The 288,358-nt window shown below is 43.4% G+C and overlaps 2 protein-coding genes across 3 annotated transcripts; one reads left to right on the top strand and one right to left on the bottom strand.

Moving 5' to 3' along the window:
- Window positions 1–31,074: 31,074 nt before the first annotated feature.
- SSR3 (signal sequence receptor subunit 3) lies at window positions 31,075–38,667 on the top strand. The gene is made up of 5 exons (XM_033957611.1): window positions 31,075–31,327; window positions 34,248–34,374; window positions 35,973–36,071; window positions 37,241–37,372; window positions 38,412–38,667. The coding sequence occupies exons 1-5, from the start codon at window positions 31,102–31,104 to the stop codon at window positions 38,476–38,478; spliced, it is 651 nt and encodes a 216-aa protein (XP_033813502.1). The 5' UTR covers window positions 31,075–31,101; the 3' UTR covers window positions 38,479–38,667.
- An 8,716-nt stretch (window positions 38,668–47,383) lies between these two features.
- Window positions 47,384–282,286, bottom strand: KCNAB1 (potassium voltage-gated channel subfamily A member regulatory beta subunit 1). 2 transcript variants are annotated; one of them, XM_033959143.1, is made up of 14 exons: window positions 282,027–282,286; window positions 141,584–141,627; window positions 139,854–139,891; window positions 124,201–124,280; window positions 118,258–118,302; window positions 113,910–113,954; window positions 107,943–107,986; window positions 88,569–88,655; window positions 72,291–72,376; window positions 69,064–69,184; window positions 66,222–66,316; window positions 64,856–64,976; window positions 49,402–49,490; window positions 47,384–47,888 (listed from the first exon to the last, which is right to left on the bottom strand). In XM_033959143.1, exons 1-14 carry the CDS (start codon window positions 282,284–282,286, stop codon window positions 47,799–47,801), a joined length of 1,245 nt encoding a protein of 414 aa, XP_033815034.1. In that variant the 3' UTR covers window positions 47,384–47,798. The 2 variants fall into 2 exon arrangements, with proteins under 2 accessions (XP_033815034.1, XP_033815035.1); XM_033959144.1 differs by lacking the exon at window positions 282,027–282,286 and adding an exon at window positions 209,049–210,300.
- Window positions 282,287–288,358: the final 6,072 nt, after the last annotated feature.

The following is a 288,358-nucleotide window of genomic DNA, read 5'->3' as shown; positions in this document are numbered from 1 at the left end:
GAAGAGTCCGGTCTTAATTTAGCTTTCCACATACGGTAAGGAGTCCATAGAGCTTGCCATATAACAAAGTACATAGATTGAGATATTCTTGATGACATTAATGGACGATTAGTTTTAGACCAATAGGTGTTCCAGTTGATGTCGGAGAATGAGGTCGGTAACAGCTTTTGCCAGTGAGACATAACCTGTGGTGAGAAGAGGTATTTGTGGTCTCTCATAATTTTATAAAACAAAGATATCGCTTTGCCCTGGATATGGACTGATTCACTCCAAGAGAGAAAGGAAGCCTTGGAGGAGAAAGATGATAGGGTGGGTAGCACCGCAGATATACTGGTGATCAGTGTCAACCATTGGGAGTGATAATTCTTTAAAGTAGGAAACTGAGCACTGAAAGAAGTAAAAGGAATTACATTATTATCACACAACAGCTGATCTACACACCAAAGACCAGCCTTTTGCCATCTTTTCCAAAAAAACATCTTATTATTGTTTTTCAATTTTGGATTATTCCAAAGAGACATGTTAACAGCATTATAAAGTGATGTTTCAGCCAGGAGATCCAGATGTCGTATGGCATGTTGCGTTGCACTCAGGAGACCAAATTTTTTCAACCGTAAGGGGAGTGTCATAGTACATAAAGCTGAAATGGGGCAAGGGTGACAAATATGTTTTTCCAATTCCAGCCAAGGTGGCATATCTTGAGCTGAGTATAATGGAGGCCAATAAGCACCATATTTAGCCAAAGAGGCCAAATGGTAAAAATAGAAATCTGGGAAATTTAAGCCCCCATTTACCTTAGAGGCACTTAATTTGGCCAAAGCTATACGGGGTTGTTTATTATTCCACAAAAAGGAGGTAAGCTTTTTGTCAATCCAAGAAAAGAACGATCGTTTGCAAAGAAATGGCAGCATAGCTAGAATATATACTATTCGTGGCATTAGATTCATTTTGATGGAGGCTAGGTGTCCCCACCAAGATAGAAATAAAGGGGACCAATTGGATATGGTTTTTTGAATTAGCATTTTGATTTTAGATAGATTTGTTTCTATGACTTGATCAGGGTCTTTATGTATCATTATACCTAAATATTTAACAGGTGCATCCGTCCAGAGAAAAGGTAAGTGGGATATATCTGCTTGGAAAATAAGATCATTCAGCGGAAAAACTACTGACTTCTCCCAATTGACTAAATAGCCAGATAAGTAGGAATAATCCTCAATAAGAGTAATAAGAGTTGGAAGAGAGAGTGTGGGATTTTGAATGAAAAAGAGAATGTCGTCCGCATATGCTGCTAGTTTAATTTGACGTTGATCAGCAGGGATACCCTCAATATCTCCGGTTTGACGTACACCGGTTAGAAGGGGTTCCAAAGCAATATTAAATAATAGTGGAGAGAGGGGACATTCCTGACAAGATCCACGATGTAGGGTGAATCTGTTCGAAAGTGTATTGTTAATCAATATACGTGAAGTGGGTTTCCAATATAGCGTTTTGATCCAATTAATAAAGTAGTCCCCAAAATTGTACCATTTTAGAACCTTCAGCAGGAAGGGCCATTCTACTCGATCAAAAGCTTTCTCAGCGTCAATGGCCAGCCCTACTACCGGCTCCGAAATGGACTTAGTATATGCATTTATGTGATGAAATAGTCTCATATTATCCCCAATGTAGCGTCGTTTAATAAAACCAATCTGGTCAGGGTGAATCAAACTGGCAATGACATTATTCAATCTTGTAGAAAGAATCTTGGCCAAGATTTTATAATCTAAATTTAATAACGATATGGGACGATAATTTTTAATCATAGTGGGATCCCTATCTGGTTTTGGGAAGACTACAATGGTAGCTTCTGCGAAGTTGAATTGTTTGTGAGGCGAGGTATGTATGAAATTATAGTATTGAAGGAGGTGCGGGGCAAGAATGTCATTGAATTTTTTATAGAATTCATTCGTAATTCCATCCGGTCCGGGAGCTTTATTTTTAGCTAAAGACATCATTGCAGACACAATTTCTTTGGTTGTGACAGGAGCTTCCAGTGAGTTCTTAGCAGGAATTGTCAGTTGAGGGTGTTGTAAATCTTTTAAAAAGGAATCATAATTGGGTTCTGACGCATGGAGTTCGGAGGAGTATAATTTGGAATAAAAAAGTTTGAATTGAGATTTAATAGAGTCTGTAGACGAAACAATTTGACCAGAAGGAGTGCAGATGGAAGAAATGAACATTCGTTTAGATTTAGTTTTTAGGTAATTAGCTAATGGTTTGCCTATCGTGTTATCACCTATGTAATGACCGGAGGCAAGAATGAATAGTTCTTGCCTAGCTTTGTAGGAGATCAGGGAATTATATTCATATTTAAGTCGTAGTAATTGATGGTATGTGGACGGATCATGTATGTGGTTGGACATATGTTGGAGTTCTAATTTTTTAATATCAGATTCTAGGTTTTTCTCCTTCTGTAAAGAAAGTAGCTTTATAAGCCTCCCATACGATGGACGGGCATACTTCATGATCTTTCGTGTTAATATCTGATGTGAATATTCTAATTTTTTCTATTATGTCATCATCCAGGAGAAGATGATTATTTAATCTCCACGAGGGGCGAGTTGTTGATGGAGGGGAGACAAGTAGGGACATGGATTTTAGAGCATGGTCAGTAAGGCTAATAGTATGTATTTTGGTGTTAGATAGGAGTTGAGATAGATGTGAGGACATGAGGAAAAAATCAATTCTTGTATAAGTATTATGTGGTGGGGAGAAGTGTGTGAATTCTTTGCCCTTGGGATTAAATAGTCTCCAAGGATCCAGTAGGGAGAAGTTACGAATGAGGTTATGTAATTCTATATAAGTCTTGGATTGAGTAGGCTTGCAAGAAGAGGATCTGTCAAGAATCAGGTCTTGTATTTGGTTGAAATCTCCACCTATGATGAAAGATTTGGTGGAAAATTCAAGGAGTACAGATTGAAGATTTCTGAAAAATTCCGGTTGGTCGGAGACTGGAGCATAAAGATTTAAAAACACATATTCAACTGAGTGCAACGCAACATGAGCCAGGCACCACCTGCCCTCTGTATCCGCTTTCTGTGATAGAATATTAATAGGAATCCCATTTTTAAAGAGGATAGAGACACCATTTTGTTTTTTGTTAGGCGCAGGCGAGAATATATGGGATGAGTATCCCGGAAGAAATAATTTGAGCACGGGACCAGAGGGAAGGTGCGTCTCTTGAAGAAATATGACATCTGGATGCTTAGTGGATATATAATTAGCTATCTTTTTCCTTTTTATAGGGTGATTAAGCCCATTGACATTAAAGGATGCAATATGGAGATCAGCCATAAAAGGAAAAAAAATATCTTGTGGTACTATAAAATCAGCTGCAGATCCATGGGAGAAAAAATAGTTAAATGCATACCATACCACAGCAGAGTAAAAGGACAAAGTAAGCAGGGGAGAAAAAAAGGAGAGAGATAAGATTCAACATGGCACACACAGGGCATTGCTAATTGCAAAAGCATGCACAAGTGAACATTAAAGGCAGCAATACGTGGGAGAAACAGTGTAACAGTGAGTAAACGCAGGGAGTACCAAGCCCCCCCCGGATAACATGGAAAATAAACTATGTCATTCCATTATAACAGTAACATGAAGAGATCAAAAGACATATGTCCTCTGCAAATCTGCTAGTTCAGGTCATGGCATTGTGAATGGAGTCCAGGAAAGATTTTAATTCCGCCGGTTCCAGATAGGAAGTTGTGCGATTATTGTAAGTGATCTTCATTCTGGCCGGATACATGAGGCCGTATTTGGTTCCTAGATCTTTCAATTGTTGGCGGTATGAGAGGAATTCTTTTCTCTTAAGTGCAGTGGTCTTGGCAAGATCAGGCACAATGTAGAATTTCTTTCCCTGATAGAGAAGTTGAGGATGAGATTTCGCCGCATTGATAAGCTGTAAGGCATGTTGAAAGCGCAGAATTTTCGCCACAATAGGCCTGGGTTTAGTAGACATCGTGGAGAGGTGAGAGGGAACACGATGTGCCCGCTCGATTTCCAGCGGGGTGTGTGTGTGTGTGTGTGTGTGTGTGTGTGTGAATGAGAGACCAAGAGTTTTAGGAAGAAAATCAGCGAGGAAGGATATAACATCAGAGCCCTCCGCTGATTCAGAAATGCCAATGATGCGAATATTGCTTCTCCTACCTCGATTGGACAAATCCTCCAGGTCTCGTTGCAGCGCTATGATTTGTTTATCATGTGTCTCGAGCAGGGAACATTTTGCAGTGAGAGTTTGTGTCTTTTCTTCTAAGGCGTCTAAACGATGCCTTGCGTCCACGAATTGGTCATTGAGAGCCTCAATTTCAGCCCTCACCGATTTGGTGGCATCTACTTGTTCTTGCATTATATGCCTGAAAGAACGCATTTCTTTTATAAGAGTGTCGAGTGCTGATTCCTCGTGTTTCGCCGCCATCTTATCTGGGGAGCTGATGTCGGTCTTGGGCCGCTTGCCGCTAGGCTGCGACGCGTCGTCATCGTTTTTGTCAACTTTCGTCGGTGGCATGTGGAAAGGAAAAATGCCAGTAATTCTGATCCGGAACAAGTAGGAATGACACTAGTAATCTTGTTTTAAAGTGTCAGCGTGGAGGAGCTCTCACTCCATGTGTCCTCTCTCCGCTCGAGCAGGCTCCGCCCCCCCCCCCCAGTAACATTTCATCTGATCCAGTGAATAAACAGAGATTATACTGTAGCTGTGGTAAGCGGTGGCAAACGGAAATGCCTGTAAGCTTTGTACAGAAAGATGGGAATGAACTGCCCTGATGGATTCTTAACTGATATCTCATTCTAAACTGGGGTCAAGCAAGTGAGAACACCCTTGAATAAATCTCATATAATTCTGTGTGTGAGTGCGTGCATGCATATGCTCTGCATTTGTGTGTGTGCTTGTGATTGGAAGACCGGAGAACAGGGGAGAAGCAACATGAAAAGAGAAATTTGTTTCACTGAATCAATTTTTTTTTTAACATTAAGCCACTTTTTGGGAGGGGAAAGGCCAACAGATTTCTCTGGAAACTCTCTTTAATCTAGCCCCCTTTTTTTGGACCCTGTTTCCCCCCCCCATGCTCAAATTTCAGAAGTTCCCTCCGCTGACAGCCGCCTCAAGGCCCACCTGCTTGGCATGTGGGGCTCCAACTTCCCCTGCTCTACCCCAGATCCTCTGCTTCCTCAGTCTTCCCCAGATTCTGTGGCTGCTCTGAATGCATCTCCATCTTGCCCTACTCTGCTTTAGTGGGGCTTACCTTGCCCAGGAGCTTCGTGATTTTTGTTTTTTTCTTTAGCATTAGGAGCCTGCATGGACCGAACAGCCCAAGCCCCGACCAGTTTAACTCTCCTGCGGCTCCTCTCACGATCGCGCGCCCGCCCACCTACCAGTCTCGCGCTCCCAGCCGGGGCTTCTGAGCGCCGTCGCCCCAGCCAATCGTCGGCTGCCTTGGTCTGGGCCGCTCCGTGGTGCTAGGCGGGCGCAGCCCATGCCGCTGTCATGCCAACCCGCTGCCGGTGGGGACTGCCGGGGCCTGGGTGTGGCGGGAAGGGGGGGTCTTGCCTGGCCGGGGCCAGCCAAATCCCGGGCCTGCTCTCCTTCCCCTAAGTCCCGGCCCCTCACTCTGCGCCATCTAGCGCATGCGCACTCGTGCCGCCACATCCCGACAGATCAGGGATCAGGGAACATGCGGCGTGAGTGCGCATGCGCGCATAGCGTTTTATTATTATAGATAATGTCCTAATGTCAATATAACAAGTTGTTTCCACCCCCCCCCACCCCCCCCCACACACACACACACAATCAAAGTCAGGAAACACAAACTAACTTTAAGACATAGGCTGCACTTGTGGAAAAATATACTCCTTTAACTTTGCTGGATCATCAAATTGAACTGTATGATTTTCATGAGTAATTCTCATTTATAGAGCTAAAAGTCGAATATCTGCTAAGAATAACAAACTTCTCTTTGTAATGACAGGGGTTGCCATAAAACTTATTTTGAAGAATTGGAAGAACTGGGATAGGTTAAATTACACTTTCTGGTGGGAATCCCTTTGTTCGACTTTTAAAATGGAACGTCTAATGGTTAGACAGCAAAGAAGGTACAGGAAATTTATGGATGTTTGGGAGCCGTTGACTGAGGGCTCCTTTTACAAAGCCACGCTAGCGGTTTTAGCGCACACACCAGATTAGCGCACGCTATAGGGCGTGCTAGCCGAAAATCTACCGCCTGCTCAAAAGGAGGCGGTAGTAGCTGGCGCACGGGGCAATTTAGCGCGCACTATTCCGCGTGTTAAGGCCCTAGCGCGGTTGTGTAAAAGGAGCCCTAAATTTTGTAAGGAATGATAACTGACTTTATTTTACTGACCTTATACATACACATCCAGGGTGGGAGGGAGGGGGGAGGGGTTTGTACTGGAATTGTTTGGGGGAATTTTTTGATAGTTTCTTGTGGGTATTTATTTTCTCGATTAATAGGTGGGAGGGTGGGGGGAAAATAATTGCTTATTACTATATGTAAGTTTATTGTGCTTTTCTTGTAATATTATATGTACATGAATTATTTCTATACATGATTGTAGTTGGAAAATTTAATAAAGATTTAAAAAAAAATAATAGTAATGTCCTAATGTAAGTGCAATTATATGTTATGATATATTTGTTTGTTCTGTAATGTGTTAAAACTTAGAGCTCCTTTTACAAAGGTGTTTTTAGAGCCAAAATCATTAAACATACTTATTCACTCACTCATTATTTCAAAACTCGATTACTGTAATGTTTTACTATTAAATATCTCTCAGAAGGAGAAGAAACGTCTCCAGATAGTCCAAAACACAGCAATCAAATTAATACATAATTGTAAAAAATTTGACCATGTCACACCACTTTTTATTGAATCTCATTGGCTCCCTATCTCTCATCGTATCACCTTTAAAATATTACTTTTAGTTTTTAAAACATTGATCTCAAATGAACCTCAATTCATCAACAGATTACTTATCCCATATTGTACTCCTCGCACTTTAAGATCAACCAACCAAAATCTTCTAACAGTTCCATCACTAAAAATTATTGGAACTCGTCGCACTGACATTTTTTCTGTTATGGCCCCACAATTATGGAATAGCTTGCCCCAGTATCTTAGAGTAGAAAAAGATTTGAAACAGTTCAAAAGTAACTTAAAAAGTTTCCTTTTTAAAGACGCATTTAATGTATGAAACTAATTTTCCTAATTCTTTTTCAACTTATTTTTTTCTCTTCTCATTCCCTTACCTCATGTTTTTGTTACCTTTAATTTTTTTTTTTTTTACAATTGTAGTTTTACCCTTTCTTTCCTTATGTGTCCGTTAGTCTGTATGATTTTATTTTTAACAATGTATTAAATTTTAACTAACCTGTTATTTGCATTATTATTTGTAAATCGCTTAGTAAATTAAATAAGCGATCCAACAAATCAAAAATAAACTTGAAACTTGAAACTTGTGTTAGGGCCTTAATGAGTCAGCTTGACTACTGCAACATCGCCTATCTAGCAATCTCACAAAAGAATATGAGACGTCTCCAAATAATGCAAAATGCTGCGGTCAGACTTATCTTCGGGCTGAAGAACTTCGACCACGTGACACCCTACTATCGGCAGCTGCACTGGCTACCAACGGAAGCCCGAGTAAGGTTTAAATTTGCCTGCCTCTGCTTCAAAGTACTATACGGCCTGACCCCCCAAGTACATAACGGACCTTTTCGCATTTTCTAATAACAGACTCAAGAGAAACACACACCCAAAACTCATTTCCCCTCCAGTTAGAGGCTGCAAAATGAAAAAAACACCATGAATACCTTCTCTCTCACCAAGCAGTCCTATGGGGCAAAGACCTAGACCAACTGCTTTCGCTCACTACATACGGGGAATTCAGGAAACGCCTAAAAACATACCTGTTCCAGAAATACCTAAACAATTGACCTGCGCTCCCTCTCCCTCCCCCCTCCCTATTCCACCTGAACTTACAGCACTGTTATAAATATAATCTGTTATCTTCATCTTATCTTAACTTTACGTTGCTATTTATCCCCAACAGGTCCTGTCGGACGTTACCTACTAAAATGTACATATTACATTTTCGCTCAGCAAATTGTATTTCTATACTATTGCCTCCTGAGGTCTCTGAACTCTGTAATTCCTCTGAATATTTACTTATTGTATTTCGCTGAATGTCCAGCACTCTTGATTGTAAACCGCCTAGAAGTCGCAAGATTGTGGCGGTATAGAAGAATAAAGTTATTATTATTATTATTAATGCGCGGAATAGCACGCACTAAATTGCCCCGCGCGCTAGCCGCTACGCCTCCTTTTAAGCAGGCAGTAATTTTTCGGCTAAATCTTGTGCATGTGCTAAAAATGCTAGCGCACCTTAGTAAAAGGAGCCCTTAATAAAGATTGAACTAAAAAAAACAAACAAACCCCAAAACAACACATACGGCAACCAGAATTGAATGCAAGACTCTAGATGAGGTTGCACCTTGGAGAGATACAATTACGTTATAATATTCTTGGTCTTACGAGCCATCCCGTTCCTAGTAATTCCCAGCATCTTGTTTAGAATAGCCCGAGACCCCCGTGTCGATGGGCGTAAGATAACACGGGGCTGGCAGGCCTGCGTGTTGCCCATCGGCTGGGGCGGTCGGGGGGGCGGCGAGTTTGAGGGGCGGTGTGATTGGCTGGGTAGGCAGGAGAGTTTAAAATGATTGGTGGCAGTAGGAGCGCGCGGCGGGGGGGGGGGGTGAATTGATAAAAGGCGAGACCGTGGAGGACTCAACCGTCGTGGGTCCTCCTGAGTCGGTTTTTTTTTAGTCTCACCTCGTGGCGTTCCGGGTCCTCCTTCCTCGTCGGTTATGGCGGAGAGATTGGCGGCAGTGGTGGAGCAGGAGCGCGACGTGGCCGAGATCTCCTTTCGGGCGGGGGACTCGTTGGTCGAGGACCCGGGAGAGCAGGTGGGTCTGGAAGGCGGGTTTGAACGGGGCAGGCCGGCGCGTCGCTCGAAATGCGATGCGCTTTCGGCGATCGCTCTGGCTGGCTCAGCGGGCCTGGTGAGTGGGCGGGTTCCGAGGGATCGGCCGGACCGCGTGGCTCCGCAGAAGGGGGCGGGGCCCAAAAAGGGGAAAGCAAAGTCGGGCGGGCAGGCGTCTGCCCGGCCTGGGGACCGCAGCTCTGCAGTGCCTAACGTTGTGCAGGACTCGGTGGGGGAGGTGCGAGGTGCGGGGCCAGCCCTCTGTGCCGCGTCGGGGCAGGCTGGGTTTCTGGGTGAGGCTTCAGGGTCTGGACTGGGGGACCTGGCTACAGCACCTGAGTTGGGGGTTGAGGGGTTGTCCCATATGGAAAGGGGCGATTCGCAGCCATCGCCACAGCCTTCTACCAGCTGGGGGTCGGGTGTTTGGGGTGGGAGTCCCATGGGTCCGTGGGGGTCGCCGTTTGGCATGATCCCTTGGTGTTCTGGGCCTCAGGGTTGGGGTTCAGGTTCTTTGCCCCCCTTTTGGGGGGGTAGTGGGACTCCTGGATGGATGGGTGGCTCCTGGCCTTTTGGGGTTGGGGGTTCGGGTTGGGGTATGCAAGGGGGTGGTGTTCCGGGCTCTGTTCCTGGTTGTGGTTTCTTTTCACAGAGTCCAGCAATGGTTCCAGAACACCAGCGGGGTGCTGCAGGAGCGGCTCCAGGTCCCCCTACCGGCAGCATGGATGGAATCTCCGATCTGCAGAGTGGCGGGCGAGTTTCGGTGACGTCGGCGTTGGAGTCAGCGGCTGTTGGCGGAGGCGTCGCTGGTCCATCTTCGGGTGTGGCGGTTGCTGGCCGTGGCGTCGCTGTTGTGGATCGACGATCGGTGGCGTCTGCAGAGGCTGCTGCGAGTGGCCTCTCCTTGGAGGAGGCTGAACCTTCAACGTCGGGTAAGGTTGCGCCTGCTGTGGTTTCTGGGGCGAAAACTGGGGGGAGGAAGAGTAAGGGGAAGCGGCGGCGTAGAAGGGATTCATCCTCATCGAGTCGGTCTTCCTCTTCGTCTTCGTCTTCGTCTTCCTCATCGGCGTCTTCTTCTCCTCGGGCCGGGGCGGTTAAGGAGGGGGGCCCGGGGGGAATGGGGGGCGTGATGCAGCAAGGGGATGGTAGAGGTGTGCCGGCCTTGGTCGCTCTGACCGAACTCTGGGAGCGAGTACCGCGCGACTTACGGCACAAGATTAGGCGACGTGCCTGTATCGACATTTTTCGTCTCCTGGAGGGTAGAGCACACCGGCGTAGCAAGAAAAAATCAAAACGTGCGGGGGGTGCAGTGAAACCGTTGCCAGTCTCACGGTCCATACTTAATTGGATACGGGCATTCATGCGGCTAGCCAGTGTTTGGGGAAGGTACCGTCCGGAGGATTATGGTTTATTGTTAGCGTACGCTGATTCTGTACTAGATGCGTATCAGCGTTTTGGTGGGTGGACCTGGTTAAATTATGACGAGGCTTTTAGGGACAAGATGGAGGAGAACACACATATGTCATGGGGCACGCAGGATGTTAATCTGTGGCTCACCCATATGTCCTCAAAAGCTGGGGCAGCCCCGGTGGGGGTGGGTCGTGCGTCGGCAGTTACTCCGGGCGGGGGGCGGCCCTTTCGGCCCGGGATGGGGGGGGGGGTCTGGCGGAGGTGGGCTCGGTGATGTGTGTTGGAGATTTAACAAGTCCAGCTGTTCCTTCACAGACTGTAGATTTCGACATGCGTGCTCCCAATGCGGGCAGCCGCATTCCCTCCTTAAGTGCCCCAAGAAGCAAGGGGGAGGTCCTTCGGGGGTTGGCAAGTAGTGGTGGGACGCGAGCGGTTCCTACTCCGGTCTTGGTCGGTATGTTGCTCCCGTGGCTGCGTTGTTATAGGCCGGTGCGTGTGGCTCTTCTCTTGGAGAGGGGGTTTTCTGAGGGTTTTGAGATTCCATTTCGGGGGGAGTTGATTGGGGTTCGGGCACGTAATTCGTCCTCTGTTGCGCATTTGGGTGCTGTGGTCCGCCGCAAATTGGAGGAGGAATTGCGGTTGGGCCGGATTGCGGGTCCTTTCCGGGAGCAGCCTTTTCCGGTTATGATGGTGTCTCCTCTAGCGGTGATTCCTAAGAAGGAACCTGGTAAGTTTCGCCTCATTCACAATTTATCTCGGCCCGTTGGGTCTTCCGTGAATGATGGTATTCCGAGGGATCTGTGCACGGTTCGTTACTCATCCGTTGATTGTGCCCTGAGGCTCATTCTTAGGGCGGGCCGCGGTGCTTTGTTAGCTAAAGTGGATATCGAATCTGCCTTCCGACTGTTGCCAGTTCATCCGCAGTCTTATCCGTTGTTAGGTTTCCGTTTTGACGGTGCGTATTTCTACGATCGTTGTTTGCCTATGGGTTGTTCTATCTCGTGTTCCTATTTTGAAATGTTCAGCTCCTTCCTGCACTGGGTGGTGGTTCAGCGGGCTGGGTTGGATGCGGTCGTTCACTATCTTGATGATTTTCTGTTCATAGGACCGGCAGATTCGGATGACTGTTCGCGTTTGAAGGGCGCCTTCGAGTCCATGGCTGCCGAGTTTGGGATACCGTTGGCGAGGGACAAGTCTGAGGGTCCGGTGTCGTCTTTGGTTTTTCTAGGGATTGAGCTGGATTCGGAGAATTTGGTGACTCGGCTTCCGGTGGGTAAGGTTCAACAGCTGCTTGGTTTGATCGAGCGTGTTTTGTCGGCGCGTAAAACTACCTTGCAGGTAGTTCAGTCCTTGATAGGCTCTCTTAATTTTGCCTGTCGAGTTTTGCCCATGGGGCGTGCCTTTTCACGTCGATTGGCGGCGTCCACGGCGGGGGTTAGGGAGAAGCGACATTTTTTGCGGCTGTCTGCGGGAGTTCGAGCTGATCTGTGTATGTGGGCTTGTTTTTTACGCGACTTCAATGGCTATTTACCTATGCAGGCTCCTGAGGTGTCTAATTGCGACTTGGAGCTGTTTTCGGACGCGGCTGGAGGGGTGGGATTCGGTCTGTACTGTCAGGGGGCGTGGTGTGCGGAGCGCTGGCCGCAAGCTTGGGTAGAGAAGGGTATTACGTGGAATATTACACTCCTGGAATTGTTTCCTTTCATTGTGGCCTGCGACTTGTGGGCGGATAAATTACGGGATAGGCGGGTAGTGTTCTGGTGCGATAATCTTGGGGTGGTGGAAGTGGTCAATAGACAGGTGGCGCGTTGCCTAGCGGTGAATGGGTTGGTGCGTGCCTTGGTTTTACGGTGTCTGCGTCTTAATTTGTATCTCAGAGCGCGACATGTCCCTGGTTCGCACAATGGAATTGCTGACGCTCTTTCTCGTTTCCATTTCTCACAGTTTCGTCGGCTGGCGCCGGAGGCGCACGAAGACGGTGCTTCGATGCCGGCGCATTTGTGGAGCCTGGTCGAGAGGGAGTGTGGGACATGCTCCGCCTGTCGGTAGCGCCTGCTACTTGGTCTCATTATTCAGCGGGGTTCCGTTTGGTGGCTACTTTTCTCTGCAGCAGAGGCTGGACACCTGGGGACGTGGCCGAATCCTTGCTGGAGGATTTCGTGTTGGATTCCTACAGGACCCAGCTTTCCCGTCGAGTGGTTCAGGGGCGTTTGGTTGGGTTTGCCTTTTTCTGTCGGGCATTGGGCTGATCATGTCCTGCATCGGGTTTCCTGGTGCGGCGCCTGCTTCGAGCTTTGGGGAGAGCGGTGCCTTGTAGGCCTGATTCTCGTTTACCTATTCAGCATGCCTTGCTGGTGCAGCTGTTGGCAGTCTTGCCAGATTTGGCCTACTCCCCTTATGAAGCTGGTATGTTTCGAGCGGCTTTTTCCCTGGCTTTCTTTGGTGCGTTGAGAGTGGGGGAGTTGCTGGTGAGTGCAGCTGACGGGGCTAGGGGGCGCGGTTTGTGTATTCAACATGTGCGGTTAGGTGATACCGAGGTGGAGATTCATGTGGTTAGCTCCAAGACCGATCAGGCGGGACGCGGGCAGTGGTTAGTGCTCAATAGGATTGCGGGTTGTATTTCGTGTCCGGTGTCCTGTTTGCGGGAGTTTTTATTGTTGCGAGCGGTGGGGTCCCCGATTCTGTTCGTGCATGCTGATGGGGTTCCTCTGTCCCGGTTTCAGTTTCTAGCGGTACTGCGCCTGGCCTTAGCACGTTGCGGAGAGGATCCGAGTTGCTACGGCACGCATTCTTTTCGGATAGGTGCGGCCACTAGCGCTAGTGCCGCTGGGATGCCGGAAGCCGGTATCCGGCGGTTGGGGCGTTGGGCTTCGGGAGCCTTTCGCTCTTACATTAGACCGGCTGAGTCGGGTAGAGGGCAGAGGGGGAGACGGGAGAATCAGTAATTGGGGGAATGTTGTGTAGCACGTGTGTAGAGTCATAGTTCGGGACTGTTGCAATTTGTTGTTTGCTTTTCAGGTGCGGTCCGGAGCAGTGCGGCAGTATGGATCATTGGCCACTCCTTCATTCATTGGGCCGGCGAGAGGGCCTCTTTGCGTCCTGGAGGTCGTCATCTTGGGCTGGGACATCTGGGCATCCGGGTATCCTGGTGGGGGCAACGGGGTATGAGGTGGCATCAACTTTTGCCGTTTCTGTCTCGTTTGCGGTCATGCCCTCGTCGTCCGGACGTGCTTATCCTACATTTGGGGGGTAATGATGTTGATACATTGCCAGCTAGGCAGTTGCTCAACATCATTAAGGATGACTTACGAGTTGTTTTTGACGGGTTCCCGAGTACACGGGTTGTTTGGTCGGATGTCATTCCGCGGCCTCGGTGTTTGGCGTCTCGACGTTGGACTCGGGGACTGGCCAAGTTTAATCGGCAGATTGGAAAGTGGGTAGTGTCTCAAGGTGGTAAGCAGATTTTGCACGGGTGGGTCGAGGTCGGTTGCGCGGGGCTTTTTCATAAAGATAGGGTTCATTTGTCTGAGGTTGGGTGGGACCTGCTTTTAGATGACTTTGCGGTGTGTTGTGAGAGCGTTCTGGGTTTATGTTAGCCGCGGCTTGGTTTCTTGGGGGGGGGGGGCCTGTGGGATCTCAGGCCTGTGGCGGATCTCCCGAGCTACTGGGTCATTGGGGCTCATCCGGTGATGAGCGGTGGGCCGGCGGGGTGCCGTGCCTGGTGGGTCAGGTGACCCGGATAATGGGGCATGAGGGACATGCCACCCCTCTGACCCTTGCTGGGGTGGCAGGGTCGAGGGCAATGAAGTCTATGGGTAGCTCGGGAGGAGCTCTGGGAGTTTATGTTAACTATGTTATAATTGAAATTATGTTATGTTAAGTGTTTTGATTAATAAATTGAGCTGCGGCTAATTACCAACAATTGTAGTCAGAGTGTTTTTGGGGTAATGCTTGGGGAGTATGGGGAAGGAGAGTCATGTTGTTGGGGTTATAGGGCAACAGTGGACGTGTCCAGATCCCGCTGTTAAGAATAGCCCGAGACCCCCGTGTCGATGGGCGTAAGATAACACGGGGCTGGCAGGCCTGCGTGTTGCCCATCGGCTGGGGCGGTCGGGGGGGCGGCGAGTTTGAGGGGCGGTGTGATTGGCTGGGTAGGCAGGAGAGTTTAAAATGATTGGTGGCAGTAGGAGCGCGCGGCGGGGGGGGGGGGTGAATTGATAAAAGGCGAGACCGTGGAGGACTCAACCGTCGTGGGTCCTCCTGAGTCGGTTTTTCCCTCCCTCCCACCCCATGGTTTTTTCCGGTAGTTGGGAGTAGCTCGGGGGCGGATCTCCCGAGCTACTGGGTCATTGGGGCTCATCCGGTGATGAGCGGTGGGCCGGCGGGGTGCCGTGCCTGGTGGGTCAGGTGACCCGGATAATGGGGCATGAGGGACATGCCACCCCTCTGACCCTTGCTGGGGTGGCAGGGTCGAGGGCAATGAAGTCTATGGGTAGCTCGGGAGGAGCTCTGGGAGTTTATGTTAACTATGTTATAGTTGAAATTATGTTATGTTAAGTGTTTTGATTAATAAATTGAGCTGCGGCTAATTACCAACAATTGTAGTCAGAGTGTTTTTGGGGTAATGCTTGGGGAGTATGGGGAAGGAGAGTCATGTTGTTGGGGTTATAGGGCAACAGTGGACGTGTCCAGATCCCGCTGTTAACATTTTTGGTGGCTGCTGCACACTGAGCTGATTTCAGTGTAGTCTGCAATGACACCTAGATCTTTTATTTTGCTGCTGACTTCTAAAGTAGAGAGTTGTGTGGGGACAGAAATCCCACCCATCCCCGCCCGTCCCCGCCAGGATCCTCCATCCCCACCCGTCCCCGCCAGGATCCTCTCCGTTCCCACCCGTCCCCACCAGGATCCTCTCCATCCCCACCCGTCCCTGCCAGGATCCTCTCCATCCCCACCCGTCCCCCACCCATCCCCGCAAGGAATTATCTCCATCCCCACCCATCCCCATAAAAAACAGCAATTACTTCTGACAGGTTCATCAATTCCACAGTTTCTTTTGTGTTTCCGCTGCTGTTTTCCTTGTGGAATCTCTTTGGTGGAACCCTGTTCAGGTAATTAACTTATAAACCCCCTCTTTTACTAAGACTGATGTGTCCATTATATTATATGGACGAACCCTGCTTCCAAAGCCTTCCATCCCCGTGGGAGTCCCGTTGGCTAGAGGGGGGTCTATGTATCATTCCAAATTTCCAATTTCCTTATTTACATTCCATTCACTATTCTCTCCTCTTCTTTTTCCGTTTTCCCATACCCCTCCTTTTCTCTTTTCCCTATGTCTTCTTTCCTATCTTATATTGTATTTCTCACCCACCTTTCCCATTGGCACAGTTAGTCCTGTCCGTCAAGTCTATGTTTTACATATTGTACTCCCTGAATGTTGTACAACTTTTTAGTTATGTTCATCGCTTAGAAATATGATTAAGCGACTAATCAAATTTTAAATAAAAGTTAAAATTTGGAAAAAAAAAAAGGAAATTTAAAACTATCAGTCAAGGCCTAAATAAATTAAAATGTTTCTAGCACCTAAAATTAACTACAGTACAGCTCTTTTGACACTTTTATGCCACAGCTACTCATAATGGGCTGGATTCTACAAATCACACTCAAAAATCAGCAAAGGAAAAAATGAATGCTATGTGCGATTGTATAAAAGCCATGCACCCATTATAGAGCCACTTACGTTCCGAATTCCCCACCCAAACTTTAAGCGCCAGACTTATGCCGGCGGAAACCAAGTGAAAATGCTGGCACCCAAGTTGTGCATGCTGAGCTAGTAACATACTAAATGACGGCAGATAAAGACCCGTGTGGTCCATCCAGTCTGCCCTACAATATATATTTTTTACTTTGATGTTTCTGCCATAGAAATCTGCCTTATGAGATGGCGGGGATGTTACTAGTGAAAACTAGAAGAAGTCAGAAATTGCTTTGATAAATAATATATGAACTGACTTCACATTCAACACAAACCTGTCTATGAAGTGTAATCAATATGTTTTAAGTTGCTCAGAAATGTGAAACTCAACAAGGGGGGAACGCACCCCCCTAGAATGGGAACAGAGTTTACCTCCCAGTCATTGCAACTGTTTCTGTAGAGATCACACTTCAAGCCAGGATGTTGGTTAATAAAGATTGTTACAGTCCTTGAAATGATATAAAGTATAGCATTCTCTCCTTTCTTCTTATACTTGTTTTATACTTGTCAGAACATCACTTATGCATGATTAATAGAATCATAACTTAGCTCAATGAGGGGTTTGCAATGACAGTTGCAATGACTGGGAGGTAAACTCTGTTCCCATTCTAGGGGGGTGCGTTCCCCCCTTGTTGAGTTTCACATTTCTGAGCAACTTAAAACATATTGATTACACTTCATAGACAGGTTTGTGTTGAATGCGAAGTCAGTTCATATATTATTTATAGAAATCTGCCTGGCACTGTCATTAGGTTCCAACTACTGGAGTTTCTGTCCAAGCTCACTCCAGCCTTTCTAAACCATCCCAACATATTGTAGTTCCCATCGAAGCCCTCCCCAGCTATACCAATCATACAGTCATATACGGTGCGTACTCTGATCATGAAAGTCTGCTCAATTTTAGCCCTAGTGCTTCAATTTATACCAGGGGGGGCTTGCGAGCTACTTTTAAAATGACCAAGTCAAAATGATCTACCAACAATAAAATTTTGAAAAAAAACTTACAAAGCACACTGTACACATAGAAAATGTTAATTATCATTCCTATTCTGGGATTTTTTCAAAGAGGTCAAAGCAGATGACTCTATGCACTGTCACCTCAGTAACAACCATACAAAAATAGACAAATACCCCCTCCCTTTTTACTAAACCACGATAGCAGTTTTTAGCGTAGGGAGCTGCGCTGAATGCCCAGCGCTGCTCTCGAAGCTCATAGGCTCCCTGCGCTAAAAACTGCTATTGCGGTTTAGTAAAAGGGGACCATAGTGTAAAATATAGACAGCAGATATAAATTCAGACACATTTTGATCACTAAATTTAAAATAAAATCATTTTTCCTACCTTTGTTGTCTGGTGATTTCATGAGTCTCTAGTTGCACTTTCTTCTTCTGACTGTGCATCCAATCTTTCTTCCCTTCTTTCAGCCTGTATGCTTCCTCTCCTCCAGAACTCATTCCCTCCCCCAACTTTTTCTTCCTCTCTCCCCCCTGCCTCCCTTTCTTTTTCTCTCTTCATGCCCCCTTTCTTATTTCCGTTTCTCTTCTTTCCTTCTGTCTCCCTGCCTGCCCTCTTTCTTTCTTTCTCCCTACCCTCCCCCAAGCCACTGCCACTGCCGCTGCCATCGGGGAACAGGCCACCAAGCCGCCGCCATCCAATAACAGGCCCCAAAGCCGTCGCCACCGCCCCAAGCTCTCCCTGCTTCCCTGCGTCGGGCCGACCAGCATTCCTCTCCCCGACGTCAATTCTGCCGTCAGAGGAAGTTCCGGCCCAGCCAGGCAGTGATTGGCTGGCCAGAACTTCCTCTTCAACTGCAGAATTGACTTCGGGGAGAGGAAGGCTGATCGCGATCAAATCACTTTGCCTTGGCGATCTACCGGTCGATCGTGATTGACCTATTGGGCAACCCTGATTTATACCCTTCACTTTCTGGTTAGAGATCCTCTGTGTTTGTCCCACGCTTTTTTGAATTCTGTCACCGTTCTGCTCTCCACCACCTCCCTTGAGAGGGCATTCCAGGCATCCTCCAGCCTCTCCATGAAAAAGAATCTTCTAACATTACTCTTAAGCCTACTGTCCCTTAACCTCAATCCATGGCCTCTAGTTTTACCTTAATTCGTTTTCTGGAAAAGATTTGGTTATAGAACTACACATACAACTTTTCTTGAAAGCCCTGGCCCACCCTTAGCCAAGCCCTCTTTTGACATAGGTGCTATGGGAGTTAGGCACACCATCTTCTAGAATCATATGCAGCCAGATGTACATATAAATTCAAATGGATGCCAATTAACTTCATTAATTGGTTGATAGCAACCAATTAATGATGGTCAGTAGCTTGTTAGCTAATTTATTTACATGCCAATCTCAGGAGCGAACCAAAATTTAGGTGTGCGAATCTGGGTACCATATATAGAATCCATTGGAATCTATCTATATTCTTATAGGATGCTAAGTCACCTCAGATTGCCCTTCCCAAGTTGAAATCCTTGAAAGATGTTGGTGAAGTTAGGCCTAGTTGGTGAAGTTACACCTCACGCTTTGATCACCATAGTTAGTAGGGCCGCAAAGATTGCACTACACCACAAGCTAGATGGATCATTTCAGTCACCATAAGGAGCATTTTGAAGCCAAAAAGAAGCTGCTCCTTGAAAAAGCACAGGAGGAGGAGTCTACTGTGTAGAAGACAGCTGCTTCTGTGCATAGCAGTCAAGAATCTTCCATGATAAGAGCATCAACTTCCAGGAACAGTGACCTTAAAGAGTTAATTTGCTCTCTGGCTGTAATTAAGTTTCATACCTGATTTGAATTTCTTTCTTTTATTAATGTCATAAAATCAATCAGTGGTATTTTTCTGGGGATGCAAAATGTGCCAGTTAAGAATAGATCTCAACCTTTTAAAGTAAATTTTACAGGGAATATTTTGTTAGGAACACAGTGCCTGGTTTTAAATCACAATGGAAAGGATCAGATGAGCTGTTGAAAGAAATGAATGGAAAATATAAAATTTCACATACTGTTGTCAAGAACGTTCTCACTCATAGAGTCTTTCATAGGTTTAAAATGGAAACATGACCTTTGTGAATAAAGCAGTTTAATGTGTGAAGTCACTCTGAAATTAATTTTTTCATTTCTTTCTGCTCTTGTAATTAAAAAACAAAAGTATATGTCTCAAAGTTTTCATGGGCATTTCAAAGGATAGTATTTATTATTCGTATCTGGGTGCTGTATGACATCTATACCTATGCATTTCATGATTTTATTTTAAGAAGAGCTGTGTGCAGATTCGGGGGCCCTTTTACGAGAGCTTAGTATGCTAAGTCCCACATGGACCTTAGGGATGAAATTATGACACAGCATTTAGCATGTGCTAAGTTTTAGTAAAAGGGTCCCTTGGGCCCAGATTCTGTATAGGAAGCCCAGTCTCAGAAGCTGCCTAAGCGGCTTTTGGGAATCGCACACGGGCGTCCTATAGAGAATCGTGCCTAGGCCCACCTAAGAACCCGATTCTCTAACCGACGTCCATGTCACAGGCATTGATTAGAGAATTGGGTTGGCGCTGACCTTTTCACAGCAAGGGATCTCCCTGCGGCAATAAGTTTAGCGGCAACATGTCCACACCCCCTACAAAGACTATGGGCAGGAGGGATGCCCAATGTCTCCCGACGGAACCCCCCCGAACATCATGTGGCAGGAGGGATGCCAAGTCCTACCTGTCTGGCACCCACAAATCCTCCCCTGAACATCACAAGGCAGAAGGGATGTCCAAACCCTCCTGCCTGGCACTCGTGAATGCTCCTATACATCACCGGCAGAAGGGATGCCCAATTCCTCCTGCCGGAACCACCCCCAACTCTCCAGTACATTGCTGTCAGGAGGGATGCCCCAACCCCCCGTACATCGCTGGCAGGAGGGATGCCCAATCCCTGCTGCCATAAACCCCCCACCCTCCTGTACATTGCCGGCAGGAGGGATGCCCAGTCCCTCCTGCTGGAACCCTCACACCCCTACCGAACAAAGGAGGCATTTCCTCTGCCAGACCTCCCAGCCCACCCTGGACCCCTCCTACCTTAGATCGTTGGCCGGCCGGAGGTACCCTTCCTGCCTCCAGCTGGCTGGCCCGCCTTCTCAAGAATGGTGGGCCTGCGCCTTAGACCCTGATTGGCCCAGACGCTTAAGGTCCCTCCTATAGGAGGAGCCTTAGGCACCTGGGCTAACCAGAAACTTAGGCCCAATGTGCAGTGCATTCTGGGATGCACTGGGAGTGGCCTAAGATTCCGATTGGTCAGATCCCTTAGGCTACTCCAATGGGATGGGCTGGGGGGTCTGGTGGGGGGATGCCCAGTATGATCAGTAGGGGTTGGAGGGTTCCAGCAGGAGGGATTGGGCATCCCTTCTGCTGGCGATATACGGGAGGGTTCGCAGGTGCCAGGCAGGAGGGACTGGGCATTCCTCCTACCAGCAATGTATGAGAGTTACAGGCAGCCGCTAAACTTATTGTGGCACGGAGATCCCTTGCTGCGATAAGCTCAGCAATGGTGTCTGTGTTTACCGCGGGCCTACGGAGACGCATACAGCCACCTAGGTCCACCTTAGGCTACTTCTGGGCCAAGCCACGCCCACACCTAGCTTTAGGCGAGCTTAGGCGGGCTTGCGCACCTCCCTAGGCTCCTGGAGGTGCCTCCAATTTAGGTGGCCTGCTTTGGGAGTTTTTTTTTTTTTTTAAAAAAACGTGCATCCCGATTGGCTGGTTAGGCAGCAGTTGGCCGCCTACAATCGGGATGCCAGCAGTTGGCCACCTACAATCGGGACGCCGTTTATAGAATCCGGGCCTTGGTGTCTAATCAGGTAGTCTACAGATTTTGCTAAAGTAAAAAAGAAGAGTACATTTAGCCCAGTTTGCTGTGATGTTAATACATTATTGACTTGTAATCAGGCAAGCAGGCAAAAAGCAAATATTCCATGATACATATTTTAGATGTGGAACATCAGAGCGTGGTCAGTACTGTCTGTGCATTATAAATATTTGCATGACGAGCCTTATTTCTGGAACATTTAATCCTAGTACATAATCTAATTCTAAACCTAGGCCAAGTTTCTCTTCAGTACACAATACTTGGCCCATTAGTATAAAAACCTAAGGCCTGCTATTAACTACAGTACCAACCCTTAAACTCCAAACCAGTAGCAAGGCAAGACACCCGATTTTGGGTGGATCTCAACCTAAAGAGAGAGAGCGCAAGAACTCCATCCAAATCCCAGCATCTATCCCTCTCTCGCCCCCCCCCCAAAAAAACCCCCCAGTGATCTGGTTTCTGAACTCCTTGGGTATGGATCCGGCACTAAGGCCCAGATTCTATAAATGGTGCCTGAAGTTAGGTACCTGGATTGGCGCACCTAGTCGATTTAGGCGCCTAACTTAATTTTTTTAATCAGCACTGATAATTGAAAGCACCATTAAAAAACATATTAAAAAAATTAGTCGGTAGCTGCCTAACTCAGTAGGTGCCTATCACTTTGAGGTAGGCATCTACACCAAGGTATCTACCAGCAAGTAGATGTGGTCAGGGGTCCCTAGTACCTGGCAAAAACCCAAGGAGTAGCAACATTCCATTATCTCAGAGTAAGCAAGATTCCGGAACCCCAAATAGTAGCAACATTCCGGAACTCCAAATAGTAGCAACATTCCATACAGCATCCTCAAAGAATAGCAAGATTCTAGAATTCCAAAGAGTAGCAACATTCTATGCTACCGATCCAGGGCAAGCAGTGGCTTCCCCCATGTCTTTCTCAATAACAGACTATGGACTTTTCTCCAGGAACTTGTCCAAACCTTTCTTAAAACCAGCTAAGCTATCCGCTCTTACCACATCTTCTGGCAACGCGATCCAGAGCTTAACTAAAAATTTTCCTCCTATTGGTTTTAAAAGTATTTCCCTGTAACTTCATCGACTGTCCCCCTAGTCTTTGCAATTTTTGACGGAGTTAAAAATCGATCCACTTGTACGATATCATAAACACATGACACAGATGACCAGCTTTGCCAACCACCTTGGTTTTCCAAGACAGCCACAACAAATGTTTCCAGTAAATACTTAAATGCAACGGCTGTAAATTAAGGGGTCCTTTTAACTAAGGCGCGCTAGCCATTTTAGTGTGCGCTATTCTAAGGACACGTTAGCGTTTAGCGTGTGCTAAAATGGCTAGCGTGCCTTAGTAAAAGAGGGGTTAAGTAAAGTTTGGTTATTTGAAAAACATACCCTCCCTCCCAACAACTCTCAATAAGAGGAGCTGGCCATCCAAGTTTATTTAAAATTTGATTACACACTTATCCAAATACTAGGCGTTTTACAAAAAAATTAAGAATAAAGGGAAGGACAAATTTAAAAACAAAAATACATTCAAAATACAAAAAACATATTAATAAACACAGAATAACACATACATTAAAGAAAAGGAAAGGGGGTAGAACTACAATAAGTTATAGGGTTAGGGTTAGAGAACGTAGATGATAAAACAATAGGGCTAAAAGGGAAAAATTTCTTAGTCGCTGGAACCTTTGAAAATAGAGAGTGGAATTCAATATTCAAATGCATCTTTGAAGAAAAAACATTATAAGGCTCCTTTAAATTTGTCTAGGTTTTGGCACAACATTCTAAATTGTAGGTGCAGCTATTGAGAATATTGTTGTCTGGTGTTTATAATCTTTAACGAGGGGACCCAGAGCAAATGTTGATCAGAAGAGCGTAAAAGATCTGTTAGACTCGTACAGGATGAGAAATTTATCTGTAAATAATAATAATAATTTTATTTTTGTATACCGCCATACCCAGGGAGTTCTAGGCGGTTCACAACAGTTAGATGAAATACAGACAATGCGGTTGAAATTGAGGAACATAACAAAGCAATCATGAAGCCAAACTAGTTCCTTTGTTTTAAGGGTTGCTTGGGTTTTTTTAATTGATTTATTTGTTACATTTACATAACAAAAACACAAGTATATCCAGTTCAAACATAGCATATAAATGCTCATCAAATAAAGTCAAAGACAATAGTTTATCAATGATCAAGTCCACATCATCAAATGGCCTAGAGAGTGCCAAAGCTTAAAAAAAAGGTAAAGTAACAAAGTTTAACATTTTGGCAGGCAGAGAGATTTGGCACATTCTTTAAATCATCAATTACGCTCTCCAGCAAACACATAATAATTTAGAAACTATCTGCAAAGGTTTATCTCTAAGAAAATCTTCTAACTGGACTGGTTCCTTTGTTTTAAGGGTTTTAAATATTAACATAGCGATCTTGTAGGCTATTCTGTGTTGAACGGATAGCAATGAACCTGGCTCCCAAACCTGCTGTGGAAAGAAACCCCTCCTCCATTAAGCCAGTCAGGTTTACAGAATTCTCTCCCATGGGCTAAATCAGAGGGTAAGCAATTCTGGTCTTCGAGAGCCAGAGCCAGGTCAGGTTTTCAGGATATCCATAATAAATATGCATGAGATAGATTTGCATCTCAAGGAGGCAGTGCATACAAATCCATCTCATACATATTCATGGTGGAGATCCTGAAAACTTGACCTGGCTCCGGTTCTCGAGGACCGGAATTGCCTACCCCTGGGCTAAATGTAGCTGTGAGCTGTTTGCAGGCATTCTCTATAGCCCAGGGGTAGGGAACTCTGGTCCTCGAGAGCCGCATTCCAGTCGGGTTTTCAGGATTTCCCCAATGACTATGCATTGAAAGCAGTGCATGCAAATAGATCTCATGCATAGTCATTGGGGAAATCCTGAAAACCCGACTGGAATATGGCTCTCGAGGACAGGAGTTCTCTACCCCTGCTATAGCCTATTTTAGCCTCAGAACAACCTTTTCTTAGAAGAATTAGACTGTCATTTCATAAGTGCAGCGAAAGATTCTTCTTCTTGATGAGTCCTTTGCATTGGTTATATTTCTTCACATACAAACAGAAATTTTTTAATGTATTTTATCCGCATTATATTGTAAATGCATTCCACTCATTATTGCTAAGTTTCTCTTATTACAATCTGTTGTATTTCCATCTGTATTTTATGTACTTGCCCAGTTTGTTGTGAACCACCTAGAACCTTTTATTGGTATGGCGGTATATAAGAATAAAATTATTATTATTATGCAACTGTACGGCACCACCGTACAGGACCACCAGGACTCTTGGAAATGTGCCTAGTAAATATAAACAATACTATACTCTGCTTGCTCAAACACTTGGATACTGAGCTTTATTACTAGGGCTAGCATATTTAATGATGAACAAACCTCGCCCTATTCCTCCTCAAGACCTGCTCCCCCCCAAAGCCTTGTCTCTTTTCCCCCCGACCTCCAGGCCGCGTCTGGAGGGCCTCCAGCATGCGTGGATGCATGTGACATCATCCGCCAGTGCCGGATTTAGATGAAAAGAGGCCCTAGGCTATTCCACTTATGAGGCCCTTTCATCTCCCATTTTTAAGTTTGTAAATTACATGAGAGATAATAAAATACATCATTACTGTGATATATATCAATATGTTAAATGAAACATGTTGTTATTGGTACTAACCTTTATAAAAAATGTGACATGGATAATAAATAAAAAAAAGTCGAGAACACTTATTTGGACATTTATTCTCAGCACTATATATAGTACTTGTAACAATAACTAATCAAACATAACACACAACATTGTCCCTTCCTATGTCCATAATGCCCCCAGTGCGTCCTTCCTCACCTCACCCCCCCTCCGATGCCCGCCTGCCTCCCATCCCCCTTCTATTGAACCTCCCCATGCCATCCTGCCTGCCTGCCTTCCATTAAACCCCCCCTATCCCCCCTCCGATGCCAGCCTGCCTGCCTCCCATCCCCCTTCCACTGAAACCCCCCCACCCCCGATGCCAGTCTGGGCTGCCCTGTCCTGACGGATCCACGTTTTGCCTCTCTCCCCGTGGGGCTGGGCTTTGCCCAGCTGTTTCCGGACTGACGTTTTTCCCTCCCCGATCCTCCTCCCAGGGCGAGAAAAAGAAAGGGAGAAGCCCAGTCGGCGCCCCATTGCGGCTGGAGCCGATTCCGATCCCGAAGCATAGAATTTCTCCTTATTTTCGGTTCAGTGTTTTAGTGTTCACTGTTTTTAGAATAGTGTAATTTTAATTTTGCTAACAATTTGAATGTAGGCCCCTCTTGATCTTGAGGCCCTAGGCTGAAGCCTAGTTAGCCTATAGGAAAATCCGGCCCTGTTATCCGCGAATGCTTGTTGAAGGCTCTCCAGAGGCAGCCGGAGCTCTGGGCTTTCTAAAACCCAGATGAACTGCCGGGTTCTGGAAAGTCCATCTAAAAAGAGGACATGTCCAGGTTTTCCTGGATGTCTGGTAACCCTATTTATAACAGACTTTTTCTCCCTGTAAGATGTAGAAACACTGACCAGTTAAGGTTTCAAGTTTATTTAGTCTTGATATACCGCTTTTAAATAAGGTCAGTGAAATTACAGGGAAATACTTTTAAAACCACTAGGAAGAACTACTGTATTTTTTTCACTCGGAGAATAGTTAAGCTCTGGAATGTGTTACCAGAGGTTGTGGTAAGAGCGGATAGTGTAGCTGGTTTTAAGAAAGGTTTGGACAAGTTTCTGGAAGAAAAGTCCATAGTCTGTTATTGAGAATGACATGGGGGAAGCCAATGCTTGCCCTGGATCAGTAGCATGGAATGTTGCTACTCTTTGGGTTTTGGCCAGGTGCTAATGACCTGGATTGGCCACCGTGAGGACGGGCTACTGGGCTTGATGGACCATTGGTCTGACCCAGTATGGCTATTTTATGTTCTTACGTAAGCCAAGTATAGGACAATTAAGCCATTGTAACATCACTGATGAGGTTGGCTCTGAGACACTGTGGAATGAGGCATTCCACATGACATCACAATCTCAGCTCTGGAATGTTGCTCTCATTGAGATTCTGGAATGTGGCTACTTGTTGGTTTTTGACCAGGTACTAGGGACCTGGATTGGCCACTGTCAGAACGGGCTACTGGTCTTGATGGAGTATTGTTCTGACCCAATAAGGCTATTCTTATGTTCTTAAGGCTGTGGTACCTGTTCTTGGCTCAGCTTAAGTATTATCTAAGTGTTGGAATATGCTTACTTTGGTGCAACAAAATGTACTACCACCTGCAAAGGATCCAGTTTTTCTCAGGACTGATGCAGTCAACAAAGGGCTGCTTTTATCAACAATACATAGCAAGCACAAATAGGGAAAGAAGATTCAGTCCAGTTCAAAATGAAGTAGTTGGTCTCAGACACAATATATGAAAAGAAATAAAACACTGCTCTAATCCCCCAGTTCTTTGTGTCATACAATAGACCTTTAAAATGGAAATATTTTCAGCCCCACAGTATTCCTACTATAGTTCCCAAATAAATTAAAGGATATTATAAAACTATTAATTTACATTAATGATGCTTACCTTAAAATGATTAGCACTATGAAAACAAAATTTTACCTGTGCAATCTTGTGGCTGTTGGATTGTCTCACACAAGTGCAGAGTACCCTCTTGTGGGCAAATGGGAAAATTACCTGAGATTTCTAGAAATGCTTGCTAGAATGGTACTCCTTCTTGTGTATCCAATTTTATGCTCAGAATGCAAAATCATGTACACGGATTAGAGAACTATAGTTATGCAAAAAACATAATTGACAAATAAGCTGCTAATTGTTCATAATTGGTGTTAATTGACACAAATTTGCAGCTAAACACACACCTGCACTTTTTTTATCACCTTAGCATGCAAATTCTATAGCACATAACTGCTAGAGGGTTGTGGACATGAGAGGACCATGGGTAGTCAGGGACATACCCAGCACTTATGCATTAACCCCCACATTCTATATATGGCGCCAATCAGAACTACAGTGGCTGTACGTGCCATTAAAATTTAGAAGCACCCCTACCTCTTTTTTCTCTCCTGGGGGGCGAGATTCAAGATGGTGTTCTAGACGGGCGCGCCGAAATGGGTTCTGGAGAAAATCAGGACACTTAATCACTCTGAAGATTTGCCTTTTCTGATACCATGAAAAACACTTTTAACGATTTGTCATTTTTTATTAAAACACTGATGATTTGTCATTTTTTGTTACCATAAAAATTCATTTTTCTGTCTATATGAAGACTTTAGACATGTTATTGTGGTTCTAACATGAGCTTTGCCAGCAGAATCAGTACGGTCTCTTCTGGTTAAGGCTAAGGTTCCATTTTTTGATCTTGGACGCCATGTAAGAAAACGATAAAAAGAAACAACGCATCTTCACGCTGATGAGCCTAATGGCCGTCAACGTGAACGCGCACTCTGTGACATCAGATGCTATAAAATCCAGCTGACAAAGACTGACGCCATCTTTGTCGTTTTTTGTGTGTGTGTAACATTACCGCCGAGAGTACGCTCATGAGATGTTGAGGAGTTTTCTTCACCAGCTGCTCTCTTCAGCTTTCCAGGTGCTAAGTCTTTCTGCTTCTTTTCAAGGAGTGAAACGCCAGCTAGCTATCATTGGCAAGAAGGGACCGGGCAGAGACAGCATGGAGTGACAGCATTAATAACATCAGCGTCCTGAGCAAGATAAGTTTTTGCAATTCAGTTGTTATTTTAAACAGAATGTGCACAGCAAATACCAGAATTATTATATACAGTAAAAGGTGACTTTTGTGCACCAATGTTGAAACACATATAAATTGGCTGGGACAGGAGGTTTTTGAGCCAATGAAATAGTTACCTTTTCTAGTACGTTTGCTCAGTCTTGTACTTGCAACATACGGGGATCTGAGCCTCTTTTCCTCCATTAAACAAGATTGAATTAATTTTGAGACAATTAACACTGGAAAGAAGATTTTTCACATTTCAAAGCTGATTTACAGATTTGAATTCACACGAGAGGGGTATTAGTTGTGAAAATTAGGACATACCCTTCTGAGTCCTCTCCCTTCCCCATCTCATCCATCTAGAGATTCGTGGTCCGTTCAGCTATACCCTCCGGAACTGGTGCTGGCAAAGGGGCAGACTTACTGGAGCTAGATGTGACTCTTAGCCTGGAGGAGATACTTCTGCCCTCAGGTTCTGGCATGGTGAAGCAACCAGAGCTATCGATGCAGCCGCAAGAAACAGGAAGCTTAGCGGCTGTTGCTACATCGATTGAAAGGAATGACTGGAGCTTGGAAGAAGCTGTAGGAGAGGCAGAAGCCATCACGGGTGTGGGCCCTGAACTTGTTCTATGACTTGAAGAAGCTGTCAATACATGGATGCAAAATCATAGGTTGCATACGCATGAGTTTCGTTAGCCGTAAGCCCGAAGTCATAATGCCATTATATAGGTCCATGGTGAGACCCCCCATCTGGAATACTTTGTACAATTCTGGAGACCACATTACCGCAAAGATGTGCTGAGACTAGAATCGGTCCAGCGAATGGCCACACGGATGGTCTCAGGGCTCAGAGATCTCCCGTATGAGGAACGGCTGAATAAATTGCAGCTCTTCTCCCTAGAGGAACGCATGGAGAGGGGGGACATGATCGAAACATTCAAATACCTCACGCGCCGTATCGAGGTGGGGGGGATATCTTCTTCTTCAAGGAACCCACGTCAACACGAGGGCATTCATGGAAAATCAGGGGAGGGACATTGCATGGAGACACCAGGAAATACTTCTTCACCGAGAGGGTGGTGGATCGATGGAATGGTCTTCCGATACAGGTGATTGAGGCCAGCAGTGTGCCTGATTTTAAAGCTAAATGGGATCGAATGGTGGGTTCTCTTCGCAAAGGGAGGTAGGGGAGGGTCATTGGTGTGGGCAGACTTGATGGGCCTTGGCCCTTATCTGCCGTCACTTTCTATGTTTCTATGGATGGATCACAAGTTGGCACTCAAACTTACAAAGACTGATGTGACGTTGACTGGGAAGGAAAGAGATTCTAGGTGGCCACAATATATTGAAATCAATAGTATGAGAGTTCCAATAAATAAGCAATTTAAGATACTGGGGGTTTGGTTAGATGCTACCTTGTATATGCAGGCACCGGCAGGCACAGGTGTTGGCTCTCTGCTTTCTTCCAAATGTGAGTGCTTAGTAGATTAAAAGTGATTTTACCACATTATGATTTTAGGATCATTCAACGATTAGATTACTGTAATGCGTTGTATCTGGGGATTACAGCTGCCAGATGTAAAGCTTTGCAAGTTATTCAAAATGCATAGAGCAAATTGGGTCTAATATAGATGTTTCCAAGAGACTTGAAGAATGTATAAAAAGGCCTACCACAGGCTAGCTTAAGTATGTCTATTCAAAATACAATATGTTATTCAAAATGAAGCAGCTCGGTTGATCTGTGAAGGGAGCAGATTCGATCATATTGCACCTTTACTGAAACAACTTCACTGGTTACCAGTGAAATATCGGATTGTTTATAAAGTTCTTTTGTTGATTTTTTTAAAGTGATACACTTTCATATCCCCTGGTATCTGACTCAGGTACTGGAAGTATATTAACCAGGTCGAGCCCTGAGGTCAGACGGGACACTTTGGGTAGTTAGCGAAGGGCTGACAAGCCGTACATTACACAAAAATGATGACTTCAGTAATCTCAGTGGCAAGGGTGCTACTATGGAATAATCTGACAGGGTCACTTAGGATGCTCTCTGACATTCAGAAATTTAAAAAGGTGTTAAAAACGACTTTATTTATAGAGGCTTTTTCTTGAAAGCTGCTCACTAGAGAGTTTTTAAATATTAGCTGTATTGTTTTTAAAAACTGTGTATGTATATTGTGAACCGCTTAGGCAGGGTATAGATTTTTAAATAAAATAAATAAATATCCCCCTCGTTTACAAAGCTGCACTAGCGTTTTTAGTGCCAGCTGTGGCGGTAACAGCTCAGACGCTCATAGGAATTCTTTGAGCGTCGGAGCTTTACTGCGGCGGCCGGCACTACAAACGCTAGCATGGCTTTGTAAAGAAGGGGGTAAATAAATCTAATGTACCTGGGCCTATACTGTCATGTTAAAAATGGGCTTAATATGAAGGAAATCGCACATTAAAACATGCTAAGTCCATATTCTAATGCAGTTTAGTAAAAGGGCCCCTTAATTCTCCACTGCCCTACATACAAGCCCTCTCCACCAGCCAGTTGTTAAAAGGCATTGCTAAATCCTAGCATTACTCTTTAAAATCTTTAACACATAAAATAATAACATACAAGGAAGTGGGATTCTGTGGTTACATTCAAAGCGGTTTTCACATATTATATACAGGTAAATTATTTTATATCTAAGCCAATGGAATAAAATGACTTGCCCAGTCACAAGGAGCTACAATGGGAATAGTTTCCCTGGTTCACAATCCATGCATTATTCTGTCAAATCTTTGGATGTATATAAGCTTTCTGTAACACTTTTATGCTCATGGAGGGATTTAAGAATTCCAGCTCTCACAGCCTAATCTAGCTTTCTCAGCATAAACCTAAGAAAATGCTATCTATAGAATCACCGTCCCTGTAATAACTGGAGAAGATGATTCTGTCAAATCTTTGCAGGTATATAAGCTTTCTGTAACACTTTATGCAAATTATAAACCTTAAAAACTCCACTCTGCGAGGATTTGACGGGATAAAAGACACATAAGTAAAAACTAACTTTAAAAAAAACCCAAACCCACAACCAACGCAGCCTACAAATCAAGCCCAGCAACCACCAGTTGCTTCCACCACCCACCACAATCACAAACCCCAGGAAATGACGTCTTGATTGACAGGCGCGGGCTTGCCCTTTCCGGCGGGAAAGCTGACAGATCTTTAGCCCTGCGCTAGCACAAGTCACTAGCGACGTCTGCAAGGCTGGCAGCGGAGGTAGTAATTCCGGATTGCGCATGCTCAGCTGGCTACGTTGCTTGGACGGGGAACGTACTGCGCAGACTCCGGCGAGCTCCTCCTCTGCCGGCGTGTCAGTCCCGGGTCTGGTCATGGCTCCGAAAGGTGGCAACAAGCAGCAGTCAGAGGAGGACTTGCTGCTTCAGGACTTCAGCCGGAACTTGTCCGCCAAGTCGTCGGCTCTGTTCTTCGGAAACGCCTTTATCGTGTCCGCCATCCCCATCTGTAAGTCAGCTCTTTCCCGCTTGGGGGGGAGCTCGTCCCTGCTGATGTGGCTTTACGGACCGGGGGGAGGAGCCGGTGAACAGGGCACGAGCATTCTGGCATCGAGCTCAGGGTTTGGACCAGGTTCTGGTCTGGAGTAGCGTTTAAATGACGTGGGGGGAAAAGCCTCGCTGAGGGGGACGTGGCAAGCCCTTTGTGTCAATTATTTTATAGTTTAAGACTATTTTAGAAATGGCTTCAGTGCCATCCGTTTCCAACCTCGCCTCTCCTGGCCTTCTAATGCTTTTGCAGCTTTAAGTGGCTCTTTTACTTAATTCACATGGGGACTGGGCACTGGCGTAGCGAGGGTGAGAGGTGCCCGGGGACCCCTTCTCCACACCCCCCACACCTCCACTTGCTCCTTCCCTGCCCATGCCACTGCCCTTCCCCCGTAACGTTCCTGGCAGGAGCAGCAACCCCCAACCTGCTGTCCCGCCAGTGTCGGCTGTTCCTCTTGATTAGGGTTACCAGATGTCCCCAGATTTCCCCGGCACTTTGTCCTGGTTATGAAAAGCTTCCTCGAAATCGGGTCGGGCAGGAGGGCATCTGTGCATGCGCGGATGCCCTCCTGCCTGACCAGAGAAGGCAGTGGGGGCGGAGCTGGATTTTACTAAAGTAAAATCTGGTAACCCTACCTCTGATGTCACTTCCTAGGCGTGGGTCCAGGAAGTGACATCAGAGGAAGAGCTGACTTGTGCGACAGCAGGTTGAGGGGTTGCTGCTCACGCCAGGAATGTTACAGAGGTAAAGGGGAAGGGAAGCGGCAAGGCAGTGGGGGGCGAAGAGGAGGTCAGATGCCTGTGCCCTCACCAAGATGGAGCCCAGGGAAGACCCCCCCCCTCCTTGCTATGCCACTAGGACTGGGTAAAACACGGACTTTGTGGATCTCAACTGCAAGTCCTTAAAAATCTGCTTCCCTCGGTTTTGAAAACTGCGGTTTATGATTTCAGTTTATCTCTAATGGACCTCAGTGTGCTCCCCCTCTGCAGACCCCATGAATCTACTCACTACATGGATGCTCATCTTATCGCCCCTCCTGGGGACACAGCTATTGATCTCAGTCACATGGCCTTAAAAATCTGCTTGCCTCGGTTTTCACCACTGCAGTTGTTGGGGTTTCTGACCCCTTGAATCTATGTTGATAAATCTTAATAAATGTAATGAATTTGAGGAAACACTTCACTCTGTTTGACTGTACATGGATAAGGAGAGCAACATCATCTGTGGATCTCACAGAGGGACAGGGTAAAACGCAGACCTCGCAAGATGAGCATACATGTAGTGAGCGGGATCTGTGGGGTCTGCAGAGGGATGCGCATTGAAGTCTGTTGGAGATAAACTGGAATCACAAACTGCAGCTGTCAAAACTGAGGGATGCAGTTTTATAAGGATGCGCAGTTGAGGTCCGTATGAGTGGTGTAGTAAAGGGGGGAGGTGAACCACCCCAGGTGCTCTCTTGGAGGGGGCGCTCATGCCCTGCCTTTCCCCACCCTCCTTTACCTCTTTAAAATCTTTGCCAGCGTGAGCAACTACTCTAGCCTGCTGTTTGCGTTGGCCTGGCTCCCTCTGAAATCGCTTCCAGGTTGCGGAGCCAGGAAGTGACATCAGAGGGAAATCCAACGTTAGCGCAATTTTCAGCCTGGAGAAGCTGCTTGTGCTGGTGAAGATTTAAAGTGTTGCGGGGGGGGGGGGGTGTGGCAGAAGGGGAGGAGAGGACGGCAAGGGGGTTGACGTGGAAGGAACAGGAGGGTGCAGGGTGGGCACCTCCTACCCTAGCTATGCTACTGGTCACTGTTTTACCCTGTTCTATTCACCTGTTAAAGGTGCACATTTCCCGATATGTCATCTGCGTCTATATTCATTTCTGTATAAGTTTGCAAATAAGATGCTTTTGGAAATGAGTGTTATTTTGTAGTTAATGTATTATGTTTTTCTTGAACACGTTTTCATGACTAGAGTAGAAGCGTAGCCTAATGGATAGAGGAGCACTGTAGCAGGCTGATGGCTATATTAGGGAAACTCCTTGTGATCTTGGGCCTCCCTTCATTGCCCTCAAGGGACAGAAAATACCCACTGTATCTCAATGTAAACTGCTTCCATAGCTTTTGGGCTTGCAGACAGTTATATATGAGATGCCAATGATTGGAGTTAATACTTTTGGTTCCACTGACAGCGGCCAACATTGCGCTTTCTGCTGCATGAGGGCGATACAGACCTATCAGGAGATTTACTGTAGTAGTACATACCAACTTAGTGCTCTGCAAACCTCCTTTACTTCTCTTCTTTTCCTTTGTATGAACATAGAGGACCCCTAATTAGAAAGATTATTGTATACAAACAAAATTTAAATGGCTGCATTCCTGTTGATATGTTGAGTGGTACTTTTAAAAAAAAATTTATTTATTCAGTTTTCTATACCGTTCTCCCAAGAAAGCTCAGAACAGTTTACATGTCCTGGCGGGCTTACAATCTAGCTAATGTACCTGGGGCAAGGGGGGGGGGATTAAGTAACTTATCCAGGGTCACAAGAAGCAGCATGGGCTTTAACCCACAACCCCAGGGTGCTGAGGCTGTAGCTTTAACCACTGCACCACACTCTCCCCTTAGATGACGACTCTGGCTGTGAGGAACTAAGGCTAGTGCCTTGCAGATTTCTATGATCTGTGTCCTGCATATGGCAAGACAGGATGCTCTGGAGAGGGCTTTGACAGCAACTTCAGTAATTGGAATGTGAGGACAATGCCAGGTGGACTACTACGGTCTGTGTTCCGAAAATGGCAGAAAAAGTAAAGATCGGGATCAAGGATACATGAATTGATAATGAGCGTAACTGTTGGGCCATCGTCGACTATGTTAAATAAAAATATTTTGATATTCACAGGGCTGTACTGGAGGATATGGCACATGGATCTTGTCCAGTCTGCAGTTCTTTACAGCGTAATGACTCTTGTCAGTACATATCTTGTAGCCTTTGCTTATAAGAATGTCAAGTTTGTCCTCAAACACAAGTAAGTATTTTTTTTTTCTCTGACATGTTTGAAGCTATTTAAATGTGGATCTGATTATACCAAAAATATAGTAATTAAGCATTAGTAAACACATTTTAAGGTTTGTGCTGATTTACATCCTCTTTTGAAGAATTAAATCTATGTAGAAAGCATTGCTTATAAGGGGTAATCTTCATAATAGAACGTTTATGTAAAAAGTTCAAAAAAGTGCTTACCATATATATTTGAATATAAGTCGATCCAAATATAAGTTGAGACCCCCATTTTTCCCCCTAAAAAGGAGGAAAAACAGTTGACTCAAATATAAGACGGGGGCTAAATATTTAAGCGCCATGCCCTGCCAGGATCTGCACCCAGTGTCCCCTCACTCACACCCTCCCCTGCCAGGTTCTGCACTCAGCCCCCCACCTTGCCAAGTTCTGCACCCAGCCCCCTTCCCTCCCTGCCCTGTAAGGCTCTCTGCACTCAGTGCCATTCCTTACCAGGCTGTGAACCAAGCCCCCTTCCCTGCCAGGTTCTGAACACTGTCCCCCTTTCCTGCCAGGCTCTCTACCCTGTCCCACCTTCCTTCCCTGTACTCTCTTCCCACTAAAAAGAGCCAACCTCATCAGTGATGTCACAATGGCTTGCCCTCCAACCCAGCCAGCAGATTAACCCTTACCCTTAACTGAAACCACCTAGTGGTAGGCCGGAACAGGAGGGAGCCCTCCTGTCTCCTTCCCTGGCCAACACTAATAATTCCCTCCTTCCCTCCCTCGTGTACCTTTTCCCTGGTGGTCCAGCGGTGTATCCCTCCTGCCAATTGCGAAGCTAGTAGCAAGCGGCGTACCCAGGCCGGCACGCAAGAGCGAGCTTTTCGTGCTCCCGGCCGGCCCTACTCCGCTCCTTGATAGGCTGCCGTGAGAGATGGGTAGTGTGATTTGTTCACAGAGAGTGTGGTTTGGTAATATGTTATTTAAATCAGTGTGATATAAATATATTTATTATGTGGTAATAAAAAACAAAACATGATAAGTGCAATAGAAGGCTTCTTAAAGTTAGTAGATACATATTCAATATGGATATCCTGAAAACCTGACCAGCCTGTGGCTCTAGAGGACCGGAATTGCCTACCCGTGCTCTAGTATATATGAGATATTCATCAGTCTGTCTTAAGGCACTTCTTTTCTCGGTGTACATGCCTGAATGCAAGATAATTCTAAAAAAATATATATATACAGGTAGTCGTCGACTTATGGCCGCAATTGGTTCCGACAGCTAGGTCGTAAGTGGATCAGGACGTAAGTCGGCCTATGTTAAATTAAGGCAAGAATATTAGGCTGGGTAATGATATTTTAATCATCTTAAAGCAATCTGTTAACATTTTCTTTCTTCGGAGAGCGGAAGTCGCGTCGTAAGGTCGCACAGTTGTAACTTGGATAGGTCGTAAGTCGACGACTACCTGTATATATAAAAGTGATTGATTATTTCTAAACTAATGTAAAACAAAACTCTGTACTTACAAAGGTAAGTTTGGGGTTTTAAAAAATATTTTTTTATTGTTTTTGCCTTTGACTTACTGAACATTAGAAAATGTTGATCTTTATCTTTAAACACAGGGTTGCCCAGAAGAGGGAAGATGCTGTTTCCAAAGAAGTTACTCGTAAACTTTCTGAAGCAGACAACAGGAAGATGTCTCGAAAGGAGAAAGATGAAAGGTCATTTTTGTCGTGTTTTAATATTATAATGCTAGCTGAGGCCTGTGTAAACTTAGTGAAATATATTTGATGTATATGTTTAGCCTCCTCTAGTTATTGCTCTTCATTTGGAGATAAATCAGACCAGTTTATAATGAAAGAAATAGCATTTATGATAGGAAAGAGGTGGTATAGGGGGAATGGTAAGAAGGAGAAGAAAATCAAGCTCATGTCTGAAGCACCGCATAGTACGTACCATACACTGAATGCAGTATGGAAAATGTGCTCCAGTAGTTTCTTCTTTCCGTTATTCTGCTCTCAGTTTGCAGGTATTCTTTCTTGTGGTCTTCCTGAGTAGAGAGTGACACAGGGACAAATTTTTCCCCCGTCCCTGCGGGAACTCATTTTCTCGTCCTGGCGAGTTCTTTCCCTGTCCCTGCCACATTCCTGCAAGCGCTGTCCTCATCTGCACAAGCCTAAACACTTTAAAATCCTAAGTAGCAACATTCTAGAGCTCAGATTGTGATGTCATAATGCCTCATTCTACCAATGCCTAAGCTCCGTCCTCATCTGCACAAGCCTCAAAAACTTTAAAATTCTAAGTAGCAACATTCTAGAGCTCAGATTGTGATGTCATAATGCCTCATTCTACCAATGCCTAAGCTCTGTCCTCATCTGCACAAGCCTCAAACACTTTAAAATCATAAGTGTTTGAGGCTTGTACAGTTAAGGCAGAGCTTACAGGAATGGGGAAGGGACAGGGAAATTGTGTTCCTGCGGGGACGGGGAAGAATTTGTCCTTGTGCCATTCTAATGTGATGTGGTTTGCCAAGTACATGTGCTGGAAAATACAGTTGTCCTTTTTTTTTGGTTACTGCCAAAGTAGCACTAATTTTATTTTTTTTTCTAGTTCATGTGTGTGCACATCTTAATAAAAGCGCTTTCCTTCCAATAGGTAGCTATTGTCTTGATGCTGTTGAATCTTCTGACTGGGTAGTAGAATCATAAATAGAGCAAGTTTCAAATGCTTTTAAGTAAAAGACTAGCCATTTATTGTCATTTTCTTGCGTTTAGGAGCCTGTGGACTGGGAATATAGTATATTCAGCAAAATTTCAAGGATAGACACGGAGGGTAAGAAATAGGCAAGAGTGACATGTAATAAAAACGAGATTTTAATATTTATGTGCAGAATTCTGTGGAAGAAAAATGAAGTTGCTGACTATGAAGCCACAACATTTTCCATCTTCTACAATAACACACTGTTTCTGGTCTTGGTTATCATCGCTTCATTTTTCCTACTGAAGAACTTCAATCCCACCGTGTATCCTTCAGAGTTTAACTTTGGAATGCCTTATGGTTTTTTAACACTTTTTTTGACATAACGTAGAGGGCAATGGATATAGTTAGGTATACAAAGTTCAAAGTCTTCTCTGGAAAGATGGACAAAAGGTGGGAGAGGAAAGCTATGAAGGGGACATTAAGGGGCAGATTCTGTAAAGGACGTCCAGCAGCAGAATGCTGGGTGCGATTCTATCATGCATGGATGCACTATAGAGAATTGCACTCAGCGGTGTTGAGCGAATCTAAGCACGTCTATATTGTTAAGACGTCCTTTGCAGAATTGCCTTTTAGGTATTACATAGGCCAGGGTAGGGAACTCCGGTCCTCGAGGGCCGTTATCCAGTCGTGTTTTCAGGATTTCCCCAATGAATATGAATGAGATCAATTTGTATGCACTGCTTTCAATGCATATTCATTGTTCAAATCCTGAAAACCCGACTGGATAACGGCCCTCGAGGACCGGAGTTCCCTACCCCTGGTCTATGTAATGCCTAAAAGGCAATTCTGCAAAGAAATGCCTAAGTTTAGCACCTGTTAATGTAACGGGCTAAAAAACTAGTGTTTAATAATGTATTACTTAAGCAAAGCACATGAAAAAAATATAACATACTAAACCTCATTCCCAAAAGGCTAAGAAAATAAGAGAATCCCTACTCACAATGGCTGTGGTTCAGAGCAAGTGGACATGTCTGATGCATAATCTTAACATCACTGTGGCATCATCAGTATGCACCTAGATGGCAGAATGTCACAAAAAAATAATAGGAACCCCTGCTTAAACAAAAGCTCCTTTGAGACAGTCTTGCTTGGTGATCTCAAATCATCTCACCATGTCCATGAATGAACACGGGGTGGGGTTTTGATTATTTTGCTCCAATCTGTTGCACAGGTCCTGATTTGGTGTTCTATAGTAGTTAGCTTGCAGAAAGACACCAGATGTGGAGGGGTCTTGGCCTAGCATGGCACATGTGTGTTTTTTTTTTTCTTTTTAGAGTTTTTTCTTAACATTGTTTCCACAGAAATTACATTCTGTCCATTGGTGCTTCATCTGGCTTGATAGCTTTACTCTCCACAGGTTCTAAATAACCACATGACATCGTGACTAGTCGATTTTTTTTTTAATAAGTAGATTAAACCTGTTTGGAAGTACTTTATGGAATGAAATTTTTGTTTTATTCTTTACAAATAAGCTGTAAAATAAAGTATTTTTGTCCTCTTACTGAGGTTTTGTACTTTATAAGAACAAAAAGAAATAAAAACTTGTGTATTTTAAAAGGACTCTGTATAGTTTTGAGCTGCCTTCTCCAGTTGAATCATTAACGGCTCCTTTTACAAAGCTGCAGTAATTGCTCCAATGCCCATATGGATTTAATGGCTGTTGGAGCGTTTGCTTCGTGGCAGCTGCTACTGCAGCTTTGTAAAAGGAGTGTGTGTAAATGAATTGGAGAAATGTATCTTCTGTCGTCATAAATTTAAAGTTGTATTTGTTTATGTAGTAGCAGATGCAGAATATTGGATTGCTGTTAAAATTGTAAAGAAAATACAGTGTGATATTTTGGTCACTTTGACTGATTTTGCATGAAACCATGTTAGACGCGTCCATAGGATAACATGCATGCGTTAGCGTTTAGCGCTTGCTAATAAGCTTAGCGCACCTTTGTAAAAGAGGGTGTAAATCGTATTAACCGATTTAGCGTGCGCTAAATGCTAACGCACCCATAGAATATAATGGGCGCCTTAGCATTTAGCACGTGCTAAATCAGTTAATGCGCCTTAGTAAAAGGACCCCTCTATTTTTGGGGATATATTAAACTGCCTTTATGAAGAGATTTCACTTAAGGCGATATGCAACTTGATATAAAATGTACAATTTTTATTTATCAGCATAATAGTGAATTGATCAAGCGTAGCACAAATACGTTTGACTTCAGCAGTAACAACGTAACTCTCCAAGAGTCCTTATTTTATTACTTGGGAAAGACCACCACTCCCAAAAAGCTGCTGCATTCCCTATTTAATAAAAATTAGTTTTCAGCAGCTACTGAAGGCCCCTTTTTACAAAGTTGCAGTAGTGAGAACATAAGAATAGCCTTACTGGGTCAGACCAAAGGTCCATCGAGCCCAGTAGCCCGTTCTCACGGTGGCCAATCCAGGTCACTAGTACCTGGCCAAAACCCAAGGAGTAGCAACATTACATGCTACCGATACAGGGCAAGCAGTGGCTTCCCCCTTGTCTTGCTCAATAATGGACTATGGACTTTTCCTCCAGGAACTTGTCCAAACCTTTCTTAAAACCAGTTACGCTATCCGCTCTTACCACATCTAGAGCTTAACTATTCTCTGAGTGAAAAAAATTTCCTCCTATTGGTTTTAAGAGTATTTCCCTGTAACTTCGAGTGTCCTCTAGTCCAGTGTTTTTCAACCGCTGTTCCGCGGCACACTAGTGTGCCGCGAGATGTTGCCTGGTGTGCCGCCATCAGGGCAGTACCACCAGTCTAGGGAGAGGGGCGGTCCGCCCCACGTGGACAGGAGAGAGCTGGACGGGGGACCCGCGGAGTTCAATACATCTCGAGCCGCGAGGCTCGTCTTCTGTTCCTGCCTGCCCTGCAGCTAACATATAGCCGATCGCAAGCGTTCCCCGATGTCAGCGCTGACGTCGGAGAGAGGGCTTAAGCAAAGCCTGCCCTCCGACGTCAGCGCTGACGTCGGAGAATACTTCCGTTCGGCTATTTGTGCGCGGCAGTGCAGGCAGGAAGCAGAAGACAAGCCTCGCGGCTTGAGCTTCGTTTTGCTGAGAAAGTTGCAAAGATGGTCTGGGAGGCAAACACGGAACACAAAAGGGGGAAGGGAGTGCGTTTTGGACACAAGGCATGAACCTGGGAGAGAGGAAGGGAGGGAAAGAGATGCTGAGGTGGGGGAGGGAATGCGTTTTTGGACACAGAAGAAATGGACTTGGGAGAGAGGAAGGGAGGGAAAGAGATGCTGAGGTGGGGGAGGGAATGAGTGTTTGGACACAGAAGGCATGGACTTTGGAGAGAGGAAGGGAGGGAAAGAGATGCTGAGGTGGGGGAGGGAATGAGTGTTTGGACACAGAAGGCATGGACTTTGGAGAGAGGAAGGGAGGGAAAGAGATGGTTGTGTACACGGGGAATAGAAGAAAGGAGAATTTTTGGTCATAGGGAGGGAGTGAGGTACAGATAGTGGCATACCAGGGTGGGGGGGGGGCGGTCTGCCCCACCCCGGGTTTACGTCCCAAGGGGGTGCACAGCTGGCCACCCTCCAGTGTTGTCCCTAGGCTGGCAAACTGCGGCTCTTTAGCCACTTGAGTGCCACCGCCGCCAACGGTGTTGTTGGCGGTGGCAGCATTATAAAATACTTTCTCTGTGTTTATTTGATTCCTATTCAAGAGAATTACTTTATATATAGTCAATATAGGCACAGAGTTAAATTTTTTAACATTTTCTAATGGTGGTGTGCCTCGTGATTTTTTTCATGAAACAAGTGTGCCTTTGCCCAAAAAAGGTTGAAAAACACTGCTCTAGTCTTTGTAATTTTTGATGGAGCGAAAAATCGATCCACTTGTACCCTTTCTACTCAGGATTTTGTACACTTCAATCATATCTCCTGGTGCTTTAACCCCCCCCCACACACACACACGTACACACACTTTTGCAAAACTGTGCAAGAGGTTTTTAGCACCGTCCTGCGCAATGCATGCTCTGTGCTGCTCCAACGGTCATAGAGTTCCTATGAGCGTTGGAGCAGCACAGAGCATTTGACGTGTCGGCTGGCATGAAAAACCTCTTGCGTGGTTTTGTAAAAGGGGAGTAAATGCGTTGCAGCCTGTTTAGTTCCTTATGAGCTGTATCGCATTTGCGCTTCCTCGGCTTTGTAAAAGGGGCCCTCAGTTTGCTATGCTGTGCCGATGAGAGATCTGGTTTAGTGATTTCAACTTTCTTGGGGTTTTTGAAGGGAGCTCTCTTGAGGCAGGAATTGAGCCCTGACCGAGACTGTACCATTCTTAAAAATACAGTGAAACCTTGGTTTACGAGCATAATTCATTCCAGAAGCATGCTCGTAAACCAAATTGCTCGTATATCAAAGCAAGTTTCCCCATAGGAATTAAGGGAAACTGCTTTGATTGGTTCCATCTCTTCCCCCCCCCCCGAGGCTACCGGCGCTGCTCCATTCTCCCCCCCCCTTGAGGAATCCGACGCTGTTTCAAACCCCTCCCCGCGATCTGGCTTCCCCCCCTGCGAACCGGCATCCTCCCCCCCCTCGCGTTTCCCCCTCCTCCACCGCGATCCTACTTCCCCCCCCCCCCCGAGCATGTCATCGATACTTCCTTTACCCAACTTGGCACCAGTGACGGTGCGTTGGAGATCCTCCCTCTTCTGGGCTGGACTGGCTTTGAGCATTTGCGCATGCTCAAAGTCTTCTGGTCTCGCTCTCTCTGAGATTGAGAGCGAGACCAGAAGGCTTTGAGCATGCGCAAATGCTCAAAGCCAGTCCAGCCCAGCACAGACCAGAAGAGGGAGGATCTCCGATGCACTGCCCAGCCCAGGCCGCGCCAGAAGAGGATCTTTGGGCACCGGCGCCAAAACAGGGTAAAGTTAGTGTCATTGACTTGCTCGGGGGGGGGGGGGAAGTAGGATCGCGGTGGAGGGGGGGCAACGCGAGCGGGGGGGGATGCTGGATCGCTGGGGGGGATGCCGGATTGCGGGGGGGGGGGGAAGGGGGGCGCTCGTACAGTGAGGCAAGCTCGGTTTACGAGGCACCAAGTTTGCAAATGTTTTGCTCGTCTTGCAAAACACTCGCAAACCGGTGCATTCGTAATCCGAGGTACCACTGTAATCTTTGTAAGGGTTGTTATAAGCCATATTTAAACATTTTGAGCAACAAAATATTGACTTTTTAGTTCGTGGGACTGTATAGTGTTTGAAATCAAATAAATTTCTGCAAAACACACTATTGACATCATTATCAGAGTAAAGGGCCCTTTTATTAGAATGCATTAAGCCAGTGGTTCCCAACCCTGTCCTGGAGGAACACCAGGCCAATCGGGTTTTCAGGCTAACCCTAATGAATATGCATGAAGCAAATTTGCATGCCTATCACTTCCATCATATGCAAATCTCTCTCATGCATATTCATTAGGGCTAGCCTGAAAACCCGATTGGCCTGGTGTTCCTCCAGGACAGGGTTGGGAATCACTGCATTAAGCAGTCAGCATGCAAATTAGCATGGGCTCTTACCACATAAGCATGGTAAGTAACTGTTATGAAGTGACATGACAGAATGCACTAATTTGCATGCTGACCACTTGCTGTGTTAGGGGTGAGAACAGGACGGGATATAGGCAGAGAGTTGATGTCCTCAAGGAGAAAACTATACGTTAAATAGTCTAAACTTGCATTAAAGAACTTGGTAGTGTGCATCAGTATTGCTGTTAAAGTGCAGAAAGTCAAAAAACTTAACCATGCTTTAACAGAAGGACCCCTATAGCGCTACTTGTACATCTGAAATTTTCAAAGGATATCGGATTGATATAACCAAGAAAGAAAATTGTCAAAATTGTTAAATGTCCCCATACTAGAATAGGAGAAGATTGTCTACATGCCTTTTCCATAACATAAGGGCGTATCCCATAAGAAAACCTCTTCAAAATTATTGACTATAAATTTGCTATATCCAGGGCTATCATGACGCCCATGGCTGTATCCTTGATTGGTTGATGAAAACATTTGTCAAGTTTTAAAATCCCTTGAGAGGGCTAACCTCCTGGGACCATCCCTTTTCAACATATTCATAGGGGACTTGACCCGGGGGCTTCAGGGTAAAGTAGCACTGTTCCCCGACGATGCCAAACTGTGTAACATAGTAAGTGAAAGCAACCTCCAGGATAGTATGACACAAGATCTGATCACGTTGGAAAACTGGTCCTCGACATGGCAGCTAGGCTTCAACGCTAAAAAATGTAAGGTCATGCATCTCGGCAGCGGAAATCCATGCAGAACATATTCCTTGAATGGAGAAACGCTAACTAGGACTTCAGAGGAACGGGACTTGGGGGTAATCATCAGTGCAGACATGAAGGCTGCCAAACAAGTAGAGAAGGCCTCATCAAAGGCAAGGCAAATGATGGGATGTATCAATAGAAGCTTCGTCAGCTGTAAACCTGAAGTCATAATGCCACTCTACAGAACCATGGTGAGACCCCATCTGGAATACTGTGTACAATTCTGGAGGCCACACTACCGGAAAGATGTGCTTCGAGCTGAGTCGGTCCAGCGGATGGCCACTAGGATGATCGCGGGGCTCAAAGGTCTCTCATACGAAGAAAGACTGGGCAAACTGCAGCTCTATACCCTAGAGGAGCGCAGGGAAAGGGGTGACATGATTAAGACATTTAAGTACGTCACGGGTCGTATCGAGGTGGAAAACGATATATTCTTTCCCAGGGGACCCTCGGTCACAAGAGGGCACCCGCTCAAACTCGGAGGAGGGAAATTTAGTGGTGACACCAGGAAGTATTTCTTCACAGAAAGGGTGGTAGATCACTGGAACAGACTTCCGGTGCAGGTGATAAAGGCCACCAGCGTGCTCGACTTTAAGACTAAATGGGACATCCACGTGGGATCCCTACGAGGGTCGAGTTAAGGAACTAGGTCATTAGCATTTAGACTTAATGGGGTGGGTCAATAGAGTGGGCAGACTTGATGGGCTGTAGCCCTTTTCTGCCGTCATCTTTCTATGTTTCTAACCTGCCTAGTTCTGTAATGAAGTCAGTGGGAATCCTGGTGTTGGTTCTTTTGTTCAAAACAGGCCTCAATGGATAATGTTTGGTGTGGGGGGATCTTAGTATAAAGTCTGTGATTAGTTAGGTCTGTTTTAATACCATCCAAAATACTGATGTGCAGAATGAGATGATGACCCTTGCTGAATATTCAAAGATAAAGAAAACACCAAAGTCGTTCATTTTGTTAAATAGTATCCTAGATCTGTATTTTATTTCCTTTAGCAAGGGTTCAGTTCATATATAAAAATACTTGCATGAGTGAACGGCTTTGTTACAGATATATTCCTGCTTCCGTTACACTTTAACAGTCTCATTCAAAAACTGTTTCCATTGGGCATCCTGTTTTTGTTGTTGTTTTTTGTGCTGGTGCAAAGAAATCTAGAACTTCACGAGCTACTTTACATTTTAACAAAACATCCTCATGAATCTTGAAAGACTTTTGTTTATGAAGTTACTGTGAGTGTACACAAAATAGCTGATTTCAAACGGAAGGTGAGTTTACATGCAAGTGTATCAATGAAATCTAAATGAGAACATGCATTTGCATATAAATTCAAATGGGGAAGAATTATATACCTCTTGCGTCAAATACACTGCAGGACCTTTGTATAATAAATTATTTTAACATTTTCATTAGGTCAGAAAGCAGACATTTTCCATCAGTGGTTTTCTTTAGTTTATGTAATCCCACAGGTAGCAAATACTTACTTTCCCCCCACCCACTCACATCCTCTGAATTCGCTTAGGATGACCCCTTCTTTCAACATTTTGCAGACAAGAAGCTCATTGGATTTGAAGCAATATATTTATTAAGAATTAATGTGACCTGCTTTGAACCTGTGTTGTAGAGATATGGCAGGATAAATGCCCTCTGATGCTTTTTTCATAAGAGCCACACTTCATCGGACCAATGGTCCATCATGCCCAGTATCCTGTTTCCATAGTGCCCAATCTAGGTCAAGAAATCCAAACTGTAGCAATATTCTATGCGACCAATCCGAGGGCAAGCAGTGGCTTCCTCCATGTCTGTCTTGTTTAATGTACAGCACTAGGTATGCTAGCAGCACTATAGAAATAAGTAGTAGTAGAGTAGACTTTTCCTCCAGGAACTTGTCTAAATCTTTTTTAAGCCCATCTATGTTAACCACTGTTACCATATTCTCTGGCAATAAGTTCCAGAGCGTAACTATCCTTTGAGTGAAAAAAAAAATAAATTTCCTCCTATTGGATAAATATATAGTTTGTGTTGGAGTCTTCAGTAACTGAAAGCACTGACATGAACTATATATTGCCAAAGTTACTTGCTGTCCCCTGAAGAAGGCAATTCCATTGCTGAAACTCAGATCCAAGTTGGGACTTTTTCTGGTACAAGGAGGGAAGCTCGGCACAAACTCTTGTTTCTTCAGCCTTGACAAAGCTCTCTTCCATTCTTTATGTTGCTAATCCTATAAGTCTAACATGTACTCAAGTGGAGGAATAGTCTGGGGCTTTGAGCAATGAGTTGAGAAACAGGAAAGCACAGTTCAAATCCTATTGAAACGCCTCATAATCGTGGGCAAGTCCCGCCCTTTCTCTGATGTCAGAGAAAGGGCGGGACCACCGGAAGAGGAAGCAGCGCAGACGCAGGGCTCAGAGAAGGGGCGGGACTGCCGGCAGAGGAAGCAGCAGGACAACGGTAGGCAGCTTCTCCATGATGGGGGGTGGGGGTGGGGAGGCTGTGGGGGTTCGAGCGGTTCTTCGGGTTGGGGGTTCGAGCAGTCCTGCGGGGGGGGGTGAATCGTACGTCGGGGGGGGGCATCAGGCTTTCAGGGTGGGGACAGGACTTCAAGGAGTAGAGGAGAATCGGGGCGGGCCAGAGGAGAGTCGGGGTGGGCGAAAGGAGAGTCGGGGTGGCATGCGCGGTATACGGGTGTGCGTGGTATATAAAAATTTCTTTACATAAATTAGTTTCCCGCGCGCTATACCCGTGTGCGCGGTATATGAGTGAAAATACGGTATATAAGAAGGCTTATCTGTTGTATATAACTGTGTCCAGGCCTCTAAATATGTTACTTTCTTTTTTAAAAAAAAAAAAAAAGAATAAAAGTACCTGCTGAAGTCCCAAACATTAATGGTAGATTTTCATATATTCTAAATGAATTGTTTCGATTGTAATGTATCTTACAGCATAGAAGTGCAACAAAACATTTAATATCGAAAAGCTCCTATGTTAAATTTGTTACAGATGTGCAAAAAGTACAGAGCAGAAAACTAGATCGCAATAAGATAAGCAACCTAGCAATCGACTGCTAACCCCTTCTTTCACAGTTTATTTAGACTTTTTTTTTTTTAAATAAAATTCAGATAACAACGTTGCTGGACCCTAATGTTTGCAGTCTGTGTCATAAGGAGTCGGTGCAACATTTGCCATTTCCTGTATACGCCTTCTATAAAACACACAGTTCAGCCCTAAGAGGGCTTTTATCCCTGATTTACATGAATGTGAATTTATGCCCTTTCAATTATCTGAGAATTGTCACTTTCAATAGCCTGCATTCATAATGGTTTCCTAAAATAATTGCTGTGGACTGAGCAGGCAAAATTCTTGGAGAGAACCCAAAAAATGTTTTCGCATTTGACCAAAGTAACTCGGCAACCTACTTCTGCATCAATTGGTGCTGACCCATATGTTTTTAGCCTGGTAACTGCGCATGAATCTTATACATCTGTGGTTTGTTTATTTAGCTGGAGAACTCGGGTTTTTGTTTGCTTGGATTTGCATAACACTATTTTGCCACCAGGTACATAAGAATAGCCTTACTGGGTCAGACCAGTGGTCCATCAAGCCCAGTAGCCCGTTCCCACGGTGCCCAATCCAGGTCACTAGTACCTGGCCAAAACCCAAGGAGTACCAATATTCCAGAATCTCAAAGAATAGCAAGATTCCAGAACCCCAATGAGAGCAACATTCCAGAGCTGAGACTGTGATGTCATAATGCCTTATTCCATAGTGCCTCAAAACCAACCTCATCAGTGATGTTACAATGGCTTAATTGTCCTATACTTAGCTCACGTAAGACCATAAGAATAGCCTTACTGGGTCAGACCAGTGGTCCATCAAGCCCAGTAGCCCGTTCTCATGGTGGCCAATCCAGGTCACTAGTACCTGGCCAAAACCCGAGGAGTAGCAACATTCCATGCTACCAATCCAGAGCAAGCAGTGGCTTCTCCCATGTCTTTCTCAATAACAGACTATGGACTTTTCCTCCTGGAACTTGTCCAAACCTTTCTTAAAACCAGTTACGCTATCCTCTCTTACCACAACTATTAGTATACATATTGCATCTTTTGCTGAACAATCAAGAGGCTTTAGAATAACTGGCTAATCATTAACTTTAGCATCAGAAAATATGCAGGTTGGGACAGGGTAGTCTTTGTTTTAATGGCTCTTGGATGTGCTTTTGAAGTTACGTGCTTGGTGGTGGCAACAGCAGACGAGTTGAAAAATCCAGCAACGATAGGAAGATGCAGCAATTTGCCGAATGATTACAATGACTGGAGCTTGAGCCAGTCTTATGTACAGGCCACTAGTTTAGAACCATGCAGTCTCATATAGTCGTGCAGTGCATTATGAGCGATAGTCTTTTTTGCTGTATGGCTTATTCCCCAATATGTTATCAAGCTCGCTCACAATTTGTGATGTCATCTTTGGAAGCACCTGGAAGAAAACCAGAGACACGCTATTGGTTCCTAGAACAGATATTCGATGCTAACAGGATTGCTTTACTAACTGGCAAATTGCATTGTATTTTGCTGGTTATTGCGGTTGGGCCATTTGGCCTTTTATCTGCCATCATTTTTCTGTGTAACTAGGTTGAGCAGCCTTTTTACAGGGTGGTACCAGGAAGATGTTCAGGATTGTACTGGATTGAGCATACACATCCAAGTTGGGGGTGGGAATACTTTATGTTTCTTATGTTTAAAGATAATTGTTGGATATGTGGGGGGGAGGGGGAGGGTTATTTGATGTGAATTAGACTTTTACTATAGTAAAATCTGGCAAACCTAGAGAGGACTGACTATTGGAAAACGTCTATGTGTGCGATCAGATAATGATGTGGCTTCTGCTGGTCAAACCCTAGTGGTATCCTTGTAAAATTCACATTTAAGAGTGGGGCTTTGTCATTTGAATGTACCTTTAGTTTATAATTATTCTGTTGTCTACTCTAGAGCAGTGTTCTTCAACCACCGGTCCGTGGACCAGTGCCGCTCCACAGAAATTTCCTGCCGGTCCACAGGGCCAGCACGTGCATCAGGCCCAAAAAAGTGTTCTTCAACCGCCGGTCCACGATGCGATCGATGTGGCGTTATCTTCGAGCCAGCTCCCTCTTCCTAACTGATTCGGTGCACAAAGCCACGGGCAGTGGCTCCTACGGGCATCCTGCGCCTGAACCGGAAGCCTTCTCTCTGGCGTTGCAACGTCAGAGTGAAGGCTTTCAGATGAGGCACAGGACGTGCAAGGTGCAATTAGTACTATTGAGGAGGAGGGGTCTGGGGTGGAGATGGGCGGCGTCCGGCCCACGACTTAGCCCAGTGTTCTTCAACCGCCGGTGCACGGTGCGATCAATGCGGCGTTATCTTCGAGCCAGCTCCCTCTTCCTAACTGATTCAGTGCACAAAGCCACGGTCAGTGGCTCCTATGGGCATCCTGCGCCTGAACTGGAAGCCTTCTCTCTGACGTTGCAACTTCAGAGGGAAGGCTTCCAGATGAGGCACGGGACGTGCAAGGTGTAATTAGTACTATTATGGGGGCGGGGTCTAGGGTGGAGATTGGGTAGAGATGGGCGGGGTCTGTCCCACAACTTAGCCCAGTGTTCTTCAACCGCTGGTCCACGGACTGATGCCGGTCCACAGAATAATTCTTATTTCTGCTGGTCCATAGGTGTAAAAAGATTGCAAAACACTGGTCTAGAGCAAAAATTAAGAAAAATTCCTCTTGTGAGCAGAAACTGCTCAAGTATCTCAGACCTTGATCACTGAATAGCAAATGGCCAGTCGCATTTGGGCATCTCGACTCAGAAGAATGCAAAGCAGAACACATCCTCTTGAGCAATGTTCTACTTTTCCTTTCCATTGAAAACCTTGATTAGGTTCATTTCTTTACTGTCTCTATGTGCCAGAGTTTTCTATATGTAATACAGTCAAAACATGAGTAACTTGTGTTTACTTACCTGAATTGCACCCAGGTTTTCTATAAGTTGCTCTGGATTGGATGATCCCAGAAGAACAGAACTCACCCCTTCATTTCTCAGACACCAAGCTAGGGAAGAGACATGCGCGTTCTTAGTAAACAGAGATGTGAATAGACTGTGTTGTATTTAATTGTGCTTCACAGTGAAGACTACAAATTGTTGTACTGCAAAATGTTTTCAAGTCAAAGTTCTGCAACTGAAGATTAATGATATGAAACCTGTTGGGGTTTCATTTACTAGACTCATTAGGCTTTTCCATAGAAGGCATGAAGTGGGTTTTTGAAGGTGTTGAAAAGACCAAACTGAAACCATGACTGGGCTGATGATGGCAGGAGAAGTGAGGAAGGGAGGTCATGTTAGTGAATTTTCCCTTACACCTGTCACCTGGTACATATTTTCAATCCTGGCCGTTTCTTCTGGATACAAATCAGTTTCTGCTCAAGGGTAAGCACTTTGTTTGCTAAATATAAAAAGCAAAGCCAGACACAAATACCAAAGATAATGATTTGGAATTCTGGTAACCATTATTGTATAAGAGAACCTGACCATCCAGTGGTCTCAAACTGAAACCCTTTGCAGGGCCACATTTTGGATTTGTAGGTACTTGGAGGGCCGCAGAAAAAAATAGTTAATGTCTTATTAAAGAAATGACAATTTTGCATGAGGTAAAACTCTTTATAGTTTACAAATCTACCACCCCCCTGAAGGCCTACAAGTTCCCCCCTTCTTTGCAGCATCCTCCAGCTTCCCCCCCCTGGCCTCCCGGTCTTAGTTTCAGCTAATTACCGCAGCCTGCAGAGAGGATTGCTGGTGCTGTAGCATTCCTCGCAGACTGCCAATGGCCACCGCAGCACGTTCCTTCTGCCGCGGTCCCGCCCCCTCCTCTGATGTCAGAGGCAGGATCGCGGCAGAGGGAACGTGATGCTGAGGACAACAGCAGCCTGCAAGGATCGCTACAGCAACAGCAATCCTCTCTGCAGGCTGCGGTAATTACCTGAAGGTAAGAGCAGGAGGTCATGGGGGAAGCCGGATGACGCTGCAACAAGCGGGCACTAGTACAGACAGCAATACTACAGCCCATGGGCCGCAAAATAGTACCTGGCGGGCCGCAAGTTTGAGACCACTGCATTAGAGGGTAAGAGGAAAACAATCAGATGATCAGGCATCTACTCCAACTGCTGAGCAGATTATAAATAGATATGACAAACACTGCTTGAAATGTCTGTATGCAAATGCCAGAAGCCTAAAAAACAAGATGGGAGTATTAGAATATATTTGACTAAATTAAAAGATAGATGTAATAGGGATCTCTGAAACCTGGTGGAGGGAAGATAACCAACAGGACACTTATCATATCAGGGTACAAGTTATATGGTAGTGATAGAGTGGATTGAATGGGTGGAGGCGTAACGTTATATGTTAAGGAGAGCCTTGAATCGAATGGACTCAAAATTCTACAGGAGTAGAAACACACCTTGAAATCCCTATGGGTAGAAATTCCATGTGTAATCGGGAAAAGGTTAGTGATAGGGGTGTACTGCCATCTGTCTGACCAGGATAAATGGATAGATGCTAAAATGTTATCAGAAATTATGAAGAATGTGATGAAATCAGTTAGCTTAGCGGGGTTTAAAAAAGACTTGGATAATTTCACAAAAGAAAAGTCCATAGGCTATTATTAAGATGGCTTGGGGAAAGCCACTGCTTATTCCTAGGATAAGGGACATGGGTTGGCTACTGTTGGAAACAAGATACTGGGCTTATCCAGTATTCCCTAAGGGAGGTGAGGGTAGTTGGCTACTCCTGGTGCTTCAAGGGAGTTTGGGCATTTCCCAAATGATGAGACCAAATCGTTGCTACAGAGCTGGGAAGAAGCTAGCTGTTTTTAAATTGCAGCTGGACCTCTTCTTGGCTGCTTTTCCCTCCCATTCTACTCAGACAATAAGAAAACAGCAATGACCACACAGAGTCAGGAGGAGGGAATATCAGATAGATTTAGTCACAGCATAGAAAAGTGGTTGTGTCTGGGTGCACATCTAGTGCTATTATGAGGTATATCCAACAGGGACTGCAAAAAACAGGTACCGTTCTGTCCCTGTAGTTCAGTGGTTCCCAACGAGAGCGCTACTGCCCGCCGGTGGGTGCTGAGAAGTCTAAGGGGGCATTTTGTGTCCAAGTCATATTGAGGGGGTGTTGAGGACCAACTGCCGCCCCCTTGACCAATTGGCAAATCCTATGGCCACTGATGGCAGCACTGTCATCTTGGTTTTGACTCTTCAACTTTTGACGCTTAAACTTTTTGCCGCCACGGCAACGTTCTCACCCGCGCGACTGTCCCAAAACTTCTCCTCTGATGCAAGCTGCCCAGGCGGAAACAGGAAGTGCGTCAGAGGAGAAGCTTTAGGGCAGTCACGCGGGACTTGGTGAGAACTTTGGTGCATCTGGCCACCTCCGAAAGAGAAAACTATGAAGTGCGCCTGCGAAGGTGAGGGGAAGGGAGGAAGATGGTCCAATGAGGGGGAGAGGTTGAGTGGCGCTGAAGGGAAGTGGAGGAAGAGGGGGGGAAAGGTAACAGACGGTGAAGGAAAGTGAGGAGAGAGGGAAGCAGAAGCCGAAGGGAAGTGGAGAGAGAGGAAGGAGTAGACCCTGGATGGAAGTTTCATCACATCAAGCTCAGCTCTCTCACTAATAATATTATATTCATTTTTTAAATAACATTTTTAAAATCATACTGTGAGCAATATATCAATATTGTTATTATTGTCTAATAAAATAATCTAAAAAATTTGTCTTTGGTTTTCAATATATAGTATGTACAATATGGTTTACCTAAGGGGGGTGGCGCTATCGAATCATTCACTGAAAAAGTGGGCTCTGACTCAAAAAAGGTTGGGAACCTATGCTGTAGTCAAAGAAGATATGTACAGTTGTGTAGTATTGGTTTACTTTTGCCATTTGTGGATGATATGGGCCAACGCACCACAAATTTTATGCATATGAATGTGATAGTTCACACTTGCTTTTTTTCAGACCGGGAGGCAGAACACAGATGAGATGTTTTGAGTGGTATTTGCATATCAGGTTGTGAGATAGTGTCATGGGTGAGGTTTCCACAGGCATTCTGTTAATTTGCCATGGCACAAGGTTGTTGTTTTTTTTTTTTGTTATAGCTAACATCTGACAGTTCAATTTTGCTTAAGTCATCTAGGTTTGTTAAAGGATAGTCATTCCTGAAATTTCATGATTTGTAAGGTTTTCTGTAAATGGAATTTGGAGTCTTTTGTAGTAGAGAAAACACTAGTATTTGGTGAAATGGACAGCAGGAAAGTGTAGTTACTTACCTGTAACGTAGGTTCTCCGTGGACAGCAGGATAGTCAGCCACATATGGGTGTTGTCCCAACACCTCCCAATTTGCGGATAAGCTCTCCAATAGCTCAGAGAGATTTTTTTTTTTTTTTTTCCTCTGAGCATGTGCAGTGCCCGGGCCCCACGGGGCATGCCCGAGCCCTACCCATTTTCCCCTGCTTCCCCCTAATCCCCAGGATGTTCCTAGCTGTGGCCGGGTCGGCCGTATGGGGAGGCGGGTGGGTTGTGTGGCTGACTATCCTGCTGTCCACGGAGAACCTACGTTACAGGTAAGTAACTACACTTTCTCCTAGGACAAGCAGGATGAGTCAGCCACATATGGGTGACTCCCTAGCCGAGGGATGTACCGACTGGACCTGCGCCTTAGCGCTTTGTGCATCCCTCGCCTGGCTGTGGAGGCCGAGCCGGGCAGGGTAATCAGGCAAAGCAGGTAAAGTTGTGGAAACAAGGTTTTAGATAAAGTGCTGTGTTAACTGAGCAATAATACTCACAGAACAGTGAACTGGTCAATGACAATCAATGAACAGTGAGAAACCAACTGGTCCAAAGTGACAATTCGTACTTGCATGTGAGAATTCATACTTGCCTATTCCACATTCAGTCTAGACAGGAGTGCTGGAAGACCTACTTAACTCACAGAACAGCGAAACTGGTCAATGACAATCAATGAACAGTGAGAAAACCAACTGGTCAACGGTGACAATTCTTAACTGGTCAACAGTGACAATTCGTACTTGCATATGAGAATTCATACTTGCCTATTCTACATTCAGACTAGACAGGAGTGCTGGAAGACCTACTTAACTCACAGAACGGCGAAAACTGGTCAATGACAATCAATGAACAGTGAGAAAACCAACTGGTCAACGGTGACAATTCATAACTGGTCAATAGTGACAATTCGTACTTGCATATGAGAATTCATACTTGCCTATTCCACATTCAGACTAGACAGGATTGCTGGAAGACCTACTTAACTCACAGAACAGTGAAATTGGTCAATGACAATCAATGAACAGTGAGAAACCAACTGGTCAACAGTGACAAATCGTACTTGCATGTGAGAATTCATACTTGCCTATTCCACATTCAGTCTAGAAGGAGTGCTGGAAGACCTACTTAATCAATATCTATAACACCCTACTTGAACAGTGTTTGTCAAGGCTGTGCTAGTGGTTGCTGTCCCTCCCGGGAGGGAACCTGTGCTTGGTGAAGGTGTGCATGGAGGACCAAGTGGCTGCATCGCAGATGTCCCCTATTGGTGTGTGGTGCAGATGTGCCGTTGTGTTGGCTATGGTTCTGCGCTGGTGGGCATTGGCTCCCACCTGCGGTTGATGCTGCGCTTTTCTATAGGTGAAGAGGATGCACTCTTATATCCAGCGCGCGCGCCTGCGTTTGGTGGCCGGAAGTCCTGGTCTGTTTTGGTCGTAGGAGACGAACAATTGAGGCTTGTCTAATCTGCTGCATAGTCAGGGCCTGCACACAGTCCAGGAGGTGTTGCTGAGGTGGCAGTGTGACTCCCTGTGGGGAGATGTAGAGTGCCGGGAGGCACGCTGAAGCCACCTTTGGCAAGAATCGGGGGTGGGTTCTGGGTACCACCCTGTTCTCATGAGGGAATGTGTTGGTAGACACGATGGTCAGGGTTTTCCCAGCCAGGAATACGGGATCTGCCTCCCCCAAAAGTTTGAAGGGGTCGAAGTGAGATGATGCGGCACCAAGTTGAGGTCCCATCCGGGCGGTGGTGGTCTGACCGGTGGGTGCAGATTGGACAGTCCCTTCATGAAATTTTGTGATTACTGGATGCCTCGACACTGGTTTGCTGTCTAGGCCAGCGTGGTATGCCGTGATTGCACTTAGGTGGACCTTGATGGAAGTGGGTTTTAGGTCCCCCTGAGATAAGCTCAGTATGTACTGCAGGATATCCGGTATGGGGCAGTTGTAGGGGTCTCGCTGCGTGTCTGTGCACTGGTAGCGGAACCTTCTCCCTTTCAACCCATAGCGTTTTCTGGTTGAAGGTCTTCTGGCTGCCATAAGAGTGTGCTCCACGTCTTGTGGTAGGTTCATCCTCTCATCATTCATGCGGTCAGGGCTAAGGAACGCAGGTCGTGGTGGAGGGGGGTAATGAGAACTGCACTGATCTGGAGCGGGGAGAGGTGGGTGAACCGCTATCCCTTGCCGGAACGGGAACCCTGGTTGCAGGAGCCCGATCAGGGCAATCATGATCACCGTTGCTCTGTCCTGAAGAATCTTCTGCAGGACTTAGGGTGTTCCAACTCACAGACAGACCGTCGGGGCTGAGATGGTGATGGGTTGATCTCTTTGCGCAGAAGGTCGAGTATTTTGAGTTTGGTTCGGTTGCAAACAGGTCGATGCTCGGTGTGCCCCAGGTGCTGAAGATCTTCTTCATCGCCGCTGGGTTGAGACACCACTCATCGGGATCCAGCTGGTGGCTGAGTCTTTCTGCCAGGTCGTTCTGCTCCCATAGGAGGTAAGTTGCCTGGATGGTGCATTGAATGGAGTTGGAGAACTCCCACATGTGGCAAGCTTCCTTGCATAGCGAGGTTGACCCTGTCCCTCCCTGTTTGCTGATATAGTGCGAGGCCACCTGGTTTTCTGTTTGGGTGAGGACTGCCCTGCCTGTTTGAAGGTTTCGAGGGCATTCCCTAAGGCCCTGAGCTCCAGTGGGTGGGTGGTCAGAGGTTGGGTACACTGGTCCCAGTGACGTCTGAGGTGCCCTTTCAGGGATCACATGAGTAGTCTGGTGTGCTGCACAACAAAGACCGGAGCGTGCTGACGATGAGCTGCTGGCAGGGATGCACTGGGCCAGGGATGTCATGGCGTCGATCTGGTAGTCCTGTAGGACGGCCTTGGTCTGCGTGGTGTCAATGACTGCCCAGATGAACGATATCCCCTGGGTGGGTTTCAGGTGGGGTTTCATGTAGTTGATGAGGAACCCCAGTTCTTGGAGGAGGGTTATGGTGGTTGACGGGGCTGCCAGCTGTCGAGATAAGATAGGACGCGCACCCCTTGAAGGCGAGGATGTGCCACTGCCACGCACTTTGTGAACGCTCTTGGAGCCGTTGAGAGTCCAAGGGGCAGGACCTTGTACTGGAGGCGTCTGTCTTGGCTTTAGAAGCGACGATGCCTCCTGTGGGCTGGGTGCATGGGATACTAGCCAATACTCGGGCTGTAACAGGGCCAAGACTGTACCCAAAGAGTGCATCTGGACCTTGTGTATGCATCTGTTGAGCTTACAGAGATCCAGGGACGAGCGTTGTCCTTGTCCATGGTGATGCAGGGGTTCCTGGAGTAGAAACCCCTTGGTGATCTCCTCTGTTCGTCACCGCCTCTATTGATTCTGCCGAAGCAGGTCCTCTCCTTGCTGCAGGAAAGTTGGGTCGTCAGATGGAGGGTGCCCCGCCCACTCGGGGGGGGGGGGGAGTGGAGACGAATTCGGAATCCCTGCTTGATGATGCTGAGGGCCCACTGGTCGATGGTGATCCTGGGCCAAGCCTTCGTAGACAATCTGATCCTGCTGGGCCGGAGGGTGGTCAAGGTTCTGTTTCTGTCTTGGGGAGAGGGCTGCCCTTGGATGCCCCTGCCCCTTGGGCGGTGCTTGTTTGCGTAGCAGTTATGTTACTGTTGCGAGCGCTGGGGCACAGACTGCTGCCAGTGTGGACTGGCTCAGTTGTGAGCTGGAGTCTCTATTTTATTTTATTTATTTATTTCCTCTCACTGGCCTCCTGATAACGCCGCATCTGGAACTGGAGCGCAGCAATTCGTGCGCTCAGCATTGCGCCCTCGAAGGTCTTTTTCCCCGTGGAAACCAGGGTTTTTCAGGTCCTTCCCTGACGGGGGTTGGAGGGGGGGGGTCGTGCTGCCCTGTTTCTCTTAAGCTACCGCAATGTCCATGTATGGCCGCTGTGGGTTGTCGAATCCCTGGGCTGGAAAGATCTGGTACTTCAATCCCAGTCTCCTTGATGTTGGTTGCCCTGAGGAGGGAGTCAGCCAAATCTCGTCTCTGTAGTCCAGGAGGTTCTTGTGGACTGGAATCGCCACTGCCTGCGTGAAGTACTGGTACTGGTAGTTCAGGCCTTGTAGTACTCTGTCTTGGGTACTTGTTGTCCACCCACGTGGATCTTGAGAAAGGCTGTGAGTTTCTGGAGGGACTTGGGATGAGTCCTCGTTTGTGGGTTTTTTTTTTTTTAAGTAAATATTTATTTATTTTTGTGGGTGGTGACTCGGGGTGTGGCTGGAGGCTGGTGTGTAGCTTGTTCCTCCGTTGCTTGGGTGCATGGCATGCCGCTGAACCGCGCCATGTTGTTGTGCGTGGCTCCCTCTAAAGGGGGGCATTGTGGGGAGTGTAGCCCGCTGAGAGAGGAGTGGGTCAGCAGGAGGATTAACTGTGGCTGCTGGTCCCACCCCTGGTGGTTCGCAGGTTCATGTGCTGCTCCATTTGACTTGTTGGGTGGCTCCATGTACCCCACCGCCCTTCTCTGTCCTTCTTGAGAGGGGGGGAGAGCCTGCAGAGAGGGGGCAGGATGCACCCCTTCATCTGTGCCAGTGCTCCTGGCTGCGTTTCCCACTGTGCCTGGAGGCAGAGAAAGAGGAGTGATAATGCCTCTTGAGTGGGCTTCTCCTGCTGTACTGCCTATTGTATGTTAAACTGTACAGCGCTGCATATGCCTTTCAGTGCTATAGAAATCATGAATAGTACAGAGTCCCTCATGCTAGCTGGAAAAGCACTATGCCTAGGTTTAATGAAGAGCAAACAGCTTTTTAGACTGAGGAGTTTCAAACCCCCACCCTTGGAGAGGCATGGTCTGGCATGCCGCATCTCTGAAGATATCAGCACCCTGCTGAGAAAGGCAGACTCCTTGTTCCCAACCTGAGAGGGGGAGGGGGGCGGGGTGGGAAAGGTGTGAATTGTAGACTCTGCAGGACCCCAAGAGGGAAAGAAACATCGAGTTGTTGTTTTTTTTTTCAGCATGTCCTTTATAAGCTGAACTCTGGGGCAGCATGTCTCCTACTGGGGGGAGAGGTCTGCAGGTCCCCTCCAAGGGAAAGAAGCATGGAAGATTCTTTCTCCTTAAATTCAGATTGGGAGGAGGGTGGGGGGAGCCCTCGGGGCTGCAACAGATTATCAGAGGTTTTCCCAAAAATAAGCAGATAGGACTTACCTTTGAACCCCAATCGGCTCCCTTCAGAGGCTGGATGTAAGAGGCAGCATGCCGTCTGGAGGGTGAAAGCCCCGATCTGTTGCTTGCAGAGGCTGTGGATTTACGCAGCAGCATGCAAGACTCCTATCGGCTGCCCTGCAGAGGATGGCTGCGTGGCAACATGCAGGGATTCCTGGAGAGATCTCTCGGTCTGGCGAGACTCCTATCGGCTGCCCTGCAGAGGCTGGTTCTAAGCGGCAACATGCAGGGACTCCGGGAGATATTTCTCTACCGGGCCAAGTGCAGGCGGGGGGATTAGCTGAGCCAGGGCATCCTGGAGGCTCCTTGCCACTGTAGCATGTGGATCCCCCGCTGCTGCATTCTGATGACGATGGCTGCTGGAGGAAGATTCTCGGGCCTCACTTCTCTTCATGCCCTGCGGAGGCTGGCTGTAAGCAGCAACATGCAGGAACTCCTGGAGAGATCTCTTGGTCTGGTGAGACTCCTATCGGCTTCCTGCAGGGGTCGACGGCTAGCGACAGCATGCAGGACCTCCGGGAGAGATTTCTCGACCGGGCAAGTTGCAGTCGGGGGGGGGGGGGGGGTGACTGAGCCAGGACGTCCTGGAGGCTCCTCACCGGATTCGTCTGGATCCCCCGCTGCTACGCTCTGATGAGGATGGCTGCTGGAGGAAGATTCTCGGGCCTCACTTCTCTTCAAGAAGTCTCTCAGTGCCCTCTTCCTTAGCTTGCGTGCCCTTGGAGACAGATGGACGCAGTGCATGCAACACTGTTCCTCGTGTGCTGTGCCCAAGCAGCGAACGCACAGGTCGTGAGGGTCCAGTGTGCTCATCCTTTTCCTGCAGCCCGGACATTTCTTTGATGTTTCTGGCATCTTCAAGATGGTAAGTAGAACAAGTTTTGATTGTAGAAAAATGGAGAGCTGTGGAAAAATCCGACCGATGGGAACGGGCAGAAACTAAAGACTGGGGATTAGGGGGAAGCAGGGGAAAATGGGTAGGGCTCGGGCATGCCCCGTGGGGCCCGGGCACTGCACATGCTCAGAGGGGAAAAAAAAAAAAAAATCTCTCTGAGCTATTGGAGAGCTTATCCGCAAATTGGGAGGTGTTGGGACAACACCCATATGTGGCTGACTCATCCTGCTTGTCCTAGGAGAACAGCTCTAATCCTTTGTTTTAACAGCTTTGGGGTTGACTTTGAATCAGCTGAGCTGTGTGGGACGTCTTATGTCAGATGAGCAATCTGCTTAATTTCAAATGGTTCAGAGCGAAGCACATGAACTGCAGTTCTAAAACATGATTAATGGCTTCTGACTAAATGGTGCGGTTTGGCTGCTCTGTCGGAATGAAAAAGAACGGTGGTATCGTGGCTAATACTGAAAACGCAGGCTGGTGTGTGTTAGAATACCTTTTGGAAAATGATGAAAAGCTTAATTTGGATACTCCTTTTGAAATCTTTCATTATAGACATTCAGTGGTTCAGAGATCAGACCCCCCCCCCCTTAAAAAAGGACAGTTTCAGGGGATGAGAAGGTATTGGTTGGACCCCTTTGTAGACACTGTATGTAAATGGTTCAGACACTTTCAACTAATCCAAAACACTGCCATAAAAGTCATAACTAATTCCAAGAAATACGGCCATGTTACCCCTCTATTAAAAAACAAAAGCCCATTGGCTTCCAGTTCCCCATAGAATAACTTACAAAATAGCTATCCTCACATTCAAAACCCTACAATCCAATGAACCTGCTTTCATTGATAGAATCCTTATCCCCTATGATACTCCCAGAACTCTGAGATCCACCTCTCAACATCTCCATCATGTCCCTTCCTTAAAAATTATTGGCACTTATCGAACCACCACCTTCTCGGTTACAGCCCACAATCTGGAATTCCCTACCAAATACCCTGAGGACTGAAAAATACTTAGATTAATTCAAAGGTAGACTAAAGTGTTTCCTTTTCAAAGACGCTTTTTAAAAAAAATTCTTTATTAAATTTTCAAACTAGCAACAAGTGCAAACAATATACATACATATATAAATAATCACAATAAGCACAAAAAGAATAGAACCCCCACCCTCGTCAAATATTTTCAAACAGGGAATACAATTAAACAAAAGAGATACCCCCTCCCACCCATCCTTCCCTTGAATGTGTGCTAAAACAACATAAAATATAGATAAAATACAACTATAATGAATCCACAAAAGATGTCAATGGACTCCAAACTAATTTGAGTATCTTAGTATGCCCTAGCATGTCAGCATTCATTTTCTCATACTTATAACATAAGCATAAATTCGCCCACCAAAAAGTAAAACTAAGGCGATCCCAATTTTTCCAATTATGAGTAACCATTTGCATGGCTAAGCCGACATTTATTCCCATTTGCATGGAAAAGCCGACATTTATATCTGTCCAATGAGGGTTTAAGATGCAACATCATATGTCAACATCATATGTCAATGGAATCGATGACTCCAGTATGGTATTAATCTGTCCCCATATTGACTTCCAAAAGTTGAGTATCAAAGGACAATAGAACAACAAATGATCCCGTTTTCCTATGTCTAGATGACAGTGCCAGCATCTATTAGATTTTGAACTATCTAACTTTTGTAATCTAACAGACGCTTTTGAGTAACAACCTCTTCCTTGTAACTCTTTCTTTTTCTACACTCTCCATTTCCAGCCTCTTTTTTCAAAGAGGACCTTCTCTTTATCGAAGAGGACCTTCTCCTTCACCCTCCTCCTGTTCATCCCTTTTTTTATGCTTGCTTTTCCTGTAATTATTGTATGTCACCAAAACTTACCTATTGTTTTTGTTTTAAGTCCTTCATTTGTTTTGTCGATATGTCCTTGTAAGTCTCCCCCCCCCCTTGTTTTTAACATTGTAAAACGCTTAGAATTCATGATGGACGTTTCAACAAATTTTAATAAAACTTGAAACTACTTCTTTTAAAAAAAATGGGTTCCAACTTTGTATGAACAGTGTCTTTGCTTCCTAACTTGCCCCTAAAATACTGAAAATATAATACTGATAACTTTACTTAACCTTTCCCTTTCTTCATTTATTAGCAACTTTTGATATACAGTATTTCCCTTCTTGGACTACATCAAAGCAGTTTACAAAGGAGGTTCTGCACAAAAACATCTGTCTTAAAATATCCTCCCACATCCTCCTGTATCCAAACATTATCCTTAAAGCTGTGTTCTAACCCCATCATCCATCTATAAAACATAAAACCTACACATACAATCATTTTCATCTTTAGGTTCCAGTAACAAGGCAGCGGTAACCACATCCTAAATTCACTGAAATACAAAAAAACCACATGACTGGATTGAACACGCCATCTAGAAGGTCGAGCCAGTGATGATCCTGAAAAGGCCAGCATAAAGAAGTAGGTTTTAACCCTTTCAGGACCATAAGGATCGTAGGCCAATTTTTGTGGTTTTGACGACATTTTTATGGTAAAAAGGGCTTGCAGATGCCAAAAAATTGATTTTTTTTGTGAAATATCATTATTTTATTTTTTTTAAAATCACACTTCTGGCTTATGGACAGTGTGGCAAGTGAATCTTCTCGTCAATCTGGCAACGACGCTAATGAATGAATGTCGGAACCAGTTTGTTTACATAAAGGCAGTATCATATGGAATCCGTACATATCAAATTTAGAACTGTAGACTATCCCAATCAAAATTTATAGGATTTTAAAGTTATGGGACAAATATGTCCCTTGGTCCTGAAAGGGCTACGACCCTTCAGAAATTCAGGGTCTGTTTTACAAAGCCGCACTAGCGGCTGCAGCGCGGTAACGGCCCCAAAGCCCATAGAAATTTAAAGGGCTTCAGGGCTGTTGCGTGGCTTTGTAAAACAGGCCCTCAGTGTGCGATTCATGTGGAAAAGAATGCTGTAGAGTAGGGGCCATGTTTGTCGATCTTTTACTTTTATATTTGCAAAAATCTGGAATGAACTTACTTCCAAGGTTAGATTTCTTCCTCAGTTATCAATCTTTCGGAAAGTACCCAAAACCTATTTTTTTTTTCCAGAAATTCCTGACAGGGCTCAACTCGGCTAACAAATGTTTACAGAACAAATAAAGAATAAGACAAAATCTCAACTTAAATCATCGTTAGTTTGAAGCAGACAAATCTGTCAGGAATTTCCAAAAAAAGGCTTTCAGTACTCTCCTCTTCCTTCTCTCCCTCCCTCGCCCATACCCCCACCCCCATGTCCACCACATGCCCTCCCAACCAGCATCTTTCCCTTCATTTAAAAATTGGCTAAATACTAATATGCTATCTCTTAGTATCACAAAATCTAGCAGTGTCCTCTTCCCATGGAAAGATAATCCTCAACTTTCAGCTCAATTATCTATACAAAATATCCCAATCGAAGTAGTTTCATCAATTAAAATTTTAGGTATCATCATCGACAACAAACTAACCTATCGTCCCCAAATTAGTGCTCTCGTTAAAAACTGTTTTTATAAACTGAAATTGATAAGATCTTTAGGCCCTCTCCTAGATACGTCTAGCTTCAATATTCTGATCCACTCCCTTGTTATTTCTAAAATTGATTATTGTAATTCACTATATAAAGGGTTAAGTCAAAAGGATATTAGACGTCTCCAGTTGATCCAGAATACAGCTGCTAAAATTATTACGAATTCAAAAAAATACAATCACGTCTCTCCCTTGCTCAAGAAGGTGCATTAGCTTCCCATCGCTCATCGAATCTCTAAAGTCCAATGAGCCGACATTTATTAATAGACTCGATTTCATATGAGCCTTCTAGAACTCTTAAGATTTGCTTCGCAATATACTCTTCATGTCCCCTCATTAGAAATGATTGGGACACGTCACGCTTTCATTTTTTCTGTCACAGCTCCTACTATTTAGAATTCCCTTCCATTACACATTAGAGCAGAACAAAATTTAGAAAAATTTAAGGGCAACTTAAAATGTTTTCTTTTTTAAGATGCTTATGAGTCAGTCACCATTTGGATATTTTATTATTTTTAACTTACCCCCCTCCCCTCCTTGATGTTATTCCCTTTTTTGATTTCTTTTCTTTAATTAATGGAGTTCTCCCCCCTTCCATCTTGTTTTATATTCCACCCTATATTATGTTTGTAGATCTGTACGAAGTCATGTTTGTTTTAATATTAATTCCCCCATTTATTTTAATGTACAACGCTTTGAATTCTATGTTTAGCGTTTAATCAAAATTTTAATAAACTATGAAACTGAAAAATCATGAGTGTAATTAAGGAGCAAAGGCCATCTGCACCTATCTTTAGGCACAAGATTTTGCACCAAGGGTCTGGATCAACTGGTCGTTACAGAGGTTGATTCGACTAAATTTCTGGAAGATTCGCAAGACCAGATTCAGACCTGTGCCACTCTACTAGTCACTTGTTTAAATTAATCTGATAAGATTCTTATTATGAGACTTTATTTTAGAAATAGAGAAAGTAAATTCTGTGGGGATAAAGTCCTAGTTTTCCCTGATGTTGCCAAATCTACACAGTTTACGAGGAAGGCCTTTTTGGCTCTCCGTCCTAAGGCTTTGCAGACAGGGGCAAATTTTTTCCTGAAATTCCCATGTAAATGTCTTCCGCACGTTCAAGAGAAAGACTATGGGCTCCTTTTACGAAACTGCGTTAGGGCATTAACGCGTGCTACATTGCCACCCACGCTAGATGCTAACGCCAGTATTGAGCTGTGTGCGCTAAAAACGCTAGCGCACCTTAGTAAAAGGAGTCCTATGTTTTTTGGGACTCATGTCAGTTAGAATCATTTCTTAAAGGAAAAAATGTAATTTGGATTTATTTCATTTAGACGTTTTTTGGGGTAAAAATGTAAAACAGTGCCAAGTAAAATTTTGTTTGGGGGGGAGGTTCCTCCCACAGTGATTACTTAATATTTTCCTAAATTGTGTGAAGGTCTTTCTTCCATCATTTTCAGGGCTAGATGGATTTGCCTTAGTTTGTTTTAAACTGCATTTTCTTTTATGTTATGTAACTTTGCCTAATTGTTCCATATCCTTACAGTGTGATGTAACATTGTAAAAAGTATTTCAATAAAAAAAACAACAAAAGTGAGTCTGGGGCAGGTGCCAGTGAGCTTGCAGCTGAGCAAAAGTAGGAAATTGACCCTCCCCCACTGTGAGGAAGTCCTGAAGGGTTCTACCCCCTCTCTGCTCCCACTGCCGAAACCAGGAGTGGCCCACTCCCGGGGGAAAGTCAACATTTCCATACAATTGTAAGAAAAGGGAAGCTGCCGGAGTTTTACCCTGCCGACTCCGCCACCACCGCCACGCACGCCGCAGGGGAAGAAGATACGCAAACGTAGCCCCTCCCCCCGGTATAACAGACATTGTTCTGATTCTGGTTGTATGTTCCCTTTGCAATTGCTAACAAAGACAATATAAAAAAAAAAACCAACAAAAAAAAAAACCTGGCAGTCGGAGCAGTCAGTTATGGATGCTCTACTCCCCCCTCCCCCACCTCCTCCTGGTCGCTGTAATGTTAAATCTTCGGAAAGCTGCCGCACAGCGTCATTAAGTGTCGCTGCACTTCTGGCAGAGGCCTGCTTGTTGACGCTGCACAGCGGCTGCCCGAGGATTTAAAATTACAGCGACTGAGAGGACGTGGGTGGGGGGGGGAGTCCAGAGCTGGAGAGAGAAGTGCTGCAGGATCCTGCCGGGCGGAGCTTTTTGGGCCCCTCCCAACAACAAAAAAAAGCATTCTGCTGCCTATGCGATCGCTACTGAAGCTAGCCTCCTAATAGTTCAGTTCTGGTAAAACAAAGAGCCGTTATCACAAAAAGTATCAACTTGTGTAATTGCAGTTCATCTGCGATGCGTTCTCCTTACCTACTGCTAACTGAGGCAGGGTGCATCCAAGTCGTTCTGCAATTGGTGAAAGGTCTTTCAGTTTTGTTCTTTGTCTTTTTCCTTCGTCGCTTAAAATTTTGTCCTTCAGCCACTGGTAGCACTAGAAGTAAAGGCATTATACCGAGCAATTAGTGTTTCAAGACATAAGCGAGACGTTATTTGGGTAAGCAGAAATAATTTGGAATGCGCATTGTGTTTGAATGAAAATAGGAAATTTTAATAATATTCCTCAATTAATTTCATGAAGCAAATGGATAAAACAAACCCTGGAGCTGTTTTCCTCCACTGAAAAAAAAAAAAAAAATCTAACTTTGTTTTAAACTGCCACTGAGTCTTCACTCCATTTTGCCTAGAGTAGGGGTGTCCAATCTGCGGCCCTGTGAAGTATTTGGTGCGGCCCCGGTCGAGGACGATGCAGTGTTTTCCTCTGCTGCCCCCTGGTGTTTACTGTCTTGTTGACTCCCTCCTCTGTCATGCAGCAGAGTTTGCACGTTTGTGCAGCCCCAGAAACATTTTTTTCGACCAATGCGGCCCAGTGAAGCCAAAAGGTTGGACACCCCTGGCCTAGAGTATAGCTATTATTATTATTAATTAGGTATTTATATACCGCATAGTAAGAGGGTCCTTTTATTAAGGCGTGCTAACCGATGCATATATTACCTTTATAAAATAAAGTGCAATCTATGCACCTATATACCTTCATGGCCTAGGCCAGTGTTCCTCAATGCAAGGCCTTCGAGTCAATATTAGACCCTAGAGACCTTTGGAGTGGCCCCCACTGTCATTCTGATTCCCCCCCTCCCCCTACTACTTTCTGCTTCTCTAGCCAAGCTTTGATTAGAAAGAGGAAGTAGATGGGAGAAAAAGAAGCATGTTCGAAGGACAAGATATTTTTCAACGGATGAAGCGAATGCATTTAGAAACACCCACCTCTTTGATGATTCCGCAAATGAAGAGCTGAAAGGGAGGCTGGAAATGATGGATCTCACTGTGGCCTCACATGGGAAGATACTTGGCAGCTCTCTTTCAGCTCATTTGAATCCCAAGTGGCCCTGACTTAAAAATTAGTGAGGACCACTGGCCTAGGTACTCTTTTCTAAAATTACCCTCATGAAGTTTAAATGCATAAAGCGTCCAGGGATGCTCACGCAGTGAGAGTTTTGTCTAAGCTTAGTTGTGAAATCTGCTCAAGTCTCTGAAAGCGTTGACAAGTTTGATCTGGCCATTGAAGCAAAACTTAAATTATGGACATTTCAGGGAGCCAACAATAATTTCAAAAGTTGTTGTTGGATGGGGTTAATAATATACTCTAGTAATTTTGCAAATGATAACAAACAGTTTGTACCTTCAGTGAAGCTCTTGAACTTTCAGGAACTCCATTTTCATATTTCCCTGAGATAAGGCCACAGGCAAGAGGTGACCAAGTCATAGCTCCAACCCCTGCAAAATGAGTAAGCAGACTGTAACCAGATTGTTGAATTAAATACCAGGTTTTATATTCTTTGGGGATAATGAACTAGTGTGCAAATGGATTTGTACATGGGGGGGAAAAAAGTCCCGTTGGTGCATTTTAGTGTAAACTATTTTGCATTTTTGTACGTGCTACTTTTTCTTTGCAAAACAAAAATAAAATTGCTAATCAGTTGTGAAATCGTGCAAATCTTTAATTCAGCATCAGATACATTTTGTGCAGAATATTTACAAAAATGGGAGATTTCCTGCAAAAATCAGGGTACTCTCTGCTAAAAAGCAGTCGGCTGTCAGTGCCTGCCCAGGTTTTGCAGTTGCTCTGTAAGTAGTGCAAAACTTTTGCACATTTAGGTAAAAAGTGGCCTTAGTGTGCCCTTAGGTGAGTCATCCCTGTGTGCTAAGGCCATTCTTATTGCTGAACTAAAATCAATAATGGCCATATGCTTTCTTGCAATGAGAGATGAGGCAAAGAAATTGGGTGCTACCTTATGTTAACCTACCCCTGCAAGTGTATATTAAATATATGGGTATGAAATATATATTTTATGCGCCCGATCAGCTAAGATCCTTTTTGGATCTCAAAGGGTTTATCAGAGATGGAGTGTCTGGTTCAAATAATTAGTAACTGGGGGGAGGGAGGGGGGGTTTAATGTATTAAGTTTCCTGTAACTTATCTCTCGGTAATTTTGATTCCTCCGTTCCTTCTGTTTGTGGTCTAAGAAAGCTATTTCCATATGATTTGTTATTACTTCTTAATTTGTACTTAGATTTATTTTCATGTTGGATATGGCTCTGTATTTCCTTATTCAAGTTGTTATACTTGTGAAAAAGTTATAATTAATAATAATAATGGCCATATGCTAATGCTCACATGTTTGCCATCAATTTTTATAAATACAGTGGTACCTCGGTTTACGAGTGCACCGGTTTGCGAGTGTTTTGCAAGACGAGCAAAACATTCGCAAAATCGGTGCCTCGGAAACCGAGCGTGCTTCGATTTGCGAGCGCCCCCCCTGCGAACCAGCACCCTCCCCCCCGCGATCCGGCACCCCCCGCCGCCATCGGGCCTCCCCGCTGCCATCGGGCACCCCCCGCCGCGACCTGAGGTCCCCCCAACCCACCCGAACCCTCTTCTTACTTTTCTGTAGCCTCCGCAGCAGCACCGGCACCAGCATGTCCTGTGCGTGGTGCCGATGCCTGAAGATCTGCTTCCTGTGCAAGGCCTGAGAGTTCACGTCGAACGTGAACTCTCACGTCGAACGTGAACTCTCAAGGCCCAGCACAGGAAGCAGATTTTCAGGCACCGGCACCACGCACAGAACATGCTGGTGCCGGTGCTGCTGCGGAGGCTACAGAAAAGTAAGAAGAGGGTTTGGGTGGGTTGGGGGGACCTCAGGTCGCGGCGGAGGGGGGGTACCCGATGGCAGGGGGGGGTGCCGGATCGTGGGGGGGGGAGGGTGCCGGTTCGCGGAGGGGGGGAGCAGCGCTGCTGGCCTCGGGGGGGGTGAAGGTGGGGGGGTGGAAACATATCAAAGCAAGTTTCCTTTACTTCCTATGGGGAAACTTGCTTTGATATACGAGCATTTTGGATTACGGGCATGCTCCTGGAACGGATTATGCTCGTAATCCAAGGTACCACTGTATGCTTTATTATGTTTGTAAACGTGCAACCCGTTCTGAGCGCTTCTGAGAGGACGGGATATAAAAACAAATAAATAAATAAGGCCCTCCTTTACAAAGCTAGCGTTTTTAGTGTCGGCCGCGGTGGTAAGAATTCCGAAGCTCATAGGAATTCTGTGAGTGTCAGAGTTGTTACTGCTGCGGCTGGGGCTAAAAATGCTACCGCGGCTTTATAAAGGAGGGGTTATTAAATAAATAAATAAAATGTCGCATGTTGTTGCATGTCATTACCAAATGACAACGAGATGAATAAACACAAATTGCCCTTATACAAAACCCTAGTGCGGTTTTTAGCATCGGCTGTGGCGGTAACAGCTAAGACGCTCATGAGTGTTGGAGCTGTTACCGTCATGGCCGACACTAAAAACCGTGCTACGGTTTTGTAAAAGTGTGTGTGTGTGTGGGGGGGGGGGAAGATTTCCTGTTATGCATTTGCTGATAATAGAGTGCACTCTTTCCCAGCAGTGGAAACGTCACAGATGCGTGCAGTACTGTACATATGAAAATTTATTTGTGCAATCACAATTTCTAAAGTGAGCTATTGTGGGCAACTAATAGCCTCTTCTACCAAACTGCGGTATCAGTTTTTAGCGCGGAGAGCCGTGCTGAATGGCCCGCGCTGCTCCCTACGCTCATAGGAACTCTATGAGCGTCGGGAGCAGCGCGGGCCATTCAGCGCAGCTCTCTGCGCTAAAGACTGCTAGCGCAGTTTGATAGAAGAGGTCCTAAGAATAACAAAATGGCCAAATGAAAATGAATAATAAAAAAAAAACACGAAATGAATATTTTCTGCCTGCCCATGCCTAATATGTGGCAATAACATGCCTTGAACGAGGGCATGACTTGCACATGCACCCATATGTACAATCAATTTGCATTTGTAAAAAAATTCTCGCATATATGCAATGCACACACTAAAAACATGTAAAACAAACTGAAAAAATAACTCTCCCAAATCACATCCCTCCTGTAAAATAAGTGTGCACCTTCAGGACATTACTTGCATTATTAAACAGGTGCAATAATGTATACATCACCTATTTTATGATATAGTTCCGGCAGCTGAACTTCCACTTTTTCTCTTTGGAATAGATGATATTCAGCCTGTTCACATACTGGAGGAATCATATTGAACTGCCTTGCTACAGAATAGGCCTCCTGTGAAAAATCAATGAAATTCCACAGTGTATTAGTTATGTCTGAATTGCTGGTCACTTATTTAACACCTAAGCATGATAATATACCTTCAATTGGATTTCACCCAATGAATTCAGGGAATTTCATTCATTTTTGATGGGCAGAATTCAACCCAATTTTTTGCTGAGTCACTGTTCAAAAAAATACATTTACGGTATTTGCCGACTAAAAATACTGCAACTACTTATAAAATGAGCTGCACTGTTGCCCTGCAGATAAGAGAGCATGTTATAAATTCCAGGCAATGTGCTGATAGATTACGTGCGCATGGCACTTCAGATACTCCTGAAAATATGGGTTGTTGTCCTTATGCCTCAAAAAAGCCATTAGTCCACCACCTCCATTGTATGCGGAATATCTGAAAATCTGGCCTATTTCTGGCCCTTGAGGACTGAACCTTGTGAACCTGCTTAGCGGCTTATTTACTAAAATGTATTAGGCATTCATTACAATATCTACATATTAACGTTTTCATAAGTCTCAAATTACAGTCTTTGGCAGGGGTGTCAAAGTCCCTCCTCGAGGACCGCAATCCAGTCGGGTTTTCAGGATTTCCCCAATGAGTATGCATGAGATCTATTAGCATACAAAGAAAGCAGTGCATGCAAATAGATCTCATGCATATTCATTGGGGAAATCCTGACAACCCGACTGGATTGCGGCCCTTGAGGAGGGACTTTGATACCCTTGGTCTATGGCATGCCTGACTAATGAGCTTCTTGCTTCCACCCCTAACCTAACCGGTTAGGAGATATTCAGCCAGTGGCATAGTAAGGTGGGGGAGGGGGGCCATCCACCCTGAGCACCATCTTCATAGGGGGATGCCTGTGCTCTCTTCCTCTCTGCTCCCCTGTATACCTATTTAAATGTTCTGCCGGCACAAGCAGTATCTTCCACTTGCTGCTCACTTGGCTCTGACATCATTTCCTAGTCACAGGATCAGGAAGTGACATCAGAAGGGAGCCAAAGCCAGTGCAAGTAGCAAGTGGAAGATGCTCTCGTGCCGGTGAACATTTCAAAAGGTATGCATGGGGGGGGGGGCTCTCAAGTGGTGGGAACGAGTAGGGGGCACTCAGGCTGTGGGGAAGTGTGGTGGGGCACATGGTGCAGCGATGCAGGGTGCCACCCTCCCTCGCTATGCCACTGTATTCAGCGACACTATCCGGTAAAAGTGCCACTGAATATTGTGTGCTGGGTTGCTCGGTGTGGTTTAGCCAGGCAGAAGCCATTCCTGCCTAGTTAAACCCTTTTGAATATTGGATGGAATCTACTCAAAATTCTGCACTATTTAACTGGCCAGGGATGGCTTCTAGCCCTTTAAATAGTGTTTGGCTGGCTAAGCTCATTAACTCCCCCCCCCCTTTACAAACCACAATAGCGGATTTTTAGCGCAGGCCGGCACACTGAATGCTCCGCGCTGCTCCCGACACTCATAGGAACTCTGTGAGTGTCGGAAGCAGTGTGGAGAATTCAACGCACCTACCTGCGCTAAAAACCACTATCGTGGTTTTGTGAAATGGGGGGGGGGGGGGTAATCTATGAAAGATATTAGAATAAATCAAATCGCAGTTCCCAAAAGCTATTGAGCACAAGTATAAACTTTCCAAGGATTGTATTGTTCCTATTATTTTTACATTTTTATATACCAATTTATACAATATACATATAAAAAGCTTTAGGGTTCTTACTTGAACTAAACCGGTGAGCAGTACAGCCCAATACTGGCTTTTCTTAGTTGTGAAAGGTTCTGAGACTTTCGGTGTCAGGTCAAAAGCACGCCGGGACAAAGGCGCACCCAGACAATTGAGCGCAGCGTGGAGGCGTGCGCCGCTCAAAATTACTGTTTTTAGGGCTCTGACGGGGGTGTGTGTGGGGGGGAACCCCCCCACTTTACTTAATAGACATCGCGCCACATTGTGGGGGCGTTGTGGGGGGTGTGGGGGGTTGTAACCCCCCCATTTTACTGAAAACTTCACTTTTTCCCTGTTTTTAGGGAAAAAGTTAAGTTTACAGTAAAATGTGGAGGGTTACAACCCCCCAAACCCCCCCATAACGCCGGCGCAATGTCTATTAAGTAAAGTGGGGGGGTTCCCCAACAAACCCCCCCCGTCGGAGCCCCTAAAAACAGTAATTTTGAGTGGCACGCGCCTCCGCGCTGCGCTCAATTGTCTGGGCGCGCCTTTGTCTTTCACGCCGTTGTCTATGAACCGAGACTCTCTGATCAATAATATACAAGGAAGTGGCTCCCCAGCCAGTCAGGTTTTCAGGATATTCATGAAAGAGATTTGCTTGCACATCTCCACTGAATGCAAATATCTCTCATGAATATTCATTGTGGATATCCTGAAAACCTGACTGGCTGGGAAGCCCCCAGGACAGACTTGAGAACCATTGACATAAGGTATTTTCTTTCTTTCTTTTTTTGATTTGGGAAGGCCATGATTTATTCTAATGCCTTTCCCACAAGTGCAGCGAGGGAGGGAGGTACCCGGGGAGGTGGCGCCTTGCATCACCACACTGTGCACCCCCACACTCTTCCCGCACTTGGCCCTGTGTACGCCTTCAAATCTTTGGTCAGCAGCTAGCAGCGTCTCCTACTTGCTGGCAGCAAAGATTTGAGGAGGTGGGCGGGCAGTGAGGAGGAGAGGTGCCAAGACAGCGCAAACAGCATCTGGGGGCAGTCTTCTCCCCCTCACCCCCCCGGCCATACCTCTGTATCATCATTTTTGTTGTTGTTCTCCGTGTGCTTTCCTATTTTTAACTGGCGTTAATTTTTTATTTTTATACTTAGGCCCTCTTTTACTAAGGTGCACTAACCAATTAGCGTGCGCTAATTGATTTAGCGCACACTAAATGCTAACGCATGCATGGTAGTCTATGGATGCGTTAGCGTTTAGCATGCGCTAATTTTATTAGCACGCGCTAATCGGTTAGCGCACCTTATAAAAGATGGAGGTTAGTGTTTATGTAAACCGCTGAGAACTCAGAGTAAGATTCAGCGGTATAGCAAATCCGAATAAACATAAACATTGTAAAGGGTTTTGGCTATAAATTGAAGTTCTATTACCATTATCTCCATAGCATTCCAGCGTGATGTTCCCCAGTACATGGCCATCCCCTGGTTTATTACATAAGTCATTGCTCGGACAATTTCTGGAAAAGAAAAAGGTTCATCCTGGTGAGAATCAATAACCTGAAATCTCATCTCTGCTTCAATAAGACGTAAACCTTCGGTTATTATCTCATAAGATGCATTTTGCTATAGAACATTCAAGCAGAAAGCCTCATAAGAGCTACTTATTAGAGTTCATTTTGTTAAATGTATTTTCTTGTGCTAATTTATAAATGTTCAAGGTAGCCAGAACGTTTAGCTATCTTATAACCAACCCTTGTAAAGATCCTCAGCAACACCACATAGGACTCGAAAGTCTCTCATTGTCCTAAGCTTTACATGTTCAATCGTCACTGGATCTATTTTTCTAGATTATTTAATTTCTAATCTTCTTATTTCAAGAGCTTAATTTTTATCTGTATTTGATATATCCATTAATTCCATACTTTTATGTTATTTTAAAGCAAATACATAAGAACATAAGAATTGCCATCTCCGGATCAGACCCTAGGTCCATCAAGTCCGGTGATCTGTACACGGGGAGGCCCTGCCAGGTGTACCCTGGCATAGTTTTAGTCCCCATATCACTGTATGCTTTTCAAAGGAGATGTGCATCTAATTTACCCTTACCTGTATCACTCTATGCCACTCTTAAGGAGATGTGCATCTAGTTTACCCTTAAATCCTAGAATGGTGGATTCTGCAATTACTTCCTCTGGGAGAGCATTCCAGGTGTCCACCACTCGCTGCGTGAAACAGAACTTCCTGATATTTGTCCTGGACCTGTCCCCCCTCAGCTTCAGTCTATGTCCTCTTGTACGTGTCACATTGGACATTGTAAATAACTGCTTTCCCTGCTCCATTTTTGTCGAATCCTTTCAGTATTTTGAAAGTCTCGATCAGATCCCCTCGTAGTCTCCTCTTCTCTAGGGAGAACAACCCCAGTCTCCTAAGTCGTTCCTCGTGGTCCAGGTTCTCCATACCTTTCACTAGCTTCGTTGCTCATCTCTGCACCTTCTCTAGCAGTTTTATATCCTTCTTTAGGTATAGAGACCAATGCTGGATGCAGTATTCCAGATGTGGTCTGAACATGGCTCTGTAGAGCGGTGTTATAACTTTCTCTGATCTACTCGTAATTCCTTTCTTTATCATGCCTAGCATTCTATTTGCTTTCTTTGCTGCCGCCGCACATTGGTTTCAGGGTCCTATCTATCAGTACACCCAGGTCCTTTTCCTGTTCGGTCTTTCCCAGAGTTACACCTGACATACTATACTTGTGATCTTTATTTTTTCTGCCTAAATGCATTACTTTGCATTTTTCCACATTAAAATTCATCTGCCATTTATCTGCCCACTTCTCCAATTGATTCAAGTCGTTCTGGAGTTCCTCGCTGTCCTTCTGCGATCTGATTGCCCGGCATAGCTTTGTGTCATCTGCAAACTTGATGATTTCACTGGATGTTCCTTCTTCCAGGTCATTTATGAAAATATTAAATAAGATGGGTCCAAGTACCGAGCTAGTCACTTTTTCCCATTCTGAGAACTTCCCATTAGCTTTAAACTGAGGGCTCCTTTTACTAAGCTACGCTAGCGGTTTTAGCGCACGCTACATTGCCACGTGTGCTACACGCTAACGCCTCCATAGAGCTGGCGTTAGTATTTTCCCCGTAGCGCGGGGGTTAGCACGCGCTAATCTTCAGCGTGTGCTAAAAACGCTAGCGCAGCTTAGTAAAAGGAGCCCTGAGTGGTCTCTGGCTAGGGATTCCGATGCCGACATGTTTCGCATAGACAGCTTTCGCAAGGCTTGACCCCTAACCTATAAACCAACAGTATCTGTGACCACTAAACCATCAGAAACATGTCGGCATCAGAATCCCTAGTCAGATACCAAACGTTTACAGAGCAAATCGTCGATTCCCAGCACTTTCTTCACCGTGTTTTGCCTCTCCTTCAGGAACAGGCCAGGTCTCCCACCATGTTATTCGCGGTTTCACCAAATTCACGATGGTTTTTAATAGAAAACAGCGAATAACATATGAAAAAGTTATTCGCGGGTCTGTTAATCCCCCATCACAGCGAATACAGAGGGAGAAGTGTACTTTGGAGGAAAGGCGGGAGAGGGGGGATATGATAGCGACGTTTAAAGGCAAAGAGTTGGAGCAAGAGCATGAAGTATTGATTTAACAACAGCTCCATATGGCAAAACAAGGACCTTGTTGGAGAGAACGACACTGACCATGAGAATTCTGTGGAGCATGCTAGAACATCAGCACATTGGGAAGGAGAAGGCCAGCGCATCTGAGCTAAGTTGCTACTGGTTTTTCTTTTCCCTGTGCACAGTGGTGGACTTTGTTCTTGTTTAGAAACTTGCATTTTGCTAAGGTGGAGTTTTTTTTTTTTTTTTTGTGCCAGTGATAAGATTAGAAGCAGCTAAAAATCCTTGGTGGATTGCTGTGTTATAATTATATATCTTGAGGCTTTTTTTCTCCACCATTTTGATTAAATGTTGTTTCTTACAAGCGCTTCCACCGCTGGCTAATAACATATATTAATTATTTTTGAAGTTACATCGTTATTCTTCTTTTATTAATTGAGAGATGCTTAAATACCTATGTGGCATATATGTTCATGAGGTGAGTCTCTTTCAACTGAAAAGAATCCCTAGAGCAGGGGTGTCCAACCTGCGGCCCCATGAAGTATTTTGTGCGGCCCCAGTTGAGGGTGATGCAGTGTTTTCCTCTGCTGCCCCCGGGTGTTTACTGTGTTGCTGGCTCCCTCCTCTGTCTTGCTGCAGGGTTTGTGCGGCCCCAGAAACATTTTTTTTCAGCCAATGCGGCCCAGGGAAGCCAAAAGGTTGGACACCCCTACTCTAGAGTGAGAGGGCATGAGATGAAGTTAAGAAATGACAGGCTCAGGAGTAATCTAAGGAAATACTTTCCTACAGAAAGAGTGGTAGATACGTGGAATAGACTTCCCGGTAGAGGTGGTAGAGACAAAGACTGTCTGAATTCAAGAACGCGTGGGACAGGCACATGGGATCTCTTAGGGAGAGGAGGAGATAGTGGATGCTGCGGATGGGCAGACTGATTATCTTTCGTCATTGTCTCTATGTTTCTATGTTAGATTGTAAGCTCTTTCGAGCAGGGACTGTTTCTTCTTCTTTGTGACTCTGTGCAGCGCTGCGTGCGTCTGGAATCGCTATAGAAATAATTCATAGTAGTAGTCAATGATAGCCTGGGTTGATAACTTCTCCCCTTAGCTAGCTAGCATGGTATTCCAAACTAGCCGACTAACTTTAGCTGGGTAAATCTACCCTTCATCTTAGCTGCTCTGAGGGTTTTTGAAATTGGACCTGTGGCTCCTGATCAGTCGTGTCTAAGACCTGCTGATTTTCCAAAGCTTGCGAGAATGCAACTGTGTGTTCCCAACACGATAGTGTTTATTTTCAGAAGCAGTGAACCTGGTCACTGCCGTAGATAATTTTAATATAACAGAAGGTGGCAGTATTCTAAAGTAAGCCATTTGGCACATTCATTCCTTCTGTTTTTCATTGGCATGGAAACATCTGCATTCCCAGAAGGCTATTAGGATTATAATCAGAATGTTTATTTTCTTTTTAAATACTTCATAATATGTTGGACATACAGGAATTCACTGTGATGCATTTTCCCTTATCACCCCTCCTTTTCTCCCCTGATCATTTACAGTAACATTTTGCTAAGAAACCATCATGCAAGTGGAGTTCCCAATAAGTTATTTGCACCTTGCAAACAGTAGGCTACACCTACAATTAGACATCTACAACATGCCAACTTGTAAATTATTCTATAAAGAAATGTACCCACATACTGTACATACATTTCTTTATAGAATATCACGTAACACATCACACACACATGTAAAATAGACGTACAATCACTGTGACCCAGCCACAGAGCTGTGCAAATGCTCAGGCCTAGATTGCTACAGAACGACTGTGGGTAGAAACTTAGAAACATGACAGCAGATAGGTCAATGGCCCATCCAGTCTGCCCATCCGCAGTAACCACTATCTCCTCCTCTCCCTATTGGCTAAGCCTCTTTACACCTGCATTGTGATGTCATAGAACTTTATGGTTATAGAAACATAGTAACATTATGGCAGAAAAGGCCAAATGGCCATCCAGTCTGTCCCTCCGCAGTAACCACTATCTCTTCCTCTCTCTAAGAGATCCCACGTGCCTATCCCACGCCTTCTTGAAGTCAGACACAACTACACTGGTTGCCTTTTGAATAGCGCATTGAGTATAAGATCTTGACAGTTATACATTGTGTACTTTATGGGGAAGCACCACAGTACCTGATTCAGGCCTTGAAAAAATATGTTTCAACCCGTAGTTTACTTCGCAATCTGCAATGAAACTGTCATTTGAATGTGTCTGGGATGTGCACTATAGAAAGACCTGGATATCAGCTATTTCTGTAGCTGGCCCAGAATTGTGGAATGCACTGAACAGACCATGTTCTAATTTTGGGTCATTCAAAAAAACTACTGAAAACTCATTCATTCTGATGTACTTCTTTTCTAGCATCATTCTTCTTGTTGAATTAATTTTTTTACTGAGTTTGTATTTTAGTATGTTTTTATTTGAATTTATATTTTTTGGAATTCCGACATTTTATGCACGTTTATTTTGTAATCCGCCTAGTTGATAGGCGGAATAGAAATGTTTAAAATAAATAAATGTGGCAACAGTGCACACAGAGCACCATGCATAAATGGGGGGGGGGGGGCACTCTGCTTACCAATATTCCCCTTGTGTGCACTGCTTCCCTTTGTGAACTAAATCATCCCGGCTGCTTATCTTATGCGCTCTGAGATGCGCAGCCAGGGAGTGCCAGTTTGCAAGTTTTGGAAAGGCATGTCGGGCCAGCACAGGACAGCTGGCAGAGCAGATTCTGACAATCACTGAAGAAAGATAGCTCATTCTGCCAGCCAAAGAATGGAAGAGAGAGGCCCTGGGACAGCCAAGAAAGCTTTTCAGCAGCTGAAGACAGGAGGAGACCTACGACGTTTTTAGAAAAGCCATAAAAACTGCCTTATTCAACAGATATATCACCTAAACAGTAACTCTTTTAATCCTTTTCTTTTCTATTTCTATCCAATGCCCCACCGAAACTCTTAACAAACTGTATTTTGTAATTTGCTCCTATTTCTAACATGTCCCCTCTGAAAATACTTAACAAACTGTATATTGTATTTCGCTGTATTTCAAGATTTTACATCCTGTAATTTCACAGACTATCTGCATATTGTAACTCGCTGATTGTCCAGCTCTCTTCAAATGTAAACCGCCTAGAAGTCACATGATTATTGGCGGTATAGAAGAATAAAGTTATTATTATTGTTAAATGCCACTCAGTGAGGGAGAGCTGCCTGGAAAGGAAGCTAAGGAAAGTTGGACAGATAAAGGAGAGATGATGGGAGGGAGAGAGTCGAGGAATCTTCTGGGCAGGGGAAGAAGGGGGTGGGGAAAGACAGAAGAGGATGATGCTGGATAGGAGAAGACGGAGATGCTGGGCAGAGAGTGAGGACAGAAATGAAGGGCGTGGCTATGGGTAATGAAAGAGAAGGGGGTGCTGTGTCAGTTGCCCTGCCATAGGAGCTAGAAATGTGCTGGTACCACTGCCGAAAAAGGAAGAGGAATGGCAGCTTAAGCTTTTATACAAGGCACTGGTAAGCCCACAGCCAGCTCTGCTTCGCATCCTGGCTAGATAAACCTGCAGGCACCCCTGTTTAATAACAACCAGGCCCTCCTATCCCCCAGTATCTTACCACCAAGCTTTATAGCTGCCAGAATTAATGAACCCGTTTGTCTTTGTCCCTGTGGCTTTTTTGGGATGCTAGTACAACAGCTATAAAACTGAAAATACCTTGCAACCACTTACATAGTAACATAATAAATGAACGGTCCATCCAGTCTGCCCTTAAGTTACACCCATTAAAAAATACATGATTAGATGATTAAATTAACTTGTCTCTTCTTTGATATCGCCGGGCCGTAGACTATAAAGTCTAGTATTGTCCTAGGTTCCAAATGCAGAAGTTGCCGTCCAAGCTCACTCCAGCCTATCCAACCATCCCGTTGTTTGCGGGAAAAGTGTCAAGAAAAGTGTGGAATAACTTGTCAGTTTCATGGCTCCACATCATTATCGTCTTGGCTGGGCTGAGAACTTTTCAGTGGCCTCTCGTATTGTGATGTCATAATGCCTCATTCCACCAATGCCTAAAAGCCATCCCCATTGGTGATGTCACAATGGCTTGGTTTCTCTATACTTGCGCCCATTTACTAGATGCATTTGCCTCATTGAAATGAAAAGTGTCAAGAAAAGTGCGGAATAACTTGTAAATTTTGTGGCTTCACATCATTCTCGTCTTGGTTGGGCTGAGAACTTTTCAGCGGCCCTTTGTAGGCCTCCGCTCTTTCCTACTCAACAGTGGTGTTCCTTTCCTTATGTCTATTTAGTTCTAAACCACTTTGTGCAATTACTCGAGAAGGTGGTTGATTAAGAAACACATAAGCATAAACATCCCGTTAAATGTAGGACCGCACATTCAGTGACTTGAGTGGATAGGCAATCGGTTTAACTCTGAGCAGATTTTCCTCCTCTGAGCATCGACCCAATCACTGTAATATTAATAATTCAAAGAATGACATGTAATTGTTGGAAGGAAGGCTGCAGTGACAGCCGCACTTTAGAAACCCCTAATGGGTAGGGAATGATATGCATGTAGCCTCCTCTGCTCAGAGCCTCTGTCATCTCCAGGATGCATGAAATCTCTGGCAGTCCTCAGGGAGTGGAGGTTCTAAAGAGAAACAGGAGCATGTGTTTCTCACTTGGCAGGGGAGCATTCTGCCGTATAACTACAAAGCTGGAGGCTGATCCTGTGATTCAGCTGGAAGCCAAAATGGCACAGTATTTAACCAATCCTTTATTTATTATTTACCACCTTTCTGGAGAAATTCAATCAAGGCAATGTACCGTGAGAATAACTGAACGGAGGTACTTTGCAATTATACCAGTCGATATTCAGTCAGGCAGTCACGGTTTTCGTAAACACTAGCTGCCACGGCTGAATTAAAGCAGCGTCTTTGATATCTGAATTCGGTGCTGACTGGCAGCGTTGTTCCAAAGGTGATTGGCACCGTGCAATTTGGTGTGCTAGCTGAATAAAGTTAGGACATCTTTTCTGCTGGATGGTTGTCTGATTAGTGGTCTGAATATTGCTGCTAAAGGATCATTTCAGGCAGTGGTGTAGTAAGGGAGGGGGGCGAGGGGGGTGTTCTGCCCTGGGCGCCATGTTGGTGGGGGTGCCGACACTCCTCCCCCTCTCCACTCCCCCGCTCTTCCCCTCCACGTGCGCGCCCCCTTCCCTTTCCCCGTACGTCTAGTCAAAGTTGTTTATGGCGGTCAACAATGCGCCCATTGCGACCCTCGTCGGCTCTCCTGCTGATGTCACTTCCGGATGCCGCGCATAGGAAGTTAAGTCAGAGGGAGAGCCAACGGGGTCATGAGGAGCATATTGTTGACTGCCGTGAGCAACACCTTCAACTAGAGGTACAAGGGAAGGTGGGGGTGGGGGGGTGCACACAACACGTGGGATCAGGGAATGAGCGGAGTGGGGTGTGCACAGCAGGTGGGATTGGGGAAGGAGCGGGGGGGGGCGAGATGAGGGTGGGGGGGAGCAGAGACGAGGGCGGGAGAGGGGCACTACCGCCCCGGGTGCCTCTCACTCTCGCTACGCCACTGATTTCAGAGACCTCCCTGCTTAGCCCACACACAGCCCTTGCAGTATTCGGATAGCACTGGTGCAGTCTGTAAGAATATTTAGTGGCATTTTCTGGATAGTGCTACTCCTGAGTGGAGTAGAACGGGTACAAGTGGATCCATTTTTCACTCTGTCAAAAATTACAGACTAGGGGACACTCGATGAAGTTACAGGAAAATACTTTAAAAACCAATTAGAGAAATAGTTAAGCTCTGGAACGCGTTTCCAGAGGATGTGGTAAGAGTGGAGAGCATAGCTGGTTTTAAGAAAGGTTTGGACAAGTTCCTGGAGGAAAAGTCCATAGTCTGTTATTGAATCGGATCGGAGGGAAATCAGGTCGTAAAGGGGTCATAAGTTGATCGGTGGGCTTATTGAATCTAGCCCATAGTGTATAAGGAAGATGCAATGCCTAAACAACTGAAGAAAAATCTTTGCAGTTCCAGGGAGAGAAGGTGGAACCCATAGTCATGCTCTGTATCCTAAACAGATATGATCATTGTTTACTTTATACTGCAAGAAGCATCTAGAAAACTTGATTGTAGGGTAGATTGGGAAGTTGACTAAGAGCTTGTACTAATTATCTGAGCCATGTGGCTAATTTTGCTGGAGGCAGTGATGGCGCTGAAGCTATAAGGTGTCTGTTCTAGCACTCCTTGGCACACTCGGTTCTTCTGCCACACAAACTGGCAGCACTGTCCTCCCCCTTCCTACGCCAACCTCCTACCTAACAGAACAGGCTAGAGGGGAAAAAAACATTTTTTAAAAATTGGAATACATGTGCTAAATGACACAAAAGTTTTTGTTCATTTTTACAGAGAAAATACAAATTTGTTACAGAGGGGCTTAATTGCACCACCAGGAAATTATTGCAGGCTGTCGTGCTTGGACCTTGTCTAACATTTTGGCACAGATTGCAAGAACTAGGACGGCTTATTCCAGAGTTATCCTGGTCCAAAGTACGACCGTGTGAGCTTCAACATAGGGAAATGCAAGGTCATGCATGTTGGGAAAAGAACCCGATGTTTACTTACAAGATGGGGGGGATCACCGTTAGGGGTGAGCAACCTTGAAAGAGACCTGGGAGTGATGGTAGACACAACATTGAAGGCGTCGGCGCAGTACGCCACAGCCTCAAGGAAAGCGAACAGAATGTTAGGTATCATTAAGAAAGGTATCACGACCAGGACGAAGGAAGTCATCCTGCCACTGTATCGTGCATTGGTGCGCCCGCACCTGGAGTACTGTGTCCAGTACGGTCGCCGTACCTCAAGAAGGACATGGCGGTACTTGAGAGAGTCCAGAGAAGAGCAACTAAGCTGATAAAGGGTATGGGGAACCTCTCATATACTGACAGACTGAAAAAGCTGGTGCTTTTCTCGCTGGAAAAGCGACGACTCAGAGGAGACATGATAGAAACCTTCAAGATCATGAAGGGCATAGAAAAAGTGGACAGGGACAGATTTTTCAAACTATGGGGAACCACAAGTACAAGGGGGCACTCAGAGAAATTGAGAGGGGAAAGGTTTAGAACAAATGCCAGGAAGTTCTTTTTCACCCAGAGGGTGGTGGATACATGGAACGCGCTACCGGGTCTGAACAGGTACCTGGAGGACAAAGGGATTGAGGGGTACAGATAGGAATAGAGGTAAGGTTAGAGGGATAGGATTAGAGGTACAGTGGTACCTCGGTTTACGAGTGCACCGGTTTGCGAGTGTTTTGCAAGACGAGCAAAACATTCGCAAACTTGGTGCCTCGTAAACCGAGCTTGCCTCGCTGTACGAGCGCCCCCCCCCCCCCACGAACCGGCACCTTCCCCCCCAGCGATCCGGCATCCCCCCGCTCGCGTTGCCCCCCCTCCACCGCGATCCTACTCCCCCCCCCCCGAACAGTCAATGACACCCTTTACCCGACTTGGCACCAGTGCCAGTGCCCGAAGATCCTCCCTCTTCTGGTGTGGCGTGTGCTGGGTGGTGCATCGGAGATCCTCTTTCTTCTGGTCTGGGCTGGGCTGGACTGGCTTTGAGCATTTGCGCATGCTCAAAGCCTTCTGGTCTCGCTCTCCGAGATTGAGAGCGAGACCAGAAGGCTTTGAGCATGCGCAAATGCTCAAAGCCAGTCCAGCCCAGCCCAGACCAGAAGAAGGAGGATCTCTGATGCACCGCCCAGCCGCGCCAGAAGAGGGAGGATCTTCGGGCACCGGCACTGGTGCCAAGTCGGGTAAAGGGTGTCATTGACTGCTCGGGGGGGGAGTAGGATCGCAGTGGAGGGGGGGGGCAACGCGAGCGTGGGGGATGCCGGATCGCAGGGGGGGTGGAACAGCGCGGATTCCTTAAGGGGGGGGAGAATGGAGCAGCGCCGGTAGCCTCAGGGGGGGGGGGAGGAGGTGGAACCAATCAAAGCAGTTTCCCTTACTTCCTATGGGGAAACTTGCTTTGATATACGAGCAATTTGGTTTACGAGCATACTTCTGGAATGAATTATGCTCGTAAACCAAGGTTCCACTGTAATTTGTAAAATTAGTCAGAGGCCACTGTTCAGGCAGTGGGCCTGATGGGCCGCCGCGAGAGTGGACCGCTGGGTGAGATGGACCTCTGGTCTGCCTCAGTGGAAGCAACTTCTTATGTTCTTATGTTCTTAAACATAAAGGGGAGAGTCACAATATTAGAAGGGAAAGAAAACATACACTTACACATCACTGAGGTCATACTTAAGCAAATGATTTCATAACTAATCACAGAGGAGAAATAAATGAACCTTCTGAAAAACTAGGTGAAAATGCTGGAGAAGTCACCACTACTCGAGAAGATCAAATTTCAAATGGATCACATGCTCGAGAAGAAGTGGACATTACAGTCCAAAAAGGTGTGGATTTTGGCCCAGATTCTACAGTATAATCAACGTTTGGCCTTTCTAGGTGCCTAACTAACCCCCCTCTTTCACAAGGCTGCGTGGCAACAGCACTGAAGCCCATTAATTCCCAATGGAATTCGGTGGGATTACTGCCTATTTTTATCTTTATAAACTACTAGCACGTATCCTGCAGAAATAATTGATGCTAAAAAGTGGGAATAAATGTTAGCATATCAAGTTTAAAGTTTATTAAGTGTTTATATACCGCCTATCAAGGTTATCTAAACGGTTTTACAATCAGGTGCTCAAACATTTTCCCTATCTGTCCTGGTGGAATCACAATCTATCTAACGTACCTGGGGCTATGGAGGACTGAGTGACTTGCCCAGGGTCACAAGGAGCAGCATGGGATTTGAACCCACAATCCCAGGGTGCTGAGGCTGTAGCTTTAACCACTATGCCACACTCTCCAAAACCCACCCAAACCCTACTGTACCTAACTGTATTCCACTCCAATATCCCTTATTCCTTATTCCTGTCACCTACATGTAGGTACAGTAGGATTTGGGTGGGTTGTGGGAAGCTCACATATTCCACCATAAGTGTAGTAGTTACAGTCAGATATAGGCCTGGGTCCCTATCTCTACAGCCCACTGCACTGCCGCCTAGGCTAGTCCAGGAACCTACTTGCTGCGCTACTAGGATTGGCCATAACATCTGAAGCCATCAAACAGGCAGGTTATGTTCTGTTTCATTTACTTCTTTAGGGGGTGAGGGGGGTCAATGACCATTGTTTGTATATGGACATGTGTACACAATTGGAGCTGGATCTGGCATAGAGATACCTATGCTGCCTTTATAAAATAGGCTCCTTTGTGGACTTCTCACATAGGCTTCCTCTTGCAAAATTATACCCCACGTAGGCTTCCATTATAGTAATTTTCAAGGAGAAAACATGTATTTTTGTCTTTGCACGTTAGCCTAAATTATGTGCTAGAAGCACCCTTGCATTTTGCAACTGATTTTGTGTGTGAGTGGCTCAAGGGATACAAGAGCATGCAGTTATGAAAAGGTCATGTGCACGTATTATGCCTTCCACTGAACTAAGCAAGCCTCTGGAAATGCCTTGGCAGTTGAGTGAAAACCTTTTTTTTTATTTATTGTACACCGCCTTGAAACTATAAAAAATCAGATGGATGGATCGATGTTCCACCATAACTCCAAAACGCATGGACAGATTTCAACCAAACATGGGAACAAACACTGTGGGGGTGGGAAGGGGGGTGACATGTAAAGAATCATCAAAAAAAGACAGATATTGCTTTGACCAATGGTGTGAAGCTTGGGGAATGATGTCACAGTCAACAGTATATAAGGAAGTGCAGCTGTGATGTGGTGAAGCCTAAAGAGAAACTGAAAATTTGAGTGATGTTAATCCTCAAGTGAATACTCCTCTAGTGAATGTAAACCAAAACCCAAGGGAATTTATATCCGGGCAAATAACTTCAACTAGAGGTATGGGGGAAGGGAAGGGGGGCGCGCACTTGAGAGGGGAGGAATGGGAAGAGGCAGGAGGGGGAGAGAGGAGGAGAGCAGTATTTTCAGTGGCATAGACTCCTACACTTCTCCTTCAGCAGATTCAGGAAATGAAGCCTGTCCACATTAAGAACAGTGTGTGGTTGTGCATGCTATACCTTAGAGGGAACACTGGCTAGGGACAGTTGGCCCTTTTGTCAGCTGGGAGCAAAGGTAAGCAGCAAGAATCTTAAAATCTACAAGTACTGAGTTACATACAAATCTGGTTTACAAAACAACCCACGGTGCTTATACAACCAAAGAAAAGTGGGAAAGGAACTGTACACATCAGCCTGGGATATAACAAACTTTATTGGATACAGTCTATTATTGCAATTAGAACATATAAAAACAACCAAACTATCTTGTGGTTCCTTTCAGACCCGGCACGGTCCATGTTTCGGCTTCAAAGAAGAAGCCTGCCTCAGGGGTATAGATGGTCATTCAGTAGATGGCGCAAATATACTCAAACATCTATGTCTCCCGACATGAGAAACTGGCAAGGAACTTTAAAATGAGAACTGTCTCTGTAATTATACTATCACTCAGATGCTGTGTGGCTACGATTCCAAGAAAAACAGCTTTAAAAACGTAACTCGTTTTTAACCTGGGGACTGCCTGTATCACAGCATGAAATTACCATTGTGTTTTGACAGGTCACAGCTGTTCATTCTGAATGGCTTGCTATGCATGGCGCCATGGAAGTTAATAAGAAAGGAACGGTGATGGGATGTCATTCTTGGCACTGCCTTTGGAGCCATTGGGAATGAGAACAGGGAAGGATGGGGGGGGGGAGGTTCACACGAGTTGTGTAATATAATATGGATGTCAGATATCATAGCAGAGACAGATGGCACAGCAGATTTCCTAGGAAACCATGGAGCACATACAAGAATTGCATGCAAAATCATAAATCCAGTGTCATCAATTGCAATGAACGTCTTGGACATCATTAGTTTTAGAGGCCATATCTCACTCAACGGATATAAAAAAGACCTGCAGCTGTTGAGAGGAAGGCGACAAAAATGGTATGGGATCTGTGCTAGAAGATGTATGAGAAGAGAGACTTGAAGACCTGAATATATGTACCTTAGATATGATGTTCAAACAAACCTTTTTCAAAGATGGGGCAGCAGAAGAGTTGGAGGACATGAACTGGCGTTGCAAGGAGGCAAACTTAAAAGTAACACCTGGAAATGCATTTTTATGGAAAGGGTGACAGATGACTGTAATGCCTGGCGAAGGTGGTGGTGGCAAAAACAGTGACAGAATTCAAAAACCATGGAATTGACACAGAGGATCCCTATATAGCAGCGGTTCTCAATCCAGTTTTCAGGATATCCACAATGAAAAAGGATGAGAAAAATTTGCCTGCACTGCCTTCCTTCGTACGCAAACATATCTCATGCATATTTACTGTGGGTATCCTGAAAACCTGACTTGCTGGGTGTATCTTGAGGGCTGGGTTGAGAACTCCCAGCCCTTGACAGTCACACCACGGGAGATAGCCATCTGTCTTCCACGTTCTGTGGTAATTCTGGATATTCAATTCTGGGGCCAAATCTGGCCACTGGCATTGAATATCTGGGTCAAAGTTCACCACCGAAGACTTAGCTGGCCAAGTCAATATTCAGCAGGTGGCCAGCTAAGGCAACATGGCGAAAGGTAGACCTGATTTAAGCAAGTCTATCTAGCCACTAGCTTTAGCCAGCCAGTCGCTGAATAGTTCGGTGGCAAACGTTGACTAGGATACTCAATGACAATGGCCAGATATGACCCCAATATCCAGGATTGCCACAGACCGCAGGAGACAAATGGTTATTCATTTTACTGGATTTGTGCTCCCCCTAATAATGCAGACTTGAATCCTGTTGATTACAAGATTTGGGGTCTTACACGGCAGCATGTTTATGACACTGGAAAGCTCAAGCAACATCTGGCTGAGGTATGAACCAACTTCAGTCAGGATATCATTGATGCTGTGTGCCAACGGGGGTCCATTTTGAACATTTACTGTAGGCTCAGTGGCATAGTAAGGGGGCAGGGGGGTGGTCTGCCCATGGCGCCATCATGGTGGGGGTGCCGGCACCTCTCCTCCGCTTCCCACTCCTCCCCCTGTCGCATGTGCGCCCCCTTCCCTTCCCCCACACCTCTAGTTGTTCACCTACACGAGTAACAACTTCAACCATGCTCCTCATGACCGCATCGGCTCCCGCTGATGTCACTTCCGGGTGCCACGCATAGGAAGTGATGTCAGAGGGAGAGGACGCGGTCGCAAGGAGCATGTTGAAGTTATTGTTCACGGCGGTGAACAACTAGAGGTATGGGGGAAAGGAAGGAGGGTGTGTGTGCACAGCAGGGGGGGTTGGGGAAAGGAGTGGAGGGTGAAGAAGAGGGCGGGGAGGGGCGCCACCTACCCGGATGCCTCTCACCTTCGTTATGTCACGCCACTGTGTATGCTTATTGCAAATTTATTCAGGGGTGATATATCCCAAATTTTATCGAAATTGGTCAAGTGTTGACAGTTAAACAGAAAACAAGCTTTGTATGTATTTTTTGGAAACACTTGGAGGGGCATAATTAAAAAAAAAAAAAATCTAAGTCCCCTTTTGGCCTAAGGCCCTAAACGCTGAAAGTAGCAGCAGAGAAAATGTCCATTCTCAAAAAAACTGTTCATATGGGGATAAGTCGATATGGGGACAGATTAATGTTATAATAGAGTCATCAATTCCATTGACTTATGAAGTAGTAATATGTGGAACGTTACTACATGTTAAGCCCCCTATGGACCGTTATAAATGCAGATGATAACACGTAATTGGAAGAATTGGGATCGCCTCAATTTTAATTTTTGGTGGGCGAACCTATGCTCCAGTTATAGGTATGGAAAAATGAATGCTGAAATGCTGGGGCATAGTTATGTATTTAAACTGGTTTGGGGCCCGTTGACATCTTTTATTACTTCCCTGTAGTTGTTTTTGGCTTTAATTTCTGTGCCATTTCCTTACACATCCAGGGTGGGAGGGAGAGAAGGGGGAGGGATTGTACTATTGTATTATTTTAAATAAGTATAGGTTATTGAAAGAGTATGTACATTTGTACTATTGATTAATCGATGGGTGGGTGGGATAAAATGATTGATTTTGAATATCTGTAAGTTGAATGTGCTTTCCTTGACTTGTTATATGTTCTTATACCTGTGTGTTGCACTGTTAATATTTGAAAATTAATAAAGATTAAAAAAGCAAACAAAAAAAAACTGTCCAAAATGAGTTTTTTAAAAAAAGAATGGCCTACCTCTGTCTTTCTTTCTCTCTCCCCTGCTCCCCCTCTTTATTTCTGTCTTTCTTTCTCTCCCCCCCCACCTACCCCCCAAGCCATCGCGCCGATTTCTTCACTTCCCGGATTCTTTTTCTCTCTCCCTGCTGCTCCCCCTAAGCCACCACACTGATTTCTCCCTGCTTCTCTGAGCCAAGCCTGGTGTGTACAAGCGCTGGGCCCACAAGCCTTCACCTCCGACGTCAATTCAGAGGTCAGAGAGGAAGTTCCAGGCCAGCCAGGCAATGATTGGCTGGCCCAGAACTTCCTCTCCGACATCAGAATTAACGTTGGAGGTGAAGTCTTGTGGGTCCGGCGCTTCTACGTGCCTGGTCTGACTCGTGGAGGCAGGAAGAACAAGATCGCAAAGGCAATGCGATCGACTCACGTTGACTTTGCGATTGACCATTTGGGCACCCCTGCTCTAAGACATTGCATCAATGTAACAAGAGGACCAATGAATAGTTTGACTAGAATTCAAATACAAGCACCGAGCCCTGTGACGATAATGAACTGGAGAGATGGAGGTGTCAAGAGACACAAAGAAAGACAGCAAAACCAAATTCAAATAGACCCCTAAGGGGTGAGCTAGAATTAATCACATCAAGGGTTATTATTTATATATTATTAGGGTTAATGAAGCATCTTTATGAAGAGATTTGCACAAAACTCTCACTAACCTTCCATGGGGGTATTGTTGTCTGGTCGATTTGCAAAAACAACATCCACATACTCCAGCTGTAGTCTCTGAAGAGAGGCTTTCAAACCTACATGCAGAGAAAAGGTTTAAAAAGCATTTTGTTAGACAGAGTCATGAAAAGAGGCATTGTAGCAGAGCTAGCAGTTCAGAAATATCAATTAGCAGGATAGGACCACGCGTTGGAGGAGAACGAGGCTTCGTGTTCCAACTGTTTTGTGACATTACGTCCTGAAACAAAAGCGGAGATTGACTTCCCATAGCACCGGCTTTTTAAAAATAGCTTTTAAATTAAAATTCCAATTAGAGGGAGTATGTATTCAATGGTTCCGCCCCAGAGACTACTGTCAGGAAACCATTCACGATGCTGACTTTTCTCAACTTTCATCCAATTAATGCAGTATTGGGGTTTATTTCTGTCACTTGGTGGAACTGCCAGCTCTGTTTTTTCAGGATGGGCTATCCAGTCCTGGCTTTACAACAGTGCAACCTTAGACTTGTCGTTGTGATTTCTCTAAAGAAAAGCAGGGCTACAAATTCATCCATGCTTCTGGGGATCATGACCAGTTCAATAGGACCTGAAAAAAATGCAGTCAGACTAGTCACACAGGGTGTCGGGGAGAGAGAGGAAAGGAACATGGAGAAGACATAGGGTTGCCATATTAATACACCAGGGGTAGGCAATTCCAGTCCTCGAGAGCCAGAGCCAGGTCAGATTTTCAGGATATCCACAATAAATATGCATGAGATAGATTTGCATTTCAAGGAGGCAGTGCATGCAAATCCATCTCATACATATTAATTGTGGATATCCTGAAAACCTGACCTGCCTGTGGTTCTCGAGGACTGGAATTACCTACCCCTGGCCTAGACCAAGCGTTCTCTCCCAACTGCTATATTACTTCTAAAGCAGTTGCTCTAACTGAACTTTTTAAACAGGTTTTTTAAATAAATTATCTCAGAGCTCTACTGCCCAAGATTCCAAAAATGACATGGGCAGCACAGGATTTCCAAAAGCTGCAGAGCTAGGTACACAGCTTGTGCACATCAAAATATTATTTCTCCCACAAAAACATTTTCCAGAAACTAATAACCTCCCCTTTTAAAAACCATAGCACGGTTTTTAGCACCGGCAGTGGTGGTAACAGTATACACACACGTCACATCATCACAATTGAGCTGATGGTTCTTCTCTCTTTGTCACTGCAAGAGTGTCGTGACTGTTCTAAACTAGCAAAGTCTTGCAATACGAGTACATACAGTATACACGCGTCACATCATCACAACTGAGCCGATGGTTCTTCTCTCCTCTGACGCTGCAGGAGTGTAGTGACTGTTCTTAATGAGCGAGGTCTTGCAATACGAGTACGTATAATATTTAGTATTACAGTTTTTGGGTTGTGGAACGAATCGTCTGAACATGCTCCTGGAACGGATTATGCTCGCAAACCAAGGTTTTACTGCCATTTGTCTTGTAAAATGGCAGCATTAGTAACAAACTCATTTATGAACAAACCGGGAATGCTGTACTGAAGAATAAGAGCAGATGCTGCTCCAATATACCTTATTTTGAGGGCAAATTTCAAAACAGCTCATGTGGGTATAAGGTCTTCACGGACTTTGTACCTCAAAGGCTGTAAACAAATTTTATTTCTCTTTGCAAATTCCCCCCTGGACTTTGCACCTGAATTTTTTTTTTGTGGATTAAATTCAACTGGGAAATGGTTTTGCATACATTTGAAAAAGCTAAGGGGCCCTTTTCCTAAGCTGTGGTAAGGACTATAATGTGCGCTTACCACAGGTTACAAAACCACTACCGCAGGGCACGCTCAGGTGTCCCACGGTAGTTTTGGGATCGGCATTCACTTTCCAACACACTGAAAAATCAATTTTATTTTTTTGCGCTAGGTTGTGTCCTCTTTCCCGCGCATGTGTGTAAAATCATTGCGTCACACCCATGCATGCTCGGAGGCCCTTCAAATGTGGCTCCGAGCTTGAGAAGAGGAGGTTTGGGGCGGAGCTGGGGCAGAATGGGGTGTGACTTGGGCGGAACTGAGCAGGGTTGAGGGGCGGGGCCACCTATCCAGAATTCACTCATGTAAAATCTGGTAACCCGACGCATGAGCCCTTACAGCCTTGCAAACAGGTGTCAATAAGTGCACATATGCTAAAGGTCATATGCTAATGGGGAAATTAGCACATGGCCATTAAGAGGGAAAATGAGGCTGTTTCATTGACGTGCTAAAAGTGGCCTCAGTATGTGGGAAAGCCCTGCACTGGCCACATTTTAACGCAGCATAGTAAAAGGGCCTCTGAGCACCACTTTCTAATCCTTCCCAAATACTCCCCTATCTAATGCCCCCACCACTTAAATAGGCCAAAAGAATAGGCACTATGAAACCTTATTGATATTTTCAACTACGTTAAGGATGACCACCCGTTTAAGTACATACAGTGGTATTTACCTCCGTTAATGTCTTATGAAAATTCCCCTCTTTTCCCCTACCACCACTGAATCTGATGTAGGAATATCCCCAAGGTGACTGTGGTGTTCTTTCTTCGGCTTAACTAAGGATTACTATCAAATTTTTCCTTTTTTAACTTTTTATTTCCCCGTTATCTCCCCTACCTGTTGTTTTTTACCATTTATGTTTTCTTTTATATATACAATTGTAGTTCTACCCTTTCTTTCCCCATGTATCTGTTAGTTTGTACGATTTTATTTATTATTTTGTATGATAATGTGTCAAATTTATGTATCTTTTATAATTAATCTGATGTATCTATTTTTTTATCTGTAAATCGCTTAGCAAATTAAATTAAGCGATTCAATAAGTCAAAAATAAACTTGAAACTTCCGATAGATATGATAATGTCTCCTGGCTTCTGTGGCCCAGTGGGGTGTTGTGTTTCCGTCACAGGCCAACTCTCATCGCTGTCAAGGATCACATTGTATGACACTGCTGTACAAATATTGCCCTGGTCTATGTATCCAGTGTCTCTTCATTCAGTACTGTATCACCCATGTAATATGAGAAAGAAGGGAATGAATGAGAGCCTAACTCCACTGGGATTCTTCTCCTCTGCCGAATTCAATCAGCTCTAGGATGACAGTAATGAAATGATAGCCTTTTAGGGAAATTGTTTTGAAGCTTAAAGCTAAGTGATTTCATCTGGTGAGAGGCTAAAAGCCTCCACAAAAGCCACAAAAGAACTTGCATTCAGCTTTTATGGGCAAGAATTCAGGAGCCATGCATTAGATTTAAGTTAATGGTGAATCTGATTATTTCGTATCGTAGCCTATACATCTTTAATAAACTAAGCAAGTATGGTTTGAGAACCCATGTTTGATTTCTCCCATATCACAAATCCTCTTTTGTTCAGACTCCCATATGCCATCTACCTTTACTACGGTACTCTTATGGAGACTGACATCTCCAAATGCTGTGACTACTATGAATTGCAAACCTTTTTGAAACATGGTAGTTCGAGATCTGCCTTTGGAACTGATATTTCAATGGCTGAGAACAGAAAAAGATCAATTGACCTATTCGGTCACCCCCATTGTACCACACTATGAATCCTTTTATTGAGGTGCACTAACAGATTAGTGCACATTAAGTTCGTTTGCATCCAGTGTTTCTACTGTAGCAGCCTGACAGGAGCTTTACGCCGACTGTTTCTTTCTTTTGAATTGTACGTCAATTGTTAAGAACAAAAGAATAGCCTGACTGGGTCAGCCCAATGGTCCATCAAGCCCAGTAGCCCGTTCTCATGGTAGCCAATCCAGGTCCCTAGTACCTGGCCAAAACCCAAGGAGTAGCAACATTCCAGCATCTCAAAGAATAACAAGATTCCGGAACCCCAATGAGAGCAACATTCCAGAGCTGAGATTATGATGTCTTAATGCCTCAGTCCACAGTGCCTCAGAGCCAACCTCATCAGTGATGTTACAATGATTTGATTGTCCTATACTTTGCACATATAAGAGCACAAGAACGGCCATTCTAGGTTAGACCAATGGTCCATCAAGCCCAGTAGCCCATTCTCACGGTAGCCAATCCAGGTCTCTAGTACCTGCCAAAACCCAAGGAGTAGCAACATTCCAGCATCTCAAAGAATAGCAAGATTCCGTAACCCCAATGAGAACAACATTCCAGAGCTGAGACTATAATGTCATAATGCCTCATTCCACAGTGCATCAGAGCCAACCTCATCAGTGATGTTACAATGGCTTGATTGTCCTGTACTTTGCACATATAAGAGTACAAGAACGGCCATTCTGGGTTAGACCAATGGTTCATCAAGCCCAGTAGCCCGTTCTCACGGTAGCCAATCCAGGTCCCTAGTACTTGCGAAAACCCAAGGAGTAGCAACATTCCAGCATCTCAAAGAATAGCAAGATTCTGGAACCCCAATGAGAGCAACATTCCAGAGCTGAGATTGTGATGTCATAATGCCTCATTCCACAGTGCCTCAGAGCCAACCTCATCAGTGATGTTACAATGGCTTGATTGTCCTATACTTTGCACATATAAGAACACAAGAACAGCCATTCTCTGTTAGACCATTGATCCATCAAGCCCAGTAACCTGTTATCACGGTGGCCAATTCAGGTCACTAGTACCTGGCCAAAACCCAAGGAATAGCAACATTCCATGCTACCAATCCAGAGCAGGCAGTGGCTTCCCCCATGTCTTTCTCAATACCAGACTATGGACTTTTCCTCCTGGAACTTGTCCAAACCTTTCTTAAAACCAGCTACGTTAACCGCTCTTACCACAACCTCTGGCTACGCGTTCCAGAGCTTAACTATTCTCTGAGTGCAAAAAATTTCTTCCTATTGCCTTTAAAAGTATTTCCCTGTAACTTCATCGAGTGTCCCCTGGTCTTTGTCATTTTTGACGGAGTGTGCTCCACAGGGTTCTTGAGTACTCAAGTACTGAACATCACGGACCCCTGAGGAAGGAGTGTTTTCCGAAACACGAACCGTGTTGGGTCCTGTCTTCTAACAAATGAGAACCATTTTGTGAAAAACTTTTTTTGGGCCTAAATCAAAATTCCTGAACCTTGTCCATCATCACTTAAGTCCTTCTTTTGTTGCTCTACTTTCGCTGCAGACCTGTTGGATTTTTTTGTTGTTGTTTGTTTTGCCTTAAGTTCTATGCATCCCATAGGCGTCCAGGGCCCGATTCTATAAAGTGCGTCCCAAAAAAATCAGCGCTGACTATTGCAGCCCTGCTGTACGTGCGATTCTATAAAAGTTAGGCATGCTTTATAGAATCGTGCTTAGCCCCGCCTAAGCATTCTTAGGCATCACTAGGCCTCCTAAGATTAGGTACAGTACACCGTATTTATGCCAGGGTTTTCTTCGCCTACATACCCATGCTTAAGTTAGGCACCTACTTTATATAGACTCATGCTTTTCGAGTTAGGCCAAGATTTCAATTAAGTCCAATTAAAGGGAAAGGGGACTTGTATACTGCTTTTTTGTCACTTCAAAGCTGGCATTCATAGTGGTGGGCACTAGAGGATTATGCGGTATACAAACCTAAGGATTAGATTAGATTAGATTAGATTAATGGCTAGATTCATCAACCTGCGCGATCAGGGCAGATCTGACGAATTCAAGAAGATAAAATATGCAGTTGGGGCGATCGGAGGAATGCCCCCATCTGCCTGCACAGATCACTGTTGTGCGATCCGCATGCACGTGCAGACCATCCTAGCCAAGACTTTTTATTTTTTTTAACTTTAGTTTTTAGCCCTGCGAGCCCGTGGTTTTAACCCGCTTTAAACCCACGGGTTAAAACCACGGGCTCGCAGGGCGGGGAAGGGCAGGAGAGATTCAGGGAAGGGCAGGAGAACGGCGATGTGGCAGGAGAGATTTGGGGAAGATCGAGGCAGAGCAGGGTGAGAAGCTGGAGACAGAAGCTGGGCAGAACAGGGCGGCATTTGGGGGGAAGATCGGGCCAGAGCAGGTTGAGAAGCAGGAGACAGAAGCTGGGCAGAGCAGGGCGGCATTCGGGGCGAGCAGGCAGGAGAGATTGCAGAGCAGAGAGCAGGGCTTCCAGTCGGAAAGATGTTTTCGACTGGTCCCCAGCAGTCACTTCTTCAGTTGATCGGCCAGCCCAGTCGGATGTGAAATTTGGTGTTGTGAATCGCGTCCCTGCCTACTTTGCATGCATTTCACCTGCTTTGCATGCATGGATTCGAAGCAGATCACAGGAGAGGTAAGTGAATCAGGCCACAGGGAAATTTGATCGTAAAGAGGTCGCAAACCGATTGGTACACGATCGGTTTGCTTTGTGAATCTGGCCCTAAGTGAGTTGCCCATGGTCACAAGGACCAGCACTGGCATTTGATCTCACAGCCTCTGGGTGCAAAGGCAGCAGTTCAACCAGTAAGCCACATCTAAAGTCTGTCTTAGTATGGCAATTCTTATGTTTGCCAAGCATAGGACAATCAAACCATTGTGACATCACTGAGGAAGTTGGCTCTTAGGCATTGGTGGAATGAGGCATTAAAACATCACAGTCTTAGTTCTGGAATGTTGCCACTCTTTGGGTTTCTGCCAGGTACTTGGGACCTAGGTTGGCCACTGTTGAAAACAGGATACTGAGCTTGATGGGCCTTTGGTCTGTCCCAGTACAGCAGCTCTTATGTTCGCCAAGCATAGGACAATCAAGCTGTTGTGATATCACTGATGAGGTTGACTCTTAGGCATTGGTGGAATGAGGCATTATGACATCACAATCTCAGCTCTGGAATGGTGCTACTCTTTGGGTTTCTGCCAGGTACTTGGGGCCTGGGTTGGCCACTGTTGGAAACAGGATACTGGGCTTGATGAAAGAGAAAGGGAATGGGGACTTGTATACTGCCTTTCTTTCACTTTGGCATTTCAAATCTGGCATTCAAAGCGGTGGGCACTGGAGGATTAAGTGACTTGCCCAGGGTCACAGGGACCAACACTGGGATTTAATCTCACAGCCTTTGGGTGCAGAGGCAGCAGCTCAACCAATGACCCACAGCCAGTTGGTGCTGATTAAGCCCTATTAATTGATTAAGCTTAATTGGCACCAAATCAATAAAGGCAACTAACTTTAGGTGGACTATATAGAATTTACCAGTTAGAGTGCACTAAGAGGGAAATTCTATAAACGACACTTAAAATTAGGTGCTTGTAATTAAGAAACGCAGTTTGAAATGGCAATCAACTTTAAATTTAAAGCGTCTACCAGTGTCTAAGCAAAAGGCGCTGGAATCGCTCCTCTAGAGGAGCTACTGGCAGCTAACGCCAATATAGGTGTGGCTAATGCCGGAAGTGGCACTAGGCGCCATAAAGCACCTATGTAGGTGCGATTCACGGCCAAGATATGCCCCACAAATATAGGCCTTGAAAACCCTGATTTACATTTCTGGCGCTTATCTTTCCCAGAGTGCAATTCTCTAAACGATGATGTCACATGATTGATATGCAATCGGCAGATGCTTTTTAGGTGGCCTCCGTTATCAGTGCCACTTAGAGAACCCAGTCCTAATCATTTGCGCGTGCTAAATTCATTAGGGCACCTTTATAAAAGGGCCGCAAAAATTCGGTCACATGGCCCTGCCCCATTCCACATTCAGCTCCGCTCCATTCTGCCCCAGCCCCTCCCGGTTCATCTTTCAGCCCCGCCCCCCACAAAGCTCTTCTCTTCTTCCTCGACAAGCTCCGGCCACACCTGGAGCATGCGCAAGTGTGTGTGATGTCATCCGCGTATGCTCAGATGCCCTTCAGATGCGGCCGGAGTTCGTTGGGCTTTCCAAACCTGGACAAACTGCTGGGTTTTGGAAAGTCCATCTGGGACCCCGGACAGTCCTTTAAAAAGAGGACATGTCCAGATTTTCCCAGACATCTGGTATCCCTACCACTATGTAATTCTCTGGGATGCTATGTGCTATGCGGTGACAGGTCAAAAACGCGCAAGACAATTGCGCGCAGACAAATAAGCGCAAAGACAATTGCGCGCAAGACAATTCAGCGCAGCGACAACTCAGCGCAAGACAATTCAGCGCAGTTGTCTTGCGCTCAGTTGTTTTGAGCTCAGTTGCTCGCGCTCAGTTGTCTTGCGCTCAGTTGTTTTGAGCTCAGTTGCTCGCGCTCAGTTGTCTTGCGCTCAGTTGTCTTGCGCTCAGTTGTCTTGCGCTCAGTTGTTTTGAGCTCAGTTGTCTTGCGCTCAGTTGTCTTGCGCTCAGTTGTCTTGCGCTCAGTTGCTCGCGCTCAGTTGTCTTGCGCTCAGTTGTCTTGCGCTCAGTTGTTCGCGCTCAGTTGTCTTGCGCTCAGTTGTCTTGCGCTCAGTTGTCTTGCGCTCAGTTGTCTTGCGCTCAGTTGTCTTGCGCTCAGTTGCTCGCGCTCAGTTGTCTTGCGCTCAGTTGTCTTGCGCTCAGTTGTTCGCGCTCAGTTGTCTTGCGCTCAGTTGTCTTGCGCTCAGTTGTCTTGCGCTCAGTTGTCTTGCGCTCAGTTGTCGCGCTCGTGCACATTTGTGAAAGTAATTTGCGCTCAATTGTCTTGCGCTCAATTGTCTTGCGCTCAGTTGTCTTGCGCTCAGTTGTCTTCACGCTCATTTGTCTTGCGCTCAGTTGTCTCGCGCTCGATTGTCTGCGCGATTTTGTCCGCGCGCGATTGTCTTGCGCGAAATTGTCTTGCGCGCAATTGTCTATGAACCGTGCTATGCACCTTTCTACATCAGCAATTACCTTGAGACACTCCACTAATCACCCTTTCTTTATTCAGCATGAATTCTGTTTACCACCCACCTCTCTGTTTTCTATCTTTCCCTTTCTAGTCTTCCGCCTTGGATTCCACCTGCAGGCTATTCAGTTTATTTTCAAGCATTCTGTGTCATACACTCGGAGATTTTGTTAAAATCTAAGTAAATCACATCCAGAGCTTGCCCTGATCTAATTCTCTAGTCCATAATCAGAGAAAGTGATCCAAATTTGTTTGACACGACCTCTCTCCGATAAGATCGTGCTGGCTCAGTTCCTGGAACCTGCTGGATGTTCGATACATCAGCATTTTTTCCTTCAGTGACCTCCATTAATTTACCTAGCTCCGAGCTAAGACCAGCTGGCCTTTCTAATCTCTTCTCCAGGCTGGAACTGGAGTAAGGCAACACCTAGGGCTGCCTTGTCTCCTCTGTAATCACCCTAGGTTCTAGATACTCGTCCTCACCTTTCTTTTTTCTCCTGTCATTTTTTTTATGGCGTTGTTTTTACTTTTTCCACTCCTTTCTTGTAACTCCTTTGTTTCATAATGTTGTGAATTCTTTTTTTGAGTAATCAGAGCCAGTTAACGTTTACGACCAGGAGTATATTTGGTGCATAGTTTTGGATTTTTTTTTTTAAATAAATTTTTATTTTGAAATAGAAATACAAGATAAAAGGTACAATTCTCTGGGAACAAATACAACCATAAACCAAAAACCTAAACACACGATGAGTCTACCGCGTGGTGTTGGCGCGGAGACAAATGGACCCAACCAAGAAACTAGGCAATAACCACCACCCCCAATTCCCCCCCGCCAAGCACTCCAGTATCAAAAATTCAAGGGTGCATAGTTGTTTTTTTTTTAACGAGGCAGTAGTGTTTGCCTATAAATTGATAACTGCTGGTATCAGTTTGTTTCCTCATTCTTACGACCTAGTTTTCAAAAGTGAAGCTTTTGACTTGCTTTTATTTTTTCATATCCAATAAAGATTTGATAAGGCATCTCTTTAATTCGTTAGCCAATATCATCTGCACAGGTGACTTTTTTTATACACAGTACATACAGTATCATTGCTTTTTATTAAGGCAGTTCTTTTTGACTCCCTGAATCTAAGAGGCTGTTGCAAATACCTTTTGGCTTTATCTGCAATTCCCTGTTAACCTTTGTACTTTTTTTCTTTATTTGATTTTCGCTATTCATTTTTTTCCTTTATTTGATTTTTCCTTTTTATTTTTTGAAAGGCTGATGTTGGTTTTCTGTTTATCTTTTCATTACGTTGAAAACTTTTCCTGATTTCAAATAAACGTTCTGTACGAACAAACTTGTATTTTAACTTTCATGACATTCTTAAGTATACAGTTGTAGTTGTAATGTCTTTTAGGAAACTGTTGACATTGTTAAATTATGTGATAACCGGAACAGAGCTAGCAAAATGCAACATATGTACCGGTACTCATAGATTGCCTGTTGGATAGTTCGTCTACACACACAGTGCAGCACTTGGTCTTTAGTCATGTGGCAGCCACGAGATCAGAAACATGGACGCTCCATTGCAAGATTGCACCATCGAAGAACAACGTGCAGTAGTGTGCTTTCTTTGGGCAGAGGGAGTAAAACTTGTAGAAATTCACCATCGGATATTGACTCAGTATGGACATAGCACCATGAATCAACAAAACGTTATGAATGGGTAAAAAAACTTTAAGCGGGAAGAATAGATGTAACCGATGAAGTTCGTTCTGGTTGTCCGTCAACATCGTGCACACAAGAGCACACTGACAGGGCGGATACCTTAATTAGAGAAGAACAACGGATAACGGTGTCTCCATTGGCTGCAAATTTGGATATCAGCTATGGATCTGCATTTGCCATAATGCATGATGACTCGGGATATAGAAAATTCTGTGCACGATGGGTTCCCAAATAGCTCATTGATCTGCACAAGCAACAGTGTGTGAAGGTTGCGACCTAGTTCCTGAGACGCTATGAAGAAGATTGGAGTATTCTGGAGAGAATAGTCACAGACAATGAGACATGGGTACATCACTGCGACCCAGAGAACACGAGAAAACACGAGAGATGACGTAAAGGAAGTGATGCTCACTTTGCTTTGGGAGCAGCTGAAAAACTTCTATGCATGAATGCAGAAGCTAGTTGAATAATAAGACAAATACATGGGAACTATGTGGAAAAGTGATATGTTCAATTGCTCACAGTTGCTTCTTTTAAAGCTGTCAGGTATCTGGAATAATTCATCTGGCGTTCCGCATGGTTCACCATTGTTCCTATTGCTCTTTAATGTTTAAATGTCATCATTAGGTGCGCAATTGTCCCATCTGGGGATAATAAAGCTGTTTAGTTATGCAGATGATTTTACGATCATTATTCCATTTGCTATTTCTCTTTCTGAAGTTATTCCTAAAGCAACAGAAGTATTAGGTCTAATAGAGCAATGGATGACTGAATTTAGACTGAAGCTTAACTCAGAAAAAAACGAAGTTTTTTGTAGCTTCACCGCGCCCGTTTGATACTAAAACATCATTGCGTATAAATAAATTCAGCTATCCTATTCAAACTACCATTAAGGTTTTTTGGAATAATACTGGACCAGAGCTTGACTTTGAAGAACCAGGTGGATTCTTTGGTCAGAAAGGGTTTCTTTACTCTTTGGAAGCTTCGATCCATTAGGGCGTGTTTTGATGTTTCATCATTTAGAGTTTTGGTACAGTCTCTTATACTAAGCCAGCTTGATTACTGCAATATTGCCTATTTGGCAATTTCCCAGAAGAATATGCAACAATTGCGAATAGTACAAAATGCGTCTGTCAGGCTGATTTTTAGGTTGAAGAAATATGATCACGTAACACCCGCCTATCGAGTACTGCATTGGCTACCAATAGAGGCGTGGGTGAAGTTTAAGTTTGGTTGCTTCTGTTTTAAGGCTTTGTTTGGTTTAGCTCCCACATATATAATTGAGCTTTTCTCTTTTGTAATCAACAGACATAAGAGAAACTCACATCTGAATTTTGTTTTTCCGCCTGTTAGAGGATGTAAACTTAAAAAACATCATCAAAGTCTTTTTTTCATATCAAGCAGCGTTATGGGGTTAGGATTTAGAACAATTGCTTTTGCTTACTGACACTTATGGGGAATTTAGGAGACATCTAAAAACATATCTGATTTCAAAGTATTTAGGCAGCTAATTCGTCAAAATTTTATTATGCACTATTTTGATCATTTTAGTGTCTCTAATTATTGGCTTTTAACTTTTTTAGTTCTATTCAACTTCTTTTATTGTTTGTTTGGTTTTTTTTAACTATTGTAAACTACATAGAACTTTATGACCTTGTGGTATATAAACTGATTATTATTATTATCATTATTATTAATAAATGTATTTTGCCTTTACTTTTTTATTTACCCTCATAGTTTGTTTCAATTGACTAATGCTACTATCACTTGTTTTTTCCATTATGTCTGAACTTTTACATTTATACTGTATATACTCGAATATAAACTGAGATAACCTTTTTCCCTATGAGGCATCTGGGCCAATCAGAGCCTTAGGCCCCTTCCCAGTACATCCCATGGAAGGGGCCTTAAACAACTTAGGCCAATCAGAGCCTTGGGCCACTCCCCTGTACATCCCAGGATGCACCGGGGAGGGGAAGGCCCATTTTTGAAGATGTGGGTCCATTTTGGAAAATGTGGGCCAGCTAGGTGGAGGAAACCCACATCTTTCAGGTAAGACATCTACATGGAGGTAAGGGGGGGTGTTGTATGGCAGCGGGAGAAAGTGGGCATCTCTCCCGCTGCAAAGGGGGTTGTTTGTGGCAGGAGAAAATTGGCATCTCTCCCACTGCAAGGAGGGTCGCCGCTACTGCAGGAGGGAGGGTTGTTTGTGGTGGGAGAGATTGGGCATCTCTCCTGCTGCATGGGGAGGGGTTGTTGTTTGGCAGCAGGATAGAATCGGCATCTCTCCCGCTGCAGGGGGGTCGCCGCCACTGCGGGGGTTTTATTTGTGGCAGGAGAGATTGGGCCTTTCTCCCGCTGCAAGGGGTGGGGGTTGTTTGTTGGCAGTGGGAGAGACTCGGCATCTCTTCTACTGCAGGGGAGGGGTGTCACTGCCACTGCAGGGGAGGGGTGTTGTGATACAAAGGGAGAGAATTAGTATCTCTTCCGCTGCATCACAACACGGCTGTTTAGCAGTCTCTGACACTGCCACGTTGGGGCTTAAAACAGTGCAATCACTGAGCCAGCACCTCTGGACCAGTCGCTTATTTTTGTAGCTAAAAGCCAATGCCGCTTTTAGAAAATGACTCGGCCATTTTTAAGAATCCACAGGAGGGCTCATTTCAATGTTGAAGAGCCCATTTGCATGTCATTATTGGAGACTGCTAGAAACCTCGCTAAAGACAGAGATAATCCGTTGTGATGATCTGCCGCTAAAATGCGTTCAGGCTAAACCGTCGGAAAACAGTTTAGTGATGGCGTTAAAGTTTTCAGAATTTGGGCCTCAGTCACTTTTGAATGCATGTTTACGATTGTAGTAATTTACACTGTGTAGTGGATAAACAGGAAAATAAGTGTCTATTAAACACTAGAAATGCTCCTTGATGCCAGCAACGATGGAAGAATCTCTTGCAGTAAGATGCTTGAGCAACTGGGTATATGATGGAAGGACACTGAAGATGGTAGGAATCCGATTAGTAGACAAGACTCTTGTTGCCACATCAATGGCAGACAAGATACAACAGTAGTTCATTAAAATCCAAAAGCAGCTTCTGCAGTTTTTGATAATCATTTAATTCAGTTGCCAATTGTCTAAGATGTGTTAAGTTTTTACATATTGTTACTAGCCTCGTTTTTAGAGAATGGCATGGGGACAGTTTGTCCCTGTCCTCACGGGGGTCTGTCCTTGTCCCTGTCCCTGCTCCATTGGTTCTGTCCCCATCTCCATCCCCGCCCCGCTATCGCTCATAACTTAAGTGTGAGTTATTGAGCGTCCCTGCCATTTGTGACTGTGGTTATAAAGTAGATTAATGGCACCCTGATGCCATTATAGAATAGATCCTCACCATACGTCCTCAGGGCACCTGATTGGAGGTGCCCATTTATAGAATTGCCTCAATTAAAAAGATTTGTTTCAATATCATAGAAAATTGGATTCTCACTTATCTCCTTAAACTTAATAAGGACAAAACTACATTTCTGTGCTTAGAATCTCAAAAAGATCCAAGATACGGTACAACCATTTCTGTAGATGGGAATGATTTTCCTCTGGAATTGCATTCACAAATTTTAGGGGCAGAAAGAAATAACAGCTTACCTATGTGTTGCCATGTACATCTTGTGGTTAAACAATGTTTTTGATCATGAGAAAACTCGGATCTATAAGGAAATATTTTGAGATAAAATCTCAGTATTTTGGTGCGGTCCTTGATTCTGTCCAAATTACGAGTAGATTATTGTAACCTGGTATTGGTTATCTGTTCTAAATCTCTCATCAATCATTTACAATTGGTTCAAAATTCAGCAGTACAGTTGATATTTAGTTTACGGAAAATTAGAGCATCTTCAACCTTATTACAAGAAATTTTACTGGCTACGTGTGGAAGCTCGTTTAAAATTTTAATTGGGAGTTACAGTTTTTAAGATCTTAAAAGGTAATGCTCCTAGTTATTTCACTAATTTGGTAACATTATTACAGGGTGCCCTTTTCAAATATCAAACAAGAAATTCTTTTCTTTTCTTTTTTTATAATTCTTTATTAATTTTTCAAACTTTGGCAGTGTATTACAATTAATATAACTTTAACAGATAGTAAAGAAAACATCCATTTTCCCCACCCTCCTCCCAATTATTAATATATTAAATCATATTATTTATTTCAATATTATACTTAAATATTTTAAAAAGAAATTCTTTTAAATTGAAATTTCCTATGGTTAAAAAGGTGAAATCTATTAGACAGTTTTTCTCTGTCTATTCAATATCAGTTAATTACAATTTTTGAATCAGCTTCCTTTAGGACTGCACTTCTGTGGGTATCATTTTCAGTTTAGAAAGCTCCTAAAATCTTTTCTGTTTCAGGATAATTGAACTTACTTAGGTTAATTATAGTAATATGGTTTTAAAATATATATATATATATTTCTGTAATTCCTAGATAAATTGGTCTGGCCTCTATTCTTTGTAATACATCCTTGAACTAGATTGGTAAAGGCGGAATAAAAGAACTTGTATAACATAACTTCATTTGAAAACTGTTATTTAGGCTTATAGTTATTATAACATGACCTGCAGCAGGGCTACTCAGTTTCAGTCCTCCAGGTCTACAGGGAGGTCAGTTTATCAGGATGGTGACAATGCATATTCATAAAACAGATTTGCATACCATGGAGACAGTGCATGGAAATCTCTATCTTGAAAATCTGGCCAGCCTGGGCACCTCAAGGACCGGAATTGAGTAGCCCTGACCCACAGATTTCAATATCCCCTGAGGCAGTGGATCCCAAACTTGGTCTTGGAGGCACCCCAGCCAGTTAGGTTTTCAGGATATCCACAATGAATATTCATGAGAGATATTTGCATGCACTGTCTCCACTGCATGCAGACCTCTCTCATAATTATTCATTGTGGATATCCTGAAAACCCGACTGGCTGGGGTGCCTCCGGGATCAGGTCTGGGAACCACTGCCCCGAAGCAATGACTCCTACATTTGTTTAAATTTGTTCCACACCTTTACTTTTTTAATGGGATTGTTTGGGCTTCCCTATTTCCATTTCGAGCAATTCCAGCATCAGGAAGTCATTCTCTCCTCCCCTCTGCACATACACTTGTTTTTCCTCCTCTGGGAACTGTGCTGAATGCTAATTTCACCCGCTGTACTTCACCAAAAGTACTGTACAGTGTTGACACACCAAAGCATAGCTATTAGCATCCCAGATCTCGTAATGATCAACATCTCCTCACCGCCTCATTATTTTAGCCTGGTAATTTCTTCTTTTCCCTGCCGGTTCAGTTGAAATCAGCACTTGGCTCCCAGGGTTGAGAGCCTTTTATTTGCAACCACCTGAGAATTTTATTCTCTATTTTAATCACACCTATCACAGTTCTGATATTGGCATAGATAGAGTTTGGGATAGGTATAGGTATAGGTGTAGGGGTAGGGGTCAGTATCCCACCAAATATTTTAGGTGCTAATGCTTATACCTCTAATATGACTTCCTAACCCTCCCCCCCCCCCAGTAAGCTGACAAGCTGTACCCATGTATGCAACAGTCTCAAGGCTAGGAGCTCCTTTCACACGGAGTCTAAATTTGATATGATAATGATAATAACAGTTTATATACCGCAGGACCGTGAAGTTCTATGCAGTTTACAATGATTAAAAAAGTTGCAGATAGAGTAGTACTAACAGAGTTAAGATTTAGCGGTCAGTTATTGTGGGAAAAGATTGTGCAGTGTAGCTGCCTAAGTACTTTCAAATATGTTTTTAGGTGTCTCCTAAATTCCCCATATGTATTCGCAAGCATGAGTAATTTGGTCACTTGAAACCATGCTTATTGCTGACTATAACTGCCTCCCTCCAGAGGATATGAATTAGAGAATGACACAGGGACAAATTTGTCCCCATCCCTGCAGGAACTCATTCCCGTAAGCTCTGCCTCAACCGCACAAGCTTTGAACATTTTTGATTTTAAAGTGTTTGCGGCTTGTGCAGACGAGGACAGCTTGCAGGAATGGGACAGGAAAAGAACTCACCTGGATGGGACGGGAAAAAATCTGTCCCCTTGTCATTCTCTAGTATGAATGCTGCCTTCATGTCATCTCCAACTCCAGCCAACCTGGGGTACACAAGACCCAATCTCGTTACCAAACTATTTCCCCACCCCCCTTTTACAAAATTGCGCTAGTGGTTTTTAGTGCAGGCCAGCACACTGAATGCTCTGCACTGCTCCCGACGCTCATAGGAACTCTATGAGCATCGGGAGCAGCGCAGAGCATTCAGCATGCCGGCCTGTGCTAAAAACTGCTATCGTGGTTTTATATAAGGGAGGTGGGGGAAATAAGGGTTCTATGCATGTGATTACACAACACTGACACCGAGCTACTGGCTGGTCCCAAAAGAAACCATTTAACCAGCACTTAAAATGAGTTTGTCAGCATGAAGTGGAACTTTGCAAACACATGAAATAAATCAGAACTGAGAGAGAAATCAATAATCTCACTCTTCTCAGAAAATAGGAGCACAATGAGCCATGCTGTCCCCTCTAAGCTAAAGACAATCTACCGCAGAGCACGGATTTGCGCAGGCTCTTTATGACAACTTAGAAGTGGTTCTTTCGAAGTGGCTTTATTAAAGTTAAGGTAGAATTGTATTGATTTTGGGTGTCAGGTCAAAAGCGCGCCGGGACAAAGGCGCGCCCAGACAATTGAGCGCAGCATGGAGGTGCGCGCCGCTCAAAATTACTGTTTATAGGGCTCCAACGGGAGGGTGTGGGGGGGAACCCCCCCACTTTACTTAATAGACATCGCGCCGGCGTTGTGGGGGGTTTGGGGGGTTGTCACCCCCCCCCACATTTTACTGAAAACTTAACTTTTTCCCTGTTTTTAGGGAAAAAGTTAAGTTTACAGTAAAATGTGGAGGGTTACAACCCCCCAAACCTCCCATAACGCCGGCGCGATGTCTATTAAGTAAAGTGGGGGGGTTTCCCAACAAAACCCCCCGTCGGAGCCCCTAAAAACAGTAATTTTGAGCGGCGTGCGCCTCCACGCTGCGCTCAATTGTCCGGGCGCGCCTTTGTCTTTCGCGCCGTTGTCTATGAACCTTGATTTTGTTCTCTTTTGCCTATTGTTATTACTAATATAAAAGTAATAAAAAGCTGAGGTAGAAATCCACAACCCTCTATGGCACATTGGTGGATCCACTGTGGCTTTCCACATCTTAAAGCTGATGGCCCTATGTAGGGTATTGTGTGGCTGTGCTGAGTTACTAGTAAACTGTTTTCTTTTACAATAATAGGTAGTGTGAGAGAGAGGTTGCTTTTTTGTGCAAGAAAAAGATTCTGTAAAGTTGGAGGGAAAGAATAAAGACAAAGCTGTTCTGGCTGCTCAGACTACCTGTCATGGAATGAGTTTCCATCGGCATGGGTTTACTGCTTATTGAAAGCTTCTGTACCGCTACTAATGACTGGGGAGTCAATTCAGAGCGGTTTACATGAGCTTCTGTGAAGGTGCTAAAATACATGAGCTTTTGTAAAGGTGTTACAATACAGAGTTAGCGTTTTCCGAGATGGTTTTCAATAGACACATTTATACCATAATCAATCATCTTACATATAATACTAGTATTGTGTACTATGTTCATCTTAGATTTACATACACCCTGATCATTCTAGTTATCTCTACTTTGTTTATCATATCCTCAGCAATTTTGGGCCTCTCTGTGTTCACCCTATCGTGTTCCTAGTGGGGACTAGCCAGCTATCTCTTCTATGTTGCTCCATCTGCAAGTCTGCTGGGACAATCTCATTCAGTTTGGTTTCATTAACTCGTATCCCAAAGAATGCTGACATTTCACTTTCTGGTTCACTACCTTGAAAAGCTCTGTGAAAAAAATCTCAGAGCGCTTGACTCACACATTTTACTCAGCTACACGCTGGGACTTTGCTTATTGGAAAAACCTGAATCAGTCAATCTCAAATAAATGAGAACCAGATTAGAAATCAAAACCAGTAGATTATATAATAGACTAATATTTTTGCAGTCTAGGGAATCTTTGTTCTGAGGTAAATTCATTCTGATTACCTTGACTCATACCTTGCAATCACCTGAAGTTCTGTGACCATTATAATTAATGTATTTTTCGCTCCATAAGACACACTTTTTCCCCCAAAAAAAGTGGGTGGAAAAGTGGATGCATCTTAAGGAGCGAATACAATTTTTAAAGCACCTCCCCCCCCCCGCCCCTGGTACCTCTTTTAAATGCCGGTGGTCCAGCATGTTTCAGCAGGAGCTTTACGCGCTCCTGCCCCTCCCTCATTGGAAGGCTGCCTCCTTTCATACTGCAGAGTGGTGCATAAAGCAGGAGCACGAGCTTTTCGCTTCCTGCCTGGTCCCACGCCGCTCCCTGAATGGTTTCCTGTCAGTCTCAGGGGGGCTGAGGGCTGCCTACCACCAGACACACCAGACCACTAAACGCATCTACGTGTAGAGGAGGAAAAACCAAGAAAAAAAAATTCTGAACCAAATTTTTTTTTCTTGGTTTTTCCTCCTCTACATGTAGGTGCGTCTTATAAACCAAAAAATACGGTACCTTGTCACTACGATATGCTGGCCCTCAGCCCTTCGCTTTAGGAACACAAATACCTAGGAAGAGTCTTCTGAACTAATGTAAATTATATTACAAAGACAAAAACCATGGGACTTTTCATAGCTACCATAAGATGATATCGTACAGCAGATGGTAGTAGGACATAGGTTCTTCTCTATCATGTGACAGTATTATCTCAACACAAAGATCTTACTGAGCTCTGCTGAATCACAGTGTATGAAAGAATTCTAAGATAGTTGATACTGAAAATAATAAGGTACCCACCTTCAATTATGTGTTTTCTTGAAAGCCCTCTTTCTGTTTCTGCTCTAAATAGATAATGAAATACATTTTAGATTAGTCACAGAAAATAACACATTTCCAGCTTGATGCAATTATCCATACTGAGAAAAGCGCAAGGGTAACAAGATACTGAACAGAAAGACAGTTCAAGGATCTCAAGGGACCAAACACATCCAATACGAGTTCCGTGAAAATGTTAACAAGGCTGTAACCTTTTTATTCATTTTAATACACACAGGACATAGAGCCAGCTCAAGGGATTTTGGCGCCCTGAGCCAACATTTGCATTGGCACCTCCATCCCCACCCCCTACATTTTCAGATGAAACCGAAGCATGACCAAACCCAGATTTCAGGCAGGTTTCGACATTGAAGCTGAAACTGAAATTTAGTCATCCTCTGTCCTGAAAATTGGACTGGCTGGCAGACCCCCAGGATAGATTTGAGAACTACTGGCCTAGAAGGTACCTGGTATTAGTCTCAGGGCCAGTTAAACCTGCGGACCAGGTGAGGTCCTGGTCCAGGATACTGGTGATAAAAGGTGCCAAAATTCTAGTCCAGCATCTCTCCCTCACTCTTCTCATCCCCTCTGTGGACAGGGAGGGAGAGATGCCAGAATAGGATTCAAGATTTTGGTGCCCTTTATCACCAAGGAGACTTAGGATAGAGGAGGAGCTAATGGATAATCGGGAGGAGGGAGGAGGGGGTGAAAATTGGTTCAGAGTGATACAGTCCCTTGAGCCAGCCCTGATTAGTCTATTCTATAAAGGAATGAAGGTATCTACTTTCCTTTATAGAATACTAGCTTAATAGGTCAGATATATGCCTATATTTTAGGCATAAATACTTTACACCATTCTATAAGTTATACATGGAAATGTGTGCCCACCCATGCCCTGCCCAGACTCACCCTATGTAAACATCCACTTTCTATTCATAGGGGACATGTGAGTCTCCTATTCAGTATTTATATGCATAAGTGTGCAGCAGTCAAAATGAAAAACCCAGAGGAAGAACACCTCAAAATCAAATACTATAACAGTTCTTCAAGTGAGCACTGAGGGAGATACAGAATCCACTCACGCAATTATATCACTATAAATAATAATTTAGTGATTTGGAAGTCCTCAGTGTGAGTTGCATAAATCAGAAAAATGTGCAGCGTTCAATACTTATCTCATGCAAGAGCACAAGGCTCAGTGCAGCACACCCTCACAGGATCTTCCTGAGTGCATAATAATAATAGTGTAGGGTGTAAGCTTACTCAAATAATGATATAAACAAGTAAGTTATAATGGAATGAGTGAAGACCAATCTCAAAAGTGCTACAACACTGCACAACCCACTAAGAGTATTGCAGCTCAGTATGCAAGTTTTGCTCTGCTGAAAATTCGACTTTAAAATCAAGAGTTATTGTTCAAGCAGCAATTTGGAGGTTCCTGACGAAAGGGTGGTCCCGAAACCGAGCTCAGTAGAATCAGGAGCTGCAAATTCACTTATTCCAGCACAAGATAAGTTTCTCATTTTTGTACTCTTAGCAGGTTGTATGCAGAGTCTGGCTTTTTGGCAGTTCAGTTTAATTTTTGTCTACTTATTTCTATTTTTAGTTTGTGAATGCTTATTCCATATTGGGCGAGGGTATATCTGTTTTCTGTGTGTATGAAAAAGACATGGGTTTCTGTTAGCATTGACTGTGCAGGATTGATCTGTATTAATCTGGCATGTTTAGTTTTACAATGGGTGTATTGATATTCTAGTGCTCACTGCAGTGTTTAAGATGCTGCCTTTTCCTAGGTGCACCCTTGTTGTGTGACTCGTGGATTATTACTAAAAATATATTTTTTCATATAGAGGAGGGGGTGTTAAAAATTATTGGTCCTGGGTGTCAAATATACTAGGTAGTGTGTGCAGCATTTTTGGGGATTGAAGGGGATGCTTGACACTGTCAGCAGGGGTGTTGGGAATTGAAAAAAGGGGTCAAGATTGTATTGGGTGGTTTCAAGGTCTGAACTGGGGAGGGGGTTTAGGGTACCACCACTGTAGAACCAGTATCATAATTCTGCACTACTGGACTACCAATAGCACAGCTGCACTTAGGGGCTGATTATAGAAACAGTGTCCCGATTGTAGGCAGTGGTGGACGTTCTACCACCATCTCACCAGCCAATTAGGACACAGATTTAAAAAAAAAAAATAATCCATGCCATGAAGGAGCCTACAAAATAGGCATCTCACTCATGCCTACAGAGGCATCTACGCATGCCTATCGATGCCCACGGCCATCATGGATGTCAAGGCCGACATGGGTGTGGTTGCCACTGGAAGGGCGTCAAGGGTGTCATGGCCGTCATGGGTGTGGTTTCCACTGGAAGTGGCCTTGGGTATCTGTAAGCATCCATATGCATCTCCATAGGTGCGAGACAGACACCTTAAATGTAGGTCTGTAAAATACTGACCTAAATTTAAGGTGCCTGTTAGAAATAAAAAGGTGTGGTTCTGTAAAGGACACCAATGCGCAATTGACATGCAATTGGTGGCCGCTTCTTAGGCAGCTGCCGAGATCAGGCCCTTAATGCCTCCTCTTGAGTTGGTGGTAAGTTTAGAAACATAGAAACATAGAAGATGACGGCAGATAAGGGCCATAGCCATTCAGGTCTGCCCACTCTACTGACCCACCCCCAAGTCTACTATCCTAGGGATCCCACTCCTGGTGACAGGTTCCCTTGGCTTAACCCTCTAAGGGATCCCACATGGGCATCCCATTTGCTCTTAAATTCTTGCACGCTGTTTGCCTCGATCACCTGCACCGGGAGCTCGTTCCAAGGATCAACCACTCTCTCGGTGAAGAAATATTTCCTGGTGTCGCCATGAAATTTCCCACCCCTGAGTTTGAGCGGATGCCCTCTTGTGGCTGAGGGTCCTTTGAGAAAGAGAATCTCTTCTTCCATCTTGATACGGCCGGTAATATACTTAAACGTCTCGATCATGTCTCCTCTCTCCCTACGTTCCTCGAGTGAGTACAGCCGCAAATTTTTCAGCCTTTTCTTGTACGATAGATCCTTGATCCCCATGGCCATCTGTTGCACCGACTCTACTCTCAGCACATCTTTTCGGTAGTGTGGCCTCCAGAAGTGCACACAGTATTCCAAATGAGGTCTCACCATGGTTCTGTATAATGGCATTATGACTTCCGGCTGACGAAACTCCTGCGGATGCAACCTAACAACTGTCTTGCCTTAGATGAAGCCTTCTCCACATGATCAGCAGTTTTCATGTCTGCGCTGATCATCACTCCCAAGTCTCGTTCTGTTGAAATTCTAGCTAAGGTCTCACCATTCAAGGTGTAAGTTCTGCACGGATTTCTGCTGCCGAGGTGCATGATCTTGCATTTCTTAGAGTTGAAGCCCAGCTGTGCTATTGGCGGACATGACAACCAGCATATGGCACAGGCCTCTGCACTAGTTGTCACAAGTGTCCACTCCATCACCTACCCGTGTCATGCTCTGATCCTACCCATTCCTGTGTTAGGCAGCTACCTCAGGATTCTTACTGCAACAGTTGCCATTTTAGCGCAGGGGACAGTAGCATGAGTCTGCATTACTGTCTACCGCATAGTAAACTCCGTAGCTTAGTAAAAAGGGTCCCTTAGAAAGGGATCTACATTAGCTGTCAGTTTATGCGCCTTGCCTTGTTATCAGCTAACATAAGAACATAAGAAGTTGCCTCCACTGGGTCAGGCCAGAGGTCCGCTCCCGTGGCGGCCCATCAGGCCTATGACCTGGGAAGTGACTATTCCTATAACCTACCTCTACTTCTATCTGTACCCCTCAATCCCTCTGGCCGGAATAGATTATAGAATTAAAAAAAAGGTATAGCAAAATGTCTCCTCTTAATTTTTGTAGCTGGAAGAACATCAGGCCTAGCATCAAGGAGCTAATTCTGGACCAATGCTTCGACAACAGACAAAACCATTCATTCAATTCTGCGCACAGCAAGAGACACAGCAGGTGACTCCCAATTTACAGGACCTCGGACAAGACTTTATTTGATCTTATTTTACTGCAGAGACTGAGAGCGATCTCTGTTACAACCTTGGGGTCAGATCCAAGATGGCTAAATTCCGCTTTGCTTTGCTTTCTTATGACTTTCCTTTCTGCATCACTCTGCCCTCAGGCAGGGTCTGAAAGAAGTTTGATGGACATTTTGAGACATGAATTATTTACGCTCATGTATTAGTTTTGCTTTTTCTTGTTGCAGTCGTAGGATTCACATTTGCATTATTGACTGTCATACTAGCCATAGAAAGGGATTTATTAAAAAGTATGTACTGTGGCATTCAAATGAAGGGTGTCCAAGGGACTATTTTTGAAAAGTTCACTGGTACTGTAGCGTGGGGATCCTCCTTGGGACATATGTAAGGTTACAGCAATAAGTTGGTACTAAATAACCCTAAATGGGAGGAAAAGATCTCAGATAAACCACTAAGGGAACACATAAGTATTCTCCCCTTAAATTTGTGGCAATAGGTTTCTTTCATCGATCTAAAAACCTCCAATGTATTTTTAAAGTTTTTTTGTTATGCATTATTCACTTAACTATTCTTAAATTACTATCTCACAAAAAACTAAAAAATGTTGGGTTATCTTTAGCTGAGAACAGGTTAAAGTGCTTGAGTGCTCCAGTCAAAAAGTGCAGATAGTGCTTTAACGCGATAGACCCATGACACTTTGCTCGGGTTTTGAAAAGCAGATCGCGTCGGGAGGGGCAACCATGCATGCGCGGATGCCCTCCCGTCTGAGATGAGAAGGCTGAGGGGGGTGGTTCTAGGGGCGAGGCTGGGGTATGGCTTGGGTATAATGGGGTGGAGATGAGGGCGGGTCTATGGGTCCGGATTTTACATACGTAAAATCTAGTAACCGTAGTGACACATGAGCATTGACTTTGATTTTGCTCTGCAATAAGGGCGATCTTATCAATTTACAATAAATATAAACAAGCAAGAAGAGGAACTCAAAGTACAGTTTTGACCCCTGAGGCAGGCAATTTGTGCCAAAACTTTATTATCCCAATCTGTGAGACTCTCGGTGCTGTTTGCTGTTCCAATAAATATTTGTACACCAGATGGCCCTGTTGTAAGGTAATGTATCAAGTATACAATGGATTTAGAAGGGAAGGGGTAAAACGCGGACCTCACGGACCTGACGGACCTCACGGATCTAAACCCGCACGGCCTTAAAAATCTGAGGTCCGTGCCACTTATAGTTAGTTTCTGGCTCTGACAGACCTCGATGACAATTTAACGCTGACGGATCCGTCCCAGCATAGGGAGGAAAAAGTATTAGGATCCGTCAGCGCTACAATATCACCGAGGTCTGTCAGAGCCAGTGCTGGAGTGGCTCTAAAACGAATCCTTTAAACTGGTTTCCTGCAGCCCCAGTAAATCGGCTCTGACAGACCTCGATGACATTGTAGCGCTGACGGATCCTAATACTTTTCCCTCCCTATGCTGAGACAGATCCGTCAGCACTAAATTGTCACCGAGGTCTGTCAGAGCCAGAAACTAACTACAAACGGCACGGACCTCAGATTTTTAAGGCTGTGCGGGTTTAGATCCGTGAGGTCCGTGAGGTCCGCGTTTTACCCCTTCCCGATTTAGAATCTTGGACCTTGACTAGAATCTTCTTATGTTAAGGGCTCCTTTTACGAAGGTGCGCTAGCAGTTATAGCGCACGCACCGGATTAGCATGCGCTATAGCGTGCGCTAGCTGGAAATCTACCGCCCGCTCAAAAGGAGGCGGTAGCGGCCAGCATGTGTGGCAATTTAGTGCACGCTATTCCGCGCGTTAAGGCCCTAGCGCACCTTCGTAAAAGGAGCCCTAAGTTTTGAAGGGGTTTACTGCAAAACAGCATTATTTGTAAAACGTAAGGTTTCTGTTCTCTTAAAACTTACTTTCCACCCCAGTATAATTTGGTTGTTATAACCAGACTGGATCTCCTGCAGAAGGGGGAAAAAAAAAATAAAACAACAACAGTTTACTGGTTAGTGTCTAAATTATTATTATTTTATTATTATTATTATTTATTTATAATTTTATACATTATTCCCAAGCATATACATCTTGTACAGTAAGATTGTATTAAAACAAATGAAGAAAAAGAAAACAAATTACAATACAATATAGAAGATATTAAATATCATAACATCTTCTCCTTATGAAGACAATCTCTAGTCCACAATTATTGGATCCTAGACTTCAATAGAGTGAGATAAAACGAAAAGATCATAATATTAATCTTACTTAAGAAAATCTAAGTGGATGAAATCGCGGGGAGCTAATCATGTGTTTCTGTTGTTACTTCCATTTTTTCACCTTTCTCAAGACGTTTCAATGTCTAAATTAAATGTTTGGAGCCCTTTAGAGGGTTTCATTAAGCAATGTGTGTGGTGGAATGATTGACTTGCCAGACATATGGGAGGGAATTAGGGTGGGGGTGGGGATTTGGGTTAGGGAGGAAGGTAGGGTGAGGGTGGGGGTTTGGGTTAGGGAGGGATGAGTAGATAACGACATGTTTTTCGTTAAGAATTTTCTAATCTATGTTTACATATATTTATAATATATTTGCGTGTTACATTTTTCTGTAAGATGTTAAAACTTAATAAAGATTGAGCTATAAAACCATGAAAATAAATAAATAAATAAAATGTTAGCAAGCTGTTTCACTAGAAGAACAATGGCATGTACTCTCCTGTGGGAAGATAGCTCACACCATACGGAGAAATTGAGCCTTCATTCTACATCAGGCTCCCAGATCTTATAAAGCTTGGGTACTGTCAGTGGCATAGTAAGGGTGAGCACCCCTCCCCCGCCCTCTTCCCCACCTCCCTGCTGTGCATGCACACCCCCATTCCCTTTCCCTTTTTAACTTCTCTGGTGTGGACAACATGCCCATGTCGGTGTTGGCTCACCCTTTGACGTCACTTCCTAGGCGTGGGTCCCGGAAGTGACATTTGAGAGAGCGCCGATGTCGACGTGGGAAGCAACCTCACGCCAGGGAAGTAAAAAAGGTACATAAGCACTAAAAAGTGCACTACGGTTTTGTGAAAGGGGGAGTCAATTTGTGGTCCTGTATTTGCATAGGGGTTATCTGCATTTTGCATGTGTGACCAAGGCTAGGTGTTCTGGTAGGAATTAATGTTGAGAAGCATACAGTGTAATTTAATTTTGTGGTTAACCATTATGTATTGTTAATAAGATTATATTGTGTGTGTATATATGAAAAATGAATGAAAGCAATGGCATTATAATTAGTACTATTATTATGGGGGGTGGGGTCTGGAGCGGAGCTTATGGGCCCCCCAAACAAAAAAGTGTTCCGCTGCCTATGGCTCTATGGTATGCCCGTTAAAAAATCATTTTGTTTTTTCATTGAGGGTGTGTGTCTGGGATTACATTAGTGTAGGATTAGCATATAAGCCCTGACACCCATATTCTATAAACTGTGCCTTATATTAGATGCCAGTAGGCACCCTACCAGTGCCTAAGTTAAGTCCAAAACACCATTTACAAGTGGACTTAAGAGAAAATTCAAGGCACCTACCAGTGCCTAAATAGAGGCACCAAAATTGCACCTTCAGGCGCTTTACGGCTTCTATCGCCACTGTAGGCATATCTAACACCTGAAGTGGCATTAAGCACCGTAAAACACCTACATAGGCAAGATTCATGTCAAAGATTGGCCCCAGAAATGTAGACCTTGAAAACCCTGGCCTACATTTCCGGGGCCTACCTTCGCCAGAGGCGCAATTCTCTAAACAGCGCAGTGCAGCAACCTGAAGATTTAAAATAACATCGACCGGGTTGAAGGTCTGGAAATCTTCGGGCAGCCACAGCATCAATGAGTTCGGCCTGCCCCAGAAGTCTTCATTCAGCAATGACTTGCTGTTCCCACCTAGGCAAGCTGCTGCTGAATGAAGGGTTCCAGGGTAGGCAGAAGGCTGAACTAATTGATGCTGCAGCTGCCCAAAGATTTAAAATAAGAGTGACCAGGGAGAAGGTGTGGGGGAGTCGGGAGCTGAAGAGAGATGTGCTGCAGAGGAGGGAGGGGAGGAGTAGAACATACACTATATGCCACTAGCTGGGGGTAAGGGGTTGGGAAGACAGGGAGGACAGATGCTGCATGGGCTGGGGGTGTGTGTGGAAATTACAGATGCTGCACGGGCTGAGTAGTTGGAAAGGACAGATGCTGCATGCATGGGGTGCTGGGAAGGAAGGGAAAGAGAGATGCTGCCAGTGGGAGAGGGAAGAGAAAAAGAGAATTGTTGGACATAGGTACATGGAGTTGGAGGGAAAGAGAGATGGTACACATGGGGAAAGGAAGAATGAGGGAGAATTGTTAGACATGACAGTGGTAGAGAGTAGGGAAGGAGAAATGTTACACTGGCAGGAAGAGATGACTCAAAGAAGGGAGATGGAAGGAGAGAGAGAGTTGTCAGACCACTGGAAGGGGAAGGAGAGAGAGGGAGATGCCAGACCAGGGAAGGGAAGGAAGGGAAAGAGAGATGCTGCCAGTGGGGGAGGGAAGAGAAAAAGAGAATTGTTGGACATAGGTACATGGAGTAGAAGGGAAAGAGAGATGGGTGCACATGGGGAAAGGAAGAAAGAGTAGTAGAGAGGAGGGAAGGAGAAATGTTATACTGGGAGGGAGGAGAGATGACTCAAAGAAGGGAGATGTTGGATTCTGGAGAAGGGTGATGGAAGGAGAGAGAGAATTGTCAGACCACTGGAAGGGGAAGGAGAGGGAGATGCCAGACCAGGGAAGGGAAGGAGAGGAGAAAGATACTAGACCAGGTAAGGAGGGAAGAGAAGGAGAGAGATATGCCTAGAAAATTTTGATATGTGATTAATCAAATGTTTTGATAAACTTGGAACTTGAACTGTGGGAAGGAGGCAAGAGAAAGAGAGAGATGTTTAACCATGAGAAGAGGGAGGGAAGAAGAGAGATGCCGGGGAGAGGAGAGAGATGCAAGACTATAGGAGGGGGGAAGCGGGAAGACAGGGATGTCAGACCATGACAGAGGGAGGAGATGATGCACAGGGATGGATGGGAAGTGGAGAGAGAGGGAGGAGATGCACCATGGGTGCAAAGGGTGTGGCAGGGAAGAGATATAGAAGAAATAGAAACATAGAAATATGATGGCAGATAAAGGCCAAATGGCCCATCTAGTCTGCCCATCTGCAGTAACCATTATCTTTTTCTCTCTCTGAGAGATCCCACGTGCCTATCCCAGGCCCTCTTGAATTTAGACACAGTCTCTATTTCCACCACCTCTTCTGGGAGACTGTTCCACGCATCTACCACCCTTTCCGTAAAAAAGTATTTCCTCAGATTAATCCAGAGCTTATCACCTCTTAACTTCATCCTATGCCCTCTCATTCCAGAGCTTCCTTTCAAATGAAAGAGACTCAACTCATGCACATTTATATTACATAGGTATTTAAACGTCTCCATCGTATCTCCCCTCTCCCTCCTTTCCTCCAAAATATACAGATTGAGATCTTTAAGTCTGTCCCCATATGCCTTATCATGAAGACCACACATCATTTTAGTAGCCTTCCTCTGGACTGACTCCATCCTTTTTATATATTTATATGGATAGATGAGAATAGGGGTGAAGAAAGAGAGAAGATGGTACACATGGATAGTTGGGAAGGGAAGACATGGAAAGTAGATTTTGAGAAGAAAGCAGAAAAATGGAAGAAAGTTGAATGTTAAAATTTAATGTCAAATATGGATGTAGGGCAGAAAGTAAAGAAGGAGAGAAAACAAGCAAATGGATAAGAAGGCCCTGGAAACACAGAGCAGAGACAGAAGGAAGTGCAATCAGAGACTGGGAAAAGATAATAGTAAAATAAAATCATCAGAGAACAAAGGTAGGGAATATGATTTCATTTTCAATTCAGTGATTGAAATGTGTCAGTTTTGGGAATTTATATCTGCTGTCTATATCTTGCACTGGAATTCAAACAAAAATTTATAAGAAGTCTCCTCTGACCCCCCGAAAAAAGAGGGTGCACTGTTCAGGAAGAAATTAATTGCTGCTTATTTCTCTGGTGTTATAATGCATATAGAGTCTGGCATCTTAGGGATTCATTTGTGTACATTAGTTCTTTTAACTCCCCTTTTACAAAACCATAGCACGGTTTTTAGCGCCGGCCGTGGCGATAACAGCTCCCATGCTCATAGAATACATGTCACAATATAGTTTAAAATCAAGAAAATGAAATATGTTATCTTACCGCCAGTTTTTTTTTCTGATTATGTTTCCCAGTATCACCTCGGCTCTGTGAATATATAAATACTCAAATAAATTAAATCTTCACTATATCATAGCCTGGATTCTATCAATGGCAGACACATTTCTATGCGTAAAATTGCAGATGATCCTGAGATGCATGTGCAACTAAATTGGGTAATGAGCCAATTGGCGCAAATAATTAATTGGGTGCTAACTATCAATTATTGGCAGTAATTTGGGGTTGCACATGCATTATGCGATGCGCTATTCTGTGAAGATCCAAGTGCCAATCTTTTAGCGTGGTCACAGAAGGGGCATGAGTGGGTCAGGCATGTTCAATAAAGATGTGCGCAGTATTACAGAACAGCGAGAACTGCGCCTAACTTATGCACCGGGATTTATACCTGGTTTCAGACTGTAAATTTTCATGCCCAAAGCTGAGTTCAGATCCCCACACTATTGGCTTTTCAAAAAAAGGCGCCCATCCCAGAGTGCTCTTTATAGAATACCATTAAGCCCAAATTTTGAGTGCCGTTTACTGAGTCAATTCCCATATGTAAATAACATAACAGATTTCTTTTAAAGCAATAACATTATAAAATAACTACTCCATTTATGATACTAAAGGATAAAAGAGAGGGAGTAAGGATTTGACAGACAGGGAGGGAGTAAGTGGTTTGCATTTTAATATATGCAGGTACTAGTGTTTGTGGAAAAGCCTAAAGAAAGTATCAGTAAAATTGTCACCCTTTTTTGAACCTGGTTCGAAAGGCTCCAGACTTTATATCAAAGGCTGTAAAACACTGGGGGGGATCTAATAAAACCAAAAGGGGAGAGGATCCACCAGAACCTCTCCAAGCTCCTTCAATATTCCGGGATGGATCCCGTCTGGTTCCATTGCTTTGTCTACCTTCAATTTTTCAAGTTGTTCATAAACATTTTCTTCCGTGAACGGCACATTATCTACTCCATTTTTCTTTTGCAATATTTTTATTGAAATTTTACAATATTAACAAACATACACAACAGAATATAAGATCGATACAATTATACAACATGGTATAACGGTCACAGAAAGAGCACATCAGATCTAGCGTATGAGAAGGAGAGAAATAAACATGACATTTCGTATATCTAAGTGATTGCATGTAAAGTCTAAAGATTTAGAACAGAGATAATATTTGTCAAATGAATTATGATCAGGTTTACTAGGTGTCACAGTATTTAACTAAAGGCGCCCAAATAGTCCTATAGCTAGAAGGAAGACCAGATCTTTCAGCCAGCAATTTTTCATATTTACTCATTATACATAAGGAGTTCCACCAAGCGTGAAACTCTACTTGTGACAAATCTTTCCAACAATGGAGCACAGTCTGAATTGCTGTTGATAGCATGATAGTCAGTAATCTACCACCTGGAGCATCTAGAGAGCTCCTTAAACCTTTGTCCATGAGAATTTTTATGTGTAAATGGAGTAGATACCGCGCCATTCACGGACGAAAGTGTTTATGAATAACTTGAAAAATTGAAGGTGGACAAATTCTCAGGAAGAATTTCAGCTTCAGAAATCAGAACCTAATAGCTGGCATGGCAATGAGCATCCAGCTTGTGAGAAGATGTCCTCTCCAAGTTAGCTAATGCTCCCTTTACAGGAGAATCCACTCTTTGGAGAGAAAATGAAGGAATGGTGGACATGATCACCGTTCCATGCTTCAACCTCTCTCAGCTGTGCAAAGGCACACTTCTTTCAACCAGTAGAGACATGGTTATTACTACTACAAGGGTCACTATTATGAAATGCAACCTTAGCAAACTTAAATGAGACAGAGGAAGAGGGCTCAGCCAAAGCAAGCAATCTCCAAAACGAGCTCTTCATTCTCTGGATTGTAAACAGGCTCTGACTGCTTACATACAAAGAACCGCATCTTTGAAGAAGTCCACCCAAATATTCATCTCTTGATTCGAGTAGGACTGGGATAAGAACTCTAGCAAATTGGCTAACCTCATACATACAATTCTGCTAAGATGAAGTTGACGTTCTTCTAAGCTCTAAGGTCAAGTCATCAAATTAGAGCTACTGTAGCACGGCAGCCTTATTGAAGCCTTGAGTGCTCTCTATAAGGCAGCCACCAGGAGCTTTCTTCATATATTCACTGGGCACTACTGCTTAGACCAGGCTTTCAACTGAGCTGTGCTGACCAGTCTATCCTTATGAGGTAATACCTCTTGCATTTGATTGTGTGGGCTGTTTGAAAAGACTACAATAATTCAACTCTGAGCATCCGTAAGCTTGGAAGTCACCAATATATGTGACTGACTCAGTCCTGCTTGTTGATGGAAAAAGAAATGTTTCTCATTTGTGACATATGTTTTCTGTTGCCAGGAGGATTGATAAAGCAGACAATCCCTCCCACCTCCCCAGGCAAGCATTGAAAAAATTGCTGCAACAGACTTCTGTGGAATCCATGAGAACGAGATAGAAAAAGATAACTCATCTTGTGACTGGCTGCGAAGGGCTGGTCATGAAAAATTTTTATCCTGAAAAATACAAGGTAGGATGTTGGGGGAGTGTGTTGCTTGGCAGTGGGAGAGAGTGGGTATCTCTCCTGTTGCTGGAGGAGGGGGGGGGGGTCTTTGCAGTGGGAGAGAGTGGGCATCTTTCCCGCTGCTGAGGAGATGTTGGGGGATGTGTTGCTTGGCAGCAGGAGAGATTGGCATCTCTCCCGCTTTTGGGTGGAGGGTTGCTTGGCTTCGGTGACTAAGTTTGTTGTTGGGTGGGGTGTTTTGTTTGCATTTAAACTAAACTAAACCTTGGGTTTATATACCGCATCATCTCTACAACGTGGAGCTCGGCACGGTTTACAGGAATTGGGAAAGAACGGAACTCCAATGGAATTATAGAAAAAGTATGAAGAGAGGTTAGAGGGCTTAGTACATCAGAGAGGGAAAGAAAAGTTACATTTTAGAGAACAGCCAAGTTTTCAGATGCTTACGGAATAGTTGAAGGGAGCTCAAGTTACGAAGTGGGGAGCTAAGATTATTCCAGAGCTCCGTGATTCTGAAGGGGAGGGAAGACCCTAGTTTACCAACATGGTATATGCCTTTTAAAGAGGGGAAGGATAATTTTAGTTTTTGGGCGGATCTAGTTGAATTTGGATCTGAGGAATTCCAGGATAATGGAATAAAAGGAGGGAGGATGCCGTGTAGGATCTTGAAGGTTAAGCAGGCACATTTAAAGTGGACCCTGGAGATTACAGGAAGCCAGTGGAGCTTGGACAGGAGAGGTGAGACATGGTCAAATTTACTTTTTGAGAAGATAAGCTTAGCAGTGGCATTCTGGATTAGTTGGAGTCTATGGAGGCTTTTCTTTGTTAGGCTTAAGTAGATAGAATTGCAATAGTCCATTCTAGAAAGGATGGTAGATTGGACGAGGACGGCGAAGTGTTTTTGATGGAAGCAGGACCTTACTTTCCTCAGCATGTGAAGGCTGAAAAAGCATTTTTTTATCAAGGAGTTGAGGTGGTCGTTGAAGGATTATTCTGCGAATGTGCCCATCGCTATCACCAGCGATGGGTACATGCAAATTTAGTGAATCTTCGCTACTCTACGCCAACCTCATTTGCATAAGGGTACTTTGGAGAATGACTCGCTTTTTAAAAATCGCTACTATAACGGCTGCGACAGCGGCCCATCAGTTTTAACGCGACTTTTTGAGAATCTAGGCCTGGGTTTCTAATGTGTAAAATCCCTGAGCCTTGTGAACAGGTGACTCATTGATCCACAAATCTGACTAAAACTCTTTTCTATTTCTTGAGTTTGTGTTAACATATTGACAATGATCTAGTGAAGCCAGTCTCTGGTGACTTCTCTGATTTATAGTTGGAATTTGGGATTATTATTGCTTATTTTTAACACTAACTGCTATGTACCACTGTTAAGTGTAATATAAAACACTATACAAGTAACATGGTAAATGCTGGCAGATAAAGTCCTTATATGGTCCATCCCTTCTGCCTAAGAAGGTGGCCAGAGTTTATTTGGCTTTCTGCATAGATTGCCCCCAAACACATCTCTAACACACCCCTCTTTTAAGATTTAGGGCCTCTTCTGTGCTAGCAGTTTCTAGCGTGGGGAGCCGCAATGAATGTCCCGCACTGCTCCTGCTACCGCCTCCTCTTGACCAGGTGGTAGTTTTTTGGCTAGCGCGCGCTAATCCGGTGCTTGTGCTAAAAACGCCAGCGCACCTTCGTAAAAGCAGCCTTTTGTGTGTTATCAGCATCAGGTGGGAAGGCATTTGTGCGATGATGGTTCCCTTTGTTTCAATATCTGGTCCAATGTACTTATCTCATGAAAATTTGTGGAGAGAAGCAACTATCTTTGAGAAGAGCATGCTATTTATGTTACTGGGAGCCTCAACCCTGAAGAAAAACTATTGAAACATGGACATGTTGGTAGAGATGCTCTCTTAATTCTTAACCAATTGTATTCTGTAATTCGCTACTTGTTTTTTCTAAAAGGGCCCCTCTGAAATTCTAAACAAACTGTATATTGTAATTCGCTGCATTTTTAAGATTCTGAATACTGTTATTTCACTGACTATCTGAATATTGTAACTCGCTGATTGTCCAGCTCTCTTCGATGTGAACTGCCTAAAAGTCGTATGATTGTGGCGGTATAGAAGAATAAAGTTATTATTATTATTAATAATGAAAATTTCAATGAGATAAGTACAGTTTTCATATTAAAAACTACTGATTGTTTAAATTAAAGATTGAAAACTATAATAGAAAATTGATCCTATGACGATTGTGGGTTATGCGATTCTTTGTATAACCTAAAAAGGCATATGAAGAGCCCACTGATGATCTACTAAAAAATTTATAAAAATTATAACTGGATTTTTGTATATTATTGTCTATTTAGCTTATATTTAAGGCATCTGTTAGGAAAAAAAAGACATCCTTTAGAGAATCAGGCCCTATGTGTCTTCCTGTATGTTGAAGTTTCACTAAACCATAAACCATTTGAGGTAGAGGCCATTGTGGATAACATTGGACATTGTTAAATCTTATTTGGGATTGACTGTCAACTCGATGTGTTGACCAATTGTGCATAAAGCCAAAATGTGCAGGACTGGATGTCCATGGAAGGCTCCTAACATGCTTTGGACACATTCTGAGTAAGAAGACTGATTGCTGCTGAGGGTCTTCAGCACCCAAGAAGCGCATGGAAATCACTTTGCAGATACCATTTGTCTGTTATTTGCTTACAAGATTTTAGAAGTCAATAATCAGCTCTTAAATTTAGACAACCTGTTATAGGATCTGGGGAGAGTATGGCGCAGTGGTTAAAGCTACAGCCTTAGCGCCCAGGGGCTCAAACCCACATTGCTCCTTGTGACCCTGGGCAAGTCACTTAATTCCCCCATCGCCCCAAGTACATTACATAGATTGTGAGCCCAGCAGGACAGACAGGGAAAAATACAAACTGCTCTGAGCTCCCTGTATAGAAACTTTAATAAATAAATAGTGTGAAAACCTTCAGTCTCTAATAACCAGAGCTGGTATTGTGACATCATAATGCCTCATTCCACCAATGCCTAAGAGCCAACCTCTTCAGTGATGTTACAATGGCTTGGTTGTCCTATACTTGGCTCACTTTTGCTACATTTTGATTTCTAGAGTGGCGCAGTGGTTAAAGCTACAGCCTCAGCACCTTAGGGTTGTGAGCTGAAATCCACACTGCTCCTTGCGACCCTGGGCAAGTCACTTAATCCCCCCATTGCCCCAAATACATTAGATTGTCAGCCCACCAGGACAGACAGGGAAAAAATGCTTCATTACATGAGTAAATTCATGTAAACCGTTCTGAGCTCCCCTGGGAGAACAGTATAGAAAATTGAATAAATAAAACAGTAGGATATATGAAATCACTATGTACTTACTTTCCCGCAGCATACACTTCAGCTGTATCAAATAGATTTACCCCATTTTCATATGCAATTGTCATTAGTTGTTCAGCAATCTGTGTATCATAAACACATGAGAAATAAGAAAGGCATGATAAAATCAATAGAGGACATTTCTCTAGGCCAATGGTTCTCAACCTTGTCCTGGGGACCCCCCCAGCCAGTCGGGTTTTCAAGAGATCCCTAATGAATTTGCATGAGAGAGATTTGCATATCATGGAAGTGACAGGTATGCAAATCTCTTTCATGCATATTCATTAGGGATATCTCGAAAACCCGACTGTCTGGGAGGTCCCCAGGACTGGGTTGAGAACCACTGCTCTAGGCCATGCTGAGATAGAGTATATAGTTCTTAAATAATACATGCTTATGTATGCCATACATTTATGTAATATCCATCCAAAGCAGAGGTTCTGAAACCAGACCTTGAAACACATTCAGCCAACCTGCCACAGACTGACATACAATGAAGGTAGTGCATGCAGATCTATTTCATGCATATTCATTGTGGATATCTTGAAATGCACCTTGGCTGGGTGTTTCCCAAGGACTGGGTTGAGAATCACTCATCTAAAGCAGTGTTTCTCAGTTCGGTCCCGGAACACCCCCCTTGCCGGTCAGATTTTCCACTTCCACTGCCTCCCAGTGACGTAGCAATGGTGAGAGGTGCCCTGGGCGGTGGTGCCCCTCCTCTGTCCTCATCTCTTCCCCCGCTCCTTCCACGATCCCGCCTGCACCCCCCTTCCCTTGTACCTCTTGTTGAAGTTGTCGCTCATGGCGGTCAACAACATGCTCCTCGCAACCTCTTCAGCTCTCCCTCTGACGTCACTTCCTGGACGATGGACCCGGAAGTGACGTCAGAGAGAGGTGATATGGGCAGCAAGTTCATGATACTGCTCGTGCTGGGAAAATTAAAGAAAATAATCCCCCAAATAATCCTTCTAACATTTCTAAGTTAAAGGAGCAGCAGAAGAATATCCACTAGTGCAATTAAAACGCACTCCAATAATATTATAAATTAATTTTGTGAACACGGGAGGGTCCTCAGTTTTCACAACTCTAGATAGGGGAACTCCACAGTATCCCTCTAGTCAAAAAGAGTTGTCGATAATTCAAACCCAATGGGGCAATGGCTATGAAACATCCCCAGATCACTCCCGTAGTGCTGTGGATGCTGGAAGTCTTCTAATTTAGAGCAACAGTAGTTGAATTATTAGAATTGTTGCACGACTTTATTTTTGTGTTATTCACTGCACTATGGCAGTGGTCCGGGGCTGTTTCATAGCCATTGCCTCATTGGGTTTGATTTATCGACAACTCTTTATGACTAGAGGGATACTATGGAGTGCCCCTATCTAGAGTTGTGAAAACTGAGGACCCTCCCGTGTTCACAAAATTAATTTCTAATATTATTGGGGTGCGTTTGATTGCACTAGTGGATATTCTTTTGCTGCTCCTCTAACTTAGAAACGTTAGAAGGATTATTTTTGGGATTATTTTATTATTCTATTCTCCTTCTTTTGGTTTTTTTTGAGTATAGGGAAAATTAAAGAGACACAAGGGAAGGGAAGAGAAGGGGCACACATGCGCAGCAGGGAGGGTCGGGAAGGAGCGAGGTGGTGGTAGACAGGAGGACAGGTGTCGGCACCCCCACCAAAATGGTGCCTGGGGCGGACCCCCCCGCTCCCCCCTTACTATGCCACTGTCTTCATCCTATGCCCCCTCATTCCAGAGCTTCCCTTCAATTGAAAGAGGCCTGCCTCCATGCAGTTACACCATGGAGGTATTTAAATGTCACAAGAAAAAAATCCAACAAAATCTGCAGTAAGCCACCAACAGGAAAAACAAACAAAAACTGCAGACTATGTACAAGATACAGATAAAATTTATTGTATCAAAATTAAAATGCAGTAATATGAAACCTTTTTACCAATCAAAGGACCCAACACGGTAAGTAAGTGTGAACCAAAAAGAATAAACCTAAAAGCTAAAGCAAAAACAAAAGTGAGAACAGGAAGAATCATGACACAGAAACAATAGGTCAACCTATACGTGAACGAGAACCAATTATATGATCAACCTCCCTTGAATGTGGAATTATAAGAGAACACCTACTGTGGTAAATAAGGTATAAATTATACCGCAAAATGAAGATAACAACTATCATAAAGAGGATAAAAACATACGTAATATAAACCTTTTATTTTGATTTGATTTTATATATATTTTATCATGAAGGTTTTAGTCTTACTATAGGTCCCATGTTTATATTACGTATGTTTTTATCCTCTTTATTCTTTTTGGTTCACACTTACTTAGGTTTTACATTGACATCTTTTATTCTTTTTCTGCATGTTTCTGTCCTGTTTTAATTTATTATTATCATTTTTATGATTTTTCAATTTTATATGGTTATTCATATCACTTATCCACGTACGTTACATTGTCACATTTCTGTTGGCATGGCATGACAACACTACCACGTTATTTCACATAGGATCTTTAAATATTATCTATATCAGCTTTGTATTATGTTTACATTTACTAGGACCCCTGACGAAGGCGTGTTGTCCGAAACACGGACCGTGTTGGGTCCTTTGATTGGTAAAAGGTTTCATATTACTGCATTTTAATTTTGGTACAATAAATTTTGCCTGTATCTTGTACATAGTCTGCAGTTTTTGTTTGGCATTTAAATGTCACCAACATATAAAATATAGACCAATTATATAGTGCATTGGGAATATTCATATCCTAATGTGAAAGACATTGTTATTTCTAAATTATTCATATAGCTTTTTCTTAGCTGAATGCCTCGCCCGGATGAAACAATAAAGTGGTTTACAGACTGGCAGATGTAATAACTCTTGATGATAGTGCGGTGATTGAAAGTATGGAATACTGAGCAGCGCCAAGAGTTTTCAAATCAAGTGTATTTGTCACCTGCAAGCGTAATTTCTGACAACGCAAACAGTTACAGTTCAACTCTCCCTGGATATTACTGATATAAACAGCATCTGGTAGATCACAAATACTTCTAATAGCATACGAATTAAAATCCTTTTCTGTGTCTCCCTCCCCTATTCTTTATTAATAGCGTCCCTTTCGGTAATAAAACTCATGTTGTGAGAATAAGACGCAGCTTGTTTGTGGCTCGACAGTTCCAGAGCTTACATATCAGATCTGTGCTGTTTACCAAGTTAAATCATTTTAATAGCCTCACAAACGCTGCTTAGCAGAAATAAATTTAGGAAATTCCAGATGCGTTCTCTCTGCTCATGACACCACTGCAGGCGGGGAATGTTTTGTTTGTGCTGGAAATCGCATTCAGGATGAAGACGCGCTCTCGGTGTTGTTCTGGAACATAGAACTTCCTCTGTTCAAGAAACTGGCGTTATTCCATATAGCAGGAATAAACTGAAAGTCAGTCAACGGTCAGACGGTTCCAAAGGAGTCACAAGCTTTACGATGTGACTACCTCCAGAGGGAAAGTTTGACATGATAAAAGCTGCAAGGTTATTTTTTAATTCTGAAAGTCTGAAATATCTGGTCTCATCCTGTCCAGAGTTCTGAGGCCTAACGATTCACCATTCCCAAATGGGGCCAGTTGAACCTCCAGTGCTTAATTGACGCTATCACAATTTAGGGATTTAGCTCTCCACATTCCTCTGCCTCTGTCAGGTGTTTCTCATCCTACTCAGTCCTTCTCATGGTCCCCGTACACCTTCTGCTCTTCTGTCTTTCACTATCTTTCCTCACTTTCTCTCTCTAGTCCTTTTCTTTCCAGTTCTGACAGCACTTCAAGCACCAGAAAACAAATGTACCACATATTGAAGGAAAGAAAGAACAAACAGCGAAGGAGACTCTAGTGTCCAATCACCTTTATTGCATCACAAGACTCGACACAATCGGGAGAATCAAGATGGCGACGGAGTGAGTCGTGCTTTAAGTGGCTTCTGCTCTGGTCGGCAACTTTTACATTTTCCCCCAGAAACTTTACCTTTTCGCTATGCCAAAGCGCAGGGCTAAGCAGAGGACTGTGCTTCCTGCCTCCTCTTCTACTTCTCTGACGCGACAAGCGGCAATAACAGCTTATGCTGGTCCAGCTGGAGCGGGCGTTTCTGCTGACCGAGGAGGGCAGACCTTGGTCTTGGAGGGCGAAGTATCGCTCAGCCCTTTGGGGCCTGGAGTTCCTCCGCGTCCCGGGACGATGTCGGGGCCGCCCTCAGCTGCACAGGAAGCACCGGAATTGATGTCTCCGGTGGCGTTGCCGGTCTCACCCCTGACCTCGGATGGGAACCACAGCTTGCCGACTTTCTCACAGTCGGCACTGATGTTCGGAGAACTTGAACCTCAGAGTGTAGCAGGGAATGCGGAGGTGAAACCTTTGTTGGAGTCCCCTGGAATATCTATCCCTGCTCCCCTGATTAAACCAGCAGTGATAGACATGGAGGCGATCTGGAGTGCCTTGGAGACTTTGCATAAGGTATGCTCACAGTTTGTTGCTTCAGTACAGAATTCTAATATTCAATTTAAAACTTTTGAAGAGAAATTTCAACAACAGTCTGTTAGAATGGACAAATTGAAGAAATCAGTGGCAGAAGTGAAGGTTTCAACAAACTTACAATTGAAGGAAAAGGTTTTACTCACTAGGAAAATTGAAAACTTGGAAAATGCAAATAGGAATTTGAACTTTAGACTTTTAAACTTTCCTGTCTCCAAATTACAACCGCCTAGGGATTTATTTCATTCCTTTTTAAATATAGTTTTGAAATTTCCTGAAAATAACATGCCACCGCTACAAAAGTTTTATTACCTAAACTCGCCAAAAGAGGATAAAGAAAAAGAGAATGCATTACCTGGAGAACTGGATCTCACTGGCATGCTGGAAATATCTCAGGAGGATATTATGGTTAGAGCTACTTTGCTGGTAACTTTTGTCTTTCTTCAAGATAAAGAAGCAATTCTTCGTCTATTTTATAGGACTGAAAATGTGGAATTTCATGGATTCCAAATTTCTATTTTTCCTGATGTATCGAAGTGGACGCAAGCCAGATGTAAGAAATTCCTGGCCTGTTGTCAGTCTGTTTTGAGTTTAGGAGCAACCTTTCAATTACGTTTTCCTTGTAAATATTGCCTTACATATCAGGGTAATAGATATATTTTTTATGAACCTGATCAATTGCAATTCTTTTTTGAAGGTAAAGCAACTATAAGAATTCCAGAGACTTCCATGGAATCAGCCAACCAGGCCATTAGTTAATTGACTCTAACTGCACTCTGTAATTTGATTTAATTTAGAAATATTTCCTGGAATCCAACTACCCTTGGAAGTGATTGATTCTCTCTCCTCAAAATGTGGACTTTAGTCATAGTCACTCGTGTGGAATTATTTCATAATTTGTATTATTTGTTTCCTGTTTTTGGATTGTTATATTGCCTTTCAAATATTGATTATTCAACTTGTAAAAGCATAAATAAATAAATAAATAAAAAAGACTCAACACAATCGTGTTTCTGCTCCAACTGGGCCTGCCTCAGGAGTCGCAATCTTTTGTGAACACCTTTCTCAAAAATGAGTAAAGATGGCGGCAGTTTTGCATGTTTGTAATATTTTAACATACTGAGACTCCCTGTCTGAAAAATAATATCCAAATAATAGTAAATCAGTCTTTTAGAGTGCACACTTATCTTTAGTGGCTAGACCCATAAAAAAATTCCCTAATGCATTTGTAACTGGCTGAGTGTTTGCTTCAATGAATAAATAATGGGCGATTATCTAGGATATAATTAGTTGGCCCAGATTCTGTTTCATACAGTTCATGAAATAGATTGGTCCTTTAACAAATTGGCCATGCTCATGCAGCCGCCCATGAGAACAGAGTTATTAATACATTTTTAAAGCATTATCATTATTAAAGAGTATTGATGCATCCATGCAAGATCACAACCATTAATCATATACGAATGCTAATCGCTTACCACGCATACAACAGAAAAGAAATAACTGTGTCAATGTCTCATACTTGACTCATTAAAATAAAAGTCTAGAGATATTTTTTGTGGCATCTCCCAGAGCTGTCATTGAACTTTTCCATTTCCATCGCTTGCTAATAGATCTTAAAACTGTCAAAAGCCGATGGACTGCCTGGATCTTTTCACTTTCAAACAATGGCCGAATCATTTGCAATCAATAAGTGATTAATTAATTTGTCTGCATGGGAGTGTTGCTTAAACTATACCTGCCTGTCAACAGGGACGAACATAGTAACATAGTAACATAGTAGATGACGGCAGATAAAGACCCGAATGGTCCATCCAGTCTGCCCAACCTGATTCAATTTAAAAATTTTTTTTTTTTTTTTTTTTTTTCTTCTTAGCTATTTCTGGGCGAGAATCCAAAGCTTTACCCGGTACTGTGCTTGGGTTCCAACTGCCGAAATCTCTGTTAAGACTTACTCCAGCCCATCTACACCCTCCCAGCCATTGAAGCCCTCCCCTGCCCATCCTCCTCCAAACGGCCATACACAGACACAGACCGTACAAGTCTGCCCAGTAACTGGCCTAGTTCAATCTTTAATATTATTTTCTGATTCTAAATCTTCTGTGTTCATCCCACGCTTCTTTGAACTCAGTCACAGTTTTACTCTCCACCACCTCTCCCGGGAGCGCATTCCAGGCATCCACCACCCTCTCCGTAAAGTAGAATTTCCTAACATTGCCCCTGAATCTACCACCCCTCAACCTCAAATTATGTCCTCTGGTTTTACCATTTTCCTTTCTCTGGAAAAGATTTTGTTCTACGTTAATACCCTTTAAGTATTTGAACGTCTGAATCATATCTCCCCTGTCTCTCCTTTCCTCTAGGGTATACATATTCAGGGCTTCCAGTCTCTCCTCATATGTCTTCTGGTGCAAGCCTCCTATCATTTTCGTCGCCCTCCTCTGGACCGCCTCAAGTCTTCTTACGTCTTTCGCCAGATACGGTCTCCAAAACTGAACACAATACTCCAAGTGGGGCCTCACCAATGACCTGTACAGGGGCATCAACACCTTCTTTCTTCTACTGACTACGCCTCTCTTTATACAGCCCAGAATCCTTCTGGCAGCAGCCACTGCCTTGTCACACTGTTTTTTCGCCTTTAGATCTTCGGACACTATCACCCCGAGGTCCCTCTCCCCGTCCGTGCATATCAGCTTCTCTCCTCCCAGCATATACGGTTCCTTCCTATTATTAATCCCCAAATGCATTACTCTGCATTTCTTTGCATTGAATTTTAGTTGCCAGGCATTAGACCATTCCTCTAACTTTTGCAGATCCTTTTTCATATTTTCCACTCCCTCTTCGGTGTCTACTCTGTTACAAATTTTGGTATCATCTGCAAAAAGGCACACTTTTCCTTCTAACCCTTCAGCAATGTCACTTACATACATATTGAACAGGATTGGCCCCAGCACCGAACCCTGAGGGACTCCACTAGTCACCTTTCCTTCCTTCGAGCGACTTCCATTAACCACCACCCTCTGGCGTCTGTCCGACAGCCAGTTTCTGACCCAGTTCACCACTTTGGGTCCTAACTTTAGCCCTTCAAGTTTGTTCAACAGCCTCCTATGAGGAACTGTATCAAAGGCTTTGCTGAAATCCAAATAAATTACATCTAGCATATGTCCTCGATCCAGCTCTCTGGTCACCCAATCAAAAAATTCAATCAGGTTCGTTTGGCACGATTTACCTTTTGTAAAGCCATGTTGCCTCGGATCCTGTAACCCATTAGATTCAAGGAAATACACTATCCTTTCTTTCAGCAACACTTCCATTATTTTTCCAACAACTGAAGTGAGGCTCACCGGCCTGTAGTTTCCTGCTTCATCCCTGTGACCACTTTTATGAATAGGGACCACATCCGCTCTCCTCCAATCCCCAGGAATCACTCCCGTCTCCAGAGATTTGTTGAACAAGTCTTTAATAGGACTCGCCAGAACCTCTCTGAGTTCCCTTAGTATCCTGGGATGGATCCCGTCTGGTCCCATCGCTTCGTCCACCTTCAGTTTTTCAAGTTGCTCATAAACATCCTCCTCCGTGAACGGCGCAGAATCTACTCCATTTTCTCGTGTAACTTTGCCGGACAATCTCGGTCCTTCTCCAGGATTTTCTTCTGTGAACACAGAACAGAAGTATTTGTTTAGCACATTTGCTTTCTCCTCATCACTCTCCACATATTTGTTCCCAGCATCTTTTAGCCTAGCAATTCCATTTTTTATCTTCCTCCTTTCACTAATATATCTGAAAACATTTTTATCTCCCTTTTTTACATTTTTAGCCATTTGTTCTTCCGCCTGTGCCTTCGCCAAACGTATCTCTCTCTTGGCTTCTTTCAGTTTCACCCTGTAGTCCTTTCTGCTCTCCTCTTCTTGGGTTTTTTTATATTTCATGAACGCCAACTCTTTCGCCTTTATTTTCTCAGCCACTAGGTTGGAGAACCATATCGGCTTCCTTTTTCTTTTGTTTTTATTGATTTTCTTCACATAAAGGTCCGTAGCCATTTTTATCGCTCCTTTCAGCTTAGACCACTGTCTTTCCACTTCTCTTATGTCCTCCCATCCTAACAGCTCTTTCTTCAGGTACTTTCCCATTGCATTAAAGTCCGTACGTTTGAAATCTAGGACTTTAAGTATCGTGCGGCCGCTCTCCACTTTAGCCGTTATATCAAACCAAACCGTTTGATGATCACTACTACCCAGGTGAGCACCCACTCGAACATTAGAGATACTCTCTCCATTTGTGAGGACCAGATCCAATATCGCTTTTTCCCTTGTGGGTTCCGTCACCATTTGTCTGAGCAGAGCCTCTTGAAAGGCATCCACAATCTCCCTACTTCTTTCCGATTCCGCAGACGGAACATTCCAGTCCGCATCCGGCAGGTTGAAATCTCCCAACAGCAGAACCTCCTCTTTCCTTCCAAACTTTTGGATATCCACAATCAGATCCTTATCAATTTGCTGCGATTGAGTCGGAGGTCTGTAGACTACACCCACGTAGATAGAAGTTCCATCTTCTCTTTTCAGAGCAATCCATATCGCTTCTTCCTCTCCCCAGGTCCCTTGCATTTCGGTCGCTTGGATATTGATCTTTACATAGAGAGCTACTCCTCCACCTTTATGACCATCTCTGTCCTTCCTAAAAAGATTATATCCCGGTATGTTTGCATCCCATCCATGTGATTCACTGAACCATGTCTCTGTGATAGCAACAATATCTAGATCTGCCTCTAATATCAGGGCTTGCAGATCATGAACTTTGTTGCTTAGACTGCGAGCATTTGTGGTCATCGCTTTCCAGCTATTTTTCAGCGATAATCTCCTTCTTCGTATGGATTTTTGTGTCGTTTCACTTTCCGTTGCAATACTAAGAAATGAGTTGCTGATATTGCTTATGTTGCAGCCTTTACTACTATCACATCTTTTCTTTTGCCGGGGGTGGTCTTTATAATTGTCCTTCGTACATACACCACCCCCACCTTCTAGTTTAAATGCCTGGAAAAATATTGTCTAAATTTCTCTGCAAGGTTTCTTTTTCCTGCTGTAGTAATATGTAGCCCATCAGTGCAATATAGCTTCTTGTCCTTCCATGTATTTCCCCATCCTCCTATGTACCTGAAGCCTTCTTGATGACACCAGGCTCTGAGCCATCTATTAAAGTCCTCTGTGTTTTTCACTCTTTGCTCTCCTTTTCCATATGCAGGCAGTATTTCAGAAAAAGCTAAAGTCTTTACAAAAGGTTTCACGCCCTCACCAAGCTCCCGAAAAGCTTTCTGTGCTGCAAGTGTGGAGTTGTTGGCCAGGTCATTTGTTCCCAGATGGATAACAACATCAGTGTTAAAATCCTTAGTTTCTTCCTTAACTATAGTCAGTATTTGCCTGGAACTCCTGGTAGCTGAGGATCCTGGAAGACATTTCACTATTTTGGACTCCTCGCCCTGTGTTCCAAGGTTAATGCCTCTGATGATGGAATCCCCCAACAGTAATAGTTTTCTGTTTTTGGCTTTTTTATTTGTACTTAGGGTGCTCTTGTTCTCTTGAGTTTCCTTCATTGGTTCCAGTCCCACCTCCCTTCTGTTTTCCTGAGTATCGCAGTGCACTAGTGGAGCGAAGGAATTCTGTAGAGGTAATATTAGTGAAGGTGGATGTTTCTGTGTTACATGTCGCAGTCTTCCTGAGCCTACTGTGACCCATTTATTCCTGGGCTGTTTTATTCTTTGAGGTAGAGGTGGTAAGTTGGTATGATTTTGTGGAGTGATGGAAGCTGCTTTAATTGTATTCAATTCCTGTTTAAGTTTGCAGAGCTCCTCCTTAATACTGGCAAGTTGAAGACAGATGGGGCAAGCCTTAAGCCTCCAAATAGTATGTCTTGGAATTATAGCACCACAGTGATTGCATAGAATAAAGGTCATCTTGATTGGTTGTGAAGTCCTGATTATATGGGTCTCTATATATGAATAGTGGTCCCTGGGGTTGGTGGGACTATAAGTAAGACTACTAGTAAGGCAGAAATATAGGCTCTATACCACCTAAAACACAGTATTTTAAACAAAACTGCAGGAAGAAGAAATAAGATTTAACAGAGGAAAGAGAAGGATTTTTTTGTGCTTTTTTATATTTTTTTTTTAGTAAGAAACAGGGAGGAGAAGAGAAATTAAGCAGATATAATGCTGAAAACCAGTGAAAAGAGCAGAATATGAAATGGTAACTTAGCTTTTAGAAGTTCACAGGGCAGCCTTGTTTCAGCAATGTCCCAAAGATAATGCAATTAACCTTAGAAGTAAAACAGAACCCCTCCCTTCTCCACCTAATCAGCAGAAAACAATGGCTGAATACTGGTAAGACAGAAATATAGGCTCTATACCACCTAAAACACAGTATTTTAAACAAAAACGCAGGTTCTATCAGTGCTACCCTAAAACACAGGATTTATAACAGGATTTTCCCTACTTTAGTCCCCCTGAGCCACAGACACCAGAAATATAGGCTCTTTAGTGTTATATACAATGAACCATCTAACCGTTAACCAGAAAGGTTTAATCCAGAAAAGACACATTCAATATACAGGGACTACAAGAACGGAAACCAACCATAACCTATTCCGAAAGAAACTGAAAACTTCACTCTTTGACAATTAATTCTTATAAGATCATCTTAAGCACCTGATCTTTACTTAATTTGCCAAAGTTGTATGTTCCTTGTCCCCCCTCCGCTCCTTCCTCCCATCCTAACCCTATTCCCCTTCCTATCCTCAAGTCGCCTAGAGCCTGTTTAGGAAGCCTCTCATGTTTAGGTATGCATGACACACAAATATTAGATTAGATTAAATTAGATTAGGAAGTGAAGTCAAGTGCCTACATCAGGGGCATCTAACCTTTTGGCTTTCTTGGGCCGCATTGGCCGAAAAAAATGTTTCTGGGGTCGCACAATCGCGCAAACGCTACAGCAAGACAGGGGAGGGAGCCGGCAAGAAGGTAAATACCCAAGGGCAGCAGAGGAAAACACTGCATCACCCTCGACCGGGGCCACACAAAATACTTCATGGGGCCGCAGGTTGGAAATCCCTGGCCTACATCCTATTCAGCAGAGGTAAGCAGCAGTTGTGTTGCTGGGACTCAGTAGGCCTTAGGCGGGAGGCCTGCAATGGGCCACCCTCCTCAAAGGCACCCCCAGATCTGGCACCATGCTATTTACTTATCTGTTGGTTCTCCACACATCCCAAATAAAACACTGGGACGAATTACCTTATCTCCTATGGGTGATATCAAATGACACTAATCCTTATATAACATGTTTGAAGAAGAATGGTAAGAATGTGAGACCACTTTATTGTTCTCTGAGGGAGCTGGTCTGGCGAAACGTGTCAGAATCCACAAGCATTTATGAGAAGGATTTATAAGTGCACCAAACATCACCTATATAGAGAAAATGCAGATGGATTGACTTTGCAGTTAAAGTTTATTCAAGTGCTGCGATTGAATATATGGGGCACGACCCCGTTTGTCGTCTCTTTACCAAAAAGGTTCTGAGCACTTTTTATACTTCAAACAAGTTATCTAAGAAGAGGGTCGGGTGTTTTTATTTTTTTTCATGTTTTTGTTCTCCGCACACTACAGTGGCAGACTGAGCGCTATAGGCTGCCTCTCTGGCCAGCAGCACCTCTCCTTTGCCACGTCCTGCCCACAGGAAGTTGCATCAGAGCAGCAGGATGTGGCAGAGGAAAGGTCCTGCCAGCCAGAGAGGCAGCCTTTAGCACCGTCTCTGCCACTGTAGCTGTGGAAGACCCAGCCAACATATAAAATATAGACCAATTATATAGTGCACTAGTGTTTAAGCCCGTTACATTAACGGGTGCTAGTAAAGCCTCCTTCCCTCACATGTCCCCTATTTTCAGCCCCGGCTCCAAACCAATTTTACCCCCCTGCCCCCTTCTCCCCCGGCCCAGTAGCACCTCTTCCCTGCTTCCCCTGTCCCTCTTCCTTGCTCTCCCGGCCCAGTAGCACCTCTTCCCTGTTTCCCCTGATCCTCTTCCTTGCTCCCCTGGTCCAATAGCACCTCTTCCTGCTCCCCCTGTCCCTCTTCCTTGCTCCCCCAGTCCAGTAGCACCTCTTCCCTGCTCCCCGTCCCTCTTCCTTGCTCTCCCGGCCCAGTAACACCTCTTCCCTGCTCCCCCTGTCCCTCTTTCTTGCTCCCCCGGTCCAATAGCACCTCTTCCCTGCTCCCCGTCTCTCTTCCTTGCTCTCCCGGCCCAGTAGCACCTCTTCCCTGCTCCATCAGCAGGACTTACCTGTTTCCCCGGTCCAGTATGCAGCGTTGTGAGCATCGCGGCTGGCTTTTGCGAACCTCATAGGCTACTCTGCCCCTCAGAAGTACGTTCCCTCTGACATGATCGCGTACGTCAGAGGAAACGTTCTACTGAGGTGCTGTGCGGCCTGCGAAGCTTAGTAGAGCCGGCCACGATCCTCATTGGTGCAGCGGCCGACCCTCAGTGGCTCGAAGCCCTCCTCCCGGCAGCCGCCACCAGCACCGCTGCCCGAAGCCCTCCTCCCGGCAGCCGTCACCAGCGCCGCTGCACGAAGCCCTCCTCCCGGCAGCCGTCGCCAGCACCGCTCCGCATCGCCTCCTCAAGCCACCGAATAAGGCTGGCTTCCTTCAGCGGTTGGTGAGTGAGGGCGGGAGGAGGGGAGTGGCCAGAATGTTCCCTGCGGCCGGGTTCTAAAATGGAACACGGCCGCGGATCACACACCACGCTGTTTTCAAAGCGCATGCGCCGGTAAGCTTTTATTATATAGGATTGGGAATGCTCATATCCTAATGCGAAAGACATTGTTATTCCTAGTGTCAGTTTGGCTGATTCGCGGCAATATTCGGCAGCATTGCCCAGGTGTTTCACTGAATATCGGCAGCCGGCCTGTTGAGTGTGATTTAAGCAAGCAAGAGCTTCTTTTGCCTCATGGCATAGTGGTAGAGCTGCTGCCTCAGCACCCTGAAGCTGTGGGATCAAATTCCAATGCTGCTCCTTGTGACCCTGCGCAAGTCCCTCGATCATCCATTGCCCTAGATCCAAAATAAGTACCTGTATATACCGTATGTACACAAAAAAACAGTCTTCAAGTCCCATTCGCTTGGAATATCAATCTCATCATGTATAATATCTGTGTTGAAAGTTACAGTGGTTTAACTTTTTTATTCTGTCGTTTATCTCAGGCCTTAATACAGCATAGAATTTGTATGAGGAGGCCCAGAAGCCTCATTAATACTAGTCATAAAGGACACGATAGTGCTGCCCACTCAAATGATCATTAATGTATTCTAACAGGGTGTTTTATGCCACTTATCCAAGGAAAAAAAATCTGTGTTCAAAGCAGTTTAGATAAAAAATAACCAATAAGAAGTTGCTTATTGAAAGCTTCCATATCGCTACTAATGATTGGGGAGTCAATTCAGAGCGGTTTACATGAGCTTCTGTAATGGTGTTACAATGAGCTTCTGTAAAGGTGTTACAATACAGATTTAACCCCCTTTTATCAAGGCACGGCAGCGGCTGCCGCAAAGCAAATGCTCTGACACCCATTGAATCTCTAATAATAATTTTATTCTTGTATACTGCCACACTACATAGTTCTAGGAGGTTCACAAAAAAGAGAACTGAACAGCCAGTGAGAATACAAATATTAGAGAAATACAGGTAATGAAAATCAAAATATCAAGTGACAAATTTATCAAACAGATAGGTCTACTCTTCACCACTTTTCTAAAGGAGTATTAGGACCAAGGGCAGGTGAAATAATTTCGCTGAGCCAGGCATTCATTATTCCTGCTTGAAATGCAAGTGTCCTGTCCAAGAATCTCTTATAATGACAAGATTTTAATGTCAGATAGGCGAATAAATGTGAACTTTGAGTCAACTTGGTGGACTGATGCAGCTCAAATTGAGAGGAAAGGTACATTGGAGCCAAGCCAAATAGCGATTTGAAACAGATACAAGAGAATTTAAACAAAACTCTTGCCTATATCGGCAACCAATGTAATTGTCGATAGTAAGGACTAATATGGTCATGTTTCTTCAGGAGCATATTATGGGTGTCGGAGCGATTATCATGGCCTGCCGCGACAACTGTCTTTGTAAAAAGGGGCCTAAAAGAGAATCGACATCTCATTACATGGACACATACTAGCAATACTGTGTTGGTCAGTGATATCCAAAAAAAAAAAAAACAACCTCTATGGAGTGACGATGTTCCTAAATGGACTTTATCTGAAAGTGTCAAAGTTCCAAAGGTACACTGAAATCATCCACATAAAATAATTTCATCCACATAAAAATAAATCATCCATATAAAAGCCTTAGGAAATGTCTGAAAACACATATGTTCCTAAAGTATCTAGACAACTGATCCTCTCTTCTCTCTCCCCTCTATAGCGATTAACTTGTTCTATTGATCACTCTCTCCTCAAAAATGGATTTCCTGTCCTATTAACCCTCTTTCTTCCTCCCCTCTTAAAGTCAATCAATTTGTACCTTTGCTTAATCTTTGTAAACCGCATAGAACTTCACGGTATTGCGGTATATAAGCTGTTATTATTATTATTAAAGGACCTAGTCCGCTAGGGATACAGGACCCAACATGGTCCACGTTTTGACAAAAAGTCTTCTTCAGGGGTCCCTGGGGGTCCTATAGAAGTGAGTACGTGGGAAACAATTGTGTGGTGAGCCGGAAGTGAGACACTGCTTGCATTTGCAATGCAAGCAGTGTTGGGTCCTGTATCTCTAGCAGACTAGGTCTTTTAAGGCTCTTATGTGGATGATTTATTTTTATGTGGATGGAATTATTTTATGTGGATGATTTCAGTGTACCTTTGGAACTTTGACACTTTCAAATAAAGTCCATTTAGGAACATCATCACTCCACAGAGCTTTTTTTGGTTTTCTCTGGATTTTCTTCTTTATGGATATTTTGGGGTCAATTCCTTTTGTTTTTTGCTTGTTGGTCAGTGATATACCAGCTGTAACTTAGACAACTCTGCATCTACCGAAGCTGAAAATGAATGCTGTATAAATATTTTTAATTAACCAGAAAATGTCTTACCTCATCTGATATCTGGCCTCCAAATGTGACCCAGGTCCCTAGGATGAAAATAACTATAAGTTAGTCGCAAGATTTCTTTACACAGTCAAATAATTTTGCTCAGCAAGTATCTGTTTCTTTTCTTTAATGGCTGTCTTTAATGAGAAATTGTTTCAATGTAAAAATCGATTGTCCCAATTTAATTAATGAAGACAGCATATCATTTAGATGGGTTGTTATTAAGGTGCTACTTTGGCCGTTAGATATATCTTGTTTGCTGTTTATATGTTTTTATCTTATATATTTGCTATGTTTGATAACTTTTTTCGTATACCACTTTGGGCTGCTACAGGAAAGTTACATAAATAAACATCGACTTGATTTGAGACGGAGCTACTTGGATGGCTGGACGCTATGGGCTCCTTTTACTAAGGTGCGCTAGCGTTTTTAGCGCACGCAGGATTTTAGTGTGCGCTACACTGCGCGCTACAGGGCTAGAACTAGCGCTAGCTCAATGCTGGCGTTAAGGTCTAGCGTGCGCGGCAATTCAGCGCGATAAAGCCCTAACGCAGCTTTGCAAAAGGAGCCCTATAGTAAATGCCTTTGCAATTACAGTAGATATTTGTGAATATCACCCACAAACAGGCCCTGAGTTTATTAGTAGGCGAGTGGTTTAGTAATATTGAGAAAACGTGGAATCTATGCGTTATGCTAGACATCCCAAGCTACATATCTTTAGCATTTTGGTATATGTAGGTGGAATGCAAATTAATCAGAGGGATGAATGCTAGTCTAAGTGGCTGAGTGTGCAAAAAGATGAGAATAAATAAGAGAAATGTAAATAAAATTTCTCGTTGGTCCTCTAGGACTGTCACAGGGAGACGAGCTGCCTGTTTTCAACATATGCTGCAAAATCCTGTTCTTTCCCGTACTCTCGCCCAACTCAATGTCCATTTATAGTCACGAAGAGATAGCAAGTTAATACAATGCTTTTTATAGTCTTAAATCAGTGCCTCCAATCACATAGGGGTCCTTTTACTAAGGCGTACAAAATTATTTTTAGAGCATGCTAAATGCTAACGTGCCCATTATATTCTGTGGACGCGTTAGCATTTAGCGTGCGCTAATCGTTAGCGCGTGCTAAATCGGTTAGTGCGCAAAGGACCCCGTAGTCTGACTATAGTGAAAACTGTCCTCCACAATCGTTAATGACTGGCGTTTCAAAATCACAGGAGGGAGTCTGTGAGAATCTTGGAAAAGCAGGGGCAGATTGTGACCATGAGGATCCTCCTCTTCCCTCAGTCTCTCTCGTTCTCTCCTTCCTGCCTCCTCCACCTCACCTTGATGCTGTAGCCTGTGAAGCGCCATACTCTGCTGCTATCACTCCACACCTCACCTCAATTGATGCCAACAAATTCTAGCAGCAGTCTGCCCCTCCGAGTCTGCCCTTGTAAAGGCACGGAAACTCGTGAGCTGGCAACTATTCCTAGATTGCTGGCCTGCAAATCCCTTTGGTCTGTCCCAGTATGACACTTCTTAGGTTCTTATGATTCCAAATTTTGTAGTTTTAAATTTATGTAATTTGTTTAAGATCTTAAAACTTGTGAGGAGAGAGCAGAATATAAGAATATATAGAAACAGAAATACAGTAGCATTTAAAAAATCATTGGTTGTGCCCATTTGGCAGGTGACACATGGGGCCTGTGGCTAAAGTTTACGAACTGACTTCCTGTATAATCAAGCAAACTTACCAAGGCCCAAGCATGACACTCTAAGTCCCGATTTTCCAAGATTCCTAGAATAAAAAAGAAAGCAAAATCGGTATATTGCTATGTCTTATAAAGAATTCAGGGCATTTGTTGCTTCTGTTAGGAAAAAATGTCAACATGAAAGCCATATTTTCTGGAGTTTTTACAACACCCAGAATACTATTGATCCCCTGAAAGTTCACATAACATCTCACAAAATAACACTTTTCAAATTTCAAAAGAACCCAAGATATGGAATTAGTATATGTCAAAGCACTAAAGCCTATCATGATTTAAACCAGGGGCCAGATTCGCTAAAGTCAGTGATCATTTATCATTGTTAAAATTCTACAGAGGGAGGAGCCTAAAGCCCTGATTGGCCATCCCCTTAGGAGGGGCCATAGGCATCTAAGCAAATCAGGGGGGTTCAGGGGAGCATCTAGTGGCAGGAGGGCGTGCTTTTTTTGGTGGGGGAAGGAGGAAGGTAGGGGATGGTTTGGGGAGTCTCTGTTGGCACGAGAGAGTGGGCATCCCTACTGCCAATTTTTTCTCTTGTGGGGGGGTTGGCATGACAGGAGGAAATCGGCATCCCTCCTGCTGATTTTTGCTAGCGCGGGGGGGGGGGGGGGGGAAATTCCTGGTGCCGCGTTTGTCGGGGGTCGTCAGGGAGGGCAATCATCAGGGGGGGGGGGCTTTTTATGGGGCAGATATTGTGCATGTGTAACATGCACAGCATCTGTGCCCATTAAAAAAAAGAAAGAAAAAAAAGGTTTCCTGCCCCAAACAGCTGAGTGGGGCAAACAGTTGCTTTCAGGGCTTCCCCTGCCGGCTTTGCGCAAATGTGAGAGTCACAAGTGTGAGAGTCGCTCTCACATTGATCAATCAAATGGGAGAATCAGGGATTACAACCAATCTGCGTGAATCATTTGCATGCAAACTTTTTAGTGTATCAATAGAATCGGCCACAGGGTCTTACCAATCCTCATTAGTGCATCTAATCTAATCTAAGGCTTGGCTTTATATACTGAGACATCAATCCAAGAAAGCTCGACTCGGTTTACAATACTTAACAAATAAAACCATAAAGAATAAGACTAAGTTTTGTCGGAAGATTAATTTTCAAATTTTCTAGCCCTAGAAGACAATGCAATCTATTTATTACATATTTCATGCTAGCAATTAGCAATCTTTTTTTGTTGTTGTTTTTTTTTGGGGGGAAGGAGGGGTTAAAGTGCATTTTGCAACTAATTTAACAATTACCATATGTGCCCAGCTGGTAGTATTCTTTCACATGCATATGTAACTGTGCACACTAAGGACTGAATTCTACATATTGCGCTTAAAAAATCAGCACTGAAAAAACATGCCTAAGTGATATTCTATAATGATTTGTGTTCTTGGAAGATATGACAAAGTTCAGAACAATCTGTCCAGTGTACTGCAGCGAAATCTATTAATTTTCATTATGACATGGAATTGGACTATTTTCAAAGGCAAAACAAATGGTGTTTGTGTTACTGCCTGGTTTTTTTTGGGAGGAACATTGTCTCATAGTCTTATGCGACTGCAGCAATTACAAAATATTCTATGATGCACAAAATATTTTTTGACTGTCACAGCATATTTGAAGATCTTTGGCCCCAACTAGCTCCCAACTAAAACAAAAGGGCGATTAAAATGTAGTTTGAGCCCTTCTGGTTTTAAAAGTAGTACTTTGGTCAATAAAATTTGTCATCATGCTTTGCATCATGGTTAATTAAGCAATAAAGTTCCCTCCATTATAGGCTGTGATGGAGAAGAACGGCTAATGATAAAAGTGAATCAGAGCTTGTCCTCCAAATTCTGTGTCTCTTTCATGTGCTTGCTTTGTCTCTTTATAGTAATGCAGCTGCTTGATCTAGCATCTGGACATCTAAGTTGCAGTGTTTTTCTGCAGCATCTAATGTGAGTGAAATTGTAGGGGAGAAGTTTGTCCATTTGTGGATGACACTGAGGCCAGGATTTTAAAAAACCCGCGTTAAAAAGCGACGGTCTGCTAACGCGGCTGTTTCGATACTGAATCTAAAAACCAGAGACATTCTTAAAAAATCACGCATGCAAATAAGATCGGTGGACAGCAGCGAAGATTTCCTACATTTGCATGTGCCCATTGAGGGCTCTGATTGGCCTGGACACCCCATAGGCAGAGTATTAGGCATCTGGGCCAATCAGAGCCTTAGGACCCTTCCTGATGCATCTGGGGAGGGGCCTGAGGCTCTGATTGGCCCAAGTTGTTTAAGGCCCCTTCCATAAGAGGGGCCTTAAACACCCTGGGCCAATCAGAACCTCAGGGCCCTCCCCGGTGCATCCCAAGATGCACCGGGGAGGGGAATACCCAGTTTAGATGACGCAGCAGCAGCTGCAAGGAGCATGTCCATCTCCGGCTCATCTGTTCAGGTAAGGGGGAGGGGTGCAGCAAAGATGGGGGTTGCTACTAGTCAGGACGGATAGTTTAGTACAGCAGGAGAGAGTGGGCATCTCTCCTGCTGCCGGGGGGAGGGGAGGTCGTGGCCAGGATGTTAGGGAAGGGTGTTGTGATGCAGCAGACAGAATGGGCATCTCTCCTACTACATCACAACACAGATGGGTTTTCTAGCAGTCTCTGACACTGACCTGCACCCCTGGACCAGCCGCTTTTTTTAGTTGCCAAAAGCCGATGCCGCTTTTAAAAAATGGCTCAACATTTTTTAGAATCCACTGGAGGACTTCTAGAAACCTCGCTAAAGACGGAGATAATCCGTTTTTATAATGCACCGCTAAACTGCGTACAGGCTAAACTGCTGGAAAACAGTTTAGGGATGGTGTTAAACTTTTGAAAATCTTGGCCAAAGTCTTTTTTTTTTTATTTTTAATTTTCTTTATTTATATTTTGAACATATTATCAAGAATAAACTTCTTGTACAGAATATGATTGAGTCAACATAATGTAAAACAAATGAAGTAACAACTATATGACAAAATTACTATTTACTCATCAAAATTAAAGTCCCAAAATTGAGATCCAAGATGTTCCTGAGTGAGAAACTATTAAAAGAAAAAGAATAAATTCAAATTGCAATTAGGCGGTCAGATGAGAATGGACCAAGAGAAAATTTATACATTAAGATTTTCTTTATCCCCTTCAAGGCCCCTCCTGGAGAGAAATCCTGTCAACTGAGAGGGTTCGAAGAAAATATAATTACAAGATTTATACTTTACAATGCATTTGCAAGGGTATCGTAAAAGAAATGATGCCCCCATTGTGGCGACCCCAGGCTTAAGAAGCAAAAATTCCTTCCTTCGTTTCTGAGATTCCCTTGTCACATCTGGAAATATTTGAACGTTATATCCAAGAAATTATTTATGTCTATTCTTAAAATAAAGCTATAATATCCAATTTTTATCTGGTGATAAAACCACCATAGCCAATAGGGTAGCTGGAATAGCTACCTCCCTCATTGAAGATTCCAATAATAATGTTATGTCCATTTGTTCACCCTGACCTTGTTGTTCTAGTGGATGCTGTTCTTCCAAATTTTTTGATGTTCGCAAATAATATATTTTGGAAAAAGGAGGAAAGGCATCATTAGGAACATTAAGAACTTCACAAAAGTACTTTTTCAAAACTTCTTTTGCTGATAAAGAAGGAATCTTTGGGAAGTTCAAAAATCTAAGGTTATTCAACCGCATATTATTTTCCATCATTTCCACCTTTCTCCTAAGGTTAAGATTGTCCTTAATCAGTGTCGTTTGGATTTGAGTTACTTCACTTATCTTTTTATCTATTTTTTCCACATTATTTTTCATCGATATATTTTCCTGTTTAAGTCCATTTATTTCATTTCTTTGTTCTAAATATTTCTCTTCTGGTACTTTAATTTGTGGTGACAATGTTTGTCCCAGAGTAATTACCAAGTCCCAAATTGAGTCTAGGGTAACATTCATGGGTTTAGGAACAGATAATATACTTGCTTGCCTTGTCCCAGCTTCCACAGCAGTGGCAGTCTTCTCTCTCTGGAAACCTTGCTCCATTTCAAGTCCCCTTGTTGTTCTCACCGCAGTCTCGTCTTCCTCCAGTGCTTCGCCCATTTCAGCCTCCCGGGAAACGAAGTCTGCCTCCTCGGACTGACTACTCTCCCGTGGAGAGCTAGCACGCTGCGGCTGAGGGGGCGGAGTTCTAGCGTCGGGGCTCAGAGTCAACTCTAGCCCAGGGAAGCTTGCCGCGACCTCACTCCTTCCCGGCGATTCCAGCGGGCGACTCCCCGATGCAGCTACTGCCTCTTGGTTCAGACGCCGCAAAAAATCCTCCATGGACATCTGAAGAGGAGTCTCCAGGCGCCTCGAGGCTCCAGAAGTGCCTTTCCCTCTCCTTTTCAGCATTGAAATGGCACAGGTAAATGTTGTTTCGTTAGAATCTCTGGCGGCGTCTCACTCACTCTCATCAGCACACGGCCATCTTGCGGCCAAAGTCTTATACAGGGGCATCAATACCTCCTTTTTCCTAATTGGCAAACCTCTCCCTATGCAACCTAGTATCCTTCTAGCTTTTGCTGTCACCTTTTCAACCTGGGTCATGGGCTCATCGGGTGATGAGCGGTGGGCTGGCAGGGGGCCGTACCTGGTGGGTCAGGTGACCCAGATAAAAGGGGCATAAGGGACACTTGCTGAGCTGGCGGGATCGAGGGCAATGAACTATGTATTTTGGTAGCTCGGGAGGAGCTCTTTGGTTATGATGTTAATTGCAGTTATGATATGTTAATGTGTTTTGGATTAATAAACTGAGCTGCGGTCAATTTTTACCATCAAAAGACTGTAGTGCGTTTGTGGTAAAAGAGGAGTGGGGGAGGGTCATGAGGGTAAAAGGGTGGGGATGTGAGTATATAGGCGGACAGCAGGGCCTAGCCAGATCCCGCTGTCGTTTGTTTGTACTCTCCTTTTGGCTCTTTTGTGCCATTAGCATGGATAACTTATCAAGTTCACGAGTTGAATGTTTCACTTGGTTTAAAAGCATCCATTCTTTTTAATTACTGGAGCAGCACTTACCAAGTCACCGAGCTCCATCAATCCTCTGCGTGGCTTCCTGCACTGCCCTCTGTTTGCAGCACTCATAGTTCTCATAAGAATCCACATCCTTAAAAAAACTGTACAATACTTGCTGTTGAATTGCATTTAAAGTGATGGCTATCTCTTATTTTCTTTTGGAAAACCCAGCAATAAAAGGGTCCCTGTGCTGCCCCCTGCAGCTTCAGACGTGCTTTGCCTTGTCACCAAGGGCAGTCTGTGCTCTGTGGAAACTCTGGCTGCTTCAACTCTCTGCTTAAACACTTAAAAGGCAATAATGTGGAAGACTCCGCACTGTCTGCAAAACAGATTTATATTTTTGCTGTATCATGCATCTCACCCTTTAAAGCTATTTTTTATCTTAAGCACATAAGCTTTGCTACCAATTAATGATCTGTTAAAGCTAAGTTGCAAAAAGGTCTCTGCCTATAGCAACCCACTAATAGGCTGCTTCAATGACAAGCAACATTTCACCGTAACTTATACTTTTCTTTACTCTAGAAATGTATGTGTCACTTTAAAAAAAATTTTCCTCCACGCTTGTAAACTAATGGATAAGCCACAAAAGAATGATATATTAAACTATTACAAAGGCAACCGGGGTCAGGTACAAGATGGCGGCATCGAGATGCTGGCATTTCTAATGCAATCTTCAGTGCTGTTGATTAAATTATATCTTCTGGCGGAATTTGTTATGTCACATTTATAAAATGGAAAGCATAATTACTATTCAAAAAGGATATTATAATAAATTTAAAAAGATCTGGGGGCCATTGACAACTTACTGGGGTAATGAGTAGATACCATTTTCTATTGAAAGTATATTTGCAAATGGGGGGAAGAGGGTGAATTAAAATTTTACTGTAGGTTTAATCAATAGAAAAGAATATTTATTTTTGTATATTTTTGATTAATTGCTAAAGAAAAGGGTGGGTGGGGAGGGAATAAATATATTTATTTGATGTTATACTAGAAAGAAATTCAAGTGATGTATTTAATTTTAAATGTTTTATTATTTGTACGCTTGTTGTAAGATTAAGAAATGAATAAATAATTTTTTTTTTTTAAATTACCTTTTAGACTGACTGGGTTGCCATATTCTAAGAGGAAGGGGAGCATCCGAACTGACCCACTCTGTGGCGAGGATGGCTTCCCCAGCGCAGCGATCGATACTGGAGTTTGCCACCGCCACCGGGAGTTCCCTTGCCAAAATAGGAGGGCAGTCTACGTTGTCCTCGGCAGGAGGAGTGGCCGAGGACTTAGACCTGGAGGTTTCCCTCTCCTCTCCTCTGGCTGTTTGCCCACCGTGCCCTGCTTCATTTGCGGATCAGTTCAGGGAGCCCCGAGCATTTACCATTGCTGAGGAGACCCCATTTCAAGGGGCTGAAGCCACAAGAGGTTGACAGAAGCAGGGAGAACTGGGAGCTAGCCTGGAGGCAGGCTCTCAGTTGGTGAGACCATCAGTGGTAACACTCGAGAGCATCTGGGAAGCTGTCGTGAAATCTTCCCAAGAGGACTAGGAAAATCTTTAAACAATATGAAAGAAGAATTTACCTCAGAATTGAAAAAGGTCAATGCAAAGGTTTTCAAGCTGTAATCTCTGAATTAATTAAAAATAAAAATCTGCTTAATAGGAAAGTTGAACAATTAGAAAATTATAACCGCAGACTGAATATTCGTTTTATGAATTTTCCAAAGTCTCTGGGAGTAACACCTATAGAAATGCAGAAAAAATATTTGGTTGAGATCCTAAGGTTTTTCCTAAAAATATACTGCGATTGAATCGGAAATATTATTTACCTATGAAGAAAAAAAATGGGAGTTGCCCAAGAAGTAGACGAAATGTCCAAGATAACTTTTAATCACGCTATCTGACATTCCTTTTTTTTTTAAATAAGTCTTTATTCATTTTTAAAACTTTCAATAAGTGTAACATAAGATACAATCATTTTATACTTTAACATCACTTAATATACCATCAAAGTTTAACTCACATCAAATATCCCTCCCCCCCTTATACCCAGAAATTGTAGTTAAGCATAAGAAATCATAAAGTATCCCCCCCCACCCTGGATGTGTATGAATAAAGGGAAAAAATAATATTCATTCTGTACAATATTTTGTTAATGGCTCCCAAACATCCCTAAATTTCTTAAAATGCCCCTGCTGTATGGCTATTACCTGCTCTATTTTAAAGATTTGGCATAACAAATTCCACCACAAATTATAATTTAGCCGATCCCAATTTTTCCAGTTTTTCATAATTTGCTGCATGGCAACCCCTGTCATGATGAGCAAAAGTTTATTATTATTAGAAGAGATTTGACTCTTAGCTCTCCCTGGAAGTACCAAATAACACAGTGTCATATGATAATGCCACTGGATTTTCCAGTAGATTATTCACTTGGTCCCAAATGGATTTCCAAAAAATAAGTATCAATGGACAATAGAATATTAAATGATCTAATGTCCCAGCTTTGAAAAGACAGTGCCAGCATCTATTAGACTTAGAGCTGTCTAATTTCTGTAAACAAACTGGGGTCCAAAATGCTCTATGTAACAAAAACCCCCAAGTTTGTCTCATAGATGCCGACGCCATACATCTCATCCTCCAAGCCCAAATTCGTGGCCATTCTGACATACCTGAGAGAGCTACATTACTAGTTTCTTTTGTATTTGAACAAGATGCCAATGCAGTATTAAGATTATACTTTCGTAGCTCTGAAACTTGTTTATAGGACGTGCCTCTCGTGGCATGTGCGTGACATCATTGTTTCGACATCCGCATATTTCCGGACGCCCTCCAGCCACGGCCCCGAGTTGAGTGTGCCGCAGCTTTAAGACGTATGTGGGACACTGGTCAGGACGCAGTGATCTGAGCACCAACCCCCCAAGTTCAATAACGTCTGCCTAAAGATAGGTGCTTATATCGGCATGCCTAGCTGATGTATGTGCCTAACCTAAACCTCCCCCCCCCCCCTTTAACTGTTTGGACCCCTGAGGAAGGAGTGTTTCTTTGAAACACGGACCGTGTTGGGTCCGGGTTCTCCAACCTTTTTGGATACAAACTCTTTCATGTTCATATTACGGCCTCTTTTACAAAGCCGCGCTGGCGGCTGCGCTGCGCTAACGGCCCCGAAGCCCATAGAGATTTAAAGGGCTTTGGTGCTGTTGCCATGCAGCAGCCGCTAGTTTGGCTTTGTAAAAAAAAGCCGTTAATGTTTGTTTAATTAAAGACTTGGCGGCTTGTACACCATTCCTGCAGTTTTTTCTTTAGCTCCTTGTTCGACATATCACTGCAATTCTGTGGGATTTTTTGCTTGCGTTTGCTTCATATATTTTACCATTTCACGCCTTTTGAATTTGCAGTGTCTGTCTTTCTATTTGCGCTCACATTTATTTGTTTATTGATTGATTTTATGTACCATCCCCAAGACAATTCACAGAGCATTAAACTTACATAAAACACGACACTAAGGGCTCCTTTTACTAAGGTGCGCTAGCGTTTTTAGCGCACGCAGGAAATTACCGCGGGCTACACCGTGCGCTACGCTTCTAGAACTAACGCCAGCTCATTGCTCAATGTTAAAGCCCTAACGCGGCTTAGTAAAAGGAGCCCTAAAAAAACAATAAAATTATATAATATCTGGTACAGTCGCTGATTCTATCCACCCTGGACTACTGTAACATCATTTATGTGGGTATACCTTAAAAAACGTGAGAAAATTAAAAATAGTTCAAAACACAGCCGTCCGCCTAATATTCGGTCTAAAGAAAAAAGACCATGTCAGTCCCTTCTACAAACTGCTGCATTGGTTACCAATTGAGGCTCAAATATTATTCAAATTCTCTTGCTTTTGCTATAAACTGGTGTGGGGAATGGCCCCCAACTATCTACTATCTCATTTCGAACTTTTCTCCCCCACAAGGATAACCAGAAACCACAACCTCTTTGCCTACCCGAAGATTACAGGCTGCAGATACCGAACCTTTCTAGACAGAACATTCAAGTTTCAAGTTGGTAGGCTACTTCATTGATGGCGCCAGGTTGACATATGGCGCTTTTCGGAAAGAATTAAAGACCACCCTGTTCAACAAATTTATTTCATAGCCAGTCTTCCTCCCCCCCCTTTTTTAAAGTTACCGCTCATCATACTGAATCAACTTTTCCCCTCTCACGGTACTTTGTACTTTGTATTCTCTGACTGCTCAATGGCTTCTTCTCCATTTGTATTCTGCTATTCGCTGGTTTTACAACATTTCTATTGTAACATGTTAAAACTATATTGTAACCTATGTATATCTTTCTTCTTACTGATCTGCACTATGTAATCACAGGCCGCTCTGTGACCTCTTCTCCATTTGTATGTTGTAAACGCTGATTGTACAGCTATTCTTCACTGTGAACCGCCTAGAAGTCGCAAGATTATGGCGGTATAGAAAAAATAAAGTTATTATTATTATTATTACAGTGCTTTCAATCAGTTAAAACCAACAGCAATTCATCAGCCAAATACTGCAACAACCAACAAAATATCATCAATAGAATTCAGATCATTGGGAAATAAATTCCAACTGGTGGATCCAATGAATGAAAATGCAATTTTTTTGGGGGGGTTTCTACCAGCCTCTATTCTAATGGGACGTCTGCAAACTCCTTTGATATGACAAATACATCTACTTAGGGTACAATGTCCAACACATGGGAGGCCTTTTACCAAGGTGCTCTAGCCAATTTAGCGCACGCTAAAAATTAGCACGCGCTAAGTGCTAACGCGTCCATCATATCCTATGGACGCGTTAGCATTTAGCACGCACTAAATCGGCTAGAGCGCCTTTGTAAAAGACCCCCATGGTAACTCTTTGAAGACACTGAATCATGCGCAGACTTAAAAATCAGAAAGATGATTTTAAATTCATCTCTGCCTTTGTGACAGCCAGCGAAAGGAGTTAAGCACAGGCATTACCAACTCAGCTGCTGTGTGCTGTATCAGCTGCAATTTCCCCTGCTGGTTTATAGGTAGGCATGTCAAACAAACACTAGCGTTTCAAAAATAACTTATAATTTTAAGTCCTAAGACTAACTATTATACAACTGTGAAGTTAAAAATAAAACGTGTAAAAACTCTTGAACATGTAGACAAAACTCAAGCATGCTGGATGTAAAAAGTGAAAGTGCTGGGAGTTCAGACAAGAACACTCAACATGAACTAGAAAGCTACAGAAATGCTAGCTGTTTTTTCCCTGTCCGAACCCCCATTTCTAAGCACTGCCCACATCCTCAGTCCTGTACACAGCGGTGACGCCAGACTAGGGTTACCAGATTTTACGTTAGCACCAGAGGGTAGGTTTTTATGCCGATGAAAGAAAGAAAAGGAGCTTGGAGAAATTCTCTGCGTGACTCCTAGTGGAACTCTGAGGCTTTTCCTACCCTCGGACTCAATCTGAATGACAATAATAATATTAATAGTATGTATGTACGTCCAGGATAGGTGGGAGGAGGGGGGATTCCATTACTAATTTAAATAGGGAAAGGTTATTGAAAGATTCTAAGTATTTGTGTTTTTATTGATTAGTCATGGGGTGGGTGGGTGGGTTAAAATAGTTACTCATATATGTCTGTAAGATGAATGTGCTTTTCTTGACTTATTATATGTTTATATGTTTGTGTATTGCACTGTTGTTATGTGGAAAATCAATAAAGAATTTTTTTAAAAAATAGTAACATAAATATTTTGTTTAAAAAAGTATATTTGATTTTGGTAGGTGATTTCTCCTATTTTGGAGTTGGTGCTTAGAATTAGTTAAATGAGCCATACAGCAAGGGAAAGGGAAACATTTCATTGGAATTGCAGTAATCTAGGTAGAAAACAAGCACAATATGACTTCAAAACAAAGGAGTTCATAAACAACAAAACATCTGGATTACTATTCATATTTGCCACTGTGAAAAATAAGGATCTTTTTTTTTACTTTCACAAATCAATTCTAAGGGATATTTTTTTCAACATGTTTCTTGGTGAAATCAAACGAAGTTGGGGGCTGTGTGGGGCTGGGGTGTGGAACAGGGCGGGGCCAGGGGTGGAATGATGCAGGGCCGGGCCGGATGTGGAACGGGACCTGGGTGCGGAAAGGGGCGGACCTGGGGGGTGGAATGTGGCAGGGCTATATGTCCTCTTTTTCTAGATGCAAAATCTGGAAACCCTATCCATGCCCAAGCATGACTATATCAGTAGATGTTACTCAACAATGCTGAATGCTTTTTTAGAAGACTAGGCTAGGCACCAATGTGAAAAGCCCATATGGAGCCAATTATAAGTAGCTAGGCAGAAGGAAGAAGAGGACACAGATCAGCAATAAGATGGATTGACGCAATCACGACAACAAAGAATGCTTCATTAAAAAGCCTCCTCACGCAAACAGAAGACAGGACATTCTGGAGAAAATCAATCTATATGGTCTCCAGGAGTCAGCTTCAGCTCGGCAGCAATTATTCTGTATGGTTTATTATACTTGACCACTTCTTGTATCGATACAATAAAGTGGTTTACAAAAAAAAAAAAGAAGAGAAAAGAAATTCCATTAGGTCCACCACAGAGAAGATAGAAGAGGGAGAAAGAATATACAGTTATCGGAAGGGGGAGCCATTCAACATAGTAGGTGCCCACTGAGGACTTATTTGAAAAGGTATGTAAAGGACAGGACAGCCATAAACCAACCAGAATTGGATATAAGCACTAGGGATCTACTAAAAATAAGTCTGGCAATGTCCTTCCCTCTTGAAACACACTGCAACTGGTCACCCTCCCTTCCAAAGTCCAATTCCAGAGAGAGGAGTGTTGAAGGCATGATGCCTGCTTTCTTCCAGGAAACATTTAAAACAAAACATTACCTGGCCCTCTGCTACTGTATGGGTTTTCGCCAGGTATCTGTCACCCGGGTTGGCCACTATGAAGACGGGATACTGGGCTAGATCAACCATTGGTCCGACCCAGTAAGGTTATTCTGTTCTTCCGTTCCTTCCAGCGCTTCCCATAGTTGTGATGGAAAAATTCTGTGCCGAGCATCCACCCAATTTCCCCTTCCTTCATGATCTGCACACTGGCTCCCACAATAGCCCCTAACCTACCCAAACTCCAGCTGTTCCTTGTAATGTATTATCTCCCCTGATTGGCCAATGTGCCCCTTGATTAAGCTGGGGAAGGAAAGAGAGGGCAACTTCCTGTTTTACTTCCTACTTGAATCACATTCTCTCCCTTCATTAGCTAATGTGGGGATAGGAAAGAGCGGGTAAACTCACACATGGACTTTGCTCCTGTGGGAAAGCAAATGCATAAGCCACAGGTATTTTTGTCCCTGCTGCTGGCCCTCATTTTCAGAAAGGAATTGTATGGGGAAGTCTGTCCTTGAAAATAAGCACGCAGATAAATGCCTCCCCAACCATTTTCAAAATTGTCCCCAAAAGATCTAAATGCGCAGGTAAATGACATCCCAATACTGGAGCTTTCAAAATCATGTCATGAAAAATGTTATAGTTCTCCCAAATGAAATAGGGTCCTATGAAAGACAATTTAATAGAGATCCTCACTAAAATGATATGTTTAATAATTCTACTTTCCTTAAACAAATGCAATGGAAACAGCAGAAAAAAAAATAACAATACTTTAATGTTTAATTAAAAATATAATTTGCTTATGTAAGTCCAATTTGACTAGATATTTGTGAAATCAGAAGTCCAGGTTATTATTACAATAGAAAGGGGAATTTTTAGCATGCAATTTTGTGTCTTCTCTCTCCGCCCTTTTTCACTTCCTCCCGCCTCCACCATTTGTCTGCCAGTCCTCCCCTCTTTTGTGATCCACTGTTTTCCTGTTTTCCCTTTCTCAATTGATTCTTAACTTGTCACCAGACTCCCTTAAAGATTGTGATTACTGCCTCTGACTACCCCTCCTCCCGTGCTGATTCATTGTCAGATGCAGCCGAGGAGGTGTGATTCCAGCGCTAATGTCAAGCTAAATGAAAGAGATCGTAAAACCCACAGAGCAGAGCGTCTATCTCATAGCAGTTAACTCTGTGGAGTACAGCGAAAAGGACTATCCAAATACTTCCTCCTGAAAGAAGCTCAGGTGCGTGTTTTCTTTCAACCTGAGTATCCATTACACATTTAGGCACCTGCAGTGCCATGCTTGTATGTTATCAATATTAGGACAAGGCAAGCATTAAATACTCCCCCATCCGGCAACCCATGATTTTAACACCCACTCAAATGATAACTCGGTAGTTCAACAAAATACATCTCAAGTGTTTTCCACTTGCGGTAGATTCTAATTATGATAAGGATGGGAGAGTGGGATCAGGCGCTCGGAGTTGCGGCACTGGAATAGAGGAAGGTTTTGGAATAGAGAAAGATTTGGAAAAGTCCTGGAGGAAAAGTCCACAGTCTGTTATTGAGAAAGACATGGGGGAAGCCACTGCTTGCCCTGTATTGGTAGCATGGAATATTGCTACACCTTGGGTTTTGGCCAGGTACTAGTGACCTGGATTGGCCACCATGAGAACAGGCTACTGGGCTTGATGGACCATTGGTCTGACCCAGTAAGGCTGTTCTTATGTTCTTAACAAGCTCAAAATTTGTAAAATTAGTTCGGAAATATATAGAGTTACAAACACCCGGCTTAACCCTTTCAGGACCAAGGGACATATTTGTCCTATAACTTTAAAATCCTATAAATTTTGATTGGGATAGTCTACAGTTCTAAATTTGATATGTACGGATTCCATATGATACTGCCTTTATGTAAACAAACTGGTTCCAACATTCATTCATTAGCGTCGTTGCCAGATTGACGAGAAGATTCACTTGCCACACTGTCCATAAGCCAGAAGTGTGATTTTTTTTAAAAAAAATAATGATATTTCACACAAAAAATCAATTTTTTGGCATCTGCAAGCCCTTTTTACCATAAAAATGTCGTCAAAACCACAAAAATTGGCCTACGATCCTTATGGTCCTGAAAGGGTTAAGTACGACTCATACTTAAGAATGCGGTCGTGGATTCATTTGATTTCACTGAGCAGCATTTCCAAGGGGCATAAGACTCCTACACTTCTCCTGTAGCAGATTCAGGAATGATGCATGGCCACATTAAGAACAGTGTGTGGTTGTGCGTGCTGTACCTTATAAAGGCATAACTCTAAAAGAAATTAGATGATTACAGATAGTGCAAAACACATCAGTTAAAATCATAGTTCATGCAAGGAAATATGATCACGTGACCCCTCTACTTATCAGGGCTCATTGGCTCCCAGTCGAGCACAGAATTACTTATAAAATCTTATTACTAACCTTTAAAACACGTGCCGTTAATATCCCAGGATTCATAAACAGACTTCTTATACCATATACTCCACAAAGATCCGTACGCTCTATTTCCCAAAACTAGCTTTCCATTCCATCTGTGAGACATATCAATACGATGCGCTCAACCATTTTCTCTGTTACAGCCCCTTCGCTCTGGAACTCCGCACCAAATCATTTAAGGGAAGAAACATCCTTAAACCATTTTAAGTCTAAACCAGTGGTCTCAAACTCAAACCCTTTGCAGGGCCACATTTTGGATTTGTAGGTACTTGGAGGGCCGCAGAAAGAATAGTTAATTTCTTCTTATTAAAGAAATGACAATTTTGCATGAGGTAAAACTCTTTATAGTTTATAAATCTTTCCTTTTGGCTATGTCTTAATAATAATATTGTAATTTATAGGTAAAGAGACATATGATCAAAACGGTTTTATTTTACTTTGGTGATTATGATAAATATACCAAGGGCCTCAAAATAGGACCTGGCGGGCCCCATGTGGCCCCCGGGCCACGAGTTTGAGACCTCAGGTCTAAACTAAAGGCCTTCCTGTTTAAAGTTTCAAGTTTCAAGTTTATTAGGATTTTATATACCGCCTATCAAGGTTATCTAAGCGGTTTTTACAATCAGATACTCAAGCATTTTCCCTATCTGTCCCGGTGGGCTCACAATCTATCTAACCTTTGGCCTATAATCGTCCTACTAAAGACGTCATCTGATCATTTTATCATTGTATGTTTTTCCCATCCTCTCATGTTGCTCTTCCTTGTCAATAATGTACTTCTAGCTTCACATACTGTTCCAGTTTGTCCGTTTCGTCTTGTTTGCTGCTGTATTAAACATTTGTTCTGTTCTAATATTTCTATTTTATAGAATACTATTTTTACTTGCAGTACACCGCCTAGAGTCTGAATAGATGGTATATCAAATTTTTAATAAACTTGGACACTTGGAAACACTGGTAGGGACAGTTGGCCCTTTTGCCAGCTGGGAGCAGAGGTAAGCAGCATGAAGCTTAAAATCTACAAGTTCTGAGTTACATACAAATCCGACTTAAGAACAGCTTTAAAAACGTAACTCGTTCGTAACCCGGGGACTGTCTGTATTACATTAGAAGATGAGCATGTGAAGCGTTACCTTATGTTGAATGTTTTTCACATGTGAGTCTGGAGAAATGTGTTGGCACAGTTTGCATCTTGATATATTGCAGGGATGTGTGCTGTTCTCTTCCTTGCGGGCTTGTGTTGGGAGCGTGGGTTTTTTGTGGGGGTTTTTTTTACCAATTTTTGTTTTAGATTAGATGGCTGTCGGAAGGCCAGCATGGATGGAACTGGGAATATTTCTTCCTCCTTTTTCTCAGTGTTTCCAGCTCTGGGTTGTGTGTCACCACCAAGGGGATTCTGTCTGCAGTTGTCTTATCTTTGAATTGCAATAGGCTTTCTCTGGGTATTTCAAGGGAGGAGGCAATATTCTTGGAGCTAGTTTTGGAGTTGTATCCGTGTTGTTTATATGATTCAGTCAGGGTTTTGAGGTGTCAGAGCAGATGTGGTGGTCCTGTGTGGCTTGGTTGTGTATAAGGTAGGGTTACCAGACGTCTGGATTTCCCCGGACGGCTTTTCAAAGCCCAGCACTTTGTCCGGGTTTTAAAACAGCTTCTAAAATCACCCTCGGGCAGAATGGCAGCGGGGGCAGGGCTAGGGCAAGATTGGGGGCATGACAGGGCAAGGATGGGAGGAATGGGCAGACTTGCACGGTATGTGTCTGTTTGTGGCCTTTTGGTTGGGGATGGGCTTGGAGGGCTTCAATGGCTGGCTGTGGATGGGCTGGAGTGAGCTTTGATGGAGACTTCAGCGGTTGGAGCCCGGGCACAGTACTGGGTAGAGCTTTGGATTCTTGTCCAGAAATAGCTAAGAAGAAAAAACAAATTTTTTCCTAAAATTTTTTAAATTGAATCCGGTTGGGCAGACTGGATGGACCATTCGGGTCTTTATCTGTTGTCATCTACTATGTTACTATTTAATGGAGCGGGCCTGGGGGGGCGGGTCTAGGGTGTCCAGATTTTCCAAACGGAAAATCTGGTAACCCTAGTATAAGGGATTCATAAATATAAGAAATAAAGACTAAAATCACATTTATTCATCAAAGGCACAGGAGTCACCAAGTCTCTTCAGGGCCCTTTTACCAGGGCAGGCTCAAGAGACAACGGCACCTCAGACCATTCCCCACTCTAGTCCATACCTCACCCCATGGCCAGTTCCCTCCTCTTTCCTCTGACATTTCTCCCCCGTCCAGGCAGGATGCAATTTCATAGGCCAGCATCAGTATCAAGCAATAGCATCAGAGGAGGGAGGAGGGAAGTGTTGCAATTTCCTCCTCTGACGTTGGCCCTCCCCCCTCACGGTAGCTAGCCTATGAAACTACACCCTGCCGGGACAGGAAGGCAGCAACTGAAGAGGGAGGAAGGAGGAGGAAGGAAATGTCGAAGCTGCAGGGGAGCCTAATTTATAGACGGCTGATGTCACGGCCCTGGGCACTGATGCCCTTTAGAGCTGGTGCCCTGTGCCAGAGCCTCACCTGGTCTATAGGTTAAGCTGGTCCTGCCTTTTTCTCAGCTGTGGTGAAAGCTGACCCTAACGTGCTCTTATGCAAGGTTTTCCTGCATGCTGAGGGCAGTTTTACTGCAGCCAGTAAATGACCGATTTTCTATTATTATTATTTTTTTTATATTAATGGCCATGTGCTGATGTTTCCATTTACATGTGCCAAAAATAACAGGGAAGATTGATTTAAAAGACCACCAGATAACTTCTGTTATCAGCAAGAAATACAAGCTGCTGCACCATATTCTTTCTCAGCAAATAGATAGAACTCAACATTATCTATTTCAAACAGTGCTCAGAGTATGAAATATTAGACCAATTACAGGTGACCAATAAAAATAATTACAGCGGGAGCACGCACTGACAATTTTGTAGGTGGTAAAGGCTCACGTGGTAATCCTGCGGTAATGTGGACATGCTAACTGATTAACTCAGAAACTCCCAGTCGTCACCCCATGGCTAGGGTTACCAGCCATCTGGATTTCCTCAGACATGTCCTCCTTTGTCCGGGTTTTGAAAAGCTTCCCGTCAAAATTCCGTCGGGCAGGGGCATCCGCGCATGCCCGGACGCAACATGGTGATGTTGCGCGTACACGCGCATACGTGTGACATCATTGTGTCATGTCCACGCATGCGTGGCTGCCGTCTGGGGGCGGAACTGGGTGGCCCAGGGGGCGTGGCCATAGCTCTGGATTTTTTCTTCGGGAAAATCTGGTAACCCTACCCATGACACAACCCCTCCTGCAAAAAAATTTTTAAAAGTTTTTAGTGCACAGAATAGCGCGTACTGATTAGGAACTTACCACGGAATACCCGAGTACATCCCGTGGTAAGCCCTTTTAAGTGGTGGTAAGCATGTGCTAATGCTTACTGCAGCGTAGTAAAAAGTTCCCTTTCTCTCTCTTTCCCTTTCCTTTTTACTATCACCTTTATCCCTTTTTATATGTTTCAGCTTTGTCCCTACCCTGAAACTGAAAGGCAATAGAGCACTTCTGATGTATCGTATTCCTAAAATAATATTTTTAATTAAAAAAAAAAAAGTTTAAATAGTTCAGTGAAATAGTTCTTTGAAGCCTTGTAACATGCTCCGGCCTATCACAGCCTCAGGAAGCGCGTTCTGTGGTGGAACGCGCTTCCGGAGGCTGTGATAGGCCGGAGCACGTTACAAGGCTTCAAAGAAGGTTTGGATAGGTTCCTAGAGGAGAAAGGAATTGAGGGGTACAGATAGGAGTAGAGGTAGGTTATAGGGATAGTCTGGGACCACTGCTCAGGCAATAGGCCTGATGGGCCACCGCGGGAGCGGACCGCTGGGCGAGATGGACCTCTGGTCTGCCTCAGCGGAGGCAACTTCTTATGTTCTTATGTTCAGTGTAAGAAAAACACTCAAAGATTCTCTTGTTCTTCTCTCAAATTCTCTAAACTGAGATTCTCATTTAGCAAGACTTATCAAGTCATTCTGAGAAATAAACACCTTCCTTGGACCTGAGCAGGTGGAAGCACAGAAGAGCTCCGCATTTACTGATGGTGACAGACGGTTCCATCGCTGCAGGCTTGCACGCATTTCAGAAACCTGCCAGCACTCGAAGGGCCTAGTCAATCCAAGTCAGAAACTGGGCACATCTCCCAGCTTTCTCTCCCTTCTATCAAGAACTATTTACTAATGAACTCCTTCAGATTGGTGTGTTAAAATCTGCAATGGGAGTTTTTGAACTGAGAGTACTTTTGTATCCAAATAAGAATGAACATAGAGTGATAACATTTATTTATTCATTCAATTTTCTATACTCTTCTCCCAGGAAAACTCAGAATGGTTTACATGAATTTATTCAGGTTTTCAAGCATTTATCCCTGTCTGTCCCAGCGGGCTCACAATCTATCTAATGTACCTGGGGCAATGGGGGGATGAAGTGACATGTCCAGGGTCACAAGGAGCAGCATGGGTTTGAACCCACAACCCCAGGGTGCTGAGGCTGTAGCTTTAACCACTACGCCACACTCTCCCCTATGGGGAGAATTCCAAATGTCTTCACTGAGACTACGACTGCGCTTGCTTTTCACTCACATGGTTTTACCGTCAATCTTAAAGCCAAATTACATGTGCATCGTCACTTTGAAACATACTGTGGGTTCAGCATGTGAGCGGTCACTTGCACCTGCATTTTTTTTTTTTTTTGTGCAAAAATTTTCAATTTGTGTGAAAATTTTCAATTTTTTTATTTTTTCATTTATTAGGATTTATTTACCGCCCTTTTAAAGAAATTCACTCAAGACTGCTGGACAATGGGAACAAGGAAGGAAGAAGGGGTACTGCTTGGTGGGGGGCAAGGGGTACTGCTGGACAAGGGGGAGGTAAAAGGAAGGGAGAAGAGGTACAGCTGGAACTGGCAGAAAGTGAGGGAAAGGAAAGGTGCTACACACTGGAGGGGAGGGTGAGATGGTGCATGGGGAGAGAAAGCATGTTGGGTTGGGGGGTGCAAAGGAGGGATGCCACTGAGGGAAGAGGGAAGAGGCAAGGATAGAGAGAGAAAGCATGCAGGAGGCAGAAAGTGATGGACTCACGGAGAGGGCAAGAATAAGTTCAACATAAGCAATAGACAATTAGGGCTCCTTTTACTAACAGAAACAGGTAGGAAAGGAGGGAGAACTACAAATTTAAAGAAAAAATACAAAAAAGGGAGAACAGGGTAACATGAAACATCTTATTTTTGAATGCTCTTTTTCTAAACAATTTGGGGCTAAGGTTTGGACCTTTATATGTGATATTTTCAATATGTCTGAACCATTATCGTATAAAATCATTTTGCTAAAAGGTATTTACTTCTCCACCTTTTATCCTGATAATGTTTGTCAGCTATTGAATTTCTCTGTTGGCAATTGCATTGAAATTGGTTTGCTCTTCGTGGAAAGATTTGCCTCATTATATGTTATGAGAAGTGGTGGAACCTAATTTGTCTTACTTATTGTTATGAATATTATATTGCCAAGAAATCTAATGCAATTGGAAAGTTTAATAACAAATGGTCTGTTTTGAAGTCTCACTTATTTTCTCGCTAATATGAATATTATGTTCCTCTCATGCAAAGCTTAATTTCATGTTTTGCCGGTTTATGATGTTCTTATGCTCCACCCCCTTCCTTTTCTTTTGGATTCCCATCCTTCCTGTTTTTCCCCTGTTGTTCATATGCCCTTCTCGTGTTATATTTGTGTTGCATTGTAACTTTCTAAACTTCAATAAAGAAACTAAGGGCTCCTTTTACAAAGGTACGTTAGGGCCTTAACGCATGGAATAGCACGCGCTAGCCGTTACCACCTCCTTTTAAGCAGGCTGTAATTTTTCAGCTAGCGCACGCTAGTGCACCTTAGTAAAAGGAGCCCTAAGACTTAAAAAAAAAAAAAAAAGATAGAGTAACAGGAGTTAAAAAAATAAAGGGACTAATTTCAAAAACTTTGCAAGGGAGATCAGAAAGGTGCTTGAATCTTATCTAAGGTTAGTAGAGCATAAGCATGTCCTCTGCTACAGTATGGTCAGCCAGTGTTACTACTGGTGTGTGAGAGACTAGCAAGTTAGTTCTTCCATTAAAGGCTTGGATGAAGAGTCAAACTTTCACCTGCTTCCTGAAGTATATGTTATGTTAACTGAAGCCGTGTAGAGAATGCATTCCAGAGTGTTGGAGCTCCTCCAGGGGAAGCTCAAGGCTCGCTGGCAAGTATTACATCAAGTGATGTCCTTTGAAAAGGTATGGTTAGGGATACTCTTGGGGAGGTCCTGAGCGACCGTGGAGGTGTGTAGAGAGAGATCCTGTTCTTCAAGTACTCTGTGCTATTTCGATTTAAATTTAGCCCTGCATGTTACAAGTTTCAAGTTTATTTAAAATTTGTTATACCGCTTATCATAATTCTAGGCGGTGTACAGACTTCATAAAAGAAATAGGGACATACATACTATTGTATTTGGTTGCACAAACAAGAGACTAACTGACGTACAGGAAATGAGAGGTTTAGGGGGAGAACTCCATTAAATTAATAGAACAGCAAGACAGTTAGGGGTAGAACAGTAGGGTCTTGGAATCCTGTCTGTGATAGTCCATTAGAAATAAAGTTTCACTTTTCAAAGGCATCTTTGAATAGAAACGTCTTCTGCTTTGACTTCAAGGGTTCTAGAAGGGGTTCCTCTCTTATGTGGATTGGGATCGAATTCCAGAGTGAAGGGACAGTTATAGAGAGTATAGAAGATCAGATAGTATCATAATTTATATGGCGTAATGAGGGAATCATTAATAGGTGTTGAGATTGCAACTGGAGTGCTCTTAGGGGGATCAAAAGTCTATTGATGAATTCAGGGGCTTTGGTTGTTAGAGACTTAAAAGTGAGCAGTAATATTTTATAGGTGGCAGGCAATGATGTTTTAGCAAAAGTTTCAAGTTTATTTTGGTTTGATATACTGCTTAACACAATCCTAAGTGGTTTACATAAAAAAACATAGTCTAAAAAATTAATCTAAAATATGGGGAACTTACATGGACAAATTAAGATAACAAGAGGGACAACCTAGGATACGAATGGAAAACAGCAAGGGTTACATCATTTCATAAAATAAAAAAAATGAATGAATGAAATCAGTATCCAGATTTATACCCCTTAGGCATCTTTAAAAAGAAAGGTTTTGAGGCTTACTTTAAATTTGCCAGCATTAGATTCTTGTCTCATATTTGAAGGGAGGGAATTCTACAATGTGGGTGCCATTACCGAGAAAATGGTTTTGCTGGTCATGGAGACGTTCGGTGGTCTGGTTTGTTTTATTTGGTATAATGATGTCTGTTATTGAGGCATCTTGTATGACTTATGGAATTTTATATTTTGATGTATGTGTGGGTTTGGCCAGTTTTGGTTTTAAATGTTATTCGTCGTTGTTGCGACGTGTATGTTATAGGTAATTTGATTTGACATGTAAGTATGTAATTTGTTATAGTGTGTCCTTGAAGTGTTTTGTAAGAGAAATCTAAATGTTTTATTTTGAATGTTAATATGTAACTCGCCCTGGATATGGGCAGGTGAGAAATAAACAAACACAGAATTAGGGCAATTTTCATAGATCCAATTAATAAAAATGACTTTGAAAATTAATTTCATTTCCATGTTATGTTAATGCAGGCTTTCTTCTCGCAGTAATGCTTAATGCTCCAGGCATTGTCACTAAACAAAGATTTCTCTAATTTGACTCCAAAGGATGCTAACAGTCATTAAATCACTGGTGTCCCAGATGTTAACATCCTAAACCCGCACCCTGTGTTGCTTTAATTTTCATTGCTCTTGTCTAACATTTGCTTAACCAATTGTTCATCAACATCTCTACCAATAATTTCATACTGCATATAAGAGTAAGTGACACATCATTCAATATTTTCTCTTCTTATTAAATCTGAAATGAAGTAAGGGAGCTATTATTGATGAAATTGGGTTAGTCAGACATTTTCATGGACATGCGAACTATGTCCCATGTGCTTCTCAACCATTTCTACTGAGCTGGGTTGGTAGGATAGCTCACAGTTTCCTAAACCTATCTTGGTGTCTTCGTGCTAGCTGGACTTTCAAAATATCCACAATTAATATGCATGACATAATTTGCAAACTTGTCTTCAGAGCTGGCTCAAGGTGGTAAGCCTAAAGGGCACCAAACGCTTGCCACATCAGTTCAGCCTTCACAAAGGCGAGAGCAGTTTTGCTTCTCACTGCTGTGCTCTCTTCTCTGCATGGCCACTGGCAGCGCTGAAGGTTTAAATGCAAGCATATGTACTTGTGTTTAAACCTGGGGTGGTGCTGGCAGCTGAGCATGGGGGAGAATAGAGCAATGAGAGTAAAACAGCATGCTCTCATCATTGTACAATGTAGAGCCACTGCCAGGGCAGCTAGTTTAGGTTACCGACAAGAGGCAAAGCAATCGGGAGTGTGTGGTGCAGCGGTTGGAACTACGGCCTCAGCACCCTGAGATTGTGGGTTCAAATCCCTCACTGCTCCTTGTAACCCTGGCCATGTCACTTAATCCCCTCATTGCCCCAGGTGCACTAGATAGAGTTTGAGCCTACCGAGACAGATAGGGAAATATGATAAAGTACCTGAATGTAAACCACTTAGGATATAAGTGGTATATAAATAAATGCTAAATTCTAGGCTTAGTTCTTAGTGGAGTGCAGGAGGTAATGGTGCGGGGGCCACTTGATAACAATGATCCGATTTGATATAGTCTCTACAGTAAATATAGGAAATCCAAAACAATAGCATTTAACTTTTAAAAAAGGAGACTATGATAACATGAGAAGAATGGTAAAAAAAACAAACAACTTAGAGGAGCAGCTGCAAAAGTCAAAAATTTACACCAGGCATGGATGTTATTCAAAAATACCATCCTGGAAGCCCAGACCAGATATATTCCATGTATTAAAACAGAAGGAAGGAAGATTAAATGGCAACCAGCGTGGTTAACAAGTGAGGAAGCTATTAGAGCTAAAAGAAAATCCTTCAGAAAGTGGAAGAATGATCTGACTGTTATATAAAAAACTGGAACTAACGTCAGATGCCACCAGTTCCAAATGAAACACTGTGGAGCGCAGTATGAAAAAAACTTGATAGTAAGTTAATATACTTTGACATTCCTGTGTTAGCAGCGATAAATAGTATTAAGAAGATTTACTTATCAGGCTATGTAAAGTTGGTTTCTCATTTTTTTTCTTTTTGTATGAAGAGATCAAAAAGTACATAATTGTTTTTAGATTTATACGCTGGGAGCCTCGACACTGAAGAAAAATATATGAAACTTGGTCATGTCGGTGGAGGCGCTCCCTGGATATACTATCTACTAAAGATAAGTTCATATTTTTAAGGACTCGCTGTACAAAAATATAAATACGATATATATCTATATATATAAAATCGGAGGTATGTATGTGTGTATGTATGTATGTGTGTGTGTATGTGCCGCGATCACGCAAAAACGGCTTGACCGATTTCAACGAAACTTGGTATGCAGATCCCTCACTTCCTGGGGTGATATGTTCTGGGGGTCTCGCGGCCCACCTGCACACATGGGCGGAGCTACAAACAGAAAATCAGATTTCACCCATTCATGTCAATGGAAAAAATGTAAAAAGCTGCCATTCTTACAGTAATTCAAAAACGGCTTGACCGATTTGAACGAAACTTGGTATGCAGATCCCTCACTACCTGGGGTGATATGTTCTGGGGGTCTCGCGGCCCACTTGCACACGTGGGCGGAGCTACAAACTGAAAATCAGATTTCACCCATTCATGTCAATGGAAAATATGTAAAAAGCTGCCATTCTCATAGTAATTCAAAAACGGCTTGACCGATTTGAACGAAACTTGGTATGCAGATCCCTCACTACCTGGGGTGATATGTTCTGGGGGTCTCGCGGCCCACCTGCACACGTGGGCGGAGCTACAAACAGAAAATCAGATTTCATCCATTCATGTCAATGGAAAAAATGTAAAAAGCTGCCATTCTTACAGTAATTCAAAAACGGCTTGACCGATTTGAACGAAACTTGGTATGCAGATCCCTCACTACCTGGGGTGATATGTTCTGGGGGTCTCGCGGTCCACCTGCACACGTGGGCGGAGCTACAAACAGAAAATCTGATTTCACCCATTCATGTCAATGGAAAAAAATGTAAAAAGCTGCCATTCTCACAGTAATTCAAAAACGGCTTGACCGATTTGAACGAAACTTGGTATGCAGATCCCTCACTACCTGGGGTGATATGTTCTGGGGGTCTCGCGGCCCACCTGCACACATGGGCGGAGCTACAAACAGAAAATCAGATTTCACCCATTCATGTCAATGGAAAAAATGTAAAAAGCTGCCATTCTCACAGTAATTCAAAAACGGCTTGACCGATTTGAACGAAACTTGGTATGCAGATCCCTCACTACCTGGGGTGATATGTTCTGGGGGTCTCATGGCCCACAACTCTATGTTGCTTGCTCAAGGGTGGGTTCACCCAAGATTTTATATGTTCTTGCTCCTGGAGGTGAAACTAAAAATGTTGTTTATAATCAAGTTTTGCGTTAGTTGTATTGTATTCATTTTGTCAAATATTTCACATTATAATTTGAATATATGTGTATATGTGTGTGTGTATGTATGTATGTTCCAGCATAACTCTTCAATGCATGGACAGATTTCAACCAAACTTGACATACACATTACTTACTATCTGAGGACAAACACTGTGGGGGTGGGAAGGGGGGGATATGTAAAAATGATTGAAAATGACAGATTTTAGTATCTACCCCATAGTGTTTTCGGGCTCACAGATGAATACTCACCATAACTCTGAAACGCATGGAGAGATTTCAACCAAACTTGGTACACATATGACTTACTATCTGGGGGAAAATATTGTGCAGGTGGGATGGGGTAAATTACTGTGGGGGTGGGAAGGGGGTGATATGTTAAAATTATCAAAAGCGACAGATATTAATGTCCAGCCCATAGTTTTCGGGCTCGCAGAGATGAATACCGACACTCCCGATGCCGTTTAAGTCTAAGTTCAGCCCCATAGAGAGGGACATTCCTTTGGGACATGTGGAGGGTAGGGGGTTGGGACATGGGGGTGGGGCATATGGGACATGTGGGGGGGGGGGGTAACGTGGGGGGTGGGACATGTGGGACATAGGGGGGTGGGACATGTAGGGGGTTGGACATTTTGGGATAAATAAATATCCGGGCAACGCCGGGTAATCAGCTAGTATATATTAAAAAAAGAATCCGGTGAAGAAAATGGCTCATGCTATTTCGGCATGAAAAGCATCCAAGAGGATAAAGAGCCTGCTGAGGAACTGTTTAAAAATTACTCTAAAAAATTGTTGTTGACTGGGTAGCTTACTTTGGTGATTGATGTCTTTTTATTACCCAGTTGAAAGTTAGCCAGAAGTCTTTGGTATATGAAAATAATAGGAAACAGCATAAGGAATGGCAAGTGAAAGGCAAGGTGCTGTAAAGGAAGGCAAAGAGAGACATTGAAAAGAAGATTGTGGGCTCCTTTTACTAAACTGCACTAGTGGTTTTGCCGCACGTGCTAGACGCTAATGCCTCCATTGAGCTGGCGTTAGTTTCCCCGCATAGTGCGGGGGTTAGCACGCGCTAAAAACGCTACCGCAGCTTAGTAAAAGGAGCCCTGTGTAACGGGCAAAAACATATAGTAAGAACTTTCTATAGATGTGTTAGAAACAAGAAGCCAGGAAAAGAACCAGTTGGACTGCCAGATGACCGAGGATTAAAAGGAACACTTAGAGGAGACAAGGCCATAGAGGAGAGATTAACCCTTCTTTTACAAAACCGTGGAAGAGGTTTTTAGCGCCGGCTGGCGTGCTGAATGCTCTGCGCTGCTCAGACAGTCAGAGAGTTCCTATAAGCGTCGGAGCAGCGCAGAGCATTCAGCACGCTGGCCAGCTCTAAAAACCTCTTGCACGGTTTTGTATAAGGAGGGGGGTGGGTGGGGTGTAAATTAATTCTTTGTTTCTGTCTTCACCGAGGAAGATGTGGGAGTGATACCAGTACCAGAAATGGCATTCAAGGGAAATCTTGCCTCACCAATCTACTACGTTTCTTCGAAGGGGTGAATAAACATGTGGATAAAGGTGAACTGGTGATATTGTGTCTCTGGATTTTCAAAAGGCATTTGACAAAATACCCCATGAAGGACTTCTGAGAAAATTTTTAAAAAGTCATGTGATAGGAGATAATGTACTATTATGGATTAAGAACTGGTTAAAAGAGAAAAAACAGACACACATCCCCCCCTCCCTAGAAGATGCCCTAGGGGGAGAGAATCCTAAAATTTAAACTTTAACACAATTTCTTGAATTTTCTCAGGACACAATAATATCCAGGCCTACTTTAGTTGTTTATTATTGAAATTGATAAAATTGCAGAGCTTAAATCTTAATTATATGCACAATTTTGGAACTCCTAACATATGTGGATAAATCTACTTTCCACCCTGACTGTACCTCATAGAGAACATAAGAATAATCATACTGGGTCAGATCGATAGTCCATTTAGCTCTGTATCCTGTTTCCAGCAGTGGCCCAACCAAGTCATAAATACCTGGCAGAAATCCACATGCTAGCAACATTCCATGCTACGAATCCCAGGGCAAGCATTGACTTCCCCCATATCTGTCTTAATAGCATACTATAGACTTTTCCTCCAGGAACTTGCCCAAAACTTTTTAAAATCCAGATATTACATTAGTGACTTTTATTCTGCGATTCAAGGTGGATTACAAAAAGAGGTGTTCTGGACATATCCAGGAGAATTACAGGATTGATACTTAGTTGGAAAGTTATGGGCTCCGAGGATAAACTGAAATGAACAATTGTAGCATTAGTTTGTCTTGCTAAATTTCCTGAATAACAGGGTTTTGATGTCTTCTCTGAAGGTTTTGTAGTTTGGTGTTGTGATCAGTAGATTTAAGAGGTGGCAGTCTAGTTTCGCTGCCTGTGTGGTGAGGAGGCCAGCGCACATTTTCTGGCGTTGTATGCTAGCTGCTGTTACCACAACCTCTGGCAATGCGTTCCAGAGCTTTGAGTCAAAAATATTTCCTCCTATTTGTTTTAAAGGTGCTATATTTCATTTAACTTCATTGAATGTCCCCTTGTCTTCAAAATTTTTGAAAGAGTAAAATAAAAATGGATTCACTTTTACCCATTCTCCACCACTTGGGATTTTGTGGACTTTTTGCATGTAGTGGAACTCTGCTTTACGTATTGAAATAGCTGTGAAAATTAGCTTCTGTACAGATGAAATTAAATGAATCAAAAACAAAATTACTCTGGCTTGGCCTAAAATTAGCACACCTGCCCACCCTCTTCACTCTACCCACAGGCCCTGCTCTGCACCTCGAGTTCTCAAGCAAGGTCCTCGGCATTACTATCGATTCCTCCCTTTCCCTCAACGACCACCTGAATTCCTTGGCAAAATCATGTTTTTTCAGCCTCCACATGCTGAGGAAAGTTAGATCCTACTTTCACCAAAAACATTTCACTGTCCTTGTACAATCCATCATCCTATCCAAACTCGATTACTGTAATGCCATTTATTTATGCCTAACAAAAAAAAATCTTCGCAGACTCCAGCTTATCCAGAATACTGCAGCCAAGCTGATTTTTGCTAAACGCAAATTTGACCACATCTCCCCACTACTTACCAATCTTCACTGGCTCCCTGTACTCTCCAGAATCCATTTCAAATGCTCCTGCCTGGCTTTCAAGATCATTCACGGCATCCTTCCGCCCCTAATCCCTCTATCCTTCCTCGCCCTGACGCCTGCTACCACCAGATCAGCCCACAGACATAAACTATCCTTCCCCTCTCTATACGGCATCCTCCACGCAGATAAACTGGGAATATCCCTTCTCTCCAAAATCATGGGCCTTTGGAACAATCTCACTATCCCGCTGCGGAACCTGGGCTCCCTCCAACTATTCCGAAAACAACTGAAAACCTGGCTTTTCTCTAACATATAACTTCTCTTCTCCTGATTACATCCCCTCTTTTATATGCTTTTGTAAATCCTTCTCCTCTCTCTTCCCTATTTTTAAGCTTCGTAAACCGTGTCGAGCTCCACTTCCGTGGAGATGATGCGGTATATAAACTTAAGGCTTAGTTTAGTTTAGTTTAGTTTAGCAATATGATGTTTATTCTAATCTAGATGGTTCTTTGCTGAATGGATATGCATTCTTGCAAACTGGAATTCTAGGATCCAGTAACTTTGGTTTGATTGCACAGGCACTTTTTTGTCTTGTGCTGAGTCATACTCCTGTCAGTGGTCCACAGTTTCATTAGAAAATGTGCAAACAGCCCATATATTTAGACTCCAGAAAAGTCTTATGCCTACCCGTGATGTGTTCGTCTACTCAGTTGCTAGGAATATCAGCTGGACTCATTTCCTGGATCTCACAATGACTATTTTAAGAATCTCACTGTTAATAGACCCTTGGAGCGATTACACCATCAGTCAGAACATGAATTTGGGCACTTGTTGCGCCCCCATCGCTTTGCTCGTCAAGGACTGTGGGATGACATCGCACTATCAGTCACTATACTATCGGTGCTAATAACGAGTCCTCTTATTGACTCTAACACAGGGGTGGGCAAACTTTTTGACTCGTGGGCCACAATGGGTTCTTAAATTTGCCAGAGGGGCTGGGCGACTGGGGGAGGGGGAGGAGGTTGATGCACCGCAGAATGATGATGGTAAGAGAAAAGGCTAAAGCAGAAAGAAAGAAAGACCCCCTCCCTCCCCCCCCGTGAATCAGAACCCTTGCCGCGGGCCCTAGTTTGCCCATGTCTGATCTAGCAGCATTCTATTCGTTGGTAAGATTCTCAAAACTAGCACGATTCCATGCTACTTACTCTCCAATAAATAGGCAGTCAGTCAGTTACCGGTAGTTTCTCCAGTCTACCTCAACATTTGTCCAAATCTTTTTAAAACCCACCTACAGTTAAAGTTAAAGATTTTGGTCCTATGAAAGATGCTTTTGCAGTAATTCAGCAATGACTCACAAATTTAGAGAACTGGGCCACTCATCTTCTTAAACTCAATAAGGATCAAACAAGATGGAGCAGGAAAGCGTAAAAGAGGAAGCAGCCAAGGGCCCGTTTGCTAGCCAGGGCCGGCCGGAAGGAAGGGGCAAGTCAGGGGCTCTGGAAAACTTTCTAGTGCTGCAGGCGTGTGGAGGAAGGCTCTGCTGCACAAAGAGTCGCATTTCCTGTCTCACCGTTTGCGACAGAGGCACGAGGACAGCAGCGTCGCCATCACGAAATAAAGGGAGGGAGGGAGAAGTCTTTGAGAGCACCGAGGCAGACGTCTCTTACCCAGTAGCAGGAATTTGACATCACGGGCTGCCTTCTTGCCATCCTCGCGGAGGCTCCGGTTGATCATCTTGCTCCTCACCTCGGCCGCCTTGTCCTTGGTGCTCAACATGCAGCCCATGACGGCAGAGGGTCTGACAGGCAGAACCACAGAAGGCTGACTTTGCTCACTCGTGCTCTCTCGCTCCCGCGGGACCTCGCTCTCTTTCCCACACTCTCTCCGCGGCTGACGAGCGCCGACACTGGTCGGTCCCTTCCTGCAGCCAGATTAAACAACTAAATGGCCAGGATATAGCCCAAGGGCCATAGTTTGCCCATGCCTTCGGACACCAACTAGCCCGCCTGCTTCGAAGGGCTTTAAACTAGGTAAGTTGGGGGGGGGTACCCACTTATATACCAGAGCAGTAAGTAACAATCCTGATGTGGTGAACCAAAACTCCGCTTCTAAGTCCGAGGTAAATACCCTCACTGCAAAAGATTCGCTAGGAGACACTTTGACTCAGATGGGAAACTCTCTACAGGTGTTTAGCAAACACAAAGAGTGGAGAGCTATGTATGTTAAAGCACACAGTTTAGGGAATAAATTTCTAGAACTGGAAACAGAAATAGTGAATGCCGACCTGGACGTGGTGGCAATATCCAAAACATGGTTCACAGACTCTCATGGATGGGATATAACTATACCAGGATACAACCTGCTTTGCCAAGACAGGAAGGGTAAGTTAGGAGGAGGGGTAGCACTTTACATCAAAGAGAACATCAAAATAACCAGGATCACAGATGTCAAGTACACTGGGGAATCCATCTGGGTAAACCTGGCCAGAGGCATAGAAAAATGCCTGTACCTTGGTGTGGTATAAAGACCTCCAAGACAATCGGAGGACAAGAACACAGAATTAATTGAAGACATTGAGAATATCACTTTACGGGGGGACGCTGTTCTGCTAGGGGACTTCAACATGCCTAATGTAGACTGGAACATACTCTCAGCAACAACTTGTGGTAGCAGGAGGATATTAACGTCCATGAAGGGAGTACGGCTCAAACAAATGGTACTAGAGCCCACTAGGGCCCAGGCCATCCTAGACCTGGTACTTATGAACGGGGAAAGCGTCTCGGAGGTCTCGGTGGGAGAAACGCTAGCCACCAGTGACCATAACATGGTATGGTTCAACCTTAGGAAGGGCTTCCCTAGATCACAAACAAAAACGAGGGTGCTCAATTTCCGGGGCACTGACTTCGCACGCATGGGAGATTTCGTCCATCAGATGCTGCAGGATCAAGAAGTAACTGATAATGTGGAAGCTATGTGGTCAACCCTGAAATTGACCCTACACGAGGCAACTGTCCGCTACATAAAATTGGTAAATAAACAACAAAGAAACAAGAAACCCCAATGGTTCACTGATGAGGTCTCGTACCTCGTCAAGGAGAAAAAGAGAGCATTTCTCTCATACAAACGTACAGGGAAAGGAGAAGCTAACATTGAATACAAGACCAGGTCTGCAGCGGTCAAAACAGCAGTCAGGGAGGCCAAACTTCGAGTGGAAGAAACTCTAGCAAAGAACATTAAGAAAGGGGACAAATCCTTCTTTAGGTATATTAGTGACAGGGAAAAAAACCCAAACGGGATAGTACGCCTTAGAACACCGGACGGGAATTATGTGGAAACAGATTCCGATAAAGCCAAACTACTGAATGAATACTTCTGCTCAGTCTTTTCCTGCGAGGCACCAGGGCACGGGCCACAGCTGGAAGCAATGCCAAGCGCGGAAGACCCATTTCAGAATTTTGTGTTCACACCAGCTGATGTTTACAGCGAACTGTCAAGACTCAAGGTGAGCAAAGCCATGGGACCAGACAAATTGCACCCAAGAGTGCTCAGAGAGCTGTGCGATGTCCTGGTGGAACCATTAGCCATGCTCTTCAATCTCTCCCTAAATACAGGGAGAGTCCCCCTGGACTGGAAAACAGCCAACGTCGTTCCTCTGCACAAAAAGGATTGCAGAGCAGAGGCTGCGAATTACAGACCAGTGAGTCTCACATCGATAGTGTGTAAACTCATGGAAACACTACTTAAAAGTAAATTAGACACGATCTTGGATGAGGGAAATCTAAGGGATCCCAGTCAACCTGGATTCACTAAGGGTAGGTCATGCCAATCCAATCTCATCAGCTTCTTTGATTGGGTAACAGGAAAGCTAGACTCGGGAGAGTCTCTGGACATAGTGTACTTGGATTTCAGCAAGGCTTTTGACAGCGTCCCACACCGCAGGCTATTAAAAAAGATGAAATCGATGGGGTTAGGTGAGACACTAACTGCATGGGTCAATGATTGGCTGAGTGGTAGACTTCAGAGGGTGGTGGTCAACGGCACCCTCTCTGAGACATCGGAGGTGACCAGCGGAGTGCCACAGGGCTCAGTCCTGGGTCCACTCCTTTTTAACATATTCATAAGGGACTTGACCCGAGGGCTTCAGGGTAAAGTAACATTATTCGCTGATGACGCCAAACTATGCAATATAGTAAGTGAAAGCAATTTGCAGGATAGTATGACACAGGACCTTCTTACGTTGGAAAGCTGGTCCTCGACATGGCAGCTGGGCTTCAACGCTAAGAAATGTAAGGTCATGCACCTCGGTAGCGGAAATCCATGCAGAACTTACACCTTAAATGGAGAAACTTTAGCTAGGACTTCAGTAGAACGAGATTTGGGAGTAATCATCAGTGCAGATATGAAGGCTGCCAAACAAGTAGAGATGGTCTCATCCAAGGCAAGGCAAATGATGGGATGCATCAATAGAAGTTTTGTCAGCCGGAAACCCAAAGTCATAATGCCACTGTACAGAACCATGGTGAGACCTCAACTGGAATACTGTGTGCAATTTTGGAGGCCACATTACCGTAAAGATGTGCTTAGAGTCGAGTCGGTTCAGCGGATGGCCACTAGGATGATCTCGGGGCTGAAGGGTCTCTCGTACGAAGAGAGATTGAACAAATTGCAGCTCTACACTCTAGAAGAATGCAGGGAGAGGAGGGACATGATTGAGACATTTAAATACATCACAGGACGTGTCGAGGTGGAAGATGACATCTTCTTTCTCAAAGGACCCTCGGCCACAAGAGGGCATCCGCTCAAACTCAAAGGGGGGAAATTTAATAGTGACACCAGGAAGTATTTCTTCACGAGAGTGGTAGATCACTGGAACAAGCTTCCAGTGCAGGTGGCCAAGGCCACCAGCGTGCTTGACTTTAAGAATAAATGGGACATCTACGTGGGATCGCTATGAAGGTCGAGTTAAGGAACTGGGTCATTAGCATTCAGACTTATTGGGGTGGGTCAGTAGAGTGGGCAGACTTGATGGGCTATAGCCCTTTTCTGCCGTCATCTTTCTATGTTTCTATGCCTGCTCTAACACAAAGTACATTACATTACATTACATTAGTGACTTCTATTCCGCCTGTACCTTGAAGTACTGTTTATTTATGTCTGATGCCTCTCAAAGAGGGGTGAAAACAGAAAGGGACATGTCAAGATATCTCTAACACCAGTGCATGTGGATATCCCCACTGTCCAGTGTTCCCGCTAAGCTGCGCTGAGGTGCGTTGGCGCACAAAATATTACCTCGCAGCGCACATGTTTCTCGTCACAGCGCACACAGTGTAGAGCACAGTTCTTCAACCGCCGGTCCGCAAACAAAATCTTGCCGGTCCGCGAAGGATTCGGTCCCCGCCGCAACGAAAGGCCGGCGTCAGCTGACTTGCAACTTCCTGTTGCAGTCGCTGTGCCGGGACTCCTGCCTTCGCCGGGACTCCTGCCTTCCACCGCGTTTGCCTCCTGCCTTGTCTCCGCACCTCCAGACCAGCAGCGGCAGCTGTGTATGCTTTTAACTTCGGCACAGAGCTGCCCCTAATCAATAGTTTAGCGCGGTTTCATAAGGCAGCCTCGGGGCCTTTGCTAGGCCGGCCCACATCGCATCATCGAAGCGGGCCGGCTATCAAAGGCCCCGAGGCTGCCTCATGAAACCGCGCTAAACTATTGATTAGGGGCAGCTCTGTGCCGAAGTTAAAAGCATACAGAGCTGCCGCTGCTGGTCTGAACTCTTGGGCCGCTGAAGGAGGGCAAAAAGCAGCTGTCCTGGAGGTTTCCCTTCCTCTCGCCTTTACAGGTTCCTTTTTTCCACCTTTTTTTTTTTTCCTTCAAACGGCAACGGGCCCCAGCATCGACATCAATCAAGTAAGTTCCACTGTTAATCAAGCGGTTCTGCTCGGCCAAAGCTTCCCCTGTGACATGAGCCACCCTCAGGGGAAAGAAAGTGACCCACAAAGGTGAGGGGAAGGGGGGCAGATGATGGAAGTTGGGGGGGGGAGAGAGAGAGAGAGAGAGAAGGGGCAGATGATGGAATAGAGGAGATGAGAGAGAGAGAGAAGGGGACAGATGATGGAAGTGAGAAGAAGGGAGAGAGAGCAGAAGGCAGATGGATGTCAGTTGATTTTTGGCAAAAGAACATTATAATGCAAAAAAATAACATTTTCGCTATATTTTCTAATGCTTGGAGTACATGTTATAACAATCTCTGAAAAATTAAAACAGTTTGCCTCAAATTAGATTTCCCCTCCCTCCCAGTCCCCCCTGATAATCTTGGTAGTGTTAGTGACAGCTGTTTTAAAATAAATTTGAGTTTTTCTGGTAAAAAAAAAAAATAAAGAATTTTGTACTTTCAAGAATTAATGCGTTGTTTTGTGTTCTTAAAAATATTATTTAACGTTATTTAATTTAGCGTGTAGGCCTAAAATTCCTTTGAATACCTCGTCCTCATGTATCAGCAACTTTGACAACATATTTATTTGGCTCATAACTTGCTGGCGCCCGATATTTTTAGCTCACAGTGAAAAAATTTTGCTCACAACACCCGCCCGCTTAGAGGGAACACTGCCACTGTCACTCTAATAGTACCCTTGATCCTGGTAAATTTATTAAGGGATTATTTCTTGAATGCTGTGCTCTTGCCGATCCATCCCGGTGCCTCTGGCAGGGAGCCATGCCACTTTAACTCCGCAGTACACATTGCCAATCCAAATATTGAGATAAGGTGATATCCTGTAAGAAGACTAACTATAGATTCTTCAAATAGTTTTTGGATGTTAACATCTCTTTCTCAGAAAAGGAGTGTTAGCTTTTGAAATATCCCCCAAAAAGGCAACTACTTTATGCTTTTTCATATCAAGGTGGTACAGGTGCCTTTCTTACCCCTCCCCCTTTTATGAAGCTGCATTAGGCATTTTTATCACGAGCCTCGACAGTAAAAGCTCCTTTTATAAAGATGCGTTAGGGCCTTAACGTGCGGAATAGCGTGCACTAGCCGCTGCCGCCTCCTCTTGAGCAGGCGGTAGTTTTTCGGGTAGCGCACACTATAGCACGCGCTAATCCGGTGCGTGTGCTAAAAATGCTAGCACACCTTTGTAAAAGGAGCTCTATGAGTATCAGAGCAGCACGGAGAATTCAGCGCACTTGCCGGCGCTAGACACCGCTATCACTTTTTTATAAAAGGGATGGTGGTAACTTATTATGGAGTTCCTTTCTTTACATGATTGTATATATGTAAACCGCTTTGAACTTTTTTAAGCTTTATAAATCAAATTGCAATAAATATAAACATAATTATGATATTACAAAGGGGTGCTGAAAACTGAGCCCAACCAACCAACTTCCTAAATTCTGAGCATCATTTTGCCACCATAGCTGAAAAGAGTGTTATCTTATTTCATTAAGTGCCAATTTGCAGAAACAAAATTTTCAGTTTTGACATTGTTTCAGATCATTGATTGAACCATATCCACGTCATTTTTTTCTTGCTTGAGCTGAGAACTTTTCAGCACCCCTTCGAAGTGTGAAGAGTTTTAGTGTCTGGTAACCAGAGCTGAGATCTGTGATGTCATAATGCCTCATTCCACCAATAAGAGCCAACTTAATCAGTGATGTCACAATGGCTTGATTTTCCTATACTTGGCTCATTTTTATTACTTATGAGGGGGTGCTGAAAAATTATCAGCCTAATCAACCAACTTCCTAAATTCTGAGTGTTATTTTGTCACTATAGTTGAAAAGAGTGTTATCTTATTTCGTTAAGTGCCAATTTGCAGAAACAAAATTCTCTGTTTTGACAAAGTTTCAGATCATTGATTGAACCATATCCATGTTATTCTCTTCTTGGTTGAGCTGGGAACTTTTCAGCACCCTCTCGTAATGAATAATAGCTGTCAGCTACCCACCTCACATTCTCCATCTTCCTAAACCAACCAACCAACTTCCTAAATTCTGAGTGTTATTTTGTCACTATAGTTGAAAAGAGTGTTATCTTATTTCGTTAAGTGCCAATTTGCAGAAACAAAATTCTCTGTTTTGACAAAGTTTCAGATCATTGATTGAACCATATCCATGTCATTCTCTTCTTGGTTGAGCTGGGAACTTTTCAGCACCCTCTCGTAATGAATAATAGCTGTCAGCTACCCACCTCTCAATCTCCATCTTGTCCATTCCAGAATCCAACACAAAATTCAACATACAGCAAAACTAAAGTTCAGTTGATAAAGCAGATTAACAATAAAAACAATCTTTTCAACCCTTTATTTGTTCTCATTCAGACCCCGCCCCCTTTTCTTGCTATTATATATTACACTGTAGACCTGATATAACAAAAATTCACTTATAACATGGTCAAATATCTTTAACCCCAATGTCAGTGTCATATGGGGCATACCGTGCATCAACAATGCTCATATAATACAAAGAGATACTGTCCTAAATATCTATCCTAATGACTTAAAAGCCATCCTGATTAAATTCTCAGAATTATGATTACAGCAGTACTTGATGGAGTTGTGCTAGTCCAGATCAGGAAAAACATAACAAACTGGTGGTACCATACAGTTCAGCAGATTTATTGATGTACTAGTCTTTAAGCCCGTTACATTAACGGGTGCTAGAATAGATGTGTCTGTCTGTCTTTCTTTCTTTCTTTCTGTCTCTCTCCTTGGCTGCTATCTGTCTGTCTGTCTTTTTTCTGTCTCTCTCTCTCTCCTTGGCCGCTGTCTTTCTTTATTTCTGTCTCTCTCCTTGGCCGCTATCTGTCTGTCTGTCTTTTTTTCTTTCTTTCTGTCTCTCTCCTTGGCCACTATCTGTCTGTCTGTCTCTCTCTCTCCTTGGCCGCTATCTGTCTGTCTGTCTTTTTTCTGTCTCTCTCTCTCCTTGGCCGCTGTCTTTCTTTATTTCTGTCTCTCTCCTTGGCCGCTATCTCTCTGTCTGTCTTTTTTTTCTGTCTCTCTCTCTCCTTGGCCAATGTCTGTCTGTTTCTCGTGTCCCTTCTCCCACCTACCTGTCCTTCTGTGTGTGTATCTTTATTTCTGTCTGTCTGTCTATCTCCATGCCCCTGCCTGTCTTTTTATCATGGCCCTTCTCCCACATACTTTTTATTTTGTTTAGAGTGCAAAGGGCAACTGACGCACAAACCGCTGCTGGCTCAGCTGTAGGAAGTGTAGGAAAGCGCTGAAAACCGCCACCCGTGCACGCGCCGCTACTACCATGTCTCTGCCTACTCTGGCACGGAGGCAGAGATCACGGCGGTAAGAGTGCGCATGCGTGTTTAGGGTTTTATTATTATTGATGAGCTTTCAAGGATAAGAGTTCACTTTGTCAGATGTGCGCTTGCTTTTCCTAGAATCTATTCAGATAGCCACCAAGTTAGAGGTGAAGGACCGAGAAATTGAGTATTTGAACAATCTAGAATGCTTTACTGATATAACTATAGATCTGTCCAGATATCATTTGACAGGGTTGTCGCATTACATTGAAAGTCAAGTTAATGAGAAGATACCATGCCAGTTATCCAGGATTACCACTGTAGATAAAATCCCCCAAGCAGGGGGAAGTTTAAAGGTTCTAGTTCATTTCTTCTACATGCTTATTACCTCAAACTGGGTGGGTGCCATAATTGATTTTATATCAACCAATGAGACTCATTCTCAGCCTATCTCATATGCCCTTTTGTCAGGTTTCCAATATTTTTCTTTCATTCTCCTTTGTGGTTAGTATATTATCACTGCTACTACAATTACTTTGCGATCAAATATACAGTTGTAGAGGGTATTTGATTCTCTGAACAGTGAGCTTTCCCTAAAAAATGAGCAAGTTGGGCTGGGTGACCAATAATTGTGTAATAATAGACAACAAAAGAGCACTATGAGGTTTGAAATATACTATGAATGTTTGCCGTCTGGAAATATTAAAAGTATTGCAAGATTTGCATTCCATGTTTCAATGGCATCCCATGTTTTCAATTGCATTTCATCCAATTGTTTTTTCTTTGGCTTGATTCTCTAAGGAGCCCTTTTACTAAAGTGTTAAGCCCTAACATGTGCTTACTCCCCGATTCTATAAATCGCACTGTTCTGTCTGGCCTTACCATACAACAGGCCAGTGCAAAACCTTTTGACAACCTACCAATTTCTATAAAGAGAATAGAACACACACCAAATTTTATTAAAACTACATATAATATTTATTAGTAAAGAAAAGACACATCACCAAGGATAGAAACTGCATCCTTTAGTCTCTCACAAACCGTTAGCCCCTCAACGGTCAGACTAGGAGCCATTTCCACAGGAGGGGCTTCTGGGCAATGCACATCTTCACTGCACAGGTGAGCTATGAGCTTCACAACATTGAATGGCTTCTTTTATAGTGACTTTCACATGCAATGTTTATCTTTCAAACATGCACAATGTCCAAAAGTCTGCTGTTAACAGTGCAAGGTTCAAATATGGTCAGAGAGGACATCTGTTCTCTCTGCATAACAACAAACCAGACACAGCTCAGGGGTGATATGATAGAGGTCTATAAAATACTGAGTGCAGTAGATATGACTCGCTTGTTTACTCTTTCCAAAAATACTAGGACTAGGGGGTATGCAATGAAGCTACCAAGTAGTAGATTTAAAACAAATCACAAGAAACATTTCTTCACTGAATGGGTAACTAAACTCTGGAATTCATTGCCAGAGAATGTAGTGAAAGTGGTTAGCTTAGCAGGATTAAAAAAAAGGTTTGGATAATTTCCTAAAAGAGAAGTCCATAAGCCATTATTAAGATAAATGTAGGATAATCCATGGCTTATTTTAAGTGGCATAAATATGTCTTACTCTTTGGGATCTTGCTAGGTACTTATGATCTGAGTTGGCCACTGTTGGAAATAGGATATGGAGCTTGATGGACCTTCAATCTGTTCCAGTATGGCAACTCTTATGTTCTTATGACTAATGAGTTCAGCAACATCAACAATTGAGTGCTAACAAATAATAATTGATGTTAATTGGCTGCCTTAATAATCTGTATGCACATTGCCTTATTTCACCAAAAGTTCATAAACTTATCGGTTTATGCATAGCAGTAGATTCAGATCAATTCAAAATTTGACCTACGCTCAAACATATTTCATTTTTAGAATATAACTGAGCTGGCGGTGAATCTCTCTGAAGGGGCTATTCCTTGAGACAGCTAGTCGCAAAACGTGGATTCATGTCAGAGCCCCAAACAGCATAAGAGCTTTATATTATATAATAGAAAATGCTGATGAGTATTGAATAGGAAGATGAGGAGGTTTGCTGCATGGAACTCAAACTATAATGAAATAACAAGTCTGAGTGTATCCACTGAGGAAAATTTTTGAATTGATCTGAACTTTTGAATTGATTATGAACTTTTGGTGAAAATAGGTGAATGGAAGTATTTAATAGAAGTGAAGTATATTGACATTTCAGATTTATATTGACATTTCGTACCCTCATTTTTTCAGTCACCGCTCCTTTAATTTGGAACTCTCTCCCTCTATACCAGGGATCTCAAAGTCCCTCCTTGAGGGCCGCAATCCAGTCGGGTTTTCAGGATTTCCTCAATGAATATGCATTGAAAGCAGTGCATGCACATAGATCTCATGCATATTCATTGGGGAGATCCTGAAAACCCAACTGGATTGTGGCCCTCAAGGAGGGACTTTGAGATCCCTGCTCTATACCAGGGGTAGGGAACTCCGGTACTCGAGAGCCGTATTCCAGTCGGGTTTTCAGGATTTCCCCAATGAATATGTATTGAAAGCAGTGCATGCACATAGATCTCATGCATATTCATTGGGGAAATCCTGAAAACCCAACTGGAATACGGCTCTCGAGGACCGGAGTGCCCTACCCCTGCTCTATACCTTAGAGCTGAACAAAACTTGCAGAAATTCAAAAGCAGCCTAAAATGCTTGCTTTTTAAAGACGCCTATAACTGATTTTATACTCCAGCTATTTTTAACTTTTTCCCTTTTCCTATTGTATTTTCCTTTTATGTATTCTTTCTATAAAATTGTAGTTCTTCCCGCTTTTCCCATTGTTTTCAAGTCATAAGTATGTTTGTTTAGTTCATGTATGTCTAATAATTAGTTCATTTATGTCTAATTAATTTAAAAATGTTTGTTTCCCAGCTATTTATTTGTGTATGTCCAATAATTTAAAAATGTTCATCTCCCAGTTATTTTTAAATACTTTGTACAACACTTTGTACTTTTGGATATGCATTTAATCAAAACTTAAAAAAACTATGAAACTATATATGTTTAATTTAAAGCATTAGCTGGAAATTTAAATCTCGGTGAGCTTTAAATTTTGTACCCTCTGGATCTGCTTGAAATAGAATATGATTTTGTGAGTTCTTGCTTTGTGGTCCCAGGTAGAGAGTTGCGCGGGGACAGAAATCCCACCAATCCCCGCCAGGATCCTCTCCGTCCCCACCCATCCCTGCCAGGATCCTCTCCGTCCCCACCCGTGCCCATCAGGATCCTCTCTGTCCCCACCCATTCCCGCAAGGAATTACCTCCATCCCAGCCCGTCCCCATAAAAAGCAGCAGGATCATCAATTCCAGTTTCTTTTGGGTTTGCGCTGCTGTTTTCCTTGTGCAATCTCTTTGGTGGAACCCTTTTTTTGTTTTCTGTTCAGGTAATTAACTTATAAACCCCCTCTTTTACTAAGGCTGACGTGTCCATTATATTATATGGACGAACCCAGCTTCCAACACCTTTCATCCCCGTGGAAGTCCCGTTGGCTAGAGGGGGGTCTCCATGAGAGTACCATGGGCCAGAGGGGGGTCCCCGTGGGAGTCCCGTGGGTTAGGGGAGATTCCCGCAGGACCCCCGCGGGACCCGCGGGATTCCCGGGATCCCCATTCCTGTGCAGACCTCTAGTCCCAGGGTCTCCTCACCAGATCAGCGTGAGACTTTTAGCACCACATTGCTCAAACTCACACAGAGCCTCAATGGTACAGGGAGAAGCAGCAGCAGCCGGAGCAGAAAAGGAATATAAAAATCTCAGGTGGCAGAGGGAAATTTCTAGTTGCCATGGCGACCTGCTGCTTGGGATTTGGCAAGGCCTTGCCTAACACCACCAGAAAAAGTACAGAAAAGAGTTATTTCGTCAGCTCCTTAACTGACTCCTCTGGTATATGTAGTTTTGTAAACTCCATCAAATCCACATGCAATTGGCTACAAATACATGTGCATGGTGCAGGACCGGCACTTAGATGTGTAAATGCTGGTGTTTAAGCACATTGGGGGGGAATATTCTATAAATGGCACTGAACCTTAGATGCTGGTAGGCGCCCTACCGCCGTCTAAGTTAACCCTTTATTTGCCATTGTTGCTCAGAAGCAGCACGTGTTTCTGTGGCTCATATGGGAGATCTGCTACTTAGCACGATTGCTCTCGTTCAGAATCAAGTTACGTAAAGCAGCCGTTTTCGCCATCTGCCAATTAAAGGGTTAATTGAGAAACGCTGTTTAAAATGGTAAAATTAAAGTGCCTACCGTCCCCTAAATAAAAAGCGCCAGAATCGTGCTTACATAGCCGCTTTATGGTACTTAATGTCGCTATGGGCATGGCTGTAAAGCGCCTACGTAGGCGCGATTCACCGCATAGACAGCCGCGAGACATGTAGGCCTGGAAAACCCTTGCCTACATTTCTGGCGCCTATCTTTCACAGAGGCGTGATTCTCTATATAGGCTGCTATCATGTGACTGACACGCGATCGGTGGTTGCTTTTTAAGCAGCTGCCAATATCAGCGCCTGTAGAGAATCCGAGCCATAAAGCTTTGAGTAATATGACTCTTATTTTGTGAAATGGCTGTTGCCACTGGAAATGTTGGCAAATCTATTTGTATTTACCAATGCCCTTCATGTTCAACAGAGCCTTCTGTAAAACACTCTGGGAACTGGGAATATCCTACCATGGATGTTCTAATTCTTACCTTCTTTGAAAAATTGATTTCCTCATAGTAATCGAATGGGTTTTCTTGGATGATCATTTTCAATGAGAACAGCTTAGGAGACATCAACCTTCTCGTCTGCTTTCCCCTGCAGCCTATTGGCTGGCTAAGGACTGTCTGACCAATGGTGTTTCCTAAGCCTCCTTTGCAGCTTATTGGCTGGCTAAGGTATGTCTGACCAGTAGGCTGCTGGGGGAGGCAAGAGCAGTAGCTGAGGAGACACAGCCTTACTTCCTGCTTTCCCCTGCAGTTCTACATCGGGAGAATGTCTGAGCAGTGCTGGAAAAAAATATTGGGGGTTCTCTAGCACTCACTACACCCACAGAGCTGGCGCCTGTGCTAGGGATGGAGCCTGACATACTGACTCAGACAGCCTGTTCCAGACATATGGTGCAGCAAGAGAGAAGGAGCGTAGTCTGGAGCTGGCAGTAGAGGAGAAGGGTACAGATAGGAGAGACTTGCCCTATGAACTGAGTTCCTGGGGATGAGTATATGGAGAGATAAGAGAGGAAAGATATTGAAGAGCTGCAGAATGAATGCACTTGTAGGTCAATCAGAGGAGTTTGAATTGTATGTGGAAATGGATAGGGCGTCAATGAAGAGACTTGAGGAGAGGGGTGATGTGAGCATAGCAACTCTGGAGGAATATAAGTCATGCAGCAGAATTTTGAATGGATTGAAGGGGAGAGAGATGGTTAAGTGGAAGACCTGTGAGAAGCAAGTTGCAGTAGTCTAGGTGGGAGGTGATAACGGTTCATAGACATAATCGCGGAAGACAAAGGCGCGTGCCGACAACTGAGCGCAAGACGGAGGCGCGCGCCGAAGAAATTTACTGTTTTTAGGGGCTTCGACGGGGGTTTTTGTTGGGGAGCCCCCCCACTTTACTTAATACAGATCGCAGTGGCGTTGTAGGGGGTTTGGGGGGTTGTAACCCCCCACATTTTACTGGAAACTTAACTTTTCCCCTAAAAACAGGGAGAAAGTAAAGTTTTCAGTAAAATGTGGGGGATTACAACCCCCCAAACCCCCACAATGCCCCCACAACGCGGCACGATCTGTATTAAGTAAAATGGGGGGGGTTGCCCCCCACGCCCTCCTGTCGGAGCCCCTAAAAACAGTAATTTTCTTTGGCGCGCGCCTCCGCGCTGCACTCAATTGTCTGCGCGCGCCTTTGTCCTGGCGCGCTTTTGACCTGACACCGGTGATAACAGTGTGGATAAGGGTATTGGTAGTGTCCTCAGAGAGGAAGGGTCAGATTTCGGTGATATTGTAGCGAAAGAAAGGTTTTGTCGATCTGTTGGATTTGTATGGAGAAAGAAATCCATCCAGTGCCTCTCTCATAGCTACACCCACTATAAAATTTATCATACGTGTTAAAGAATAGGGTGCAGGGTATATTCATACGCCAATCTGAATAAGTACCAATGAATACCAATTATTGCTTGTTACCAGCTAATTAGTTTGTGTGTAGATTTGGGATCCATGACCAAATTTGGGTACTCAAATTTTGGCAACCCGTACAGAATCCAGGGACGTTGTCTTGTGTCAGTGAAAGTTTTATGCATTTCTTTATCATCCCATTACTTTGGTTTTACAATTTTTTTTTTTATTATAAAAACCACAAGATCATGAAGGGCATAGAGGGAGTAGAGAGGGACAGATTTTTCAAACTTTCAAAACATAAAAGAACAAGAGGGCATTCGGAAAAGTTGGAAGGAGACAGATTCAAAACGAATGCTAGGAAGTTTTTCTTTACCCAGCGTGTGGTGGACACCTGGAATGCGCTTCCAGAGGACGTAATAGGACAGAGTACGGTACTGGGGTTTAGGAAAGGATTGGACAATTTCCTGCTGGAAAAGGGGATAGAGGGGTATAGATAGAGGGCTACTGCACAGGTCCTGGACCTGTTGGGCCATCGCGTGAGCGGACTGCTGGGCACGATGGACCTCGGGTCTGACCCAGTGGAGGCATTGCTTATGTTCTTATGTTCACTCTGGTATTTTTTTTATATCTTTTATTGTGTAAATTGCTGTGATACTTTCATGTGAATTGGTGGTATATTAAGCCAGTAAACTAAACATATAGAGAACATGGCTGTTGTAACCGGAGTTTAGGGCACTATGTAAATGCCAGAATTTCATTTATTGGGATTTGAAATAGCCTTACTGGGAAAAATCTCTGGCTTGCAACTTTTGCGATGCTGAAGAAAGCTGACAACATTTAGTTCAGTGTATGCAAATAACTCATTTATCAAAGGTACATCAGTGATTACCTGGACAATCATAAAAATGTCTACCTAAGCATGAGAAAATCGCTAAAACTCTATATTTATCTTATTAATTTTGGTCTGAGCAAAGGATAATTTTATAGTCTGTGGTGTACATATAGCTGCACAGTTTTATGGGATCAGCAAAAATATGGAAGACTGGGAGCCTGACAGCTAATTATAGTCTGCTGGGTTCTACTGAATCTTTATTTTCAATGTATTTTGCTTATTTGTATCCCAAAGAGGTCCCAAGTCTTGTTTCTATCAATAGACCAAACCTTAATAGACTAGCAATTTTCTACTGATTAAGAGGCCAATGCCCAAAACCTGGGGTTAAAGCCCACAACGCAAGAACAGCACAAAAAAAATAGCTAAGCAATTCTCAAAAGAAAACAATAAATTTGCACTAATAAACAAAAGTAGGAGGAAGAATGTACCTGGCACATACGCGCAAAGTTTAAGTTCTTGTGTGCATACAAAGTCAAAAACCAGAAGATCAAGTACATATTAACATTGTTCGTATGTGTTTCAAATATGAGCCCTTAAGAAATCGTTTGCACTTAAAATTTTTGAAACTCTCATATTTAAGCGCAGAAAACCAGGCACTGATTGGTTGTCTAGATCAGTGATTCCCAACCCTGTCCTGGAGGAACACCAGGCCAATCGGGTTTTCAGGCTAGCCCTAATGAATATGCATGAGAGAGATTTGCATATGATGGAAGTGATAGGCATGCAAATTTGCTTCATGCATATTCATTAGGGCTAGCCTGAAAACCCAATTGGCCTGGTGTTCCTCCAGGACAGGGTTGGGAACCACTGGTCTAGATAGTGAGTTGAATATCGCCGCTATCTGGATAGCACTGGTGGTCACTGCTGAATCCGGATGTTCAGCGCTAATTATTATCAGGATGCTGGTACTGAATATCCAGAAATTTCCTGCCGGTCCACAGGGCCAGCACATGCATCAGGCCCAAAACAGTGTTCTTCAACCGCCGGTCCTTGGTGCGATCGATGTGGCGTTATCTTCGAGCCAGCTCCCTCTTCCTGATTCAGTGCACAAAGCCACGGGCCGTGGCTCCTACGGGCATCCTGCGCCTGAACCGGAAGCTTTCTCTCTGACGTTGCAACGTCAGAGGGAAGGCTTCCAGATGAGGCACGGGACGTGCAAGGTGCAATTAGTACTATTATGGGGGCGGGGTCTGGGGTGGAGATCGGGTAGAGATGGGCAGGGTCTGGCCCACCACTTAGCCCAGTGTTCTTCAACCGCCGGTCCACGGACCGATGCTGGTCCACAGAATAATTATTTTATTTCTGCCAGTCCATAGGTGTAAAAAGGTTGAAAAGCACTGGTCTACGCAATTACAACATTCCTTGCTGCATACATAACAACACTGACAGAACCTGATTTCCTAGAACACACGTTCAGTATATCCAAAAAAGCTCAATAGAATGGCCTAGACTCAGCACCTAAACATTCTAGCTCTTCAGTACTTATGTAGCCTCCTGAAAAATGATTTATGCTGCAGCCTGATTTCTTATTTATTTAGTTTTCCATACTGTTCTTCCAGGTGAGCTCAGAATGTTTTACATTAATTTATTCAAGTACTCAAGCATTTTCCTCCCGTTTGTTCTGATGGGCTCACAATGTATCTAATGTACTTGGGGTAATGGGGGTATTAAATGACATGCCCAGGGTCACAAGGAGCAGTGACAACCCCAGGGTGCTGAGGCTTAAGCTTTAACCTCTGTGCTGCTCTAGAAATCAAAATGTAGCAAAAGTGAGCCAAGTATAGGACGATCAAGCCATTGTGACATCACTGATGAGGCTGCCTCTTAAGCACTGGTGGAATGAGGCATTATGATGTCAGAATACCAGCTCTGGTTATCAGAGGCTGAAGCTTTTCACACTATTTATTTATTCATTCATTTTTCTATACTGTTCCCCCAGGGGAGCTCAGTACAGTTTACATGAATTTATTCAGGTATTCAAGCATTTTTCTCTGTTTGGCCTGGTGGGCTCACAAATACACTTGGGGGGATTAAGTGACTTGCTCAGGGTCACAAGGAGCAGCATGGGTTTGAACTTACAACCTCGGGATGTTAAGGCTATAGCTTTTACCACTGTGCCACACTCTCCCCTATGCGGTTACTCTCTCTCCTGACTTGTTCCTGGACTTCCCTCGTTTTCTAGCCCTCATTTTCTAGCCAGAGGCCAAAAAGAGACTCTGCATTATTGAACGAAATCATCCTGTCAAGTGTCGTCTTTTCTTCTTTATAGGTAATAAGAATAAGCTATTTTCTGATTTTAATATCAACTGATAAATACCACACTACTTTGAATCAGCTCATTGTTCTTCATTAGCATGGTCATTACCATATTTACATAGACTTGGATGATAAATGTAATTGTCCTGGATTATCCCCATTTATCAAATAGGAAGAGAGACAATAAATGGTTAGTAGATAGGGTGAAGTGTTTCTGGTGTAACGAATCACTTGACTGTGTGTTAAGCATATATCTAGATTTTAACACATCAGCTATGAAGTGTTTTTGTGGCTTCCTTGAGCCCTCCGGCTCCTATAAGATTGACTGAGGCATTAATAGTAAAACAAAGGCTTTATCAGTGCCACTAGCTATGATTTGCTCTGTCTCATGTGTCCCATAAATCATGTAAGTAGCTCTTGAATGGTTGCATTTGAGAGAGTGAAATAAAAATTGGATTTGAGATTTAATTACAGTCCATATTCTACTACTAGTGTTTAAGCCCGTTACATTAATGGGTGCTAGAATATATGTCTGTCTGTCTGTCTTTCTTTCTATCTCTCTCCTTGCCCCTGTGTCTTTCTTCCTTTCTTTCTGTCTCTCTCCTTCCCGTTGTGTGTCTTTCTTTCTGTCTGTCTCTCCCTGGCCCCCTGTCTGTATGTCTGTCTTTCTTTCTATCTCTCTCCCTGCCCGATGTCTTTCATTCTCGTGTTCTGCCTGCCTGTCTTTCTGTCTCTCTCCGTGGCCCCTTGCCTGGCTGCCTTTCTTTGTCTTTCTCTGTGGCCCCCTTCTGTCTCCCCCGTACAAAACAAACCAAGTTCACTCCCTGGCCCCCTTTCCCTCTCCTCCCCCCTCCACTTCCCTGTGCAGCAGCAGCATTTCCATCCCCCCTTCCCTGTGCAGCAGCAGCATTTCCCTCCCCCCCCACTTCTTTGTGCAGCAGCAGCAGCATTCCCGTCCCCTCCATTTTCCTGTGCAGCAGCAGCATTTCCCGCCCCCCACCTCACTTCCCTGTGCAGCAGCATTCCTTCCCCCTCCACTTCCCTGTGCAGCAGCATTTCTGTTTGCTTCTGGCCGGCTCCCTTACAGTCGCTTGCCGAAGTTATTTTTGAGTTTAAAGCTGCCGCGATGGCTCCTCTCACGATCCGCACCTGCGTTAGAAGCCTTCTCTTTGACGTGACATCAGAGAGGCTTCCGACGCAGGTGCGCCTCGTGAGAGGAGCAACGGCGGAGGCTTTAAACTTAAAAATAACTTCGGCAAGGGACTGTAAGGGAGCCGGCCAGACCGCGGGCCGCACTGTGTTAGACAGAGGGAGGGGGGGGAGTCGCCTCTGTGCGTCCCTGCTTAAGGTGCCTCCGCATGCGCAGAAGAAACCACTGCTGATTCCTTCTATTGCGCATGCAAAGCCACGGAGCTACAGAGCACAGATCACGCAGGTAGGAGTGCGCATGCGCGCTTAGGGTTTTATTATTAGTGATTTATTATTTCTATAGCGCTACCAGATGCACACAGCAGATGCACTGCTATATTAGGGTTGTCCAGAAAAACCTGAAGTTGGAAAAACTGTGCAAATTGAAGATTTTCCCATGAATTTGTTTGTGCTTGATCAGAAAATAATGTTAAAGAAATGTTTTAAAGCCCTTCCTGGGGTCCTTCAAAGCCACTGATTACATAAAGCTCTGTTTTTCTTAAAATTTGCTATTTTTGCTTAATGGAACAAATTTCTTGGTATTATAGCTAAAACGTTGATGTTTTCACACTCAACAATGATACATTGATAAAAAGACATTTTGGGCTCCTTTTACGAAGCTGCGTTAGGGCATTAACACGCGGAATAGCGCACCCTACATTGCCGCGCGTGCTAGACGCTAATGCCAGCATTGAGCTGGTATTAGTTCTAGCCACGTAGCGCGTGGTAATATCCTGCGTGCACTAAAAACGCTAGCGCACCTTAGTAAAAGGATCCCTTTACGTCAAGTATGTTTTATTGAAAAAAGAGCAATAAGTCAGTACAGAAGTAACACGACAGAGTCTCCAATATGCTTATTATAACAAGTGGGGTCGGATTCCTTAGAACCCCACTAATACAGTGTTACAACTACAAAAGAATAGGAAAACATTTTCCTGTTATCAAATAATGATAAAACTACATTTTATGCAAAAAATCTAGCAGCATTTTAGTAAATGAACCTTCAATATCTGCATTTTTTTGTGGAACAGAAATTTAGCATTCTTTGATGTAGTCATCTACCAACGTCGTCCCAAACACTCAAGCGTTCAATGTCTTCTTGAGATAGTCAGGAGAAAGCCTGCGATGCTGTTCCAACTCCTGTGGGGGAGGATAACAAGAGTGCACTGAGGCCCATATTCAGTGGCGTAGGAAGGGTGAGCAGCGCCCGGGACGGTGGTGCCCCTCCCCCACACTCTTCCCCGACCCTCCTGCCGTGCGCGCCCCTTCCCTTTCCCCTTCCCCTTTTTAACTTCTCCAGCGTGAGCAGCGTGCCCATGTCGGTGTCAGCCCACCCTTTGATGTCACTTCCCAGACTTCCCGCCCTTTGATGTCACATCCTGGAAGTGATGTGAGAGAGAGTGCCGATGCCGACGCGGGTAGCAACCTCGTGCCGGGAAAGTAAAAAAGCTACAGTGAAAGGCAAGGGGCACGCGTGGCAAGGGGAGGAGTGGGGGCGGAAAGGAGGAGGGATGCCATGCCCTTAGGAAGACCGCGCTCAGGGTGGACCACCCCACCCCCCCTTACTATGCCACTAAAAAAAGCGCCTCATCTTAGGTGTCAGTAGTTGCCCTACCGGCCCCTAAATTAAGTCCAAAATACTATTTAAAAGAGATTTTAAGGCAGTTTTCAAGGCACCTAAAAAAAAAAACAGTGCCGGAATCACGTCTTTGGAGGCGCTTTATAACGCCTAAAGCCACTGTAGGCATAGCTAATACCAGAAATGGTGTTAGGCACCGCAAAGCACCTCCATAGACGTGATTCAAATCAAAAGGTAGCGACTTGCAGAGGCATTTGCCACATTTTAAGAGAGATTTGTGACATTTTTAGGAAGATATATTATACTTCCCGACATTTTACCAATAGACTCCTGAGGCAGGCCCTTTTGGGCCGAAACACGATCGTGTCGAGTCACGACATAACAAAAGATATTGAGCACCAGAGTCTGCCTTCGCCGTTTGTTCTTCACTTTCCGAGTTTTGGGAAACATAGAAACATAGAAATAGACGGCAGATAAGGGCCAAGGCCCATCCAGTCTGCCCACCTTAATGACCCTTCCCTACCTTTACCCTGTGAATAGATCCCACGTGTCGATCCCATTTGGCCTTAAAGTCAGGCACGCTGCTGGCCTCAATCACCTGAAGTGTAAGACTATTCCAGCGATCAACCACCCTTTCAGTGAAAAAGAATTTCCTGGTGTCACCGCGCAGTTTCCCGCCTCTGATTTTCCACGGATGCCCTCATGTTGCCATGGGACCCTTGAAAAAGAAGATATCCTCCTCCGCCACGATGCGGCCCGTGAGATACTTGAACATCTTGATCATGTCTCCCCTCTCTCTGCGCTCCTCGAGTGAGTATAGCTGTAATTTATCTAACCGTTCTTCGTACGGGAGATCCTTGAGTCCCGAGATCATCCGGATGGCCATTCTCTGGACCGACTCCAGTTTCAGCACATCCTTGCGATAATGCGGCCTCCAGAATTGCACACAGTATTCCAGGTGTTCATCTCCTGTTTCATTTGTGACTAGTCTGAGTACCACCAGATTAAAGGGAGGAGGAGGGGTGCCAGCGCCATGAGCAAGACTACACTCGGGGCAGATCCCCTCCTCCCCCGCATCCCTCTTACTACAGCACTGCCATTGGTTATTCATAAACTGGCCAGTTTCAGTTAAGTGCTGCTGAATATTCCAGGTCAGGACCAGTCATGTGATTTGCATGTCCAGGATCCTCTTCTAGTCCTTTAAATTGCTTTGAATATTGACCCCCTAAGTAATCAAATGTGATCGCTACTTTCTAGCAATGATACATTTGAAGCACAAAGCAGGCTAGGTAGATGCAAATTACTTTTATATGATGGTACTTTTGTAGGACTTCTGGATCTTTTGGCTTATTTAATAATTTAATATACTGCCTTATTAAAATTCAAAGCAGTTTTACATAATATAAAAACAAAGTATAAAAAGAACGTACATTAAAAACAAATTACAGATAATGCTACAAACAATCAAACGCACTGACAAACATTAACTTACCAATACAGGGTGGAGAAGGGCAGAAATACAATTTGTATAAAGAGAAAGAGGGGGAAAAGGACCGAAATGAAAGGAAGGGGAACAAAAAAATAAATAGTCTAGAATAATGTAAGATAAGCTAACATGATTAAAATATGGCAAGGAACAGATTTCCATTACCGTCCTTATCCTACTTCTAACTTTACCAACTGGGATTACAAAACCATCTGGATCAGGGGTCTCAAAGTCCCTCATCGAGGGCCGTAATCCAGTTGGGTTTTCAGGATTTCCCCAATGAATATGCATTGAAAGCAGTGCATGCACATAGATCTCATGTATATTCATTGGGGAAATCCTGAAAACCTGACTGGATTGCGGCCCTCGAGGAGGGACTTTGAGACCCCTGATCTAGATTCTGATCAAAGTGTTTAATTCTGATTAACAGGGCTGGTGTTAGACATGCAGAGGATCAGAGCAAAAACTGGGCGGCAGAGAGCTACAGCCCAACATCTAGTTAGATCTCCTTCAGCTTAATGCAGGTTGGGGGGGTCCCCTATGGTATAGGGCAGGGGTAGGCAATTCCGGTCCTCGAGAGCCGGAGCCAGGTCAGGTTTTCAGGATATCCACAATAAATATGCATGAGATAGATTTGCAGTGCAGTGCATGCAAATCCATCTCGTACATATTCATTGTGGATATCCTGAAAACCTGACCTGGCTCCAGCTCTTGAGGACTGGAATTGCCTACCCCTGGTATAGGGGCTGTGGGCAATTACAGACCCTTATTTCCAGTCTTGATGATTAAACTTTCCATTTAAAAAGATACGTATGTAATGCTAGAGTTGGTTGGATTCAATTTTAACTAAGCAGCTCAGAGTAAGTTTTTAAGCTGATAAAACAGATCAGCCTTGATTAACTAAGGTTTATCTAATAAGCACAGTTTGAAGAAAGCTTAAGGATAATGAAATTCTCTGGCATTTTGGGTGAGATATGAATGTTTATTTGTTTAACTTATGACTTATGGTACCCTGAAAGACTCCCTAAGCAGGGAGAAACAGATGTGTTATCCATAATATATCAAATATAAAACCCATAAAAGCTACATAAAAATGCATTATATCTGTTTAGTAATTTCAGAAATAGGCAAAACAGCAAAAATCGTTGCCATTAGGGAAGAAACAAAGTACTTCTTCATGCCACTGCTAGACTGTATTGCTGGGATTTCTAGAAATCTGTTGACCATATGTTATTCTGTTATCTATAATGAAGAATATTCTTTTAAAACTGCATATAAAGTGATTATGGGAAGATGGATTTCTAGATCATTAGGAGGGAATTTTCTGCACAGGTCTGCTTTTATAATTACACATGGAATTAGGTACTTGTAACGGGGTGGTTGATGAGCCTAGTTTGGATATGGTCCAAACATTTTTTGGACCTCACTGGTACCGGGTGGCTGAAACAGAAACAGAAGTGGTCTTTTACTAATCTGCACTAAACAGTTAGCATAGATTATACTGTGTGGTAGACATTAGAGACTTCCACGTCGGGCTACACTTTCGGTTCTGTGTGTTACCAAAGCCTAAGGTCCTAGAAACTGGCTTCCCTCAATCCAAAACTGACCCCCAGAAAAGACCCATTTCAAAATCACTGAGCTCTGGAACAACCTTACCTCCCCTCTTCGGAACTTGAGCTCTCTCCAAGTTTTCCGCAAACATCTGAAAACCTGGCTTTTCTCAAAAAATGTAAGTCTCCCTCCCACTTAGGAATCAAGGAAACTCTTATATCTTGGCATCCCAAGTCCTCTAAATTTTCTTCACACTTCTACCTCTAACCCTCTGTTGTAGTTCCTTCCTATTTCTCCTACTGTAAACCGCGTCGAGCTCTACGAACATGGAGATGATGCGGTATACAAACCTAAGCATTAGATTAGATTAGATTAGATAAGGTGCATGATAGCTGCAGGAACTCCTCTATGCTCTAGTTTCAGCAGGAAGAGGAGAACCTGGGCTACCTACAAAAAGCTCCATGGAAAACATTTCGAGGACCTGCCATATATATTTCTAAAGCCCCGGTACCATTAAAAAAAAAAGTGCATGGAAGCAGAGAGAAAGGGGTTAACAAAGTTTTAAATGCAATCTATGACAATTGCATTTTTAAAGAATATGAACTATGTAAGAATGAGAAACATTAGGGAAGAGGCAGAATAATGATTCATCCGGCTTGTGCTACTCAAGTGCAGTTTAGAGAGGAGTCAGCTGCACTTCTTCTAAGGCTGGCTAGAAGACTCCTCAAAAATGCTTTCAACCAGATGGATGCTTTTACAGAATTCAGCGAATTCTGTCATTGGTCTGAATTAGTTGCAGAACATAATTGGCACCTTGCAAATATGGATTGATGAAAAGAGATGGGTTACTAACTGTGGTATTCACTCATTAGGGAAAAGAATTGAGTATTTAGCAATCAAAAGCACCCGAAGACGGAGTTTATGCAAGAGAGAAGATGAGAAAAAAGTAGCTGCTTTTTAACCAGAATGCACATGCATTTGCTCATTTGCATTTCAAAACCAACCGAGAAAAAAAAAAACCCCGCAATGTGTGACTGAATTAAAGTGACAGCTAAGCTTTCGCAGATATCTGTCATTAAAAACTGGCAGAAATACAATGAGTCATAAATAACTCTGAAGATGACAGTTTTCCCAAGCCACTGATGCACTCTTTCTTTGCAGTCCTAATGATGAACAACAGAGAAGCTCTAAATTCTAGAACAGGGGTGGGCAACGAGGGTCACAATCCAGTCGGGTTTTTAGGATTTCCTCAATTAATATGCATGAGATCTATTTGCATGCACTGCCTCCCATCGTATGCAAATGGATCTCATGTATATTCACTGGGGAAATCCTAAGAACCCAACCGGATTCCGGCTCTTGTTGCCCGCCCCTGTTCTAGAACAAAAATTTCCATCTACCTTCTAGCACAGCTTAAATCATAGGAAGAACAACATTATTTCAGCAGTTTCCGTGCCTGCTGCTGTACCATAGCATATATATTTTGACCATTGCCATTTCATCTATCCCAGTGGTTCCCAAACCTGTCCTGGGGGACCCCCAGCCAGTCAGGTTTTCAAGATATCCCTAATGAATATGCATAAGAGAGATTTGCATACCTGTCACTTCCATTATATGCAAATCTCTCTCATGCATATTCATTAGGGATATCTTGAAAACCTGACTGGCTGGGGGTCCCCCAGGACAGGTTTGGGAACCACTGATCTATCCCAAGGGTTCTCAACCCCAGTAGCATAGCATCTACTTGCAACAATGTATCTTATATTCATTGATGTGTCATTGATGGGTCAAATTACCAGGAAAAGGTGGCCTTGACATAAGACTGGGTCTATACTATCGTCCACCTGGACAAACGGAAGCAAACGACAAAGATCTGGCGGCAGAATTGAGGCGGGAAGGCAACAACAGGAATGTGACAGTAATGGGAGATTTCAACTACCCCGGGATAAACTGGAGTATTGGAAACTCAAACTGTGCGAGGGAAACAGAATTCTTGGAGGCTGTGAGCGACTGCTTTATGGATCAGCTTGTCAAGGAACCAACAAGAGGAGATGCCACTCTTGACCTAATCCTCAACGGATTAGGGGGACCTGCAAAAGAAGTGGAAGTAGTAGGGCCAATAGGAAACAGTGATCACAACATGATCCAGTACAAATTAGGAGTAAGTACAACAAAAGGCAAAAGAACCACAGTGACAACGCTCAACTTCAAGAAAGGGAACTATGATGCTATGAGAGCAATGGTAAGAAAAAAACTTAGAAACAGCTCAAGGAAAACAGAAACTGTAGAGCAAGCCTGGTCTCTATTCAAGGGCACAGTGCAAGAAGCACAACATATGTACATCCCCATATTTAGAAAAGGGTGCAAAAAAAACCGAACAAAAGACCCCGCATGGATAAACAATGAGGTGAAGAAAGCGATAGGAGACAAAAAAAAATCATTCCGGAAATGGAAAAAGGACCAGACTGGGGAAAACTGGGATGAACACAGGAAAAGCCAAAGAGAATGTCACCAAGTGGTTAGGAGAGCGAAAAGAGAATACGAAGAAAGACTAGCCAGGGAGGCAAAAAACTTCAAATCATTCTTCAGATATGTTAAGGGGAAGAAACCGGCGAGGGAGGAAGTAGGACCGTTGGATGATGGAGATAAAAAGGGAGTGATAAAGGAGCAAAAAGAGGTAGCTGACAGGTTAAACAAATTCTTCTCGTCAGTCTTCACAAGCGAGGACACATCCAATGTACCGGAACCCGACGTGATCTTCCATGGTGATCAAGAAGAAAAACTGTTGGCAATAGAGGTGAGCCATGAGGATGTCCTCCAACAGATAGATAGATTGAAAAGCGACAAATCACCAGGCCCAGACGGAATCCATCCTAGGGTACTAAAAGAACTAAGAAATGAGATAGCGGAAATACTCCAACGAGTTTGCAACCTATCCTTGAAAACTGGAGAGATACCGGAGGACTGGAAGATAGCAAATGTTACACCTATCTTTAAAAAGGGGTCAAGAGGAGACCCGGGAAACTATAGGCCGGTAAGTTTGACATCGGTTCCAGGCAAGATGGTAGAAGCACTGATAAAGGACAGCATCTGTGAGCACATAGAAAAAAATGGGCTGATGAAAGCGAGCCAACATGGCTTCTGCAAGGGAAGATCGTGCCAAACAAACTTACTGCACTTCTTCGAGGGGGTAAACAGCCATTTGGACAAAGGGGAACCTGTAGACATCATCTACCTTGACTTCCAAAAGGCCTTTGACAAGGTACCCCATGAGCGGTTACTTAGGAAGCTGTGGAACCACGGGGTGGAAGGGGACGTACATAGATGGGTCAAACACTGGTTGGCAGGCAGGAGACAGAGGGTTGGAGTGAAGGGTCACTACTCGGGATGGAGAAAGGTCACGAGTGGAGTTCCGCAGGGGTCTGTACTTGGACCACTGCTGTTCAATGTATTTATTAATGACCTGGAAACGGGGACGAAATGTGAAGTTATAAAATTTGCGGACGACACTAAACTCTGTAGAAGGGTCAGAACTACAGAAGAGTGTGAGGCCCTACAAAGAGACCTAAGCAAACTGGAGGAGTGGGCAAATAAATGGCAGATGAAATTCAATGTAGGGAAATGCAAGGTCATGCATATAGGGAGAAAGAACCCGATGTTCAGCTACCAAATGGGAGGATTAGTATTAGAGGGAAGTAACCTTGAAAGAGATTTGGGTGTACTGGTGGATACAACAATGAAGTCAACGGCGCAATGCGCAGCAGCCGCGAAGAAGGCGAACAGAATGTTGGGTATTATTAAAAATGGTATTACGACCAGAACGAAAGAAGTCATCCTGCCGTTGTATCGGGCAATGGTGCGCCCGCACCTGGAGTACTGTGTTCAGTATTGGTCACCGCATCTTAAGAAGGATATGGCAATACTTGAGAGGGTCCAGAGGAGAGCGACACGAATGATTAAGGGCATGGAAAACCTTTCATACACTGAAAGATTGGAGAAGCTGGAGCTCTTCTCCCTGGAAAAGCGGAGACTCAGAGGAGACATGATAGAGACCTACAAGATCATGAAGGGCATAGAGGAAGTGGAGAGAGACAGATTCTTCAAACTTTCAAAACATAAAAGAACAAGAGGGCATTCGGAAAAATTAGAAGGGGATAGATTCAAAACAAATGCTAGGAAGTTTTTCTTTACTCAGCGGGTGGTGGACACCTGGAATGCGCTTCCAGAGGATGTAATAGGGCAGAGTACGGTACTGGGGTTTAAGAAAGGATTGGACAATTTCCTGTTGGAAAAGGGGATAGAGGGGTATAGATAGAGGATTATTACGCAGGTTCTGGACCTGTTGGGCCGCCGCGTGAGCGGACTGCTGGGCACGATGGACCTCAGGTCTGACCCGGCAGAGGCATTGCTTATGTGCTTATGTGCTTATGTGATGTAGCTACTCCCCATACTTCCCTGTGGGCCTCTTAACTTGTAAGTCGCCTTGGACCTGTACTGGATAACTGCGATACAGAAATTCAGATTAGATTAGTAAATGGGGGGGGGGGGGGGGGGTGAGGAGTTGGACCACCCCAGGTGACATCTTCACGGGGGCACCGATGCCTCTCTTCCTCTCTGCCCCCACGTACCTCTTTAAGTGTTCACCGGTGCAAGAAGCATCTTCAACCTGCTGCTTGCGCCGGCCTCGGCCCTCTTCTGACTTTACTTCCTGGTCATGGGACCAAAATGTGACATCAGAAGGGAGCTGAGACCGATACGAGCAGCTGGTGGAAGATGCTGCTCGTTCTGGTGAATGTTTCATGAGGTACTTGGTGGGGAGGGGCCGGATGACATGGGGGGGGGGGAGGGGAAGAGTAGGGGGCACAATGGGCTATAACTAAGACCAAATGAACCTGTACAATCAACCTGGGATGTTGGGGTGATTTGGCATCACTATTTAGAGTAGATTCATGTACATCATATTTTTCCTATAAGTCATTATAATAACAACTAGTGTTTAAGCCCGTTACATGAACGGGTGCTAGAATAAATATCTGTCTGTCTTTCTCCTGCCCCCCTGTCTCTTTCTTCCTTTCTTTCTGTCTCTCTCCCTTCCCCGTTTATCTTTTTTCTTTCTGTCTCTCTCCTTCTATCTTTCTTTTTCTCTCCCGCTTTATTTCTTTCTTTCTATCTTTTTTTCTTTCTGTCGCTCTCCCTGCCCAGACCCTCACTGAATAGGCTGTTACATTAACGGGTGCTAGAATATATATGTGTGTCTGTCTTTATTTATTTCTCTCTCTGTCTCTCTTTCTTTCTTTTTGTCTTTCTTTTGGCTGTCCACCACCACCCCTTGCATGCTCCCCCTGTCCATTCTCCCTTCCTTTTATCTCCCCTGTGTCCACCACCACCCCTTCACTGCTCCCCTTATCCAGCAGCAGCCTTTCTCCCTTTGTTTTACCTCCCCCCCTGTCCATCAGCACATTTTCCTGTTCCCCTGTCCAGCAGTAGGCCTCCCTTCCTTCCCCCCCCCCCCACCAAGCAGTCTGCAATAGTTACATTTGTGAACTTCAAAAAAGCTGAGAACATTGTTATCGAGAAATAAATGCTTCAAGTCAAGCAGACCTTGAAAATCCAGCCCTGTTCCATTTCTGCTGGCATGTTTGTGTTGGGGGTGGCTGCTCCCTGTCGCTTTCAGGCCTTTCCCGGGTGCTTTAACCTGCGGTAATGTGCGCGAATGGCTCCAGCACCGGCTTCTCCACCCCGACCCTGGGCACGCGCCGCGCTCCGCCCCTTAGCTACCCGTAAGTACCGGGCTTCACTCGCCTGCTCCCGGAGAGTAGCCCGAGAGAGCGGGAGGGGGGAGCGGCTGCCGTGGTGATCTTGCCGACTCCCTTGCCGGAGTTATTTTTGCAGTTTAAAGGTGCCACGGCGGCTCCTCTAACGATCCCCGCCTGCATTAGAAGTGTTTTCTGAAGCAGGTGTGGCTGGTGACAGGAGCCGCCGCGGCACCTTTAAACTGAAAAAATAACTCTGACAAGGGAGCCGGCCAACTGGCAGTTCAATTGGGAGCTTCGGTCTGGTCTTGTCTGCTTCCTGCTCGCCGCGGTGGCTCATCTCATGATCCTCATCTGCGGGGATCGTGAGAGGAGCCACCGCTGCGTCTTTCAACTAAAAAATGCAATACGGCAAGGAGCAGCAGGGAGCAGGCCAGACGGAAAAACGGAACCCTAAGCAGCGCATGCGCACTCCTATCTGCGGGTCACTACAGCTCACGGAAACCGGATGCACGCGATGGGAGTGCGCATGCGCGGCCTAGCGTTTTATTATATTAGATTAAAACAGTATCAAAGTACAACAACAATACTGGTGGCTATCTTCTTCAAACAGTGAGCATACAGGCGTTAATAGGCAAATGCTTCCTTTTGTAGGGAGCATATTCCTAGGTCTTCCTTCTTTGTGCACTTTTGGAATATATTCTTAATCCTAGACATGCTGACTACTTTAAAAAAAAAAACAACACATTTCCTTGCTCGAGCCTTTTGTAGTTAAGATAAGATCATAAGCATTTCCATACTGGGACAGACAGAAGGTCTTTTAGGATGCGGTCCAAACTTTTTCGAAACCCTGCTAAGGTTACTGCTTTTATCACACGACACAAATAAATATTTTCTCCAGTTTGTTTTAAATTTACCATTCAGTAGCTTCAATGTGTGCCCGAGTCCTTGTATTTTTGGAAAGCGTCAACAAGTGATTCACGTCTACTCGTTCCATTCCGCTCAGTATTTTACAGACCTCTATCATATCTTACTTCAGCCATCTCGTCTCCAAGCTGAAGAGCCCTGGCCTCTTAGGGCTCCTTTTACTAACCCCGCACTAGGCGCCAAAAACTAACACCAGCTCAATGGTGGCGTTAGCGTCTAGCGTGCGCGGCAATTTAGGGTGCGCTACGCGTGCGCTAAAACCGCTAGCGCAGCTTAGTAAAAGGGGCCCATAGTCTTTCCTCCTAGCGCAATACAAAGGCATTATAATATCCTCAGTTCTGTTCTCCATTCCTTTCCTAATAATTTCTAACATTCTATTTACTTTCATAGTTGCTGCTTAACACTAACCCCCCCCCACACACTTTTACAAAGGCGCGCTAATTGATTTAGCGTGCGCTGATTTAGCACGCGCTAATCGATTTAGCACGTGCTAAACGCTAACGTGCCCATTATAGTCTATGGACACGTTAGCATTTAGTGCACGCTAAATCGATTAGCGCGCGCTAAATCAGTTAGCGCCCGCTAAACTGTCTAATGCACCTTTGTTAAAGGACCCGTCAGCAGAGAGTTTTAATGCATTATTGCAGCTTGGGGTTGGGGGGGGAGGACACCCGAGATGTTGGGTTATTTGAGGTTGACGGATGTGGGAGGTGACCCCAAATGTGGAACCTGGCATCATATAGCTATACAGTGGTACCTCGGTTTACGAGTGCACCAGTTTGCGAGTGTTTTGCAAGACGAGCAAAACATTTGCAAACTTGGTGCCTCATAAACCGAGCTTGCCTCGCTGTATGAGCGCCCTCCCCCCCTCCCCCCCCCCGCGATCTGGCATCCCCCCAGCGATCCGGCATCCCCCTCCGCTTGTGTTGCCCCCCTCCACCGTGATCCTACTCCCCCCCCCCGAGCAGTCAATGACACCCTTTACCCGACTTGGCACCAGTGCCCGAAGATCCTCCCTCTTCTGGTACGGCCTGGGCTGGGCGGTGCGTTGGAGATCCTCCTTCTTCTGGTCTGGGCTGGGCTGGACTGGCTTTGAGCATTTTTGCATGCTCAAAGCCTTCTGGTCTCGCTCTAGATTGAGAGCGAGACCAGAAGGCTTTGAGCATGCGCAAATGCTCAAAGCCAGTCCAGCCCAGCCCAGACCAGAAGAAGGAGGATCTCCGACGCACCGCCCAGCCGCGCCAGCAGAGGGAGGATCTTCGGGGACTGGCACTGGTGCCAAGTCGGGTAAAGGATGTCATTGACTGCTCGGGGGGAGGGGGAAAGTAGGATGGCGGTGGAGGGGGGCAACGCAAGTGGGGGGATGCCAGATCGCTGGGGGGGATGCCGGATTGTGGGTGGGGGGTTTGGAACAGCGTCAGATTCCTCAAAGGGGGGGGGGAGAATGGAGCAGCGCTGGTAGCCTCGGGGGGAAAGAGGTGGAACCAATCAAAGCAGTTTCCCTTACTTCCTATGGGGAAACTTGCTTTGATATACGAGCAATTTGGTTTACGAGCATGCTTCTGGAACGAATTATGCTCGTAAACCAAGGTTCCACTATAGTTTGGATCCTATTTTCCTACATGCTCACATTAGAAGCCATCTGCCATTTGGATGCCCAGCCTCCCAGTCTCATAAGGTCCTCGTGCAATTTTTCACAAACCTCTTGTGATTTAACAATTTTGAATAACTTTGTATCATCAGCAAATTTATCCCCCCACAAACACACTTTTTTATAAAACCGTAGTGTGGTTTTTAGTGCCGGCCATGGCAGTAGCAGCTCTGGCACTCATAGAATTCCTATGAGCGCCGGAGCTGTTACCGCTGCGGCCAGTGCTAAAAACCGCACTACGGTTTTGTAAAAATGTGTGTGTATGTGGTGGTGGTAGTGGTGGGGAGTTATCATTTATGAATATGTTAAAAAGAAGAAGTCCCAGCACAGATCCCTAGGAAACCCCACTATCTACCCTTCTCCATTGAGAATACTGACTAAGCTTACTCTGTTTCCTCTTTTTTAGCCAGTTCGTAATCCACAATAGGATGTTCTGTCCTATCCCATGACTTTCTAATATCCTCAAAAGTCTTTCATTAGGCACTTCTTGAAGTGCGTTTTGAAAATTCAAATACACAACAAGTTCGCCTTTATCCACATGTTTATTCACCCTTTCAAGAAGGGTAGTAGATTGGTGAGGCAAGGTTTCTCTTGACTAAATCTATGTTGGCTTTTTCTCATTAATCCATACATATGCTCAGTCATTTTGGGCTCTTTTTACAAAGCCACAGTAGATGTTTCTACCGAGGTAAATGCTCCAATTCTCATAGAATTCCTATGACTGTCAGAGCATTTACCTTACCGACCTGTGGTAAAAACCTCTTCCACAGCTGTGGCCCTCTTTTACAAAAGCGCACGAAATGGCAAATGAGGTTCAACGTGGATAAGTGCAAGGTGATGCATGTTGGTAACAAAAATCTTATACACTAATACAAGATGTCTGGTGCAGTACTCGGAGAGACCCCCGGGAAAGAGACTTGGGAGTACTGGTAGACAAGTCAATGAAGCTCTGCAATGTGCAGCGGCGGCAAAAAGGGTGAACAGAATGCTAGGAATGATTAAGAAGGGTATCACAAACAGATTGGAGAAGGTCATCATGCTGCTGTACCGGGCCATGGTGCGCCCCCACCTGGAATACTGCATCCAACATTGGTCGCCATACATGAAAAAGGACATAGTACTACTCGAAAGGGTCCAGAGAAGTGCAACAAAAATGGTTAAGGGACTGGAGGAGTTAAGGGACTGGACAGTGAGAGATTAGAGAAACTGGGCCTCTTCTCCCTTGAAAAGAGGAGACTGAGAGGGGGACATGATTGAAACATTCAAAGTACTGAAGGAAATAGACTTAGTGGAGAAAGAGAGATTGTTCACCCTCTCCGAGATGGAGAGAACGAGAGGGCACCCTCTAAAGTTAAAAGGGGACAGATTCCGTACAAACGTAAGGAAGTTCTTCTTCACCCAGAGAGTGGTAGAAATCTGGAACGCTCTTCCAGAGGCCGTTGTAGGGGAAAGCACCCTCCAGGGACTCAAGACAAGGTTAGACAAGTTCCTGCTGAACCGGAACGTACGCAGGAGAGGCTAGACTCAAATAGGGCACTGGTTTTGACCTAAGGTCCTCCGCGGGAACAGACTGCTGGGCACGATAGACCACTGGTCTGACCCAGCAGCGGCAATTCTTATGTTCTTAACCACTAATGCGTCCATAGGATAACATGCACGCGTTAGCGTTTAGCGCTTGTTTAGCGCACCTTTTGTAAAAGAGGGGGTTTGTAAAAGCCAGCGTTTGTTCTTTATAACAGTCTCTAACATTTTGCCCGGCACTGATGTCAAGTTCACTGGCCTATAATTTCCCAGGTTACCTCTGGAACCCTCTTTAAAAACTGATGTTTCATTGGCCACCCTCCAATCTTCTGGCACCAAACTTTAAAAATAAAATACATATTACTAACAATACTTCTGCAAGCAGTTGTTCTTGCTTTACACCTATTGGAATCGTATTGTTCTGTTATTTGATTTGCTTTATCGTATAAGCGTTACCTATTGGAATCGTATTGTTCTGTTATTTGATTTACGTTATTGTATAAGCGTTACCTATTAGCATCGTATTGTTCTGTTATTTGATTTGCTTTATTGTATAAGCGTTACCTATTGGAATCGTATTGTTCTGTTATTTGATTTACGTTATTGTATAAGCGTTACCTATTGGGATCGTATTGTTCTGTTATTTGATTTACGTTATTGTATAAGCGTTACCTATTGGGATCGTATTGTTCTGTTATTTGATTTACGTTATTGTATAAGCGTTACCTATTGGCATCGTATTGTTCTGTTATTTGATTTGCTTTATTGTATAAGCGTTAGTGTTTATAAATTGATTTTCTTTCAACTGGACATGTATTGATGAACTGAATGTTTTACCCCCCTCTTTTATTAAGGTGAACTGAAAGATTTAGGGCTCCTTTTACAAAGGTGCGCTAGCGTTTTTAGCGCACGCACAAGATTAGCGCGCGCTATCTGAAAAATTACCGCCCGCTTAAAAGGAGGCGGTAGCGGCTAGTGCACGCTTAGCGCATGCTTAAACCACTAACACACCTTTGTAAAAGGAGCCCTTAGTGTGCGCTAACCAATCTAGCGTGTGCTAAAGATTAGTGCGCGATAAATGCTAAGGTACCCATAGACTATAATGGATGCCTTAGCACTTAGCACGTGCTAATCTTTAGCGTGCACTAAATCAGTTAGCACACCTTAATATAAGGACCCCATTATTATTTATCTCCCCCCATACACTCCCTCCTCGTGAACTCCATGCATCTGGAAAAGCTGTTCCTATCTGTGCCCTTCTCCGCTGCCACTTCCGGATGCTGCCTTTGCCGCCTTGCTATACTGTATCCATGGAATGGACTTTCTGAGTTGGTGTCTCCTCTTTCTCCTCTGGACATATTCAGATCTCACCTAAAAACCTCCCTGTATGTCATTGCTTTTAAATTTTAAATCTTGACTTTCACTTCCTTGCTTTGTTGATTTTAACCATATGTTGCCATCTTTGGAAGAAGGTGATTAAAATAGTGGATTCAAAATATTGAGAATGGTTGATTATTTTTTTTTTGTATGTTATGGGTCCAAAAGCGGTATGTAAAAGTTAGATGTTTGAACTTCTATAACTTTTTATTTTTATTTTTTTCACATAAAAGGACGGAATTTGAATTGTTTTATTCCAAATGGTTTGTTCTAGCAGAATTCATTAAAACCTCTTTTTTTTAATGACTTTAATCACCTTTCCCTAGAGATGGTCACATATTTTCTATCACAAATATATTTTCTGAAGTTTTTTATTTGGATTGTCTATCCCCCTCTTTTACAAAGCCATGCTAGCAGCGTGGCAATGGCACTGAAGCCCATTTCCGTGGGATGCTGTGATAATCGGCTTTGCAAAAGAGGGCTTATGTGTATTATAAGAACGGACAGGCCAGCCCACGGGTTTCCAATGCCCTAGGGGAACCTTCAGATGTATATTCCCCTTAGGGGTGACTCAAAGCCCTACCCCTCCTCCATAGTCTAGCATCTCCGTGTCTCTTCCCTATCATTCCCCATCACTTTCATAATCCAGCAATTCCCCTTCCCTTCCTTTCCCCACCCCTAGTAAAGCATCTCCCCCTTTTCTTCTCTTCCCCCTTCTCCATAATACAGCATCTCCTTTCTTCTCTCTATACCCCTCAGATAATTTCTCCTTTCCCTCCTTATCGCTCATTTAGCCAACATCTCTCTCTCCTCTCCTCAGTATCAATATTGCCATCCCTACTCCCTTCCCCATTCAGCATCTCATCTCTCCTTAACCTCTCCCCCTCCCCCTCCATATCCCATATTTTTCTTTTCTCTTATAAGGCTTTCTTCTTTCTCTCTTCTGCTGCTGCTTGGCCAACTAATTTAAGAAATGTTCAACTGCGACCTAGACAGTTAAGTTGTGATTGAAAAGAGCGATGATAGTTGGCCAGTTTAGATGTTCAGGAGCCAGATGAATATCTTTTCTGTAGCTGTAGTAGACACACACATAACTGCAGAGTTAATACTCATACAGCATAGCCTTTTCTTAGGGTTGGTCCTACCATTAGGCCAGGGGTGTCAAAGTCCCTCCTCGAGGGCCGGAATCCAGTCGGGTTTTCAGGATTTCCCCAAAGAATATGCATTGAAAGCAGTGCATGCAAATAGATCTCATGCAGATTCATTGGGGAAATCCTGAAAACCCGACTGGATTCTGGCCCTCGAGGACCGACTTTGACACCTGTGCATTAGGCGAACTACGGCCCTCTTTTACAAAGGCGCACTAAGCGTTTTAGCGTGGATATAGCTCACGCTGCGCTCATCGCTAACGTGTCCAAGCTTAAAAAGCTTAGCGCACCTTTGTAAAAGAGAGGGGTAAGTGTCTATGTAGGGCAGGGGTAGGGAACTCCAGTCCTCGAGAGCCGTACTCCAGTCGGGTTTTCAGGATTTCCCCAACGAATATGCATTGAAAGCAGTGCATGCAAATAGATCTCAAGCAGATTCATTAGGGAAATCCTGAAAACCCGACTGGAATACGGCTCTCGAGGACCGGAGTTCCCTACCCCTGACATAGGGTGTCACAATGGTGGGGGTGAGGGGGGGCAGCAAAGTGTGCCTAGACAAGGCCTGCTTCCTCCCCTCCCCTGCTACTGCCATCCTACCTCTACTCAGCCACCCTGAAGCAGATGAAAGTGGCATGCATGGCACAAAGCCTCTGAGCAGAAGTGCATACTTATGGTCTGCTGGATCCTGCTCCCTCTGGCAGTACGTTTGTACCACCTGCCCCATAAAATACATTGAACATAACAGAAAGATTTCAGTTAAGATCATCGGATTCTACAAAAATAAAAAAGCAGTTTTAGCTGAATAGCCATTGCAATAGCGCAGGGGTAGGGAACTTCGGTCCCCGAAAGCCATATTCCAGTCGGGTTTTCAGGATTTCCCCAATGAATATGCATGAGATCTATTTGCATGCACTGCTTTCAATGCATATTCATTGGGGAAATCCTGAAAACCCGACTGGAATACGGCTCTCGAGGACCGGAGTTCGCGCTATATAAAAACAAGCTGTTCAGATCCATGGTAGTTTTATCTCTTGGCAGAGATTTCATCTACCTGCTGCTTCCTTCTGGACGAGTACTGCATTAATTCAATTTAGGTTTCTATTATACATTTCACCACTGTTTATGCTAAAACTTTAAGGGGGAGGGGCACCATTTTCTTCTTGATTATAATACCTCTCTGGAGCTGAGAACTGCTCAGAACCTTTAAGCAATTATTTTTTCAAGCGCAGAGAAATTTAGACTTTTACTGAAGCCCCCTGCAGAAGGTCTAGAGTGGACCCTAGCTTGAAGAGGGGAACCTGTTAAAGGGACAGTCAAGCATCAGACTCACTAGAACAGGGATCTCAAAGTCCCTCCTTGAGGGCCACAATCCAGTCGAGTTTTCAGGATTTCCCCAATGAATATGCATTGAAAGTAGTGCATGCACATAGATCTCATGCATATTCACTGGGGAAATCCTGAAAAACCGACTGGATTGCGGCCCTCAAGGAGGGACTTTGGATCTTTTCCAGATAAGCCCCACCACTAATGGAAAAAGTGGACGCGCCGAAAGATAAGCCCCACCACCTTTTGCCAGCGCACGCAACCTTAACCAGTGAAGTTCTCAGCACAACGGCCCCACAAAGCGGCGCGATGTGTATAAAGTAAAGTGTGTGTGTATGGGGGGGGGGGTTCCCCCCCACACCCCCCATTGGAGCACCCAAAAAATATTATAAAAAAGAGGATATGAAACTTAACATTATAAAAAAATAGGATAAACTGTCAACCATTTTTTTAAGGGCTCCGACGGGGTGTGGGGGGGAACCCCCCCCCCCCCACTTTACTTTCTACAGATCGCGCCTCTTTTTTATAATTTTTTTTTGGGTGGCGGGGCTTATCTGGAAAAGATCCGGGACTTTGAGACCCCTGCGACTAGAATATATTCAGCTATGCAGCAAAGTCATCTAAGAGCTCACCTGATTAAAAGACAAATCTGTCTGCATTACAGTGGACTTTCAGGGACTGTGGGACTTCAGACCTACTGCCTGAAAAGTTTATATTCTCCCTGCATTGACCAAAAGATTTAGGGCTTTATTTTTTTTTAAAAAACTTTTTCCCCCTATTCTTTGCCCATAGAAAAAAAAAAAATCTTTGACAACTATAAGGGGATTAAACTCAAGAGCAAACTCCCTCAGTCCCTACTTTTGTCCTGTTAATTAGATTGTAAGTCTTACTGAGCAGGGACTGTCTCGTAAATGTGCTGATGTACAGCGCTGCGTATGTGTATCAGCGCTATAGCAATGTTAATTAGTTGCAGCAGCGGCAGCATTTTGACATAAAAAACCAGCAATTTAAAAGTTTAAAACTTTCGTCCTTTCAAAGTCATTTTTAAAAATACCCCCAGGGAAAAATACTGCTAGCTTAACGCAACTTTCTTGTTTTGCAATCACCCACAGCAGGACAGGTATAAAACATTAATAGTATTCTACGCATACCTATATTTCATGCCAGTCTGCTTTGCCGTAGATTCTTTTAGCGAAATGTGGTGCTGCGGGGTAAACGTTCCCAGACTGCGCGCAATAATCGCCACCGTCCGGAACCTCGCGCGCGCTGCATTTACTACGTTCGGGGCCGTGGAGTTCTGTTTGCTGATGTGCCTGTCCTCCCCATTCCGGCTCTTCAAGTTATGTTCGGTGCACGCTATGGACACTTGCATTGCTTCTCGAGCGGCCCTTTATTTCACAGCCGGTCCAGTGGATCTCTGGTGCTGGAAAGCTCTCGAGCGCCGTTCCGAAGGACTGGAGTCGCTGCCTTGCACTTTTGCACTTGGAGGAGGAGAGGAAAAGTGTCTGGAGCAGGACAGGAAGAAATGACGCGGTCGAACTGGGCTACAAAGTGATTAGCACAGCAGAGGAGCAGATCCCGTTCCGTGCAATATGACCGATATTGAATGACTCTGTACCACTGGTCTACGAATGATTAGCACAGCAGAGGAGCAGATCCCGTGCCCGCAAAGAAATTGTCCCGTGCAATAAGACTGATATTGAATGACGCGGTAGCACTGTTCCGTCAGGTCCACGTTTTACCCCTTCCCGAATGATTAGCACAGCAGAGGAGCAGATCCCGTGCCCGCACACAAATCGTCCCGTGCAATATATGACCGAGATTTAGAACAGATCCATGAAATGCATTGCTCTAAAAGCAGAAAACGGTACCTTCATGGTTTAAGCCTAGAAAGGGATGTCAATTCAGATTCATCCCTGGTGGCAGATTTTTAAATCAGTGCAGTCATACTGCAAGATGACTTGAGCACCCTCTCCGGACTGTAAAATACTGAGCTGACACGCTTTGAAACCTAAAGCCACAATACATGTCACGAGCAAGCTGCCCAAGGACTAGAAAGAGTCACCGTTCCGTTTGTTACATCTGGCGCAACATCCCGCCACACGCGTTCGTTCAGTGGCCAGATAAAGGGCGAGTTTGCTCAGGTCTGCAGCTGCATTGGGGTTTTTGCTGCTGCCTCTTTAAGCGGCTTGCAGATTGCAAACAACCAAGGTGCCGTTTCTTTCTTGGGATTCTTGCTGTGAAATTTCATGCAGCGGCGTCTTCAGCGGGTCCCGTCTTCTAATACCGATGGAATGATTGTCGAGACAGGGACTGAGACAGATGCCGGTCCTAGAGCGCGAGCAGGGCTTTTCCGCGCGTAATCTGCCTGCTGTCGTCAGATCGCTTGGGGGGTATCCTCTGGTGCCAAATTCTGCCCCGTTGGCTGCAACGTTCCACGAGCTCTGCTGCAATCCTCGGAATATTATGCCAGCCACTGCAGGGTTTAAGCTTAGGTCGCAGCTCCACAGGGCAGAAGTGATCTGAAGCAGGGAATCACTCAGCATCCGCAGGCATCACCTGGGCCATAGTAGCTCCTTGGGTTACTCATACTCATTCACAAAGTGTCACTGACCATGCTAGCTCCCTTTCTTTTTTCAGCCCTGGGAGTCCTTACTAGATGGAGAGCTGCACGTGACATCCAGTGAAGCTGGAAGATCAGGTAATTCATTGGAGATCATGCTGCTTGATTTTCGTAGCTGGTCTGGTTCATATAACTCAGGCCGGGCACAGCTCCAATGAACCTGTCAATCCTGCAACACATTCACATTAGAGAATGACACGGTGACAAAATTCATCACCGTCCCCGTCCCCGCGGATAACCGCGGGAAATAATCCCATGTCATTTTCTAGTGTCTGTTTCAGCCTCAGTCCTTCTACACCAGCATTCTTCACAACAAAGCTTGCGGGTCAGTGGTTGTGGCCATTCATACTCTGATTCTTATGTGAGCCAAGGATAATGAAGCCATTGTGACATCACTGATGTGATTGGCTCTTAGGCACTGGTGGAATGAGGCATTATGACATCACAATATCTGCTCTGGATACCAGAGACAGTCATTCTCAACAGTCCTTCTACACCAGCATTCTTCAAAGCAAAGCTTGCGGGTCAGTGGTTGTGCCCAGTTATACTCGGATTCTTCCCTCTCTCTTTAAAGAATGACATGAAGATGGTTTCCCGCGGTTATCCGCGGGGATGGGAACGGTGATGAATTTTGTCACCGTGTCATTCTCTAATTCACATCAATTCTTCTAGTGGGCTGGTAAATACTACAGGTGAAGAAAAGAAAGAAGCAGAGTTTCTCCAAAACATTTGTGTGGGTGGTGTTGTTTTTCTTGTTTTACCTGTGACAGGGGTGTGCAGCCTGCGGCCCAAGGGCCGCAGGCGGCCCCGTGAAGTATTTTGTGCAGGGTGATGCCATGTTTTCCTCTGCTACTCCCGGGTGTTCACCGTCTTGCCGGCTCCCTCCTCTGTCTTGCTGCAGCGTTTGCGCACTTGTGCGGCCCTAGAAACATTTTTTTTCTGGCCAATGTGGCCCAGGGAAGGGAAGGGGTAAAACGCAGACCTCACGGACCTGACGGACCTCGCGGATCTAAACCCGTACGGCCTTAAAAATCTGAGGTCCGTGTCGGTCCGTGTCCGTGGCGTTTGTAATTGCTTTTGCTGACAGACCTTGATGAGATTTTTGCACTGACGGATCCGTCTCAGCATAGGGAGGGAAAAGTGTTAGGATCCGTCAGCGCTAAAAATCTCTTCCAGGTTTGTCAGAGCCAGAGACGAGTGCTGGAGTTTGCAGACTTCTTTTCCATAACGCACGTCCAAAACCTATGTCCCCGCTCTCTTGGCTTCTGCTCTGCCGCTCCAGCACTAGTGCAAAAATCTCATCAAGGTCTGTCAGCAGCAGCAATTACAAATGCCACGGACACGGACCGACACGGACCTCAGATTTTTAAGGCCGTACGGGTTTAGATCCACGAAGTCCGTCAGGTCCTTGATGTCCGCGTTTTACCCCTTCCCCCCAGGGAAGCCAAAAGGTTGGACGCCCCTGCACGTGTGAACTATTGAAACACACAAACGTTCTCCCCACCCCCTCCCCCACCAAAAGCTGTGATTGGTCAACCTTTTTAAATTTCTAAAACCTGCTGCGACCTTGCTTATGATTTTCTATTTTATTTATGACTTTCTGGTGAGCATGCGCACAGACAACAATTATGCGCACTAACCAATCAAATAAAAAATGCACGAATTCTGACCCTATATGTTGATTCCCAACTTACTTTCACGGCAGAGATATCGGAGGTAGTAAAAAAATAAAAAAGGGTTTCTATGTGTTGAGAACCCTAAGATCAGTTCGACATTTCTTTGATAACAATAACTTTCACACACTCATTCATGCATTCCTGATATCAAGGATAGACTACTGTAATGTGGCCTATGCAAGTCTTACAAAATTCAACCTCAGTCATTTACAAACATTACAGAATATTGCGATAAAGCTACTAGGACACAACGGTAAATATGACCGTGTTACTCCCTTGTATAAACAATATCATTGGCTCCCAATTGCATATCAAATTCTTAACAGCGGAAGCTGGAGCGGCCTACTTTCTTAATGCAAACATCTTCCTACCCATCAAACCCTTAATCAAACCCCAAGAAGACACATAAATCTGAGTGGAGAAACCTGGCCGCAGCCCTGTTTATTGACAATTAACATATTTAAATAACATTTACATATTATAAATAACATTACCAACAACATTAAATAACAATTTATCCATTAAACCAGCACAATGGTATCACCATTGCGACCCAGATCCCGAGCTACTGACTCAGATGTAAATGGCCCCCGACCCTGCCATCTAAGCAAGGGTCCGACCCACCAGGCACGGCTCCCAACCGGCCCACCGCTCATCCTCATGATGAGACCATTCGCCAGTAGCTCGGGATACCGCCAACCGAATCAAACACTCACCCCCCAGGCACTAACGGGCGGGAGGGCGGGAAAGTTGTCTCGGAGGACCGGAAACCGTTAAGGTCCTCCGAGTGCCCTCCTTATATGCACACCCCACCCCACCCTAGGGCCGCGACTTTTGCCCTATCAGAGGCCAATCACCCGGCGGGAAGGCCTCTACCCCCCCGATTCAAACTTTTCCCTCCTTCCTTAACCACCCCCCCTTCACTAATCCCTACCCGACGGATGGCCCCGCGGGCCTACCAGCTCCATGTTAGAGCCATCCGTCGAGACAAGCTCTCGGACTTTTTATTCTTTAATTTTTTATATGTGAGTGTTTATGTAAACCGCTGAGAACTCTGAGTAAGATTCAGCGGTATATCAAATCCGAATAAACATAAACACATTGTATTTATTTCGCTGCCTCCAGGCTTTCCGCAGTGCAAGGGTCACAGAAACAATCTCTTCCTGTTGAAAACTACAAAAGGCATCTGCCCAACATCTCAGCAAGGTGTCCCTGGAACTAGGAGTGGGCAATCCACAATCCAATTGGGTTTTCGTTATTTCCATAATCAATAGATCAAGATCTGTTTGCATAAAATTGAAACAGTACATGTAAATGAATCTCATGCATATTCATTCTGGAAATCTTGAAAACCTGGATTGCGGAACTTGAGGACTGTGGTTGCCCACCCCTGCCTTAGACTAGACCAGGGGTAAGCAGTTCCGGTCTTTGAGAGCCACAGGCAGGTCAGGTTTTCAGGATATCCACAATGAATATATATGCGATGGATCGGCATGCACTGCCTCCTTGAGATGGAAATCTATCTCATGGATACTTATTGTGGATATCCTGAAAACCTGACCTGCCTGTGGATTTCGAGGACCGGAATTGCCTACTTCTGGGCTAGATAATAGCTGCAGCTTTATGTATAACAATTTTTATTGAAAGAATCAAATAATCAGTACAATAGGATAATACAAAAATACATTCAATACAATAAGAATTACAATAAATTTCATACAAATTTAAATCATTCTTTCAAATTTAATTTGCATATGAATTAATTCAATCTTATCTACACCCCCCTTAATAACATCCCCTACCCATTATCTTCTCCTAAATGAAATCCCTCACCCTGGATGAAAGTTGACAAAAATAAAGAATTAAAATAAATAACTGGAATGTAATTAGTAAACCTAATTTTCATAATTAATCATTGATAACCAAACTTCATATTTTTGGTGAAAGATTCTGAATATAAGGATCCCAAACCTCCATAAAAAGATGAGTTTTTTAGGCGAACCTCGAACCTCCCAACTCTCAAATAAAAATAAGCGATGTAATTGATTCCTCCAATGCCAAAAACTTGGAGATTCTTACTGCAACCAAAATTGCATAATACATGCAGCTTTAAAGCAGGGGTTCTCAACCCAGCCCTCAGAACACACCCAGTCAGTCAGGTTTTCAGGATGCCTACAATGAATATGCATGAGATAGATTAGCATACAATGGAGGTAGTGCAGGCAAATGCATCTCATACATCTAGCTGGCTGTGTCCTGAGGGCTTGATTGAGAACCATTACTCTAAAACAGTGCATTGCAAACTGTGGCACACTAGTGTATTTCCTGAGATTTCAGGTGTGCTACAAGACAGCACCGGCGCTGGCTGACTGCCTCATGGCGAAACGCACATCCCGTAGGCAACCAGCCGCTGCCAGCACCTCTCCTCTCCACACCATCTTCCCCGCCGGCACCCCCCACTGGCAGCTCAGGGCCCATCTGGAGGGCCTTCGCACCAGCGTGGACGTCGACACGATGACATCACGCATGCGAGTGACATCATCTCATCAAAGCCCGTGCACTTCCGGATGCCTCGAGCCGCGGCCACTGTGTTTAGTGTGCTGCGGCTCGACAAAGTTTGCGGGACACTGCTCTAAAACGATGCTTGGGTTTTCTCTCTCCCCCCTCAGGAACTAACACCAGGATGGAAAAAGGGATAGATCTAACTATTCCATCCTACACCCAGTTTTTGTTGAGAGGGGACATGATCGAAACATTCAAGGTACTGAAGGGAATAGACTTAGTGGATAAGGGCAGGTTGTTCACCCTCTCCAAGGTAGGGAGAACGAGAGGGCACTCTCTAAAGTTGAAAGGGGATCGATTCCGTACGAACATAAGGAAGTTATTCTTCACCCAGAGAGTGGTAGAAAACTGGAACGCTCTTCCGGAGGCTGTTATAGGGGAAAACACCCTCCAGGGATTCAATGTAAGGAAGTTCTTCTTCATCCAGAGAGTGTTAGAAATCTGGAACGATCTTCCAGAGGCTGTTATAGGGGAAAACACCCTCCAGGGATTCAAGATGAAGTTTGATAAGTTCCTGCTGAACCAGAACGTACGCAGGTAGGGCTAGTCTCAGTTAGGGCGCTGGTCTTTGACCAGAGGGCTGCCGCGTGAGTGGACTGCTGGGCACGATGGACCACTGGTCTGACCCAGCAGTGGCAATTCTTCTGTTCTTACATATAATTTGTTTTATTGACGTCTTACGTCTGAAATTTTACAGCAAAGCAGCTGATAATCTAGTTACAGCTTCTAAGATCAAAGGGCAAAGCTCTTGTGGAGTAATCTGGTAGCAAGCCAGAGTTTTAATGAATTATGTTAAAAGAAAGGAATGATTAGCTATAAAAAATGGAGCAACCAGTCTCCAGGGATCCAGTACCAGTTAGTATTAAGATCTTTCAATCCAAATCATTTTATGTTAACAGGCCATATGCTAATCCCAAGGAAGCATTAGTTGAGTTATTTTGAGAGTACTATGAAACAGCTCAAAGCCCAATATCTATTAATCATAGCACTGTTTTAATGTTTTTATTGTGTTGTGTGATAGATCATTAATACATCCTGTAACTGGCAGATTAAAAAACATAAAATATGCTGATAGATAGGACCGTAAAGCCCATCTCTTCTGCCTGATTTCATTTCTGCATAATGCCATAGACCACAGTTGATCTTTGGTTTTCCCCTAAGTTCTTTTCAGCTAGTGATACTCTGTGTTTATTCCATGCTTTCTTGAATGCCTTTAAGGGCTAGAAGAGCTCACCCTGCTTTTAAAATTGAGGTCTGTCCTGCTTGAAGGCTGGAGCTCAGGTTTGGAAATCTTTTCATTTATTAAAACCTTTGCCATCCTGACCATCTTCCTTGACTCTCTCAGTTTTTCCAGATATTGTTCCTTCTGAGATCCCCCTTCTCCTTCTAGCTGCTAATAAATTTGCATTAATCTTTCAGCCAGTTCCTTTGGAAAGCATACTAATCTCCCTCACCTCTTTTTTATTTCCTTTAGATTTCTTTTCTGCTACACAAACCATGAAGTGCTTCCAGCTACCAGAGTTTTCTGTGATCTCTCTCTGTTTAGCTCTTATGTTAGACCAAACTGTCTGATCAATGAAGTAGCATAGTGGTTAGAGCTACATCCTTAGCACCCTGAAGTTGTGGATTTAAATCCCATGCTGCTACCTGTGACCTTGGGCAAGTCACTCAATCCTCCATTGCCCCAGGTACGTTATAGATTGTAAGCCTACCAGGACAGATAGGGAAAATGCTTGAGTACTTGATTGTAAACCACTTAGATAACCTTGATAGATGGTGTATAAATACCTAAAATAAATAATGTCCAATATCGCATTGCCCCCTACCTCATGGGCTCCTTTACCAATTGCTTGAGGAAAATACGTTGAAGGGAAATCAATATAGCTATGTTTCTACACAATTCCACAAACAGGAAGCCCCTTTTCATATTTGGTAGATTAAAATCTCCAAACAGATTTTTATTTTTAAGGGTTTTTTTTTTCCAATTTTTGCAGAGAAACCTATGAGAAACTATGATGACAAGTAGGCTATAGATCTGAAAAGCAATTCACAGCATAGGACTGAAATATACGAAATTACCCGAATGATTGGAAAAAAATGATAGAGAATTTGTAATATTCATAGATCACAATCCTTACCTTAACATAGTAAATGATGGCAGATAAAGACCCAAATGGTCCAACCTTGCCCACTCTTTAAATTACTGATTTAATTTAAATTTTTCTTCTTAGCTATTTTTGGGCAAGAACCCAAAACTCTGACCGGCACTGTGCTTAGGTTCCATCTACTGAAGTCTCCGTCAAAACTCACTCCAGCCCATCTACGCCCTCCCAGCCTTTGAAGACCTCCCCAGCCCATCCTCAACCAAATAACCATATAAGGACACAGATTGTGCAAGTCTGCCCAGTATTGGCCTTAGTTCTTCAATTTAAAGTAACATAGTAGACATTTGGTATTTTCAAAATAAAATACATTGGGCTCCTTTTATCAAACCGTGGTAGAGCTTTTTACCATGGACTGGTAAGATAAATGCTCTGACATGGATGAGCATCAGAGCATTTCCCTTTATCTTTTATCTTTATTTAAGTTTTTGATTAAACGCTTATCCAAGAGTACAAAGCGTTGTACAAAATATTTAAAAATAGCTGGAAGAGAAACATTTCAACTTATTAGACATACATAAACTAATTATTGGACATACGTGAACAAAGCTCTACCACGGTTTGATGAAAGGAACCCTTTATGGCTTTACCTTCCTAGTAGTATCTTCTTGGACCCAAGGATTGTTTTATGTGATTAGTCATATAGGACAACAAAGAAAATGGGGAGCCCCTACGATCCACAGTGAAAACAATCCACCAATAAAAACAAAAACTGTGGATACAGATGTTCTGGAGATAATTTATTAAACACTGACATATAAAACCATGAAAATTCAATTTAAAAAGTACAATGATAAAAAATACTGTGATAAAAATCCAACCGTTCCGTGTTTTGGTGAACACGCCTTCCTCACATATAAAGAATTGGACTGAAAACACTCTATTGTCTTTAAACATGTGAGCAAAGAACACCGCAGACAAGCTGAATTAGCAAAAACATGGCCATCTGCAGTAACCACTATCTCTCTCTCCTTATTGGCTAAGGCTCTTATCATTTGCATCTCCTCTTCCTATAGGCTAAAGCTCTTTACACCTGCATTGTGAGGTCATAGGGCTTTATGGTTATAGAAACATTGTGACATAATGGCAGATAAAGGCCAAATGGCTCATCTAGTCTGCCCAACAAAGAAAAATGGGGAGACCCAATGATCCACAATGAAAACAATCCTCCGATGAAAACAAAAACAAAAAACTGTGGAAACAGATGTTCTGGAGATAATTTATTATATACTGACATATAAAACCATGAAAATTCAATTAAAAAGTACAATGATAAAAAATACAGTGATAAAAATCCAACTGGACCCTACACGGTCCGTGTTTCGGCGAACATGCCTTCCTCAGGGGTCCAATGGTTTACAAACTCACATTTAAAGCATTTTTTTTGCTACTTCAGCTTGTCTGCGGTGTTCTTTGTTCACATTTTTAAAAACAATAGACTGTTTTCAGTCCAATTCTTTATATGTGAGGTTGCAAACCATTGGACCCCTGAGGAAGGAGTGTTCGCTGAAACACGGACCGTGTAGGGTCCGGTTGGATTTTTATCACAGTATTTTTTATCATTGTACTTTTTTAATTGAATTTTCATGGTTTTATATGTCAGTGTTTAATAAATTATCTCCAGGACATCTGTATCCACAGTTTTTGTTTTCATTTGTCATATAGGGCCAGATTCTGTAAAGTGTGACTGAAGTTGCACACAGCACAGATTTGTACACACAGCTTAATTGTTTAACAACTTAATCAGAATTGATAATTGGCAACTGATACCTAATAATTGATGCTAATTGGCACTAATTAGAAATTACACATACACATACAGTGATACAAATAAATTCTAGTGTGCGAATCTCAAAAGGGGGAGTGGCCAAGGGAAGAGCATGGGTGGAATGTGGGCATTCCTAAAAGTTAGTCAAACTCTTTTAGAATATGCCCAACCTGCACACAACATAGGCCCAGGTATTTGGACTTGGTTTTCATTGGCCTAAATGGGTGTGCCTAAGGCCCTCTGTTACAAAGGCGTGCTAAGCGTTTTAGCGTGGATTTAGCAAGTGCTAACCGCTAACGCATCCATAGGATAACATGCATGTGTTAGCATGTAGCGTGTGTTTAGTGCACACCAATATTTAGCACGTGCTAAAAAGCGTAGCGCACCTATGTTAAACAGGGGGTAAATGGTAAGCATGATTCTATAAACTGCACTTAACTTCAAACGCATTTTATAGAATTGCACTAAGCACCGTCCATTCGGGTGCTGATTTTTTTAGGCATCATATATAGAATATGACTCATATTGCATGATCTCTAAATAAGCCCAGTATTGCATTAATTCCACATGTGCTTCACAATGCCAAGGCGCCACAGCTCACCCTGGATATGAGTTCTAGGAAATATCTACAGTATGTGTTGGGATGTGCAGAGCACTTGTGAGCCAGACTGGCCACTGAGACAGGATGCTGAGCTCGATAGACCCTGCTTTTACTCAGCATGGCTTTTCTTAGGTTCTTGCGTGTACCATTTGACTTTTAGACTGCAGTATCACATTATTCCTCAATCACTCTGCTGTGAAATTAGACAAAGCAGGGTTAGGAAAAATAATTGCATAGGAGACTACTTACTGCTGTAGCAATCTGCATGTGGCTATCAGGTATTCACAGAATTCTGCTAGAAACAATATACTGTAGCTCCTACGTAAAAACCTCAGGTTTGGTAAATGCTACCATCGGGGCCAATATTTCAAAGTGATGGGGATGCCAAACACAATACTTATTACTCCCCCCACCCAGACATAATGAAAGAGCTTGCTCAATAACGGGGTGTTCAGCATCGAATGGAACCCACGGAGGTGGTTCCTATGAAAATGTCACAGTTGAGGGCAATCCTTTTTACAAGTAGAAGGTTGGGACATCATTTCTCCCATCCTTCATCTTAAATTAAGACATCAGTGTAGTGATAAAAGCTAAGAATAACCTCAAGAGGCAGATTTGACGAAATGACGGAGGTGATTAGTGGAGTACCACAGGGCTCAGTCTTGGGCCCAATCCTATTCAACATCTTTATAAGAGACTTGGCAGAAGGGCTTCGAGGTAAAATAACATTATTCGCCGATGACGCCAAACTGAGTAATGTAGTGGGCAAATGCACAACAGACGAAGATTCAGTGCCCGACAACATGATGCACGACCTACTCCTACTGGAGCGATGGTCTAGGACATGGCAACTCAACTTCAATGCCAAAAAATGCAAAGTTATGCACCTGGGCAGCCAGAATCCATGCAAGTCTTATACCCTTAATGGCGAGATCCTAGCAAAAACGGTAGCAGAACGAGACTTGGGGGTAATCGTCAGTGAGGACATGAAGTCTGCCAATCAAGTGGAGCAGGCTTCGTCCAAGGCAAGACAAATCATGGGCTGCATACGAAGGGGTTTCGTCAGTCGTAAGGCGGAAGTCATTATGCCATTGTATAGATCCATGGTGAGGCCCCACCTGGAATACTGTGTGCAATTCTGGAGGCCGCATTATCGCAAGGATGTGCTGAGACTGGAGTCGGTGCAAAGAATGGCCACCCGGATGGTCTCGGGACTCAAGGATCTACCATATGAAAAACGGCTTGACAAATTACAGCTATACTCGCTCGAGGAGCGCAGAGAGAGGGGGGGACATGATCGAGATGTTCAAGTATCTTACGGGCCGCATCGAGGCGGAGGAAGATATCTTCTTTTTCAAGGGTCCCACGACAACAAGAGGGCATCCGTTGAAAATCAGGGGCGGGAAACTACGAGGTGACACCAGGAAATTCTTTTTCACTGAAAGAGTGGTTGATCGCTGGAATAGTCTTCCACTACAGGTGATTGAGGCCAGCAGCGTGCCTGATTTTAAGGCCAAATGGGATCGGCACATGGGATCTATTCACAGGGCAAAGGTAAGGGAAGGGACATTAAGGTGGGCAGACTAGATGGGCCGTGGGCCCTTATCTGCCGTCTATTTCTATGTTTCTATGTTTCTATTTTAGAAAGGACATCTAACTCAGAATGCGGACTTCCAAGTAACATAGTACATGACGGCAGATAAAGACCTGAACGGTCCATCCAGTCTGTCCTTAAGTTATATCCATTAAAAAAAATGCATGATTAGATTAACTTGTCTCTTCTTTGATATTTCTGGGCCGTAGACTGTAAAGTCTGGTGTTGTCCTAGGTTCCAAATGCTGAAGTTGCCGTCCAAGTTCACTCCAGCCTGCCAACCATTCTGTTGTTTGCTGGTTATCTACCTTAAAGTCTTGCCAGTAACATCCTCCTGTTCCATATTAGTGGAGTTCCCATTGATGCCCATCACAGCCCATCCTACACCGAAACACCATATATGGAACACAGACTGTGCAGGTCTTTAATTTACATACTTTTTTTCTAATTAGAGATCCTCTAGTTTTATCCTATGCTTTTTTGAATTCCATCACCGTTTTGCTCTCCACCACTTCCCTCGAGAGGGCATTCCAGGCATCTACCACACTCTCCGTGAAGAATTTCCTAACATTGTTCCTAAGTCTTCCTCCCCGTAACCTCAAATTATGCCCTTTAGTTTTACCATTTTTTCTTCTCTGGAAAAGATTTGGTTCTATATTAATGCCTTTCAAGTATTTAAACATCTGTACCACATCTCCCTTGCCCCTCCTCTCCTCCAGACTATACATCCAGAGTGGACATCCATTTTTCATTCAACCTATTGGTGTCTAAGTGTTGACTATGTCCAGAATAAATGTCAATTTTACTAACTGAAATGTTCAAACTATGAACAGGGCAAAACAAGGGGCATGGATGTCATTGTAGCAGCTTAGGGAACATCTGTGAAAATACCATGTCAAGAGTGGGCAATCACGGTCCTCAAGGGTCACAACCCAGTTGGGTTTTCAAGAGTTCCACAATGAATAGGCAAGAGGTTAATTTGAGTGGACTGCTTCCATTGTATGCAAATCAATCTCATGCCTATTCATTGTGGAACTCTTGAAAACCCAATTGGGTTGTGACCCTCGAGGACCGTAATTGCCCACCCCTGGTTCATATTCTGCCTCTGCAGATGTTGTTGTCGTGGTTTATATACTGAAGAGACTTCAAATAAACTCATTGCTTCAGAACACTAATAACGGAATGGTCAGTCCTACTGACCGTGATGTGAGCTGTGTGTTTGTGTGGAAAAACTGCCGTCAGCCTCTCATAAGAACATAAGCAATGCCTCCGCTGGTCCCAAACCAATATATATTGGTAGATTAGCAGTCCCCCATACACTGATCGCAAAATCATAACCTTTTAGTAATACCCATACCACAACAAATAATCTATGACACTACACACTCTTCCATATTCTCAGTCACTGCACCATAATTATGGAACTCCATCCCCTCTTATCTCCGCGAAGAAACTTCTATGGATAAATTTAAAGCGAACCCAAAGACCTTCTTATTCAAGGACACATTCGATTTATGAATTTCTTTCCTTCTCCATATCTCCTACACAAACGGAATGCTCCCCTTCCCTACTGTATTAACCTTAACCCCCTCTTTTACTAAGGTGCGCTAACCAATTAGCATGCGCTAATTGAATTAGTGGACACTAAACGCTAACGCATCCATAGACTAACATGCACGCATTAGCGTTTAGTGAGCGCTAATCAGTTAGCGCACTTGGTAAAAGAGGGCCTAAATGTGTCTCTTTCCTATTTAAAATTTTAGTTCTACCCTCTAACCCCTTGTAATCAAAAGTAATTAACATAAATAATGTTATGTCTGTCTGTCCTACTTGTAAGCGTTAATATTTGCTTTCCATATCTTATAATTTTACTATTGTACACTGCCTAGAAGTTACCATAGGCAGTAAAACAAATTTTAACAAAACTTGATCTTGCTGTAACTTGTATTTTTTATCCTTACGTTTATGATATATTGGGTAATATTTACAATGAACCCAGAAAAAAAATAATTTTTAATACCTTGTACTATTATTCTGCATCATGTATTTATAGTGTGCATATATGTCATACATTTTTTTAGGATAACCTAAGGGGTATAAACCTTATTTTTTAGTGTTGTAAATGTACTTGTTTGAACACTTCTCATTTCATGGTCTGTACCTGCATCATTTTTCTAAAAGTCATATTAAAGAATGCCTACATACATTTTTAAAACTACAGGCCCTCAAATTGTACAACTAAAATATAAAGTGTTTGGAACCTGTAGGATTATCACAGTAAGTTCCAAGTGCTTGTACCCCCCAATCATTAGTGGTGCTAGTAATGGAGATATTTTCCTGTCACATTGTCAGGACTGGCAGGGGCTCTAAAGTCGAGTTAACTTCTTTTGGGTTCATAGTCAGATGCGCGCAAGACATAAGCGCGCAGACATATGGGAGCAGACAAATGAGCGCAAGATAAGTGAGTGCAAGATAACTGGGTCAAGACATAAGCATGCGGACAAATGGGCATAGACAAGTGAGCGCAAAGACAAGTAAGCGCAAGACATCTAAGCGCAAGACAATTCAGCGCGCAAGACAACTGTGCCAAGACATCTGAGGAAAAGTTCAGTTTTCAATAATAATGTCAAGGCAGCGGGAACACTATGTCGGCGCATGTTTGACCCGAATGAAGAAAGTGTCGCTCTCACCAAAGGTGAGTAAAATCCGTGCAAGAGAAATACCTGTTATAGAGGGTGTCAGGTCAAAAGCGCGCCAGGACAAAGGCGCGCCCAGACAATTGAGCGCAGCGCGGAGGCGCACGCCGCTCTAAATTACTGTTTTTAGGGCTTCACCAGGGGGTGTGTGGGGGGGAACCCCCCACTTTACTTAATAGACATTGCGCCGCGTTGTGGGGGCATTGTGGGGGGTGTGGGGGGTTGTAACCCCCCACATTTTACTGAAAACTTCACTTTTTCCCTGTTTTTAGGGAAAAAGTTCAGTTTACAGTAAAATGTGGAGGGTTACAACCCCCCAAACCCCGCATAACGCCAGCGCGATGTCTATTAAGTAAACTGGGTGGGTTCCCCAACAAAAACCCCCGTCGGAGCCCCTAAAAACTGTAATTTTGTGCGGCGCGCACCTCCGCGCTGTGCTCAATTGTCGGCGCGCGCTTTTTTCTTTCGCGCCGTTGTCTATGAACCATTATAGAGCAAGTTGTAGACCAGACCTATAACGGACACAGTCAGGCAGCGAAAGGAAGGCGGACTATTCTGAGCAAGTATAAAAGGAGCAAACGCAACCAATCACAAAGATGCTAGCGAAAGGAGGGCGGGCTGTTCCGAGCACGTATAAAATGAGAAAACATAACCAATCACAAAGAGGCTAGCAAAATGAAGGCGGGCTGTTCTGAGCACGTAAAAAAAGAGCTAACGTAACCATAGCAATGTGAACATGCACGTGATTGTCGTTGCACTGATTTGTCCTTTCGCTCATTTGCCTTGCGTGCAATTGTCTTCACCCTCAATTGTCATTGCGCTCAATTGTCTTGCACGCAATTGTCGTTGCGCTCAATTGTCTTGCACGTAATTGTCGTTGCGCTCAATTGTCTTGCATGCAATTATCATTGCACTTAATTGTCGTTGTGCTCAAATGTCTTGCGCTCACTTGTCTTCGTGCATTTGTCCGCACGCTTTTGTCTTGCGTGCATTTGACTTGCTACCCTTCTTTTGTCTGTTTGTCATGATGTATCCCATTGCCAGCGATGGAGCGCTAGCAAATGCTGGCTCTCCATACAAAAGACTGCAGGCTAGTAAGGCATCCTCGCTTCACACTATTGATTTTGAGGGAATTTTAAGGTTTGGTTGCTGAGCATTAGACCTTCTTTTTCCAATGTAAAAGGGTCACCCTTTCAAACTCTTTGTAAGGTGTGGAAACAGAAAATACTCAGATGGCTTAAGATCTGTTGAGTAGGGTGGATGGTCTACGCACTGAAACCCCAACTGTGTCAAAACATCCATAGTTTTGCCAGCCTTGTGAACAGATGCTTTGTCTTGCAAAAAGAGAACTCCTTCCCCAATTTCCCTCTCATTTTTATTTTCAATGCCTCCTTTAATTGACACAGCAAGTTACAGTAGTATTCTGCATTAATAATAATAATAATAATAATAACTTTATTATTATATACCGCCAACAATCTTGCGACTTCTAGGCGGTTTACAATGAAGAGAAACTGTACAGACAGCGAATTACAGAGTATAGCATTGAACATCTAATGATAGTAACAGGAGAGTTACATTCTCTGTGTATTACACGGTTTCACAATGAGTAGCATTATACAGTCGACGGTATTCAGAGCATTAGTAGGAGAAAGAGAAAGGAGATTGCGCTTTGACTTACAAAGGTGCAAGACTGCAAAGGTGAGAAAGGTAACATAAGATGTTGATGAGAAGTAAGTTGTTAACTTGGTACGTTTGAACGAAGGACGGGCACCTGTGGGAAAACTGGTAACAATTAGAGGTAGAAATTTTGGCAGAAGGGGTAGACGGACTCCTTGGGATGGGAGGAGGCTCCGATTTTAGGGGAGAAGTCTGGTTAGGTTATAAATTTCTTAAACAAGGTGATTTTTAGTTCTTTCTTAAAGTTACTATATGATTCTCTGGTGGCATCGGTGAAGTAGCCTATCCAAGTTTGCAGTCTACCTGCTTGGAATTTGAATGTTCTATCAAAGAAGGTACGATATCTACAGCCTATGATATTTGGGTAGGTAAAGAGGTTACAGTTTCTGGTAGGCCTAATAGAGGAGTGGAATTCGAAGTGAGGTAGTAGGTAGCTGGGGGCCAATCCCCAGATTAGTTTATAGCAGAGGCAGGAGAATTTGTATAGAATTTGTGCTTCAATTGGTAACCAATGAATGAGTTTGTAGAATGGACTAACATGATCGCTCTTTTTTAGTCCAAATATTAGACGGATGGCCGTATTTTGAACTATTCTCAGTTTTCTCACATTTTAACTGGCCCCTTGGAAGATAGTCAGTCATTAAAATACCTTCCTGATTCCAAAACTCTGTGGCCATGACCTTTCCTGCTGATTTTTGGGTCTTGAATTTCCATGGTCTTGGAGAACCTGAGTGCCACCGTTGCAAGGACTGTTTTGTCTCAGGATCATAATGCTGTAACCATGTTTCATCAACAGTAACTAGTCATTCCAAAAAGTTGGCACCAGCTTGCTGAAAATGCTGCAAAATCAACTTGGAAGTGTCCACTCAATGTCGTTTCTCATCAGCATTCAAATATTTGGGTACCCTCTTGGCTGACAGCTTCTGCATACTCAGCTGCTTGTGGATTATACACCCATGTTCCCTGGATATCTGTAGTATCTCAGTGATTGTTTTAGCCAATATTCACTGATCTGTCAAAATCAGGTCATCGATATAGTCAACAATTTCAGGAGCTGACACCATTTAAGGTCTCCCAGACTTTGCTGCATCTTCGTTCTCAAAATCTTCACATTAAAAGTTTGCACATCACTTCTTCACTGTGGAACATAATGGGCATTTGTCACTCAATGTTTGTATCAAAAATTCATGGATTTCCTATGGAGTTTTATTCTGCAGGAATAGGAACTTCATGACAGCTCAGAATTCCACACTTGAAAATTCCACCCTTTTCATTGACATGGTTCAATCAATGATCTGAAACAATGTCCCAACATAGCATTACGATTCTGTAAATCGGCATTTTGCAAAATAAAATAACACTCTTTTCAGCTACAGTGGCAAAATAATGCTCAGAATTTATGAAGTTGGTTAGGTCGAGACCTTTTCAGCACCTTCTCGTAGCTAGAAGCAAATAAATGGTAGCCAGTTGCTCTTTGGTACCAAGTCAGGGAAACGTAGAGATATTGTGCTAGTTTATATTTCTTCTTTTGCACCCTCAAGTTCTTAATTCTTAATCGCTATTTGATTTGTTTTATAAAGTACAATCAGTACTGTAGACCAGGGCTGCCCAAGTCCGGCCCTCGAGATCTACTGGCAGGTCAGGTTTTCAGGATATCCACAATGAACATGCATGAGAGAGATTTGCATACCAAGAAGGCAGTGCAGGCAAATCTCTCTCATGCATATTCATTGTGTTTATCCTGAAAACTTGGCTTGCCAGTAGATCTCGAGGACCGGACTTGGGCAGCCCTGCTGTAGACTCTGTTAAACTGCAAAGCTGATGAGGCCATGCTAATACCTTGGGTTACGACTTGATTCTAGGCCAACTGAACTAACTGGTCTTGGTCTTGTGCTCCAATTTCCCTTTCAAGTTCTTCAAGAAAATTAGAACTAGAGGGCTGCATCGCCTTGTTGGCCAGATGGCCTTTAATTTTAATCCACATATAATTTGCATGCATAAAGGGTTTTTCATCTGAGTGGTAGTAAATTGTACCCTTTGGCTTATGTCTTAGCCCCACAGGTAAAGCACTACGTCCTTTGTTAAGATGTAATAAGCTATTCTCATGTTTCAAATCATCAGCCTTAACAATACAATGAAGTGCGTCTCTGAACATAATCGGTTACAATTAGGAGCATTAACTGAGCGCAAGGTGCAGCTGCAGGCTTTTTCTGGAACTGGAGGAAATGCAACCACAGTATAGAAAACGATGCTTCAGCAAACAAACAAACGAAAAAATTGAAGACTGTTGGCAGTGAAAGACTCTGAAGAGCTTTGATATGCTGACACTGTATTATTTTCACTTCGAGGAAGTAGAACTACATTTAAGTTTTCTGTTCTGTTTATTCTTACTTTGCTTACTTCTGCAAAATATCTCCCTTTTTAGCCTACTTTCTGAAGGGAAAGAAGTCTTACTATGAGCGTGTTTCTCCCTCATAATAACTTGGTCCTATTAACACCATCATTTCAGGATTTAAGAGGGTGACGGGACTAAATCGTGTGAGACAAAGGCACGCCGACAACTGAGCGCAGACAACTGAGCGCAAGGTTGACGGCACGCCGAAGAAAAGCACTATTTTAAAGGGCTCCGACGGGGGGTGTGGGGGGGGAACCCCCCACTTTACTTAACAGACATTGCGCTGGTGTTGTGGGAGGTTTGGGGGGTTGTAACCCTCCACATTATAATTAAAACTGAACTTTTTCCCTAAAAAACAGGCAAAAAGTTTGGTTTCAAGTATAATGTGGGGGGTTACAACCCACCAAACCCCCCCCAACGCCAGCGCGATGTCTGTTAAGTAAAATAGGGAGGTTCCCCACCAACACCCCCTGTCGGAACCCTTTAAAATAGTGCTTTTCTTCGGCGCGCCGTCAACCTTGCGCTCAGTTGTCTGCGCTCAGTTGTCGGCGCGCTGTTGTCTCGTGCGATTTTGTCTATGAACCTTTAAGAGGGATCCATATGAAGATTCTGAATGGGTGGGTTGTTTACGGAGTCCATATTTAGGCTCAAAATATGGACAAGGACGTGTATCTTGGAAAACAGCCTTCATTATACAGTGGTGCCTCGCATAACGGCCGCCTCGCACAGCGAACGCTGCGCACAACGAACTTCTTGTCTTGATTCGTACAACGGACTTCGTTTCACACAACGAAGTCGCCCGAGCTGCATCGCAAACCTCCCCCCGCCGCCACCGCATATTGTTAAACCTCCCCCCGCCGCCACCGCATATTGTTAAACCTCCCCCCGCCGCCACCGCATATTTTTAAACCTCCCCCCGCTGCCTGGGCCTGCGCTGATCTCTGAATGGCTGCAGTCAGCTCTCGCGGGACTCACAAGAACTAACTGCAGCCAGCTCTCGCGGGACTCACAAGAACTAACTGCAGCCATTCGGAGATCGGCATGGGCCCACACAGGCGTGCAGAGGAATTGCTCCTGATCTCTGCGCTTCTGGCCTGTACGCCACTGGCTGGGAAAGATGGGAGGAATTAAAAAAGGTACTGGGGAGTATGTGGGGGGTAATTATAATACACAGCAAGGATCAACAAAACCCCTGTCTCCCCTCCCCTTCACATATATCCCCTCTATATCATGCTAACAGCTCTAACAAGATAAATTTATCTTTTTTTATGTCATCTTAGCATATTTTATGCTACAGAACGAATTATTTTTTTTTACATGTATTGTTATGGGAAAACGCGTTTCACATAACGAACTTTTCGCATAACAAACTTGCTCCTGGAACGAATTAAGTTCGTTGTGTGAGGCACCACTGTACATTACTACTTAGATGTAAAGTTTTGCAATCAGCAACTGAATTTGCCACTGAATATACTGCATAACTTTTTTCTTTAACCTAGATATGCCACAAACTACACTTCTTTTTTTAAATACATAACTTCAGTCATTCTGCAAATAAAATGGTCAAAGTTATAGGTACAACTTTTTAAACAACACATGTGGCCAATGCTGCCCCCCCCCCCAACCATATAAGTGCTTTTGAATATCAACCTAAAAGTGTTGCTTCCAAAGATTCCTTTTGTGAAGCCTGAGAATCAATCCATTTCCATGGCGACAGTGTACCAGGCCTTAAATTAGACTAGGGGTGTCCAACTTGTGGCCCAAGGGCCGCATGCGGCTCCGTGAAGTATTTTCTGCGGCCCCTGTCAAGGATGATGCATTGTTTTCCTCTGCTGCCCCCGGGTGTTTACCGTCTTGCCGGCTCCCTCCTCTGTCTTGCTGTGGTGTTTGCGCGGCCCTAGAAATATTTTTTTCGGCCAATGCGGCCCAGGGAAGCCAAAAGGTTGGACACCCCTGAATTAGACCATACAATAGCCCCTGTAAGTTATCTCAGGGACTCCCAGTGGCTCAGGGGGAGAACTCCAATCTCCTGTTTCAACATGCCTCCAGTTCAAGGCCAGCTAGAGTATTATGCCCTTATATATAATCCTTTGTGCTAAATGGTATTTATTGAGGGAAATTCTACCTCATGAGAGGTGTTAGAGCATTATCCAAGACCCTCACAGAGTTTTAAAGATTGTACAATCCATTATTGCTTTATGTTAACTGCTAACCCAGTCTTCCAATTAACATTACACATCCAAAAAAATGCTTGCATGAACAAGAAAACCTTCACCTGTTTTCTAAAATTAGGAAATACCTCAGTTTGTCTTATATGGTATGGCAGTTAATTCCAGAACACTGGACCAGCAATCATGAACCTTTTTTTTTCTGTATACGAGGGGGTGCTGAAAAGCTCTCAGCCCAACCAAGAGAATTACGTGAATATACGGTAGTTCAAGCAATGATCTGAAACAACGTCAAAACATAGAATTTCGTTTCTGCAAATTGTCACTTAACAAAATAAGATAACACTCTTTGCGGCTACAGGCTACAGTGGCAATATAATGCTCAGAATTTAGAAGATTAATTGGTTGGGCTGAGAACTTTTCAGCACCCCCTCGTATGCAATAAAAGTGAGGACAATCAAGCCATTGTGACATCACTGAGGAAGTTGGCTCTTATTGGTGGAATGAACCATTGTGACATTACAACCTCTGCTCTGGTTACCAGAGACTGAAAGTCTTCACACTACCAGGGGATGCTGAAAGGTTCTCAGCTCAACCAAGAGGCGAAAGATATGGATATGGTTCAATCAATGATCTGAAACAACGTCAAAACATAGAATTTCGTTTCTGCAAATTGTCACTTAACAAAATAAGATAACACTCTTTGCGGCTACTGGCTACAGTGGCAATATAATGCTCAGAATTTAGAAGATTAATTGGTTGGGCTGAGAACTTTTCAGCACCCCCTCGTATGCAATAAAAGTGAGGACAATCAAGCCATTGTGACATCACTGAGGAAGTTGGCTCTTATTGGTGGAATGAACCATTGTGACATTACAACCTCTGCTCTGGTTACCAGAGACTGAAAGTCTTCACACTACCAGGGGATGCTGAAAGGTTCTCAGCTCAACCAAGAGGCGAAAGATATGGATATGGTTCAATCAATGATCTGAGACAACGTCAAAACATAGAATTTCGTTTCTGCAGATTGGCACTTAACAAAATAAGATAACACTCTTTTCAGCCATAGTGGCAAAATAACGCTCCGAATTTAGGAAGTTGGTTGGTTGAGCTGAAAACTTTTCAGTACCCTCTCGTATATTCAACCTCATTTGTTTGAATGAAGGCACATCCAATAATTCCTTAAGAGCAGATTTTAGATTTCGTACAGGTCTATGTACTGTGTACTTAAGGTGGAGGTCAAACATAATGAAAAGTGTGGGTTCTTTGGACCACCCTCCAACCACAACTAGGTTCAGAAGTGTTCCAAAGCTTACAAAAGAGATCATTCAATGCCTTAAAAGATAAAACAGCCAACTTAAAATAAATCCTCAAATGTATATTTTTTATTAGGATTTTAGATACCGCCTATCAAGGTTATCTAAGCGGTTTTACAATCAGGTACTCAAGCATTTTCCCTATCTGTCCCGGTGGGCTCACAATCTATCTAACGTACCTGGGGCTATGGAGGATTAAGTGACTTGCCCAGGATCACAAGGAGCAGCGCGGGGTTTGAACCCACAACCCCAGGATGCGGAGACTGTAGCTTCAACCACTGCGCCACACACTCCTCCTCCAATGGTAACCAATGCAATTGACTCAAGACTGGAGTAACGTGGTCCATATGAGAAACCAAAAGTCAAAGAAGACTGTGGATGAGGTGTTCCTGAAGTAGGTCTTTATTCAATGAATTAAAAGAGGCCATAAATGCCCAAATCCAATAAAAATCCACATATGCATAAAAGGACCCATTTGAGAAACCCCCTGAAACCACGCATACTGCCACATTTTGAGCCACTTGAATGGCCTTAATCAGATGCTTTGATAACCCAAAGCAGAATATTACAATAATCAAACAGTGGGAAAATAAAAGCCTGTAATACTGTCTGAAAATTGCTACTACTCTGAAAATCAAGTATGAGGGGCCGCTGAAAAGTTTTCAGCCCAACCAACAACGTTGTGGTGGTCTCCATCAAGGGCTATACACGTGCAGCGATTTTCCACTCTTTTTGTTCTGTCAGAAAAATACGGAACGAAAAAAGTGGAAAATCGCTGGACTAAGGCCCAAATTCTGAAACCAGCGCCTAAAGTTAGATAGGCGCCTATCTAAATTGAAGAACAAGCGCAATTAAGCTTTTTAATCAGCACTGATTGAAACCTAGGTGCCTATCAAGAAAACGCGATTCTGTAACAAGGCGCCTTTAAAAATCTAGGTGGCCTTCATAAAATTAGGCACTATGCATGTTAGGCGTGGGCGTGGCTACGTGTTAGGCGCCTTCTTACAAAATCGCTGCTCTTAAGCGTGCTTAAGCGCTCGCATGGGCACCGATCTTTTAGTTGTGCCTAGAGCTGGCCTATTTATTGGGCGCCTCCAAACTAGGTGCCCGAATAGGTGCCGCTCAGCACGATTCACTAAACAGCACCCAATTTTACTTGAATCGCGCTGAACAGTGCTTAAGTAGGCGCATTACTTTTGGGCGCTTCTTACGGAATTTGCCCTTACGTGTATAGCCCTCGACAGAGACCGTCCCAACGTTGTTGGTTGGGCTGAGAACTTTTCAGCAGCCCCTCGTTAAATCCTTGTTCAGTTTGCAAAAGACTCATTTTTTACTTGAGGCTTCATAGATAGCGAAGAATCTAAAATGATGCCCAGATATTTGATCGCCTTTGCATTTGGAATAGTCACATCATCCTAACAAAATATGCAGGAAATTGTGTCAACTGAAAACTTGACAAATACAAAATCTGAATTTTGGCCATATTCAGTCGCAGTCTATTGACAATCAACCAAGATTTAACTGTTCGTAGACATAGCTTCAGAAAATCAAATATTTCTGTAATACTCTCTTTAATTTGAAAGTAAAATTGGATTTCGTCAGTGTAATCGATAATGCACTCCTAAGCAACTAAGCACCTTGTACATAGCAGAGCAGAGCAATATAGGTATTTAAACAACAAAACTGAAAGGACAAACCCTTGGGGTACTCCATATGAAATGGGTTTCCAAATAGAACATTGAGTCTAATTTAACTTGAAAAAAAAGCTCTCCTTCAAAAAGAATTCAAACCATTATAACGGTACCCCCGCAATCCCAATGGACTGCACATGAGATAATAAATCATGATTTACAGTATTGAAAGCTGCTGAGACATCTAATGCTACCATCAAAAATTCAATACCTTGATCAAAACCAGAACAAATCCTATCAAATCAGAAAAAAGCGAAGTCTCTGTAAATCCAAACTAAGGTTTAGATGTGATGAGGGATTTCAGTTCTTTTTCTGTCTTTGAAAAATAATAAATAGAAATAAAACAAAACAAAGAAAATAAGATGATACTTTTTTATTGGACTAACTTAATATGTTTTTGATTGGCTTTCAAAGGCATTACCTTCTTCAAATCAGAAATGAGAACATGATGGCACATACCAGATGTGAAACATAAAGGAATTCCAATGGTTGTCGCACAGGGAATGTTTAGGATGAGAGTGAGAAATACGGAAAGATAGGTGATGTGTCTTTGAAATACATTTCTTACTGTGTCTGGTCTTTGGTTGCATTTCCTTGTATAATGTAGGACCAAGTTCAATGGATCACAACATCTACCTAACACTGAATCACCTCTTGCAAAGAGAAAGCCACAGCAGCATGAGCAAAGTGAGGATTATATTAATTTCCAATAAGAAATCTCATTACTGACTATTGGTTCCCAATACTGCAGATGCTGAGTCCTGTAACATGGTGTTTCCCTTGTCACAGGAAAAGTTCTTTGGATTGGGTTGGGGAACGTTCAACTCTTTCTCAAGGATAATTTGCTATGCATAATTTTTTGCACATTTGTAAATTTCAGAGACAAGACCAGTATAATTTTTCACATCTCTTTCTCTCTTCCTAATGTTTTCCCCTAAACTTCAATATGGCACATGAATAATTACTGTCTTGTACTCATTCCAAAGTTGACTTCTTTCTCTGGATCCTAGGCAAAAAGAGCTTAAGAACATAAGAACATAAGCATCGCTTCTGCTGAGTCAGACCACAGGTCCATCGTGCCCAGCAGTCCGCTCTCGCGGTGGCCCCCCAGGTCAGTGACCTGCAAATGATCCTCTTTTGAAGACATTTTGACCTGTATAGTACCCCCTCTATCTATATCCCTCAATCCCCTTTTCCTTAAGAACATAAGAATAGCCTTACTGGGTCAGACAAATGGTCCATCAAGGCCAGTAGCCCGTTCTCATGGTGGCCAATCCAGGTCCCCAGCACCTGGTCAAAAGCCAAGGAAGTAGCTACGTTCCATTCAGATTCCTAAAGAATAGCAAGATTCTAGAACCCCAAAGAGTAGCAACATTCCATGCTACCGATCCAGGGCAAGCAGTGGCTTCCCCCATGTTCTTCTCAATAACAGACTATGGACTTTTCCTCCAGGAAATTGTCCAAACCTTTCTTAAAACCAGCTATGCTATCCGCTCTTACAACAACCTCTGGCAATGTGTTCCAGAGCTTAACTGTTCTCTGAGTGAAAAAAATGTCCTCCTATTGATTTTAAAAGTATTTCCCTCTAACTTCATCGAGTGTCCCCCTAGTCTTTGTAATTTTTGACGGAGTGAAAAATCAATCCACTTGTACCCGTTCTACTCCACTCAGGATTTTGTAGACTTCAATCATATCTCCCCTCAGCTGTCTCTTTTCCAAGCTGAAGAGCCCTAACTTTTTTAGTCTTTCCTGATACGAGAGGAGTTCCATCCCCTTTATCATCTTGGTTGCTCTTCTTTGAACTTTTCTAGCGCCACTATATCTTTCTTGAGATAAGGAGACCAGAACTGAACGCAATACTCCAGATGAGGTTGCACCATGGAACATTCTAGGTGTAATTTGTATAACTAAGCATCTGCCTAAATAATATGGAATTTTGCATGCACACATTTTCTGGGTTAATTTATGCATATGGTATGGTAGCTTAATTTATATCTTGCCCTTCCTCGGGGCAGGTAAGAAGCAAAAACATACATAATATCAGATTAGAAACAACAGCAACACATCAAAAATCAAAACAATTTGCACAAGCAGAGGATGTAAGTTAAGATAGACAGTTCACTAAGTAGTGCCTAAACCCTGTCTTGAAGGACAATAGATCTTTTGTCGATTTTAGTGCTTGAATCAGCTTATTCCAATCCAATGGACCGGCCACAGAAAATGTCCTGGACTATGTGATGGTCAAACGGAACTGTTTTAAATTGGTAGCTCTCAAGTCACAAGAGAACAAGGAGCGAAGGGCCCGCTGAGGAACATAGGGCTCTATTGCAGTCTGCACATACAAAGGAACTACAGTCACAAGTGCATCAAAATCAGAAGTTTGGACCTTATGCTATGTTAGTAATTGATTGGTAGGGCCCCAAATAATTACCATTAATTGGCTCATCTCAGGATAATGCCCAAATTTTGGTGTGCAAATTTGGGTGACCTATATAGACTGGCTAGAAACTCTGCATGTTAAAAGATAAGTAAAAATCTCTTATGAATTAAAAACTGAACATAAATTAACACTAACAAAGAGATTTAAGTTGAGCATAGGGAGGAGGTGGAAATTTGGGTCGATGATTAAAACTTTGGACCATTCAGTCTTGATATTACACAGCAATGTCCAAAATCAAGCAGGTCTCTGAAACCCTTTACCCTCCTGTCCTATATTAGAAACTCTACAGTGGGATTCTTCACAGTTTTGAGCTCTTATCAACAGTTAAGATAAGTGCATTAAAAAAGCTGATTGCCTCTAAAAGTGATTAAGGCCCAGATTCTGTAACCAGTGCCTAAAGTTCGGCGGCGTTGTCGGAGGCGCCCATTTAAATTGTGGATTTGTTAAGGGGAAGTTTTTAATTGGAGCTAAATGAAACATAGGCCGTTGTTATAGAATCGGTTTCCTTGATAGGCGCCTATGTTACAATAAGCGCCAATTAAAAACTTCCCCTTAACAAATCTATAATTTAAATGGGTGTCTTGGTGGGCGCCTCCGACTTCGGTGCCGACCTTTAGGCGCTGGTTACAGAATTTGGGCCTAAGTGTATAACGCACTAGATTTAAATAGTTTTTTTCAATCAGCTACAAGAGGTTTTTGACCAATGATTGAGATCCTGTCCTGCTTTTGACCACTTTGTGAATTCATATTCTACGTGGCGCAGGCATCTGAGGTCTTTTCCTCTTGTCTAGTTAATTATGGTTGTGTGCTGAAACCTGTCTTTGTGCATTTGTTATTCACCATTTTGAGATTTCTATCCATTCCTGTTCTGTGGTAGTTAATCCCATATACCAGGGGTGTCAAAGTCCCTCCTCGAGGGCCGCAATCCAGTTGGGTTTTCAGGATTTCCATAGATCTCATGCATATTCATTGGGGAAATCCTGAAAACCCGACTGGATTGCGGCCCTCAAGGAGGGAATTTGATACCCCTGCCATATACCATCTTTCATGGTACATTAGTGACCTTTATAGACCCCAGGGGTAAATGCTGAATAAGAAAAATCCCACTTGAGTTTCTAGGTTCACATATCTGTATTCTGTCCATGGCAAAGGGGTTATAGTCAAAGCCTTTTCCATGAGTAAAATGATGTTTTACTCTGGAAAGGAGATTTTTCATAATTGCCCACTCCATATGCAGGGAAAAGTCTGTGCCTTGTTCCTCAATACACATCCTTTTACCCACATGAATTAGGAGGTATTCTAGGAATGGAATTAGAATGGGGAAAATGTATCGTTTTGAAAAATAAAAATTGCATGCTTATTTTTACTTAAAAAAAATAGTTCCCACCCAAATGACAGGCTCAGCATTGTGCAAAGACTTCTATGGCAACAATAAAAACATGGGGATTTGCCAACCATGGGCAGTTTGATTATTTCCTCCGAAGTGTGCAGTTAATTACTTTTATCTTAGAATATATGGTTTTTGTAGCATTAAACCACTACAGTTGGATGTTGTTCCCAGAAGTAACAGAAAGAGTGAGTGGTGAATGGAACAGATTAATGTATATGAGACTGAAAAAGAAATATCTAACTAATGCATTTCTAAGTAAAAGGACATTTTGGGGAGCTTCTCTACACCTCCCGCCCCCCCACTTTTTATGAAGTCACGCTAGGCTTTTTTTTTATTGCCAGCCAAGGCGGTAAAAGCTCCAACGCTCATAGAATTCCTATGTTGGGGGAGGGGGGGTGGAGAACAATTGCAATGGTAGCATGCGATACAACATATTAATGTATTAGCTGTTCCAATTGAAGTGATTACATTTCCATGGTAACAGCCTGCTTTGTCATTGACATATTACAATGTATAAACTGTTGAAAATTATAAGAACATCTTGAGAAGCTGTCTTGATGTGCTTCAAAGCTGTCTGATGCAGAAAGAACCATGGATCAGGCCTAATTTATGGCTGTGGTGCAAGTGCAAATCCGGAACCCAGAAGTAAGCATGGCTGTCATGGAGGGGGAAGGAGTGAGAAGAGAAAGGCAAAGATGACCATAGGGCTGGTTGCTGTATAAAAAACTCAGGATGGGGGTGACATCAACAATTTAAAGCTCTACAAGGAAGAAGCCCCCCCCCCCTTTTACGAAACCGCGTTAGGCCTTTTTTTTAAATCTCCGGCTGCGGCGGCGTTAGCTCCGCCTCTCATAGAATTCCTATGTGTGTCAGAGCTAATATCACCACAGCCGGCGATAGAAAAGCCTAAAGCAGCTTCGTAAAAGGGGGAGGGGGGCGGGGGAAGGAGCAGAGAAAGCAAAGCTGGAAACCATGGACAGAGTGAGCAAGCTAAGCAGGAACACAGCAGAGCAGCAGGAAGAGAATAATTTAATTTAAATTTAATTTCCATATTTATATCCCACTTAACTGCAAAGTTCTAAGTGGGTCACAATAAAAAAATAATACATAGTAACATACATAGTAACATAGTAGATGACGGCAGATAAAGACCCGAATGGTCCATCCAGTCTGCCCAACCTGATTCAATTTAAATTTTTTTTTAATTATTTTTTTTTTTTTTAATTTTTCTTCTTAGCTATTTATACAACATCATAACATCTTAAAAAAAAGAATCATGGTATCTATCTTAATCAGAGATATTTCTGGAATAACCAAGTTGCCTTCCTAAAATGCCCAATAAATAAATTTCTTACTTCATAGTGTGATCCAGATCTCTTCAGCTCTACCCAAAAGTATTCTCTTCCTAGAGGAGAGCAATCTACAGTCTTTGCAGGATGGTATTATGAATAACAATTCTTAGGAGGAATGCAAATGTCTACTTTATGTTTTATGGTTTTTATTTAATTCATAATGCTACACACACTCCCTATACCTTTCCCACCTTCCCCCTTCCCTCCAAAATTTTTATTTCCAAATATAACATTGTAATAAATGAATTATTCAAATAAACAATTTTAAAAAATGAAAAAAATCCCCAACAATTACCATCATCAATCATATTCCCTCCCCCTCCCCCGAATGAAAGATGACACATAATACAAAGTGTTAAGATACAATGAAAGTCTCTTATTCCTCAATATAAAACATAATATAAAATATAACAGTTTTTGTATATTAGTTTGGGCCATTTATAAGTGGTAACTGCAAAATCTTACCACGATTTAATAAATCGGGTCATTTACATATCATGTGGAGTGGACAAACTTATAAAAAGCGGGTTCCAAAACACATACATAGCAAAAAATACACACAGAACACACATTACAAACTCATACATGCAAGCACAAACTTACCTTAACTGTCTTGTCCTACATAAAAATACGCATCAAGAACAATCCACTCCACCCTCACATATAACACTCACCTACACGCCACAGATACCCACCCCTGTCTCTATGTATCATTTATACATCCAAGTTGTAAAACTATATTATTTTCTCTCTGAGCACACATACTTCATCTGACAGAACAGATGATGTTTACATAGAAACATAGAAGGTGACGGCAGATAAGGGCCAAGGCCCATCAAGTCTGCCCACATCAATGACCCTCCCCTACCTCCCTTTGCGAAGAGATCCCACCTTTCGATCCCATTTAGCTTTAAAATCAGGCACACTGCTGGCCTCAATCACCTGCATCGGAAAACCATTCCATCGATCCACCACCCTCTCCGTGAAGAAGTATTTCCTGGTGTCGCCATGTAATGTCCCTCCCCTGATTTTCCATGGATGCCCTCGTGTTGACGTGGGTTCCTTGAAGAAGAAGATATGCTCCCCCAAGCATTTCAATGACGTGAGATTGCCTAGCTTATGTAACCCAGGAGTTTATTCCACTCAATTGGGGCCCACGTATGAAAATGTTGCAGCCCTCATGGTTTGCAACTCCTTTCTAGATGGTATCACCAAATCACCGTTACCTGCAGAACGTAACTTTAAGGCTGTGGTCTGGTATGCAGTTCCATCACTAAAAGTCATTGGAACTCATCGCCCTGACATTTTTAATGAAATAGCCCCACAATTATGGAACAGTTTGCCCCAGTATCTTAGAGTAGAAAATGATCTGAAACAGTTTAAAAGCAGCTTAAAGAGTTTCCTTTTTAAAGATGCGTTTAATTTATAAGCTTAACTAAGGACTATTATTACATTTTTCCTTTTTTATCTTTTTATTTTCCCGTTATCTCCCCTACCTGTTGTTTTTTACCATTTATGTTTTCTTTTATATATACGATTGTAGTTCTACCCTTTCTTTCCCCATGTATCTGTTAGTTTGTATGACTTTATTTATTATTTTGTATGATAATGTGTCAAATTTATGTATCTTTTTATAATTAATCTGATGTATCTATTTTTTATCTGTAAATCGCTTAGCAAATTAAATTAAGCGATTCAATAAGTCAAAAATAAACTTGAAACTTGAAACCTCTGACAGGTACAGAATTGAAAATCTATGGTACCCTTTTAGTAAACTGCGCTAGCATTTTTTAGCACCGGGAGCCACATTGAATGCCCCGCGCTGTTCTCGATGCTCTTAGGAACTCTATGAGGAGGAGCGCACAGCTTTCAGCGCGGCTCCCGGCGTTTAAAAACCGCTAGCGTATTTTAGTAAAAGGGGGCCTATGTATTGCTAAATAAATTAGCAAAAACAATTAGTGCCTCACTCTGTACTCTACCTTAAGCCAGTACAGCTTAATGTAAAAATCTGATACGTGATCACACCTTGATAACCTAAATAATGTGCGGATGACAGAATTCTGTGCAACCTTTAATGCTGTTAATACTAACTAAACTAAACTAAACCTTAAGTTTATATACCGCATCATCCCCACGGATGTGGAGCTCGGCATGGTTTACAAGAACTTAAAATATAGGATGAGAAGGAAAAAAAAGGTTTACATGAACTTATATATAGAAGAGAAGAATAAGGGGGGATAGAATTACATTTTAGTGAAAAGCCAGGTTTTCAGTTGCTTGCGGAATAATTGGAGGGAGCCCAGGTTCCGCAGCGGGGTAGTAAGGTCGTTCCAAAGACCTGTGATTCTGAAGAGAAGGGATTTTCCCAGTTTGCCTGCATAGCGAATACCGTGTAGAGAGGAGATGGATAGTTTATACCTTTGGGTGGGTCTGGTAGAGTCAGGACTTGAGGAGTTATAAGATAGTGGGATTAAGGGAGGAAGGATGCCGTGAATGATCTTAAAAGCCAGGCAGGACAGTGGACAGAACACCCAGGTTATAAAATCTGTCAATTAACCTGGACATAACCCATATAAAATTTTAAGTAAAAACATCAAACGTATAAATTTGATTCTTGCCTCAAATGGTGGCCAGTACAATTCTCGTAAAAGTCGGTGGGGGTGGGGGGGATGATCATATCTGTTTCCCCCCCGAATAAGTTTAGCAGCAACATTTTGCGAAATCTGCAATCTTTTCATCTGTTTACAATAATCCAAGAAGTGAGGATAAGAGACTGAAATATAACCTGTAAATAACTTCTCTCTAAAAAAAATATTTCATTCTATGCAATGGTTTTAGTTTAAAAAACCATATTTTTTGATTATGTTATTTACCTGGGTTTCCATAGTTAAACCTGAATCCAACCAAACCCCCCAGGAGTTTAATTTTGCTTGATTTCTTTTCCCCCATTGTTGTATTAGATGTGGTGGCTTTAGCCAAATTACATTTGTCTTATCCAAGTGTAGCTTCAGAGAATGTTGGGACATCCAATTAAAGACCTCCATAAATACATCATTCATCAAGGGACCTGGCATGTACAACTGTGGCCAGAGGATACTTCCTCCTTACGCTGAAGATCTGCTTCTTTCTGCTCTGGTCCACCCTGCCTGTCTCTCTTCCCAGGTTTATTTCTGCCCTGATTGAACCAAACTCTCCAGGGCCCAGCCTTTTAAGGTGAACTTGTGAGGGAGTGTGCTTCAGGCGGACTGCAGTTCCCTGTATACTCCATCACACAGTCTGTGAATTTTCAGTGGCACCATCTGGATAATACTATTGAAAAATTATTTCTGATCACAACTACAGTATCTGGATACTGCCAAGACAGAGTGGTAACATTTCTTCCAGCTAAACAGAGAGCTGCAGTACTCAGCTACTTAACAGCGGAATCTGGAGTGACCCGCTTCTCCATGAATCTACCTCCCACCCAATATACCTCTCACCCTTCCCAAGGAAACAAATACACTTTAGTTGGTATAAACCAGGCCGCAGCCCTGTTTATTGAACAGTAAACATATTCAATATAACATTTTAACATAAATAAATATATATATAACTTAACAGCCATAAATAACCCATTAATAATTACCCATAACAATGGTATCACTATTGTGACCCTGATCCCGAGCTACCTTAACAGATGTAACTGGCCCCCGACCCCGCCATCTAAGCAAGGGTCCGAGGGGTGGCATGTCCCACACATGCCCCATTATCCACGGTCATCCGACCCACCAGGCACAGCTCCCAGCTGGCCCACCGCTCATCCCTTGATGAGCCCAGTAGCCAGTAGCTTGGGATACCGCAAATCAACCAGACCAACACACCCCTGAACCTAAAGGGCGGGCGGGCGGGCGGGAAGGCTGCTTCGGAGGACCCCAAAACCGTTAAGGTCCTCCAGGCGTCCCTCCTTTAACCCCTCCCACCCACAATCCTCTCCGGCTGCAACGACCTATTACTGCTCTAACCCTCGACCTAAAGACCTCCCCCTACCAACTTCCTCCTGCTCCACGCCGGCCAACCCCTCCTAAACTACCCAAGCCCACGGGCGACTCAGCGGGCCACCCAGCCCCGCGTTAAAGTCGCCCGTCGAGACAAGCTCTTGGGCTTTTTAATCCACACAGCTGAGCTGTCCTAACTTAAACTGCTCAGCTATACCGATGGCCAGCTAAACGTCACTACTATCTGTTTAGGGGTGGACAAAAGGCACATTTTCATGATCCTGCTTCATTAATAAAAGTTTGTCCACTCCACATGATATGTAAATGACCCGATTTTATTAAATCGTGGTAAGATTTTGCAGTTACCACTTATAAATGGCCCAAACTAATATACAAAAACTGTTATATTTTATATTATGTTTTATATTGAGGAATAAGAGACTTTCATTGTATCTTAACACTTTGTATTATGTGTCATCTTTCATTCGGGGGAGGGGGAGGGAATATGATTGATGATGGTAATTGTTGGGGATTTTTTTCATTTTTTTAAATTGTTTATTTGAATAATTCATTTATTACAATGTTATATTTGGAAATAAAAATTTTGGAGGGAAGGGGGAAGGTGGGAAAGGTATAGGGAGTGTGTGTAGCATTATGAATAGGTAAAATGAAAAAAAATTATTTTGGAGGAATACTAGAATTATTTATGGAATAATTGAATTTTGAATTTTATTGTAATGAATTTTGTCTTGTATTATTGTATATTTATTTGATTTCTTCAATAAAATGTTTTAAATTAAATTTCTGTTTTCACTTTTGGAGATACCCATGTTGCATTTAGTTAATGCAGAATAAATATCACATTCATTGCATTGTATTAAATGTGCCATATTAACTGTAAAGCACAGTCTTTTCTCGATCTATACCCAATCCATTCTCTATTTTGCGTTAACTGTTAACAGTAGTAGTTAGTCACATGTCCACTGTTATTGTCACGTGGACAGATAGCACGACTTAGTAAATAGACCTCAGAAAGACATATTGCCTCTCACAATAAATAATGACAGGTAACACTTGAGAATGGTTACAGTCTATAACCCAAACAGTGCATCCCAATGAAAGAACCTCTAAAACACCAAGGCCTTATAGACCCTTAGAACCCCAGGTCATCTGCCACTAAGCTCATTTTCCTGGTTCCAGCAAGGGACTAGTACCATGCTCTCTTCACTTACAGGCTGCCTATAATTCTCAGTGCAAATGCTGATAAATCTATTTTTAGTGCAAGCACTAATAATGAAAGGTTACCTGGGCAACTTTCCAATTTTTCTACACTTTATTACAAACGTGTCGTGGTACTACTATTTACTTCTTCAGACACAAGGACAGTACGTAATTTTCTCAACAGCATTTCCCTGGCTAAAACAGTGCTTTTGTCAAATTACTCATCCCAAATGTGAGTAAATTTACGTATGTACTGGCTGCATGCACCCGGATTGAGCAGAATTATTCCCTGGGGAGGGAAAGGGGAGGAGTTTGCACTTTTGATAATGTGACTGTGTGCATGCAAATTAAGCTAGAACATGTGTACATGGCAAAGAGCAGGACTGAATGAGTGTGCATAATTTCACTAAAGTAATTTTCAAAGCAAGAAATATGCATAGGTGTACAATTAACCCCTTAAATAGAGGTTACATAAGAAATTCTATAACCGTGGGCTCTTCTATTTCAATCTAAGTATTTGTGAGGAAGCTATGACATTACTTGGACGGCTGGCTGGAGACTAATATGCCTGCAAGCAACACTACAAATCTCAGCCAGTGTAATAAAATTTGAAAATTGGTTCTCTGGCCGTATGTTATGTTAAAACTATCTCTACTCTATACACATTTTCTTTTGGGCTTTGCTACTGGAACAGTATTTACATAAGCAGTATTTATGAACTGTCTGCAAACTCAGTATTCCTCCTTTAATATTTTATGCAACAATCATAAGAAAAGTTTGTTTCCTAGTGAAGTTTATTTAAATCAGAATAAAATAGGTGCACGAATGGAAGTAGCTCATAGGAGGCCTGAAAGTTGGGATTCGCTTTACTTTCAAATGACATTTTCCTTATGATTTCATAACATTTTTAACCTGCCATGACAGAAGAAAAAACCTACAATTTTGTGGGTGTCAGGTCAAAAACGCGCCGGGACAAAGGCGCGCCCAGACAATTGAGCGCAGCGTGGAAGCGCGCGCCGCTCTAAATTACTGTTTTTAGGGCTCCGACGGGGGGGGTGTGGGGGGGAACCCCCCCACTTTACTTAATAGACATCACTTTACTTAATAGACATCGCGCCGTGTTGTGGGGGCGTTGTGGGGGGTGTGGGGGGTTGTAACCCCCCCATTTTAGTGAAAACTTAACTTTTTCCCTGTTTTTAGGGAAAAAGTTAAGTTTACAGTAAAATGTGGAGGGTTACAACCCCCCAAACCCCCCATAACACCGGCGCGATGTCTATTAAGTAAAGTGGGGGGGGGGGGGTTCCCCAACAAAACCCCCGTCGGAGCCCTTAAAAACTGTAATTTTCTTCGGTGCGCGCCTCCGTCTTGCGCTCAGTTGTCAGCGCGCGCCTTTGTCTTTCGCCGAGTTGTCTATGAACCATTTTGTGGCAGCAGGGCAGAGTGTGGCGCAGTGGTTAAAGCTACAGCCTCAGCATCCTGAGGTTATGGATTCAAACCCATGCTGCTTCTTGTGACCCTGGGCAAGTCACTTAGGGCTCCTTTTACTAAGCTGCGGTAACATTTTTAGCACACGCTGCAGATTAGCGCAAGCTAACCCCCGTGCTACGCGGAAAAACGAATGCCAGCTCAATGGAGGCGATAGCGCAGCTTAGTAAAATCCCCCACATTGCCCCAGGTATGTTTTTTTTATTGCCGGCCACAGCGGTAAATGTTCCAGTGTTCATAGGAATTCTGTGGACGTCGGAGCTTTTACCACCATGGCAAGCGATAAAAAACACTAACCCGTCTTCATAAAAGGGGGAGTAAATGAGAAGGAAGGTGTGAATGCAAGAAAGGCAGGTTAAGATTAAGCCAAGAGCGACCACTGATTGTTTACAGTTCCGCTAGCATCGTACTTGCAGAAATAAAACAGCCTGTCCCATAAATTTTTATTTCAATGAGTTGTTAGCCTCTAAGAATCACTGCGTAAATGGGATTGGTTGGCAGCCATACCTCTTCTAAAATGCCTGAGTAAGCTAGTGCTTTAATATGGTGCATTTTTTTTCACTCAGCCATCAAAAGATGAAGGCCTGAAGCCTGATTGAATGTATACTTTTTATTCATTGCCTAACAAAAATCTGACGGGGCTCAAGTCAAAATACTTTTACTCTAAATATGCGCAGAATTAATCAGAAGTGACAGGAGTTATAATGGTGGGTGTTACAAAGTGGTAGAACAAATAGCTTCTAGCAATCGTGGGGCAATGCCAATTCAAAGGTGAAAGACCATCAAAAAATGTCTTGGAAGTCTCTACAGAACAGATGTACAGAGAACTAAAAGCTTGTCATAGCAATTTAGTCATAAAATGAATTTTTTTTGCCATTAGCACTATGAATTTGGCTGCTGAAGTTTCACAGTGGGAGAGTTTTGAGTGGCCACAATTCTAAATCGATATGGTATTTAGTTCTGAGGGAAAAACAAGAAAGCCCTGGAGCAGAAACCTGAAAATAGCTATGCATAAAGCTTTCATGTTTCTGCACTCATGTCACAACTTAAACTGAATTGCCAGATGAACCAACTCGTGGTGAACAAACACACATTTATTATCAAAAGCAATCTTTAGTGGTAAGGTGTGGTATTTGCTGTCCTACCACAGAGGCACCTCAATCATCACGCGACTGCCTGCATCAAGAGGTCCACTCACCCCCTCTTTTACTAAGGTGCGCTAAGCGAATTAGCCTGCGCTAAACGCTAATGCGTCCATAGACTAACATGCACGCGTTAGCATTTAGCGTGCACTAACCGGTTAGCGCACCTTAGTAAAAGAGAGCCTCAGTCTTTATAACAGGAGCAAAAATACCATCAAACAAGATATTCACTGTATCAAGATTGTCTACACTGGGCTCCCCAAGTATTCCCCTGCTGAGATGGGGAATGCACATATATCTTTTTGATTCACCCTAGTCCCACCCAATTCACACCCCAACCATACTTATGTATGCAGGCTATAGATTTGTATATCCTAGCTTTCAAAAATTGGGATTCAGACATATACAATATACCAGAGGTGTCAAACTCAATCGCATTAAGGGGCTCAAATTCAAAACACAGGCTAAGTCGTGGGCCAGACCCCGCCCAATCTCCGCCCCAGACTCCGCCCCCATAATAGAACTAATTGTAACACCATTTTTTCCATTCATTTTTCATATATATATATACACACACAATATAATCTTATTAACACATAATGGTTAACCACAAAATTAAACTACACAAAGCACACTGTATGCTTCTCAACATTCATTCCTACCAGAACACAGATAACCCCTATGCAAATTCAGGAACCAAAAACTAAAAGTACTAGTATATAAAAAAGAAACCCTAAGATTCAAGACTCTGCACGCAGTACAACCCCAGAGAAATAGAAAGAAATGTATTTCTTCCGGAGCAGTGCAAAAGATAGACAGCAGATTAAAATTCTCGAAACTGACACAATCCAAACACTAAATTGAAAATAAAATCATTCCCCCTACCTTTGTTGTCTCCCTCCCTCCATGCTGTGCCGCCCTCCGGCGGGTGTCTTACCTTCTGGCCGTTTCATGCGTGGTCCGATGCTCCCGGTGTTATCTTGTGGCGGCTCCCTCCCCCTCACAGCCGCAGTGTGCACGAAGCCACGTGCAGCGGCTCCTCGCGCATTCTGCGCCTGAACCGGAAGCCTTCTCTCTGACATCGCAACATCAGAGGGAATGCTTCTGGATGAGGCGCGGGATGCGCGAGGAGCCGCTGCATGTGGCTTCGTGCACACGGCGTGTTGTGAGGAGGAGGGAGCCGGCCACAAGATAACACCGGGGGGCATCGGACCACGGGCCGCATAAAACGGTCAAGCGGTCCTTGAGTTTGACACCTGTGCAATATACAGTACACATCTACATGCCAGTGTATACACATCCAAAACATGAGTAGAGCTTCTTAAAGGACTAACCCCCCACCCCCTTTTACAAAACTGTAGCGTGGATTTTAATGCCAGCCACAGTGGTAACAGTTCCTTTGAAAAAAAAAGAGGGGGCGGGGTAAGTAAGCATATAGCATCATGTTGTGTATGTAAGTTAAAAAAATTTTCTCCTGACATTTCATAAAGGGGGGGGGAGGGATTGGGACCTGTATTACCTGGAATTATCTTTTTGTGACTTCCTCAGGGTCACAAAGAGCAGCCTAACCACTAGGCCACTTAGCCCAACTCCAATTGCAAAAGCATCCTTCATATAAGTACAGGATACAGATACATCTTTAAACTACAGATATTTGTGTATTTATGAGTACATTGTAATGTTAAGTCTTTTTCTTATATTATTTGGAACCAAAACATTCTGGGAGACCAATTATAGACAAAGTTGCCTCACATCTTTAACTAGACAGAGGAAGTGGTTTCCATGGAAACGAGAACAGCATCACCCACCTCCAGCATTCTCTGTCAGCTTAGTTGGCCATGTCTCAGCTCACTTGGATAACAAAATAAACGCACAATATCTGCAAAATATGTTAGATAAGCTTCAAGAGAAAATACATTAATTTAATACATAATGGCCTTCATTTAACAAGGCCTATTCCTGTTTAAGATGTGCATAAACTGGTGCATATATGATTATCTTGCATAAGTGTGTTTGTAAGTCATAAGAACATAAGAATCGCCTTACAGGTCAGACCAATGGTCCATCAAGCCCAGTAGCCCGTTCTCACGGTGGCCAATCCGGGTCCCTAGTACCTGGCCAAAATCCAAGAAGTAGTAACATTCCATGCTACGATCCAGGGCAAGCCGTGGCTTCCACGTGTCTTTCTCAATCACAGACTATGGACTTTTCCTCCAGAAACTTTCTTAAAACCAGCTACGCTATCCGCTCTTACCATAATTTCTGGCAATGTGTTCCAGAGTTTAACTATTCTCTAAGTGAAAAAAAAAAATTTCCTATTGGTTTTAAAAGTCTTTGGGGAGAGGGGGATAGAAATCAAATTAATTAATTGAATAAATGAATAAATAATATTTTGACACAAGAAAAACCAAGCCTAAATACCTGTACCTAAGTCATGCATGGATTGGGCGTATTCTATACCAGTGTGCTTAACTTTTAGGGACGCCCATGACCCGCCCATGCTCCTCTCCTGCTCATGCCCCCTTTTTAGATTTGCCCACTAGACCTGACCGCACCACTTTATACAATTAGCACCAATTATGAGATGTTAATTGCCAATTATCGGCACCAGTTGGTTTTGTTAGCCAATTAAGTTGCACATGCAAATTGGCTGTGCATACCAAGATGTGTGTGCAACATAAAGTGCTATATACTGAGCAGTAGTGGCTCGTGGCCAGTAGGGGGCAATATCTATGGTACGGTAATGGAATGGACGTCAGGACATGATGGTGCAGTATTTTATGGAGTTTTTCTACAAAAGCGCCTGCTTTTCGTGTAGGTATGCTCTGCCCCAGTCCCTCAAACTATGACCCTGGGAATGCGTATATACAAACTGCATAAAAGCAGATGCAAATTTGTGTAGGTTATATTTAACTTTGCAATTATGAATTGAACTTTAATATGCTTGCAGCTGCTTTGGGCAGTCCTATCAGACTGAAAAGTGGGGTCTATGTAAAAGATTAGAGCACACAGCTGTCTTAATTTTTCCACATTCGCAGTGTTTAACAAAAACTGTGTATACACAGCTGACTTATGTATAACAATTTTTATTGAAAGAATCAAATAATCAGTACAATAGGATAATACAAAAATACATTCAATACAATAAGAATTACAATAATATTTCATACAAATTTAAATCATTCTTTCAAATTTAATTTCCATATGAATTAATTCAATCTTATCTACACCCCCCTTAATTCCATCCCCTACCCACTATCTTCCCCTAAATGAAATCCCTCACCCTGGATGAAAGTTGACAAAAATAAAGAATTAAAATAAATAACTGGAATGTAATTATTAAACCTAATTTTCATAATAAATCATTGATAACCAAACTTCGTATTTTTGGTGAAAGATTCTGACTATAAGGATCCCAAACGTCCATAAAAAGACAAGTTTTTTTAGGCGAACCTCGAACCTCCCAACTCTCAAATAAAAATAAGCGATGTAATTGATTCCTCTAATGCCAAAAACTTGGAGATTCTTTCTGCAACCAAAATTGCATAATACATTTATTCCCAATCATACAGGCTTTCTGAAATAAAAGACATTTTAGTTGGCCAAAACCCCCACAAGCTGATGCTTTACCAAAAATTATTCCCCTAGGACAACCCACTATTAAATTACCCCATAAAGAACCCAAAAATAATAGGATGGCAGACCAAAATGAGTTGATCAAAGGACACAACCAAAAAGTATGAGATAATGTGCCAGGATCTTTATTACATTTAATACAAATTGGAGTATCTATTAAATTCGCATGAAAAGCTTGAATTTGGGAAAAATAAGCCCTATGCAAAATTCTATAAGTACATTCTCTCCAAACATATGCTTTTATAATCACACAGCTGACTTAAAGCACAATTGCACCTTAGATGTGGAGCGAGCAGTGAGTTCATGCCAGAACTGAATAATGAAACAAGAACCCATAAACCCTTATCAGAAAACTGTATTTTTCAGAGGTCCTCCCAGTCAGAAGGAAAACCCATGAAAAATTGGCAAAGACAAATTGCTGGAACACTCGGTAAAACCAATACTGGATTGACTTCCTTGGCAAGGGACTTTCTCAACGCTATAGGTCACTTTTATTTTATTGATCAGTCTTTAATCTAGGGTGCAAGAAGATCGAAAACAAATATATACAACACCTACATTCAAAATGAAAGTTTAATAAATCAAATTTGAACAGGACACACAAAAGGTCAAACTGACACAGTATTAAAAACATAAGGATCCTTCTACTAAACTGCATTAGGTGCTAATGCAGGGGTAGGGAACCGTATTCCAGTCGGGTTTTCAGGATTTCCCCCAATGAATATGCATGAGATCTATTTGCATGCACTGCTTTCAATGCATATTCACTGGGGGAAATCCTGAAAACCCGACTGGAATACGGCTCTCGAGGACTGGAGTTCCCTACCCCTGTGCAGCTAATGTGTGGCCAAGGCAGCAATAAATGTTAGTTTTAGAATGTGCAAGCACAGGCTTCACTAAAAAAATGTACGTTCTCTCTTCTCCAATACTGTGAAACCTCTCCCATCTTCAAGAGGAAAAGTCTTTTTTGTTTATTTTGTTTACACCACCACGCCGGCATGGGGTTGGAGAAGACCCATAGATCTCATCCAACCCCATAGCTTTGTCCACTTTAACCCCCTCTTTTACAAAGGTGCGCTATGCTTTATAGTGTGCGTTTCATATTAGTTAGAGGATGTAAACTAAAAAACTACCATGAACACCTTCTCTCACATCAGGCAGCATTATGGGGTAAAGATCTAGAACAATTGCTTTCGTCCACTACTTATGAGGAATTCAGGAAGAGCCTAAAAACACATCTGTTCCTGAAGTATCTAGACAGCTGACCCATACATCTCTCTCTCCTCAATAACAGTTCTCTTGACCTTTCAACCACTTGCTTTCACCTCTTTTAAGTTCAATCAATTTGTACCTTCTTTTATTCTTTTGTAAACCGTATAGAACTTCACGGTACTGCGGTATATAAACTGTTATTATTATTATTTATTATTAAATACGCGGTAAATGCTAATGCGTGCCTGTCATCCTATGGACGCGTTAACGGTTAGCACACGCGTTGATTTAGCGCACCTGTGTAAAAGAAGGCCTAAGCTTTTCCAATTGTTCATAAACCCTTCTGTGAATGGTGAGAGAGCTTTTCCATTCTCATCTATACCTCTGTCGTCGTACCGAGATCCTTCTCCAGGATTTTCTTCCGTCAACCGAGAAGTATTTGTTTAGCATATCTGCATTTTCCTCATCACTCTCCACATAGCAGTACTCAGCATCTTTTAGTCTTACAATTCAATTTTTAGCCTTCTTCCTTTTCCCAATGTATTTGAAAAAGCCTTGTCAGCTTTTTCCATTTCTAGCCATTTTTTTCTTCCACCTTTGCTTTTGCCAGCTATATGCCTCCTTTCACTTCTTTGCGTTTAATTCGGTATTCTTCACCGTGCTCCTCTTTTTTTTTTTTTTTAGTGATCTTCAGTATTTCATGAACGCCACCTCTTTCACCCTCTCTTTATATATTTGTTTTAGAGGTGGACAAGAATTACAAAATTTAATCAAAATTAGTTGTGTGATTTCAAAATGTAATCACATGATTAATCATGATGGCACATAGCATACTCTCTCCCAATGTCCAGCATCTACTGTATCTCCCCCTCCCTTCCATCTCCATTTCCAAAATCTCTCTCTTTTCCTTTTCTGTTTTTAAGCATCTCTCCCTCCCTCCTACTTCAAACATTTCCCCTTCTTGCCTCCTGCTGTCCACCAGCTCCAGCTGTCTCCTCTGCCCTCAAGTTCCCCATGTCTCCCCAATTTCAATTTCTCTCATTCCATCCTGCATCTTCTCTCTCTCGCACACCCAATCTCACTCTCATTCACTCACTCTCTCACTCTCACTCACTCTGTCTCACACTCACTCACTCTCTCTCAGATTCCTTCCCCCAGTATACCTCAACCTGTCTGCTAGAGATTCTCATGTAGTGGGAGCAATTCAGACTTGCTGTTTTTTGCTGACCCCAGAGTCTCTTCTGTACTGTGTCCTGCCCTGCCTGTCATAATTTGCTGTTTTCTCAGGGGCAGGACACAGCAGAGAGATGACAGTGATCTCTAGCAGGCAAGTTGAGGGATTCTGAGGGGAGTTAAAAATATCAAAAATGTTAAAAAAAAAAAAAAGCTTTGTCATGTTAAAATTTTAATGCATTAATCGTGTTAATAACGTATTAAATGCCCAGATATACCGCCCTTCTACGTCCAGAAAAACAATAAAGCAGTTTACAATAATGGCTCAGCTTAGACATCGAGACCCGTATTCTCTAAACATCTGAAAAGTGGCCACCGATTGCATGTCGATCATGCGACGGCGCCGTTTAGAGAATTGCGCCTCCGGAAAAGGTAGGTGCCAGAAATGTAGGCCAGGGTTTTCAAGGCCTACATTTTCGGTGCCTACCTTTGAAATGAATTGTGCCTCCCAAGGTGCCTACTAGCACCTAACGCCACTTCCGGCATTAGCTACGCCTACAGTGGCATTAACCCCCTCTTGTACTAAGGTGCACTAACCGATTAGCGTGCGCTAATCGAATTAGCGCACGCTAAACGCTAACGCGTTCACATGTCAGCGCTTATCATGCACTAAATCGATTAGCGAGCGATAATCGGTTAGCGCACCTTAGTAAAAGAGGGCCTATGTACTGGCAGGTACCTCTGGAGGCACAATTCTGGTGCTGTTTTTTTTTAGGCACCAGTGGGTGCCTTGAAATTTTTAAAGTACCGTTTAATTGTTGTTTCCCTCTTAGGCACCAGTAAGGTGTGTACCAGCACCTAAGTTAAGGCGCCATATATAGAATCCGGGCCCAATTGTACATAAAACATAAGAACATAAGCAGTACCTCTGCTGGATGAAACCAGAGGTCCATCATGCCCAGCAGTCCGCTCACGCGGCGGCCCATCAGGTCCAGACCTGTTACATAACCCTCTATCTATACCCTTCTATCCCCTTTTCCTTCAGAAAGTTGTCCATTCCCTTCTTGAACTCCAATACCGTTCCCTGTCCTATCACTCCCTCTGGAAGCGCATTCCAGGTATCCACCACCCGTTGGGTGAAGAAGAACTTCCTAGCATTGGTTCTGAATCTGTCCCCTCTCAATTTTTCCGAATGCCCTCTCGTTCTTGTAGTTTTCGAAAGTTTGAAGAATCTGTCCCGGTCCACTTTCTCTATGCCCTTCATGATCTTATAAGTCTCAATCATATCCCCACTAAGTCTCCGCTTCTCCAGGAAAAAGAGACCCAGTTTCTCCAATCTTTCAGTGTATGAAAGGTTTTCCATACCTTTTATCAAACGTGTTGCTCTCTTCTGAACCCTCTCGAGTATCCCAATATAAACAACTGGGTATAATTCAAACAAATGTTCCTGAAGGGCTATAGCTATTAACACATAAAGGAACAAAAACTACTTCAAACGTCTTTTAACTTTCAATGGTGCTCAGATTCCAAGATGGAGGTTTAAAGTACTCAATAGATGCTTATGTTATTGAAGCCCGTAGGCAACTTAGTGACAGGCAATATTATACAGAGTTGCCCAGTGATCCTACAGTGACCATATCTGATCTTATTCATCATATTCTTCTACAGGCCTTGGAACAGGGTATTATCAAAGATAGGGAGTACCGGTTTCTTCATCAAAATTATCCCATCATCCCTGTGATTTACTTTGTCCCCAAAATCCACAAACACCTTTCTAAACCTCCGGGACGCCCCATAGTGTCTGGCATCGGTTCTGTGTTAGAACCTTTGTCAGACTTTGTTGATTTTTATTTGAAACCTTTAGTGTCCGGCGCCAAGTCCTATGTAAAGGACACGACGTCCATGTTAATCTGGCTTCAGGAGCCACATCAAATTCCTTCAGGCTCTTTGATGGCCACATTAGACATTCAGGCTCTATACACCAATATTCCCCAATGCAGTGCCATTGCAGTGGTGCGTAAATATCTGGATACCCTTCATCTATCACAAGCTAGAGTAGAGTTTCTAGTGTCTATTGCCAACATAGCGTTGCAATATAATTACTTTATGTTTGACATGAAGTTCTATCAGCAAATACAAGGCACTGCGATGGGGGCCACTATGGCTCCATCTTTGGCATGTCTATATGTAACAGATTTTGAGGACACCTTTATCTTTTCATCGGTATACATGGCAGACATTTACACTTGGAAACGATATATTGATGATGTTTTTTTAATTTGGACTAACTCTCTGGATAATTTTCATCAATTCCTACAGTGGTTGAATACATGTAACCCTCACTTACAGTTTACCGCAAGCATGTCGTACACACATATAGCTTTTTTGGATATCCACATCACCATGAGTGAAGGAACTTTTGCCACATCTATTCATCGTAAGCCCACTGACAGAAACACGTTGTTGCACTATGGAAGTTATCACCCTCGCCATTTAAAGAATAACTTACCTGTGGGTCAATTTTTAAGACTCAGGCGTCTGTGCAGCACTAGGGCAGAATACAAATCTCGGGCAGGAGATATGTGGCATCGGTTTAGTGAACGGGGATATCCTTACAATATCATTAAAAAAGCTTACAAACGGGCCTTATATGCCCATCGAGATTATTTGCTACAACCATCGTCTGACCAACGAGACCCTCGACTGGTGTGTACTTTGCCTTATTCTTACCAAGCATTTCACATCAAAAAAATTATTAAAACACATTGGTATATTCTTCAGGCTCATCAGTGTTTGGAACAGCAACCCCTTTTTGCTTTTTCAAGGGGTAAAAATGTTCGGGACTTTGTATCTACTTCACATTTTGTTAGTTCACCAACCAATATCATGATACATGAGCCTAAAGGTCATTTTAAATGTGGGAACTGTACTGTGTGCATGCATGCGTTGGAAACCACTTGTATGCAGCATCCCACGTTACCCAAGAAACATATTTTCCAGCATTTTTCAGATTGTGACACCCAAGGAGTCGTTTACCTTATTTTCTGTCCATGTAACCTGTTATATATCGGACACACCACCAGAAGCATTAAGACCCGTATAATAGAACATCTGAGTAAAATAAGAAGGGGTGACTGTAATGCCCCCTTGGTTCAACATTGGCAGGCTATCCCGCACCAGCTACAGGATTTAAAATTCGTGGTGTTAGAGGTGGCCCGTAATATCAGAGGTGGTAACTCTCAAGCATGGCTTTGGAAACACGAGCAAAGTTGGATTTATTATTGGCAGACAGTAGCTCCCTCCGGTTTGAATAAAGAAGTCGAGTGGTGGGCGTTTCTCCACTGAATGATTGACATCTTCTTTATTGCATAAAAAGCCGGGTGCTCAGCTGAGCACTCACGTCACAGGACTTTAAAAGATTACAGAAGCAACAGCAGGTATTCCGTCGACAGCGTCGAGAGTTTGGTAATGTTTTCGGTATAGTTACAAGTACAGCCTCTGAACATTTATAACCTTTCTGCACCTTGTTTTCTTGATGTTGCAGGATTTATATTGAAAATTTGAAAACACAACTATAGTTTGAATATAAGGGATTGCAAGCGGGTTCTCTGAGGAAGCCAGCGAGGCGAAACGCGTCAGGACCCAGCTACATCTCTGCATTCTTTATATTTCAGCTAAGTGGTTTATTTTGGATGTTCTTAATACACACAGTGAAAAAATTGGATTATCAGTGTTTCCACTTTATGGACTTTCAAACATTACAAAGTATAACCTATTAGGACTTTGAAACATCTTTTACAACTCGGTGCAATGATTGATACCATATAAAGTTTCTCACGGGCTGAATGCCCCTATTGAGTACTTTAAACCTCCATCTTGGAATCTGAGCACCATTGAAAGTTAAAAGACGTTTGAAGTAGTTTTTGTTCCTTTATGTGTTAATAGCCCTCTCGAGTATCGCCATATCCTTCTTTAGGTACGGCGACCAATATTGGATGCAGTACTCCAGATACGGGCGCACCATCGCCCGATACAACGGCAGGATAACTTCTTTCGTTCTGGTTGTAATACCCTTCTTGATTATACCTAGCATTCTATTCGCTTTCTTAGCGGCCGCTGCGCACTGTGCCGACGGCTTCATTGTCTTGTCTATAACTCACACATTATAACTAAAAAAAAAACCAGTTAAGAAGAAAACAATCCACAGGAAGCAAGACACACAGACTATCATATTTTCATAAGTCACAAAGGATTCTATATATGTTGCCTAAAGTCTTGGCATGGACTAGTGCAGTGCTATGAACATTTCTATAAAAGATAGGCGCACTAAACGTATTATTGATGGTTGTACTCAATTTATATATATTACTGAATTTGAATATGCACTTATATTATTATTGGTTATGGGGAGGGAGGAAGAAAATGATTGTTTTTCAAATTATTAGAGTATTTAAAGTGTATTTACTGAAGTATTTATGTTTAAATTATTTGTATTGCACTGTTAATATTTGAAAATGAATAAAGATTTATAAAAAAAAAAAAAAGATAAGCACACTGTGTAGAATTGCTTAGTGCCACCTAAGGGGTCTGAGGTGTTGCTAGGATTTAGAGAATGAAATGGTGACAAAATTCATCACCATTCACATCCCCGCGGATAACCGCGGGAAATAATCCCATGTCATTTTCTAGTGTCTATTTCAACCTCAGTCCTTCTACACCAGCATTCTTCAAAGCAAAGCTTGCGGGTCAGTGGTTGTGCCCAATTATACTCTGACTCTTTCCTCTCTCCTTAAAGAATGACATGAAGATGGTTTCCCGCGGTTATCCACGAGGACAGGAACGGTGATGAATTTTGTCACTGTGCCATTCTCTACTAGGAGTCCTAACTCATAGGCGCACCGTATTTTTGTCAGGATTTTCTTAGCCTAAATGTCTGTGCCTTAGTTAGGCGTACAACGGTGCCTAAATTAAAAACAGGTATCTAACTCATAAACATGCCCACAATCTGCCCCTAATCTCACCCACTTTTAACTCCACACTTTGGATGGGATGCCTACTTTTTATAGAATCGCGCTTTTCGAGTTAGGTGCCTAACTTTTCAATTAAACCAATTATGAAATATCAAGTATCGATTATCAGCAGCAATTGAAACTATTCATCAATTAAGTTGGGTGCCAGCATCGGCTAGGCACACTGACATGGGCTCCTAACTTTAGGTGGACTTTATAGAATTCGGGAAGGGGTAAAACACGGACCTCACGGACCTGACGGACCTCGCAGATCTAAACCCGCACGTCCTTAAAAATCTGAGGTCTGTGCCGCCTGTAGTTAGTTTATGGCTCTGATAGATCTCGGTGACAATTTAGCGCTGACGGATCCATCTCAGCATAGGGAGGAAAAAGTATTAGGATCCGTCAGCGCTAAAATGTCACCAAGGTCTGTCAGAGCCGATTTACTGGGGCTGCAGGAAACCAGTTTAAATGATTCGTTTTGGAGCCGCTCCAGCACTAGCACTAGTCTCTGGCTCTGACAGACCTCGGTGACATTTTAGCGCTGACGGATCCTAATACTTTTCCCTCCCTATGCTGAGACGGATCCATCAGCACTAAATTGTCACCGAGGTCTGTCAGAGCCATAAACTAACTACAGGCGGCACGGACCTCAGATTTTTAAGGACGTGCGGGTTTAGATCCGCGAGGTCCATCAGGTCCGTGAGATCCGTGTTTAATTTGCCCATAAATGAGTCTGTACTAGAGATCGATCCTATAACCCCTGGAATGCTAATCTAAAGAAATACATTTTCAGACCTTTTTAAAAGATGTTAATCTCGATTCTGTTCTTAACTCCTGAGGAAGAGAATTCCACAATGTTCTTTCTCTAATAGAATCCAGTCTGGCATGAGCTAACTAATCAATTTTTGATTCTGTGATCATAATGTCCTAATTGTATAAGATAAGCAGTCTAGAAAGATTAAGTGGTAAGCCTAGATAGAAAGCTTTCTGAGCCAAGATTAGTACCTTAAACTTAATGTGATAAGCACACGGTAATCAGTGTGCTTCTTTCAACAAGGGCGTCACTTGATCGCACCTACGCACCCTCTTAATTAATCTGATAGCTTTCTTCAATTGCTTGTTTGGAGAGCCATATCGGTTTCCTTTACTGTTGCTTTCATTACTTCCCTTACATAAAGATCTGTTGCATTTACACAGCTCCTTCAATTCTGCAGTTTCTATCTGTCTCCTAAATGAATATTATTGTGCCCCTAGCTCCGATTGCGCAGCACTGTTACAAGAATTACTGGTAGTTAGTTTGGAAGACCTTAATTAGAGCAGCTTTTCTTTGGATCTCAACGGCAAAATTCACATACTTGAAGAGGAATTAAGATTTTCTATATGTCCACGATGCATTCACTCTCTGACATGTCCACCCAGCTTTTCCAGCAATTAAATAAAACTGAATTAATATTCAGTGTTAAAGAGTCATGCATTCTTAATGTGCTTTAATGTGGTAATGCATGCTCATGTACATTAGAGAATGACACGGTGACAAAATTCATCACCGTTCCCGTCCCCGCGGATAACCGCGGGAAACCATCTTCATGTCATTCTTTAAGGAGAGAGGGAAGAATCAGAGTATAATTGGGCACAACCACTGACCCGCAAGCTTTGCTTTGAAGAATGCTGGTGTAGAAGGACTGAGGTTGAAACAGACACTACAGAATGACAGTCTCTGGTATCCAGGGCAGATATTGTGATGTCATAATGCCTCATTCCACCAGTGCCTAAGAGCCAATCACATCAGTGATGTCACAATGGCTTCATTATCCTTGGCTCACATAAGAATCAGAGTATGAATGGCCACAACCACTGACCCTCAAGCTTTGCTTTGAAGAATGCTGGTGTAGAAGGACTGAGGTTTGAAATAGACACTAGAAAATGACATGGGATTATTTCCCGTGGTTATCCGCGGGAACGGGAACGGTGATGAATTTTGTCACCGTGTCATTCTCTAATGTACATGAATACTTCAGATTGGAAGGGTATATATTCTCTTACCCCTCCTAACTCTCTTCACAGTGAATAATACAAAGTTTATAGATCCTCAGAAGTACCACCTAGCATTCATACAAACTCGTTGTGTCAGGCTTTATGTACTACTTCCTCACCGGATCTTCCGGATCTTTTTTCCATCTTAGTGTATAAATAGTTTAAATACTTACCTTAAAACTTGTGGTCATGCTTTCAGGAATTTATACCGCCAACATGTTTCACCCAAAGGGGTTTTATCAAAGCACCATATCCCTTTCTAAAGCTTAACTGACCCCTGAATAGTACATGAATAGGCATCGAATGTCCCCATTTAGTCTCAGTGGGGGCTGTTGGCTATGAAGGGGATGATTTTACAACTTGATTGAAACAAACTTATTCCTCCTTGGGTTGCCATTACCCTGCTCACGATATTAATCTTACAATAAAGGATAATGCTGAAGAAGCCACTTTAAGGACAATTCTGTAGCCAACATTTACACACAATGGCCCGAGATTCAGCAAAGGTTAGGCGCCTATGTAGAATCCCGCTCAGTCAGCATTCAGCACTTGTTTAGATGTCTAACTTTTTAGGCGTCCTTTATAGAATTAGGTTTTAGGCGAGATTTAGATGTCCAAACAATGTCCTTAATGCTATATATTTTTATTATGTTAATTAGAATGGCAATTTTTCATTATAATTGTAATACTAGGAATTGGATCTGTTTAATGCTTTTATTTATTTCTCTTCTCCATGGACAAGCAGTATAAGTCAGCCCCACTTTTGGTGACGTCATCTACGTTCCCAATTCGGACTTGCTCTCCCAGAGCTCAGGTGAGGCTTTTGGGAGCCTCATCTGAGCATGTGCAGGTAGCCCTATATATACCTGTGCCAGACAGAGTGACTGGGATTTGAACCAGCATCATTAGGATAGAAGGGTATAGGTTTAACCAGTGTGCTACCAAGCTGCATAGTGATTGTAAAACTAGGTCTTATAGGCATTGTAAGGAAGTCTACTTTTGAGCGCAGTTTAGGCTTCAGATAGACCTGAGTTCTATGGACGGAACTTAGGCAATCTTTGGACGTTCATCCAGATCTTAGGCACAGTTTGGATGTCTTTAATGTAATCTGCTAAATAGCTCTCTGGGTTTTTATTTTTGCTTTATTAAGCTCAGAATACATTTAATAAGGCACCACTTAAATGGAGCACATCAAAACAGATATATTGCATGCAAAACCTATTTTTGTGGACAAACAGCAATGCTATTTGCTAATTAGAGAAAAAGAGCCATTAACTGAAGTGTAGCACAAGAAAAACATAGCTTTAGTTTTCTTGCTAAAAAGCTACCCTTTTTTCTGACTAAACAGTGCTCCAATCAGCTCATTCTTGAAAGCAAAGAAAGCACATGACACAGATATATAGACTGCATACATAACTTCATTTGCAAAAGCTTAATAACAGAAAAAAAAAACCCAGATACAGACCTTTACATGGCTTCTACTTCATAGCAAATGGAGGTTTGCAGCTGCACAATGATGATCTCATTGTGAAATCATCAAGGTGCACCTGCAAGGTAGAATGCCACAATTAAAAGATATGCTGGGGAGTTGGTTGGGATTTGAACTTATGACCTCTGGAAGAAAAGCACAGCGCTTTTACTTATTGAGCTATAGCAGTTTCCAGGCAGGTGTCTTTGACTGCCCTGTGATATGATAGCTTAGAGTCACACTTAGATGGGTACACTTATGCTGGCTCTATGGCTAATGTAAATGTGAGCACTAAATTTTAGGCACATTGATACTGGAATATGTAGGGTTACTACATTTTACTTATGCAATAAAAGGCTATTAATTAAACAATTTGGTCAATATTCAACTAGCAGCAATCAATGTTTGTTTTTTTTTAAGTGCTGACTATCATGGGCAGAATTAGGCATAGATGTTCTGTGCTAGGCCTTGTCCAGGCACTGGCTCTGAATATCATAGAAACATAGAAAGATGACGGCAGAAAAGGGCTACAGCCCATAAAGTCTGCCCACTCTACTGACCCACCCCATTAAGTCTGAGTGCTGATGACTTAGTTCCTTAGCTCGACCCTCGTAGGGATCCCACATGGATGTCCCATTTATTCTTAAAGTCGAGCACGCTGGTGGCCTTGATCACCTGCACCGGAAGTTTGTTCCAGTAGATCCACCACCCTTTCTGTGAAGGAAGTACTTCCTGGTGTCACCACTAAATTTCCCTCCTCTGAGTTTAGCGGGTGCCCCCCTTGTGACCGAGGTGCCTTGGAAACGAATATGTCGTTTTCCACCTCGACACGACCTGTGACGTATTTAAATGTCTCAATCATGTCACCCCTTTCCCTGCGCTCCTCTAGAGTATAGAGCTGCAATTTGCCCAGTCTTTCTTCGTATGAGAGACCCTTGAGTCGTGAGACCATTCTAGTGGCCATCCGCTGGACCGACTCGGCTCGAAGCACATCTTTACGGTAATGTGGCCTCCAGAATTGACACAGTATTCCAGATGAGGTCTCACCATGGTTCTGTAAAGTGGCATTATGACTTCAGGTTTGCGGCTGACGAAGCTTCTCTGATACATCCATCATTTGCCTTGCCTTGGATGAGGCCTTCTCTACTTGTTTGGCAGCCTTCATGTCTGCACTGATGATTACTCCCAAGTCCCGTTCTTCTGAAGTCCTAGCTAGTGCTTCTCCATTCAAGGTGTATGTTCTGCATGGATTTCTGCTGCCGAGATGCATGACCTTACACTTCTTAGCATTGAAGCCCAGGTGCCATGTTGAGGACCAGTTTTCCAACATGATCAGATCCTGCGTCATACTATCCTTGAGACTGCTTTCACTTACTATATTACACAGTTTGGCGTCGTCGGCGAACAGTGCTACTTTACCCTGAAGCCCCTGGGTCAAGTCCCTTATGAATATGTTGAAAAGGGATGGTCCCAGGACTGATCCTTGCGGCACTCCGCTAGTCACCTCTGATGTCTCAGAGAGGGTGCCGTTGACCACCACCCTCTGAAGTCTTCCACTCAGCCAATCATTGACCCATGCAGTTAGTTTCTCACCTAACCCCATCGATTTCATCTTGTTTAATAGTCTACGGTGCGGGACACTGTCAAAAGCTTTACTGAACAAGTACACTATGTCCAGAGACTCTCCCGAGTCTAACTTTCCTGTCACCCAGTCAAAGAAGCTGATAAGATTGGATTGGCATGACCTGCCTCTAGTGAATCCATGTTGACAGGGATCCCTCAGATTTCCCTCATCCAATATCGTGTCCAATTTACCTTTAAGTAAAGTTTCCATGAGTTTACACACTATTGATGTGAGACTCACTGGCCTGTAATTCGCAGCTCTGCTCTGCAACCCTTTTTGTGCAGAGGAACAACGTTGGCTGTTTTCCAGTCCAGGGGGACTCTCCCCGTACTTAGGGAGAGATTGAAGAGCATGGCTAACGGTTTTGCCAGAACATCGCATAGCTCTCTGAGCACTCTTGGGTGCAAATTGTCCGGTCCCATGGCTTTGTTCACCTTGAGTTCTTGACAGTTCTCTGTAAACATCAGCTGGTGTGAACTCAAAATTCTGAAATGGTCTTCCATGCTTTGCTTTGCTTCCAGACGTGGCCCGTGCCCTGGTGCCTCGCATGTAAAGACTGAACAGAAGTAATCATTTAGTAGTTTGGCCTTATCGGAATCTTTTTCCACATAGTTCCCTTCTGGCGTTCTAAGGCGTACTATCCCGTTTGCGTTCTTTTTCCTGTCGCTAATGTATCTGAAGAAGGATTTGTCCCCTTTTCTATAATGTTCTTTGCTAGAGTTTCTTCCATTTGAAGTTTGGCCTCCCTGACTGCTGTTTTGACCGCTGCAGACTTTGTCCTGTATTCAATGTTTGCTTCTTTTTCCCCCGTGCGTTTGTATGAGAGAAATGCTCTTTTCTTCTCTTTGACGAGGTACGAGACCTCATCAGTGAACCATTGGGGTTTCTTTTTTTTTGCTGTTTGGTTACTGATTTTATGTGGCATTTAGTTGCCTCATGAAAGGTCGATTTCAAGGTTGACCACATAGCTTCCACATTATCAGTTACTTCTTGAACCTGGAGCATCTGATGGATGAAATCTCCCATGCGTGCGAAGTCGGTGCCCCGGAAATTGAGTACCCTTGTTTTTGTTTGTGACCTAGGGAAGCCTTTCTTAAGGTTAAACCATACCATGTTATGGTCACTGGTGGCTAGCGTTTCTCCCACCGAGACCCCCGAGACGCTTTCCCCGTTCGTAAGTACCAGGTCCAGGATGGCCTGGGCCCTAGTGGGTTCTAGTACCATTTGTTTGAGCCGTACTCCCTTCATGGACGTTAATATCCTCCTGCTATCACAAGTTGTCGCTGAGAGTGTGTTCCAGTCTACATCAGGCATGTTGAAGTCTCCTAACAGAACAACGTCCCCCCGTAAGGTGATATTCTCAATGTCTTCAATTAATTCTGCATCCTTGTCCTCCAATTGTCTTGGAGGTCTGTATACCACACCAAGGTACAGGCATTTTTCTCCGCCTCTGGCCAGGTTTACCCAGATGCATTCCCCAGTATACTTGACATCCGTGATCCTGGTTGTCTTGATGTTCTCTTTGATATAAAGTGCTACCCCTCCTCCTAACTTACCCTCTCTGTCTTGTCGAAGCAGGTTGTATCCTGGTATAGTTATATCCCACCCATGAGAGTCTGTGAACCATGTTTCGGATATTGCTACTACGTCTAGGTCTGCATTAACTATTTCTGTTTCTAGTTCTAGAAATTTATTCCCAAGGCTGTGTGCGTTAACATACATAGCTCTCCACTCTTTCTGTTTACTAAGCTCCTGTAGTGAGCTACCCATTTGAATTAAAGTGTCACCTAGCGATTCTTTTGCAATAAGGGTACTTACCTCAGACTTAGAAGTGGAGTTTTGGTTCGCCCCATCAGGATTGTTACTTACTGCTCTGGTGTAAAAGTGGGTACCCACCCCCGACTTACCTAGTTTAAAGCTCTTCGAAGTAGGCGGGCTAGTTCGAAGGGCTTTAAACTAGGTAAGTCGGGGGTGGGTACCCACTTTTACACCAGAGCAGTAAGTAACAATCCTGATGGGGCGAACCAAAACTCCACTTCTAAGTCTGAGGTAAGTACCCTTATTGCAAAAGAATCGCTAGGTGACACTTTAATTCAAATGGGTAGCTCACTACAGGAGCTTAGTAAACAGAAAGAGTGGAGAGCTGTACTGGCCACCAAAGCTTATGTGGATTCCAGCCGATGTTTAGCCAGGGCCCCAAATAAGACAGTTATGCTGAATATCAACTGGGATTCACATAATATAGAAGAGTCTGTCTTTGTCCCTCTGATGCCTCCCCTCAGCGAGATCCATAGCCCCTAGCACTGTCCCCCCAGGCCCCTACCCCCTCCCACTCCCCTCACTCAGGATAGGTTTCCCAGGTGGTGTGATTGGGGGTGGGGGGACACTCAATCCTGGTCCTAGTGGCCATCTGTAAAAATTGGTTGCCATGACCTCTACTGGCAATCTTGTGGTACTTCAGTAGTGCCACGAGTCTGCTGTGATGCAAAATAGTTCATTACCTATTAAAGCAGATAATATATCCATTAAAGCACAGATACATTAATGTTAAAAATTTAATGACACCTTGGGAAGCTACCGTTAAATTTTTGTGTTACCATCTACATTAGGGTATGTACTATATCATATAATATGAGTATAATGCATGACTTATTTACATCTACTTAAAATCAGCCATTACCTGCATAAAACATTGTATTTATTGCGTCTGTAGGTATGAGTTCATACTGTATAGTACATCAGTCATTCAGTTTTCTATTGCTTTCTCTCTGTCTGCCCGACCCTGGGGTTTACTGCAGTGTGCCAGTGTATGCCAGATGCAAGATGCTTCTCCCACGTCTGCACCTTCTAGTGCACTGTTTAGCCCATAAAACATGCTGGCACAGTTTAATCACTCTGCTTTCAAATTACCTGTGAGTAATGCCAGCGTCTCAAATTACCTGTAACACCTGAATCATAGCTAGCTATGTGCCGTGTGGTGTGGCTGCACAGGGTTAAAGGGAAGTGGGACCATCAAAGGTATGCCCTTCCATTGCTTTCCCTGTTTTGCTTTGACCTAGTGGGCAGGGTGGGATTGTTAGGGGCATTTCATACCATGGGCATTTCCAGCTTGGAACGTTCCTTCACAACATTCACAATCGACTGCAGAAAGATATGATTTGTAAGGAGCATGAAAACCAAGCTATAATTTCCTGATTCAAGTTTCAATTTATTTGATATACGTGCCACAAATACAACCACAGTTAGTCTAAGCGGTTTACAATAATAATATATTAAAAAAAAAACCCAAAAAATAAAAAAGACGTAACAAGGGAGGTAATAAACAAAAACCAAAATACAACCAACATACAAACAAAAATGGGTACAAGGGGGATAAGGAAAGGGAAAGTTTCAATAAAAACAAAGAAAAAGTTGGGGAAGGGAAGGAGAACAACAAAAGGGAAGGGAAGTCACAGTGAAATTCTGCCCAAACAATTAGCAATATAAGCTAAGAAGTCAAGAAGATAGGTGTTAGTTGCTTTTCCAGAAGTGCATCTGTAGTCATTATCAAAGCCTGAGACAGAGAGAATCCTTATCTATGAGGAAGTAAATAAGAGCCCGAGAGGTGGGAGTGAACTGAAATCTAAGATACGCTTCTTTGGGCACTCTATGATACATATTTTCATTGGTTGATAGTTTGGAGTGCTGGCTATCTACTTTTTATTAGGTTTCCTTGATCGAGATTTGGTTGTTTAATGATATGCGTTGATACAGCTGATCTCAGCAACATACATTTCTTTAGGAGTATATAGGTTTATTTACATAATTTGAAACTAGCAAGGGTGGTATATAAATGTGGTATAAAAATTAAAAAAAGTGAAAAACATAAATACTAAATAGATAGATACACCACTTAGTAAGTAAGGATATAGAACTCCACTTTAGTTTTTTCATATTACAAGTTTCTTATATTATGAGAGGTTTTTTTAGGGGATCCATGATTGAAACTTGGAACTGATAAGCCTCAGACTTGAATCCTTGGTATTTCATCGGTTTCTAAGCAAGTTTCTGAGATCCTTTTCCCTCTCATTTTAGCTAACACCTATTACCTGTTATAAGGAAGCCATTTTTGTAGTTTGAGCTTTTGCGTACTATTGGCATTCCATTCCATCTCACTTTTGTTTGGTAGGTATATACTACCCCCCCTCCCACCCTGGCCCTAGCTGACATGGCGGGGTCAGGGGGCTACAATTGTTCCATGGCACATTTGTTGTAGAATGGGAATTGTTATATACTGTTAATGTTTGCACATGTTTGTGGTATCCAATAAACTGAGCTGTGGCCTATTTTTCCAAAGAGAGTGTTCGCGTTTTTGACTATGATATTCATTGCAAAGGAAGCAAAATGTTATCATGATGTGGGATAGGGCAGGGAAGGGGGGAGTTGGGAAGCTAATGGGAAGAATGTGGGGGCTGGGGTTAACTGGGCCTTTCTAGATCCCGTTGTTATGGAAAGGCCAGGGATCAATTGGGGTCTGCAGCATTGCACCAAGAAGGATTCTGGGCACTGCATGGAATGGTTTTAATATTAAGATGGGTATAGAGAGGGCTTATTCAAAAGCAAAGGTTCTAGGGGGGTGAAGAACTTATGTGCACGACAGAAGAGCGGGACTTGGGTGCGATTGTATGTGATGATCTTAAGGTGGCCAAACAGGTTGAAAAGGTGATGGCGAAAGCTAGAAGGATGCTAGGGTGCATAGGGAGAGATATGACCAGTAGGAAAAAGGAGGTATTGATGCGCCTGTATAAGACTATGGTGAGACCTCATTTAGAATATTGTGTACAATTCTGGAGGCCGCACCTTCAAAAAGATGGAGTCGGTCTATAGGAAGGCTACTAAAATGGTGTGTGGTCTTCGTCATAAAGTGTAAGGGGACAGACTTAAAGATCTCAATCTGTATACTTTGGAGGAAAGGTGGGAAAGGGGAAATATGATAGAGACATTTAAATACCTATGTGATGTAAATGCGCATGAGTCGAGTCTCTTTCATTTGAAAGGAAGCTCTGCAATGAGAGGGCATAGGATGAGGTTAAGAGGTGATCAAAGGAAATTCTTTTTTATAGAAAGGGTGGTAGATGTGTGGAACAATCTCCCGGAAGAGGTGGTGGAGACAGAGACTGTGTCTGAATTCAAAAGGGCCTGGAATATCTTGGAGAGAGAAAGAGATAATGGTCACTGCGGATTGGAAGACTAGATGAGCCATTTGGCCTTTATCTGCCATCATGTTACAATGTTTCTATAATCATAAAATTCTATGACATCACAATGCAGCTGTAAAGAGCCTTAGCCTATAGGAAGAGGAGATACAAATGTTGAGAGTCTTAGCCAATAGGAAGAGAAGGAGGTAATGGTTATTGCAGATGGGCAGACTAGATGGGCCATTTGACCTTTATCTGCCATCATGTTTCTATGTTTCTATGATGCTTATCTGCTGTCATATTCTTTTTATTTCTCTTTCTCCAAGGAGTCCATTCCTTTCATACTCATTATTTCCTATCCTTCTCTCAGCCATTCCCAAGGCTTCCCGGCACTCTTTTCTCAAACAAATTAATCACGAGTAAAATTAATTTTGCTCACAGGCTGTCATCTCAGAGAAACTACTAAAGAGAAATAAAACTCAATATACTATATTAACGAAGTTCCACTTTATGTCTTTATTTTGTTTTAAATTTCTTAATTTCATTGAGATGTCCATTACAGCACTTGCAAGGGCAATGAAAGGGAAAAAGAAGCCCCGGTTAATTATCTATAAATGAAACAACATGATAATTTAATGACTGCTCTCTATTAACAATTCATTACTTTCCATGGTAAACCAAACAGTGACGAAGATTATTCTTACCTTTACCTGAGGTAAAAGAGAATGATACCCTTTGTCAATAAATGCATTGTTAAGATGTGGTGGCTACAAGTCCAAAAGAGCATTGAGACAATGTTACCCTCTTCAGAACACCTTTTAATCAATAAATTGTGAGGTGGAAAAAGTCTTTGAAAGATAAGGAGATGATTATTAGAATATATTTTCCAGTTAACTGCTTGTCAAGCAATTGGTAGCTCACTCTGCTTCACAGAAAAAAAAAGTATACAGAAACACCTGTGAATTGTATGAAGAACATAAGAACATAAGAAGTTGCCCCCACTGAGTCAGACCAGAGGTCCATCTTGCTCAGCGGTCCGCTCCCGTGGTGGCTCATCAGGCCTAGTGCCTGAACAGTGGTCCCTGATTAATTTTGTAACTTACCTCTAATCCCATCCCTATAATCTACCTTTACTCTTATCTGTACCCCTCAATCCCTTTGTCTTCCAAGTACCTATCCAAAGCTTCTTTGAACCCCTGTAGCGTGCTCCTGTTTATCACATCCTCTGGTAGCGCGTTCCATGTATCCACCACCCTCTGTGTGAAAAAGAACTTCCTGGCGTTTGTTCTAAACCTCTCCCCTTTCAATTTCTCTGAGTGCCCCCTTGTACTTATTGATCCCCTTAATTTGGAAAATCTGTCCCTGTCTATTTTTTCTATGCCCTTCATGATCTTGAAGGTTTCTATCATGTCTCCTCTAAGTCTCCGCTTTTCCAGGGAGAAAAGCCCTAGCTTTTTCAGTCTGTCAGTATATGAGAGGTCCTCCATGCCCTTTGTTAGCTTAGTTGCTCTTCTCTGGACCCTCTCAAGTACCTCCATGTCCTTCTTGAGGTACGGCGACCAGAACTGAACACAGTACTCCAGGTGCGGGCGCACCATAGCACGATACAGTGGCAGGATGACTTCTGTATGGATTTATACAGATATATAATACGGATTATACAATGAAAGTCTAATTTCAGTTGGAGTCTTCTAGATTGCTTTCATTTTCTTTCTTAAATAAGTGAATACTGAGAAATTTCTCTCATAGCCTAATGGTTCAAGTAGCAGGCTGGGAACTGATAGGCCTGAGGTCAAATCCTGTAGCAGCTCCTTGTGGCTTGGACAAGCAATTTAATCATAGAATTCTGGCCAATAGGAGGGGTGCTAAAAAGTTTTCAGCCCAAACAACCAGCTTCCTAAATTCTGAGCATTATTATATCAATGTAGTTGAAAAGAGTGTTACCTTATTTTGTTAAGTGACAAGTTGTAGAAACGAAATTCTCTGTTTTGACATTGTTTTCGATCATTGGTTGAACCGTCTCCATGTCATTCTCTTCTTGGTCAGGCTGAGAACTTTTCAGCACCCCCCTCGTAGTGTGAAGACTTTCAGTCTCTGGAAACCATAGCTGAGATTTGTGATGTCATAATGTCTAATTCCACCAGTAAGAGCCAACCTCATCAGTGATATCACAATGGCTTGATTGTCCTGCATTTGGCCCACTTTTATTACATATGAGGGGGTACTGAAAAGTTTGCAGCCCAATCAACCAACTTCCTAAATTTGGAGCGTTATTTTGCTACTGTAGCTGAAATTTTGTTAAGTGCCAATCTGCATAAACAAAATTCTCTGTTTTAACATTGCTTCAGATCATTGATTGAACCATATCCACGTCATTCTCTTCTTGGTTGGACTGAGAACTTTTCATATAGCGGTGTCTCACACTATTTAGAAAAAGGCAAAGTCAAAACAATCCTGTATCATACCAAGAAAACCACAAGAGGTTTCCCCATTATGTAAGGGCAGATCTGAATAACTTTTTTTTTTAGCTACCTTTCATTTAAAATCTTAACTTTTGAAAAGAAGTGGAAACTTGAATTTGAATGATTTTTCACTAAAGCACAACCAAAATCAGTTTTCAGAAATTAATAAGTTATTCATAATCAAATATATGGTTTGGTTTTTTTTTTTTAGCTTGATATAAAACACTTCCTCAAAAAGATAACAGAGCAGTTCACAAAAACAAGAAAAGAACACCAATATTTGACAGAAAAGGCTATACTTTAGAACAAGTAAGCGTCAGAGTTAGAGAAAATAATAGTGACAACAGAAGACTGACAACAGAAGACATAGGACACAGAGATTCTCAGGAGTCAGTGGATCCTGGGAGGAACAACCACATTCAACTGTAGGTTGAAAGCCTTCTCATAAGAACATAAAAATAGCTTTACTGGGTCAGACCAATGTAGCCCGTTCTCACGATGGCCAATCCGAGTCCTTAGTACCTGGCCAAAACCCAAGGAGTAGCAACATTCCATTATCTCAGAATAAGCAAGATTCCGGAACCCCAAATAGTAGCAAGATTCTAGAATCCCAGAGAGTAGCAACATTCCATGCAGAATCCCCAAAGAGCAGCAACATTCCCTGCTACCGATCCAGGGCAAGCAGTGGCTTCCCCCTGTCTTTCTCAATAACAGACTATAGATTTTTCCTCCAGGAACTTGTCCATACCTTTCTTAAAACCAGCTACGCTATCCGCTCTTACCACAACCTCTAGCAACATGTTCCAGAGCTTAACTATTCTCTGAGTGAAAAAATATTTCCTCCTATTGGTTGAAAAGTATTTCCCTGTAACATCATCGAGTGTCCCCTAGTCTTTGTAATTTTTGACAGAATGAAAAATCGATCCACTTATACCGGTACCTGTTCAAATAAGTGGGTTTACAAAAGAGACCTAAATCTAAAATAGGATGGCTCTAATCAAATGTCTTGAGAAGGAAATTCTATAAGGAAAGAACTACATTAAAATCCAGCTTTATTTAATGTGGATTGGCAATGAACTTCTTGTGCTGATGGAATCCGTAGGCTTAGATCATCAAGGAAATGGAGAACTGTATATGGAGAGTAGCACTCTATTGATAATGACACATAGGAAGGAGTGTCAGAGTAAAGACATTTATGTATATGTGTATGACACATGAAACAATAGGTAGCCAATGATGTCGAATGAGCAATGGAGTGATCTGGTCGAATCTACTGGCATTAGAACGAATCTAAGTGGTAGTGTTTTGAACAGTCTGAAGGCATCAAAGAGCATTTTGAAGGAGGTCTGAATAGATCATATTGCAGTAATCCAGCCAGGGCTTCATAAGGGAATAGAGAATATGTTTTTTGAGAAGCAGAATCGAGAAATGAACATACAGTTCTGAATTGTTGAAGGGAGGTGAAACAAGCTTTAACTATCTACTATAAAACGCTAAGCGCGCATGCACACTCTTACCTGCATGATCCATGATCCGTGATCTGTAGGTCCCTGGCCAGCAAGAGTGCACATGTGTGCTTAGCTGTGCCAATGGCCGCCAGACAAATTAAAAAGCGATGACCTCCCTGCTCTCCACTTTGCACAGTCCTCCATCCAGGAAATACGGCCCTACTGGCTGAAGTTTATTTTTAAGGTAAAAGCCGCTGCGGCGGCTCCTTTCATGAGCCGCACTTGCGTCGGAGAAGGCTTCTGACACAGGCGGCGATCATGAGAGGAGCCCCGGTGGCACAGGCTAGACCGTGGGAAGGGAAGGGGGGAGGGCGGCAAGGGACTAAGGGAGCAGGCCAGTCCATGGGAAGGAAATACGGCCCTACCGGCCGAAGTTTATTTTTAAGGTAAAAGCTGCTGTGGCGCCTCCTCTCACAAGCCGCACCTGTGTCGGAGAAGGCTTCCGACACATGTGGAGATCGTGAGAGGAGCTGCCGCGGCACAGGCTAGACCACGGGAAGGGAAAGGGGTGGTGGCAATTGACTAAGGGAGAAGGCCAGACCGCGGAAAGGGAAAGAGGTGGGAGTAGGGGAAAATGCTGCTGCTGCTGCACAGGGACGTGGAGGGGAAGGGCAATAATGCTGCTGCTGCTGCACAAAGAAATGGAGGGGAAAGGAAATACTGCTGCTGTTGATGCACAGGAAAGTGAGGTGGGGGAGGGAATTGCTGCTGCACAGGGAAATGGAGGGGGAAGGAATGCTGCTGCGGCTGCTGCACATGGAAGTGGGGGGGGAAGGAAAATACTGTTGCTGCTGTACATGGAAGTGGGGTGGGGGAGGGAAATGCTGCTGTATAGGAAAATGGATGGAGATGGAATGCTACTGCAGCTGCTGCACAGGGAAGTGGGAGGAAGGAAATGCTGCTGCTGCACAGGGAAGTGGGGTGGGAGAAATGCTGCTGCATAAGGAAATGGAGGGGGAGGGAATGCTGCTGTGGCTGCTGCACAGGGAAGTGTGGGGGGGAAGAAATGTTGCTGCTGCATAGGAGCAGGGAGAGAGACAGATAGAAAGAAAGACAGACAGCGGGAGGGAGGGAGACAGAAAGAAAGGAAGAAAGACATGGGGCAGGGAGAGAGACAGAAAGACAGACAGACAAAGGGGGCCAGAGAGAGAGACAGACAAAAAGAAAGACAGCGGGAGGGAGAGAGACAGAAAGACAGACAGATATATATTCTAGCACCTGTTAATGTAACAGGCTTAAAGACTAGTAAATATAATATTTTGATAAAAGAAGAGTTCTTGATCCAAGGTGATACTTAAATATGTGAACAGTGTTACTATTTGGTTGATAGGAGAGACCGTGTTGATAGGAGAGCTGCTATTTAGATTTTTGCTAGGTACTTGTGACCTGGAATGGCCATCGTGAAGATAGGATACTAGGCCAGATGGACCATGGTTCAGTAAGGCTATTCTTGTGTTCTAATGGTTTTAAATGGATTGAGAAAAAGTTGATTCTCTTTAAGCCAACAGACAATTTCAGATAATGAAGTGAATTCTATATATGTCACCTAAAAAAATCGGTGATGAAAAGGTTGGTGCTTAATACAATTCTATAAACCACCTCTGGAGTGAGGTACAGTGTATAGAACACCCATTCACTGACTAACATTCAGGCACAGGCAATTATGCCACAGAAAACCAGGCTTAAATGCCTGCGCCTAAGATGTGTGTGGATCGGACATATTCTATAACAGTGTGCCTAACATGTAAGAACGCCCACAAAATGCCCATGCTCCTCCCCTGGCCACACCTCTTTTGAGATCCATGCACTAGAATTTACATGCACCACTTTGTAGAATACGCTTAGAAAGTTTTGCACGTAAATTCTAATTAGTGCCAATTAGTGCATGGTCTGGCCTGTTAAACAATTAAGTTGTGTGAGCGAATCAGCAATGTGCAGAAATTTGGGCACGCCACTTTGGCCTCGGTAGACAGAATTCAGGGAGACATGCGCAAGAATCTGAAATTGAGTCAGTGCTCCCAGTCTTTTGCAATTTCACAACCACAGGAAGGGCCTTAAAATTTAATTCTTCTCATGGAATCACCCATTCTGGCTCCCGTAGAATGACCACAGGGGACCACTGGGCAGAGAGAATCTAGGGATACATTTAAAATCTCTCCCTCCCCCACACACTGGTCAGCAGTAGAAGAAGAGAGTGACACGGTGCTGAACTGTGTTCATCCCCTCTGCCATCTCCCACCGACTGCTTTGAATCACAGAGTTCGACCCAGAGCAACTGTCCATCAGCATGGAAGGAAGGTAGGGATTTTAAACACATTGTTAGATATGAATCTTGAGAGGGCTTGTGTGAGGAGTACTGATGTTCAGTACAACCGCCATATTGTATCTCAACACATAGGGGTCCTTAAGGTGCGCTAACTGATAGGATATAATGGATGTCTTAGCATTTAGCGTGTGTTAATCTTTAGTGTGCGCTAAATCGATTATTGCACCTTAATAAAAGGACTCCATAATTAGAATTTCTATTATAAAAGTATTTAGATTTCCTACAGCAATATTAGAGTATCTAGCCAGAAAATTAATCTATTTTAATGCAACAGCTACGTCAAAGCAGAATATTAAATGACACTCTGGTCTATAAACATCTTATCCTACTTCAAGTCAGAAGCCAAAATGTTGCTGTTGAACAAAGTTTGTTCTCAAGTGTCTGTACCCAGAAATCATAATTTAATTTTGTCTAATAAAATAAATTAAATTTATTTATTGAAAAAATTCACCATCGTTTTCTAAGAGCAGCTTTAAAGAATTACAGAGGAATCTCTTTAGCTCAAACCATATTTTCCTGAAAATACCTGTACATCATTCCTGTTTCAGCTTGGATGGTGTCCTTAATCGAAAGTCCATTCGCAGCCAGAAAACTTTCTAAATATTTCTGTTCTGCTGCTTTGGAAAGCCCCATGGCCAAATACCTTGCTGCAGAGTAGGATGCCAGTGCGACACTTGCCCTCCTAGCCCTTAAAGGCTTTTCGGTGGATTTCTGACCTGCTGCTTTAGGGTTGGGTATATCAGTACAGGGAGGCTTGTACAAGTGCATGGTGCTAGGTAAAGCCTACAGATCTTAGGGCGCTATGAAGTCTTCAGTCAGTATTTCATCTCCCTTTCTTCCTGCTCTAAGGAAGTCTGTTCCCACTGCATCTCCCTCGGTAAACTTTAGACTAACTCGGTTGTGTTTGGATGCCAAATGGCTATCATGGGAATATATATACACAGCAGCCGCTATGTAGCTTGCCTTTGTAAGGTAGATCTTTGCCAGAATGTGTAGCCTTTTTATTATTAGTTCATATCCCTCAGAGGCAGCATTTCTAACAAACATGCCACTGGGAATATGTGGTTTGTTCTTTTTTCCCATGTTCTTCTATTTAAGTATGGAAAACATTATCGTAGGATGCAGTCCAAGGCTCCCGATAAAGATACATTCTCAGAGCATTTATTTAAGTGCCTGGCTCAACCATCTACAGAAGGCTTTCCCAAGGACCCACATAGTGCAACCTAGAGACGATCTGCCTATCATTTACTAATGTGATTTTATTCTTAGAAACCTGAAGTATATAGTGGTGATAGTCTCAATAATTCTATTCATTTATTCACAATATATATCAGTGGTCTCAAACTCAAACCCTTTGCAGGGCCACATTTTGGTTTTGTCGGTACTTGGAGGGCCTCAGAAAAACATAGTTAATGTCTTATTAAAGAAATGACAATTTTGCATGAGGTAAAACTCTTTATAGTTTATAAATCTTTCCTTTTGGCAAAGTCTTAATAATAATATTGTCATTTATAGCTAAAGAGACATATGATCAAGAAACGGTTTTATTTTACTTTTGTGATTATGATAAACATACCAAGGGCCTCAAAATAGGACCTGGCGGGCCGCATGTGGCCCCCGGGCCGCGAGTTTGAGACCACTGATATATATCAACTAACCTCCTAATTCTATAACCTTCCATATGGGCATAGCTAGGGTTACCAGATTTTATCTCAGTAAAATCTGGACCCCCAGTTCCTGCCCAGTTCTACCCATCCCCGCCCCATTATGCCCCAGCTCCGCCCCCAACTCCATCCCCAACCCCCCCCCCCCCCCGCTGCCTGTTTGTCAGACAGGAAGACATCCGTGCATGCGCGGATGCAATGCAATGATGTCACACGCAAGCGCACATGTGTATGATGTCACCGCGTTGTATCCATGCATGTGTGGATGCCCCCTCCCGACGCGATTTCTTTTCAAAACCCGGACAAAGCACCGGGTTTTAAAAAGCTGTCCGGATCCCCGGACATGTCCTCAAAAGGAGGACAAGTCCGTGGAAATCCAGATGTCTAGTAACCCTAGGCGTTGCCTGAACCCAAGACAGGGGGTGCAAACGATTTCAGAGTGAAAGAACTACAATACAGCTGAAATTCAAGGGTGTAAAGCAAAGTAAGCAGACTTTTTGTTCAAGGCTGAAGGTTGGAGAACATGACAAAATACGCTATTGAAAAAATGTTTTTATTTTAAACTTAGTCTCCAAATTACACTAAAACAATTTTTCTTCTATCTGCACTAAACCTTTCCAGAACTTCCTTTTCTATTTCTATCCTTCTTTCAACATACTGTACATAGCCCCTTCACCCTGTGGGTCCACCCTCCATGTCCCCTCCTCTCTCCCCCAATTGCAGTTCACCATCTGTCCCCTTCTCCTCCTCCTCCCCTCCTCCTTCTGCTAGCCTGCCCTCTCTCACTCTCTGACCCCTTCCCCCCCATGGCATCTCCCTGTCATTCTGCTCCTGACCCAACAACCCCCTTCCTCCCCCATGTGGGTCTAGCCTTCAATTGACCTCCTCCCCGTGTGGAGCTGGTATCTCTTACCTGAGGGCCCTCCCAAAGCAGCAGCTGCACCCGGCCCTCAGAAGAAATGCTATAAACAGGTTGCTTGCGGCCAGTCCTGCCAGGGCCTTTCCTCTGCCGTGTCAACAGAGGAAAGGCCCTGGCGGGATTGGCCGCAAACATTTAGCATTGCATTTGTTTTCAGTCAGTGTGGTGGGGGGGGATGCAACTGCACCTCCCTCTGCACCTTGCAGGCTAAGTCCATGACATTGCATACACAAGTTAATCCTTAGCATGCAAACTTGAATATCATTTAATTTAAAAAGTGGGCCACGTGTTGCCTTCAGGCTGAGCAGTTGCATCTCTGCACCTCTCCTGCCCTGATCTACTTTAAACCGCTCTTTACCATTTGGTAATCTCCCCAACGAGCCTCTATCAGTCACTAAATTGAAGGGGAATATTGAGCTGAGTTGCTGGAAGCTTTTATGGCACATTGAGGCTGTGGCATGCCCTCTCGCACACCATGGGTGAGCAAAGAGAAAAAGTACTCTGTGGGAAACAAAATGGCATCACCCACGATGCCAGCCAGTAGGCCCATGAAAACCATTCAAGATGAGGCCATACAAGAACTAAAAAAATACCTCTCTGTGGTCTTGGATGATAAGCTAACCATGGATGAAATTAAAGACAATATGGAAAGGCAGGCTTCTTGAATCCAACACGCAGAGGATCGTATATCGAATCAAGAGGATCGGGTAGTGACGATGGAGGCAGCACGGAGAGCTATGGAGGAGAAATGCCAAACCCTTGAAGAGAGAGCAGAAGATCAAGAGAATAGAAGCTGGTGGAACAGCACCTGGATTATTGGAAATTCTGAGGAGGTATCGGAGAGAGAACTCTGGGATTTGGTCACCACATGGCTTCCTAACATGCTGGGACTTACTGAGGGTGACAGTTGTTGCATGTGGAAAGGGTGCACCGAGTAAGAGCATGCAGAGCAGAGAAAGGGTGCCCATGACCAGTTATTTTCCGGATATTAAACTATGCTGTTAAGAGCATAAGCTTATGGGCCTTTACAAGAACCAGAGGGATCTGATCTATAAAGGGCATAAGGGGCAGCTTTTTCAGGATTATTCTGTTCAGACTTCGACACAACAGAGAGCTCATGCCCCCATATTGCACACAGCTTTTCCAAAAAAGCATCAAGTTTACTTTACAGTTTCCAGCCCGGGTGCGGGTTCAACATGAAAATCACACCATAATTCTGACAATGCCAGAGGAGATGAAAAGGTTCATAGCCTGACTGCCCTAGGAGTAGAGACCCTGGGCCAAGTTATGCCTGCATTATTTCCAAGTAAAACCTACACTGCCTTCACCATGTCATATTGAGTAGGTCCCAAGACTGAGACTTTGCCAGGGAGCTGCAACGGAATGTGGTGGCGTTTTTCGGCTTGGCTCTGCTGCTGGCCCCCCCTAGTGGAAACACTCCTGTTGGACAGAATGATATTTCTGCAGGAGAGCGGTTTTCAGTGTGAACTGCTTCCCCTTTTTGATCCCACATTCTCCCCGAGGAATCTGGTACTAGTGGCTGCTAAACCCACGTCTTCTTCCAACCCCCTTAAACGATCTTGGCGCATGCAGGTAAACAATGGTCAGACCTGATAATCCCTGTCTGTCTAATGAAAGTGACAGTGCCGACGTTCAGTACAGCACCAGAGACAGTGACCGCACTTTCTGAATAACCACCGTCTTGCATCTGTCCAGTCACGCCCTTCTGTTTTTTCCCTTTTTTAAATTTTCTTTCCTATACTAAATTGTAGTTCCTCCCTCTATTTCCCTCTCGTGGAAAGAATGTCCGTGATTTATCCCAAAATTGTCTCCCCCACCCCCATTTTTTAAAAAATTGTTCATCGCTTTGTAATCTATGAAAAAGCAATTTTATCAAATCCCAAATAAACTTGAAACTTGAAACTTTAGCCAGCGAAATATGCCTGCTTTATTTTCAAGTACAGCTTACATTGACTATCCCATGCACCTACATGCAGGCTCTGAAATTAAGACTTCGTGGCAAAAAGCTGTGGGCCACAGGTGTCTGTTTTCTTTTCTTATTATTTATTTTTATTCTGTTTAGTGAGTGAGATATATCTGGCTTGCATATACCCATATATATGTCAGGATGGAAGGATGCTTTTTCTTTAATTTAAGCTGGCTATGTAAGTTTTTGAGGACAATAATATAACTGACACTTCTTTTTCATTTTTTTTTTTTAAATCTTTATTAATTTTCAATCTTAAAAAAAAACAAAAAACAGCGCATACAAGAAATCATTTACAAATTATTTGAAAAAACAGTGCTTATTTCCATTAATAAAATACATCAGAAAAAATTCTATCCCCTCTATTCCAATGTAATCAAAATAACCATGCAAAAATATTAACAAATCATTAATAAACAGTCCCTGTATACTCCTCTTCTCCCTCTCAGCCACCCCCCTTCCCAGGATGTGCAAAACATAACCAAAAATATAGGGAGACACCATTCAATTAGAATCAATAAAATTTGTCAATGGACCCCATATCCGTTTAAACCATTTGTTACCCCCTTGATCAAAAATCATTTTTTTCGTATCTGTAACATAAATATAACGAATGCCATGAGGGCTGAGTCGGAAAGTGGCTGCAATGGTCTTAAGGTGTGAAGTTGGCTGTAATAGCACCTACTATCAGGCTATATTGCTTTTAGAGCAGCAAATTATAAATCCGAAGTGCTGGACTTTAATTGAATATTATGTCTTAAATGAAGACGAGGAGGGGGCAGCATAGTATTGTATTGTATTTGGGTTGGAATGGGAGAGGGAGGATGGCGGTGGATTGGGGGCACTCTGAAAAATGAGGAGGATTGAGGAGAGAAAGAAGGGGGGAGGGGTTGGGGGCTAGCTGGATGTTTGTGTCTGGGATGGGTGGGAGGAGTGCAAATGTGGGTGATGTGGCGAGAAGGGAGATGGATGAATGGCTTCTGAGTTGTGTTTATCTGGTGAGGAGCTGTGAGATGTGGACTGCTGTGAGTAGGTCACAGGTTATGAGATTTATGGAAGGGGGGTCTAGCTGGAGGATCCGCCTACCAACAATGACCACTAATACTTGTTATGGTAATTGTAAATAGATCTTCCAAAGGGCTATATAGCTCAGGGTATCGACGTTCTTGGCATGTATGTAATAGTTAAATTCAAATATGCTGTGTTTTGTTCTCTTAGGATTCCTTAATAAAAATAATATATATTTAAAAAATACTTATTATGGATACCAATTTTATGTGAGTGAATATGATTAAATTAAAAGTGACTATATTTAATGCTAACGGTATACATTCTTCTGCGAAGTGCAAAAAAGACACTATCTGGGCTGAAGAAAGAGCAGGTGGATATTGCATTATTGCAGGAAATGCACTTGACAGCTATGGAACATGAAAAATTGCATAGGAAATGAGTAGGAGAAATGAGCTTCTCCAAAGGGGATAGCTATACTAATTCATAAACAACTTTTCTTTCACCCGCATAAGAACATAAGAATAGCCTTACTGGGTCAGATCAATGGTCCTTCAAGCCTGTTCTCATGATGGCCAATCCAGGTTCCTAGTACCTGGCCAAAACCCAAAGAGTAGCAACATTCCATTCTCCCAGATTCCAGAACCCCAAATAGTAGCAACATTCCATGCAGAATCCTCAAAGAATAGCAACATTCTAGAATCCCAGAGAGTAGCAACATTCCAGAATCTCAAAGAGTAGCAACATTCCATGCACCGATCCAGGACAAGCAGTGGCTTCTCCCATGTCTTTCTCAATAAAAGGCAAAGTCCATGTAATGGGTGAAAGGGAGAGAAGACAGCAGGGATTTTATGGGGTGGGAGAGTAGAGGACCGGTAGGAAGACGGACCGCCCCCTCACACACACCCCTTACTATGCCACTGAGAACAGCACTTAGCAAGATGTACACAAAAGTTCAAAATGTTGCAAAGTAGCACTAATAATTCATTGCTAGCACCCAATTATTGGCACTAATTGGCTCAGCCAATTTAGTTGCATGCACAACTCAGGATCAGACCCAAATTTGGCCACCCTTTAAATAATCTGGGGGGGTTTAATACTGCAGAAAACATGTTGGCTATGTCCCCAGTGGTCACCACACAACGTTGTAGTTACTCCCTCGGATTCTATATATGGCGACTAAAGTTGTGCCTGCAAATTTGATCGCATGGCCAAATTGCACACATAAGAACATAAGAGTTGCCATACTGGGACAGACCAAAGGTCCATCAAGCCCATTATCCTGTTTCCAACAGTGGCCAACCCAGCTACCAAGTACCTAGCTAGATCCTAAGTAGTAAAACAGATTTTATGCTGCTTATCCTAGGAATAAGCAGTGGATTTCCCCATGCCATCTCAATAATGGCCTATGGGTTTCTCTTTTAGGAAATGATCCAAACCTTTTTTAAACCCTGCTAAGCTAACTGATTTCACCACATTCTCCGGTAACGAATTCCAGAGTTTAATTACACATTGTTTAGCAAAGCAATTGGAGCCAATAATTGGCCACTAACAAGCAATTATCACACTAGTTGGCACTAATTAGAATTTACACGTATGTGCATTCTATAAAGTGGTGTGTGTAAATTCTAATATGTGAATCTCAAAAGGGGACATGGGTGGGTTGTAAGCATTCCTAAAAACTAAGCGCACTGTTATAAAATACATTCAATCTGCTCAAAATTTAGGTACAGACATTTACATCAGGCTTTAGTTGGCGAAAATGGTCACACCTAAATTTTAGTTAAGAGGCCAGCCACTATGCATATTCTATAAACCATGCCTAACTTTAGGCATGGTTTATAGAATAGCGCTAAGTACATTTTTATTCCATGGCAACTTTTCCAGTGCCATATATAGAATTTAGTCCCCGGTGCATTAATTTTTGTTGTTAGAGCCCAGTAAAGTACCTCACTTTAGTAAAAGGGCCCCTAAACCAGATCTAAGAATCATTATTCCAAAACTGCCAAATTACTCAACTCAGGTAGGGACAATTTAGGCCAGCCCAGTTTTCAGCTTACATGCCCATTGTAGTATGTCTTTGTAGACCCTGAGTCTTTCCATTGAAATCAGTTCTTCTGGTCCAAAACATTGCGTCACAAAAGGATTGTCAGGAATCAAGACTTGGCTTAAAATATTCCTCCAGGACTTGGATAAAGTAGCAGCTATGTTGATCTAATCCAGGGGTCTCAAAGTCCCTCCTTGAGGGCCGCAATCCAGTCGGGTTTTCAGGATTTCCCCAATGAATATGCATGAGATCTATATGCATGCACTGCTTTCAATGCATATTCTTTGGGGAAATCATGAAAACCCGACTGGATTGCGGCCCTCAAGGAGGAACTTTGAGATCCCTGATCTAATCTAACTTATCAAAACTGTTACAACATTTTCCTGACATGAACAAAAAAAATCACACCCAATAATTATACTGACTTATTTGTATTCCCTACATTCGTAGATTATTATAATAATTGCATTTATAAAAGTTGATTAGCTTTAAGAAAACTTTTATAGAGGTTAGTAAAAGAGGCTTTTTCCACAAATTAACTACACCCACTGAAGATTTCTTTCTCCTTACACTATGCCTACCTAGTTAAAAAAAAAAAAAGATGGATTTCTGTAAAGGTACTTCCTTGATGAAAATCATTCATTTGTTATGTACGTGTTCACTATATTGGTTTTCTACCAACTTATCAAATTTACCTTAGGGAAACTAATTTTTGAGCAAATTAGATGGTGGTTTAACACGAGACCACAGCTTCTTCAATGGACATTCCACTCAGGAAGCCAAACTTATCTTTGTGAAACTTCCTCAGCTGTAAAGAATGATAGCTTGTTAAGATGTTTTCTTGACTGACTCTAGTTCTTTGTAAGTTTTGTGTGACACCACTTCAAACCGAACTTATCTACAGTTTTAGAGAAGGTTTAAAGAATCTGGGTCTTACCTGTAAGGCATTCCTGCTGTGAAGCCTACGGTATGTTCATAAGATAGCCCACAAATACTTAAATACCAGTTCATCTCCAGTTCCCTCATGAGGGTGAGCCTCTGGGCCCTCAGCTGCATTTGTCTTTTTGTCTGACCATTGTCTGAAGGGTTTTTTAAAGCCCTTTCTCTGCTGCTCACAGAAACAACAGAATATTTCCTAAACTTTCCATTGTCCTCAGCACTTTTGTTCCCACCTGCCCCAGTCCGTGCTGCAAACATTGTCTTGTGGGTCTGGAAGAAGGCACCACCTGTCACTAAGACACTGTCATTAAGTTATTTAAATTGATTTTCTCCAGCTCCTTCCTTCCCATATAACCTTATCCTGACTCTACGGCTGTAACTAGATCCATGTAGACTTGGCTCAAACCGAGAGGATGATAGTTACCTCTTTTTAGCAGCGTCCCTTACAGCAGTCTGCTTGGCAAACGTAAAATATTTTAATTCCAGGAAGGGGAGGAACATCTTTAAAAATACATCCTGGCTGTTTTTGAAGACCTTCTCGTTCCCAGTTTCAGTACAGCAAAGAGAAATGACACTTGAAGATATCCTTGGGGCTGAATTTTATTCTGGTGTCGTACGTGGGTTTCTTCAGAGACTGGCCTTGATTCTATAAAAGATGCAGTTAGTCACCTAGATTGGCAAACCTAGTTGATCTAGGTGCCTTACTTAATTGTTCAATTTGGCTTAATCAGTGCTGATATTGGCACTTACAGTAACTTAATCGAAAGCACCATTAAAAACCAATTAAAAAGCCTAATTTGCAAGTAGATTTTTAACTCGGTAGGTGGCTAGCACTTCAAGATAGGCTTCTACACCGAGGCACCTACCAATGCCTACCATTAAGTAGGCCTGGTTAAGGGGTGGATTCAGGGTGGAGTTTGGGCATGGTTTGACTTAGGCGTTGGTAGGTGATGGCAAGTCAAATGCGCGCAAGACAAACGCACGCGGACAAATGCACAAAGACAAGTGAGCGCATGACAATTGAGCGAAAAGACAAGTGAGCGCAAAGATAAATGAGCGCTAGATGATTATGCCAAGACAATCGAGCGCAGACAAAATCGCGTGGACACCTATAAGATCCCTGCACTATAAGATCCTGCACGCTATAAGATCCCTGCACTATAAGATCCTGCACGGGACAAAAGCGCGTGGCCGGTGCTCGCTTGTCTTGTGCTCAGTTGTCAACGCTCACTTGTCTTGTCTTTTCACTCACTTGTCTTGCGCTCACTTGTCTGCGCCCGTTTGTCCTCGCGCTGAATTGTCTGCGCTCAAATGTCTTGCGCTCACTTGTCTTGGCGCTCGCTTGTCTTGGTGCTCGCTTGTCTTGCGCTCACTTGTCTGTGCCCGTTTGTCCTCGCGCTTTTGTCTTGCGCGCATTTGCCTCTGAGCCCTGGTAGGCTTCTAACTTAGGCACATTCATGTAGGCCGAGAAAACCCTGGCCTAAATAGCAGTGCACCTAAGGTTTTAATTGCAGCCAGTGCCAGCTAGGCCTGATTTTATAAATGGTGCCTAGTGGTTGATTGACAACTGTGCCGAATGGCATCTAGGAGCTAGACACTGTGTGTAGAATAGGGGCCTCTGACCCTTAGGCTGTCATATGATTGTTTTAAAGTATTCTTAAACTTTTATATTTTTGATACCATTTCAATAATTTGCCATCCCCAAGGGTATCTCATTGGTTGTATTCATACTTACTTTTATTTATTTTGCTATTTACACTAACAAAATTACGACAGGCCGGAATGAAAAAAGTGGAAAATCGCTGGACTAATGCCCCCTTTTACAAAGCCGCAGTGTGGTTTTTAGCACTGGCCTATGAGCATCGGAGCCGTTACCGCCACGACCGGTGCTAAAAACCGTGATACAGTTTTGTAAATGGGGGGGTTAAGTGTATAGCCTTTGATGGAGACTATCCCAACTTTGTTGGATGGGTTGAGAACATTTTAGCGGTTCCTCTTGTAAGTTTTATGTTAAACTGTGCCTGCAGTACACCGCTTTGGCTGAACCTCTTCATAAAGCTGATTAGTGAATTCTAATAAAGAAATAAAAAAATTAATAGAATAAGTAAATAAATAAAGCTATTCTGTAGCATGATTCCATTTTGAAATATCATAAGGGACTAGAAAGAAATTACCACATCTTTGCAGGAGCTGTTTAGTTAAGTCAGAATTATTCACAGTTTGTAAAAATGATTCCATTACAGTCAGAGGTCGTATGAGCAACTTTTAACTTGATATTTTCTCATCTGGAATAGGAAAAAACATGCCCTTAAAATACTAACTGATAAGTATCCTCTCTGAGCACACTACCAAAATACTTATCCATGCCCTCATCACCTCTCGCTTAGACTACTGCAACTTGCTACTCTCAGGCCTTCTGCTTAGCCATCTCACTTCCCTCCAATCCATCCAGAATTTGGCTGCATGTCTTATATTATGGGAGAGCCGCTATACACATTACCCCTCTCCTAAAGTCATTCATTGGCTTCCTATCCGTTTCCGAATACAATTCAAAGTCCTCTTACTGACCTATAATTGCACTCACTCAGCTGCCCCTCACTATCTCCCCCCCCTTTCCCAGGTGAGCTCCGCTCAGCTGATAAGTCCCTCCTATCTGTGCCCTTCTCTTCAACTGCCAACTCCAGACTCCATCCCTTCTGCGTTGCTGCACCATAGGCTTGGAACAAGCTGCATGAATCCCTACGGCGGGTTCAGTCTCAGGCCCAGTTAAAAAGCCCACCTCTTCGAAAGTGCTCTCGACTCCTAACTCCTCTCACCTTGGGTTCTACATCCCCAACCCTATATGTCATGTCTGTCTGTTCAAGTTAGATTGCAAGCTCTTCCGAGCAGGGACTGCCTTTCAGCACTGTTATAAGTAATAAATAGTAGTAGTTGTATCAGTCTATCATTTTGAGGTTCATTTTCAAAGCACATAGACTTACAAAGTTACATGTGTTATTATGGAACTTTGTAAGTCCATATGATTTGAAAATGATCACCTTTATCAGAGAAATATGTCTTCAATAACTAAATTCAAACTCAAATTGTAGCATTTTCACTTTGAATTGAAGCTGATTTAATTGTTGGGTAGCAGAACGGGATGTTGTATGGGAATTTATTAATTCCCTGAAATTCAATGAGGTCAAAGGCAATAGCAACTCTTTTTAAAATATTTAACAGTATAGGAACTATCAAAATGCAATGCATAGCGATGCAAATGATAACACGCAATTGGAAAAATGGTGACCGCCTCAACTTTTCATTTTGCTGGGCCAGTTTATGTTTAGGTTATAAATACGAAAAGATGATTGCTGATATGTTGGGGCATAGCAAAGTATTTAAATTGGTGTGGAGCCCATTGACATCCTTTGTTAATTCAACATAATTGTCTTCGTTTAATTTATGTTTATTTTTATACATATCCAGGATGGGGTGGGTGGGTGGGGGGGATATCTTTTTGGTTTATTTCTTGATTGAATTGCTGGAAGGAAGGGGAGGGATATTTTTCCTCTGTAATGTTATTGATGGAATTTAAGTGCTTATGTTGTTTATTAATATTTGTATAATTCGTGGCACTTTGTATTAGTTTTTAAAATTAATAAAGATTAAAAAAAAAAAATGCAATGCAGATAAGAGAATGACATGGGGACAAATTTTTCCCCGTTACCGCAAGAATTCAATTTCCCTGCAAGTTTTCACTGCAAGTTTTGTTACTGTCCTTGTCTCTGCCCCATTCCTGTAAGCTCTGCCTTAACCGAACAACCGAACTTAGGGTTTTAAAGTGTTTAAGGCTTGTGCAGATGAGGATAGAGCTTGTAGGAATGGAGCAGGGACAGAAAAAGAACTCGCAGGGATGGGACGGAAAAATGAGTTCCCGCGGGGACGGGGGAAAATTTGTCCCCATGTCATTCTCTACTTGGGAGAACAGTATAGAAAACTGAATAAATAAATAGTGTGAAAAATTTCAGCCTTTGATAACCAGAGCAGGTATTGTGACATCATTATCAAAAAGATGTGCGGAGAGTTGAGTCGGTTCAGCCAATGGCCACCAGGATGGTCTCAGGACTCAAGGATCTCCCGTATGAGGAACGACTGGGTAAGTTGCAGCTGTACTCGCTCAAGGAACGCAGAGAGAGGGGAGACAAGATCGAGACGTTCAAATATGTCACAGGCCGTATCGAGGTGGAAGAGGATCTCTTTTTCCTTAAAGGACCCACGGCAACAAAAGGGCATCCGTTGAAAATCAGGGGTGGGAAATTTCATAGCGACACCAGAAAATATTTCTTCACTGAAAGGGTGGTTGATCGCTGGAATAATCTTCCACAACAGGTAATTGAGGCCAGCAGCGTGCCAGATTTTAAGAAAAGATGGGATTGGCATGTGGGATCTCTTCATGGAGGTAGTTAGGGGGTGGGCCATTAGTGTGGGCAGACTAGATGGGCCGTGGCCCTTTTCTGCCATCATGTTCTATGTTTCTATCATAATGCCTCATTCCACCAATGCCTAAGAGCCAACCTCTTCAGTGATGTCACAATGGCTTGATTGTCCTTTACTTGGCTCACTTCTACTACATTTTGATTTCTAGAGTGGTGCAGTGTAGAGAATGACACAGGGACAAATTTTTCCCTGTCCCCGCAGGAACTCAATTTCCCTATCCCGTCCCTGTGAGTTTTGTCACTGTCCCATTCCTCTAAGCTCTGCCTTAATCACACAAGCCTCGAACATTTAGGATTTTAAAGTGTTTGAGGCTTGTACGGATGAGGACAGAGCTTGCAGGAATGAGGCAGGGACAGGAAAAGAACTCGCCTGGATGGGACAGGAAAATGAGTTCTCGTGGGGACGGGGAAAAATTTGTCCCCGGGTCATTCTCTAATGCAGATCTTATGATGGAAATAAGTGAGCTATCAGGATGAATTATAAAGAGTTTCTTTTTTAATATAAAGAACATGTTATTATAAATTTCAAATTTATTTAAGATTTCATATACCGCCCAATCAGCCTTCTAGGCGGTGTGCAATGTCATAAAAACATGTATTGACTAAGAAGCATATTTAAAATCACAGCACATTACTAAAAACAATAATAGTTATAAAAACATTTAAAAACAATCAGGAGCAAAAGGAAAAAGAGCAAGAATTGCAATGATCAAGTAGAAAGAAAAACATATAGGACCTGGCAATCAGTTATCAGTTCATTTTGGTGACATCAAAACATGATGTCTGGATATACTGAAGGTAGTATGTTATCCTCCTAGTGAGGTAACACCAGACAGAGCAATGAAAAATGTACAACGGAGGCACATCAGATAACCCTTCCCAGAAAGGCAATCTAGCTATTTAAACATTCATGGCAAGATTCTACTTCTACTTCTCTTTTAATGATTTTATCAGTCAGCTGCACTAACTGGACCTGATTATGGAACAGTAATTAATTTTGCAACAAAACTGTTGCATCTTTAACATGATATCATTTCACCAGTGCAGATAGAAGTAATTTCTCTATGTTACAAAAACTTAACAAAGAAACATGATGGCAGATAAAGGCCAAATGGCCCATCCAGTCTCCCCATCCACAGCATCCACTATCTCCTCATCTCCCTATTGGCTATGACTCTTTACAGCTGCATTGTGATGTCATAGAACTTTATGATTAAAGAAACATTGTAACATGATGGCAGATAAAGGCCAAATGGCTCATCCAGTCTCCCCATCCACATCATCCACTATCTCCTCCCACATGCCTGTCCCATGCTTTCTTGATTTCGCAGTCTTTGCCTCCACTACATCTACTGGGAGACTGTTCCACACATCTACCACAATTTCTGTAAAAAAGTATTTCCTTAGTAATAAGAACAAAAGAACATAAGCATTGCCCCTGCCGGGTCAGACCAGGGGTCCATCGTGCCCGGCAGTCCGCTCCCACAGCGGCCCCCCAGGTCCATGGTCTGTAAGTGCTTTAGGTTAGAAGCCCTTACAGGCCATGGACCTGGGGGACCGCCGTGGGAGCGGACTTCCAGGCACGATGGACTGGTCTGACCCGGCAGGGGCAATGCTTATGTTCTTATGTTCTTATTACTCCTCTTAACGTCATCCTATGCCCTCTCATCCCAGAGCTTCCTATCAAATGAAAGAGACTCGTCTCATGTGCATTTATGCCACTTAGGTATTTAAACATCTCTATCATATCTCCCCTCTCCTGCCTTTCCTCTAAAGTACACATATTGAGATCTTTAAGTCTGTCCCCATACGCCTTATGACGAAGACCACCGACCATTGTAGCAGCCTTCCTCTG

The sequence above is a fragment of the Geotrypetes seraphini genome, chromosome 9 (assembly GCF_902459505.1).
Source record: "Geotrypetes seraphini chromosome 9, aGeoSer1.1, whole genome shotgun sequence".
Taxonomy (NCBI): Eukaryota; Metazoa; Chordata; class Amphibia; order Gymnophiona; family Dermophiidae; genus Geotrypetes; species Geotrypetes seraphini.
Note: the sequence above shows the minus strand (reverse complement) of the source record. Positions and strands in the feature narration are given on the sequence as shown.

Excerpts from the sequence above, each read along its gene's own strand:
- SSR3 (XM_033957611.1), top strand. The coding sequence starts at position 31,102 with ATGCTCAGCTGGCTACGTTGCTTGGACGGGGAACGTACTGCGCAGACT. Across the intron at positions 34,375-35,972 it reads AAGTTTGTCCTCAAACACAA|GGTTGCCCAGAAGAGGGAAG; the intron begins GTAAGTATTTTT and ends CTTTAAACACAG. Across the intron at positions 36,072-37,240 it reads CGAAAGGAGAAAGATGAAAG|AATTCTGTGGAAGAAAAATG; the intron begins GTCATTTTTGTC and ends ATTTATGTGCAG.
- KCNAB1 (XM_033959143.1), bottom strand. The coding sequence starts at position 282,286 with ATGTTTGCAGCACGGACTGGGGCAGGTGGGAACAAAAGTGCTGAGGAC. Across the intron at positions 72,377-88,568 it reads CAACAATACCCCCATGGAAG|AAATTGTCCGAGCAATGACT; the intron begins GTTAGTGAGAGT and ends TTTCTTTTCCAG. Across the intron at positions 69,185-72,290 it reads GGAATGCTATGGAGATAATG|GAGGCCTATTCTGTAGCAAG; the intron begins GTAATAGAACTT and ends GATTTTTCACAG.